The sequence below is a fragment of the Mytilus edulis genome, chromosome 7 (assembly GCF_963676685.1).
Source record: "Mytilus edulis chromosome 7, xbMytEdul2.2, whole genome shotgun sequence".
Lineage (NCBI taxonomy): Eukaryota > Metazoa > Mollusca > Bivalvia > Mytilida > Mytilidae > Mytilus > Mytilus edulis.
The window spans coordinates 32256966-32503270 of NC_092350.1; the positions used below are offsets into that span (position 1 = coordinate 32256966).

At 32.4% G+C, this 246305-nt stretch overlaps 5 protein-coding genes across 51 annotated transcripts; 3 read left to right on the top strand and 2 right to left on the bottom strand.

The window, feature by feature from the left end:
- Positions 1–4951: 4951 nt before the first annotated feature.
- LOC139482641 (B-cell lymphoma 6 protein-like) lies at positions 4952–114293 on the top strand. 45 transcript variants are annotated; one of them, XR_011654896.1, is made up of 6 exons: positions 4977–5109; positions 7450–7608; positions 9376–10691; positions 11378–11769; positions 33519–36060; positions 36507–36879. XR_011654896.1 is itself a non-coding variant. In XM_071266601.1 (6 exons), exons 2-6 carry the CDS (start codon positions 7483–7485, stop codon positions 70936–70938), a joined length of 2172 nt encoding a protein of 723 aa, XP_071122702.1. In that variant the 5' UTR covers positions 4979–5109; positions 7450–7482; the 3' UTR covers positions 70939–71303. The 45 variants fall into 45 exon arrangements, 39 of the variants coding, with proteins under 39 accessions (XP_071122723.1, XP_071122703.1, XP_071122719.1 ...); XR_011654893.1 differs by lacking the exons at positions 33519–36060; positions 36507–36879 and adding exons at positions 39251–40036; positions 40080–40947 and having other exon boundaries at positions 4979–5109; XR_011654894.1 differs by lacking the exons at positions 33519–36060; positions 36507–36879 and adding exons at positions 39251–40036; positions 40129–40947 and having other exon boundaries at positions 4979–5109.
- LOC139482645 (uncharacterized) lies at positions 91866–100090 on the top strand. The gene is made up of 6 exons (XM_071266633.1): positions 91866–92961; positions 94127–94163; positions 95103–95269; positions 97551–97655; positions 99062–99244; positions 99818–100090. Exons 2-6 carry the CDS (start codon positions 94161–94163, stop codon positions 100023–100025), a joined length of 666 nt encoding a protein of 221 aa, XP_071122734.1. The 5' UTR covers positions 91866–92961; positions 94127–94160; the 3' UTR covers positions 100026–100090.
- A 27178-nt stretch (positions 114294–141471) lies between the features above and the next one.
- On the bottom strand, positions 141472–147150 carry LOC139481264 (uncharacterized). The gene is made up of 6 exons (XM_071264445.1): positions 147031–147150; positions 145895–145931; positions 144703–144854; positions 143880–143984; positions 142872–143048; positions 141472–141737 (listed from the first exon to the last, which is right to left on the bottom strand). The coding sequence occupies exons 2-6, from the start codon at positions 145895–145897 to the stop codon at positions 141539–141541; spliced, it is 636 nt and encodes a 211-aa protein (XP_071120546.1). The 5' UTR covers positions 145898–145931; positions 147031–147150; the 3' UTR covers positions 141472–141538.
- Positions 147151–166971: 19821 nt separating this feature from the next.
- LOC139482854 (chymotrypsinogen A-like) lies at positions 166972–178891 on the top strand. Of its 3 annotated transcripts, none has more exons than XM_071266893.1 (8): positions 166972–167013; positions 170805–170865; positions 171807–171823; positions 172747–172934; positions 173973–174054; positions 176233–176410; positions 177443–177582; positions 178483–178891. In XM_071266893.1, exons 2-8 carry the CDS (start codon positions 170832–170834, stop codon positions 178786–178788), a joined length of 945 nt encoding a protein of 314 aa, XP_071122994.1. In that variant the 5' UTR covers positions 166972–167013; positions 170805–170831; the 3' UTR covers positions 178789–178891. The 3 variants fall into 3 exon arrangements, with proteins under 3 accessions (XP_071122994.1, XP_071122995.1, XP_071122996.1); XM_071266894.1 differs by having other exon boundaries at positions 166977–167013; positions 170808–170865; XM_071266895.1 differs by lacking the exon at positions 166972–167013 and adding an exon at positions 170349–170369 and having other exon boundaries at positions 170808–170865.
- A 43738-nt stretch (positions 178892–222629) lies between these two features.
- On the bottom strand, positions 222630–229028 carry LOC139481265 (chymotrypsinogen A-like). The gene is made up of 8 exons (XM_071264446.1): positions 228933–229028; positions 228217–228281; positions 227816–227832; positions 226578–226759; positions 225904–225985; positions 224675–224852; positions 223666–223814; positions 222630–222965 (listed from the first exon to the last, which is right to left on the bottom strand). The coding sequence occupies exons 2-8, from the start codon at positions 228251–228253 to the stop codon at positions 222666–222668; spliced, it is 945 nt and encodes a 314-aa protein (XP_071120547.1). The 5' UTR covers positions 228254–228281; positions 228933–229028; the 3' UTR covers positions 222630–222665.
- Between the last annotated feature and the right edge of the window lie 17277 nt (positions 229029–246305).

The window sequence follows — 246305 nt, forward strand, 5'->3', positions numbered from 1 at the left end:
TTTTTACCAGGCCAGCTAAAGTCCAGACGACATAGGCTGAAAAACAAGTACGACATTAGTGTCCCTAGTCAGGAGCATGTAGTTATGTGCATGGTTGTCGTTGGTTCATGCAGATGTCTGCTATCTTTGTTTTTACAAGAATTTTGTTTTTTTATAGTTTTCTCAATTGAATTGTTTGATGCTTTTATGACGGGGCCTTCTCAATTAAATTGTTTGATGTTTTTTTTGACGGGGCCAGTTATAGCCGACTATACGATATGTTTTTTTTCTCATTGCTTTTAAGACCTTAAGGTTGCCTATACTTGCTTACATCCAATTTATTTGAACGTAAAATAGGGGGTGGGGGGCTTCGATAGTTGTCTCACTGGTATGCAATCATACCGGTATCACATCTCCTTATTTAGATAATACTGCAGTCCCAATAGGCCACGATCGCAAAAGAAAAATTAATATTTTGACGATCGTGGTGAGGTTTTCATGAGCGTGGCCAACTTTGAACATTCTCAAAACAATCGTGGTGCGATCGAGGCGAAATCAGGCCGTAGTAGAAGCATAGTAAGAGCGAAGGAAGGTCGTGGTAAGATCGCAAAGGTCGCTACACCATCATAGCGAAAGCACAATACTATTGGGGGAGACTGTTCTGCGATATCACAGCGACTTTACTATAACCTCACTACGATCATCACGTTCGTACCGCGACCCAAACACGCTTCCACTACGACTATACCACGTTTATACCACGCTTATACCGCACTGTTCAAGACCACAGTACGATTTTAGCACGCCCATGCCGTCCTCATCACGCCGTTCTTACGACCCGACTAAGTTCATACTACGATCATCATGCTCAATGTCATTGTCATATAAATTTTTTAAAAAGCTCTCCAGCTTTTGTTTGTATGCATGTTACTGATTTGGACCTCTTGTCCTTCATCTCCCAAGGCTCAATGAATCATTCTTGACACATCTATGTCATCCCTACTACCGTTCAATAAAACATCGCCATTTGATCTTGATGGACCAGCAATAAGTTGTGATTTAGGTTGGATTGGTCGGTCGGTCCAACATCTATCCTTCTGGATCATGATTCGTAACTATCAGATCTCCCTCTGCCTCTACTAGTCTCTTAGCCTTACGGCGTCGATTTTGGTTGTATGACTGCGTAGTTTCCGAGAAACTCTACGTATCAATGAGAAATAGAAGGAGTTATACAGTATATTTATATAGAACGCGATGTTGACTTTATTGCTGGAGCGTCAGCCCCAGTCCCACTAGACCACGATCGCTACGCGCTCACCGCGATCGAAAATAAATTCAGATCGTGGTGAGGTCGCGGTATGAGCGGCATAAAAATGTAAATTTTCGTTTCTTTCACGTTGCTACTACGTCCTCATTACGCTGCTACGACGATCCCACTACCAAGTTCTCACCACGCTTATTCTGCCACCTCACTATACGATTATCACGATCTTTCTACGCCCATCACGTCCTCACTACGACCTATTACGATTTATTCGATTGCAACACGATCTGACCACGCTTCTACTGCGCTTATAGCACGCTCTTACCACGACCATTATACGATCATACCACGTTCATATCGTGCTCTCGCTACGCTCGAACCAATAACGTCAACATCGAGTTCCATATAAATACTGTTCCATTCATTCTATTTCTGATTAAAACGTAGATTTCTTGGAAAAAAAAACCAGTCATGCCACCAAAATCTATCAGAACACGTGGGCGTGGTGCATGGTAGGGATAGATGTAGAAGCAGAAGGAGCACTGATAGTAACTTATCCTGATCCGGCACAGATGTCGGAACGACCAATTCAACCTGAATCACAACCTTATGTCGGTCCATCAAACTTAAATTAACGATGTTTTAGTGAACGATAGCAGGGTTGACACAGATGGCATGGTTGAGGCTTTTTATTTCAAGAAAAAGGACAAGAAGTCCAAATTACATACAGACGAACAAAACCTGGAGAGCTTTTATATATTTTATGTGAAAATGACAATGAGCATGATGATCGTAGTATGAACGTAGTCAGGTCGTAAGAAGAGCGTGATGAGGACAACATGTGCGTGCTAGAATCGTACTATGGGTTTGAAGAGCGTGATGTAAACGTGATATAATCGTAGCGGGGTCATTGAAGAAGCCGATAACGAGGACGTAGTATAGTAAACGTGATTGAAATGAAAATTTACATTTTCATGCAGCTCATTATATAGACATACTGCGAACTCACCACGATCTGAATTAATTTTCGATCGCGGTGAGCGCGGTGCGTGGTCTAGTGGGACTGGGGCTTTGTGAGGTCGCGGTATGAGCGGCATGCAAATGTTAATTTTCGTTGATTTCACGCTGATACTATATATATACGTCCTCATTACACTTCTACAACGATCCCGCTACGATTATACCACGTTCTTGCCACGCTTTTCCTAGGATTATCATGATCATACTACGCTTATCCTGTTCTCACTACGACTATACCACGAGTTATTCGATTGCATCACGATCTAACCACGCTTCTACTGCGATTATATCACTTTCTTACCACGGTTATACTACTTTCATACCGCGATCTTACTACGTTCTCAGCAATAACGTCAACATCGTGTTCCATATCAATACTATTCCATTAATCTCTTCTTCTTCTGATTAATTCGTAGATTTCTCGGAAACAATACAGCCACCAAAATCTACTTGAACACGTGGGTATGGTGGTAAGGGTAGATGTAGAGATGTCGGACTGACCAATCCAACCTAAATTACAACCTATTGCTGGTCCATCAAGCTCAAATGGCGATATTTTAGTGAACGATAGCAGAGATGACACAGATATGTTAAGCATGGTTAAGTCGTTAGATAAAATGGACAAGAAGTCCCAATTACATACAGAGAAACAAAAACCTTGAGAGATTTAATATATTTTATAAATGTGAAAATGACATGGAGAATTATGGTCGTAGTATGAACGTAATCAGGTCGTAAAAAGAGCGTGATGAGGACGACAAGGGCGTGCTAGAATCGTACTATGGTCTTGAACAGCGTGGTATAAACGTGGTATAGTCATAGTGGAAGCGTAGATGTGTTGCGGTGAGAACGTGATGGTTGTACTGAGGTCGTAATAACATCTCTGTGAGATCGTAGCACAGTCTCTCCGAATAGAATCACGCTTTCGTTACGCTCTCGCTACGATGGTAATGCGACCTTTGCGACCTTAGTGCGCTTTCACTACGCTTCTACTACGACCTGATTTCGCCACGACCGCACTACGATTGTTTTAAACATTTTCAAAGTTGGCCACCTCACCACGATTTTGAAGACCTCACCACGAATGTGATACGACCTTACTGCGATCTACACGATCGCACTACGATCTTAAAAAATTGCATTTTTTTCACAGATCCTAGTGCGATAGTGGCCTAGTGGGACTGCGGTATAAGGTAAAATTGCTTGCAGTAATTTCTTTCAAAAATTTAAAATATAATTCAAGACTTGACAGTTTTATAGCATTGCTTCGAGTCCAATAAATTGAAAAAGAAAAAGATGTAGTGTGCATATGTAGATTTAAAAAAGGTCTTCGATACTATATTTTGCTTGATCTGATCGATAAAAATTGTTTGATGATAAAATATTTAAATGGAAATATGAATAATGTAAAATTGAGAATGGAAATGGGGAATGCGTGTAGATTAAGATATAAAATCACGCATCGTTATTTAAAATACAGAAAAATATAAATTTGTAATATTCACATGAAGTTTTATCAGAAATAAGGAAGATTGAACTAACGAATACAAGGTCAGCGATGGGTCCATGTGTTTTAGATAAAAAGGGTCGTAATTGAATACTAAAACTGAGTACTAGTATATAAATTCAAGGGGGCCGTATGTCCTCTATGCCACCACCCCTTGAACCCTGAGCCACTGATCGGGGGCGGATACAGGATTTTAAACTAGAAGGGCGCAAACTTAAGTTTCAACCAGAAAATATTTGCGGTATAATTATCGAAATCTTCTTCTAGAGTTAGTGCAATGTAGATATCTCGCTGAGTACAATCCATGCTTAAAGTTTGTAAAATTTAGGGGGTGCATGCCCGCCACGCTTCCGCCTAAATCCGCCCCACTGTCTGAAGATAATATTGTGTATAGACTAATTCAATGTAATTTTGCACTCTTCCTTTCAGTATAAATTATCCCGACTACCATGAATCTACCCCCCCCCCCCCCTCACTTCTATGAAAATTTGTGGATCTGTCACTGTTTGAGACTACTATTATTCACGTATTAAAGTAGTCTTAGCTTGAACTGGGACTATAAGGAAGCAACCATTAACGTTAAAAAAAGGGGAGGGGTGTAATAGGTTTCTGTCAGTCAGAATATTTTTCGTGCCTTATGTGAACATTTTTTTTTCGACGCTATCAATCGATTTTTTTCTCTACAAAATTTAATACTATAAAATATGGGGAAAATCTGGAATTTTTTTTGTCATCTGCTTGACCACATCCCCCCCCCCCCCCCCCCCCCCCATCAAACTGTTTGGGATCAGAATTTTTTCGGGAAAAAATAACCTCCCTCCCCCTTGGAGTCATTTAGTCGCCCCCTTATATTAGTGTAACCTGAGACTACTAACAGTCCCCAGTACGAGTTTTACAAAAAAAAAATCATGCCATGATGACTTAATAAAGTTGATCGCAAGTTGATCACACTGAATTGTGTAAGTCAAAGACTTTGTAATTAACTTTAGTCGTATATTATTTTTGTGAAACTGACAGTCCAGACTATTTGATATGAATTTCGAGTTGATTAAATAAAGATTTAGAATTTGACTCTGAACGTCCTTTATTCTTTATAACTGAACAATCATTATCATTGGGACAATTTTAATTATGGAATTTTTAAATCATACGATATATGAAATATCCTTCTGTATACCTCCGTCAACTAACATGCGCAATTGCTCTGCGCATTGTTTAAAATATCAGACATTGACATACAAGAAATGGCGGAAGATTGCAGGTCCATTGTTACAAACTGATATCTTCCTTGATTGATCGTCGAAAAAGCAAATTCCATATAGCAAAAAATATTATAAACGTAAGTATGTTGTTTACAGATAATTACTGTTTTGTTAATTCGTACTATCACTACGAATTCATTGCTACTCCGAACGTAATTGGTTGCGGATATCTTGGCCGGGCCCGGGGATGAAGGCAGCATGACCCGCATTTTGGAATTCGGAGTTTCTAATGAAGTGACAGTTTCCCCATTATTCTTTAGTTGACTACTTTTAGATTGTCATTTGTAATCCCAATAGTTATGAAATTGTTTTAGGAATGAATTTGTCAGTTTTTTGAAAAGTGATGGTCATTGACCGACAACGGGCACCTGTCACACGGTTTGGCTAATAACCGAAATAACCAATAAACACATGTATTTGTAATAACATTTGATTAGCATAATCTGGTGGTAGGTGTCATTTGGCAATTAACAAATAGACAAGATAAATGCATTACCTGAATAATTATGTAGCTTTCTTTAAAGCCAGTACTTAGTAATTACACAGTGATAATTTTTGAAGTACCTCAATGAGAAATGCATAATTTGAAACATTTAAAAGAATAACATTATACACCTAAACAAAAATATAATATAAAATTTATTTAAGGAGATGCACACAAGTTCAGATCTACATGTAGTCATTAAAAAGTAAAAAATGTGAAGTTTTGTTTATTGTCTTGAGTGAAGATTAAACTGGTATTTGTCACCTATGTAATAATTACAGGTCATTATAATTAATTTTCTACAAGAAAATATAGGAAGTTTAATTCATATATTAATAATAAAATTTATATGCAAAAGTTATATACAGATTAGTTTAAACATTTTTTATTTGTAAGTACAATTGGATAAGACACAAGTCAAACAGACTTATGAAGTCTTCTCCATTTAACATTTATAGCAATATAATACAAAAATATATGTATGAGCATGCATGTATAGAATGGTATATCTATTTAGTAAATATATATATAAATATGGATCAAAAGACGGAAAATTGAAGAAAAAGAAAACAATAATAATACAGAAAAAAAAAAAAAAAAAAAAAATATATAAATAAATGAATCATATTTAGAAAACAGAAACACAAAAAAAAAACACAACAAAAAAAACAAATAAAAAAAAAAAACGAAAAAATAAAAAGGACAAAAAAAAGGGAGAAGAAATTTTACTGAGAAGATGTGTGTGCGATCATGGTTTGCTACCTAGACAATTTGAAATCATTCCGAACTTTTAATAAACTCAAAGACATTTTTGAAAATGGTTTATAGATTATAGCTCAAGTTTGCTTAGTAGGCACGATACTGTTGTCAGGTCATTAAAGGTTGCATATTTTGGCGTTAATATTGATTCACTTGTAGGGTCTTTGCATCGGAACTAAACACATTTATTCAAAAACCAGTTGTTGGCATGACATGGTTTATGTTCTTCTCATACATGTTATGATGGTATGATACTAAACCCCTAACGGGAAGGATTGTGCCTGATGTTCATATGATGAAATCATAATCTTTCAGTCAGTTTAATTGAAGTCTGGAGCTGGCATGTCAGTTAACTGCTAGTAGTCTGTTGTTATTTATGTATTATTGTCATTTTGTTTATTTTCTTTGGTTACATCTTCTGACATCAGACTCGGACTTCTCTTGAACTGAATTTTAATGTGCGGATTGTAATGCCTTTACTTTTCTACATTGGCTAGAGGTATAGGGGGAGGGTTGAGATCTCACAAACATGTTTAACCCCGCTGCATTTTTGCGCCTGTCCCAAGTCAGGAGCCTCTGGCCTTTGTTAGTCTTGTATTATTTTAATTTTAGTTTCTTGTGTACAATTTGGAAATTAGTATGGCGTTCATTATCACTGAACTAGTATATATTTGTTTAGGGGCCAGTTGAAGGACGCCTCCGGGTGCGGGAATTTCTCGCTACATTGAAGACCTGTTGGTGACCTTCTGCTGTTGTTTTTTTTCTATGGTCGGGTTGTTGTCTCTATGGCACATTCCCCATTTCCATTCTCAATTTTATACCATATGCAAATTAGATACACTTTATTGAAAAAAGTATCATACAAATTATTAAAAAAAAACTATAATACAAATTATTAAGAAAACTATAATACAAATTATGGAACATAGTAAAATGCTACTAATGTTAATTTTCAAAATTTTTCACTTAAAATAAGGAAGGCTTATAATGAATACAAAAATCTATTGATTAAAAAGCAATCCTCATAAAGACATACATGTAATAGAAAAAAATATGAACATTTTATTAAGTGAAAATGTATTCTTTGGAAGTGCTTTAAAAATTTATAAAAAGTTCTGTAGAGGGAAAATAGCAAATAACACCCAGACTAACTTGAATCTAAATTATATTGCAGTTCAAAGAATTAAGAGGAGAAAATCTTGCCAAAATGAATTACCAGAAGGTTTACATGAACCAGATACATTCAAGCTCATTATTATGTCAGTTAGCTCAGATGTGGAGGAGCCAGCTTGTATGTGATGCTTACATAAGGACAGGAACTGTCACCACAAAGGTAGGTAGCCACACAGATATATATTTTCGGTGTCAGTAAGGGATTCCTTGTGCAGCAACAGCCCTAACTCTGAATATTGTCAGAAACGGACAAAATCTAATGGCCTCAAATATAAAAAAATGAGGAGATGTGGTACGATTGCCGATGAGACAATGATAAAAAAATGCTTTCTTTTCTCATTGGAATATAAAAAGTGTGAATGAAATTCGATATTCAAATTCTGTAAATTATGCGTTGGACCAACTGCTGCCAAACTGGCTCGAAGGTATTTCCAATCATTCAAAGTGAAATAGTGGCTGGCAAAGTTCCATTATTTCACTATTTTGTTGAACATATGTCATATTATTATACCCCACGCAACGAAGTTGCGGAGGGTATAATGTTTTTGACCCGTCCGTCCGTCCGTCAGTCCGTCCGTCCGTCAGTCCGTCAGTCCTGTTTCTTGTCATCGCAACTCCTCTCAAACCACACAACAGAATTTCACGAAACCTTTTCAGATAATAAGGACATACTATGTAGTTGTGCATATCGACGGGAAATTGCGATTCAATTTTTTTTCTAGGAGTTACGCCCCTTTGAACTTATTTACTTTAATGTATTACTGCAACAGTTTGTCATCGCAACTTCTCTCAAACCACACAACAGAATTTCACGAAACCTTTTCAGATAATAAGGACATACTATGTAGTTGTGCATATCGACGGGAAATTGCGATTCAATTTTTTTTCTAGGAGTTATGCCCCTTTAAACTTATTTACTTTAATGTACTACTGCAACAGTTTGTCATCGCAACTCCTCTCAAACCACACAACAGAATTTCATGAAACTTTGTAGATAATAAGGACATACTATGTAGATGTGCATATCAACAGGAAATTACGGTTCAATTTTTTTCTAGGAGATATGCCCCTTTGAACTTATTTGCTTCAATGTACTTCTGCAACAGTTTGTCATCTCAACTCCTCTGAAAACACACAACAGAATTTCATGAAATTTTGTAGATAATAAGGACATACTATGTATATTGACAGGAAATTGTTATTCAATATTTTTTCTATAAATACTTATTTAATTTCTCCAATGACAATGTGGGGACGTGGGGTATGTGAGCGTGCTCACTAAGGTTCTTTAATTGCTGATAAGAATAAGTAGATGTCACTAATTTATAACCAATTAAAGGGGAATATTTCAAAATTAAATTCAAACTACGATAATTGATGTTTTATTTAAGTACTTAGATTCAACACTTGATTCTTCCTATTAGAAATTGTAATCTACCCATTGGTGGCATTTGGCTGTTGTCTGCTCTTTGGTTGGATGTTTTCTCTTTTACATAATCCCCATTTTCATTCTCAATTTCATATAATTATTTTTGAACCAATTTGACCTCAATTAAAAAAAAATCTTTCGCCTAGGATCAATTATATTATTATGCCTAGGCCAAAAAAAACCCCGAAAGATTTACCTGACAGACAATTAAAGGTGATATGGTTTCTATGTTGATAGCAATTGGATTCGTTATTATAACTTTTCAGGTCTAAGGGTTTTTACAATGACTAGCAACTGCATCTGAGATAAATTAACTTTACTATGAACTTATATACACAAGTGTAACACCTATGTTAGAACTTTATGACCTCACTATTAGTCTTACAGAGGACTTTGGCTTATAATGATGAATTAATGTATACCATCAAAATATCAACTTGTACTTTCAACATTGATTTTCTTGCTTCAATGCTTACACAAATGTTTCATTTTTTCTAGGCCCACCGGGTTGTGTTACTTGCAGCATGTCCAATGTTACAATCCATGGAAAAAGCATCTATTGGTTCTCACTTGGAGGTACGACTGACAGCAGACATCAAACAGGAAGCAGTTAACATGTTCTTACAGTACCTATATGAAGGTTTCATGTTGCTCACGGAAGAAAATTGTAAAGACGTTGAAAAAGTAGCAAGACTTTTGCAAGTGGACAGTGTAATCAAATGTTGTGCAGACTTTTATAAGTGTTTAGAATCAAAAACAGGGAACAATATGTATTCCAATTCAAAGTACAAATATTCATCTTATGACATGTTAGAATTCCGCCATGTTAGAGCAACAGACCTGCAGAAGACAGTTCAAGATCGTCTAATGAAAAGAGCTTCAGAAATGGGAAGACCATTAAGCCCATCAAGTAAAAAACAAAGACTTTATAGAGCCTCAACACCCCCATCAGAATCATCACAGTCAAGCTTTAGCCAAAGAGCTGATGATACATTCAGCATGTCTCACAGTTATGGGTCTGGTCAACAAGAACCATGGGATAGAGTACCACGACCTGGAGCTAATGCTGCTTCAATGTCAAGAGGTCAAAGTCAAAGGTTTCAACAGCCAAGTGTCATTGATATTGTAGAAGACAGCATTGAACTAATTCATGTTGACCCTGGGGATGGCAGCAGTCACCAGCCACCATCACAAAAAGGTGTTGCTGTTTCCGTGGCTAGTCAGCTGGATAGTGGACCTCCAAATATTAGCATTGTTAGTGTAACAGGAAATACTGGACCTCCGCATGGTCCATCTCCAAGTCAAGGTCATTCACAGAGACAAACAAGTGGTCCTTCATATTCTTCACCACATATTCCGTCATCATCGTCATATACACCACGCCATTCATCAGTCAGTTCATCGCCATCACAGTCAAAAGCATCAGATCGTGCCATCATCTCATTAACTGATCCACAAATATCACAGATAACCAGAGAAGTCACCCATCAGATACAACAACAAGAACATAGTGCCTCATCTTCCCGACCACCAGCATTACAGTTAGCCCCAGGCCTCACATCACCACATGAATCATTGTCACAACAAAGACCACCTCATTTTCCCTTCACTGAAAGACTACAGCAGACTGCTAGCAAACCATCATTTGCTGCTGGCAGTGCCAGACAAGTAGGTGCACCACAGATGCCAAATCTTCACAGTGGTTCCTCCTCCACAGGTTCACCATCCACTTTACGACCAGATAGATCACCTTCATTAAGTGGTAGAAGTGATAGTATGGATAGACCTCCCAGTGTTGAGGCCAGCAAGGACAGGTAGTGGTTTTATTATAAAATCTTACAAAATAATAAATTGTTACATTGTTGTATTGCAAAAAAAGTCTTCTAGAATTAGAGTGTTGTGTGATCCTTGTAAATGAATCTGTATTTCAATCCCAAAGATATTTAAAAACATAATTTTGTATAACTTTGTCAAATAATTCCTAAACTGCCCAAGAATATTTACTGCAGATTATGCTTTTAAGCAAGATTTAAACTTGTTTTCTTAAATAGTTTACAAAACATTCTAAAGGTAATCTCATTGGTATGGTATAAATATTGCAGGAATCAAACAATAAAAAATGATATCTGAAATCAACATAAAATGTTTTTCTTATATCAAATGGGCATTTCAAACAAATACTTGATCAAATATCATTAGAGCTTCTTCAATTGAAAAATAACTCCTATTGCAATTTAATACATATATGCAGTATTTTGTGCTTATTTAACATGCCCTTTGCCATGTTTTCACATCTTCAAATTCATCAGGGTCAGAGACACTCAACTTATTGCTTTAATTTTTGCGGCATAAAGCAACCAACAATCAATCAATATTGCTTTAAATTAGAATTTGTTTGAACATTTACAATGTTTTATTGTAGTTTTAACTTGTATAATGTTTTACTTTTAAAATGTTTCATTGTAGATGTAGTTTAAACTTTTAAAATGTTTTATTGTAGTTCAAAACAAAAAAATGAAGATTCCTCTACAGCAAGTTCAGCAGATTTAATGGCAGATATAACAATAATCAAAGTAGAAACGGGAGACGAGACAATGTCCAAAGAACACAAGGACAGTGGTCAGCCTGGTCATTCCTCAGATGGTGTTATTCACTCTACAGATCATTCTGGTCTGTTGAGTGGGGATACGACTGGTGGTCTGGACATGCACGTAGATGCACCAGACGATGGCGGGACAATGACAATGCAAATACAACGGAATGACGACGGTATGGGACAGGAAGGTGATAGCGATATTGAGGAACTGGAAGCGACAGGAGATTGGCCACACGATAGTAACGATGATAGTAGTTTAAGCAACGATCCAAATAACCCACTTGGAGGCTTTAGAGGTAGGGATCAGTTTTCTTTACTTCACAAGTCCAATGAAAGATATTGGTTTTTTGAAACAACTTGTTTTCAACTTGTCCTGTGAATACAGTTTTAAAAAATTCAATCAGAACCACTATGTTGGGTTGCTGTCTTAACACAAGACTGACCTTTTATTTACATTTTTTTTTTTATCAAAATTGTGGTAATATGAGGGCTTCTAGTTCAATTTGATATTTTCTTATTTCCATCTTTGTGTTTGATCATACATAGTTAGCACTTGAGGAAATACTTTGGCTTCATCCTAATTACCACAGTACAAGTTTGAAAACAAGATTGTGTGGGTCCCTTCCCAGTAAGACTTGTGACTAAAGTGAATGACTGATGAGACAGTGGAATGAAATGCTTTTAAAGATGACCTTCACCTATACTAAATAAACTTGACTAAAGTATTTTTATAGATATATTTGCAACCAGCAGTCAAGGTCTTGGAAAATTTTGAAATAGTAAAATTCCAAATGTTTCGTATAAGGCAATTGGACAACTGTACAGCCTTCAACAATGAGTAAATCTCATACTGTATAGTTGGCTTTAAAAAGCTGGAACATGAAATGTAATGTTACTAAAAGTTGGACAGGAAACTTTCTCAGACCACATGAAGACTCTGACAATTGAGACTGCATTTATTGCATTTGATACAAAAAAATAAAAACCATTATGAACATACTTCCCTGTTTTTAAAACCAAAATCTTTCATCCATTTTATAACTGTTCAAAAATGAATGAAGGCCTGAAGGGGTGTATACAGTCAAACTCGCTTTCATTTTCAACAGAATCATGATAGTTAAATATATTATTTTGATTTTTTGATCATGTAAATGTTCGAAGACTTATTCAAGTCATCAGATTTATTTGGAACTTCAAAACATTTGCTGTTGGTTTATGAGGCTAGTTTGACCTGTTTACAGTACAAGATTGGATAAATTATATGCTTTCCTTCATTTTTACTAGACAGTCTGTTAATTAATGCTTTTTTCAGGAGATGGCTTCAAATTGAATAATTGCTTTAGCATATATAGGATGTATATACAAGTTCAAAGTTTGATATAAGTGTTAAATTGTAAATTTACAAAAGGTATATACACTTACAAACTTTAAGCTTGTACTGACTGCATGTTGTGAACACATAAAAAAAAGCCCTTTGCCCATTTGTCTGGACCTATTGCAATAAGTACCTGTTATGAAATATACAGAATAAGTGCACAAAAAAAAGTGGTGAAAATTTCATTGTTTTGATAAACCTAGTAGTATATCTCTAGTTTTATTGAAGTAAAAATATAGGCTGACTACCACAAAATAGCACTATAACTCTAAGAGTGGCGTTAAAGGTCAATCAATCAGTCAAGTAAAACACTGATGTTACATTCAGAATGGCAAATGTTATCAAAAGAGCAGTCATGATTTAAATTGAATGCATATTCCACTACGGCATCTTTGGCTCTCATTTGCTTTAATGGAAAGAAAATATAAAAGCAGGTATGAAATGCTTTGATTTGACATGAGATTCTAAAATGCATGTATATTCAACAGTTGCACAGGAAAGGTATGCGATAATATATAAAAAAAATCTGCACTGTCGAGATGTTGAAAGTCATTTCTCATTGAAACCGACAATTTACATCTCCCACCCCTGCCCACATAAGTGTTAGGGTTATGTATGATAGGTTTCAGATAGAACAGGCAACATGACTGGAGATGGTGGACAAAATAAAAGGTATGTCATATAATATGCAAGATTAAACATCTTTGTTACACTTGTTGTCATGGACTTTTTAGGGGGCAATATTCATAATGTTTAATGGCATTTAAAGTTTTTTTTATCCTTTTAGCTTAAAATTTTATTTTATCATCAGAAATATTTTTTTATAAGATATTTTAGAAATTTGGCCAAGTCTACCAGAAATAATTTCATCAATTCACATGCCTACGACTTTGATATATAGACAAAATACATTTAGTAAAAATATTTGCAATTAGATATAGTTCATGAACAAATGCATTGTCATGATTGTCCTTCCTTTAGTTTTAATATGAAACTTTTTTCATTTTGTTAAATTTCAGTAATAAAATGGGTAAAAAATATCTTTAATCTTAAATCTGTGTAACTTTGAAATCCTGCATGTTATAGTCTATGAACATATTCTTAAATTGATAGATGTATGGGTTATTTTCTTGTAGTACTTAATTGTGTTTGTTGTAACAGATGTTATGTAGTTAGAGATTTATATGCTAATTTAATTTTTATAATTCATTGTATGTATATAAACGGTATTTGTATGACCTTGATGAGATGCATATTATAAACTTGTACAATGTACCAAAATGTTATGATTTGATTTGAGTAATTTAAAGTTTATTTAGTGTTTACATACATGCACATTACATTATATTTTGGAAATAAAACTGTTGAGAGGGTATAATGAGCAAATGTATGTTAATTGAATTCAAAGACCGATATCAATATTCACAAAACATAAGTCTGTTTATAGTAATATTTGAATTTTGTTTTAATAGTCACCTATATGTTGGCCTTTAAAATGCTTCGATAAAGGAAATAAAAAAATGGTTAAATAGCCTGAACTATCCAGTACTTAGATCTTGTATAAAGGTTTGAATATGAGCAAGTTTCCATAAAGATTCTACGCCCCAAGATTTGGATATAAAGATATTGGAGAGAGCAAGTTTAATATTTGCCTTAGTTACATGTATTTGTTTTTTTTTCCTGCTAAATTTTACCAACTTAAGAAAAACCTGCAAAACAGCTATTTCTTTCTATTATATTGACTTTTTCTCTTTGCTTGTTGAAGATGAAGTGGTCAAATTATATCAGTACACATTTAGAATAAATTGCATCAATTTAAAAGGATTGACAAATAATTTTTCTATTTTTAAATTTGATTGGGGACAAATAATATTGTGCCAGCCTCCCTTTTATTGATTTGATAAACATTATTGCCATTTGGGAATCTGTGACACTAGACCAGAGAATGTAACTGTCATGTTTTAACTGTTTTCTAGCAATACTGATAATATTGAACATTGATGTACAAAATGTAATGTATGATGGTGTTTTAAGGCAAATATACAAAATTGTTACTGTTACATAAATGTATGTGTGCATGTGATTTCATTTGATCCTTAAAATTAAATATATGTTTGATTATTACAAAAATTATTTAATAACTTCAGAATCACTGCTTCAAAAATAGCCAAAAACTTAATTTCTTGTAGAAAAATAGATTATTTACAATTACAAAAGGCAGTCATATACACATGTTTAAATCAGTTATTTCTTGTCTTTTCTTTTTCTTTTTAAAACTGCCAATTTTGACTCTTAATTTTTGTTATTTTTTTTTCAAATTTTGGGTAAAAACTCAATATTATTAACATTCAGAGTTTTTTATGGGTCATATGTATGTAAATTGACTAAGGAAGAAATGAGTTTTTGATTGAATTGTATTACATAGTCACAAATAATTAGTGAAGTTGAACAGAAGCTTATGTTGGATATCCAAGGACAAGTTTCCCATAAACAAAGATAAAGATTACAATACAAATATGACATATGGCAGTAATTTTGGGAATAAATTACCACCAGATATGCTTGAGACCCAAAGTTAGTAATGCCACATGTATAAAACAAGAAAAAAACTTAACACAGCATCAAAATTTATTAAATTGGTGACACCACCAATTGTATGTATAACTGAGAAAAATAAGATCATACATGTGCATTGTGAATTAAAAGCTAAAAACACACAATGGGATACACAAGTCATGCACCCATATAGAAAGAGAGTTCATGGAAACTTTATTGTACAATGGGGACTATTTTATGTGAATGGTTATTTTATTATATTTGGATTATTGGTAAACAAGTAAGATGATATTTTTGTAAAGTAGTTGTGATCATCAATTGAAAATAACAGGCATAATAAAAAGTAAAGTTGGGATAATATAGATGATATAAGTGTTTTTAACTTCCTGTGGTTCACATGAAATGTTTAATTAATAAGTGTCATCCGGTATACTCTAGATCAAAGTTGAATTGCAAATACTTCCCTTTATTAAAAAGTTGCCAATGAGACAACTATCCGTCAAAGGACAACATATGTAGATGTGATAAGATTGCCAATGAGACAACTATCCGTCAAAGGACAACATATGTAGATGTGATAAGATTGCCAATGAGACAACTATCTGTCAAAGGACAACATATGTAGATGTGATAAGATTGCCAATGAGACAACTATCTGTCAAAGGACAACATATGTAGATGTGATAAGATTGCCAATGAGACAACTATCTGTCAAAGGACAACATATGTAGATGTGATAAGATTGCCAATGAGACAACTATCTGTCAAAGGACAACATATGTAGATGTGATAAGATTGCCAATGAGACAACTATCCGTCAAAGGACAACATATGTAGATGTTAGTAAGCATCAGATCCAAAACATCTTGAATACAGAACAACAGTTGTAATCAACAAATGTCAGCTATACCTATTTGATTTTAAACCTGAAGTGGACTGTCCAGAAGTACTGGTTTTCAGCTGAACAAAAGGAAGGATGATGCTGTGATTGGTGAAGAAGCTTACAAAGAATTTATGTATGACAAATAAAAATAAAAAAAAATATAAAATGTTATATCTTTCTGTCATTATCCTATTAATGCCATTTCCCATATTCTAGCCTATTTGCAATGCATTTATACAGAATTGAAATTAACCAACTATCCATATATATCGCCAGAAAAATCACCATTGTAGAAAAAGGAAAGTATTGCCTCTCCCTACTTGCAATTGCTTAAATGGAAGTACATTGTATAAGATAGAACATCATTTATCAAGAAAATAGTACTTGTATGAAGGCAGAATATGCAGAGATGCAGGAGTGATAGAGTAAAAAAATGGATTTATTGTCTAGGCACATCATTCCTTACTTTAAAGTGCAAAAGTGATCCCGTATTTTTAGCCTATGGTCTCAACATCTCTTGATTTTTCCAAGAAACCTTTTGATTTATTACTAATAAAGAGTGGCACTAGATACCAAAGAGATATTTAAACTCATAAGTTTGAAGCACAAGTTTTAAGATTAGCTGAATCAGGTCCCCAGTTACACCCCTCCCCTATTATACTTTAAAAGACTTAAAAGGTATTTGTGGAGAAGATCAGCACACTTGGCATCCAGAAGAAAGTCTTTTTATGACATCTAAAGTCTGTTGACTGTGTCAAGCCATATAGTATGTTCCTGTATTCATCAAATAAAAACACTACTGTTACAAAACATCAAGGTTATATTTCTTTTCTACAGTAATTCAAATATAATTGATTTGAAAAAAAACCCATTTTGGGATGAAATAACTAATTTATTAAAAATTTGATACTCAAAGAGCTTTTATTCATAACATTCTTTGATGAGTATATATTGAAAAGTGATTTTGATGTTTTGATGAATTGAATGTTAAAGTGTTCCAGCTAGTCTGAAATTAAGAGATGAAATAACACTCTGTCCGTTTTGTTCTTTCTGTAGAATAAACTTTACAAGAATACAGATAGAAAATTTGTAAAATGTCAATGAAAGTGTTTTGAATGATAAGATAAAGTTAAAAACAGAAAAAAATCTTCATCATGTTTATTAAGCCCTCCCTTTGAAATGATAGCTGGATCACTTAATTGAAAATGTGCATGTTTTTCTATAGATTTTTAGGTTTAAAGTTGGACCGAATACTGTATCCAAAAAGGTACGTATATTACTTGCTTGCCTTTACATTACCATTCTTATTCCATGTCCTTTGGTCTTTGTACACAATTCTAGAAACTTTGCTCACATGTGAGGTTGTTCAAAAGAAAACATACTTAATTTGCTTAAAGCGCATATTATGTATTCAATACTTTGCTGATTATTGATGTATTATGAAATGTGAGCAAGGTTATCTTGGTAAAACATGGTTACTTTATGCATAATAACATTTGAAGTAAGATTTTAAGATACTGTTATTGAAGCCATCTCCTCGAGCAATCATGTCAGATTGGGTTGGAGGGAGGGGATTAAATGATATCTATAATGACATGATTTCTTGAACATAGTTCTTGTCACCAGAAATGTCGAATATGTAATGAAAAGTAAAAAAAAAAGGTTTACCAGATAACTATATAGAATATCTTGACAGTTTGCAAATGGACAAATTAAAGTTTCTGTGAAAAATAATTGAATGATATTTGAAAAGACAAAAGTGCTGGATTGCATTCGTTTTCTTGTTGACTTGGATTGGAAAGTTATGAAAATGATAAAGGATTTAAAGGTTTTTCAAAAGATCATTTGAATCGGTAGATCATGGTATTATAATAATTGGAATAGAAAATGTTTTTGGGTTTTGTTGGTTTGACAAGGTTCATGGATTGACATTGTACTAGAACACTTGAAGTGTTATGTTTATGGCTTTCAACTTAGAAATACTGGATGTTTATTACTTTACGAAATGAAACAGTTATATTAACTGCAAATAGGTCCATTTTTTTTTTGAATTTTATTGAACGTATTTGTCAAACTAACTGGATACACTCCTGTTGGCAGCATAGATAAATCCCTATTTATGTGAATTTAGAATATTTGTTAATTTGCATGTATTTTATTCAAAAGCTAAAAGCATGTTGAAAGTACTTCTGAAATATTTAACAAATTGATATTAGTTTTTTAGTTTGAAAGTAATGATCTTGTACATTGTTACATGAAAATTTAATCAGGAAAAGAGATGATGAAAAGTAACCACTGAACTAAACAGTGGTGGAAACTTTTTATTCCTTGTATCTTAGAATAACTACACTTCTGGAATTGAGAATTGGATATATCGAGGTTAAACAATAATCAGTGACCATTCAGTAAAATGTTTAACACAAAGAGAGGCAATAGCACTGTGAAATAGTTGTGCGTTATAAATTTGTATGTTTAAATGCCTAACAAGATCTGATCATAGTTCTAATGTTTATCACCTGGACATGAGCATTCGGTTTCCTAAAATTTACATGCAAATAAATGCAGTCTATACACAAATCTTTGTCGTTGTAATGGAGTTATAATTCTATAACTATTGACATGACATAAAATCAAGTTTAAAGGAAAATTAAACTGTCTTTTTGTAAAGTCGTTAAAAGTGTGACTGATTTGAAAATGAAAAGGTATGAAACCAAGAATAAAAAAGATATGTTTTTTTAATTCACCTAAACTTAGCAATATATCATTGCTCTTGAGTGTTATGTAGATTTAGATAATGATTACTGAACAACAAATATTCCAATTTAGTGTATGCAAAGATGGTTTCTCATTCAGGTTCAAGTTTTTGAATTGAAATTCTTTTGTGACTAGCTGGATGTATTTGCCTGAAAATTTGACATTTCTAATGATGATCTTTATCTTAATATAAGGTTTTCCTATATGCCAAGGCTCTTCTATTCCTTTTTGTCAAAAACTCATATGATTGCATTTTGCCATGGAATTGTTGCTTTCTGCTTGATCTTAATATGGTCATTGGACTACTATTCAGTTGACTTTTTAAAGATTTCTCAATATTTTCAAAGACGTTCTAGTATATGTTTCATTCAGCTGACTATATTGTCAGTGTGGAAGTATTGAAGAAGAATATAGAAAATAAGTTGAAAGAGATATAATGGGTGTAGTAGTCACATGTACCCATCTCTGCTTTCAGACATTCAAAGTTATGTAGAATGGGCCAAGCAGCAGGCTAACAACTGGCAATCCAACAGACATGGTAGGACCTCATCAACCAAAGAGACCGCTGTCACATACATTCTTGACCACAAGGACAATCTTATGCCACAATGTCGAGTTTGTAATACTTTCCTAACAAGTGAAGAAGAGCTACGAGATCATCAAAGAGAAGTTCATAAGGAATATACATTTTTCTGTAAAATCTGTGGAAAAGGATTTAAAACATGGAATGGTCATTCTGGACACATGGAAAGACATAGGAGAGGAGAAATGTGATTTGGATTTTGTCAACTTGTTAGTGTATATATTTCTTTTTGGAACTGACGTGTGCTCATTTGGTTGTTTGCATACATGTTTGCTTGCTGTCTTCCATTCTCCATTTCTACAAGTGTTTACCTAGGCAAATGGGTCCGTTATGTTGCTTCTGTCTTGATTCAACTGTTGAATACAAGGTTTTCATTGTGTTGACATAAATCAATGATAAATCTGTGAAATTCTAGTTTTTCAGTTGATTTGATAATGTCAGTATACAAAATGTACAGAATTAAGTTGTAAAATTGATTTTCTAGAGACCAAATCCTGTGTAATGGAAATCTTTGTAAGGATATTGATTTTGTACCAGGCTTTCCAAATCAATAAGATGACTTAAGGTTGTATTGATTAACAGCACAAAATGTAATCATTATATTAATGGGGTTCAGTAAAGGATATATAGAATTGCTATTCTTTGTATTGGTGCCAAGCAAATATCTTTTTAATAAGTATTTGATGCTCAATGTATTTTTGTAAAAGACTATGAATCTATAAATGGAATAAATTATTATCAGATAAACTTACTATTTTATAGTAACTATTGAAATGGATACTTGAACATAAAAAGTAAACATGGACTGGTTTATCGCAGGTATTTTTGAAATAAAACTGTATATGGAAACATTCAAATTTGTAAATAGGGTTGTTAGGGGAGGAATTTCTAGCCTGATTTTCCTTTATAACAACCCTATTTACATTGAACTCAAGTTTAGACTAATACTTCTAAATAGACACATATCGATCAATATAAATCCGTTTCTACTTATAATGAAATGACTTATCATTTCTGCAATTATTTGTGGTGGCTTTTCGTTTCAGTTAGTTACTTAGAGGAACAACTGCAAGTCGATCCTATTGGAGAAAATTGGTCTGAACAAATGATCAAAGAACACATGAGGAAACTGAAACGACGTGAAGTAAACCGACGATATTACATGAAGAGGAGGGAAAAAGAACAGCGGAATATTCCTTAACTAACTATCCAAATAATGCAGTGTCTTCAAACTGTTTCTTACCTAATCTGCCTTATGTATGCATCGAAACGTACACTTCACGGGAGAATTGAATAAGATACCTTAATAGTACAGTGTTGAATTGACTACTATTGCCCCCTTGAAACTAAATATCTCATTTTTAAAAGGTTTAATCATTTTGGTCTTCATGTCACAGAATAAAGTGTTAGTGTTATGAACTTTGAATTGTACTGGAATTTACAATTCTTTAGGCTTCCAGATTCAGTAATTAAGAACTTTGACAAATGAAGAATTAAGACACATTTCAGTAAACACTTCTTATAGTTAACTATGTTTACTAAGGTAAACAACATGCATATAATACACAAGTTTTTATATATTTTAGTATCTTCATAAAATTTGTATGTTGGCATTGCTATGAAATTTGCATATTAAGCTGGAATACATTAAAATAATTTGGTATATCGGCTGATTATTTTATTCAGTATGATTTGAGGATGGTTATTTTCTTGATTTCAGCAAGTAGTTCATCATGGACGAAGCCACCTTATCAATGTCGGACATGCGGCTATTTGACCACTGAATATGATGAAATGGATAACCACCAGCAGACGACACATGGATTGGATTACATAGCGTTTTGTATTGAGTGTGGAAAAGGATTTAAATCACTTTCGGGATTCAAAATTCACAAAAAAATGCATGAAGAGAAAAACGATTCTTATCCCAAATGTTACATTTGTGGTAGACGGTGTGCTAGTCAGAGCAGACTAGCTGTACACATGCGTAGTCATTCGGAAATAAAGCCATTTGCCTGTCCAAACTGTGACAAGTCTTATAAACACGAAAAAGACTTGAGAGACCATAAATGTCGTGGAACTAATTGAAGAAAGTATAATAATCAATAATATATAAAATTATGAGTTCTGCTATATTCTAAAATAAATCAGAAACATTGAAAAAACATTTATCTGAACTACAATTTGGTTGGTACAGCTGCTTCCGGACTAATGGAGTCACAATATATTAGCCTGTGATTTGGATTGCCATGTTTAAGATGATTCATTTTGTCAATGAACTTCAAGTGTGGACAATCTGTCCAGTACCTAGCACTCAAGTGTTGGCATAGTTTAAACAATAAATGTAATCAGTAAATTTTGAGTTAATAAAATCTCTGGTTGCCACTAACTTGGGCTTGACTGACAGAAGATTAGGGCTTTTCAGTTCAGCTCCTGTTCATTTTGTTTCTTTGAAATGTTTCATATTTTACCTGTCCATTCTTTGGTCTTTATTGTTCTTGTTGAAAAAAAAACACTAGCTAAGAGTTTTTCGGGAGGCAACACTACTTTAAGATGCCTATACATTGAAAGTGTAATAATTATAAAGAGACTTCTAGAAACATACATAATAACAACTTTTGTAAAGTAACCTGTTAGTCTGTTAAAAATAAAAGATATGGGATCAAAATCTCTGAAAGTATGTAATAAATAATAAAATTCAGCGCAAAGTTCACTATCAAATGAATGCAGAAATAAACATTTCTATCCATCTTATGCTATACCTTTGACAAGAAAAAAAAAGCCTACTTAGTTTTCTTTCTTGTATTTCATTCTTTGGGAAATTTCTTTGATGATGACACATTCGAAAAAAAATATTGATATATTTTGCTCTATACTTGCATAGAATTGGCTTTTAGACTGCATCAAATGTTCACAGTTTGCCTGCTAGATTTTATTATTAAATACAAAATGTAGTGTTTTACACTTGCAATTAGGATCCTTCTTTTTCTTGATTTCAGCAATGTCTGCCTGCTAGATTTAATTATTACATAGTGTTTACACTTGCAATTAGGATCCTTTTTTTCTTGATTTCAGCAATGTCAACAGACTCTGAACACTCTCTGGACGCTACATCCTGTGGTCCACAACATCACCAATGCAGGATCTGTGGATTCTCTTCTGTGTCGTTAGACTTAATGAATATTCACCATCAAACAAAGCATTCGAAAGAATATGTTGGTTATTGTCGTCTATGTTGTAAAGGTTTTAAATCCAATCTCGGCTACGAACTGCACAAGAAAATGCATGACGGAGAGACTGGTTCATTTGAACAATGTATTGTATGTGGAAAATTATTCCATGGTCAGAGTCGACTTATTACTCACATGCGATGCCATTCAGAAGAAAAGACATTTGTATGTTTGGTTTGCAATAAGTCTTATAAACATAAAAAGAATCTTCAACAACATAACTGTTCAGCTGGCGTGTCGGAAGAAAAAAATTGATAGAATTGATTGTTTAATTAGGATTTAAATATTGTGATTCATATCTGCTTTTGCTACACTTCATGGGACATCCTTTAATCTATCAAAGAAGACTTACTCTGCTCTTTCTTTTCTGCCTTTGTTTTGAGAAATTTTATAGACACTAGTAAATTCCCTAGGACACATGTGGTTCAGTCTTTCATTCTGTGATAAACCAAAGACAAAATGTCACAAATTAAGCTGTAGTTTAAACAATTGGTGTAGAACAGTCTTTCTGGCAGTGAAATGTTGATGATATGCACAGTATTTCTGGCAACTTTGAAAATAGAATGAATTATAATGATTGTGACTCATTGTTGATGTCTGTCACAGTGGATAATATCATTCATAATTTTATTTAGCTTTATGACTAATTATCTTGTTACAAGCTAAATGTGTTGAAGTATTAGCTAATCCTAATAAAAGTTTGCTTTGGAATCAAATTAGCATAAATCAGGCATTTGGCTTTCACTTTTGAATTGTTATCATTTTGGAGTGCCTTTTATACAGCTTTTTATACAGTCAGGGTTTTACTCGGCTGTCGGTAGATGGATGGCCTTTCATTGTTCATATCCATTTCCAGTTGTCTCTGGTTGATAATTGTCAATTTGAAAATCTTACCACTTATCCTTACTTTTATATCACATGACATAGACATTATAATAAACAGTCAACAATAGAAAACAGTGTTCCCGGTTAACGTTATTTCGTTTATCCTTTTCAGGGTGGGGTCAGGACAAATCTTTGGGTCCCGTGGCTGTGTGGAATGTATCTGATGGTGTGTGGAATAGGGAAAAGGAAACGGACATGGCTCAGTCTAAATTTCATGTTCAATTAATGGAAACCCCTCAGCCGGGATCACACAATTTAATTCCATTAAATACTGCCAGTAACAAGCCTTGTGCGCTTTGTAAAAAGAATAACATTCGAACTGCAACAGGACTTCCAACAAAAACTTATTACAAATGTGATACGTGCAATGTCTGCCTTTGTCGACCTCAAGTTCGAGACTGCTTTGTTAGGTTTCATAATATGATGATGGAACAAGATAGCTTGCCAAATTGATGTTATTATTGTAATGCGTTTATAGTATTAAACTACCAATTTCATGTTATGTGGGTGCATTTGTCATTATCTTTCGTTCAATTAAAAATTTGTTGAAGATTTATGTATTGAACCACTAGATTGTCAAACCAGGACTTTAAAAGTTGTTGATATTTTTGATGTGGAAAGATAAAAGTCTATTGTTATTGTTAATTAAATTCCAGTTAGATAAAGTAAACTTAATAACAAAATTGAAGACCTTGGACTATGTTGCATATATTAAGTTAATTAGAGGAAGTAGCATGGTAGGATGTAAATGTTGCCTTAGATGTTGTTTGTTATGTTCTAGCTAGTTTTTTAGTGGTCTGTTTCTGTTTAATTATCAGAAAACGTGTAGGCTAACTAGGTCTTTCTTGTCCTTTCAGGGATCCTGTCCTTAGAAGAGATTCAATATAGTCCAAAACATGATGAACATAATGAACAATCTAAATCGAAACAAGCTGGACATTCACAAGCCCCCGATTGTGATCTAAATGTCGTCATGACCGAAATTTCTGCTTTACATGAAACAGGGTCAAAACAAATACCGTCACCATTAAAAGTACCCAAGATGGAACGGTCGTTGATTCAAGATGACGATGTTCCACGTAGCATCCTGTCCCCACAACATAGACTTGTTCATAATCAAGGTGGTCGTGCATTGACCTGTTTATATTGCAAGTTAACAGGATGTAAAACGGATAAGGGATATTCGGTTAGGTCATATTACCGATGCGAGTCTTGTGATGCTGCATTGTGCAGTAGTGGGTCTCGTAACTGTTATAATCTGTTCCACGAATTCTTAAAACGAACACGTAATCCAAATCTGCAGTGGACAAAGTTTACATACTGATATGAATTGAAGAAATGACTGCTGTAACCGGAATTATGTCCTGGTGAGCTATGACTTAATATCAGTGAAGTCGTATATAAACGGTGTTTTTCGGTGATGTTCCGTACTGTTGAGTCTTAAAGCATCAATGTTAGGAATGTTCTTGATAGAAATGTTAAGTGTTTAGTTTTAGTGTAGATGGGTAGCTAAATACTTTGTGATAAGGACATTTTGGAAGTCGATGGAATATCCCAGTTTGCAATGCAAACTCTATATGTTGTTGATTTTGTCTTTTTCTGCTGTTGATGTGTCTTTAAGTAGGTTTAAGAAAATCAATCCGGCTTAATGTGCCAAGTATGATATGCGTAGTACAGTTGATAGTTTATGTATTTTTACATGTGAATTGATTTTTACGATTACGAAATCAATAAGGCTTGTTTGCATTACCTTGATATTAAATCAATACGTTGTTCTGTTGGATATTTTTATTGCTGACAAGATATCAGATATTGAATCAATGTTTTGTGACTGTTTCAGTATGAAGTATGAGGCTCAATTCGGCTTTGTGTTTTCCAAACAATACAAAATAATACCCAAATTGAGTCTGTATGTAAAGAAAATTGCAATTTCTTTTAATAAGACACAAAACAATGCCGGATCCTTCCCACGTGACTTGATATATGTCATTTATCCTTTCAGAGGAATACAATCCTGTAACTCGTCAGTCGTTGCCAGGACAACATGTGTGTATTCGTGCTGGTAGTAACAAAACATGTATCATGTGCTCGGTAGTTGGAAACAGAACCAAAATCTCTAGAGAAGTCCGAAAGTCTTACTTTAAGTGTGACACATGTGACGTCTTCTTGTGCAAAGGATCAACAGATTGTTTTAGTTATTATCACGAGTTGATGAAGGAAGTTGACTTTGAATATATGCTAGACCGAAAGATGATTAAACAGGTCTTAACAGTCAACTATCGAAATTGGTGTCGAAGTAATGGTGTTCGGGATGAAATTGACAATAACATTTAATTGGGAAAATAAAGAAAAGATTGAGACTTTCTTACATTTTCTATTGATCTCCTATAGCCACGTATTTCGATGTATCTAGTCAATCAAAACCATTTAAGTTTTAAGAACAACCAACATTTTTATTTTTTTGAATCCAAAAAAGCCAATCAGAGCCATACTTGTTTCTTTCAGGCAGTTCCAAGAATAGAAAAGTAACCAGTCGTCCCGTAATCCTACACCAGCTTGTTTATACAGAAGAAAAGAGACTGAGAAAATGTGTTTATTGTCATTTTAAAAATGCCAGAACCTATAGCGGACATGCTGTAACATCCTACTTTCAATGTCAAGCTTGTGGTGTAGCTTTATGTAAAACTATGAGGAATTGCTTTGGTGACTTCCATAAGCACATTGAAGAACGTGGATGGAATGATTTTAATACAGGGACCGGTCGTAGGAGGCTGAGTGGGTCCTGGATCAAGTCAGAACCCCTTACTACGGCAACTGTACAATCGGACAGTATATCATCTGTTGACACGGGATCCCACGAGACTCCAGAATATACATACTGTATCAGTTTATCGTCTCCCGATTCTCAGTAAACTTGTCATTTTCTCTATAGGAAGAAGTCATTTTGACATTGACAGATTTTTACATTGTTTTTTTTTTTTTTTTTTTAAAGTTATTTAGTGTAAACTAAGATGAATTTGAAGAAAAAAATCGTATTTGATGTTGATTGTTATTAAAGCGTGGACTTGTAACAGAAAATAACCTCAGTATTATTCAAATGACAACCTACGATCGACATTTGTAAATCCCTCAAGGTTATCTTGCCTCTTCATGTTTCAAATATACTTTATTTCTTTCAGAACCAGCGCCGCCTTTTGGCCATGGTTCGCAGAAAGTGAATGAAGAAGCTGAACATATTCTTATTCATACTGAAGGAAATAAACTGAAAGCGTGCGTTTATTGTCAAATTAACAAGGTGAAGACTCGAAGGGGATGGACTGTCAAGTCATATTACATGTGTAAGACATGTGAAGTACCTCTTTGTCGAGGTTCAAGAGATTGTTATTATCATTACCATAACCTTATTGGTAGCAAACTGACATGAAATAATCCTTCAAATTCGGTAATCAAACTAGTCTGTTATGCCCCAACTTGAAGTTATCAAAATGATTACGAGGAAGGCACAAAATACACTCTATAGTTGTTTTCTTCCATGGAGAATAAGGAATACTTATTGTTTGTTTTACACGTTGTTATTTTGTGTCTGATGTTTTACTGGTTATGTGATGAATTAATAACTAGGATCTGTTTTACCTTTTCAGATCCTCGCATGTTAGAGACCACATTAGGTAATGACCCTTTCACGTTCAAGGACTCCAAACCAAAATCATTCCAGAAGTTACAATCCTTAGGCCACCTGGTTGTACCTACCTTTGAAAGAAAACTTAGACCATGTGCTTTTTGTACAATGTGTAAAATAAAAACAAAATCCGGATGGCGCGTGTATACTCGGTATAAATGTGCCGGATGTGATGTTCCATTGTGTACTAAGCATAGAGATTGCTTCCTGTTGTACCATACAACTCTTCTCTACGATCTTGAATCACGTCATCTGTCTGAACATGCACATACAACATAGTGTTATGTATGAGGTTCTGTTCTATACGAATTATTTTCATTTCTATAAAGTTGTAATAAAATGTTTCTGTCGTGATTTATATCTCATCTAAGTTACCCATTGACATCGTACTGGAGATAACACCAAGTATATGTTCGATTACTGGCTAGTAGTCGGACGCTCATTTTGTGCTCAGCTTGATAGATAGTATACTTCAATGTGAATCATGTTTTGTTGTAACTAGTAGAAATTGGCTTGACATATTTATATCATACAGTTCGCCTTTATGATCTTTGTCACTGCGAAAATTTATTTGAAATCCTTACCCATTTAAGTCATACTTAGTATCTCAATATCCTTATTATTGTCTCGTTGGATAAACCGAGTGAAAGTGTTTTATACTGATTAACGTTGAGAACAAATAAAATAAACAGTTGGTCAATTATGGGTCTCGTTTTGATAACTATGGGTCTCGTTTTGATAATAGTGCTGTTAATTCTGCATACATTTGTTTCTTGTCGAGTTTATTTATGCTACGTTAGTAAATACAAAGATGTGTGTTAATTATTATATTTGGTTTGGAACTACTATTAAAGAATATATTCAGTTCAGTTTTGTTCTTTTTTCCTTTCAGAGGCTTACAACGTGGGAGGTAGCCAACAGGATGTTCTCGTTTTCTCAAGTACTCGGGCTTTATCTGGAATGGGTCACATGCTAATGAATAATCCAGAAGGGAAAGCGAAGGCTTGTGTTTATTGCCTCACAAACAATATCAAATCTAAGGCTGGTTGGAAAGTTTATACAAGACATCGATGTTCTTTATGCAATATTGCCTTGTGTACAAAAAATAGACCATGTTTCTATTTACATCATAAAAAACTACTGGAGAGGTCCAATCTTGTTCTGAAAAAATGAATGTAAAGTGAAATATAGGTTTTGTGGTGTCTTCTTGGACATGGCTGTGTTGTTGGGCTTACTGTAAAGGATTGCACATGTTTATTCCGTATGAATTACTAGATTAATTATTTACGACCATAAAAGTTGGTTTCAAAGAGGGTTCGTGTAAATATTATAAATTTACACACTTGTACATCGAAATTCACGAATGACCAGTATTGTTAATTTTCAGTTACGTAAATCAGCACTTGACCATCTGTTTATTTTTCCTTTCAGAATCCTTAAAGTTTTACCAGATAAATGCAAATGTGTTGCAGAGATTAGAACACTTTGGTCATCGAATAGCCAACACCCCAGAAAGTAAAACAAGGCCTTGTATCTACTGCAAATCCATGAAAATCCGAACAAAATCTGGGCATCCAGCATTATCCAGACACAAGTGTTCCAAATGTGATATTCCACTCTGTACAAAAAATCGAAATTGTTTTGCATTGTTTCATATAAACTTTATGGGAGAAGAGTTAGCTCCTGCTTTTCAGCTTGACCCTGGTCGTTGATATATACATCTTATAGTGTAGGAGGTCCTTTCATTCAACTTTATGTGAACAATTGGGATTTAAATTTAATGTTCAGAAACGTTGGTTGTCAGCCAGTTTGAAAGTTTTGTTTGTCCTGTTCAATATAAAGTATTGTTTGGATAGACATTTTATGTGAATGTTCTGAACTACATGTAATGTACGTGTATATAGTTATCAAAGGTACCAGGATTATAATTTAATACGCCAGACGCGTGTTTCCTCTACATAAGACTCATCAGTGACGCTCAGATCAAATCGCTCAGATCAAAATAGTTAATAGGGGATGTTATATATGTGTATTTCTTGAATGCAAGAATAGGTTTAAGTTTCATATATCTTTTTGGTTACTTGAGATTTACGATCAAGATTTATGTTTGAAAAAGGCTAAGGAGATTAAAATCGATGTTTTTCTACATATACACAATATCGTCTTCTTGCGATCTCAGCTCCTTTCAAAAACAAAATATACAGGATTACAATTGCAGTTTCCCTGCATTATCGTTGTTATATTGGTTCTCTTATTTTCCAGCTCAGTTGTTTTTGTTATAGTTTGACTTCATTGTATGTTATGTTCATTTTTCATCATTGACACCTTTATTAGTTATAAGATAATACTGTAAATTGTGTGACATGATTCTGAATTCCCTTTGAAGTTGTTATAGTCGTCTCTCGGAAGCTTTAACATGTATACCCTTTATGATTATTTCACATTAAAGTGATGCAAGTTGGAGAATCGGAATATAATTTTTAAACTTCGTGATTGTAAATTTGTATATATGTATTTAAATCTTTTGTAGTGGAAAATAAACGAATTTCTTCAAATGTTTTATTTTTTTCCGTTTCAGACGCCGATGTTTCACATAATTCAATCTACTACAGCAGGGTTATGCGGACTTTAGAAAATTCCGGCCACACTATCATTCACACTCCTGACAAAAAACCAAAACAATGTGTTTATTGTAAATCTATGAAAATCAAGACTAAATTAGGACATCGAGCGTTCTCTAGGCATAAATGCTCCAAATGTGATGTTCCGCTTTGTACTAAAAATAGATCTTGTTTTGGTCTGTACCATTCTCATTTGCTGGACCAGGCGGTGGCTTCAAAACTTTATTCGGGACAGCAGCGTGCACATATGTATTAACCTGTTTAAATACTGTATGTCAATTTGTAAAGGATTATTATAGAAAAGTTATGTGCTTCAATGTAAACATTATCTGTTGATTTTAATCGACACACTCTTATAATTTATACTTCACGTTTATAGATTGATATTTGTCCTCTGCTTAAAAAAAAGTTTGTAATTTTGTGTAAAAATGCACGTGTCTTTAAAGAACAGTGTTGGATTTTTGTCTCTGTAAACGTCTTTGTAAATACCTTGAGTCTTGGGTTATATTCTGCTATTGTCGCTTAGAGCTTTTAGTAATTACTCGTTGAATATATAGTTTTCTTACCAAACAAGCGCTATAACCAATAAAGCTGATATAAATCTTGTTGAGAACTAAACCTTAAGATTTATATGAAATGTTGCATGTGTCTTGTATCTGAAGAGAGCCAGGCAATGTAGGGTTGCAGGCGTGTTTTACCCAAATATAGCACATGTAGTGAATCTCGAAGTTTGAACTTAGCAGAAAAAACATTATTTACTTGAAAAGTGATATTTCCTTTCATAAAGAAATGGCCATAAGTTCATGTACAGCTGTGAGTTTTATCTTTCCATAAGGATCAACTTTTGGTGAACGCAATACTGAAGTACTTCTTTTTCTTCTTTCAGAACCTTTATTCCAGAGATACAGCAACGTGTTTGGACATCGTCCTCACGCCTATTCTAATGCTTCTTGGGAGAAATTGAAATCTTTAGGCCATTATATTACTCACACGGATGGTAAAAAGGTCACGCCTTGTGTATACTGTTCCATTAATTCAGTCCGTTCGAAGTCTGGACGCAAAACATACACCAGATGTAAATGTTCCCTCTGTGATGTGCCTCTGTGTACTAAAAACAGGGACTGTTTCAATTTGTTTCATCGCTCTGTTTTGGAAAATTCATAAAATATGAATACATTAAATACGGGCATAGTGATATAGTGCAAACTTGAGCTTAAATCTGTAATTGTGACAATATATTTCAAAGAACCCACAACAATTTTTTTTCATCGGTCTGATTTGGAAAATGCATATATAATGTATGAACACATTAAATACAGGCAAAGCGATATTTTGAGAATTTAAGCTAACTTCGTAATTGTGACAAGATTTCAAAGAATCCGCAGCAATATTCACATAAACATCTTTGTCAGGTGAACTGTTTTTTTTTTTTTAAATTCTGTTAACAACTTAGTGATGTCAGTTGGAATCCACCATGTCTCATGTTAATGTTGTGTTGAAATTGCTGTTTGAATTGCTTTCAAAACCTATTAAGTAAATTTCGTACAAAACCTTTGAATTATTGATAAATTTTCTGTGTAATCGATTGTTTGAACCTTCAAGATAAAAACCTGAAGCTGTGATGCTTTGGACTTGAGTAAGACTTTGGGAAAATATCTGCGAGTGTGTACAATAAGTTCAGACAAACGGCTCTTCCTCGGTTATACTAGAAAGACTAGGGCATAATTTGGATGCAGAAAATAATGCAGTTTTTTTCAAAAAGGAAACTTTAGGTGGTGGCAAATGGCAGACTACCTTTTATTTGAATTGTTTTAATACTTTTTATGTGAAACGAACTTTCTGACAGAAAACTAAAGGACTGGGAAGCAAAAATATAGGTTTTTTTTTAAATACCCGCTTAAAAACTATTTAAATGACTGATTTTTCCCCAACACCACCTCGTATGTAAAACGACTCGTAAGGAATAGTTGTCTTTGTATTGGTGACAACTGCAAGTTTTGTTTATATAATCATGTGTGAATGTAACGTGTAGATAGATACAAATAGTGTAGTATATGAAAAGTGGTGGTATGGAATATTTGTAATTTGTAATTGGAATCTTGCATTTAATAAAATATATGATTAAAAAATATCAAGAGTGATGTATGTATTGTGTTTTAAGTTGTTGGATTTAAATGCATGTGGAATGTTGAATTCAATATGCCTTGAATCGGAGTCTAATATCTTAAGACTGTTAACTCTTCGAATAGTGTCTTCTCGTCTCACGGAAACTATTGGATCAGTTTCTATCGAACAGCATTGTTAATGAATGAAAAATCCCGACCATCAGATGTAATCCTTGATATAATTGTTTAGTTTTCAAATTTGTGTGAAATAACTAACCAGGTCATATCTATGGAGCAGGATAACAAATTTAAGGGAGAAGAGGGGGGGGGGGGGGGCATATGAATCACACTGCCCATGTGCTGATAAGACGACGACTGCATATTTGTACAACACTCCCTGATGTCGTTATACGGTAAAGGGTAGATAATCAAATTGCCATGACTTGATACTTCGCTAAATATTGGAGAAATAATTTAAAAAGTTGAGGTGATTTCAAGTAAAACTGGATGTTTACTTCCGAGGTTGTAGTTTAGTTTTGCTGTTATTAGTAGACGGTGCCAAAAATACCAAAATAATTCGAGATATACAAACTGTTTTCAACTAGCAATTGACAAAGGTCCGTACACGCTATCCTTGGATTTTTAGTTCAAATAATGATATCCTTTCTAGCAGAAAAGTCTGTACTGAACACTAAACCCTGTCACATTCTTTATGTGCATTTCCCAAGTCTGGAGCCTCGAGTTCAGTGGTTGTCGTCGGTTCATGTCTGTTATATTTGTTTTACGTCAATCGTTTGTGTACGTTATACATGAGACCATTAGTTTTCTCGTTTGAATTGTTTCACTTTTTTTCATGTCGGACTATACTATGTGTGGTTTTCTCATTGTTAAAGGCTGTACGGTAGCTTATAATTGATTACACCCATTCCATCTAAACTCTGTAGATACTTATCTCATTAGCGTCACACCTCGACGATTTGTGTTGCTCTTTATGTGCTTAAACTGGTTTTAACGCTCTTCAGAAATCATCTCAAACGTTTATCTGGAGCATACCCGTTGACTGATTTCATGCGCACTTGATACATTTATATTGCATCAGTTTCCATGTTTGTTTTATTGTTTTGAATTTTAATATTTCTGACTGTTTATATAAAAAGGCGACATGAGAGGGAATATTGTACTATTATTTTTGAAACGATTTTATAAGTTAAGTTAACGTATTAGACTATAACTATAATATTTATTTTTTAAATGGTTTGTGGATTTTAAATTTTCGTTATTTTTCATGGTCATTCTACATTTAAAAAACTGGCATTCGTAATCTGTCGTCTTCCTGGCTCCAAGCTTTGGTAAAATGTTCATTTTACCTTTCAGATCTTGGAGGAATTCTTACAAATCATAATGACAGAATGGCTGAAATAGATGCATGGAATATCCTTGGCCACGTACCAGGTGACACAGAAGGAAGGAAATGTCGGCCATGCAGATTGTGTACGATTCATGACGTTCGGTCTAGTTCCGGACAGAAAGTTCGTGTCCGTCACCGATGTCTAGGATGTGACATTCCTCTTTGTCTAAGACACAGAGATTGTTTTTATCAGTTTCATAAAAGGATGTTTAGTCAGCAAAAAAGTGGAAAATAACTTTAAATACTTTATTGGAGTTTTGACAGTTTAATAAGGGATTCAAGGTTGCATTTCGCTTGATGACCTTCAATATTTTACGAGTGATATGAATTCGTCCACTAAGAGGGACCTGCTTGATGGAAGAAATTTGTCATGGTTGATGTTTTTATATTTCAGATTTGGTAACCCAGTTCCACACAGACTTTGATTATAGAACTAGGAAACATGAAACTATACGTCAGTTGTCATTACAGGGACATAGAGTTGTTGATACGGACGAAAAACGATTGAAACCATGTGTTGTATGTGCATCGCGTAACGTCAGGTCACACAGAGGTCACAGCATCCGAATACGTCACCAGTGTGCTAAGTGTGGTGTAGCTTTATGTATTGGTTACCGTGAATGCTTCACTTTACATCACCAGTCTTTACTCAGTTGATTATTTGCGAGTTTTCGTATATATTGTAGTCATAAAACATTGCATGGGACAGAGGATATGTATTGTATTACTTCTAGTCTAGATTCATTTTTCATACTTTTTTTAAGTCATAAGAGACCTGACTGTGAGTCATATTATCTATATTTTCAGACTCTTCCATGTATATGTATGATGACGAGAGTGGACGTTTATACAGGGGTGTAAGAGCTGAAAATATTGGCAGGCTTTCAAGTCTAGGGCACAGGATTGTCGGCACATTTAATGACAGACTAAGACCTTGTGTTTTATGCTCCAGTAGGAACATAAGATCAAAATACGGACTGAAAGTTAGAATTCGGCACCAATGTTCAAAATGTGATGTGGCATTATGCATTGGAAAAAGAAATTGTTTTTCTATATATCACGAATCATTGCTGATATCATAAGTGTATATATATATGTTTGCTTTTATAGTAATCACCCAGAATTGTTGACGAAGTAATAAACTTCATTCATGGTGTTGTCTTATTTATCATTGTAAATGTGTTTGTTGAATAAATATTATACCCAGTTTTATTGTTTGTTGACTGAATATATGTTTTATTATTGGGAGAAACAGTGTTGATGTATATATAAGCGAGTTCAAATAGAGCTTCAATATTTCAACCTTTAATGATTCGTTTTTTTAAGGATCTCCATGGTAAACGGTATTCTCAAGATACCCTACCGACTAACATGTAAAAGTAAAACAAAAAAGGGATAAAAGAGAAGCAAAAACCTAAAAGATGATGAAAAACAATAAAACAATCCAATAAAAAAATTGGCATAAGAAAACATAATTCGATGGCCGTACTAGCCGACAATAGTGATGCCTTAGTGTGAATAGATGAAAAATATAATTGTCTCATTGGCAATCATATTAACTCTTCTTACTTATATTGGGAAGGATTTTCTAGAAATGATACGACCTTTGTTGTATATATTTTTCATTTTTCATGATAATGTTTAGGTCATTTTGTGTTGATGACAGACCTTTGATAGTGTACATTGACATTGTTTTCATTTATTCCTGTAGTGAATTAGAGCGTGATATTGTACCAACTTCATTCAAATGTGGAATAACATTTGTTGACTTCTAGATGTCTTGTTGGTTATTTGTAATTGTTGATTTGCTGTCTTATTGTGGTTATCTCTCGTTATGCATATCTGTGTATGAAACATAATGCAGTTGTTGTTAAAACGTATTCTGAAAAATGAGAACTAAAATATGACGTAGGATACTATTTTATTTTGAAACTTACTATAGAAGTAGAGTTCTTCAAATGAAGAAGGATAAAGGGTCCCTTCTGTTTGTTTCACCTTTTGGATTCTTTGTTTAAGGATTTTGACTGCACATTATATTTAGATTGATACCAAAATGGTGGAAATGACGACGAAATTGTTTTATCTTTCAGGAGATGCACCTGTAGTTTTTGACGTCACAACCGACTATCAGCAAAGAGTTTGGAAAAAATACCAACAACAGAAATTAGCTTCTATAGGTCATCCCATTGTTGACACTTTCAGTAAAAGGAAGAAAATATGTGTACAATGCCTTAAACATGATATCAGATCACCGAAAGGAGAACGAGTACGCGTGCGTCAGCAATGTGGGACATGCGCAGCACCTCTTTGCATTGGATATAGAGATTGTTTTGTTGAATATCATAGAACCCTTCTTGAACAAACGTCTTCTGGTATAAACGATTCAGTCTAACTGAAGCACTGTTTAGTTAATTAACAGTAAATGTTTTAATCATGTCGAAATTCTTTATTGATTTGGAAAAGGTTGTACGTGGATATTGTTTGACAATGAATACGAAAACAATTTTCGTTATTTATATACAGTCAAACCTGATTAAACCGGACCCTGAATAAACCGGATTTCTGTCCATTCCGGCCGAAAATGAAAGTCCCTTATTTTTCCATTCAAAGTCTTTGTTAAAATACCATTTGTAAACCGGACCCTGTGTATTCCGAATTCCGGTCTAATTATGAAGTCCAATACTCTTAATTACATTAATTATTACCTGTCTAAACCGGTTTGTCTAATTAATTTCCAAACAACGCGAGCATTAGGATGCAAATGCAAACAAGGAAAAACGAAGTGAAATTATTTTAATTTATCAGATATAATTTACAATCAGAGAGAACTTTTACATGCAAAATGTCGGACGTCACAAGTCATCAACTTCCGGTCAAAACTGAAACCTGAATAAACCGGCTCACTGTCCAAACCGGCCCTTTTTCATAGTCCCGTAGCCGGCCGGTTTATACAGGTTTTACTGTATGTTCCATCTATAGATGCCTATTTTGTGAAGTGTTGATAATTTGTTTGAGACAGTTCTCATTATCAGAGATTTACATTTTTTCTTGTTATTCATCTCTCTATCTTGTAATCGATTGCTGGATTTTTCTTGTTTTTTCATAGTTTGTATGTAGAGGAAAGACGTCTGACACGTCTAACATCAGAACTATTGTACATTTGTGTATTTCACTGGTTGAATAAGGTAACAAATCGAAATCCGCTCATTATTGAGTTAGTTGCTGTCATGTCATAATTATTTACTGCAATCATTTTTCGTTTTGTTTGCCTATTTGTTTATTTGTGAAGCGCTTTGTATTTATGTAAAATAAAAATTATAAATGTTACTGTATAATCTTATAGCTGTACTGAAGGGGAAACAAAGCTAAACGTGAAGAACAACAGACTCCTCGTGTTAATTTACATTGATGTTTTCCACTTTGTTCTTGTGTTTTGATATTTCCTTCATCAATGCTAATTGCTTTTCATTGATATCAAATTGTGAATTTCGTGAGTGCTTTTTAAATGTGTTTGCATAGCTTTCTCGAATTGTCACTTCTCTTTTCTCGTGGATTCTTTTCCGGGTATTAATCCCAATCTTCATTCTAGATATAAGCTATGCTTGTTCCTTGCATGCAGTAAGAATTGTTTTCTTTTTCCTTTCAGATTTTCTCCCTGGTGAATTTATATCAGAAACTAACAAGTCATTGCAAGACACAGGCCATCAAAATTTCCGCCGACCCTTTCCAATTCATTCCGATGGTTCCTCTCGTCAAGTCTCTGGTGACATTAGAGCAAAACGACATATGTACATGAGAAACTTACAAATGTTGGGGCATTGTGCAGTTGATAATGTTGATAAGAAATTAAGATCATGTGCTGTTTGTTCAGTTAGCAAAAATATTTCAAAAGGAGGTCATAAAATACGCAGTCGATACAAGTGTTCGACTTGCGATGTACCATTGTGCACAAAACACCGAGATTGTTTCATTGCATACCATCACTGGCTCGATACTTGACTGTTCTATCCGTCTGATGTAAAGACTTCGGAATGTTTTGTCTCGCTCTAATAGTTGCTAATTTGCTTGGATGTATGCATGGTACTGTTCTTGTAGAGGTCCGGAATAATAAAATTACAGATTGTTTCTTTCTCCTTTCAGATATGCCGAAGCTTCAACAAATGGCGGCACATGTTTATCCGTCTTTTTCTCATTCTCATCAGTTCGAATGGCATCGTGCAAAATTACGACAGTTAGAGACCCAAGGTCATGTTGTTGTGAATACTTTTGATGGCAAACTCAGACCCTGTAAATACTGTTCAGAACGGAAAATAAAAACAAGACTTGGTCATATGGCTAGAACAAGAAACAAGTGCCACCTCTGTGATGTTCCTCTGTGTACTAAAAATAGAGATTGTTTTAATTTGTATCACGAATGGTTGCTTAAATGAAATCTTTATTTCACACGTCTACATGTTTTTTGTTGTGTATGTGCGTATTGCATTTTGAAAGTGAGTGGTGATATTTACAAGACATTTTTGATATTAGTGTGCTTTTTCGTGATAACACGCCCCTCTCTTGTCTAGAGCATATAATGGTTTAACCAGTCACTTCTCTCCTTGCAGGAACATTTGCCTGGGATAACAAGTCAGACAGTGTTTCAGATATCAGCCAATCAATCGGCATGTCAGAAATGAACCAGATTTTACAAGAACACGAGGCCATGGATGGACACAAACTTGTGCCAATGGAAACAAATCGCCGTAAAAGGTGCAGATACTGTCAAAAACGTAAACTTAGAACAGCGGCAGGAGGAATAGCTGAGACTGCTTATCAGTGTCAAGCTTGTCTTGTTCCGCTTTGTCCTGGTATTAGAACCGGAAGGAATTGTTTCAGTAAATACCATCTGGAGTTTGTTATTCCTGCTTTCGACTTCTTTATGGCAGGACACAAGGACTGCGAAAACAGTCAAAATCTACCACGACTTTGACTACCCATTTGATTTGTAGACCTCGTTTTTGATTTTGTTTAACTGTCTTGAGTGTATTAGAAAAATATACTAAAGCTTCATGCTTCAGCCGATGTAGATTCTTTTAGAGAGAGTATAGTGACCAGCTTAGCTTTGCAATCCGTCATTGAAAACCATTGTATGTGTTGAGAATTGAGTGTTAGTTCAATTTTTAGCGTACTTTTATTTGTAAATAGTAGCATTTGTTTTAATAAATTCGTAGATTATTTTACGTAGTTTTATATTTCAAAGTTCAGGTTTGAACCGTATTTGTGCTCTTTCGTAGTTTGCATGGAGGAAAGGTTTCCTAAACATGTTTTAAGCGACGCATGCGTATGATACACGAGTAGGGATAACATGTTTTGATTTTCTTCATGAATGGAATTTTATTCACAACAGTGAACGCTGCTAATATATGTCTTAAATTAAAATGAAAATGGAATTTGAAAAAAAAAGGTTAACCAATTTGTTTTGCCGCTTTCTGGTTGCAGTTGAATTTTATTCACAACAGTCAACGTTGCTCATATTTGTCTTAAATTAAAATGAAAATTGAGTTTGAAAAAAGGTCGACTATTTTGTTTTGCTGCTAACTGGATGCAGTTGAAATTTATTCACAACAGTGAACGTTGCTTATATTTGTCTTAAATTGAAAACTGAAAATGGAATTTGTAAAAAGGTTAACCAATTTGTTTTGCCCCTTTCTGTTTGCAGGTGTTGCTCGTACGATGACGAATAAAGGTCAGCCAAATTATAGGTTCTGGAACAGTGGCATTCCTGGGCATAACATTGTTCCTACGGATGGCAAGAAGCAAAAACTATGTAGATACTGTCGGGCTAACGAAATGAAATCACCCTCTGGATGGAAAATACTTACTCGATCTAAATGTGAAACTTGTAATGTCCCATTATGTCATGATGGCAAGACAGAAAGGAGTTGTTTTAGGTTGTTTCACGAAGAGTATATTCTCAAACAATATACAACATCCGATGAGAATATTTCAAAATGATAGGAAATTGTCTGTCCTTGTATATATATGTTGGCAATGTATATAAAAACAAAAAAAATATATTCAGTACTTTAAAATGTTAAAAAGTTGACAAAATTTGACAACGAGCAATCATATTTTGATATTTTATTCGAATGTACAATCTGGAGACTGAGTGAGAGGTACAATATAATTGAGAATGGAAACGAGGATGTCCACTAGGAGAAAATTGTTAAAACTCTGTGTACATTTCAAAGATAATTTCTTTATAATTATTTCATGTACATTTCAATGACCGATATTTTGGTTGTTCTTTCAGTTAACTTTCTGTTTATTTTGTAATAAAGGCGTATATCGTATAATGAGAGGCGTTTGTTGGGTTGTCGCATTATCTTTGTATGTAGCTAAAGAGACTTATTATAGATGTTGTTATATCTAAGTTTTGTACTGTGGATTTGTTTGTGGTATATATTATGCGAGGGTTTTGGAAAAAAGGATGGGACACACTACTGTTATTAAGGACAAACTACTAAAATACTTAACAATGAAAACAGGGATTCTCAATTAAGGACAAACTACTAAAATACTTAACAATGAAAACAGGGATTGTCAATTAAGGACAAACTACTAAAATACTTAACAATGAAAACAGGGATTCTCAATTTCTGTGTGAAAAGACACAGTCATGTGTAGAATTATTTCATAGAATTACGCTTCTCTTGGAATACCGTTTTGCAGTTTGAAGTCTCTTAAATGATAAATTACTACTTTATCGGTATCTATTTCTTGTTTGTATTTGTGAAATATTCCGATAAAAGGAGAAATAGTTCTCATTCAATGTTGGTTATTTATTTTCATTTCAGGAAGAGCAAACATTCAACAAACAAATTCTGTGTCGACACAACATATTTATATCAGAGGTGTTGGAGGCCATGACTTAGTCCCTAACGACCAGTATAAACAAAAAATCTGCTATTACTGCAGGTTGATGGGCCAAAAAACGCATTCTGGGTATACAGTTTTGACTGGTACTAAATGCTCCATTTGCAACGTGTCATTGTGTCGCGGAATTACACGTCCATATAGGGAATGCTTTAAACTTTTTCATGATAAAATTGTATTCAAGGACGATATATCTAAAGACAAGTAACTTTGCGTATATACATTGATGTTATAAGAAGCTGTACAACTGACTTTTTCCTATCATATATATGAATCATCTTTAGTAATGAGCATGCGAACTATTTGATTGTGAAACTTTCCTAAAAATGAATATATGTAGCCATTGAGTTTAACAGACATTGAAATCGCACATTGAATCAGTCTGAATCTTAGTGGTTCATAGATGTAAAGTGTAGACGCTTGAAGCAGTTTTGAAACCTAAAGAAATCATTTGTCGTTACTAAACTTGTTTTGACATGTGAATACTAGTGTTTCGACTACTATAATTTGATAATAGATCAATTCAAAAACAACCTAAAAAATATTCATAATTATCATTTCTTAATCGAGGAAAAACTTTTGAGTTAGATCACAGGCGCTTGGGGGCATAGACCCGTTTTTTCTTTTTCTTTTTTGTTTGTTTAATTTTTTAAGTAAATATTTCTTATTATTAAAACCCATTTTCTCTAAGTGAATGTGTCCTTGCTCCTATCCATACGATACTAAAAAATATTGTGTATATATTCGTGAAAAACTAAATATAAGATAATATCTTAATTAGCAGTAATTGTTAAACGTCCAGTTGCAAATATTTCATGCATGTTCAGTATGAAAACAACTTGGATAATAGCTTAATTAGCAGTAATTGTTAAACGTCCAGTGGCAAATATTTCATGCATTTTCAGTATGAGAATAGCTGTTTTCCATGTTTAATCGGTCACCAGAAATGTTTCAGTTTCTTAAGTATGTTGCCCAGTTACTACGATTGATAAGTGTTATTTTAAGATTAACTGGGATCAACTTACATTGACTCCATTTTCATGGTTTGAATACTCGCAGTAAATTATCGGTTTGCATATGACAAGACTATCATCATGGGATTCAGTCATAATAAATTATACAGGCGTCACTGATGTATTTTTTGGTTCTTGGAACTTTGGTATGTTAAAGTTGGTGTTTCATATTGTTATTTCCTTTAAAGTTTCCGAATATGCGTTGATATTTAAAGTATATTATTTGCTAATCGATATTGATGAATGTTTTTCGTTTTTTTTTCTTTGTAGCTATATATATATATATACATACATACATAGTATATACACGTAGAATAATATTTGCAAACACGATTCTTTACCTTTCAGGCCAAACGACAGTCCCCAAAAGTGCCATGAAAGGAGGATCCTTTTTGTCGCCAAGTGGGACACGCGGAACTGACGCTGAAAAGCATACTCTGGTTTTGAATGATAATTTCAAGCAGAAAATGTGTCAATATTGTAAAATGGAGGGGACTAGAACTGTATCTGGCTGGGTCGTTCTGACTCAAATGAAGTGTTCAGTGTGTAACGTTCCCTTATGTCGCGGGAAAACACGGCCTTATAGACAATGCTTCCAGCTATTTCACGAAAAACATATTTTTAATAAAAAGTGACAAAAATGTAATAACGGCTTACGTCGTAAGAGGGTAACGCTTTAGTTGTACTGATTTCGATATAAATGTAGCATTTTTGTAATTAAAAAGCACATATACGACAGTGAAATTTTTTATTGACATGATTGAACATAAGTTTACTCTGTGTGAATATTTTCATGGATTGAACTATGAATACTATCTTAGATTTACTTTGTTTTGGGGATCAATTATCTGTAGAAAGTTTGGAAGTGGATGAATTGGCCAATTTTGACCTTAATTGTGATCTAAACGGGTGATGGTTTTGTATCTTGAGTTACAGAAATTATAAAAGTGCTATACATAGGTGATGGCAAATATGTATAAGTATATTATGCTTTTGCACAGTGGGAATTGTTTTGTAACTTAAAATCAGTTTGTCTTCATTAAGCCTATGAACAATTTTGTTTATTTTTCCATCATTTTCCTTTCAGTGAAATCACCATGCGTCAACAGGGAACGTTATCCTCTTCCGGGTCATAAGCCAAGGTCACCATTATCTCCTCAAGGCCACCATTTAGTCACTACGGATGGGTATAAACAAAAACCATGCCGCTACTGTTCAGCGATAGGGAGAAGAACGTCCACCGGAAACACGATCTGGACACGTGTAAGGTGTTCAGTGTGTAACGTGCCTTTATGTCAAGAAACCACACGTACACAGCGACAGTGTTTCAAATTGTTCCATGAACAGTTTGTGTTTCCAGACAAATATTAAAGTTGTCTCTTGTGGAAATAGGATAGGTGCATGATGAAATTAATTGTTTGTGCCGTGTTAATTCATTTTATACAACGACGGATTGCCATATCTGTAGACATACCGGTTTTAGATAACCAGCTAAAATATATATCTTGATTGACACGTGGGATGATTTGTTATGATTTGTACAATAGTTTGATTTTATTTTTTGTATAATTAAATACACAAAAGAATTACTCTACGAGTGCTTCATTTTCATTTTCCTTCAAAAGTACGATTTAATATTTAAGGTCCGTTCTAGAATTAATGTATTCAATAAACCTTTAATATTTGGTCTTACAAATTTAGAATTTAGATGTCACAATAGTAGCAAAAAGTTTGATTATTGAGAACGAATGCGTTTTATTTTAATGCCCAATTTATGAAGTTTGTTTGCCCGTCCGTCTGTCTTCTTCAGGTTAAAGTTGAATCAACTTAAAACTTAGTACACATGTTTCCTATGATATGATCTTTCTAATTATAATGCCAAATTAGAGATTTTACCCCATTTTCACGGTCTACTGAACATAGAAAACGATAGTGCGGATATGGCACCCGTGTACTATAGACACACAAAATTATTTGTTTTATTATAAAGCGATATAGATTCTGTTGATTGCACTTGGAGTTTAAAATTTACATTTGGTAAAACCTTTGAGGTGTTTTTCATACAGTTTGGGTATTGTGCCAATTAGTATTGATAGTAATCTCCCTTAATAGCGCGATCGAGTGCCGAAGGTCGTTGGTTTGACTTCTGGTCGTGTCAAATGAAAGAATTGAAAATAGTAATCAATTGAAAATAGTTATTTTCTGCATCTCATCTATGCACTTGGCATTCAGGAGTGAGCGTAAGACACTTTAGCTGGAAGTCAGTAAAATGTGTCTAGGTAGGGTGTAATGTTTTTCTGTGGACGGTTACTCTGAGATCACAGTGACAACCTAAAATATTGACTTGGCGAGGCGATAGTACGAAACAGGGTCCATATTCATATCATATTAACATGTTCTCTTCCGAATATACACGTACTATTGCTACTGGACGTTAAATACGATTTCATCATAGTATGTCAATAAAAGTATCGAAATATCCAAACTTATATGTAATGGAGGTTTTAAATAAAATGGCGCAGCTCCATCTAAATTAAAGTTTGAGGTTATAATGTAGTATTTTAGTGATGGTTTGTATCAAGTCTTGAGTCTTTTGAGATATTATTTGGTTACTTGGGTTTTGCACTGCTGCCTTTGACTAATGTAGAAATAGAATTGAATTTTAGGTCTCCGTCTTTTATCCTTTTATCTTTACCTTTCAGGTACGGTACTTTGTCATAGGATGATTCCGAACGAAGGTCGCAGGCAACTAAAGTGCAAGCAGTGCAAGAAAAATCAGATACGTACAAAATCGGGATGTCGGGTCAATTCGAGGTTTCGATGTGATATATGTAACGTAGCTTTGTGTCGTGAAAGAGACTGTTTTAAACAATATCACGAGGAACTGTTCAGACAGTAACACTTCCCTGATTTTAACGATATTACGGGGCACTTGAAACAACATCACGAAGAATAGTTCAGAAAGAAACATTTCTCAAATCAAGTTTCCCCGCTGGATGTGCATAGCACTCTGCAGAAATTCTGTCTTCGCATTTAGGTTTTATTTATTTAATCTTGATTGTCTGTGTTTAGAACTGGATTTTTATGTTCAAAATTATGACAAAATGTTCAGTTGCGTTTCAAAAGCTAACTCTAATGAAAATGGTGACACGTTTACCGTTGTGTTTTAAAGCTTACGCGACGAATATTTCGACTTTACTTGGCAGTGGTGTGTACAGAGCACTGTTTCAACAATATACAAATCTGTACAAAATCTTTTTACTGTTTATGAGACACCACTAGAAAGACAATCTTAGTTGTGTTAAAGTTGGATGTTTATTTCTGATTATTTCAAAACACAATGTATGAAATATTGTAGCTTTGATAATTTTGTTGGTAGTAAAATAATAATAGTCATGTGTGTCTTTTTCCTACCAGGGCAAGCCGAATATAGTTGAAAAGTTTTATTAGCCCCAAAGTTAAATTTCTTGCTAAGATGACTGATGTGGGACTAGTCGATGACAAACTTCGGATTTTGCCGTTTGCGTATGACATCTACGGTTACAGTTTGATTTTGAATCTTTTGAATCGTTTTATAAATAGCATATGGTAGCCACAAAACCCAAGTTTAATGTATGCCGATTCCAGTATAATAATTGATATACATTTGTTTTCAAGCGATCACATTTATCAATTATTTTAGAAACGGGTACATATAGATAATCTTTCCTTAAAAAAGTTAGTTACATTTTGATCAGTGATTCTTTGAATATGTTGATAATATGTGGAATAATGTTCTTTGTTTGTCTTCATTTTTCCGCACGAAATTCCGTATCTTAATGGGGGCACCGGTTGTCGAGTGGGCCAAGAAGTTCATCTATTGTGTTAACTTTCACATGGCAGGTGCGTTTGATTTTAATCTTGATTGACTTGGACTGTCAGTTTTACTGTCGAAGATCGGTGCATGGTCCTCCCTAGACACTCTTGCTTCTCCCATAAATAAACACTGACCGCCAAGAAATGGCCAATAGTGATGAAAGTGGCATTAAACACCAAATACCAATCAATCCTATAATCAGATTGTTTGTAATGCAAAGTTGGGACTAGAAACCGGTCATATGATGACTCATATTTTTATCAGATCTGCTTATAATGAATGGAAATCTGGACGTTTGGTTTCAGAATGAATTCTAAAGTTGAGCACAAATTATCCAAACAGTTCTGGCATGCCTTAATATGATGATGAGTAACTCGATTTTATTTCCCTTTCAGGATTTGACCTCTCTAGCTTTGCATATTGGAACGTCAATAGGTCAATGGATTCTGGCATTCCGGGTCATAGAATTGTTCCGAATGAGGGACACAAACAGCGTAAATGCAAGCAATGTCAGAAATATCGCAGAAAGACTAAGTCAGGATGGCAGGTCGCATCTAGATTTCGATGTGAGAGTTGTGATGTGTCTTTGTGTAGGGACGATACGTCAGAAAGGGATTGTTTTAAGCAATACCATGAGGAATTGCTAGGTTATACCGGTTCCTGAACGTTGTGGGACTTTAAAACATTGACATTGCCTTTCTGAAAATAAGCTGAAACGAATCCATTGTTCAAAGCTTACACCGTTTAATGAATTAAAAATAATGGTATTTCAGTGTTAATTGTTTCCTAATTTTATGTATGACTACGGTTTGGAGATTTAAATATGATAATTTGTATAAAAAAAAAACAAAGTAAAAGATGGGGAACAGTGTAGAGAATCATTTATCTGACTGAAAATTGGCCTTTCTGTGTTTTGTTCTTAGTAGGTTGAAGACGTGAAATGAAAGTTTATCATGATTCTCTGCATATCTTCTGTAGCAATATTTGAATTTCATTTTCTTGCATGGTAAGAAATGACGGGTTATCTGATTCGAATTCAAAACAGAATATTTGAATTATCTCTTAAAATACAAATGAGTGGCCTATTATTTCTTATGGTGGCCACATTGATTATTCAGCTGTAAAGTGTTCATGTGTGTTCTAATCAAATATACACGTTGTATGCTCTGTCTTGTTCTCACAGATACTAATACTTTTCTCCTTTTATGTGAGGTGCATGCTGTTGATGTGTGATTTATTCAAATAGTGTTTGGTTAGTTTCTGTCTTTAATTCTTTGTCTCTCTTTTTCCCTTTCAGGAACTCACATTAAGATATCTCCTCGGACTGAAGACCTCGGTCAGATGCAAGTATCATACTATACCGACTACTACAAAGATATGTACCGAGGAATGGTCCTCACAAATAAATCATTTGAAGTTCCTGGACACCCGTGCGTGTCAAATGAAGGACATAAACAAAAGAAATGCATGTATTGTCGTTTCTATAACAACAAGACTAGGTCAGGGTTGCCTATTTTTACCCGACACAAGTGCGGAACCTGTGAGGTTCCGTTATGTAAACTTGAAACGTCTGAAAGGATGTGCTTCAAAGCCTACCATGATACACTTATTAAAACTCAAGGAGGAAAGTTAGATGACGAAGGCAATGAATGATATTTCATTCGCAAATTTTACCGTGGACAAATCTAGTCAAATTCTAGTTATTCATCTTTTTAGCTAGTTACAAGTTTGGTTGTGGGTTTGCATGCTTGTGTAAATAAATAACGGACATTTTAGTCTATTATTGGTTGGATGGGATTTGATGGTATTTAGCTGTTGTTATACTTGCTTGAGATTCATTGTGGAGATGCAGATAATCAAAAGATAGACCATTCTAAATGCAAAATAATATTTTCCGTTTTAAGTTTTTTTTTACGTGAAATTGTGAACAAAATTTACTTATTTTTTTTTATAAACAAATTGTATAACCATGTAAAAATGCATGTGAAAATAAATCATATAGAGAAATTAAGACTTTGTCTTATAACCAAAATATCTATTGAAGTGAATTTGACCAGGCTTATGGTCCATTGAAAAAAATGCCATACCCGAACTCTTGAAATTGTGGTTGTATTGCATTCACGTTGTCCGTCCGTCTGTCAAACAATTTTTGTACACACATTCCTGACTCAGGTACTACTGAATAGCCTATTAGGTGACTAAATACTTGGTCAGCAGCTTGTTAGTGATGAGTTTTAATGTGTTACTACCTTTCTTTAATGTCAAATACCTTTTACCTAGTTGCCAATATTTTAAATTTTCAATATGTTAATAAACTGAAGATTTTTTTATCGCATTTGTCTCGGGTATTATTGACTTCATATTTTGTCAATCGCTTGAAAGCAGTGATGAGTGCTTGATGTGACAGGGTTTTAAAATCTGTCATTGCATATGATTTAACTAGACTGTTAAAGACTTTAAGTCATCACTATAACTAGTTATGAAGATGGCAAACAGTAAGCATGTGCGTAGGTCAGTTGCGATTTGACTATTTAAAAGATTGACGAGAATTTTGTGAGTATTTGGTTTATTATCAGTAGCATGATGGTGTTTCGTATGTTGATATTGTTACTAATCTGTATTAATCTAGTATTTTGGGTTTGCTTTATCATTTCGCACTTTAGTAGGCTATATGTATGTATGTGCCTGTCCCGAGTCAGGAGCCTGTTATTCAGTGGTTGTCGTTTGTTTATGTGTTACATATTTGTTTTTCGTTCATTTTTTTCTTTTTTTTATATAAATTAGGCCGTTAGTTTTCTCGTTTGAATTGTTTTACATTGTCATTTCGGGGCCTTTTATAGCTGACTATGCGGTATGGGCTTTGCTCATTGTTAAAGGCCATACGGTGACCAAGTTTTAATTTCTGTGTCATTTTGGTCTCTTGTGGACAGTTATCTCATTGGCAATCATACCACATTTTTCAACAGGTTTGTTCACTAAGCGTGTCACATGATCGAGAAAAAAAAGTGAAATCCAGAAGGTGAATTTTGTAATTTGAATTTTTATCGTCTAGTTCTAATATTCAATATACAACTTAATACTACCAGCCAATGATAAAACCAGAATTTTTCTTGAAAATCACTGAAATTATGAACTGAACAGACTATATGTCATGTGATGGAAATAAAACAGATTTGATGTGACATTATATGAAGATCTTAAAGTACGTACGTCTGCACTGTGTCAAGTTTAATTGACACCTATTGGCTACAGTTTAGCTACTTGGACCTCCGTTTACTCACTATTGAATGAGACTTTTCAGTCAAGGCCCATATTTTATGGAATTTTACACCTATGTTGCTTACTTGCATATTTGAGAATGTGGATTGGGTTTACAGAATAGAAACTAATAATAGTCAAAATGTGCAGAATACAAAACAACAATTATAAAGAATAGTGAAAAATAGGCAACAAAAAAATACTGAATAGAGAATATTGGGGTGCCTTAATATAAAGAACATAGAATAGCAGGCAAAATGTGAAGAGCAAAATGGTTTTAAAAAAAAAGAAAATATAGAAATGAAGGACCATCGAGATCCTCATATATAGTCTTCCTGTTAATGAGTTCAGTTGACTCGATCTGGACGACTGAGCTTTTTAGTTAGGTTTTTACGTAGAGGTGTTCGCGTAGATTGGACATTTCCATAATCTAGATTTTAGTGTGTAAATATATAGTTCATATAACTATTTTCATTGATTAATTAGAAATAAGAAAAAGCTTTTGGAGGTCAATGTTGTACAGATATACGATCTAGGTTGACATGAAACCATCCACTACGTTAATAGATTATTCGTTAACGTGTGAATCAGTAAACTCTGTAGTTAAGTTTTGTTTTGAATTCTTGAATTTTCAACCATGTTTAAGTAGCTCATACTAAAATCCCCTTATTTTGCAGATTCATCCATCTTTCCTCATATCTTATCAAGCACGAAGTTATCTGACGCTGGAAGTTACCAAGATATCCTCATTCCACCCGAACACAGACTTGTTCCCTTGGGATTTGGAAAACAGAAAACATGCAAACATTGCAGAGTAACGAAATCCCGTACCCGGACTGGCCTTAGGATTTTTACACGTTATAAATGTGAAACCTGTGGCATCGCTCTCTGTAATCCATATACTTCAGAACGGCGTTGTTTCTTTGTATATCACATGGTAAATGGTGCACCAAAACCGGAAACAAGTGATACATAGGCCGTCAAGTTGGACTATAGTCCCCAACTTTATCTTATACACCTATCAATTTATAGACAAAATGTTTTTTCATGTCTTTTTGAAAGTTCCATTCTTGAAAACATAAATGTGTCAATGAATTTAGAATAAAGCTTAATTACAGAACTTATTATAAAACTTGTATGTCTGACTACATGTACTTAAACACTGTCCTGAACCCGGGTCCTCCGCCATTTGTTATTAAAAGAAGTAGTTTGATTTTCCCGTAATGTAACATGGTCTGCATGCTAACTGTTCTTTTCATTCAAAATCTCAACAGAAAAAATAATTACTTCTATGACAGTTGGTACTTGATTTGTGCATGATGGGGGACTAACCGTTGACAATACCTATGTATGTCATTGTAGTCAATGTAGAGACAAGTCGGGTGTTGTTGTCGATGTAGAGGCAGGCCGGGATCGACCTACACCTGTAAGTTTCGAAATTCATTTTTTTATTACAATAAATGGTGGAAGACATATGAAAGCTGAAACCAAACACTTAGTTTAAAGATTGGTTCTTAACATCAACAACCTGTCTTCACCATTCGATCAGGAATATTACAGTTAAACATTATTTTTGAAATTTTTGGACTATTCAATTTTATATTTGTTTCCAGTTTATGATATATATGTGACTTAATCAGAATAAAGAATTGTACAACGATATCAGAATCGAAGAACATCAATAATGTTTTATTTTAAAAGAACCCAAGAAATCTACAGAAGAGCATTTGTGTACCAAGTCAGTAATATACCAGTTGTAATCCATTCGTTTGATGTGTTTAGATATAAACATATAGTGGTATATAGTCTTGAACAGTAGACACGTCTATATTATATGTCAATTAAGTTATAAATCACCCGAATCTAAATAAAGCTTCATTAGATTTGTTTTAGAATCAGTAAATGAATTTAGGTTCTTTGGCAACTTGCTCTCACAAAATGGAAACTTATTGTTCCTGCTGAAAAAATGGCTAAAAGTTATGTACTCTATCAAAAGCTATACAAGGGGTCTGAACGAATTGCCTACAAATTTATCTGTTCATTTATTTGATTCTTTGGTTCGTCCAATTCTTATATATAATTGTGAAATTTGGTATATGGATGTGTACAAATCATACTATAATGCAATTGTTAGAGCCAGAAAAAACAATTCTCCTTTGGATAAACTAAGTTTTATAGATAAGAGTCCTCCTGAAAAAATTCACAATAAGTTTTGTAAATTTACACTAGGAGTTAAGAAGTGTGCTAGTAATATTGCCTCAAGATCTGAATTAGGAAGATTTCCCTTTTTTTCATTGCCGTCATTTTTATATTAAGACCAACTTTTGAGTGAAAACTCATCTGATTTACTTAAAGAGTGTTACTCCCTTTCCAAATCACTTCATGATCAAGGTATATACTCATGGTACTCATATGTAAATCATATTAGGTCTGATAATAATATTAGCCAACCCAAAGATGTTATTAAAAACAAAAACGGAGACTGTAAGAATTGCAGTAAGAAATACTATAAAAATGAATTTCAGCAAAGATATAAAGAAACATATGACAATGAAATATCATCTCTCGACCAAAATAGCAAACTTCTATTGTTTAAGAATATAAAAACTGAATATAAACAAGAATTTTATTTGACATACCCTAATCTTGATACAAGAAAACTAATATGCAAATTTAGAATAAGTGATCATTCCCTTGGTATTGAAACTGGAAGATATAAAAATATTCCACGCCCTCAAAGACTTTGTAGTAAGTGCAAAGTTCTGGATGATGAATCCCATTTCTTTCTAATATGTAAAATAAATGATGATTTAAGACATGTCTTTTTTAGTGATTTAAAAACTCAATACACAGATTTTTCTTATAATAAAATGCAATGTATATTAAATCCAACCACTAGTCAGCAAGTGAAATCTTTAGGCTCCTTTATTGAACAGTCTATGGAACTGAGGACAAGGGGCACTTGAGGTCATTTGTTGTGTTTAATATTTTGGCTTATTTCTATTTTTTATGTAAATTTTAATGTCGCCAATATATTGTTGTTATTACATGTAATTGTCATGCCTTTGGCCCTCTTATGGGTGTAATTTGTGCTTTAATAAAGAATATGAAAAATGCTCACGACTAATGGACCAGCTTTTGTTGCATTTCATCTTTTGTTATTTTTTTGGGTTTTCACTTTTCAGTCTTGTTATTTGGTCATGTTTGTGTCATTTTAAAACTTGTTCAGTTTGATTGAATAGAATAATACCGGAACCGTACATGTTTTCAATTATGGACGTCATAAAACGTATTTAAACTTGGCAAAGATATTTACATGTTTGAGGAAATGTGTTTCAGATACCTGACAGATGTACATAGTATATCTAATTTATTTCTATTGAAATTTATATCACTATCTTGAAATATATTAAGGTTGTTTAATATATTCAAACAGAAAATACAGTTGTATGACATTTGTCCCCTAGAATTCTGAAATCAAATATGTATGTTCAAGAAACAAAATAAATGTAAATAATGGACCCGTTTACAGTCAATATGAAGATTTTTCAACTACTCGCCAATGTAAAACTATTTTTAAGATGAAAACCTACTGTGTGATATTTATCTTTTAGGTACAAAACGTCAAAGAAGACCCTTGGATTCAGAACAGTCTAAAATGGAAGTCGATATGGATAAGCAAAATTCTCTGGCAACTGCTGAAGGCGATGCGAATACTATGAAGAGTGGATATCCGATCTCCAGTGGAGAAAGATTTACTTTGAATTTACCCAATATGGCTCGTCCGCCACCACCTTTTCCAATTTTACCCAATATTACTCGTCCGCCGCCACCTTATCCACTTAGTCTTGAAAGTTCTCCTAATTTCATGGAGTTTCAATCACGACCAAGGTATTTGCAATCTCCGTCAAGTATTGCTCATGGTAAGCCTGATCCCATGGTCGCCCCAGACAGTGCAGATTCTTCTGCACCGGTAGTTGTTAAGAAGAAGGCGATAGTATTAAAGGGAATTGATGATTTACCAGGTCATAAAATTGTCCCTAATGATATAAAAAATGGTGCAAGATGCACATATTGCCAAGTCCATAGAATAAAAACACCTTCTGGATGGAGAGTAAAAACTAATTATAAATGTGAAACTTGTGATGTGGCTCTTTGTGCGAGCGAGGTATGCGAGCGGAATTGCTTCCATCTACATCATATTGAAATGTTTGGCGAGCAGATTTTAGGCGATAAAGCGCAATAAACGATGTTTGCTGACATTTGACTATAGTAATTCTTTTGTAAAATGGAACGATACCTATACAGTTTAATACAGGAGATGTTACATGTATTTATGTGTATATACTAGAAATTGAAAATTAGTTTTGTTATGGCTAATATGCATACATTAACTTCGTGAAAAATATGACATAAGAGATCATAAGAAGCTATCACCATATATGAAAAAAAGACATGTGTGTATGCGTTCGGTCGCCCATCGTTAAATTCTTAGAAAACAAGTTATATTTTCCAAGTTTGTATATCATGAGAACATAACGACGTTTTTCTAAACATAAGGATCTCGCCATAGGCGGATTATTTGGTGGACGATGCAACATATGAGTACATAAATGTTGATTGGGTTGTTGTTGAAGGGCAACACTAGTGTATTATATTATTCAAATTGATTATTGGGAAAGGGAGTTTTCATAGCAATCATTTCAAACTTTGACTTCTGTTGTTGTTAACAGGAAAGGGTTTACAAACTCCACATTTCAAAATGGTTTTACAGAATTTATTATTTGATTGCTTGTTCCTCCCGTTGTGTGTTTTACGAGATGGCAAATGTGACGTGTTTGTTTATACTGATGGTTTTCCTTTTATGTGGTGTGAGCTATTGTTAATGTGGGGTGAACTATTATTCATGTGGTGTGAACTATTAAAGATTTATGTGGTGTGAGCTACTGAAACATGTTGCAATGGGTTTCTTGTAATGTTGTGTGACCTTTTCAAGGTATTCACTACAGAAACATGAAGTGATTGATAAAACCCTATAATTGTACATATTGTATTATAATTCTGTGTATGTGTGGGGTTACATTGGATACATTTATTCTAGTAAGTTTATTGTTAAACATTATGTTTCTTTATTTTTAATCAAATGCTTGCTTAGATATGTAATCAATACAAGTCATAATTTGTTTCAAGTATATTAATACTGAATTTGAATTGAAAAATAAGATTTAAACTGAATTTCAAAGGAGATGATTCTAGTTAGTCTATTAGTTTGATTTTGTCAATGACTTAATTTTTTTTGAGGTTTGGTTTTCTGTTTTATGGCTTAAATAAAATGTATTACACGAAATGTTGACTTTATTATCCAAATCATTTGCTTTAAGCTTTTTGTTTTAGATTCTAGTTTTGAACTATCTTCTACGTGTAACGATAATAACTTGGTTTTCTTCACGCTTGTATTCGAGTTTCTCTATTAATCGATTTTTGCGTAAAACACAGCAATTTATATTGTAACATCAGACCAAAACTATAGAAAATGAATACTGTCGTTAGTCATTTAATGAAAGACTCATCTGTGATAAACGATGGAAAATAACGCCAGAAACTGTAAACAGCAAACATAAACAGAAATACCTGATCTAAAAATGCCCATTCGAATGAAATGACCACTGTACTCTATAAAGGGGATTGGTCTAAAATGACGATTTTTGACCAATACAAATGTTTCTCCTATTATCTTAAGACAGCAACTATTCACAGCTGATGATATCAACCAAACACTAACACGTTTGAAACTTGCATTTGAGGAGGGGTTATATTCATTGTATGTAATTTTAAGCAAAATAAATCAATCATATATATGCGTTTTAAAATGTGTGGCCTTATATATTTTTTTGGCGAGATCGGAATTTCACCAAACATGTAAATGTTTTGCATCATGTCATACATGTGTGTGTGCAGCTGCAGCTATTTGAATTTATGATCTGTAATTTATTTTGGATTTCCCCGTTTTCAAACATTGACTTCGCTAATTTTTTTTCGGAGACTGATATAAACATACGTCTTCTTTGGATGACTCTTACAGTTTTGCCCTGAGATTAGAATGTCTATTACCTATAACATCATCCAGGAGTTCATTATAATTTAGCCTTAAATATCAGTTTTTTGGTTTTAAAGTTTGTCGTTACATATTTGATTTCGGGCTTTAGATATTTTATAAAATGTGCACCCCCTTTCCCCTTTTTGAGAGCTTGTCTTGAATATTTCGATATGTACAACCAATGCCATTAACAACAAACAAAATCTTACATGAAGATGTTGGTGTAGATAAATTATGTCTTTTTACACTAACGGTCTTGACTAACTAATGAGTTGAGGCATTTCCAAATGGTTTTTACTGTTTGGTCTTATTTTGTGCCTGTAACATCACTACCGCAAGTTGGACCTGATATGAGCACATGTTAAACCAACCACATTCTATATGTTCCTGTCCCGCGTCATGAGCCTGTAATTCAGGAGTTGTTGTTGGTTTCAGTTTTGTCATATTTTATTTTCATTTATTGTTTGGTGTTAAATTTTGCGGCTGTAATTTATTGGAATTGTTTCTTATTTTGTCATGTCGTTACCCTTTATAGCCGACTAAATGGAATGAGTTTTGATTATTGTTAAAGGCAATAAGTTGAACCTAAGTTATTAAAATCTACTCCGTTTGAACTATGTTGGATATTTATCTTATTGGCAATCATACCACCTCTCCTTTGCGCAATCTTGTCTCAAATTGAATGTTGCCCCAAACACTCAGTAAAGTAGGAATAGTATGCCAACTTCTACGTAATTTGGTCTTTGGTGGAAAAATGCCTCGGGCAATCATACCACAACCTCTCTCATTTATATTTTGACGATTTCTCACCTCGTTCATTTATTGTCGAGCCTTCGACACATAGATTCCGTCGTCGGCGTCGTCAACATTTAGGTTATTATTTTACAGAATGTCGGAGATTAAATTATTTTGACATGGTAAATTAACAAGTCTTTATGGATTGTTATGAAACTTAGACCAAGCTTATCTCCAAGACAAAGGAATAGCATTGAAAGAAAAAGTTTTAATTTTTGTTTAAAGTTCTGTATTTCACTGATAAATGGACTCCTTTTTTTAAGTCAACATTACACGTTAACACTGAAAGCAACAATCGCGTGCGAGACACAGGGTTCTGCGGTTCCCCTTACGAAACACCAATTAAACTTGTATGTAGTTGAAAAATTTCACATTATTTCATTGGTTGCAGTTGTTTTGACTAGAGTAGTGTTATTGAATCAATTAAGTCACACGTTGTCGTATATTAGCTGTATTTTGTTCTTTGACCTTCTAGGTATAAAAACCATTGTCCTATTCAAAAGACGGAAAGTCCTAATCAAGTTGGTGACTCGATAACATCTTTGCATGAAGCCGAGTTCATGAAGTTCATAAATCCGTACGACGTTTTATCAGAACCTAAATTGGAACTTAAACCTGAAGAAGCATTAGCCACCAACAAACTCCCCTTTGACAAAAGTAATATGCTAAAGGTCACATCTTAACACCCATTGGAGGTAAATTCTACTTCCGGCAGCGTAAAACAAAAAGAATGTCGATTTTGTTTTAATAACAAATTGAAAAGAAGGAAAGGATGGGCAGTACGAAACAAATATATATGTTTATCCTGTAACGCTCCTTTATGTTCTGGTGAACCAACTAACAGGAACTGCTTTGTTTTGTATCACAATGAAAAATTCTTAGGCATGCAGTAAGAGTTCGTATTTTATACTTTTAAGTTTTGTCTTCATTTTGATTATATGTTTGTTTTTCTTTGACCTTTCAGGTAAGAGAGAGGTTCAACAAAATCCAGAGAAATCTTTTGTTATGATGGATCTTGCGTCACCACATTTAGGAGCAATAGGTAGTGAAACGAATCGCTATACCTTTCCTTTCAATAAACATAATTTACCACCGGGACACCATCTTATTTCAATTCCTGGAAACAAGAAGAAAGAATGTAAATACTGTCAGAGACATAAAATAAAAACGAAAAGTGGTTATGCTGTACAGACTCAGTATAAATGTGAAACCTGTGACGTAGCTTTGTGTTCCGGAGGATACACAGACAGAAATTGTTTGGTTGCCTTTCATAATGAAGCATATATCGTTTCGAAAATATAATGTTTACTGTTCCCCATTAAGCGTTAAATTGCGTTTTCTGGTGAAAGTTTTAACTTTGGACAGAAAATATTGGAGAGATTTTTATTGAGTTTGATTTATTTGTTATTATATTTTAACCAACTAAAAAAGTTTGCTTTACCTTTGCATCTTTCAAAATTCAAAATGTGGACAGAAGCTGGTGTCTACTTTTTACTGTTGATGTATCAGTTGTGTACAGTCATGTACCCATGTATATATACTTCCAAAAACTCCTTAAGTACCCATGTATATACTTGCACAGACTCGTTACGTATTGATGTATATACTTGCACAGACTCGTTATAATACCCATCTATATATTCTTCGACAGCCGATGACTCTTTACGCACTATGTTGCTATGAACTAACACAAATACTATTCACCCTTTCTATGCACTAACTTTTGCTGTATGTCTGCATGTGTACTAATTCATTATGATACAAGTCAAGGTTTCCTTATCAGTCTTGAAACACATCCTTTTCTGTACATTTGTTTGCTTATTTTCTATCTGCATAATTCTTCCAGGTGTGATGTCGAATGCTGCGGTTCAGGATGGATATGAGTGCATTGTGGTCAACTCTCGTGAACACGTTCTTGTTTCTAGTGTAAGAAGGAGGGAATGCAAGTATTGCCGTCGAAAGAAGATTGAGTCTAAAAGCATTTGGTCAGTACAAAGCAAGTACAAATGCAATACTTGTGACGTAAATCTGTGTTCACACAAAAAGACGGGAAGGTCTTGCTTTTACATGTATCACAAGGAGTATTGTCAGTCTCAAACTTAATAGTTGAGGGTACGTCTGGATGGGATCACTTTTCCTGTTTGGAATATTTTTTTTCAATTTAAGGCATTTTTCTTAGTCTTTAGAAATAACTCGTATTCAGTAAAATTCTCGTGAAAATATGAATAATATCGTATCTAGACCTGAACATGTATGCAATATTTGCCACTGGACGTTAAGCAACCAACAATCAATCCATTAGATAATTTCTTTATTCTGTTCATCGTTCATTTCTGTAAACAGTATTGTATTGCTTGATTGATTTTATATCCACATTTAATCTTATATATGCTTTGTAACCTGCTGTTCTCTTTCTTTTTTTTTGGCTCATATTTGTTAATTCATTATTTTGGGGCTATTATTTTCTATTCTATTCACCTCTTCAATGCTCTCATAGATGATGGAGCGATAGAGCATGATATGTAACCGTTGCCCTGTGCACAAATTATTGTTGTTTTATATGCAACTGTCTGATTCCAAATTGTTATTTTTATATGAGTTATATAATAATCTGTTTGTTTGTAAATATAATGTGCTTTTGACTTTTAAAAACTGAGCTTATAATTTCTTTTCAAATTATTTTTTTAAAATTTTGTTATAAACTAGTATATTATTTTTTTTTGGGGGGGGGGGGTAATATAGCCACGCCCAGCACTAATTGATAGTCACATATTCTGGTTTGTTCCTTTTATAATATATATATGTGTGTGTGTAAATAAGATTGGTTATGTTATGAGGAACATAATAATTATAATAGCATGGACAAAAAGTATGATAAGAATACTGATTTCAACGAAGTTTATACGATCACTCTTTGTAAATATGTTAATCTGTTGCTTTATGTTATTTCAATAAAAATGATTATATAAGAAAATATGTTTGTACTAATGTAAGTACGGATATACCTACTCGGATGTGTTGTAACCGCATAATTGCTATCACAAGTTCCTAATACTACATATAGAAACAAATAGATTGGAGAAGACTTACACATTTGATTAATTTGTGTCTCGTCGCAATATTAAGCACATGAAATATATGTAAACTAAACAAAGTGATACCTGATAAGATCACAACCTATCCCATTCAGGCATTTTTTGTTTTTGTTCCCGCCAGGGGCATTAAGTGTTACCCTTTACCGTCCGTCCATTACATTTTGTTTCTGCAGTCTAACTAAAGTTTTATTATCCAAATTTTTTGAAACTAGTACACAATATTTAGAACCAGAACTAGCAGACTGAGTCCGAATTTTGGAAGAGAGTCACTTGCCGTTCTAGAGTTATTCCCCTTTTTAATTTAAAATCGCAAAGCTTGTTATCAGACACATTCTTCTTTTATTTTTCTTTAAAAAACACAACATTTTTTTTTCTCCATTACGGATCATGTTTGAATAAATTATGTACAATGCATTGTACACATTACATGTATATAGTTAAAGGCCGTACGGTGACCTATAGTTGTAAACTTCAATCTATGTAATTTGGTCTCAGCATTTCTTAAATAATACTCTCTCGTTGAATTCACGGGCATACTTGCCGATCAGAAAGAAAACCATAAGACGTAATAATCAAAGTTAATCCACCTTAAAGTTGTGTAAGCTAATTCCTCGCCCAATGTCAAATACCTGGCTAAGTGGAAATTAGATTCTAAATGCACTAGAATTTCCAATGGGAAATAATTTGAAACTGCTTGTATCCAGAAATTTTGGTATCAAATGAACTGGTGATCATTGTAAAACACTTTTAACTTATAATTTTAAATAATAAAAAAATGCATGAGCCTTTTAAAGGAGGGTACATACATTTTGCCTGTTTGTTAGATCTGAAGTACTTGTTATAGTACATTCGAAATTCCGGTAATTAGTTCTCTCTTATATGCCAATAAAGGTATGTTGATTTAATTTTTGTACAAAACATCTTAAAATGTTGCTTTGACATGCAATAATTGTCACTTTACTTGAATTATAAATCAAAAGAGCTGTGCCTACTTAAATTTAACACGGAAAGCAATGGGACAATGAATTAGAGATGTACGTCATTTTATACTATAGTACAAACAGGATACACAAAACTATGTGGGAAACAACCTTGTTGTATTTTTATATATTGGTGAAAACTAATTTTTCACGAAATTTATACGCACATATAAACCTACCATTACAGTTTTGGACTTTAGTTGCCATGTTGTAATTGAAAGTCTTCGTTATCTGGAAAGAATTTCTTTTGTGGGTAGAGTTATTTACAAAACAGTTGTTATTTGTGTGTGAAATACTGTACTTTTTAGCTCACCTGGCTCGAAGGGCCAAGTGAGCTTTTCTCATCACTTTGCGTCCGGCGTCCGTCGTCGTCCGGCGTTAACTTTTACAAAAATCTTCTCCTCTGAAACTACTGGGCCAAATTTAACCACACTTGGCCATAATCATCATTGGGGTTTCTAGTTTAACAAATGTGTCCGGTGACCCGGACAACCAACCAAGATGGCCACCATGGCTAAAAATAGAACATAGGGGTAAAATGCAGTTTTTGGCTTATAACTCAAAAACCAAAGCATTTAGAGCAAATCTGACTTGGTAAAATTATTTATCAGGTCAAGATCTATCAGCCCTGAAATTGTCAGATGAATTGGACAAGTCGTTGTTGGGTTGCTGCCCCTGAATCGGTAATTTTAAGGAAATTTTGCTGTTTTTGATTATTATTTTGAATATTATTATAGATAGAGATAAACTGTAAACAGCAATAATGTTCAGCAAAGTAAGATTTACAAATAAGTCAACACGACCGAAATGGTCAGTTGACCCCAATAGTAGTTATTGCCCTTTATAGTCAATTTTTAACCATTTTTCGTAAATCTTAGTAAAATCTTTTACAGCAATCTTCTCCTCTGAAACTACCGGGCCAACTAATCCAAACTTGGCCACAATTATCTTTAGGGTATCTTGTTTAAAAAATGTGTCCGCTGACCCGGCCATCAAATCAAGATGGCCGGCACGGCTAAAAATAGAACATAGTGGTAAAATGCAGTTTTTGGCTTAAAACTAAAAAACCAAAGCATTTAGAGCAAATCTGACATGGGGGTAAAATTGTTTATCGGGTCAAGATCTGTCTGCCCTAAAATTTTCAAACGAATCGGACAACCCGTTGTTTGGTTGCTGCCCCTGAATCGGTATTTTAAGGAAATTTTGCTGTTTTTGGTTATTATCTTGAATATTATTATAGATAGAGATAAACTGTAAACAGCAATAATGTTCAGCAAAGTAAGATTTACAAATAAGTCAACATTACCGAAATGGTCAATTGACCCCCTAAGGAGTTATTGTCCTTTATAGTCAATTTTTAACAATTTTCATAAAATTTGACATTTTCCACTGAAACTACTGGGCCAAGTTCATTATAGATAGAGATAATTGTAAGCAACAAGACTGTTTAGTAAAGTAAGATGTACAAAAACATCACCATCACCAAAACACAATTTTGTCATGAATCCATCAGACAGCTTCCTTTGTTTAATATTCACATAGACCAAGGTGAGCGACACAGGCTCTTTAGAGCCTCTAGTTATTAAATACTGTACAAATAAATAGGTATGGTCAGTTAATCATACATGTTCGTATATTCTGAGGACGGTTCTAAGTTTTTTTCCAATTCTTCTACTTCATGTCCACAAATAAAGCAACTATGCATTCAAATTATGCGAAGGATACTTAAGAAAAAATAAGGTGACCCGTATTTTGAAATTGTTGCTCTTTCGATGTTTTTTATACGCCCATCAGAGTTTTATATGTATAAGTTTCAAAGTACTTGTATGTTATTCAGCATAATGCTATTTGAAAAAAAAAAAATTCCCGCCCAAGATAACAAAACCCCAAAACAAATAAGAGAAAAACAAAACAAAACAAAACAAAACAAAACAAAACAAAACAAAACAAAACAAAACAAAACAAAACAAAACAAAACAAAACAAAAACAAACAAACAAACTCCAAAACAGACAAAATCCGGGGTAAAACAAAACAAAACACTCAAATTATATAAAAGATACAATTTCGATGGCTAATCGAATGTTTAATTTAAACTTTCAGGTAAGTCGCACGAGTTGTTCTCTGAACGAGAAGGACACAGCGGAGGTGTTCCAGTGCCCATGGGAGAGATTTCCAAACATTCATTAGTACCTATTATTGGAAGTAGAGGTTATCCGATGCAAAAAGAATGTAGATATTGCCAGAGATATAAGATAAAGTCTAAATCTGGAAACAGACTGCGAACAAATTTTAAATGTGCAACTTGTAATATAGCACTGTGTTGTGTCCAGCATACTGGGAGAAACTGTTTTGTGTCATATCACAATGAATTCGTTTTTGGAAAACAAATAGAATGAATTTTGAATCCTCCTGATCTTATCTGTTTGATGAAGGTTGTGACTGCAGCGTTTTTAAACTTTTCACAATGGCATATTGTCAAAAAATGTTTTCCTTATGTGTATATTGCTGTAAAATGTTATTCCAATCATTAATTCCGAAAATAGAATCTCTATGTCCTTAGAAACGTTTTAAAATTAACTTCAAAATGAAGTTATTTGTACCCGAAATGCAAAACATTGCTTTACTTTCAACATTTTTTCGTTTGGGTGAACGATGTCCTGCTTACACATTTGGGTAGATAGGTACTCAAAATATATACAAAATGCGATATTGCAATCTCCAGGCGTTTATAAGTTGGCTGCCTGTTTAAAAACAGTTTCACCTCCTCTTCTGAAGCTATGAGATGAGTATTTTGTTGGATCGAACCCAATTTTCTCAATGATATTTAAAAGAAAAGTCTGTAACATATTGTAGGACTCTGGCTTAGTTTTTCTACCAGATTAGGGAAACCAAGGAATTATAACTGACATATGTCCTTGCTTACACGCATGTGCATTGGCTAATGCAATTATTGTAAGTAATGTTTGGTAGTGGCACCGTCCGTTTAAAGTAGTTTTAACTCATTGCAATTTTAAAAGTGGTCATGGTAAATTATAATCTAACGCTTAATAACTTTATTTTGGAATATAAAGGTGTAAATTGTTAAACTGTAGCGTACTATAATGTACAATATAGATTGTCAAAGTGTGCCATTTGTATATTTGTTGGCTATTCTTTATTATAGTAGAAGGTACAGGGAGTTCTATATATTTTATTTAATGTGGCATATTGAAATTAATAAAACAGAAGCAGTAAAAAATACATAATTTTTGTTCTCAATCTGTATCGAAGATGTACATGTGTATGGTTTACATAAGTTCCATAAAGTTCCATGAATACAGGGAATGCTTGTCAGAATGTTCTGCGGCTTTAAAAAAATAAAATGAAAATATGACTGTTGTCAATAGAAAAAAATAATATAAGCGGTTTTAGATTATTGTGTCTTATCCCCGTTCAAATTTAAGCTCGACATGTTGTACAGACAGTTTATTGTTGAAAGCTGCATTGATTACCCTCTTTGTTCATTTTGTTAGCTGTGTTGCTGTTTCATTGACGGATACCAATATCTCCAATTATTGACGGATACCAATATCTCCAATTATTGACGGATACCAATATCACCAATTATTGACGGATACCAATATCTCCAATTATTGACGGATACCAATATCTCCAATTATTGACGGATACTAATATCTCAAATTGTTCATATGCACAGAAGTTAACATGTTTTCCTTATTAGAATCAATGCAGACGTGGTATCTTATGATAATAGATATAGGAAAATGTGGTGTGAGTGCCAATGAGACAACTCTACATCCAAATAACAATTTAAAAGGTAAACCATTGAAGGTCAATGTACGGCCTTCAACACGGAGCCTTGGCTCACACCGAACAACAAGCTATAAAGGGCCCCAAAATTACTAGTGTAAAACCATTCAATCGGGAAAACCAACGGTATAATCTATATAAAAAAAAAACGAGAAACGAGAAACGCGTATAAATTACATAAACAAACGAAAACTACTGTACATCAGATTCCTGACTTAGGACAGGTGCAAATGTTTATTTTAAGACTATGAATAAAACATCTTTTAATTGAGTGTTTGTTGTTTGCTTAACTTCCAGTGCCAATTGTGTAACGAGAGCAAGTCAACAATTGATACAATAGGTAGGATCTACAATCTAGTGGTTTACCGAGATAAAGGGCGGGTTTAGACTACCCCTGAAATGTTTTTGTGTCTTTCCTTGATATGATCTAACATCTCAGATGTGTAGTTCAATGGAAGTAAATATAATTATTAGTATATAAACAGTAGTTCAATGGAATTAAATATATTAGTATATAAACAGTAGTTCAATGGAATTAAATATATTAGTATAAGATAAGATAAGATAAGATAAGATATTTTTATTTCCAATTATGGGCCCCAAAGGGCATAAACATTACAACATCAATAATTTTTTTCATAATACAATACAAACAATGAGATAAAAAAAAAAAAAAGTTAAACGAGAACTATTTAAGTTCTTAAAGAATACGTAGATAAAGAATCTGTAGTATGTTGGTTTTTTTTAATACTAATGCATTTTATTACAAGTGTGGTTGATATAGATAACAAACAAGCAGCCCAAAAAGAAAAAAAAAAGAAAAATAGATATCCACATATGTATAGTACACAAAAAGTTGGATCAATTAAATATATAATAATTAGCCAAAAAGAAAGTAGAAATTAAACATGTCCATGACTCATCCTGTGTCAGCAGCAAATAGGAAAGCATTATGGTTTCCTAAAGGCAGCTGACACCAGGGGACGATACCTTATGGGCCATAGGCATGTAAAATGTGTGTAAATGTCTCTTTCCTACCTGTATCAAAAGCAAACAAGGAAGCATCATAGGTAACTTGAATGCAGTTGATACCAGGGGACGATGCCTCAAGGATATAAGAGAACATTTGAATAAATAATATATCTTAACAATTATTTTTTTTTTTAATCGGCTAGTATGTTTGTGATATTCAGATGAATATAATTTTCTATGTCCAATCAAATGTATATACACACATAGATTTCCTTTAACTAATCTTCACTAAGGAAGATGTTTGTATATAAAATTACATATTATTTTAAGTAACTCAACATTTTCTACACTAAATAACCAGATAATTTTGCTTTGACTGTTCATATGATTAAAATAAGAATTATATTGTGCAATACTAGCTAACATACAATTTCTATCATCCTCAAATTTGTTACAATCAAATAGAAAATGAGCCTCATCTTCGACAGTATTGGAAGAACATTTATTACATATTCTGTTAATTCGGGGAATACCCTGATATCTACCTAATTCTATTTGTAATCTATGAGAAGATACACGTAATTTAGTAAAACTTCTTCTAAGTTCAAAATTCTTGATCAATGTTAGATATTTTTCAAAACCAAAATTTGTTTTATATAAAAGGTAGGTTTTCAGTTTACTGTCTGAAAATTTATCTATTTGTTTTTTTCCAACAGCTAATAAACAATATTGATAGCTTGGTTTGTATATATTTCTTAAATTTGTATAAGGATTCACAAAATGGAGCATTTATGGCATTTGTATAGTCAATACCAAGTATTTTAAAAACAACATTTATTGAACCATACCATGATGTTATATTCATGTGATGTAGTGTCTTTGATTGTGTATATGCCTCTTTTAATAGAGGAAAATTATTACCTAAATTCTCTAATCTATACCAGTACAATAACATTCCTTTTATAATATTAAAATATAAAATTACACATAGTATTTTATAATGACACGGTAGATATTTCGATTTATTCAGTGAGGATTTGAAACTTGAACATCAATTGTAGCATGTACCACATAACTGTGTTTTTGATGGAACGTATAAGATAGTAATAATAATTGACATATAAGAGAAGTATTGGTCCAAGTTATAATTGTATTTTACTTTGACCTTTCAGGTAGAACATACTTGTTTTTACCCAGAAATCGTGAAAGAAGTCATTTCAACATCTGTTCACCTGTGCCTATTGGAGATATGTCTAAACATCCGGTGCCTATTGGAGATATGTCTAAACATCCCATGGTACCAATAATTCGAATAAAACGGATACAAAAGGACTGTAAATATTGCCAAGTACACAAATTAAAATCTAAATCAGGACTACGCTTCAAGACGAACTTCAAGTGTGCGACATGTGATATTGCCTTGTGTAGTGGTGAACATACAGAAAGACATTGTTTTGTTTTATTTCACAATGAATTCGTCTTCGGAAAACACAATATCTAAAGACATTCCTTTAACTGACAAAGGTAATCTATGTAGAATATACAAGTAGTAATAATACACCCTATTACCGACTACCACTACATCATATCAGTGGAATTTGTGTTCCCTATTGCCGTTCCAAACATTTTGTTTGTCATATAAAGCAGATGTAGTCAGCAGCTCCGATTGCTATTGCAATACAGTGGATTTTGTTACCGTGTACAGCAGATTTTCATCTGTGTTAGCTATTGCATCTGCAGGACTGGTCGGTACAAGGCTTTAAATATTAGGAATCACTTTTATCTGTTTGGAATTTCACATATTTTTTTTAAACTGGCGATTTATGATTGAGATTTAAGGCAGTATAACAGACTTTTCCCGAAAATTAGTCTTCAAAAAGAGCGAGATTATGCTGTCAACCAGCTATTGTGTCTCAAGTTTGCTGTCTTCTGGTGTTTTGTTTACGTGTATTTGGGATATTTTGGGATGTTTTCAAATTAACTTTATTTCTGAGAAACTCTTGTGTTTATGTCATATCAGTTTTAAGTAGTTTTCATGCATTTACATATTTCAATCCCCAAGTGCATCAATAGCTCAGCAGCCAATACTTCAGTATTTTAAAGATTTATAACATACCTAACTGTTTACTAGTATTAATTTGAAAATGATTAAGAAACTAAAGTTTAACTTCCTCAGGTATTATGAGATGATTATGGCTATTAATTTTAAAGTCTGTTTTGGTCATATATCTCTTTAACTTCAACATACACTCATGGCTTTTGAATATTCGGCTTTGAGCGTCCCTGATAGAGGTGCAACCCGAAAAGCGCTTCGGACGCATGCAATTATAAGGAGTTAATTGTTTTTCATAGTATAACAACAATTGTGAAAAAGAAATGTATAAGCAATAATGATTTAGGTATTGAAAGATGATGTTCACTTATCTTAAATTGTCAGCAGGGAGGATTTGTCAATTATGTAATTCTGATATTGAAGATGAATTTGATTTATTCATTACATGCACTCAAATAAAGAAACCCATATTATTTGCAATACACTCTTTCTCTGTTTTATTTGAGTGTGAGAATTTTTGATTTTGATATACATGTATGTAAAATGTGGTTTTTGAGGTTACACGATGTATGATTTGATTAAGACTTTAAAACAAGAAATATCTGCTTATAGTTTGAACTTTAGTGTATTCCTACTTTCTATGGATTTTTTTTGATATGTAATAATGGCGATAACTTGTATATTCTTCGAAAATATGAGATATTTAGCACGGGATATAACTCTAAATAGACTAGTTCACGGTATCGTTTTTGGGGGTGTTTTTAAGCAATTAGTCATGTTGTAATTGAAAATAGACATCATTTCAGCACATTGCTTGTTTACCGATTTGCTGTACACATCAAAAATTCAAAAACCTTTGTGATAACTCATTTTCATTTATGCCTATAAAATTATATTTTCTTTTCAGACTTGATACCTTTTCAACAAGATTTAGGAAACAACCCTTTAGGACAACATTATTACCCAGATAATAAAGGAAGGGACTACTTTATTTCGATGTCAAATAGAAATACAATGGCGAATAGAAAGTGTAACATAGAAGGCCACCCTGTCGTACCGATTGGGGAAAATAATATGCAGAGAGATTGTAAATATTGTCAGAAATACAGGATCAAAACAAAAAGGGGATGGAATGTCAAGACAAAATTTAAATGTGAAACTTGTAACGTGAATTTATGTTCTGGTGATATGACTTCAAGAAATTGTTTTGTTTTATATCACGAGGAAAACGTTTTTGGGAAGGTTCAATCGGAGATGTATATTAGTCAACTAGACACAAACATGTGAAGCAGAAATGTGAAATCAACTGCACATGTATACAAGTCAAATATGCACCGACATGTGAAGCATACATGTGAAATCAACAGCAGATGTATATTGGTTCTCTTGTCACAAATATATGAAAGTTAAACGTGAAAATAACTGTAAGGCTCTATCACAGATGTATGAAAGTCCAATAGACACATACATGTGAAGCAAATATGTGAAAAGAACGGAATTTATATAAGTACAATGGACAGACACATGTGAAGCATAAATGTGAAAAGAACGGACAAGCTCCATAGCAGATGTATTTAAGTCCAAAAGACACTAATATGTGAAGAATAAATGTGAAAAGAATGACTCATAAGAAATTGTTTTTTTGCTATTAGTTTTTGTAATTTTATTGTGTTATAATCAGTGTTTGATATCTTAAGAAAAAGATTTTGAAATTTAAAGATTTTGAAATTTTCGAATGCACTTTCTTCAATCTAAATGATCATTGGTTGAATGAAGATATAATTTATGTAAAGAATTCGTTTGTAATGGTAAGGAAACCACTTGTATGTTTCTTTGCATTACTGTATAGTATTGATGTTTTAAACTGATGTCATATATTTGTAATTGATGATTTGTTAAACTTTTATATATCATTTTTAATATGTCTTGTGAATAAACGAGAACTCAAATTGGTTTGAATTTTGTAAATTGCATGCCAAAATCTATCAAGAAATTATTAACATTACTCTGTGTTTTCTTACATGTACTCTTATTCTGTTGTTTTGAATGGGGGTCTTTGCACTTCAAATATTGCAATTCCTGACGGTGGTTCTTGTTGACGTCGGTTGAAATACAGTTTACTAACATGCACCAAGTGTGAAATGAGATACACAAAATATAGTGCATTGATAAGAACATTCGGTACATCATATCCATGAAAATTTCCAGAAAATTTTTCAATGAAATATATGCTCAGATAATCAAGTCACAAATTCAAGTTGCACTTGTTAAGAAAATTTACGTATCTTTTGCAAGGTGAAGGAATCTAATATCAGTTCTGAAAATATCAATTATGTCATTTTTAAAGTCACCTTGATATTGGAGTTATCTTCCTATATCCATGATAGTTGTAGTTGAATCAATGACAATTAATATATACAATGATAAACCAAAGCAATCTTTACCCTTCGGTGCTTACAAGTACTTTGATAATACACGCTATGCTTTTCTAGTGCTGAACATTCGAAGAAATCACAGCTTTGAGTTATTTGTACGAAGAGTTAATTTCTGTGACATGAAGTCATATTCCCTGAATAACCTGATGTTGAAGTTAATTTTATAGACTAATTAATTACAAGTTGTTGTTGAAACGCTAACCTCAAAAGGGCATTCGATGTAAAATTCATGTTCAGCGATTTGATTCAAATTCTCATATTGATTCATAACAAAACGTATATCCAAATTATAAAAAAAGTCTGAAGTAAACAATTTCCAAGGCATGGGCTCGATAATATGTGGAGATTTAGTCCAGTCATTCTAGCCAAAATATGACCAAACCTCAAACTAATTGCAACATAATGTTCTTCTAGTTTTCCAAGCTGGTTTAGGTGAACTGTTGAACATAAAAAAAAAAATCGAGAATGTTTGGATGAAGGGGAATTGCTAATTTTGGGTGAAAACCTTGATTTTTGGTGAAAAATCGCTGAATTGTTTCGTGCGTATTTTAGTCTAGATGCTATCTTATTAACTATGGAGTTGTCATCCAAAGACAGTCAACTATCATATTAGCGATATAAACATAAATATACGGATATAAATAGATAGCTAGGTCTGTTTAATTTCATGTTATAGGTTTGAAATATATTAATTTGTTAATTAAGGGGCCAGCTGAAGGACGCCTTCGGATGCGAGAAATATCTCGGTGCATTGAAGACCTGTTGGTGACCTTCTGCTGTTGTCTGCTCTATGGTCGGGTTGTTGTCTCTTAGACACATTCCCCATTTCCATTCTCAACTTTAATCATCGTTTTTACCTGTATAAGCAAGATTTTTTGTGGATAGATTCAGTCAATGAAATGATGTACCTTTGATTCACTTTTAATGTTGACATTCTTTTCCTCTTAATAATTAAACACGCTTAATTTATGCGTACTCGATCTCTAGCTAAGGGGTTGAATTGAAAGTCACATGAATATGGATTCAATGAGGTCGAATTGTTCAAGTGAAAAAATCATCATCGATGTTTCTGAGCTTATTTTGACAAAATTGAACATACTAGTTGAAAAATACGAGTACTTATTTTACGATTTCACTTTAACTAATAATTGAACAAACAATATCATATTTTAATATTTATATACATGTACTCGTAGCTAGTGCCCCTTTAAGATAATCATTTCGTAATAATGGAACTGTCATTTAAAAATGCTCTTGTTTTTTTTACACCTCGGTAACTGTGTTCTTTAAAGGATAGTTAAAAAGAATACACTAAGCGTACATGTACTCTTACAAAAACTGCATTACAGTGTTCATGGGGAAAATAAATGAAACTATCTTTTGCTTTCCAGGATCAACTATGTATAATTATATGCCGGGTAATACAGGAAGACCGGATAACGTAGGAAGGCCACCTCCAATAGAGGACGTTCCAGGTCACCCAGTAGCCATAGTTGGAGGAAACTATAAGCAAAGAGAATGTAGATATTGTCGTTTCACTGGGAATCGTACCAAATCTGGATGGAGAGTGAAAACTAATTACAAATGTGCGACATGTGATATTCCTCTCTGCACCAAAGAATTGACCAACCGCAATTGCTTCACTAGTTATCATCATGAATTTGTATTAAGGGACCAGCAGTCTGAATTAAGGGTAAATAAATTGTATTCTGTTAACATTTTAAATTCTCTATTGCTTCTATAGCCTGGATTTTTTTTATTGTAAATACTTTTAACCTTTTCTCTGGTTTCAGTGTTTTTAACACAGTCAGGGTTTATCCAGTATTATTACATCGTCCAGAATGACATGTTAGCTTCGGTGATATTTAACATTGTTTCCAGTTGTTCCCTTGTGTTGTTGTTGGAAATTGTATAGTTAGCTTAGACTAGACCCTTCTACTTCATTATAGGAGTCCCCCTAGTATAAGTGTGCATTTATCTCATATCCAAACATCCTCAATTTTGATTTTATATTAGAAGTGTTTCGATACTGATTTTCGCAGTCAACAAGGTTTTCTTTTCTTTTGCAGCAACCTTACCGTGGCAGTCAAGAGGACAATTATTAACAGGAACAGGATGTTATCCATACTTTAGTCAGGAGGATGTCAACCGGAAATGTGATTTGCCTGGACATCCGGTTGTGCCAATAGAAAATAAAAAGCAGCGGAAGTGTAAATATTGTCAAATACATAAATTACGGACCAAGTCCGGATGGCGTGTTGTAACAAACTTTAAATGTGGTACATGTGACATTGGATTGTGCTCTGGAGAAAATACAGACAGAAACTGTTTCCAGCTTTTTCATGAAGAGTTTGTCTTTGGACAACATGGCGATGTACCAATAAAATGATTGAAAGAATATTAAGATAAACTTTTTAGTTTATGACCTATGTTTAAGTAAACTTTGTTTTCATTAAAATATTGATTGAAATTAATCATATTGTTTTTGCCAGTCCACTGATTTATAACTAGTTTGAGCATGACTTTGTAGAGTTATCTATGTTTTATTTCTACATCACCGATTTATCGAAACACGAAAAATAAATACTCTAGACTTTTGTAACGTCTGAAGTTATGCATGCCAACAGGGTTTTATAATATTGCGATTGTAAACCAACCAATAACTGGCAAAGTTTGAATCAATATGGATCCTTCAGTTTTGAAAATATTCTTGCATATTGTGGTCTTTTTTAAGGATAGTATACTCGTTATTTAGATTGTTATTTTACGAGGGTCCTAATTAAATGAGAATAATAAAAAAAAGTTTTTTGGTCAATTATGAAGCCATGTATCGAAAATGTTTTCTGGTCTATTTCTAGGCTAAACAAGGTAGTTTTCAGGATTAATTGATCGGTGTTTAACGCTACATTCAACATCATTGTGCTATTTCGTGGCGGTCAGCCATAATTGGCTGAGGAAGCCGGAGTTCCTGGAAAGAATCACCGACCTTTGGTAGGAAAACTGACAATGAAGATTAGATTCGAGTGCACCTGCCTAGTGCGGGATTGGAACTCACAACTTCAGTGTTGATTGGCTGGTGATATTGTATTTCGACTACTTAGAGTTTTTCCTAAAGCTGTGGTGACATCAATGAGAAACTTATATACTTGTTCGTTATGATTTGAAGGTTTAGAAGTATGCACAATTATGATCACAAAGATCTATGCTTTTGCGGATAGTGAATCCAAATCCAGAGGTTTCTTAAGCTTTTTATATAGCATACTGTTTTGCTGCTGAGTAGTGATGTAAATTATAAAAGTGTTCTCTGCTAAAAATAATGTGTTAGTAGTTTATGAACAAAAATGAAACACGTCTTCAAATTGTTTTTGTCTTTGAATGGAGATGGGACATTTTATCAGAATAAATCCTAACTTTTACAAAATATTTTCATCTGAAATGTCCCATGATTTCTACTGTCAACCAACAAGTCCGACAAGACTAAGGATATTTTAACGATTTTCTTGAAAACCGCTTTAGACTGAGATTGGCAATGAATTGTTATCATAACAAGTTAAGGACAAATTAGAGTTATATATGATTGCTGTTAATTGAAACATGCTGAAAAACTAAATATCTTGAGCATAGATTCTTTTCATGATCTATGGCTCCTTACCTCTTACCCACTTATATCATAAGTTATTAAATATACCTAGAAATTTTACGATCCCCACTCATTTCCTAATGATACTTAGTATTCCTATGTGTCATGGCAATACCTGTGTTGTACTAGAATGTGTTTCCTTTACATTGGCAGATCCAGGGGGGGGGGGGCGGTCCGGGGGTTGGAACCCCCTTTTTTTGCCGATCAATGCATTTGAATGGGGAAATATAGTTGGAACCCCCCTTTGTCCTGGGTTGGGATTCCTCCTTTTTAAAATGACTGAATCAGCCCCTGCTGTACCTTTCCTTAATCAGAGTAAGTTCGATACATTCTATAGATAAGGGGAGACTTATTTGTGTCCATTAAAACACCCCATCGTAGTTGATAATTCTCTTATGAAGATCATACATGCAAAAAGTCAAATATCATATATTTTGAAAGTATTTCGTGGTGTATAAAGCGTTGTTAAATATTACAGAACTTAACCAGTGGTTTGATTGGCATTGAGACAACTATCCACCAGATACGAGCACCCTTTTTATACTTTAAACATATTTTATTTCAAAATTCATGTACATGACATATACATATTAATATAGTAATACATTAATACAAAGGGATTCGGAAACAAGGTTTCCCTTTATTAATACCGTCTCACTGTCAAAAAGCTAAAGGAAAATAACTGCTAATAAAAAATAGATTTTTCTTCGTCGATCAGATCTTTTCTACATGTATGTGCCGGTGGCGGTGTGAGTTTCAAAGACTTTGTCAAGGCTTTTTCACCAAAATCGCGATCCTAGCCATAAAAGACGTTATATGCCAAATCGTTTTGAATCTACGGGCAAATGTTTAACTTGTTTAAACGTTTTCGAACAAGGGAGTAATTATTACACTCCAAAATAAAATTCATATTGCTTGATTCTTATGCAAGTACAGTTATTACTTTCTATGTAAGATTTCTCTTCAAGAATTGTGCATTTAAATTGCTACACTCTTTTAGTTAAAACATACTAGAACACACCCAAGAAATCGCGGGCATTCAGAGCGTAGTTTAAAGTATGTAAAGTGTTGTTGGAAGAATTTTGTAAAATATTGAATGACTGGAGAATTTCAGCAAAAGTATCATAAGTCATAGGTTATTAGGGATAGAAAAATGTTTTTTTTATCCCTCCTCCTTCATTTCCAAAATTCCGAATTTTTGGTTTTTTATCAATTTCAATATGAAAATTCATTTAGTATGTTATGAACATTTAAGTAAGGAGCCTGTGATTCAGTGGCTGTCGTTTGTTTATGTGTTACATATTTGTTTTCGTTCATTATTTGTACATAAATAAGGCCGCTATTTTTCTCGTTTGAATTGATTTACATCGTCATTTCGGGGCCTTTCAAAGCTGAGTATGGGCTTTACTCTGTGTTGAAGGCCGTATGGTGACCTATAGTTGTTAATTTCTGTGTCATTTTGGTCTCTTGTAGAGAGTTGTCTCAACATGGTAATCCTACCACATCTTTTTTTATGTCCCACCTAGATAGTAGAGGGGCATTATGTTTTCTGGTCTGTGCGTCCGTTCGTCTGTCCGTTCGTCCGTCCGTTTGTCCGTCTGTCCTGCTCCAGGTTAAAGTTTTTGGTCAAGGTATTTTTTGATAAAGTTGAAGTCCAATCGACTTCAAACTTAGTACACATGTTCCCTATGATATGATCTTTCTAATTTTAATGCCAAATTAGAGCTTTTATCCCAATTTCACGGTCCACTGAACATGGAAAATGATAGTGCGAGTGGGGCATTCGTGTACTGAGGACACATTCTTGTTTTGTAATCAATGAATTTTGTAAAAGATTTAATGACTGGAGAATTTGAGAAGAGGTATCAAAAGTTTACATGAATAATTTTAGCGCTTATCTGTATATTATGAACATTCATTACTATATAAATAAAGTGTATTTACTTTCAATTCTAAGTTTACTATTCGATCTATGGTGGTCAATTGATATAGTATACAGACCTTCTCCGTTTAATAAACTTTGTGACCGTCGTGGATAGTAAACTTGAAAATGATAGCAGATAGAATTAAAATGCACTTTATTCGTAGTATATGTATGATCATGTATGGTCAGAGTATACAGAACAACGCAAACCGGAAGTCTAATCTGACTTAAAATTTCGTCCAATGACGGGACAATATTTGGATGACTTTTTTCTCGTTTTTCTCCCAAAATAACTCAATCTGAATAATCATATGAATAGATGACAAATGCGACTATGTACTGTACCTATAGGACACAGAGGCGTGTTGATTAATTTATTGTGGAAAGAAGAGAAGCGGCACACAAAATGAGGTCTTCTCGTTAAATAGTATAGATTAATAGTATAGATATGTCTCCTATTTGCATTTATTTGTACAAATGCCAAAAGAATAAAGACGTATAAATATTCCGTTATAATTGAATCTTTTCAAATTTCTGCAAAAGTGGGAGGGTTAGCTAGTTGTAAATCAAAGTTAAACCCATATATTTATTCGGAAAATACTTGTACAAAGTATATTTACTGTACAAAGAATATTTTTTAGTTGGTCGGCATTGTCGAATGTATGGTTGTGTCAGTTTTAATAGAATTACCCCGTTTGAAACAACTGTGGAGTTTAGTATGTTTGTCATCCGGCACAATTTTTGAACCAAGGATATGTATAGTATACAAACCCTTCTATAAAGTAAGGTCATATAATACAAAACATGAAAGAAAGTTTGATCTGATGCGACAAACAGAATTTAAAGATACAATTTTAATAATTTTCATGACAAAAATGATAAGATATGTTTTAAAATGTCACATAAAACTTGTCGAATTTCATCTAACAAATGTATCTGCATCTATGCTAGCCAAGGGTTACGATCCAATCTCCTCCTTAGAACATACGAGGAGGGGAGTAGATAATAACCATTGGCTAGCGTATATAATGTATCTGCTTGTGCGTTTCAATTTGTCGTAAAGTTTTTAAATTTATATTTTTCTGTAAAAAAAAAGTACATTTGAAAGTTTATTATTTTCCTGACGCTATATTTTATAATTTCAGATGTTTTATTCCCATACCTTTCAAGTAATACTAGCAAGCTTCAACATACCGGTGGAGAAGAGTACAAACATCATTATGTAGGAGACGTTCAACATACTCTTGTTTCTATTGGTGACAAGAAGGAAAAGCGTTGCCAATTCTGTAGGCTATCAAAATGTAAAACGAAAGCAGGATGGGATATACTCACTCGATATAAGTGTAAAGAATGCGAAATTCCATTGTGCTCCGGAATGCAAACTCCTCGTAATTGTTTCGAAAATTTTCACGAACAATTTTTTAATGTCAAGTTTTAAGGATGTCAGGAATAATCAATCAATGAAGGCTTCTGTGTTTGGCCATTGAGATGAATTTTCACTTGCACTGTATACATTTTCATTCCAACTGCATAATTTCCATTTCTACTGTATATATTTTAATTTGTGTTATATACATTCTAATTTGTATTATATACATTTTAATTTGTATTATATACATTTTAATTTGTACTATATACATTTTAATTTGTATTATATACATTTTAATTTGTATTATATACATTTTAATTTGTATTATATACATTTTAATTTGTATTATATACGTTTTAATTCCTACTGTATAATTTTCATTTTTACTGTACACACTTCATTTCAATTGTATTTCTATTTTTATTTCTGCTGTATACATTTATTTCTACCTACTGTACAATATTAAAAAGGAAGAAAAAAACCAAGACAATGTTTTGTAATTATTGACAAAAGATTTGTAATCATTTCTAAATGTAAAAGGTAATTACGATAATAAAAGATATAACTTAATAACTTGTGTCATGTTATTTTAGTACGCGTACGTTCCAAATACTCATATGGTCTGGAACATGAACATACTGATGATTTCCTATCTATATTTAAATCCGTAAATATCTATGCTGAAACGACTCTGTCGTCCCTTTAGCCACTTATAATAGGAGCAAAGCTTGTTTTCTCTATATCCTATGCACCAGTATGGATATTGTAAATCATAACTTAACTCACAGAATGAAAAGTTGATATAACACACCAAAGGAAATATTTATATTGACTAATTGATTGTTGTTTGCTGAACATTCAGTTGCATATATTTCATTCATATTCATGACGAATAGATTCAACGTCTGTGTGAATGTTATTTTTTTTTTACTGTTGTGCTCTAACATTTTTTCTACACATAGTCAAATAGTTAAAATAAATGGAATTATGGAAAATCAAAACAAAACTGATGGATTTATTAATATTCATATATTTAGCATTTGATTCTGCATGTTAAGGACTGCTAACTTACAATACACTTGATTTTGAGACCAATTTGGTCTCAATTGACTCCGTTTACCATGCAGCATGTCATGTATTGACTCCTCAAAGAGACCTTTATATGGGTTATTTCAAGTGCAGCGAGTATGAAATTCTCACCACACAACTCTTGAGAATGCTAATAATATAAAGCACATTCATTTCGACTTAGACATGGGTTTGACTTAAAAATGGGTTTAATGGTTTTTTCTGGTTTGTACCGATCTAATGAGTTAAGCCCCTGTTAACTGACTTTTATAGTTTGTTCTTATGTTGTTCAGTAACACCATTGGCCTTGGTTAAGAGAGAAAGTTGAGCGTTCCGAACCTTGTTTAACCCCTCAACATTTTTTATGTGTCTGTCCCAAGTCATGAGCCTGTAATTTGTGGTTCATGTCTGTCACATACGTTTTTCGTAAATTGTTTTGTTATGTTAGTTTTTTCGATTGAATTGTTTCATTATTTACATGTCGTGGACCTTTATAACCGACTATACGGTATGGTATTTCTCATTGTTGAAAGCCGTATTATTGTCTATAATTGCTTACATCCACTTCATTTGAACTTTGGTGGATAGTGGTCTCCTTGATGCAATAACACATTCTTTTTTTTTGCATAATTCTGTCATATTTCCACAACTGCATGATACAGTCTATTACTGAGCATTGATATACAAACACAAACTGGCTTTTTATTGATATGATTATGGTATAATGAGAAAACTAAAATTAGAATATAAACTATTCAGGTGTCCTCATTTCCAGTTTAATGACAAAGAGAATAGCACTAAATGTTAGGTTGAAGTATATACATTTGAATTTAAGATATTTGACTGATACATTTTAGAAAATATCATTTCCACAGTGTGTAATTGTCCTAATACGAGAATTTATCGAGTCAATACAATTCATTTCGGGTAAGGCGAAGCCAAATCCGATATGAATTTTATTGACCCGATAAATTCCGCATTAGGACAATTGGACACTTTGTAACGAATTTTTCCTGTTTTTTTTATATTACATATTATTATTTTCAAATTCAATATTAGGACAATTTCAACAAACAATATTTTAGATATTTAATCTAAAACTGTGAAAAAATAAAAATATATGGACTATAAAGCCACTCATTATTTTATTAGGTCAATGGTGTAAGGGAGACAATTCCAATTGACATAATAAATAAGGGAGATAATTCCAATTGACGTAATAAAAAAACGTACTGAAATTTATTAGGACAAAATCAGCCAATCAAATTGCGAGAAATTATTCTAAATCAGGATTATATGCTTTAATCACCTGGTGTAAGAAGGTATGTGTCAAAAAACTTATAACTTGTACAAAAACCCTGTACAAACTATAATTTGTAGAAACTAACATTTATTACACAACATATACATTTTCATATATTTCGTAGGTTAACATGTTACCTTTTACCATATTGTTCAGTTGTTTGGGTATTGTGTTCTGTGACGTAATAATGGAGACCTCCCATGTTGCTCACAGAAAAACATACTCCTTTTACAGTGTTTTAAGTTTTGACATATTGTGACCTATTTCAATCAGTTTTATTTGTCAAGAGATGATATTCTACAGACAAAGCGGCATAACTCAGACCGAAATATAAACGAAACACTAATACATGGCAGATTAAAATTTTGTTTCCGGTAACTGATTGAAAAAATTTAAAATGTATGCTTATAGTCAAATTGTATTTTTGGTACAGCTAACTATAAATTCACGGACGCCATCACGAGTTGGTTGACCGTTATGGAATAACCGTTTCACAAATGATATCGGTTATGTTTCTTACGTCGTATCTACAATCTCCTTCCCTTTCATGAATGTGACCTACCGAATTATACTATTTACCGGATTTGTTATCACATAAGCAACTCGACGGGTGCCACATGTGGAGCAGGATCTGCTTACCCTTCCGGAGCACCTGAGATCACCCCTAGGTTTTGGTGGGGTTCGTGTTGCTTATTCTTTAGTTTTCTATGTTGTGTCTTGTGTACTAATGTTTGTCTGTTTGTCTTTTTCATTTTTAGCCATGGCGTTTTATGGTATCTTTCGTCCCTCTTTTCTGTCAGGGTTCATCTGACCTTTACCTCAATTTGTGTTGGTTTCTTTTTTTTTGGGAGGGGGCGCTTTATAACTTGCTGTTCGGTGTGAGTCAATGCTCCGTGTTGAAGACCGTACTTTGCCCTATAATGGTTTTCTCACACCATATCTTATTATTATTTTATCTATTTGTTTATTGGATAAGGCCTGTGTCTCAGATAATGTAGTAATATGTCAACTATTTGTGTGGTAAGGAAGGATAAAATGTTTTTGTTAAAAAAAACACGGTTCATCTGATCTTGACTTTAATTAATAAATCAGTGATAAAATTAAGTTTCCTGCAAGGTCTGTTTTCAAATACTATATGCAATAGGTCAACTATATATTAATAATGTATCCAAATGACATTTGTTTAAAACAGAGTATGTTTTGTTGTAAATGCAATTATTTTCTGTTTCAGTGACCGCTAAAAATATCCAGTCAAGTCCAGGAGCCCAACCATCTGGTGGTCATTTGCCAATACTGACCGGTACCAGGAAACGTTGTCAATATTGTTGGATGAACAAGATCAAGACAAAAAGAGGATGGGATATCTTCAGTGCTTACAAGTGTAGCCAATGTGATGTTTCATTGTGTTACACCTACCGAAATTGTTTTGAAGTTTTTCATACGATTTTTAAAGATAAAATCAATGACAGTAAATGGATCGCACAATTTCACCGAATGTAGCCAACACAGTTGTAACTTTTGTCTTTTTTTCTTTGTGTGTTTTTGTTTTAGAAATAACTACAATTTTATATAGAATATCATTTTGTGCTGTCACTTAGATTTTAGTTCTTAAGTATTTGAATTATAATGGTATAAGGAAATCTGTTTCTGGTAGTTTCATTTAAGTTATAGAAATATATTTTGGTTATACAGGGTTATTGATATTGTTAAAAGCGGGAATCACAGTTGACTAGAATTAATTAGACGACATAGGATCAATCTCCGGCGCAGAGCTCACATCCGTTCCGTACTTACTTCGTATCACTACACTAAATATGACGAGGTCATTGTATTGTAGTGTACTAAGTATACGGAAAGGAAACGAGCGCTGTACGGAGATTGACATAGGATATACACCTGGAGCTCAATAGTCTAAAACCTTCAATAACTCTTTGGACAAAACATATATTTCAGTGGCAAAGAGTATGTTTATGTTATTCTCTGTCTATTTTGATGTTTAGTTTTACTAAATTAAACAAAAAAACGCCTTTTATTTCAGCTCTTTGTATGCTAATACATCTAAATAAAGAAAGTATCTAATCGACTTTAAACCCCGCGTAATCATGGCTGAATTACTTCCTTTACAATTTATCCTAATTAGATGTTAATGTGATATAACACTAATAATCTTATGCTTTATTAATGTTAACAAATTGAATATATTTTCATGACTTGTCAATGATTCCACCTCTACCTATCCGAAACAAACAGAAACATTCATAGATAGAAGTCGTAAATCATGTCAATATTTCTCCACATTTCTAACAAAATGAAAAATGATGGGATGTCGGTATAAATGCATCCAGTGTAATGTTCCTCTTTGTTTTGATGTATACCATAATAAGAAATGCTTTGTGGTGTACCATTTGCATGATCTTGGTCTTCATAGACCACACCCAAACAATTGATTGGTTTAAATTGGATTTTTTTTTTACTTCACAGTTCATTACGTCGCTGTTTAAAATCTACTTGGAAGTACTGCGGTTGATCTCTTTGTACAATTTGGTCTTGTAATGTTTTTACATTTGAAACTATGATATTGTTGTCTTTGATATGGATGAATCTCTCCAGGCACTCTTCCTTTCTCCGCCAAAAAACCCTGGCCACCACTAAATAACCAATAGTACTGAAAGTGGCGAAAAACACAAAAACATAAATAAAAAATCGATCAATCAATGTTTCTAAGATTTCTAAGATATACTAGAGTGATTATGTGATATTCAAAACATGGTTTATGTCTATAGTAATCTGATACACTGATAAAAGGATACGGTCAACCAACTATTGGTAGAAGGTGTTTTAACAATGTTTATTGTATACTGACCTTTCTACCTTTATATATCGATCGATATTAATACATTTTAGGTTGAGTACTCAGATGGCGGTAAATATATAATATTAATGTCCCAGTCGAAAGCTTGGTTACTCGTCAGTAATTGTCTGTATTCGTTTCTTTTGTTTTGTTCTGATTGTAATATTGCGCTTAACACTGATTCTGGTTATCTATACTTAATCTTTTCACAACGCATTGTCTAGTAGAATCACTTGCATGTTAAAAGTGTTACCTGAAACTAATGTTCAGTGGTTGTCGTTTGTTGATGTGATTCATAAGTGTTTCTAGTAGTGGGACCGTTACTGTTATGGTTATAACTTATGAAATTGATATAGAAAACAATATATTCATTGTAGTATGTTAGGGGAATTTTATAATATACCGTTATTTACACGCCAAACCGGTTACCAGAACTTATGATACACCAAACAATGTATCTTACATCTAAGAAACAGACAATATATGCCTTCAATTTTAGAATTTATTCATACATGTTTGTAGTATTCAAAACTGTCAGCCATAATATGCTCTTCAAGGGTCAAATGTCATTCACCTTTTATTTGATACTTATATTAAAAAAACAAAATATATACCAAAATTCCAAATACAGCCAAATTAATCTATTCCTGGGATAAGAAAATCGTAACTAATGACCTTACATGTTCCATTTGTTTGTCAGACTTCTTTGACTTTGAATTAGATATAGACATTGCTAGAGATTTGAAATACACTTTTAGTTTCGAATGCTTACTACTAAATTGTAGGTGTTTGGTTATTGGCATTGATACCTTATTTACATTATAAGACTTTTCTATAATCATGGTCCATTTCTTTTCTTGATTGAAATTTTGAGTATACGTTAACTTTCAGATCTGAACTTGGCAATACTGTTTTGCACTATTCGTGACAATACCATATGCATTATGTTATAAAGAAAGGCACTCAATGGTTCATTAAGATAATGCGTGATTTCAAGAATTTACTTGTACAAGGAAGGTTTTAAGTATCTGTTAGTGCATATATATACGATTTGTACTTGTGCCGAGGCAGGACTATACATTACCATAATGTGAATGCTTTGAAGTATTTGTATCCGTATAAAAATAACCAGAATATATATGTTAATATGATTATATACTGTTGAAATATACCTGTTAGCTTGATAAAGGTTACTATTTTAGGCTTAGAGTTCTCAGATGCCGATGTTTGATTGGTTATGATTTGATTGATACTATTTTATTCATATTTAGAAGGTGAAGGATTACAGATTATTAACACAATTTAGAAATTTCAAATAGTTTCTGACTATCTGATTTTGCATGAAACAGTCTTTTTCTAATTAGTTATCAAAGGTACCAGAATTATAGTTTTTAAATACGCCAGACACGCGTTTCGTCTACATACATGTAAGACTCATAAATAAAGGCAACAGTAGTATACCGCTGTTCAAACTCATAAATCCATGGACAAAAAACAAAATCGGGGTAACAAACCAAAACCGAGGGAAACGCACCAAACATAAGAGGAAAACAACGACACAAAACCACAATGTAAAACACAGAAACGGACCAAGCATCAAACAAAATCCCACGAGAAAAACAAATATAACATCAAAACCAAATACATGAATTTGGGATAGACAAGTACCGTGACACGTCTTATCGCAATGTGAATTTACACTCAAAATTAAGAGAAAACAAATGACGCAACGTTAAAATGTAACACACACAGAAACGAACTATCATATATCAATGGCCATATTCCTGACTTGGTACAGGACATTTTTAAAGAAAAAAATGGCGGGTTGAACCTGGTTTTGTGGCATGCCAAACCTCCCCTTTTATAGCCATGTGAAATATAATATTAAAATGACAACTCAACACCACAGTACTACAATATAAATAAATTGGAGAATACAATTGACAAAGAAACACACGAACAACAGCCAACAAAAGGCAACAAGTTGAAAATTTTAATACGCCAGAAGTGCATTTTATCCACACAAGATCTACTATTGATGCCCAGATACAAAAGTTTGAAAGCCGAAACAAGCACAAAGTCGAACAGCATCGAGGACCAAAAGATAAAAAAAGTTGTGCCAAAAACGGCCAGAGTTTTCTGTTAGTTACCAGAACATCCTTATTATTTAGAATAATTTATACTTTTGCAAACAGTAAATTTATAAAATTACTTAACAAAAGCTGTACATGATAGAACTGAAATATTAACTAATTACAGGAAACAACTGAAATACATTACATAACCAGACACATCCGAACAAGCCCAAAGTGCGCTCAGATCAAAATAGTTATAAAGCCGAACAAGTACAAAGTTGAAGAGCATTGAGGACTCAAAATTCCAAAAAGTTGTGCCAAATACAGCTAAGGTAATCTATCCTGAGATAAGAAAACCCTTAGTTTTTCGAAAAAAATTCAAAGTTTTGTAACAGGAAATTTATAAAAATTACCATATAATTGAAATTCATGTCAACACCGAAGTGCTGAAAGCCATCATATATACTAGACTTGAGACCCAGTCCGTCAGTTTTCTCGTTTGAATGGTTTTACATTTGTCATTTCTGTGATTTTTGTAGTTTACTAGGCGTTATAGGTTTCGCTTATCGTCCAAGGCTGTACGGTGATATAAAGGTGTTATCTTCGACGTCGGTATGTCCATAAAGGAAAGTTGTTTCATTGGCAATCATACAATATAATTTTTATATAAGTTTTATATGGTCATTGTGGAAAGAAATAGAAAATGTTTATAATGGGTTCTATATTTCGAACCATTCAAAAGTAATCCAACATAGTCATACTTTGAATTTAGTAGATTTTACCACAGGATTGATATTGTTAAAATGACATTCTTATGTGATCTCAATTTATAAACAATGTACGTATTTGTTTATTTTCACGATATTGCAAATTCCATAAACTTTTACTCTTATAATGAAAATAATCTTTCTTTTGCAGATGGTTTACTGGACCCTGGTATCATGTCAGTACCTATGTCTACAGATCATACATCAGTGCTGGTAGATGGTAACCACAAGCGATGCCACTACTGTATCAAGATTGGTGCCAAGACTAAGAATGGATGGGACATATTCACCAGATATAAATGCAGGTTGTGTAACATACCACTTTGTCGTGGAAGTAGGAAGTGTTTTTATTTGTATCATGCAGCTCTGTATCATAAAGGTGTTTTTCCCGGTAACCAGGATGTCTGATTGTTACATGCAGCTCTGTATCATAAAGGTGTTTCTCCCGGTAAACAGGATGTCTGATTGAATCATGCAGCTCAGTATCATAAAGGTGTTTCTCCCGGTAACCAGGATGTCTGATTGTTACATGCAGCTCTGTATCATAAAGGTGTTTCTCCCGGTAACCAGGATGTCTGATTGTTACATGCAGCTCTGTATCATAAAGGTGTTTCTCACGGTAATCAGGATGTCTGAGGCAGCATGCTTTTTCAAATATATAGACTTAAACTTCTGATGTTTTTTTTTGTAATTGTGATATATTTGACTGTGTGAGTGAGCATTATAAGAAATATGTTTCTAACGGAGAATACTCCTACTGCATTTTGAATATTGCAATGTTTTTCATCCATTCGATTCATTAGTAGTTTTTGTTTAACCTGCAAGAAACATATTTTTCAAGTTCATGATCTATGATATAAATTTTTGATTAATGTACATATTATTAGAGACAGTTTCTACTTTATTTACGTCACGTGAAACCATTATATGACCGTTGATAAGATTAAATCCGAATGAAGAAGTTTTTTTTCCATGCTTATTACATTCTTTAGTTGTAACAAAAGTAGTTAAAGTGCGTCTGTTTAATTTCGAAGTGATAATGAAAATGATTCCAATTTTTAGAACTTTCCGCAATCGCAACCATTGGATTTAGAACCCACGCCCCTTCCGTTTTGTTTCCTCTCACACTGAATGACCAAAACTGTAATTGAACTGACGCAGTGACATATATATTGTTTGTCTTGAAAATAAAAAAAGGACCTACAAAGTTTATCTATTATTCTTAAAGTAGGTGATGAATATCATTTCTTGTTTGATTATACATTTTTTCCAATAAAACGGAAAGAAAAAAAAGTATGTTTACCTTTTAATCGCATTACCAAACATAATATTGAAAGTTTAATGAGTGTGAAATTCTGACTTTTACGATGTTATTTTCACGGTTGCTAAGTCTTTCACTATTACGGTGACAAAGGCTTTTCTTTAATATGTATTACTTCTTGTATAAATGTTAATGAATAAATGTTATGAACGCATTAATTTGTTACTTAGTAATATTTGAATATTAATGTGTTCTCCTGTTGGGGTCGGTGAAAAATATTAACTTGAAACTTTGCTAGAATAAACCATAGAATTATTACATCTATGAATAAACTAATCTTGTTTATCCGGAAATATATAATCTGAAGTTTTTATTCAAAAGTTGAAAATGCTGGAAAGGGATGTGAAATATACGTTACATATAGCAAGATATAAGTGGTAATTTCATACAGCAGACATCTAACATGTAATTTGAAACTTACAAATGTTGTAATCAGTTAAATCCTATTTAGCTTTAAAGTTTATACAAGATATCCATATCCATATTGCCGTGTAAAATATATTTTTCTTTCTATCTCTAATATGTCAAAACTATTTGTCATTCAAGAGGTTTATAGAAACATTCGCTAAAATCCTTGCATATATGAAAACAATCTATTTGAGAAAAAACTTAAGGAAATTTTATTTGGAGTTTTCTATACTGCAATATTATTCACAGTTTTATTGATGATTGTCACGAATATAAGCTTTTCATATCCTTAGACATGTTAAAGAGATTAAACTCATAAAACATTGTCGGTGGTTATTTCTATGAATTTCAAGTTAAAATTCGATAATCAAATGGCAGTAATTTATACTTTTAGAGAAGGATAACACAAATTGTAGAACCAGCATCAATTAAACAATTACTAGTAACAAAAAGCAACAATAAAACATTAAACAAACTGTTTATTTGATATTATTTGAATTATGGCCATTCAATCCCAAAAGGCAACTACTAGTGAGCTGTCCTCACCTCCTGTAATTCATTTTCAACATTATCAATATCTTATCTTACTGCATAAGTAGCCCTTCTTATTGAAGGAGTCATGATGTCTATACTCTTATCCTACTTCATAAGTAGCCCTTCTTTTAGAAGGAGTCATGATGTCTATACTCTTATCTTACTTCATAGTATGAAATTCAAAACAGTGTGGCTGTGGCCATTGATTGACACATTAAATTCATCCATTGACTGGGACAATTTACGTGAACGTTTGTCTGTAACGACCACTGTTCACGACGTACCTACGATAGACATTTAAACTGTGGGGTCACCAAAGGTTTCTTAACGCCTTTAATTATAAAGTAATTCGAAAAAATAATCAGGAATAATTTTTATGTTTCGATTTTTATAATTGGTATAAATCAAAACATCGTGTTATTTCTGATTAATTTTTTAGAATTACTTTATTGAGGTGTTGAGAACCTTTGGTGACCCCATAGTTTAAGTGTCTTTAAAAAGTACATAGTGATCAGTGGTCTTAACATACAAACGTTCACCTAAATTGTCCCAGTCAATGGATGAATTTAATGTGTCAATCAATGGCCACAGCCACACTGTTTTGAATTTCATTCTAAGTAGTCCTTCTAAAAGAAGGAGTCATGATGTCTTCACACCCGTTTAGCTCCACTTGGAAATTCACACACCCTCATCGAGTATGTTGGTAGGCACTTCAATGAATAGTGAATGTTGAGTCAAGAACAATGCTCAATGTGACCAAGGTTATCTGCTTGATTCCATCTTTCTACCATTTGGGAGAGCAAGGAAATATTACTACGAAACTACTCCTTTCTATATGAGACATTAATCGTCCGAAGGATTGTGCAATACACCCATTATAATGCTTCCTTTTACCTTATTTTATTGAGTTCGTGTCATTGATTCCCTGTCATATTCTGTATGTGCCTGTCCTCGGACCTTGTAATTCAGTGATTGTTTTTTGTGTGTGTAGTACTATTTGATTTAGGACAGCTTTTCTTTCGGGAAAATGCAGATACAAATATGTTTGTATATATGAGTAGGTTTTTAAGAATTTCTAGTTTGAAAGTAACTTGATGCACAAGATCAATTATTTATCTCATTTGAACAATATTTTACGGCATTTGAATTTGAGTATTGAAAAGGATTGTTAGGATTTCTTTTGTGATGAATCTCTTATATAGTATTTAGCTTTGATATTAGACAGACATTATGAAATAAACTACTGTCGCGTTTGATGTCTATTAATAAACGTTTATTTTTTTTTTTATATAAAAAAGACCGTTAGTTTTCTTGTTTAAATTGTTTTACATTGTAATTGCGGGGCCTTTTATAGCTGACTATGCAGTATAGGCTTTACTCATTGTTGAAGGCCGTACGGTGACCTACAGTTGATAATTTCTGTGTCATTTTGGTCTTTTGTGGACAGTTGTATCATTGGAAATCATACCACATCTTCTTTTTTATGTATATTTGGAATCAAGGTTAAGGTACTATAGGAAACATATGCGATAAAAAAAAATATTCTCGGTTTCTGTTTAAAAAATATTGACAAACATGCATGTAAGGTAAACCTATAATAATATTTCAGCATGTATCAAATAAAGTAAATATTTGTTAACTTCGATATTACATCATTGTACTTTAATTGTTTGATTCATAATCATATTAATGAATAACAAATAAGAACATGCTTCCTTGTAATGTTTTCCTACATACATGATGTCACATAAATTACATACTTTTAAAAAATTAATGTAAAACTATTGACAAAAATGTTTTTGAATAATGTGTCTACGTGATTTGTGAATCAGTTTCAATGAAGAAAATATCGGCTTACAACTTGCTCATTATGCCAATGTTTTTAATGATGTTGTCGATTTCAATGAGCGTAATCTATATATTTCATAGATACAATGATTTGATTGATTAACTTGGCTGTACCTTAAAATTTTTAAAAACGGTATTTCACATCCTTAATTTTACGGTAATATTGCACTAAGAGCGGAAATCATTTTGTGATCCGTGTAAACTGTCCCAGGTTAGGGGAGGATTGGGATCCCGCTAACATGTTTAACCCCGCCTCATTATTTATTTATGTGCCTGTATAAGTCAGGAGCTTGTAATTCAGTGGTTGTCGTTTGTTTATGTGTAACATATTTGTTTTTCGTTCATTTTTTTTTACATAAATAAGGCCGTTAGTTTTCTCGTTTGAATTGTTTTACATTGTCTTATCGGGGTCTATTATAGCTGACTATGCGGTATGGGCTCTGCTCATTGTTGAAGGCCGTACGGTGACCTATAGTTGTTAATGTCTGTGTCATTTTGGTCTTTTGTAGATAGTTGTATTAGCAATTATACCACCTCTTCTTTTTTTTTTTATATCATCGAACCTTTCAACAAACTTATTAGTATGGGTTATCTCTTCAATGTTGTAATTATATCTTTGAATATAGTTTACATTGTCACCAATACCGATTTTTTCATTAGCAAATTAAATCACAAAATTTGTATTCATTTCAAAATGATGTATAGAGACACACCGACGTTCTTTTTTTTTTTTTTTTTTTTTTATCTATAAAGAGGTCAAATCCTAATTATCCTACTGCCTGTCGATATATTTGTTTTCAGCAATGCACAAGTCATTTCTTCTATGACTGTCCATGACGTTAAAATACTAAATCCATGGGATATGATTTAGTTAATTTTAGTCTCTGATTAGATATAGGAAGATGTGGTATGAGTGCCAATGAGACAACTCCCCTTCCAAGTAACACTTTATAAAAGTATACCATTATAGGTCAAGGTACGGCCTTCAACACGGAGCAGTGGCTCACACTGAACATCAAGCTAAAAAGGGTCCCAAAAATTACTAGTGTAAAACCATTCAAACGGGAAAACCAACGGTCTAATCTATATTAAAAGGAGAACCACATATGAACTACATAAACAGACGACAAATACTGTACATCAGATTCCTGACGTAGAACAGGTGCAAACATTTGCACCGGAATTGAACGTTGTAATGGTACCAAACCTTCTACCTTAACTAAAATAATAGTATTACATCACAACATAGAAGGACACACTGTAAAATATCAATCGGAAGGCTTAACACAATCAATAAACGAAAATTAACACACTATAAACGAATAAATTTGATCTGTGATACGTGGATGCAAGTACATAGTTAATAAAAATTATAAGAGATAAATAATTAAGGTCAAAAGTAAATAAACATGTTTAAACAACGTTAAAGTATGATACCTCTTTGAAATGTTAAACAATTTTTAGAAAATCATCACTTTTGAAAAAAACCTGCGTCATATTATACACAGATAAATGAAAATAATTTTGTTGTTAAGTTTACTTCTTCTTCTGTGTGTATTAAATCTTCCGTTTAGGAATACCAAGAAATTTCTTTAATATCAATTAAACTAATCTTACACTAGGTACATATGGGGTGAATATCAACAATAAAACTATACAATTAGTGCTAGAATAAACTTCCTGCACAGGTGCAAGACCAGTATTTAAGGAGAAATGAAATAATTTTGATGTTCATTGTATGAAAACGTGAACATTTGTAGTAATTCCAAATAATCAAAGCTGGTAGATAGACAAGATCCATGTTTATATTAAATACCAAAAAAAAGCATTACAAATAGTATCAATTGGTCAAATTAACAAGAAAGTACGATTTGAGAGTACTCGCAGTTACTGACAGCTAGTTAAAAGCCCAAACAATTAATAATAAAAAAAACGTGCATCGGAGACTAAAATCAACTAAAACACATCCCAGGGATTTAGTATTTTAACGTCATGAACAGTCAAAGAAGACATGACTTGTGCAATTCCAAAAATAAATATATCGACAGGTAGTAGGATAGTTAGGAGTGACTAATTCTTTATTCTTTATAGATACAAATGAGCGTGTGTGTGTCTCTATACATCCTGTTTGAAGAGAAAATACAAATTTAGTTTGATAATGACAAAATCGATATTAGTGCCAATGTAAACTATATTCAGAGATCTAACTACTGCAATTGTAAACATTGCACAGCGGTATAATACTGTTTCTTTAATTATTAATCCCTTATTTTATTTATTGATTTTGTATTTATATTGTATCATAGATCAAATCTATTCGTTTACTGTATGATCACTTGTTTTAATATCCTTTTGTTTGAGTTAAGCCATTTTAATTGATAGTAAATTTACAGTGTGTCTTTCTATGTTGTGATGTTACACTATTGTTTCAGAGAAGGATGAAGGTTGATACCTCTTAAAACGTTTAAACCCGATGCAATTGTTTGCACCTGTTTTTAGTCAGGAATTTGATGTTCAGTAGTTTGTTTATGTGGTTCATAAATACTTTTCGTTTCTTGTTTTTGATATAAAGATAAGACCTTTGGTTATCCCATTTGAATGGTTTTACACTAGTCATTTTTTGGGCCCTTTATAGCTTCCAGTTCGGTGTGAGCCAGGCTTCGTGTTGAAAGACCGTACTTAGACCTATAACAGTTTTTTTTTATTGATTCTGACTTTGAAGGGGGAGTTGTCTCATTGGCACTCATACTACATCTTCTTATATTTTATTACTGTTACGTTATTAAGTCAGCGTTTGCGTTACCACAAATCATTTAAAACCTTTACTTAATTCTTCAATAGATAAAAGTATTTGGTTTGTAAGTTTGCCTGTACCAGTAGAAAAGTTATAACAAATGGTATAGCACATCTAATTTTTTATAAAAAGCCCGGAAATGCAGATTCGATCGATCGTGGTAAGCTAATTGCTCTATTAATTAAATAAAGCCAACAGTACTATACCGCTGTTCGAAACTCATAAATTGATAGAAAAAAACCCAAACAAATCCGGGTTACAAACTACAACTGAGGGAAACGCAATAAAATAAGAGAACAACGACACAACATTAAAATGTAACACACACAGAAACGAACCGATTTTTATTAGAATTTTAATAATATTTTAATTGGTATAGATATTGTTTTTGTTATCAATAACTAATTATATTCATATATATATATTTATATGCACATTCACGTTTCTGCAATCTGTCGGCACCTGTTTTTATGCTTTTCGTTGACTTTCAAATGCCTAGCTTGGGTTCTTTAAAGGAACATGCATAAATGCAATTTTGACTAACTTATAATCATATTATAAAAGCAACATATTGTGTGTAGGAAAACATATCAAGGAAGCAATTTCTTAATTTTATTATATGTACATAATTTAAACTATCAAAGTACAAGTCTGTGTTAAAGAACTTTTATCAAGCATTGATACATACTGAAATATCAATATAATTTTACCTTACATGTATATTAACTTTGATAACATTAAAATAGAATCCAAAATAATAATTTCAACTGTTATCTGTAGTCATCATTGATTCAAAATATTTGTTTTCGGTTGTTGGGCATAAGCTGTTAAATTCATATTCACTTCTTTTTGTTTTAATTATAAAATACTTAAAAGTATATCCAAAGTTATCTAAAAAGAAAAATTAACAATGTATTGGTGATAATATGTATCAGCAACTTGTAGTCTAGATGCAATCTAATTAACCATTAAAATGATCTCTAAAGATCGCCGCTGATCATATCGCTCGAAATAAACATCAAATGAAAAAAACCAGGTGCGAGTAAGCACAATTAGATTTTCAAGATCTGCTTGATTTCATTTAATGTGTTGAGATATCTAAGTCCTCGTCTTTCCCTGTATAAGAATGGTTTGTTTGAGCTGGAACTAAGTTTCAACCTTTTTTCACTTTCATGTTTACATTTTTTTAAGGCAATCCTTAGCATGAGTTGTATCGATCCCTATTCAACTGATTTTTATTGTTTTTTTCTTCATATGTTTGTTCTGATACGTCACTGTCCCAGGTTAGGGAAGGGCGCCCGCTAACATGTTTAACCGGCCTGCCACATTTTGTATGTGTCTGTTCCAAGTCAGTAGCCTATGATAAAAAAAATTAAATCATTTTTTAGTATATGATTTGTTTTCTGTATGTTTATAATAATGCTGAATAATATTTTCGATATTTGTAAAGTTGATAGATACAAGGTTTGGATGTGTGAACTACTGAAATAAATCAAGAAAGGTAATTCACGTTCTAATCGGGAAATCCAGACTAACGGTGTAACATAAATCATGCATTTGTTTTACCTATCATAAAGGGATCACAATCTCTAGAGAAATTTCTTTACTTTGTTTTTGTTATTCCCGACAAAATTCCTGTATCTTAATAGAATATAGCAACAAACGACAATAATCCAACCCTAACCCTGAACAGTGGTTTAAAAGTACAAAATAAGAATAAACTATACAATACCGTTAAAACGGCTCAACTCATCAGATCAATACAAAGCAAAAAACAAACCCTTAAAAACCACAGATATACAAAGATATAAAAAACGGATCTGAAAACACTCGCATCTACTGTACGTTCGCAGCAAAAATCAACTGATAAAATAATCGTGTTTTTTAATTGCTAAGCGGAATGATACTGGACTATTTATCTTATTTTGATGATAATTGGGATGTTTTCATCCGTCGAATTAATGGTTCCTTCTTTTCATTAGTGTATTTTAGAATAGAAGATATAAATAGTACATGCAAAATTTATTAAAATTAGCTACCATAATAAATGTTAGTTACAACATTATAATTAACATGCTGACATAAGCAATATTCAAAACAAGATGTAACAGCTTCAACATCATACCACGCATTACGTAGATGTACAGTATATATACCTGGTAATATTTTATCAGTTCTTAAAGAAAAGAGGAACATAGAACGACTAACATTGAAATTCCAGTAAAGGTTTGTAATATTTTAATGTTTGTTAAATGTTAAACATGCATAATTTTTGTAATAATAGTTTATTAGTACAAATCTTACTGCACATTACTGATCGAATAAATGTTCTCATTAAATAAGACTTTAAAAAAGAGAGAATTGAAGATATCAATTCCTTATTTTAGCTCAAGAAAAATATTTGTATAGAACCATACTGATGCCAACAACAAATTTCTCCAACAATATCTGATCAAACAGAATTGTTACAGAATTTTCTCTTACAAAAGTTTTGAAACAATTTTGTAAAGACCTTCATATGTACTGACGATAGCTACGCATGCAACGAACCACTTCTTAGTGAGAGCTTGCTTTTAACATATACAAGTGAACTTTAGATAAATAAAATTATAGAAACTACAAATCCATTGAGACAGATTAACGATTTCAGACTAGGATATTTAGATACGTGCTTATCATCCCATTCCGATTGCTCAGCATTGAAACACCCCTACGCTTAATCGTATGGCATTAACAGATCTCAATAGATGCGTTACGATGTTGCATGTATACACTGTACGGGCTTTCTAAACAGAGGTATGAGGAAAAGACGACTGAAATCAACATGACATACTATTAACGGTCACTATTAAGATTTGTTTGTGTCTGAACTCACTATTCCGCGGTCTTGGGTCTTATGATATCAGACCAGTCGTTTGATGTTATAATTTATCGATCATGTTTTAAAGCCGTTCTGTTACATTTGAATGACTTAGAGTTGCATTGCGGGTGAAGCGTGAATAGTGGTAGACGCATACCGTTTCCAAAAACCTAAACTTGCTTCTTTTTAAGCATGTAACAGAACCACCTGTGACCTACTCTGATAGATGGTGGCCCTCTATGTCCATCATTATACCGCATGTGGATAGATTAAGATACAAGGTGTCACTAGTCATCAGTCATGGGACTCTATGATACATAGTTGCTGAGAGTTGATTTTCCGATTTTTTTTTAATGTAAATTGAAGACAGAGAATTAGGATCAACAAAAAAGTTAATCAAATAAAAAAACAAACAAATAATGGCACTATGTGAATTATTGGTCATAAGTTCGTAAATAAAATCAAATAGAAATTTCATATTGTATATATATTTGTTTGAGTGTAATAAAAATGTGTACTTTTTCATTTTAGCTACTTCATATTATTTGAAGTCCTCGTCGCAAATATGGTAAGTCTTTTTCAAAATATTTTTTTCTCTTTTTACATTTATTACATTAAAAAGTCATTATTCATTTTAAAATGGTTTAAAACGATTTAATGAACATGCATATATCACAATTCCAGCTGAAGTTTACATAACTGAAGATGTTTTAGAATAAAATTTCTGTATATTCGAAAAGGAAACAGTAAATAGTTACATTGTTGAACAGTCATTAGACGGTCCACTATCAGCACATTGACAGTAATGCTAGTCTCAACAAGATTTGGATATGGAAATATTAAACAGTTTCAGAATATCTTTAATTGTTGTTTATGTTAACTTAATTTCATTGCATGTCAAAAGTAGGTAAAAGTAAAATTACAAATAAAACTATCACAGAATGATAATGTCTTCATCATTTAAACCAATTTTATTGTCACTGACAGAAATAGCGCCAACAGAATTATTTTACTAAGCTTACCTATCCATAAGAAGCAAAGTTGAACATTGATTAATTCGGCCTTTGCTTTCTGTTCCTTTGAGTCATTAAGCTTCAAATGTATATACATTTTAATACATCCCTAACATTCAAATGTCTACGTTTGAAAGTTCCATATGATTGTAAATCAAGAAAAGCGCTTAGGACGTACGAAATCTATAGTGTTATTTTCAAATACACATTATGTACATAAGTTGAAAGTCTGAAAACCCTACTCTAATAGAACTTAAGCTTACCTCCAGAAGAAAATTTAGAAACAATTTAGGAAATAACGTTAGAATGGTAACTGGAGTAATCGTTATAAGGAAAAGCTGCATTTAAGATGATTTTATAATAGACCACCTCTACAGCAAACATGGGTTTTACACGGAAACTCTTTTAGTCAAATAAATATCTTTTTATATGAAATCAATAACATATTCATATTTCATCTATTTAACGAAATATCATTGTTCTAACTTGTTTAGAGGCTGTACATCACATTATGCTTGGTGATTATTGGTGTATTCGCCGCAGAAGTTCAAGCACAAGATCACCCTATTTCTAATCAGAGATGCTACCAACCAAGAGAATATTCTGAACCAGCATTGGTTCAAGTGAGCTCGCGATCGAGACAGTCTAGCGTATATCCATCGTAGGTACATTCTAACTAGTGAAAATCGTGTATAAAGATCACAATCAGCCGATAGAGAGGAATAATCTCGGCCAATTGTTTAATTAATATATATTTATGCCACTCAATCGTAACAAAAGAAACACAAATTAGAGCCGAGGCACTCTCCCTGAACAATGTTCATTGACGAAATAACTATGCATACATATTTGGTATCATATGATAATTTACTTACAACTAGTGATACGTATTAATCCATATTGTTCAAATGTATGTCATTAAAATTTGGAACTATTTTACTTGACAAAAAAAGTAACACATCAGTCCAAAGATAGAGATAGTTTTAAGTGCAAAAAAACATCACATTCTGTTTATGGCTTTCCAAATCCTGTCGTTAAACTAAATTCAGATTATTAAACACTTCGCAGATATTACCTTACCAACACAAGTAGTGGGTTCAGTTGCTCAGGCAAGGGAATCATTTTCTGCTCCACGCGTATAATCTGTCTTCGTTTTCGTAATACGTAAAAATAAGTCCCATGCGAATAATGTTATAGTGAAGAAGGGACGGGATTTGTACTCTGGCGAATTAACTGTACTCGTGATCATCTGCGATCGACAAGGATAGTTTTTATTAATCACCTAAATTTATTTTGCTGGCCGTAAAATGTCAATACAGATTACTTCAACTTTACATTTAAAGATCCTAGATTCAACGAATATTCTTTATCAATCAACTGAATATATATTCTTGGCCTCAAAATGTCAATACAGATTACTTCAACTTTTCATTTAAAGATCCTAGACCTTGTTCACACTAGCATTTTTTTTTATCGATCTAATTTGAATCGATCTAAATAAAACCGGTTAGCATTCACATTATTGTTAATCATATCGATCTCTATCGGTCTAATATGAACCACTGCGTTCACACTACAATTAAAAACGCAATCGATCCAACCTTTTTGTCCGTAAAACTGTAAACACTGTAGAAATAGAACTGATTTATCAAATTAATGTGCTGATACACTGATACACACACTTAGGGAAAAAAATTGGATAAAGTTATTGTTTCTCTTGAATCACAATTTAAAATTTTGATACTGGTGTTATTGCAGTTTTCTTTAATTTTGAAAAATAATAACTGTAGCAACGAAGTTACAACACGACGCCGGAAATACTGCGGTACTGCAAAGAAAAAAAAAACCACATAAGAAAAGAAAAATCAGATTTCGCAAATCTATGCTATGGCGAAGACAACATGTTTACAGTTTGTTTTAAAGGTCTTTTAACAGAGAAATATGAGTTAAACAACGAACCTCTTAGCTAGTTCTGCCGCTATACGTTATTTTCGACTCAATCGTACTAGTTAAAACCGATCTCTGCGTTCACATCTAAAGTCAGATCGGTTTACTTTAGATCGATTCAAACTAAACTACCTCTTTTGGTGTTTTAGTTTAGACCGATTGAAGATCGATTCAATGCGTTCACATTAGCCCTTAAACCGATCTAAAGTGAACCGGTCTAGTTTAAATCGATAAAAATGTCCTAGTGTGAACGGGGTCTTAGATTCAACGAATATTCTTTATCAATCAACTGAATATATATTGTTGGCCTCAAAATGTCAATACAGATTACTTCAACTTTAAATTTAAAGATCTTAGATTCGACGAATATTCTTTATCAATCAACAGAAAATATATTGCTGGCCATAAAATGTAAAAACAAAGAATGACTTCAACTTTTACATTTAAGTATCCTAGATTCAAAAGCTTCCTTGTAAAATGCCAGCTTAATAAATGCATACCTGGAAAAAAGTCTTAACCACAGGATCAGCTGAGAATAATATTACTTAAACGGTGTCTTTTATTCATACGTATAAAAAGAGATTAATGGTATGGTATACGTAATTGAACAGTTACTTAACAACAACAAATCCAAGAGACAAAAGAGAGTACCATACAGTCTTAAAAAAAAAAGAGTCTATGCAAAAAGTGAAGCTTTAAAAATCATAAAATATTGCGACAGATAGAGGGATAACATATTAGCAGCCTAATAATCTAAGTAAAAAGTAACGCTAAGATGAGACAAGACCACTTCTCAGAAGGGGATTGAAAAATGGCATGAACAATTAGTGTTCTAAATCTTAATCGCCCATTGTTTAAATTTCGGTGGTGAATCAACAAAGCGTGATTATAACGATGTACACTATAAAGTACAGGAAAACACTAAACTTTATAATATTTAACTATTTGAATCAATATAGCTTTTTACTTATACCTCTCTTCATCTGTATTTCCAGCGCTGCTATTAGAAGTGCAATAAGTAGGTCATCCAGCACAACCAGACTTCAGCTTCAAAAGGAAGTAGCTCGTGCAAATACTGTTTATGAGAGATACAGCGTCAGGTACTTTTAAAAAAAAGTCATGCAAAATATTCGTGAAATTATATAAAAAAATATTGTACACAATTATATATTTTTTTTACATACTCATGTAATTAGTAGATCGTTTTTATTAACGATATATTTGATATTTCTTCGTTCAAGTTGCTTTTTATTTTAGAATAATTTCTTTGAATCATGAATCTGATCAACCTTTTTTATACGACTGCTGACAGAAAGTAAAACTTAAAATGTAGTAAATTACTAAAACAACTATATATTGTGAATAAAAATATGAAGTCCGTGTTTGATATTTTCAAATCATCAATCTGATTTTGATTTTTCTGTGTTTAAACGCCACTTTTAAGCACTCTATTTCGTGGCGTCTATTTTCTTATTGGTTGAGGAATCTGAAGTGCAAAAAAGTGTGTGTTCGGAGAAATCCATTGACCTGCGATAGGAGAACTGACCATACTTGTCAATTAAGGTTCATCGGGACTATTCGACTGCGCAAAATTTTACGCATGAATTACCATGCACACGTAAAGTTTGAGTCGCAAATTCAGTATTTTTTTATTTGATATATTGATTGATTAAAAATGTTAAATTATTGTATTTTTGTCACTAAAAACTATTATCGTTATTATGTGTATCTGTGAAAGGCTCAAAATGACATTTCTCCAATCCCCCCCCCCCCACCAAAAAAAAAATGTTGGCATTTAATGCAAACTGTTTGTTTTCCATATCGGTAACATTTTTTTTTATTTACCTTGTTTTGGAAGCTATATTTCAGCTTTTTTTTTAATTACAGACACTTTTTTTTATTTTCCGATAAAAATATGCCAACTCCTCTTTTTCCCTATCATTTCATTTCATTGAAAAATGGTCCCTTTTACATACCTGTTTAAAAGTAATATTTTGAGCTTAAATGGTCCGTGACCCCCTATTTTTTTCTCGACCAATTTGATTCACCCTCTATGAAGATTAAAATAACAACAAATACAGAACTTCTGATAGAAACTTCGAATAGGCCCGAGTCAACTTAAGATTGAAGTCGAATAAACTCGCACGAGCGGGGTTCGTACTCACAACCTCCGCTGACTTTAGTGATTACAGAAGTAACTACATAGACAAATCGGCCACCTCAAAATGATCGAGGAACATACGTGGTTCGTTTCTTTTTTATGATCTGACCTAAGCGAGAACCACATGAGAAAACGGACATTATTTTTTTTCTTCATCAAATCCTCAATTTGATCTTTTTGTACTGTGTAAATCGCACAATTCAACCTCCCAAACAGTACTTACTGTCGCGTTATATATTCTAATGTCAAATATATTGAATACTTACAACAAAAAATTTTCAGCTTATTATGCCAATGTGATTGTATTAAATTAACCACAAATACATGTTTATATAAAATTTTCAGAACTGCTGATGTTAAGCCTGCTGCAAGATTTGTTTCCAATACACTATTCAATTTCTGGAGTGATACGTGCCCATCATATACTAGGTACTATTACTTTCCAAGATGGTCCATTTGGTACAGAGGACGAACATGCTGGGTGTTATCTAATTGGCATCATTTACGTGGTAGATATACTGGCTGCAGGTAAGTAGTACATATTATAAAATGTATTTTTTTTTGTAATAAATACACGATTATGTTTAAAAAAACTTATTTTAAACACAGAATTTTCTGAATAATTACACAAAAAAAATGTGCTTCACAACATGTTAATCTTTGATAGGCAGAAGATACAAAAGGGGTATAAATACTAGTAAGTTAGAGACAAACTGACAACGCAAAGTACAAAACGGAGAAAAAACGATCAAAAGACAACAAAAAACCATCATGGGAAAACTTAAGACTGAGCAACACAAACTCTGTCAAAACCCGGAGGTGATCGTAGGTGGTCCAGCAGGCTGCACAGATTCTTTACAGACATTGCAAATGCACATAATGTTTTAAGTATAAAAGAACTGCTAAACAATTACGTTACAAAAATGGTAAATTGTTCTTTATCATAATGTTTATACATAGCTGTCATGGTTCAAATGCACATTTCAACAAAATCTCAAAGTTGTAAGGTTATTATTGTTTTTACGTTTGATGAAGCACGAGACATCAAATGATATGTTTGACATATCAAAATTAACATGTATCTTGTGTTTTGTTTTTTAGAAGTAGGAGTTGCTCAGGAGTCTATACATTTTACCCGTGGATCACAGCCTGCAGACAAACTACATATAAGACATATTTTTATTATATCTGGTGTCATCAGTATGGTTTGGTTCGAAGATATGTAAGACTGCCGCAATGTTGCTCATGTATGAGGCTGCTTTGCCCTTGGCTCCACCACACAAACCCAGCACCAGGGGCACCAGGATAAAATCCTGCGTGTGCATATCAACCACATAACTTTATGTGATTGAAGTAATAAATACATAAAATTTGTATGTTATTTTTATCTTTTTTTAAGATTTTCCCGTATCCCCAATGGAATTTAACTCCATGAAACCTTTAACAAAATAATTATATACAAAAGCACGCAAATGCAGCAATTAATTTTGTTTGATATACCGCTGGGAATATCAGTTCCAAACTCCGTACAGTGATCGTTTCCGTTCCTGAACTATTGTCCTGTACTGCATTAGTGTAGAGTAGTATGCGGTTCGGAGCTGGAACTGCCAGGGAGTTTGTATCAGTTCCACATAAATACCATGTGTCATGTCTAGATGATGTTTCGAAAATGAGATTGAATATAAATATAAGAAGATGTGGTATAATTACCAATGTGACCACTTTTCACCAGACACAAAATGCCACAGAAGTTTACAATTATAGATCGCCTTTCACAATGAGCACAAACTATAAAAATCCGTTGAAACGAGCTTAATTCATCAATTCGATAAAAGACGGGAAAACAAGTTACAAAAACACACAGACCGGGTGTGGCAGGATATTGATACCCCCCCCCCCCTAAACGGATATAAAGATATAAAGAACAGGAGTCAGTATGATATTAGTATACTGATTTGTTCATGACTTACAGTCTAAGTAGTTAGTTTTTTTTTATGAAACCCACTCCTTATCTGAGAGTACTGATTGCTATTGTCAGCTAGTTAATATCCAATAACAACTAAAAACAAAATCATGTATCTTAGACTTTATGTCAAAATGTTTATGTTGTATACTAATTCAAATGAGCGTTAGAACAATTTCGGAAAATATTTGAATCACTGTCAAATATTAAATGTATACATGTATAAGTAATTCAAAAGGTCATTTTTGAATGAATTTGACAATTAAAAACATTTATGAGTTAAAAGTGCATTTATGGATGTTCCTTCTCAGGGAACGGTTATTTACTCAAGCCAGGCATTGTAAATTCAGGGGATTGTAAAAATGTAGAAATGTGAAGAGGTATTGGAATTTGACGCGACTGACATACAAGTGAGAGGTTTAGCTAGCTATCAAACCAGGTTCAATCCACCATTTTCTACATAAGAAAATGCCTGTACCAAGCGAGAAATATGACATTTGTTATCCATTCGTTAAATCTGCTTTATCTTTTGATCTTGCCGTTTTATTAGGGACTTCCTGTTGTGAATTTTCTTCGGAGTTCCGTATTTTTGTGATTTAACTTTTTTTCTAAAAGAACACTAAACAAAAGTTCAATGTGGGTTATATTTTCCTGGACGCCACAGTAACAATCAGTCAATGAATTGATCAATTTGATATATCCGTCTCTTTACGTTATAAAACTGATTGATTATTAGAAATTTACGTATACGATAACTAAAACATGTTTTATAAAAAACATGTTTTAAATTAACCCCGCCGCATTTTTGCTCCTATCCGAAGTCAGGAGCCTCTGGCCTTTGTTAGTGTTGTATGATATTCAATTTTAGTTTCTTGTGTATATGTCGGAGTTTACTATGACGTCCATTATGACTGAACTAGTATACATTTTTGTTTAGCTGAAACACGCCTCCGGATGCGGGAGTTTCTGGCTGCATTGACGACCCATTGGTGGCCTTCGGCTGTTGACTGCTCTTTGGTCGGGTTGTTGTCTCTTTGACATATTCCCCATGTCATCATTCTAAATGTTATCATATTATGAGTCCATGTACCAATAGGACAAATTATTGGTAATACAAAGGAGAAACTAAAGGAATAAGTGGACAGTATGTGAAGTTAGCAGCCGGTTTGTTATTCGATATTCGATATTCAATATCCAACCGGCTACTAGCAGTCGGTTGGATATTCAAATTTATTTGAATATCATAAAAAACATAGTATTTGATAACATTAAAAGCATGATTTTCATAGTTAAACTCTCGTTGTCCTCGAATATAAACCCTTATCAATGCTTATATAAGTTACATATTTGTCTTTATGATATATAGGTTTTTATCAATCAAACAACATCAAAAATGTTATTTTATATCTAATATTTCTGAAAACAAAAACAAAAACAAAAACCGACCACTCTAGAAACATTTCGAAACATAAATAGAAATATATATGAGGAGCATAAAAAACAGAAACATATATAGAAATAAATATGAGGAGCCTAAAAAACAGAAACATATAGTGTAAACCTACCTGAGACCACTTAAATGACGGTCAGACCTCCCTGTTCTTTCAATGTACATAAAATTGAACGAATTCGGGCCCTCCGTAAACATGGACGACATGAAGTGTACCCATATCCCATTTAATCAAGTCTGTATCTACCTATTAACTAAATGTCTGCATAATACTAGACAGTTAATAGAGATCAGGAATGCTGCCTGCATTGCCATGTGCCCTTTGTCCTAAAATTTTGACAATTTTTAGATGAAAAGTGACAATCTAAGCCCCCCGTAGATATCGAAGATGAAATTATTCTGGTAAATCCTTCTGATACAACGTTTATATATACATAGTCTGTGATTTAGTTGAATTTTATGGACATTGAAAGACCAGGGGGGTCTCACCCTCATTTAAGCGGTCTCAGGTAGGTTTTCATTATATAGAATCAAATTCATAACAGTGTGGTCGACGGTAACACGTTTGTTAGTAATTGTACTGAAAAATTTACCTATAACTTGTTTGTCGTTGGCTATGATTTTATGCTCACTCAGTCTATCGGAGGCCTTCAAGTGGGGATTAAAATAATCACTTGTTACATATTTTAATACATAAAATGAAACTTGTTTTAGATAATTTTTATACCATCACTTACAACAGTTTCACTTTAAGAATATTAATGTTCAGAGCTGATATTAATAAATAATATAAAAAAATAAGTTTATTCAATGTAAAAAAAAAATCTTTTATGGACCCGCGTTATTTCACACAATATCTTATTGAAACTTCTACGGTGTGATCATTTAAGAATGGCCTACTATTTATTCAATGCTAACCATGTGGACTTTGTTTGTGAAAAGTTACCGATTTTGTTTTATACCATAAATCGATTCGTTCATTCAGATATTTGTCAGTTTGACTTCACGGGCTCTTAAGTCCAACACACAACTTCTCACGAAATTAGTATTTTTCTTACAAAAATTACATTCATGTGATGTATTCTTTTGATGGAGAATGAATGTTGCACCTTATTTTATTTTTTGTCGTTTTTTTTGTGTTTGTATCATTGACGTATAAGACAACCTGACTCCCCTTTATTCAAATTTAAAAACATACGGGGTGGCATTCATGACACCAATATAACTAAATCAAACTTACAGCAGAAGAAAGATAATGAACATCGCTTTTATAGTCTACTAAATATCGAAGTCACAAAGTGGTCTTTTTAAAAATGATGATAATTTATAAAGGAAACAACAAACAAAAAAGTTCGAATATTTATATTGGAAAAAGTAACGGTGTGTAGATCATAGCTTTTTATTTTATTTCAATTGAAAATCAAACTGTTGAATTTTTCCGAATTTTTAATTTTGGTCGCATTTTTTAAAATCAATAAATCTTGTATTCTTGTTAGAAGTTGCACTGTGTAGTTTATACTCTTGTGTTTTTTAATGCTACACAAATCCAATACAGACAAAAAAATGGTAGGCTTAAGAAATAATTGATGCACACTATACTTTATTGTAGTTTTAACATGGGTAGGCATTATATTCGTGATAGTTTTTGCCCAGGCGATATCGAAAAACTATTATAAAAAGTGTACTAGTTCAGTGAAAATGTACGTCATACTTAACTCCTAAACAAATAAATGAACAAAAATTAATAAACATGCAAGACTACCAAAGGCCAGAGGCTCGAGCAAAAGATGCGTCCTGTATGATTTTGTAAAAAAAGGTGGAAAACAAAATTGTCTGTCCAATGGAAAAGTCGAGGCCAAAAAAGATGAAAGGTGCATTTAAGGTGGTATGGGTGTCTTCCTCCATCTTGGATTGTAAAAAACAGAGAATCAAAGGTCCAGATTTTCCATCAAGTTAGCAAAATTTGATGCAGGAATGCAGATGTTTAATGTACATTTTCATTTAAAAGTACCAATTTATAAGAATATAACTTCTAAATATTGATATTTTTGCAAATGTTAATTATTTTTGGTTGTCTTTATCTTTTTTAAAAATTGGCATTTTAAGGGGAGGTAGCTCTAAAAAAGTGCATTTTCTGAAGGATTCTGTATGGAATTTTCCTATTTTGTATTTTAGCCGGAAAAAACGTACGGTGACCCTATCTTTTCTTTTGATATTCTCAAAGCAGTGTCTGAAAGCTATCTTTTCCTTAAGTATTTAACAATTCTATCATTTTGTTTAGTTTCTAATCACAAAATGGTGTTTTTTCCTGTATAATCCATACAAAATGTGTCATTTTGTCCCGTCCTGTAGCTTGAGAAAATGCGCGGTGACCTATCATTTTTATTATATTTTTCAACATGTATCAATAGATACAACGTTTTGGCAAAGTATGAACAAATTCTATCATTTTTATTTTAGACTCCCATACCACCTTAATATAGAAACATAGAAGCTGGTTGCAAAAGTTGACGACAAGATCTATTTTATAACTTGAGTATGGCCTAATACTATTAACCTGAAATACATATATTTATAGCAATTCCCTTGATACGAAAGATCTACATGTTGCCTTGAGATTTTTTTGCTCTTTGGTTGGGTTGTTGTCTCTATGCCAATTCAATTCTTATTCTTATCATATGCATGTAAAAATAAGAATATGAGGTACGATAGACAATCAGACAAATTTTTCCAGGTCCCCGTATGGCCTTCAACCATTACCAAAATACACACTTTATAGGATGAAAGCTCAAAGAGGTCTTGGCTTGTAAAAACAAACACAAAAGTTGAGTGAGAGAAAAAAAAAATAGGGATACCGCATGAAAATTGGAAAATGGTCCGCAATATTACTTAAGTAAACTCACCAAGTTGAAATTAAAGACCTGGCGAATTTTAGCTTTTTCCAATGAATGTGAGGTATGTTTAAAAAAAAAATATGGTCTGTTTGGACATTTTTGCAATTCAAGTCTTGGTTTTAAAAATTATTTGGAAGTAAGTTTAAAGTCATTAACAAATAATCACTCACAGAAAGACGTCAAATCAATCAAAAAAGAAAAAAAATGAATAGACGACCTACAACGCACAGAATATCATGTATGTGTTCCGGACCATATAAGTATTTGGACCATACGCGTGTCATGACCATACGCGTATACTCATATGGTCCGACCGTACGCGTATGATGGTTCAACTATTCATATGGTCTGGAACATATTTTATTTAGCGATCACAAAATGCACAAAGTCATCCATTTCTATGTATTTAATTGGGTCGATTTGAATATAAATAAGACGAATGCGTTGCTGTTGCCAAGTGTTTTTCATAAGGAATTTGTGTTCTGATTTATATTGAATAATTAAACGTCCTTTACTTGTGTTTTGACAATCAATTTTCGTAATATGATATCACATGTTCTTTCAGAAAAAAGAATTACTTGTTGGCTTTAAAAGTTGCAATGCATGTGTTGATTGATTATCTTTTAAGGACGTCAAAGCGATTTAAAAATTGCGATTGTCGAATCATGTCATCTTTTAACTTTAACTGGTCTAAAATTTTATTTTAGAACGAATGCATAATCCACTTTCAAAAGTTGTGTAAATACAAAACAAAGACAAAATATACATCTGCCCTGTCTTTTTCGTTCTTGAAAGTTATTGGATAGTAAGAAAGCTATTTGGATTAAACCTTGTGAATTGTGCATGCATTTTTGTTTTTGTATTGGTTAAATGTATCATTTGGTGTATATGTTACAGTAAATAGGTGAAATTAGGAATTACATGTAATTACTAAACATTTCAGTAAATACCTGTAATCACTAGTCAATTTAGTAATTACATGTATTTACTAGTTGTTTCAGTGATTACAGGTATTTACTGATTTTTTTTGTCATTTTTACAGCTATTTACTAACTTGATATTTTTGTTTAAAAATTAAAGACATAATTCAAGATATCAAATAAGAAAGTAAGGGGTAGGGATTTTTAGGGCTTACTTAAGGATCAAGGATTATAAGGCACATTAAAAGTGCATACACTTCAGTGTTTGTGAATTGAAACTGGAAAATGGTTGTTTATAAGTTTTGAAACTCTCTAAGTTTTCTAATGCAAGACAATGATATAAATCCAAAATTGAGAAAAACATTTTTGAGAAATTTATAGACAACTTAGCCAGCTATTTTTTAAGATAGACATTAGCTTATGGCAAACTTGGTTAAATGATCTTGATAATTCTTAAAATCTCATAATTTTGTTATATTAAAATCTCCATCAGGCATACTCTGCATATCAACTTGGCCAATAACATGAGTTAAATTCCTTTTACAAAATAGGTTTAACTACGACTTCTGTTGTCAGACATTTGCGATGAAGCTGACGTGATGGCGTTAAAAGTCACATTTTCATATTTCCGAGTTTTTATGAGTTCTTCAAGACCTCCAACAAAATTTTATCATCGTTTCTTCCTGCATAAGAATGATCTTTTTGTGGATTGAAAAAGTCAACTAAATGGTCCATCCCTTTTGTTTTACTTTCTATGTTGACATTCTTTTCCTTTTCGTCGAGCCTGCGTTTTTTGTCGCAAAAGCGAGACATAGCGAACCAACCTAATAATTCCGTCGCCAGCGGCGTCCACAAATATTCGCTCTGTGGTTATATTTTTTAAATTGATAAGTTTTTCAAATTATCCTGGATTTCTACCAAACTTTAACAGAAGCTTCAGTTGTTTATGATCAAAATAAAAATTTCAAGAAGTAAATTTTGCAAAAATAAAATCAAGTTTTTCCGTATTTTACTTATAAAGGGACTTAGTTTTCATGCCAGTTAACATTACATTCACACTGTGGTTAATTTTTTTAAAATTTTGATAACTTTCTCAAAATATCATGGATTTCTACCAAAATTGGAAAGACGCTTGTTTATGATCATAAGATAATATCTAGAAATAAACTGAAGTTTGTAAAAAAAACTATACTTTTTCGTGTATTTCTTATTTAAACGGACTATTTTTTTCCATTAAACATAACATACACTCTGCAGTTAAAGTTTAGATTTCATAAACCATCCTGAATTTTAAACAAATTTTGATAGAAGATTCTACAGAACTAGTCAAAAGATAGTATCTAGAGGAAAATTATAAATAATTTTTTTCCTATTTTTGTTGGGCCTGCGACTCACAGCAAAACTAGGCGAGACACTGGGTAATGAAAAATCCTTAAAATTTTGATAGCTGAATACTCACTGATTTTCTAATTAGTATTACTAAGGATTTGTATAGTAAGACTATACAAATCCTTGGTATTACCATAACTTTTTATCAGTTGACCATATTACAACATTGTTTTAACAGTTAGTAAATAGGTGTAAAAATTCATTTTAAAATCAGTAATTACTGGTAATTACTGGGCAGTTTTAGGAATTACTTGTATTTACTAAGTGCATCAGGAATTACATGTAATTCCTAAATTTTAGTAATTACATGTAATTCCTAATTTCACCTATTTACTATAACATATATATGAAACTGTTCTGCTATACTGCTACTATACTTATGAAAAACACTTGGCAACGGCAACGCATTCATCTTATTTATATTCAAATCGACCCAATTAAATACATAGAAATGGATGACTTTGTGCATTTTGTGATCGCTAAATAAAATATGTTCCAGACCATATGAATAGTTGAACCATCATACGCGTACGGTCGGACCATATGAGTATACGCGTATGGTCATGACACGCGTATGGTCCAAATACTTATATGGTCCGGAACACATACATGATATTCTGTGCGTTGTAGGTCGTCTATTCATTTTTTTTCTTTTTTGATTGATTTGACGTCTTTCTGTGAGTGATTATTTGTTAATGACTTTAAACTTACTTCCAAATAATTTTTAAAACCAAGACTTGAATTGCAAAAATGTCCAAACAGACCATATTTTTTTTTTAAACATACCTCACATTCATTGGAAAAAGCTAAAATTCGCCAGGTCTTTAATTTCAACTTGGTGAGTTTACTTAAGTAATATTGCGGACCATTTTCCAATTTTCATGCGGTATCCCTATTTTTTTTTTCTCTCACTCAACTTTTGTGTTTGTTTTTACAAGCCAAGACCTCTTTGAGCTTTCATCCTATAAAGTGTGTATTTTGGTAATGGTTGAAGGCCATACGGGGACCTGGAAAAATGTGTCGTATTTTCACGACCTTTCAAGTTGGGTTGATTTAAAAAAAAACTACCATTATTTCTCAATGATTGGACAATGAAATATGTTTAAACTAATTTTTTTGAATTCTGATCAGCTTTGTAATTATGCAAAACTTCTTTCAAAGATTGTACCGCATGCCGATTACAATTTTTAATTTGTTTTTATAAAATTTTCAAAATTTATGAAGCATGATTACCAGACTGTCCGTCCGTCTGTTCGTTTCATACTTGTAAACAATGTCGAGTTGGTGTTGTTCAACCGATATTCACCTTATCTATTGTAAATATTCAATTTCGGGTTGGGTAAAAACTTCTTGGTTTAAAAGGTCGAAGGAAAAGATCACATCGCTATTTTTATCAACGAGGCACTACTCCGCTTCAAGTTATCTTGTTTAATTAATCTATCCATTTGCAATTTATGTACCGTGGAATCGTTTGAAGATTTAAGGCGGTTTGGAGCCGTTACTTGGTTAAAGCATTCATTTTTGTTCTTTTTCCTTTTCTTTCCAAAACATTCTTATCATTTAAAAAAAAAATTAACAACCTTATTTTGTAACGGTTCCTATCGTCGAATGATTTAACGTCCACATTTTGAACAAGGTAAACACATTAACTCTCCGTCTCAGGTTCAATGGCCCGAATTCAAAGGAACAATAGGTATTTGTTACAAAGTTGAATCTACACGATGAAAAACTGCGTAAATTTTCGACCTAATTCCTTATTCAGAGGCAAAGGAGCTGTGAAATGTCTGCCCTTTCTTTATGATAAATATGTAAGATAGTGGACAAAACTTCACGCAGTATTGTTTTTGTCTGTATAAAGACAATACAAGTGCATTGACTTGACATATCAACGACAAAAGGATGAGGCTTAGAAACGGGGAAATGCGAGGCTCTGCATATATCATTGATATGTCAAGTCAATGCACTAGTATTGTCTTTATACTGCAATATAAAAAAACATTTTCAATTGTTGTTGAATGTGTTAATGTTATTATTTGATTTAAATATTGGGAAACTTCCCCTTTTTACAAAAAGGCCTCATATCATGCAGGCGGAGAAATATACAACACAATGAAATGTACATTACCTGTTGAAACCAACAACCGATAGTGAACGGGTTTGTTTGAAAATGAAGTAAAATATCAACAATAACCATAAAACATAATGATTTATAGTTTGCAAACCAAAAATATTAACGAGTGAAATGTGTTTTTTGTCGCTAAAAATTGCAAAAGAAATAAGTTTGAGTCGTTGTATACAGGATGAACTGGTCGTAGAATAATTAATTATAATTTCGGCAATTTCTATTCCAATATTCATGAGGAAAAGTGACATCAGGCCAGTGTCTGTATATGACATAGAAATATACGGTCAACGCGTTTTGACTGCTTCAATAGAACGAGTGCAGTATAAATTTCATTGTTACGAGTCCTTTTCAAAGAATAAGGAATTAATTTAAACTCTAGTATTTACACTGAATGTCATTGAATATTTTAATGATCAGCAAATCGGAAGACTTCCTCTTTTGTATATATTAGAAACCTGAACTTCAAAAAGCTCCGGACAAACATTTAGCGGATCATCTACCTGTTCTACAAAGGAATAATTCAAAATGGAATCCGCAGTAAAAGATCTAGAGTGATTACAGAACTACGACAATATTGTTTACCCTCGTAGGGATATCATTCATATTCAGGTATAACAATTATTTAATTCTATTTAAATCTAAGAGATGAAATCAAACAGTCCTTCATGAATTACGGAAAAACACAACTCCATGTGCCCTTCAGTCTGTTTAAACTTTTAGGTTAGTTAATATCGGGTCGACGGACAATAATAGACGGTCTTCTGAGGTCTTCAGAGGAAATGTCGATGGTTTATAAAATGGCGTCTTGTCTAAAACAAAATCAATATCTATACCAATAAAACAATATAAAAATTCTACTTGCAGTGTTGAATGGGTAATAACTTAGAATCGGTTTATTTAAAGGAGCTATAAGCTCACCACGATCGATTACATCTGCTTTTCCGGGCTCGAAAACAACATCTTTGTAAAAAATTGACAGTGCTATACCATTTGGAATAACCTTTTTTACAAATAAAACCAAACTTACAATCCAAATATTTTTATCTATTGAAGAATTAAGTAAAGGTTTTAAGTAATTTGTGGGAACGAAACGCTGACTTGATAACGTACAAGTAATAAGATATAAGAAGATGTGGAATGCGTGCCAATGAGACAACTCTCCATCCAAGTCACAACCAATAACTGTAAACTATTATAGGTCAAAGTACGGTCTTTCAACACGGAACATTGTTTCACACCGAACAGTATGCTTTAAAGGGCCCCAAAAATGAATAGTGTAAGACCATTTAAACGAAAAAACCAACGTCTAAAATATATACACAAAAACAAGAAACGAGAAACACTTATGAACCACATAAACAAACGACAACTACTGAAATTTAATCATTTTTCTGACGTTATATTGTATAATTTCAGATGTACTATTTCCATACGTTTTAACTAATACTAGCAAGTATCAACATACCGGTGGATAAGAGTACAAACATAATTATGTAGGAGACATTCAACATACACTTGTTTCTATTGGTGACAAGAAAGAGAAGCGTTACCAGTTCTGTAGGCTATCAAAATGTAAAACGAAAGCAGGATGGGATATACTCACTTGATATAAGTGTAAAGAATGCGAAATTCCATTGTGCTCCGGAATGCAAACTCCTCGTAATTGTTTCGAAAATTTTCACAAACAATGTTTTAATGTAAAGTTTTAGGAATATCAGGAATAATCAATCAATGAAGGCTAATGCAGTTAGCCATTGAGCTGAATTTTCATTTCTACTGTATACATTTTCATTTCTACTGTATAACTTTCGTTTCTACTGTGTACATTCTAATTAGTATTACATACATTTTCATTCCTTCTGTATAATTTTCATTTCTACTGTATACATATTTTTATTTCTGCTATATACATTTATTTCTACCTACTGTACGATGTTAAAAATGAAAAAAAATCCAGGACAATGTTTTACAATTATTTACAAAAGATTTGTAATCATTTCTAAATGTAATTACGATAATTAAAGATATAACTTCATAACTTGTGTCATGTTATTTTAATACGCGTTCGTTCCAAATACTAATAGTGTCTGGAACATGTACATACTGATGTGTATATGTTTTCCTATCTTTATTTGAATCCGTAAAAAAAATATGCTGAAACGATTCTGTCATCTCTATAGGGAAAACGGTAGTATTTATTTTCCCATAGGCGACAATACTAACATTTCTTAAATTTTATGTACTTTAAAACAAGAACTCTATGCCTCTGATCACCCACAGCTGAGGTACATTCACTATACATCTCTAAAACAACATTGGAATATGGGCATGACCAATTTCCAATGAAACCGGCAAGTGAAGTTTGGGGGTACCGGATATTTACATTTTTTCTGTACGCAGTGAATTGGAAAAATACAAACTTTTTAAAAAGTCAACAAAAATTCATTCTTACTTGTATTTAATTTATTAGTATAATTTGTATGCTTCAATTATCCTCTAATCAGGAAATAATTCAATTCATTACATATAATATACATGTGTCCAATCAAATCACACTAAGTTTGTCTTCCTTTCACCTATCTTGGGTACACAAAAGAGCAACCTAATGCCGTGAAAGTAAATACTACCGTTTTCCCTATAGCCGCTATAATAGGAGCAAGACTAGTGTTATCTAACCTATTCGCCAGCATTAATATTATTTATCATTTAAGTCACAGAATCAAAAGTTGATATAAAGTGTTTTGAGGTTGCTAGAATATTTTTTTTATCTTTCTTTCGAAAATTGCCGAAGGGAATATTTATATTGATTGATTGATTGTTGTTTGCTAAACGTCCAGTTGCAAATATTTCAACCATATCCAAGACGATAACAGATAAACTCTGTAGTTTAATCAAGATATTGGACAACTAAGACGGGGATAATGCATCCTGTATCCTATTTCAAAAGGGAGATTTTGTGCCCCACATACGATAGTTGAGGAGCATAATGTTTTCTGGTCTGTGCGTTCGTTCGTCCATCCGTTCTTCTGTTCGTCTGTCCGTCCGTCTGTCCCGCTTCAGGTTAAAGTTTTTGATCAAGGTAGGTTTTGATGAAGTTGAAGTCCAATCAACTTGAAAATTGTTACACATGTTCCGTATAACATGATCTTTCTAATTTTCATGTCAAACTAATGTTTTTACCCCAATTTCATAGTCCACTGAACATAGAAAATGATAGTGCGAGTGGGGCATCCGTGTACTATGGAAACATTCCTATTCAGAGTTGTAATAAAAATATTCTGATCTCAAAGAATAATTTGACTAACTAACTTAATACACAAGCATCGTTCAAAATAGTATTACACACATAGAATAGATGCATACCAAATCTGTGTAAATATTTTTTTTTGCGACTGGTTAAGAAAGTTGAGCACCCACAAGCATATTTAACCCCTCCACATTCTGTATGTTCCCGTCCCAAGTCATGAGCCTGTAGTTTAGTGGTTGTCGTAGGTTCATGTCTGTCAAATTTGTTTTTCGTGAATTGTTTTGTTCCAACTTAAGCCGTTATTTTTTCAATTGAATTATTTCATATTTGTCGTTTTTCTTTATAACCGACCATACGGTATAGGTTTTCTCTGTGTTGAAGACCGTGCGGTGGTCTATAATTGCGTACATCTACTTCATTACACCTTTGGTGGATAGTTGTCTCATTGAAAATTTTATTACATTTTGTTTTTATATTTGAAATGAGTATATCTGACAATCAAATATATTGCATCTAATTTTACTTTTACTTTACGATGAAACGACATAAGTGTTTTGAATTGCCATTACCCGCCTCACTGATGGTTCAACCATTTGAATTATCATAGTTTGAAAGTCATTAGATCTAACTACCTTGTGTTGAGTGTACATTTTGAGACCTCCCATCTTTCTTGAAGAACAGAAGCATACTCTATGGTAATTTTCGTTTCATTTACAGTATTTAAAGTTTTGAAAACATTGTGAGTTGAGACAACACTTAAATCAGTTTTATTTAGTCAAGAGATGATGTTCTATAGACAAAGCGGCATAACTCAGACCCAAATATACTGATAAACGAGATCTATTTGTTGTTCACTTACATGGCGGATTTACATTTTGTTTTAAGTGACCGATTGAAAAATTGTCAAACTGTATTTTTGATGCAAATAACTATAAGCTCACACAGTTTTGCTATTCGTGAAAATTGGAAAATTTAGTTGAAATACTCATCACATATGGTGAACATTCTGTCAGTGTTCACCTGACATTGCCGCATGCATTATTTGTTTTTTGGCCCTTTATAGTTGTCTGTTTGGTGTAAGGCAAGAATCCGTGTTGAAGACCGTACTTTGACCTATAATGGCTTACTATTGCAAGTTATGACTTGGATTCAGAGTTGTCTCATTGGCACTCATATCACATCTTCTTCTTATTATATCTATTTGTGTTTCGGATTTGTCCTGTTTCTCAGATACTATAGTAATAGGTCAACTACTTGTGTAGAAGGGAATTCATTTGATCTTGACTTTAATTCATATATCAGTGATAAAGTTAAGTTTCCTGCAAAGTCTGTGTTTAAATACTATATGCAATAAGTCAACTATATATTAATAATATATCCGATCGTTAATTGTTTAAAAAACCCATAAAGTATGTAGTCTTGTAAACGCAATTATTTTCTGTTTAGTGACCGCTAGAAATATCCAGTCAACTCCAGGATCTACTCCATCTGGTGGTCACTTACCAATACTGATTGGTACCAGGAAACGTTGTCAATATTGTTGGATGAACAAGTTCAAGACAAAGAGAGGATGAGATATCTTCAGTGCTTACAAGTGTAGCCAATGTGAAGTTTCATTGTGTTACACCTACCGAAATTGTTTTGAAGTTTTTCATACGATTTTCAAAGTAAAAATTAATGACGGTGAATGGATTGTACAATTTTACTGAATGTAGCCACCAAATTGTAACTTTCGTCTTTTTTTTCTTTGTGTTTTTTTTTAAGATGACGACCATTTGATACAAGAATATAATTTTGTGCTATCACTTAGATTATTGTTCTTAAATATTTGATATTAATTATAATAGTATAAGGGAATCTGTTTCTGGTATTTTCATTTAATTTATAGAAACACATTTAGTTATACAGAGTTATTGATATTGTCAAAAGTGGGAATCACACTTGACGAGAACTAGACGACACAGGATATACAACTGGTGCTAAATAGTCTAAAACCTTCAATGACTATATAGAATGAAATTCAAAACAGCGTGGCTGTGGCTATTGATTGATACATTAAATTCATCCATTGGCTGGGACAATTTAGGTGAACGTTTGTATATAACGACCACTGCTCACTATGTACTTTTTAAAGACACTTAAACTATTGGGTCACCAAAGGTTCTCAACACCTTAATAAAGTAATTCGAAAAATTAATCAGAAATAACACGATGTTTTGATTTAAACCAATTATATAAATCAAAACATAAAGGTTATTCCTGATTAATTTTTCGAATTATTTTATAATTTAAGGCGTTAAGAAATCTTTGGTGACCCCACAGTTTAAATGTCTATCGTATGTACGTCGTGAACAGTGGTCGTTACAGACAAATGTTCACGTAAATTGTCCCAGTCAATGGATGAATTTAATGTGTCAATCAATGGCCACAGCCACACTGTTTTGAATTTCATTCAAAACAAGCCATATGTTTCAGTAGCAAAGAGTTTGTTTATGTAATTACAATGTATCTGTCTTATTTTTATCTTAATTTTTTACTAAATTAAATTAAAAAAAACACCTTTTATTTCAGCTCTTTGTGTAATTTTTACGTATAAACAGGCGTCGCGCATCAGCGTATAGCTCCGACGTACGCCGGGCGTGTTGAAAAATCATGTGCGCTGACAACACGCTAGTAATTTTTTATGCATTCAATCTGTCAATAATATCTGTAACGTGTTATAAGCATGTATTAGGCGTACGAGAAGCGTTCCTACAAATGTAAGCGTTTGCAAGGCGTTCAAAAAACGTATGTTGGCGTATGCCTGGCGTTTGTCTAACGTAGATGGAATGCACGCTACGAAGGAAAAAAGTTTCTTGAACGTATTTGAGACGCGCCCAGTCGTATCTTGGACGTTCTATTGTGAGGTATTTGATACAAACACACACTCATACGTTTAAGTTAAAGTCGAACGACTTTGAAGCGAATACAACGTGCCCTAAACGTGTCTCAAACTTATATGTAGCGTTTTCAACGCGCTTGTAGCGTATGTATTGTTACGTCTCGGTGATTTGAAAGCTGAAATTTTACTGTGGTCTTTGTTGCACACTTGATACACGTAGATGTCCGTTGTTGTGTTCTGATTCGTAATTTACAAAAGAAATAGCTTACTTTGACCATATATTATATGCTGACTTTTTTAAATCTATATATCAACTCTATTTATCATGTTTATATGTGTAATTATTCATTTTGTATTTGTTTATACTAAGTTTCAGTATAGCGCGCCAAATGTAACGTTACGTGTTCTTGTTTATGAATAACTTGTGTATTACGTCACACATTGTATAAAATACGGAACGTATGTTCCTACGTTGATCTTATCTCCAAAAACCTCTATGCAGTTAGCAGTCTATATAGAACTTGCTGCTCCAAGTAAGAGCACTTGGTGATAATGCAGTGCACCAAGTAAATTTGTTGCACCAAGTACGCTGAGTATTTGAATGCCGTGCACCAAGTAGATCTTCTTGCACCGAGCAATTGTTTTATCAAACTTGCCGTATTGCTTATTATATTATTAACGTATTTTGTTTCATGAACCACTGTATTTGATGTATTGTTTAAATAGAAATAATACCATTTATGAACTTTCATTATGATTTTTATTATTACTTCCTTCACCGGAGGCCCACAAAAGTAACTACGGGTGTATATCCTGACGAGAAAACCCTGGAACGTTACAGTATTACGTGCGTGTAGAGTACAGGTATACGATAGACACACGCTTGAGCTGGATGAAAAATTTCCTCGAGTTGTAGCGTTGACCAAGCGTATACTAGTATCTTCATATTTAGACGTACTTCAAACGTATGCAACGCGCGTTTAATGATTGCTTAGCGTTCCTCTGGCGTGCAACTAACTTATACCGACTTTGTCAATTGTCTCTGTACGTTTGGTACACGCTGGTCTATACGCCAATGTGTGACGCCGGCATTAAGATAGTATCTAATCGATTTTAAACCCCAAATCCCCATGACTGAAGTACTTCCTTTACAATGTATTCTAATAAGATAAGTTAATGTGATATAACACTAATAATCTTATGCTTTATTTCTGTTAACAATATATTTTCATGACTTGCAAATCAGATAACCATCCGATAACGGTGTATGACAAATACAAGACACATTGTAAGTAATATATTGTACCAACTTAGTTTATGGAAAAGGGGAGGGGGATGTTTTTTTCTATTTGTAATGACATTTCTATCGCGGAACGGCTGTCGGAAAATTGATTATTTTTTTCAACAATTTTAATTGAATCGAATGAAATATTCAGAAAATTGTCTTTTGAATTAGCAATACATTTGTTAACAGATAATCAGAATATAATCATTAAAAGTTATCCCACGATGACGCGGTGTGTCAGTGTAAGATCACCCCGGCCAAGTTCGGATGGAACTAGAGTTCTGACTAGAGTTCCATATGAACGGTAAATAATTTTGAAGAGTAAGGTCTCTAGATTACCGGAAGTACAAGGCCCCTACTCTGAATATGTTTACATTCAAATTTGATTGGATTGACGTCATAACATCCGGGATATCGAGTCGATCTCTAGAAACCCTGCCACAACCAGGGTTCCTCGAGTGTTAATGGCGGAAAAGCTTTATCCAATCAAAACATGTGTTATATATGACCATGTTATTTCAATCTACTCTAGATATCCATCCGAACTTGGCCCCCGATGGCCGGAGGCCAGAGGGTGATCTAACACTGACACACCAAGTCTGAGTGGGATAACTATTTTACATCCCAGCTGTTTTAGATTAGACGAAAAACCATTTACAATTCATAAAATCTAGTTTTGAACGCCACACAATTATATAATATACTTTATACATTACTATATGATTTATACCCTTTTTGAACCCCGAACACGATGAGTAGATATCAAACAATGTCAACTCGCCCCACTGGCCAATCGACCCAACCTATATCGCCACTTTTTGAAAAAAGTCGCCCCACTCTTGTTTACCGACTTGCCCCACTTTTGAAAAAGTGTAAAATCAAACTGAACAATCACTGACAACTCACTTATTAACAAAAAGGCTTTAAACCCCACTGATTAAAGGTCTGCCAACTCTAGCATCGTCAGGAGACCAAAGGAGGTACACAAAAGAGTTCCTCAAGAACGATAACTATATAACAAATTTGGCCTTGAACCATTTACGATACCACGTGTTTTACTTTCAACAGGGAATATTTTGACCGATCACTAAACTGAGGTAGGCAAGCGATACTGTCTCAAAATTAAACTTTTATAACAACCTTTAAGCATAATATTAACGATTTAAATATGTTTTGTAACACACAAGAGTGTCAAAGTGTTGTTATTAAGGTTTACTTTTTGTTGAAATGAATCAACGGTGACGTTGTTGAATTATATAGGCAAATTAATTTGTTTATCGTCTCTACCTTCAAAAACCTTTTAAAGACATGTACCAAATGATGATCTAAGACATTTCATATCAATTAATTTTAAGTAAAACTAGAACACACCCGTGATATCATGGGTCCGTGACTGAATTAAAGTATATAACTATGCGCAAGCCTTATTTTAGTATTAGTATTGTCATCTGATAAAGTCATGCCGATTATAAGATACACAGTTTTTCTCTGCTTTCAAGTCTTTCTGTTTGAACCCGTCGAACTGAAACAATAATATTAATTATTTGGAAAACAAAAGGTCCTGGAATGGAGTATTTTTTAATCAATAGCATTGTCCTATATAAGTTATAAATAAAGTTGAATTCTATGCTTCGCTGTTTTACGTCATGCCCACTAACAAATTGAAAACTGTACCTATACGCCTTATTTTTAGTCCAGATTTTTAGTATTCGTATTGTTATCTTAGAAAGTCTTAGGGAGCTACCATTTGATTTTTATGGGGGGGGCTAGGATGAAAGATTTTGTCCTGCATTTTTTTTCAGTTGTAATCTCTGTCCTGCCTTTTTATTTTTCACTCTATTCGGTCCTGCCTTTTTTTTTATTAGTTTATCCTGACTTTTTTTACCTAAATTGTCATCCTGCCTTTTTTTTTTGCAAAGTGTCTCATCCTGCCTTTTTTTTTAACTCAAAACTCCTGTCCTGCCTATTTTTTTCAAATTTCATCCTAGCCCCCCATAAAAATCAAATGGTAGCTCCCTTACTGATTAAAATACTACAATAGGTAACAATTTGACAATTTAGTAGTGTCAACCCTGTGGTTATGACCCGTGTATATAGCATATTAATCCTGAATACAACGTTTGGTGGTGCGCCTGTCAGATGCGGAACGTACAGATAAGGTAATAGGTAACAGGTGAATATACTATTGGTATCGGTAGCGGACTCGACCCGGAACTTCTTAATTATTGGCAATTTTAATTACGTGGAAAACAAAAGGGCCTGGAGTGGTGTAATTTTTAATCTACACCTTTGTACTATATTAGTTATATATAAAGTTGAATTCTGTGATTCGTCGTTTTTACGTGATGACGGCTGACAAATTGGACCTCGTAATTTTAGTATTATAGATGTCTAATTATCTCTAAATGAATCTTTTTTAAAAACATGTCGATAGTTGTCTCCCTTGACATTATAGTCCATTATTTTTTTGTGGTTATATGTAAATGGCTGAAATACATTTGATATAATAACAACTCACCTTATTACTGTAATCAGTTGATATATAAGTATGAAAGCATAAATGAAAATATTTGAATAGACTAGTGTGTGTAATTAGCCTTGTTTAAAAAGGGGGGTGGATAAGGTGACTCCATCGGTTGTTATGTGTAGTATAGAGTCAAAAACTGATTCAACCACACATATTTGTATTCAGTGAACTTCATTACACATCATGTCAATATGAATCTGTTTTTTAAATAATGACAGTGTTTGTTTAATCAAGAGTAACAGCTGTCGATTGATCCTCGTAAAAAGAGGGGGTGTACATATTTATTTAAAAAATAAATTGTTACAATAACAATAATAATAGTACATGATGTAAAATTATGATGTAATGAATGAATAGATTTATGGTGAACGAAATCTACACAAGAATGGACCAGAACTGCAATTGTTATCTCCCTTGAACAAGCTTGTTATATCAATTATACTAACAATTATTTATCTTAATATTTAATCATGATAAATTACACATCAATTAATAAATAGTAGTATTTACAACTAGGTTTACGAAAATATTTATCAACATGTGGTTATTTTTTGTATTCTTTGAAATCTATAAATTCTTAAATCACCAATTTTTGGAACTTTTTATATTTTTATATATAGTTTATAATTTCTTTCAGTAATATAACATGTCACTCTACTCTAAATCTGATCTGCCTATTACATAGCCCTTACACAGACCTACAGTTGTGACTCAAATAGCTATGTCAATGTGGTCATTGGTGAGCATATCTCTCCGAGGCAATTATACCACATCTTGTATTTTATAAGTCAAGCATGTTCAACTGTCACTAAGTTAATATTTATAGTATTACTGTATTTGCAAAACTCGCATGTGTAGTCAAGGTTGTTAAAAAAAACCAAACATAGTTTTTACTTATTCATCAATCCATAAATTCCACACAGCTCTTATTCGTTTATAAGTATATCAGTGGAGGTCTGGTTTATCTTAAATAACCAAACCGTTTCAACTAAACAGTATTAAAGAACAGAACTCTTTAATGGAAGAAAAATGTATGTTATTGCATTTTTTTAACACATGGTTTCAATATGTAGTTTATCATAGCACCTTCAACAATGGGAAAAATCCATACTCCATAGTAAGTGATATGTCTTTAATTGATACTTGTAAAATGATTTCTAAGAATGAAGAAAAGAACAAACCTGATTTATGCACAAAATAATAAATAAAAAGCAGATGTGATATACATTTTTTTTTTCCCTTTAGAGGCCCTATATATTTGATTCGAATTCTCCCGAAGACTTCCGTTAGCTATTTAGCAACGATAAAGTGCGAGAATAAACTGGACCCCTGCTGTTGTTTCACTGTTATCGTTTGCCGAAGTATCAATCAACGGGTGACCAGTTTAGTCCGAGAACTCGTGTGTACAATGACATTCCCGATTCAACTACGGAATCGTCATATGACAGTGACTGTGAATCTGAATTGGTCAGTGAATTAACGGATGAGAAAATAATTATAAAAAGCAAAATCGCTCCACGTCGGTCATCTCCCAACAACGACCGTGATTGACGGAGTGGCGTTTGATTTATAAACAAAAATGTAGCAAAACGTCTATCTTTTATCGTTTTTTACATTTACATCTTAATCAACACAAAAATAAACTGTCGGCTGTTGTGTCACCTATTATTGCTGCCAAAATTATTTTGGTGTTGACTTCCGTCTACCTCTACAATCCGAACACCTGTGAAAACCGAACAAAACGCAAAGTCCCGTGGGTGTTCGGTTTGGACAGGTTTCACTGTACAACAAGAAACAGCACTTCGTTATATACATTCTTCTTCTTTATAATACAAGGTGCATTATAACATAATAGATCACAACTAAGATGTGGTATAAGTGCAAATGAGACAACTCTCTGTCAAAGTCACAATTTATAAAAGTAAACCATTGTAGGTGACTGGTCAAGATACGTTCTTCATCACAGAGTCAGAACTTCAGAACATAACATAAAAGAGTCCTGACTTCGGACATGTATATCATAAAAGAAGACAGTTTGGTTTCAATCATGTGATAAAATGTAGCATATTTTTCAAATTTAAAAAAAAAACTCAATTAAGATTGTAAAAATCATATTTTAGTATTTGTTCAATATATATTTAAAACAATCAATATATATATATTGTTATCAATAAAATGTTACTTTAACTTTGCAGAACTAATTTGAAGAAACAGACTATAAAAGCAAAGTGTCAATCATTCAATGATATGAACAAAAACAAATTAGAGTTACCTCTCTTGGCTAAAACACTTTGAATGGAAAGTTCCTTTGATATCATATTTTTGGAAAGGGGAATTTAATAGTTTCAACAGACAACCAATCAAATTGCTTGGTGTTTTGAGACAAGTGAAGGTCATACATTATTGAATATTTAGAAAAAATACATGGAAAGTAAACTTTAATTTTTTTCCTGACATAGCTACCAACTCGCCCCACTTATAAACATATCTTGCTTCCTTTAAGTATCTTAAATTACTGATAGTTCGTATCCAGTCGTCCTGGTGTAGTGGTTGTGTCGTGGCTTGATATGCTAAAGGTCTTGAGTTCGAATCCCAGTATATATACACTGGATTTTTTCTACGTGAATTTTGATAGATGGTCTTTTCCGTATAATTGTATACTTAATTATAAGTTTTATAGTGGATTTGACATTCCCGCCAAAATGTTACAGAACAAAGGAAAGCATGCCTAACAAAGAAACGCAAACTGGGGTGATCTGGTTGGGGCGATCCGGCTCAGATCACCCCTGTTAGAACAAAGGAGCTGGGATGTAATATACCCTCCACACCCGACCCTTTTGTGAGTAGCGTGAATGTTAGTCAATAAAATATAAGAATATCTTATTAGTTCATCATTTGATAGAGTAAAAGGTATACATAAAGGAGTAGGTCCGGTAAAGACCGATTATGGCCTCAAATTTCAGGTTTTCTGACGAAAGATTTTGACCACTTTTTAAACACTTAATTGTCTAGTTCATTTGAATCAATTAGTTTGTGTGAAATATTTTAATTGATTTAATCATTAAAACGATCTGGTTCAAGCTCAAATATGAAAAAATCTACCAAATATGCCGAAAAATGTCATTTTTTAGATGATTTTTGTCAAAAATGAAATTCGCCGCATCCGTGTTCATCCTCAACCTTTTTAGATGTTATGTATTACCATTAAGTGTTTTTAACTCAAATTCACAAATTCACTGCAACAAAGTTGTTCTATTTAAATGAATAACAAGTCAGAACTAATTGGCCCTTATTTTGCAATACATAATTAATTTAGTGTACCATCTTATTACAAGACTATTAATTTCTTGATTTGTTTTGAAAATATAATAACTAATACAAAAATAAAATAAAATATATATAAGTTTATTTGTAAAAGGATGCTAAACACAATTGGTTGTTTTTTTGTGTGTTAAAGGTTAGGTTTGTCTTTAATTAAGACTATAAAGAGTGGTTCACTGTGGTTATTGGTTGATTTCTAAACAGTTATATTATTACATGAAATATTATAAAAATCTTCCAGTTTCATGATTTATTGTTGTACATATGTAAATATCTCTGTATTTTCATCAATATTTAAGTCTGAGCAACCCTGTAGTAGGACATCAATATTGACATTATCAAAGTTTCTTATTATTTGAAAGACCTAACATCTCGGATAAATGTTTTAACTTCTCCATCAAGTGAATTCCACTTTTCAAGAGTATGTGGAATAGATCTGTTCTTATAGGCTGTGGTTCGACACTGTCTATCAGAAAGATAACTTTTGAACCAGGTAAGCAAATTACCCTTTATTCCATATTTTCTTAATTTATATAGAAGTCCCATGTGCCATACGCGATCAAATGACTTTGACACTTCACAAAAAATAAATCTGGCATCGTTTCCCTTTGTCAAGATTTTTTACAATCTCATCATATAATAAAAGTAACTGATTTATAGTAGAGTCCTTGTTACGGAACCCTGACTGTTGATCAGTTAATATTGCATGATCATGTATATAGTTATGTGAATATTTAAAAATATTTTTCTGCAATATTTTGCAAAATAAATTAGTAACAGAGATAGGCCTGTAGTTTGAAACAATGTCCTGATCTCCTTTACCCTTGAAGATGGCTGGTACGTTTGCAAGTTTCTAACCACTGGGAACTGTTCCAGTTTGTAAGCTTTTATTAAATATGAACGTTAGAGGTGTAATCAGGGATGGGAAAATTGCCTTAAGAAATTTTGGAGGTAGCTTGTCAGGTCCAGCTGGTTTGTTAATATTTAAAATTTTGAAATGGTCAATCACATCCTGCTATGCTATCATTATGTCAGACAGCTCATAGGGTGCCAAAGGTGGGACATAAGGCAATTGCGGTTCTGTGTCAAATTTTGATATAGAGCAAACATAATCATTTATGGCAATGGCTTTTTCAATGGGGTGAATAAGAATCTTTCCATTTACCTTAATGGGAGAATTTTGGCCTCTTTATTTTTAAATTTGCAAACACTCTTAGCTATTCTCCACCCTTCCGGGGGGATTAAACTATCGACTAGGGAATTGTGCAAGTTAATCAGGTGCTAACGTTAAGCTTCTCTTACTAGATCAATCACTTCATTTCTAAGTTCTTTTAATTTTTTCCCAGTCTGCAATTAAATTTCTTGATTTAGCTTTTTTTGTTAGCACGGTTACGCTTTCGCATTTGAGCTTAAATACTGGTTGTGATTCATTGTATATCGTCCTGAACATGCATGAAATATTTGCCACTGGACGTTAAGCAAGTAATCTAAAAATCAATCCTATTCAACTTGACTCAATAATATTTTCAAAATCTTGCACATGAATATGTTAAATCTGGCTTTTTATGAAAGTCTACATTAAAATTCATTTCACATATATGAAAATGTTTCTGTATTGTACCGATAAATTAACAAAACTTTATTTGTTTCTAAAATTAAAATGCGGGCAATGACGATTTCTTTTACACCTATCATCTATTGAACTTTAAAATATAAATTCCCATATCGGCAACAAAAAACTATCAGGCGAATATAGAATGAAATTCAAAACAGTGTGGCTGTGGCCATTGATTGACACATTAAATTCATCCATTGACTGGGACAATTTAGGTGAACGTTTGTATGTAACGACCACTGATCACTATGTACTTTTTAAAGACACCTAAACTATGGGGTCACCAAAGGTTCTCAACACCTCAATAAAGTAATTCGAAAAAAATAATCAGAAATAACACGATGTTTTGATTTATACCAATTTTATAAATCAAAACAAAGGTTATTCCTGATTATTTTTTCGAATTACTTTATAATTAAAGGCGTTAAGAAACCTTTGGTGACCCCACAGTTTAAATGTCTATCGTAGGTACGTCGTGAACAGTGGTCGTTACAGACAAACGTTCACGTAAATTGTCCCAGTCAATGGATGAATTTAATGTGTCAATCAATGGCCACAGCAACACTGTTTTGAATTTCATACTATTTGTTGTCACAAATTACATTTAATATCGAAATTTTAGATGTTAATTGGTTAAATCAAAACTGATAACGATAAACTATGTTTACCTTTTTTTATTTTATTATTTTATTATGTATGAACATCATATTGCAAATATGGCGCTGTTACTAGCAAACCATTTGTTTGCTTGTTTGTTTTATAATTTGATAGTAGCAATTATTCAATACGCAACACACTTCAAACAAATCGTAAACTTTTCTTACGTATTTTTATTAATTTTTTCATTGTACATATATTTAAATTTTATGGCACACATTTGTAATTGCATACTAATAGAGAGATAAAGAGATAAAAAAAACGACAACGCCCGGTCATTACTTCTGATGTTGGTTCATATAATAATTAGAGAGATAATAAGTTACAAAGTTTGATAACCGTATGCATTTTCTGTTCTGAAATACCTCAAACACAAATGGCCCCGCTAAGACTGTGAAATGGAAGGATGAAAACACGAAAGGACCGAAAGACGAAAAGATCGAAGAACGGACGGTCAAGGATAACACTTAATTCACCCAAAACATGGTATTTTGGAATATACATGTATATGGACTATTATAATTTAGTTAAATATATTAATATATTGTACAGCTGATTCCTGCTTTGTACACACATTGGTTGTTGTTTTACTATGCCTTTTTTTTCATTTGTTTTCGTGTATTGAACGAATTAAATGATACATAATGTGCTGCAAATATTTTGGATTATATTGTGTGCTTTTATGTGCCCTCCCCGGTCCCGAATTTGGAGAATCTAAATTCATAATCTTGAGTTGTATTGGCCTCGATGTTCCCGGTCTTCAATATACTACAAGTAGCCTAGTAGGAATCCTCGTCATTGAAAATAATCGATTATTTGCTTTGAATATTGCATATTAATGTACTTACGCCATTTTCCATTCAGAAAAACGAACTCCAACAGAATAATAGAACATGTTATGTAAAGTCCATACCGTATGTATTTTTTCCGTAACCTCATGATACGGTTTCACTTTCAAAAGGAATGACAAGATAGTCTTTATTTCAGTAATATTAATCTTATTGTTATTTTCTGCGCGATAGCAGGTGCCCATCTCTCCTGAACCACATGTTTATTGTACAAACACAATTTGTTTTGATAATATTATTTCAAATTTGTTCTGTTTGACGCTTGATGTGTTTTAATATATTTCATCCTCAAGAAATGAACCTTGCATTTCCATTCGTGTATTATAAACTTTAATTCACTCTGTGTACTCGGTAGTTCATAGCGCTTAAATAAGAAACAGGTTTGCATAATTTATAAAGTATTAATTAATACGAATAAACATGCATTGTTATTGTGAGTAGAACCGATCTAATGTTTCAAGTCATTTCCAATTGATTTTTATATTTTTTTCTTATAACTACATGTAGTTGTTACATAACTTCCCCTAGTTAGTGAGAGGGTTGAGCACTCACAAACATGTGTAACCCCGTTACATTAATTCTTTTTGTCCCTTTCGCAGTTCAGAAACCTGTAATCCAGTGGTTGCGTTGATTGTTGTTTATTTCTAATTTATTATGTAAACAACGTCGTTGATTTTCTGTTTTGAATTGTTTTATGCAGTCGGATGCTTTACAGAACCATTTGTTTTATTCATAAATTTCCTTAATTCGAGTTTTTCTCAACATAACGATTTTAACTAGTCTTCAATGTCTTCAATGAACATTGCAGAATGCGAGACAGATATATGTTAATCCGGTCGGATGGTATTAACTCGTTGTAAAAATTTAGTATGTCAGACAGTAGAAGAGCTAAACAAAATGACACTAGACACTTTGAAAACAAGTCACCCAAATATAACACTGACGCAAGTATGTTGCGGCGCAAAAGAACACATTTTTTTGTGAAAACTAATTTCTCCCATTCTACATAGATGTCTTCGTTGTGGTGAATTGCAGTTGATCTTTACCTCATTTTTAAGATCCAATTACTTATAATAAAAGACAACTTAAAATTATCGCACTTGGATTAGGTTTTCCTCTACTATAAGTTATATGTTAACTATTATTTGGTTTAGAGAATAGTTAAAAGGAGTATATGAATTCCGAAATGAATTTCCGAACATGATCTTTTGTACGGTATGAGTACGTCTAAGATGGTTAATGAGACAAGTGGACAACTCTCTCACCCAAGTCACAATTAGTAAAAGGTAAACCATTAAAAACGTTTTCGCGTTTAGATGATTTTTTTTATAACTAAGAAATGGATCAAATATATGTCAGTGGTAGGTGGAATTGTTTCAACCTTGTTATGTACATCTCATAGCAATCGCCTTACTTTTAATGTACTCTGGTACATACATATGGAATAATTTACCATTCGACGTAAACTATTGCAAATCTTCAAGACCGCATAAACAGACAAATATTCTTATTTCTTTTTAATGAGGTGTCTAGGTATCTGAGCACACTTACTTATTTGAATCAATTTGTGTTAATAGTATGAATACTTATTTTTTTGTAAATTTTACATGAGACACTTTAATAGACGGCTGTTACCTGCTCTATGGTCGGGTTGTTGTCTTTGACAAATTCCCCATTTCTATTGTCAATTTTACTTATTTTCAGTTTCAGGTTCCATGCTGTTATATGACCGTCACGTTACTTTGAGAATTGTGTTTTCATTGTAGATCTTTTGATTGTATCTGTTAAATTTATTATTGAGTGTAGTTTATAGAGTCGAAAAGTCATCTGTCAGCCGAGTTTAAAGGACCAGCAAAAGCAGTGAATTCCCTTAAAACACCAAAAGAGTAAAACATATATTAACAAAAATACCGACACCAAAGGTACTAATCTTATAAAGGGAGAAGTCCAGAAAACTTGACCAAACTTAACACTCGACAACATTCGTATATCAACCAGAGAAACGCATGGAAAACAATTGTTCCCGACTTCAGACAAACCTTTTTTTTTAAAGAAAATGATGGCTTAAACCTGGTTTATATAAAGCTGAACTTTTCATTTATATGACAGTTTATAGTTCCGATAAATATGCAACATTGCACGAGTAGACATGATAGGTTAACCTGACAACAATTGCTGTTCAAAAGATTGGTTCAAAAGCCAAAATTGTCTAACCAAACACAAAAGTCACAAAGCATAACTAACAACGGGATTTTTTTAAACATGCAAATGCTCTAATAAAAGTAGTTTTTGATTTTGAAAGTACAGTATAGAAAATCAATATGACATAAAAATCGAGTCCCGTAAAGTCTTATACCACCAATAGGAACATACTAGCAGAAAGACGAATACAGCTCAGAAGAGTAAATAAAACGATACACAACACAACCTCAACCCATGTAACGAATCTATCAATCTCTAAGCAATCAGCTACAAGCACTTCCATAATGTATGATTTGAGAAATGTTATGTATACTCCATACCGGAGTGCAGTTGGTATATTGCTGAAAATTTTAAATTGATGTCGTCTCGTTTGTCACAAACCCTGGTACTGTGGTAACCGCTGGAGTCTAGGTATGTGTCTCAAAATCAGGTATAGGATTCTTTGTTTGTGGTCTTATACATCACTTAGGTCGATGCCACTGCTGGTGGAGTTTTAATTCCCCGAGGGACGTGCGTCTGGCGTAAATACAAAATTTTATCCTGTTATCTATGATGAGTTTATATAGTCGTTCAGAGGTATGCAAACTGGACCTTATTAGAAATTTTTCGATTGTTACGATGGAAGTTTTTAACGACATTGACTAGCTATACATCCCTTGCACGATCGGTTCGATTGTTAATGGATAAAACATCATCCATATTCAGGTATGATATGATTTTCTTTTATTTCACGAACTTAAATATGACATAATTCATTCTATCATAGACACGTCAGTTTCCCTTATACTTGCATATCCACTATTTTCTACATAACAAAATACATGTACAAAGTCAGGAATATGCCAGTTAATATCATTACGATTGATGTGTTTGAGCATTTGAGTTTGCCATTTGCTGAGGGACTCAGTTAACAATTTTGCTCTGAGTTCGTTATTTTTGTTATTTGACTGTATACTTGTTATTATAGACTGAAATTCAAAACAGTGTGGCTGTGGCCATTGATTGACACATTAAATTCATACATCGACTGGAACAATTAAGGTGAACGTTTGTATGCAACGACCACTGCTCACTATGACGGCGTGCACAAGGCTGAGTCCACAAACGTAACGTCTTCAGATTACTAAAACCATTTACGACGTCGGCATTTCCCCCAGAAAACAAGCGCGTTACAAAAACACTGGACACTTAGTTAATCACATAACTTTAAATATTAACGTTCAACGCAGCAAATGCACATTCTAGAAATATAAATAAATCTATGCTAAGAGCAGTGAAATGGAAATGATTAGCGACTATGTCGTGGACCCTTTTCAGAAAATAGCGTTAGATGAAAACGTCATTTCTTTAGATTGTAACATAATAGCTGGACATTAAAAAAATTCAGGTGTTCAGTCTGGACTATCGAATCATTCATATTCTGCAGATTATTTTAAACCTCTGGTTATGCACATTTGGAATACCAAGTTATTTTGAACATAAAAAGATTACAATTACATATTTGTTCTTGCCGATTCTTCCATTTCGACTATTAGTCCTTCCAAATTACTACTTCTTACACATAACGGAGATCATTCCAGACTTATCTACCATGATCGTTTTTGATTTTTTTGCGATGAATTTCGTGTGATGTCCGAGTCCGAATCCGAACAATTCTACAATACGAAAATGCAGGAAAATATGTTAAATTTGTATAAGTTTTAGGTCAAAAACTCTAATTTATGCTTATTTAATTTTACAAGTTACACCGTATTTTTGCCGTTTTCTCTATGTCCGTTTCATGCTTTATAGATAAAAAATTTATTTACCTTACTAGTAATGTGGATTTTAATGGCATGCATTCATCATTTTATCATAAAAAAAATCTTATTTTTATTCTTATTCAAAAATATTTAAAACGCGGTTATATAAAACTATTTAAAAAGCGCATTTTACAGTTGCCGTCAACTTTGTGCACGCCGTCTATGTACTTTTTAAAGACACTTAAACTATGGGGTCACCAAAGGTTCTCAACAGCTTAATAAAGGAATTCGAAAAATTAATCAGAAATAACACGATGTTTTGATTTATATCAATTATATAAATCAAAACATAAAGGTTATTCATGATTAATTTTTCGAATTATTTCATAGTTAAAGGCGTTCAGAAACCTTTGGTGACCCCACAGTTTAAATGTCTATCGTAGGTACGTCGTGAACATGTACAGTGGTCGTTACAGACAAACTTTCACGTAAATTGTCCCAGTCAATGGATGAATTTAATGTGTCAATCAATGGCCACAGCCACACTGTTTTGAATTTCATTCTAATTTTGAAGTAAATTATAGATTGTATTTTTATCAAGGAAAATAATGAACTCACACAGGTCATTTCTTTATGCCTTGGAGCATATTTTATTGAAATATGGTATCGTCCGAGTTGATTCTGAAAAAAGAATGACCTATGGTTCTGAAAATAACTGCATATAGGTATATAAATAATATTAATATCCCAGTCGAAAGCTTGGTAACTCCACGTGGGTAACTCGTCAGTAATCGTCTTTGCTCGTTTCGTTTGTTTTGTTCTGATTTGTATTATGACGCTGAACACTGGTTCTGGTTATCTATACTAAATCTATTCACAACGCATTGTCTAGTATAGTCACTTGCATGTAAACAGTGTTACCTGAACCTAATGGTCAGTGGTTGTGGTTTGTTGATGTGATTCATAAGTGGATCTAGTAGTGGAACCGTTACTATTTGGTTATAACTTATGACATTGATATAGAAAATAATATATACATTGTAGTGTGTAGGCGGCTTTTTTTTAATGTGCCGTTATTTACACGCTAAACCGGTTATCAAAACTTATGATACACCAAACAAGGGAAGTTACATCTGAGAAACAGATAATATATGCACTAGTCGATAGCCGTCGATATAGCAGCCGGCGTTAATATTCATGAGGCCAGCCTTTAATAATAGGCTAACTTCACACTAGTAATATATGCCCTCAATTTTAGAATTTATTTTATTAGTAAATTTGAGGTAGGGCCAATTTGTCGGGATTTTTTTCCACAGATGGGCCAATTTCAAAAAATGCTGACAGAATAAAATTTACTACAAAAACAAAAAATAAAAATGCTTTTTGATCAATATCTCGATTTACATATATTATAATATGTGTGATCAATAGTTAATTTAACCCTCAAAAAGGACGAAAGTCCAATATGCGGAATTTTGGGTATTTTAAGGTGGGAAAAACAAGGAATCCCCACCAGAAGGACATTTCAAACCAAAAAAAGTTATGTTTTTTATGACTGTTGTAATTCATACTACTTTTTCCCTCAAACATGATATTGGTTTGGTGTGTCCTTATTACACAAAAACAACTTTTTAAAGAAAAAATAGTAACATCGCTAAATTGTAGCGATATAGCTCCTTAATAAGAATTGTATGGATAAGGATCGCCGTGGCTCGAAAGGGTTCGAATCTCGCTCAGAAAATTTTCATTTTTTGTGTTGTTATATTGAATTTTAATGTTTCTATCATATTTTTTTTCTCGAATGTTTGCTTAATTCATAGAGTCATTCATGTTCATTTTGACTATATAATTGAATAGTATATCATTTTTCATGTATTTTAAAAGAAAAAAATAATGTATCGCTTATTGTGTGCATTCCTATGACTGTCCATACTTTTGACTTACCTTCTATTCATGTGCTAACATTTATTACATATTTTCAAGGAACAACTGCCGTCATACTGATGTAGGTGCCTGTACATAAACAATAACACGGTAATTGATTTTATAGCAATGAAGCCCAAACGTTACGGGTGTAATATACACATAACTTACAATTAGGCCATTGTGTACAAGTTTCAAATCAACACAAACAATTTTTCGAAATCGTTTTTGAACATGGTATTATATGTAACAAATGCAGTCAACAGAAATTTTGTCGCCAACCGTCACAAACTGTGTAGATACTAGCACTGAAATTTTTACCACTGTCCCTACACCGGTACCTAAGTCATCAGAAAATAAAACAACACAACAGAACAAATCAATTACACTACAAATCGTGATTGTTGGTTGGTAAAACATCAAGAAGCTGTTGCATCTGTATCACAACGAACGGCCGATTTGTTAAAATGCCAAAAAGGCAATATAACATGTGTTAGTAACACAGGGTGATCTATGACCAACTGATGTATGATGTTCTCCGGTTGAAATATATACATGTATTATCTTATCTTATCTTATAGCCGATAAAACCTTAAAAGACCAGGACAAATACAGATATACAAATATTCAGAATGATAAGTACACGATTTGAATTTGTTCGATATTATTTGGCTCCTTGACAAGTTACGTGGTATGGTACCTGGCATAAAGGATGTTAATGATAAAATAAAATCAATATTAAAAAAGCAATAGTCTTAGCCTTGTTTTTGTAGAAATACCTAGGTATGAAAATAGATGATATGACGTATTTTCATGTACTATTATTAGCATCTATCGGTCTATTTAAAACATGATTTACCTATCTTTTCGAATCTACCTCTTTGGCTTTACCTGGAGAAAACCTATAAAAACGGTAATTCACATCCTAAATTTTACGGTAATATTGTACTAAAAGCGCGGAAATCACTATGTGATCCGTGATAACTCATCGGACCTTTAAACAAACTTATTATCAAAGTTTCTCTTACCAATGTTGTAATTAGAGCTTTGAATATAGTTTTAATTACATTGGCACGTATATCGATTTTGTCATCAGCAATTTAAAACATATCTTCAAACAAGAAGTATAGAGACACACCCACGTTCATTTTTAACTATTATTTTATTGATTTTGTATTTAAATGTATCATATATATCAAATTTATCCGTTCAGTGTATATTAACCTGTGTTAATATGTCTTTTGATTGAGTTAAGCCATTTCAATTGATATTTTATAGTGCGTCTTTCTATGTTGTGATGTTACACTATTGCCTCAGAAAAGGGTGAAGGTTGGTACCTATTAAAACGATTTAACCAGCTGCAATTGTAAGCACATGTCTATGTCAAGAATTTTATGTTCAGTAGTTGTCGTTTGTTGATGTGGTTCATAAGTGTTTCTCGTTTCTCGTTTTTTAGCTCACCTGGCCCAAGTGAGCTTTTCTCATCACTTTGCGTCCGGCGTCCGTCGTCCGTCGTCCGTCGTCGTCCGGCGTTAGCTTTTACAAAAATCTTCTCCTCTGAAACTACTGGGCCAAATCAAACCAAACTTGGCCACAATCATCATTGGGGTATCTAGTTTAAAAAATGTGTGGCGTGACCCGGTCAACCAACCAAGATGGCCGCCACGGCTAAAAATAGAATATAGGGGTAAAATGCAGTTTTTGGCTTATAACTCAAAAACCAAAGCATTTAGAGCAAATCTGACAGTGGTAAAAATGTTAATCAGGTCAAGATCTATCTGCCCTGAAATTGTCAGATGAATCGGTCAATCGGTTGTTGGGTTGCTGCCCCTGAATTGGTAATTTTGAGAAAATTTTGCTGTTTTTGGTTATTATCTTGAATATTATTATAGATAGAGATAAACTGTAAACAACAATAATGTTCAGCAAAGTAAGATCTACAAATAAGTTAACATGACCAAAATGGTCAGTTGACCCGTTTAGAAGTTATTGCCCTTTATAGTCAATTTTTAACCATTTTTCGTTAATTAAAGTAATCTTTTACAAAAATCTTTATCTCTGAAACTACTGGGCCAAATTAATCCAAACTTGGCCACAATCATCTTTGGGGTATCTGCTTTAAAAAATGTGGGGCGTGACCTGGTCAACCAACCAAGATGGCCGCCACCGCTAAAAATAGAACATAGGGGTAAAATGCAGTTTTTGGCTTATAACTCAAAAACCAAAGCATTTTGAGGAATCTGACTGGGATTAAAATGTTTATCAGGTCAAGATCTATCTGCCCTGAAATTTTCAGATGAATCGGTCAATCGGTTGTTGGGTTGCTGCCCCTGAATTGGTAATTTTGAGGAAATTTTGCTGTTTTTGGTTATTATCTTGAATATTATTATAGATAGAGATAAACTGTAAACAGCAATAATGTTCAGCAAAGTAAGATCTACAAATAAGTGAACATTACCAAAATGGTCAGTTGACCCCTTTAGGAGTTATTGCCCTTTATAGTCAATCTTAAACCATTTTTCATAAATCTAAGTAATCTTTTACAAAATCTCCACTGAAACTACTAGGCCACAATCATCTTTGGGGTATCTAGTTTAAAAAATGTGTCTGATGACCTGGCCATTCAACCAAGATGGCCGCCACGGCTAAAAATAGAACATAGGGGTAAACTGCAGTTTTTGGCTTATAACTATCACAGTGTAGATACTATTCTGTACGCTATCCGGAAGTCGCGATTTTCGAAGCGATGACTACCAACTGGCTAACAGGACGGTTTTGCCTACGGTGACTTTTCTCACCATTTGTTTACACCTATACTTATAAAGTGCTTTGAACATCTTCAAGGTATGTAAAGCATCATAAATATGTGTAACTTTAACAAAAACATGCATTAGAATATAAAATATACGTGTGCATCATACCAACTTGATAGAAAAAAGTGAAATCGATGGACAATTTTGCTCTCGTAGTACAAAACAAATAACCTTTTATTGCAAATATTTGCATCAGTTTAAAGTTCAATATATACTGTTTCAATATTCGTTTCGTATTTAAGTAGAATATTCGTATTTCCCATAAAAAATATGTTTTCCTTGAGGATCCCAAAATAAATTACTGTACGATCAGTCCATAACTGACTGTATTCTAGTAGCGATTTCAAATTTTTTTACTGTATGACCAGTCGTGATTTTAAAAGAAAAAAACAAAGGCAATTTGAAGGTATCTACGTATTTATATGATATTATGAACTGTCAAGGGAACTTTACAGTGTAATATCGTTCATCAGACAATATAAATATAGATATGATGATTTTTGTAGACTGCAAAATAATTGTATTTTTGTTCCGTCAGTCTTGTTTAAAATCAAACGCCTAAAAAGCAATACTTGATTTGATTGTGGACTTTGTAATAGTGTATAGTTGCAATTATCTATTTAACTATAACATTTTAAAAAACTATTTACATCGTCCGCCGAAACATTCAGATTAAAAGTTGATATTAGTCGACCCTGAGAATAACTTTGGGATGGGGTGAAAAGGAGGCACATTATAAATATCTACTGACTTTGTTATTTGAAAATTGTTAATGAAATGAACATGTTAAATTCAAATCAATATAGAATCATATTCAAAACAGTGTGGTCCTGGCCATTGATTGACGACCTAAATTATCCCATTGACTGGGACAGATTAAGTGAACGTTTGTCGGTAACGACCATTGCTCACTTCTTACTTATTATAGAATTTAAACTGTGGGGTCACCATAGGTTCTTAACGCCTTTAATAATAAAATAATTCGAAAAATTATTCAGGAATAACCTTTATGTTTTGATTTATGTTATTGATATAAATCAACACATCGTATTATTCCGGATTAGTTTTTCGAATTACTTTATTTAGGTGTTGAGAACCTTATGTGACCCCACAGATTCAGTGTCTTTAACAAGTACATAGTGAGCAGTGATTGATACCGACAAACGTTCACCTAATCTGTCCCAGTCAATGGGATAATTTAGGTCGTCAATCAATGGCCAGGACCACACTGTTTTGAATATGATTCTAAATGCTGTAATGCATTCAAGTATACGAAAGATATATTTCTTTTTCATGATAATCCAATGACAGAGTTTCAATGACAGAGTTTCGCTGTTTTTATTCATCTTTTTACGGTCAAGAGATTTTGCAGAACTGGTAGATCATTGCATAATTCGTCATGATTCAGAAGAATTAAAGTTGAAAGTGGCAATGCATAGTCCGTATCTTATACAAAGAACCCCCATAAAAGATGTTTACTTAAATTCGAAATAGACGGTGCACAATACAGTCATTATAATTTATGATAAGGAATCCGGAGAGATTAATTAAGTCATATAAGTGACGGATAAAAAAAGGAGATCCGGCGGATTGAAACCCTTTTTAACTATCAATGCATTTGTATGGGAACATATATTTGGAATCCCCTTTTCTCCTGGATTGGACCCTCTCTCCATTTAAAAATGGCTGGAAACCCCATTGTATATTAAGTGGTAAATGAGGAGATGCACTTACAAAACCGGCCAAACATAGTATAACTGTCCAACGAACGAACGGAAAGACGGCCTTCATTATCATTATAAACCCCCGCAAAGTGTTGTACAATTGGGTGTCACAGAAATAGCTCTACTCCCAAAACAAAGTGAAGTAACTGTGATCAATTATAGGCTACAGTGCGGCCTCGAATATGTGTAAATACATGCATTTTTGTATTACAATTAAATCTGTGCGTTTGTACAATTTAAGTATAACGGAGGACAATTCTGAAACTTATACATACAACAAACCTTCCTCTTGTTTTAACAACATTTTGATTTAAACATCCTTATACTGAATGTAGTAAGTCGAGTACACCCTATTAAGCTAAACATGTTTCATATAAGTTTTCAGGATGTGAATTTATTGAAATATATTTGCGTTATTTAGAAAAATGACACCTTCTAAATGTATCGTAAATAACTTTGAAATCACTACTAGAATACAGTGAAATAACGACTGATCATACAGTTTCAAAATATACAAGCGAGACTGATCGTACAGTGAGAAATTCAAACAAGTGTTATTTTCTTATTTCTGGCTTCAAAGATCTGGTTGAAACTTTTACCACCACTTGAAATATATTTCATTTAGTTAATTAAGTCTGGTATTTACGTTAATTTGTACACTAAGAGGGTAAAAAGATTGTTTTTAGGTTCACAGACTGATTGTCCTTAGTGATGCACTTGAAAATCTATTGATTAAGACAGAGATACGAATAATGAATGTGCTAAATTTAATTCTAAACCATTTGAGAATATCGATGTCAGCTGAATTAATCATTCAGCAATGTACAGATGATCCACTTACCGTTTAATTCAGTATATCCATCAAATTTCACATGCTATCCAAAAAGTTCTCGCTTCGAAAATCGCGACTTCCGGATAGCGTACAGAATAGTATCTACACTGTGACTATGAAACCAAAGCATCTAGAGCAAATCTGACAAGAAGTTAAATTGTTAATCAAGTCAATATCTATCTGCCCTGAATTTTTCAGATGAATTGGACAACTGGTTGTTGGGTTGCTGCTCTCCAATTGGTAATTTTTAAAGAAATTTTGCCGTTTTTGGTTATCTTGAATACTATTATAGATAGCGATAAACTGTAAACAGCAATAATGTTCAGCAAAGTAAGATCTACAAATAAGTCAACATGACCTAAATGGTCAATTGACCCCTTAAGGAGTTATTGCCCTTTATAGTCAATTTTTAACAATTTTCATTAATTTGGTAAATTTATGTAAATTTTTACCAAATATAGTTCTCTGTTACTAATGGGCAAAGTTCATTATAGATATAATTGTAAGAAGCAAAATCGTTCAGTAAAGTAAGAACTTCAAACACATCACCATCACCAAAATACAATTTTGTCATGAATCCATTTGTGTCCTTTGTTTAATATGCACATAGACCAAGGTGAGCGACACAGGCTCTTTAGAGCCTCTAGTTTTTGTATAGATTAGACCATTGGTTTTCCCGTTTGAAAGGTTTTACACTAGTGATTTTTGGGGCCCTTTATATGTTGCTGTTCGATGTGAGCCAAGGCTCTGTGTTGAAAGATCGTACTTTGACCTATACTAGTTTATTTCTATTGATTGTGACTTGGATGGAGAGTTGTCTAATCGGCATTCGTATCAAATCTTCTTTAATCTTATCACTGGTACGTTATGAAGTCAGCGATTTCGTTATTTAAAACCTTTACTAAATCTTTTAATTGATAACAAGATTTGGTGTGTAAGTTTTGCGTTAATGGTACTAAGGCCACACCAATTTAATTTCTTGTTCTACGGATTTTTGGACTCCAAAAATTGGGGCGAGCGAGCGATTTGAAAATTTTAATAAAAAAATATTTAATTTGAAAATTTTTGAGGCGAAGCTGGAAAAGTAAAGGCGAGCGATTATAATTTTTTTTTGTAAACATAAAATAGTAGGTTTTGACAATATTAAAACTCAATTTATGACTTGTACTTTGAAATTTCTTTAATTTATGAAGTATTTTTTCCCTGTTCACCATGAAATAATTGTATAATTAAATCTGGTCTATGTATGTGGGACTGACAATTGGCCAATTTTCCATCTACATTAAGTCATAATCAGGTTGGGAACAACCCCTTAATGTTATAATCTAAATATCCCATTTATGAGGGGGTCAATATATTAAAGTCATAATATATTTCTTTGTAAAAAACATCTTTTAGTACAAAAGGGCTCATATGTTCCCAAAGAACTATATATCTATCTTGTATTAAATGGTCAAAACATGTCCAAGAATTTTGTAATATTCCTGGACTTAAACCTATTAACACATTTACTTTATAAACAGTTTATTCAATATTATTCAAAATAAGTGGACCCCTCTTTTAGAAAAATTGTTCAAAATAAAAATTATGATGTATTTCTCCTCTTTTTGAGTAAAACAATCTAAATTTTCAAAGGTTTTGAATAGTAGCACTATACAAATCCTTGGTATTTCTATTTTCTTTTCTACAACAGAAAAATTACCTCTTGTCTGAGGGAGGGTTGTTCACAACCTAATAATAACAATTATGACAATCACAGGTCAAATACGGCCTTTTACATAGGGCTTTGATCCAGACCAAACAGCAAGCTTTAAGGGACCCCACACTTATTGGTGTACACAATTCGAACAGGAAAACCAACTATCTAATGTATATATCCAAACTGAGACTACTATAACTATGTGTTATAGTAGTCTCAGATCCAAACGAGAAAATACCAATGAACCACATCTACAAACGATAACTGCTGAACGACAGGCCCCTAAATCAATCAGGACAGGTACATAAACATGCAGCGGCTGTGTATAGTTTTGTTTTTCCAGCATACAATATAATCGCAGGTGAAGGCAAATCCTTCAGAAGTTCTTTTTACTTTATTTTAACAACGAACATCTTTTGATAGGGAATATAAGTAAGGGGGAAAGAAACCAATGTTTTGTTCTGTACAGGTATTTCCGCTTATATATTTATATTGGAGCACTCTCACGTTTCATGCTGAAACAAATATTTTCACAGATATTTACACAGTGTTATGGGGTGCTTATAGGTTTAAAATCGTTATTAACAGGTTTAGAATGTGATTTTAAAAAACAAATGTTGATTTTATAATATTTACAAAAAAAAACGGTGCGGGAAATGGACAAGATTACATTTCCGGATGCGGGAAGCGGGAATATAAAAAAAATAAAAAAATTCTGTTTTGAAAAAAATAGGTGCGGGCGGGTCCGTCGAACAAGTAATCAAATTGGTGTGGCCTAAGCTAATTGTTCCTTTAAATAAACCGATGCTAAAAGATTTGTCTTCCTAATGGTCGGGTTGTTGTCGCTTTGACACATTCCCAATTTCCTTTCTCAATTTTATTCCAATGCACATTCACCTTTCTACAATCTGTCGGCACCTGCATTTTGGCGTTGCACAAGTTATGCTTTTCGTTGACTTTCAAATGCCTAGCTAAGGTTAATAATATATAGTTATCAAAGGTACCAGGAGTATCATTTGATACGCCAGACGCGCGTTTTGTCTATATAAGACTCATCAGTGACGCTAAGATCAAAATAGTTAAAAACCCAAAACAAGTACAAGTCGAAGAGCAATGAGGACCCACATTTCCAAAACGTTGTGCCACATACGGGTAAGGTAATCTATTCCTGGGTTAAGAAAATCCTTATTATTTCGTATAATTCATACTTTCGCAAACAGTAAATTTATAAAATGACCATATAATTGATATTCATGTCAACACCAAATTGCTGACTACCGGGCTGGTTATACCCTCGGGGACGAGACGTCCACCAGTAGTGGTATCAACTCACTTTCTTTAGTGGGAAAGTGCATAAATGCACGTTTGACTCATTTAACTTTTTAATTGGCATTTTCATTCAACACAGGAATCCTTTATTTGATATTTGACAGTGATTCAAATATTTTCCCAAAATGGTCTAACGCTCATTTGAATAAGTATACAACATAAACATATTGACCTTAAATCTAAGATACATGATTAAGTTTTTAGTTGTTTTGGATATTTACTACCTGACAATAGTCGTGAGTACTCTCAGATCTGTACTTTATGTCATTTGTTTTAAGGATTTATCACATCCTGTCTGTGTTTTTGTTATTTGTTTTTACTTGTTTCTTTAAAACAGACATTATCAAGATGTTTGATTTCTTGATTGACAATGTATTTGTTACGTTTGGAGGACGTGTTTTTCAACAGTCGGAATTCCAATTGGAAACAATTATGACCCTCTTCTTGCCGACTTGTTTCTTTATTATAATGAGGCTGACTTCATTCTTGAACTTTTTAGGAAGAAGTTAGCAATATCCTTTAACTTTACGTTGCGCTATATAGATGATGTTCTCTGGCTAAATAATACTAAATCTGGTGACTATGTTGAACAAATCTATCCCATCGGACTAAAGATAAAGGATACTACAGATACAGTTAAAGTTAAGTCTGTCTCATATCTTGATTTACATCTAGAAATTCACAATGAGGGTCGGTTGAAAACAAAACTTTACGACAAAAGAGATGATTTCAGCTTCCCAATTTTGAACTTTCCATTTCTATGTAGCAACATTCCAGGAGCGCCCGCATACGGAGTATATATCTCCAAATTGATACGATATTCCCGGGCTGGTACTTCCTATCATAATGTCCTTGATATAGGATTGCTGCTCACAAGGAAGCTATTGAAACAAGAGTTCCAAATGGTGAAGTTGAAATCATCTACGATATTTTACGGACGCCATCACGAGTTGGTTGACCGTAATGGAGTAACCGTTTCACAGATGATATCGGATACGTTCCTTATGTTGTAACTACAATACTATTCCCTTTTCGTGGATGTGACCTACCGAATTAGACTATTTACCGTCTTTGTAATAATATAAGCAACACAACACAACGGGTACCACATGTGGAGCAGGATCTGCTTCCCTTCCGGAGCACATGAAATCACCCCAGTTTTTGGTTGGGTTGATGTTGCTTAGTCTTTATGTTATGTCTTCTGTACTATTATTTGTCTGTTTGTCTTTTAATTTAAAGCCATGGCGTTGTCAGTTTATTTTCAATCTATGAGTTTGACTGCACCTCTGGTATCTTTCGTCCCTCTTTTCAAGGTTTCATGGAATTAAATTCCATTGGGGATACGGGAAAATTATAAAAATAAGATACACAAATTAAATATACTTTATTACTTCAATCACATACAGTACATGTGGTTGATATCTACCGGCAGACTTTTATCCTGCTTTACTTATTGGTTGGACCCAAGGGCGACAAAGCAGCTTCATACATGAGCAACATTGCGGCAATCTTACGTATCTTCGAACCAAACCAAACCTCGGGCACCAAATATAATAATAATGTGCCTTATATGAAGTGTGTCTGCACGCTGTCATCCACGGCCAAAATGTATAGACTCCTGAGCAACTCCTATATCTAAAAAAAACCCAAACAAAAACACGTGATACATGCAGATTTATATATATGTCAAAGTTATCATTTGATGTTTAGTTCTTGATCAAAAGGAAACAAAAAATCAAAAAAATCTTGCAGCTTTGAAATTGTGTTCAAATATGCATTTGATGCATGACAGATCTGCATGAACAATATGATAAAGAACAATTTACCATCGTGTTCTTGTTTTTAATGGTAACGTGAATGTTTAACATATTTTGTATACTTAATGTTTTAGTCTTCGACTTATACCAGTGAACAAAAGAAACGATACATGTACAACATGCAAAATGTACAAGCAATGTTTTTTTCCCATATATAATGAAATTGGATAAACTATACCAAGGTGAATAATTGTTCAATTTGTCCAATGTTAACAGAGTGTTAAGTTCTTATCGAAACTATTGATTTTAGGGAAAAACGCGAAATTTATTCTTGGGAATTTTTGTTATTTCAAAAATCGTATTTTCATCAAAAAACAAAAAATCAATATGAGAACATAAAACTTCAAACTTATACATTGTCTGCTTAAAATATTTGAATGCCTCCGTAGATATTTGAATACTAAATTATCATCTTCGAAATTAAGTGCCGGCTTTATTCATCATTTTTCTCAAAATAAATTTGATTTATGTGTTCAATGTTGTACTTGTATGGCTTTTAAACTGTTTTGATATGAGCGTCACTGATGAGTCTTATGTAGACGAAGCGCGCTTCTCACGTATAAAATTATAATCCTGGTACCTTTGATAACTATTACAATAACTCGGTATTTTCTAACTTCCAATTTGGTCATGTTCTAAAATTATGTGCATTTGTTTTGTAAATGGATGATTTTCATTGAATAATTCAACAGCTTTTCCTAATTATTAAATTTTATGATAAATTAGAATTCAAACTTGTGTATCGTTTCTTTTGTTGACTAGTATATACGTATTTATTATACCCCTTTTGTATCTTCTGTTTCTCTTTAAGATTTACATATTGTGGAGCACAATTTTTTTGATAATCATTTAGATAATTATGTGTGTGAAATAAGTTTATTGATAAACAAATCCTGATCTAATTATTACAAAAAAATAAACAAGTTTAAATGTTATAATATGTACTACTTACATGCAGGCAGTTTGTTTACATCGTAAATTATGCCAATTAGATAACACCCAGCATGTTTGTCCACCGTACCTAACGGCTCTCGGAAAGTAATAGTACCTAGTATATGATGGACACGTATTACTCCAGAAATTTAATCTAGTTGAAACAAGTTTTGCAGCAGGCTTAACATCAGCAGTTCTGAAAATTTTATATAAACATGTAATACGCCAAGCTGTTAGAATATTTTTGTAAGTATTCAATTTATTTTGACATTAGAATATATAGCGCAACAGTAAGTACTGTTTGAGAGATTGAACTGTGAGATTTACACAGTACAAAAAAAACCAACTTAAGGATTGGATAAAAAAAAAATAGATGATGTCCGTTTTCTCATGTGATTCACGCTTACGTCAGATCATAAAAAAGACAAGAATCACATATGTTATACACGTTTAATGGACAGACACATATACGAACCTGAAACAAGATGTTCCTCGATCATTATGAGGGGCCTCGAAGACCGAGTGGTCTATGTAGTTACTTCTGTAATCACTAGCCAGCTGAGGTTATGAGTTCGAACCCCGCTCATGCGAGTTTAATCGACTCTAATCTTAATTGACTAGGATCGTCAGTTTTCCTATTGAAGGTCTGTGGATTTCTTCAAACACTTCGGCTTCCTCCACCAATAAAAAACTGGACTCCACGAAATAGGCAAAAAATGGGTGCTTAAAAGTGGCGTTTAAACACAGAAAAATCAAGATCTAATTGATCATTTGAAAATTCCAAACACGGACTTCATATTGTTATTCATAATATAAAGTTGTTTTAGTTATTTACTATAACTGTTAAGTCTTATTTTCTGTAAGCCGTCGTATACAAAAGGTTAATCAGAATCATGATTCAAAAAATATCTTTAAAAAAAATAAATTTACTAATAACATCAGTATGCAAAGAAAAATAAAATTGTGTAGGTGATTTTATTTATATAATTCCACAAATATTTTGCACGACTATTTTTTTTAAAAGTACCTGATTCTGTATCTCTGACAATAACTATTTCCAAAAGCTATTGCCTTTTGTAGCTGAAGTTTTTGCGTACTGGTTGACCTACTAATAGTCCTTTTAATAGCAGCGCTGTAAATACATAGAGAGTTATAAGTAAAATCTGTATTGAATTGAATAATTAAAAATGATCAAGCTTAGTGTTTTTCCTCTACTTTTCATTAGTGTACATTGTTGTATTCACGACCGAAATTATTTTTTCACTTAGATTAATAAGCTGTCAATGACAGATATGTTATCCCTCCACTACATTATGTCCTGTCGCAATAATTCCAGGATTTTTAAAGCTTGACAATTTTCAAAGACGCTTTTGTTATTTTTCAAGACTGTATGGTACTCTCTTTTGTCTCTTGGATTTATTGTTGTTATTTGCTGTTCAATTACGTATACCCCAATATTTTTTTATACGTATAAAAGATTCAAACATAATTCAATTGATAGTTTTTAACTATTTGGAAGCCATGAACAGAATGTGATATTTGTTAGCAGTAAAGCCTATCTCTGTCTGTGGATCGATATTCTTTGTCAAGCAAAATAGTTCCAAATATTTATGACATACACTTAAACAATATGGATTCAGTAGTATAACTTGTTATAAGTGAATTATTATATGATACCAAATATTAATGCATAGTTATTTATTCAATGAACATGTTTTCAGGGTAAGTGCTACGGCTTTAACTTTTGTTTTGTTTGTTAAAATTGTGTGGCCTATATCTATTGATTATGTGATCATCTATCGACAGATTGGGATCTTTATATAAGATTTAAGAAGTTAGAATGTACTTACGTAGGATATACGCCAGTATGTCTTACTTCAACCAATTCTTGTATTTTCCGTTCCATTGGTTGGAAGCATTTCTGACTAGAAATAGGACCAGATTTTTGAATATCTGCGGCGAATACACCAATAATCACCAAGCAAAGTGTAACGTACAGCCTCTAAAGAAGTTAGAACAATGATAATTCGTTAAATAGTTAAAATATGTATATGTTATTAATTTTATATAATAAAAAAATATAACTTAAAGAGTTTCCGTGTATAACACATGTTTGCTGTAGATATGGTCTACTATATTACCATCTAAAATGCAGCTTTTCATTATATCGATTACTTCAGTTACCATTGGAAAGCTGGATACTTGAATATTTCTAAATTTTAGGAGGTAAGCTTAAGTTTTATTTGAGAAAGGTTTTCAGACTTTCAACTTTTATACTTAATGTGTAAGTGAAAGTAACACTCTAGATTTCGTGCGTCCGAAGATTATTTCTTGATTTACCATCATATAGAACGTTTAAAAGTAGACATTTGATAGACTGGTTCCCTGTCCTCTATCTGTTTGGCTCTGACAGAGAAAGGTATCTGCACTATCCGTATGTTGCAAAGGAGAGAACCAACCCAAGACATTTGAATGTTAGGTATGTATTAAGATGTATACACATTAGGCTCAAAGGAACAGAAAACAAAAGCCGAATTCATCAATGTTCAACTTTGCTTAATATGGATAGGTAAGCTTTGTCAGAAAAAAGGTTCTGTTGGAGTTATTTCTGTCAGTCACAAGAATTTGGTTTTAGAATGATGTCATAGTTGTGCAGTGATCGTTAGATTTGTAATTTTCCTTTTACCTACTTTTGAAATGCAACCAAATTAAGTTTATTTTAGCATGAACAACATTAAAAGATATTCTACATGTTCTAAACGGGTTTAATATTTCCATATTTCAATTTTTGCTCATATTTGCATTACTGTCTATGTGCTGACAGTGGACCGTCTAACAAATTTTCAACAACGTATCTATTTACTGTTTCCTGTTCGAAAATACAAGTATTTTTTCTAAAAACATCTTCAGTGATGTAAACTTCAGCTGGAATTGAGATATAGGCATGTTCATTAAATCGTTGTTTAAGCATTTAAAAATTAATAATGACTTTTAATGTAATAAATATAAAAAGTGAAAGAAATATTTTGAAAAAGGACTTACCATATTTGCGACTAGGACTTCAAAGACTATGATGTAGCTAAAAAAATAAATACAAACTAGTATTACACTCAAACTAACATATTCTTGAAATTTCTTGATAAAAATCAATCTATTTATAGATTATCGTTGATCATCTCAGGGAGATTAATTTTCTCGTTTGAGCCGGTACGCTGAAAGCGAGAAAAACAAATGAGGTACTGTTACTTAAAAAGAAGTAAGTTTAGATTTTTGGAAACGGTAAGCGTATGCTTCTCTGCACGCTTCACCCGCCACGCAACTCAAAAGTCATTCAAATGTAACATAACTGATTTAAAACATGATCGATAGATTATGACATCAGACGACTAGTATGATGTTATAAGATCCAAGACAGCGGAAACATATTGATAGTGAGTTCAAACACAGAAAAATCTTAATAGTGACCGTTAAAAGTATGTCATGTCGATTTCAGTCGTTTTTCCTTATACCTCTCTTTAGAAAGACCGTACAGTGTTTACATGCACCATCGTAACAAATCTATTGAGATCTATTAATGCCATGCGATTAGGCGTAGGGATGTTTTGATGCTGAGCAATGGGAATTGGATGATTATAACTGAAATGATCAAGTATCTATAGGTCCTAGTATGAAATCGTTTATCTGTATCAATGTCGTTATAGATTCTTTAATTCACTTGTGCTAAGTATATGTTAAAAGCAAGTTCTAACTAACAAGTTGTTGATTGCGTGAGAAGCTATCATCAGTTCACAAGAAGGATTTTGCAAGATTGTTTTAAAAGTCTTGTATGAGAAAATTCTGTAACGATTCTATTTGATAAGATATTGGTGGAGAAATTTGTCTTTGGCATCAGTGTGGTTTTACAAAAAGTAAGAATTTTCCTGACCTAAAATAAGAAATTTATATCCTCAATTCTCTCTCTTTTAAAGTCCTGTTTAACATGTTTAATGAGAACATTTCAGTAAGATTGTTACTATTAATGTTAATATACCATACATTTACATCAGTCTTCTACTATTTGTTCTTTTAAGCTGTCAGTAAGTTATTGTTTTAAATGATATAAATTATTATTACAAAAGTTATAGCGTTTACGACGAAAATGTTTTTAAATATTTAACAAACAGTAAAATATTACAAACCTTTATTGGAATTTCAATGTTAGTCGTTCTATGTTCCTTTTCTCTGAAGAACTGATAAAAATGTTAACATGTTTATATACTGTACATCTACGTAGTGCGTGGTATGATTTTAAAGCTGTTACATCTTGTTTTGAATATTGCTTATGTCAGCATGTTAATTAAAATATTGTCATGGTAGCTAATTTTAATAAATTTTGCAAATACCATTTGTGTCTACTTATCTTAAATACAAAAAGAAAAAGAAGGAACTTTACAATTTGACGGATGAAGACATCTCAATAACCTTAACAATAAGATGAATAGTCAAACAAAATCCAATTAGCGCTAAACAGACATGATTATTTTATCAGTTACTTTTTGCTATTCACTCAATTTCAGTAAATGTGAGTGTTTTCAGATCTGTTCTTTGTATAGTGGTTTTGTAAGTGGTTTTTTTTGCTTTTTATTGATCTGATGAGTTTAGTCCTGTTCAACTGTTTTGTATAGTTTGCTCTTATTTTGTACTTTTAAACCACTGTTCAGGGTTAGGGGTGGATTAACTAATGTATAACCCCGCAACATTCTGTATGCCCCTTTCCAATGTCAGTAAAATAATTCACACGGTTGTCGTTTGTTGCTATATTCTATTAAGATACAGGAATTCTGTCGGGAATAACAGATACGAAGCAAAGATATTACAATATTCACCGGGTTTGTAATAACATGAGCAACACGACAGGTGCCACATGTGGAGCAGGATCTGTGAACCCTTCCGGAGCACCTGAGATCAATACCGGTTTTTGGTGGGGTTCGTGTTGCTTAGTCTTTAGTTTTCTATGTTGTGTCTTGTGTATTATTATTTGTCTTTTGTCTTTTTCTTTTTTAGCCATGGTGCTGTCAATATAAAAAAAAGATGTGGTATGATTGCTAATGAGGTAACTGACACAGAATTTAACAACTATAGGTCGATTTATTTTCGATCAATAAGTTGACTTTCATGCTGGTATTGTTCGCTCATCTTTTAGAAAAGGTAATTCCATATAAATACTTAAACATGCATTGTAACATGACTTCATAAATATTAACAGTATATGACAAAGTGTTCATTTTCAAATGCTCGCAGATTCGAAAATGTATTATTCTCTCTCTTAAGATGAAGAATCGATTCGTTCCTTATACTTTGATTGACCCCCTAAGGTAGAGATGGGTTACTATAAAAAAAGATGTGGTATATTGCCAATGAGACAACTCTCCACAAGAGACCGACGGAAACATTTTATAACAACTTTGGCTAACAACCTTCAACAATGAATTAAACTCATACCTCATAGTCAACTGCAGAAGTGATCAATGTAAATCAATTCGAAAGAGAAAGCTAACGGCTTAATTTATGTTAGGAACAAAACTGATCATTGAAATACAAGTATGGTATACAGTAACAAAAGACAAACTATGAATCACAGTATACTGACTTGGAACAGGCACATACAGAATGTAGCAATGTAAAACATGTTAGCGGGCGCCCTCCCCTAACCTGAGACAGTGATGTAACAGGACAAACATATGAAACAATTATAAATCAGTTGAAAAGATAGATAAGCTAGCGGTTTTGCGAGTATATTTACTATCAATTTAATCTTAAGTTGATAAAAATATGTTTATTCTCTGTTGGATAAATCACGTAATTATACACATTGCATGTAAACGAATACATTTTGTCAATATTTGTATACGAATATTTTCAAAATATAATTATATGGAAAAGAAATAAAGGTGACATCCTTTATATAGAAAAACAAGCATTAATAGTTTTGATATTGCTTTGATAGCTATCATTGTATTTTTTCTACTGTGTAATTGTCGATTTTTTCTATACAAAGAGAGGGTAAAATAGTTTTAAAATCTAACAACGAATAAAAAAAGAACAGAGACATTGTCGAGATTTATGAAATTCATGTTACAGCAATCCTAAGACTTTATACGTTTGTTTATCCTTGCTGCATGTCATATTGGTTAAAGCTATAAAGAACACAAATGAAACTGTAATATTAATAGCACAACTGTCTAAGCAATTACATTTAATGAGTTTGTGTATAAAAGTGTTTGCAATTGCTTTCACGGATTTGGCTATACCTTTTGGACCTTTCAGATTATAGCTCTTCATCTTTTATATAAGCTTTGGATTTCAAATATTTTGGCCACGAGCAACACTGAAGAGACATGTATTGTCGAAATGCGCATCTGGTGCAAGAAAATTGGTACCTTTAATTTTATTTTATTGTACCATTGTTCAAAAGTTATATAAGTTCGTATATAACAAAGTATCACAACATAAATCAAGACTTGAATTAAATAATATTAAACGGCATTTGATTAAAACACTTAGTTATATTATTTGATGGATTTCGACTGTGCTGAATTTCTTTACAAAAAGGCCTTCCATATTTTTTTTATCGTCGGATATGTTTTTGTAATTTCTTAAATTTATATTTTACCAAAAACGATAAAAAAGAATTTTACTGATTTTACCAAAGTAACACTATGAAATGATTTAAAGACTCATTTTTTTAATCCATTTTGAGTAACAGTCGAAATTTACTATTCAGGGTTTCTGTTAAAAGTTTACAAAACATTCATGTAAGTTTATTATAATAATCCTTCAAAATGTCTCAATCGTTGTACTATAGATGCGATAGATACAAAAATGGATAATCAAGCCCATAAGCGGTAAATACAATGACAACACCATAGCGGAAAAAAGAATAAGATGGACAAAATCCGGGTGTGTTCTCAGATGCTTCGGAATGGTAGGCAGATCATGCTTACGCTTGTTCACTTACATATTACATAATTTTACTTAAATGAGTTAATCTATGCATCCATATGTAAATATATAAGAAAAAATAAGAAAACGCTTCCTTGTTATATTTTCCTACATACAACATTGCACAAGATGTCACCTAAATTTCGACAAATATTTAAAAAATATACATGTACAAATATTGATAAAATGTATTCGTTAATAATAATGTGCATAATTGATTTGTCAAACAGAAAATTCATCATCGTTTAATTTTAATTTAAATTTTGATACTGAAAATAAGCTCAACGCTTAGCTTAAGATTAACTTAAGACTCGTGAGATGCGCCTAATAACTAGTGAAAAAAACCCCATTAACTTCAAAAGATAATTGTATACCCTTATCCATTTAAAGTCCATTTTATAAAAAAGGATTGATTTTTCATTATTGGTATTATACAAGTAGCTTTATTTAGCTACACTTTATGTCCTATTGAAGGCGCCTCAGTCGCTTTGTCAATGGAGTCGTAACTACTATATCACTATCCTGTCAAAACTCGATTAGAAAGTTCGAATCCGACTTCTTCCACCGAAAAAAAACTGACCGTCACAAAAAGAGCAAAATAGTAATGAAATTGGCGTTGAATACAAATCAATCAATAAATCAATTATATCCTTTTTAATTTTATCAGCTTTTTATTTTTTACAAAAAAGTTGAGGATTTTTCATTATTCTGGCATCTGGAATCACTGAAGTACATTCATTGTCGAAACTTGCATATGGTACAGTTTATTTTGCTCCGTTAATTTTTAAATTTAAAATGTTAGTATAAATTAAACAGTTAAAATTTAGATAACTTCTGTCAACGACATTCAAAGGAAAGCAGCTTTATTCAGGGCTCTTATTTATAAATAGTTAGTGTATACATTGCATATATTTTGTCTCTAAATTTGATATCAAGTTTTTGGCATTATTAGAAAACTAGTCAGACTTACATGATAAGTTGTTGTTGAACATTTAATTAATACTCAGTCTGTAAATAATTATTAATTTAAAGGGAAATACACAATAAATGTTCAGATGTTTGGAAAAAGATTTCAAGATATGTCGTTGTTGAAACATGTTCTTTGATGTGAAGCATACCATTACCCACTTCAGTTTTAGCTGATGGAACTCAATTAATGTCACTTTGAACAATTACATAGTTTTATAATATAGTTAATTGCTACCTTAGTTTGATATTAATAAGTATTAAAATGTGCTTTGTTATTAAATGCAATATCAGTATTTAGTTCAAATATATAATCTTAAATCAATCCTAATTCTATCTTATTCATTCTTATGTGACGTCATTTTTAAATTTTTGATGATCTGTTTTACAAATTCAAATGACGTAATTTTTTCGTCATTTTTCAGTTTCAAATAGGACGTCACTTGGCGTAGAGGTTTAAACTTATTCGGATGTGTCTACTTTTGTGTTTCAAATGTCTGGTTATATAAATGTATTTCAGTTGTTTCCTGTAATTAGTTAATACTTCAGTTTTATCATGTACATCTTTTGAATATTCATTTTATAACATTTACTGTTTGCAAAGGTATAGATTATTCTAAATTATAGGGATTTTCTGGTAATTAACAGAAAACCCTTGCCGTTTATGGCACAACCTTTTTGATCTGTTGGTCCTCAATGCTGTTCAACTTTGTACTCGTTTCGGCTTTCAAACTTTTGTATCTGGGCGTCACACGTAGGTCTTGTGTGGACAAAATACACTTCTGGCGTATTAAAATTTTGAACTTGTTGCCTTTTGTTGGCTGTTGTTCGTGTGATTCTTTGTCAATTGTGTTCTCCAATTTATTCATATTGTAGTCCTGTGTTGTCATTTTGATGTTATATTTCACATGGCCATAAAAGTGCGAGGTTTGGCATGCCACAAAACCAGGTTCAACCCACCATTTTTCCCTTTAAAAATGCCCTGTACCAAGTCAGGAATATGGACATTGTTATATTATAGTTCGTATCTGTGTGTATTACATTATAACGTTGTGTCGTTTGTTTTCTCTTATTTTTGAGTGTAAAGTCACATTGCGATAAGACGTGTCACGGTACTTGTCTATCCCAAATTCATGTATTTGGTTTTGATGTTATATATTTATGTTATATTTGTTATTCTCGTGGGATTTTGTCTATGTGTGTTACATTTTAGTGTTTTGTCGTTGTTCTCCTCTTATATTTAATGCGTTTCCCTCGGTTTTAGTTTGTTACCCCGATTTTGTTTTTTGTCCATGGATTTATGAGTTTTGAACAGCGGTATACTACTGTTGTCTTTATTGGGACATACTATTTCAATTAGTTTGGATCTTTCATGTTAGTTATTGTTTTCCTTTGGGAATTTATGTTTATCATTTAATCACATACTGTTATTAAGGAAAAATTGTGTGGTTTAAATTTCAAGACAGTTCATATTTTGGTAACAGGTCAAAGTAAATATTCTGTAAAATCTTTATAAGAATTAAACAAGAGAAATCGATTTTAGTCTAAGTGTTGGGCCCCCCTTAATATGTGCCAGTGGGAACAATTATTTTGTCAGACCAGAAGTTTGACTTTGTCATCAAATTGTAAATTGAGCCAAGTATTGCACCCTTGAAATAGTTTCTTTGGTTGCAAGGCGTTAGTTGTATGTTTTTACTATATCATCGCATTAAAAGAAACGTGTCCTACATAATTTCTTCCATATATGTCATGTTTTTCCATGCACAAAGTTTTATTTCTGGAAGCAAATGTCAATGAATAGAATACAATGTTTTCACGATTCATTCCATTCGGTTCGATTATGCGAACACAAGTAATTATTATAAAAGTTGTCATTCTTTTTAGTACATCTTTATTAGATATATGTTTATATGGAAAAAAATAATGCGACACATTCATATTGTATGTAAAAATGTACAATGTGGAAAGGAATATTTATACAGAAATTTAAGTATTGAAGTACAATGCTGTATGTAAATCTTCCATGAGTACGATATGGTGCTATTTCTTACCTCATGGAAGATTTATGTGTAGAGTACCACATCGTACTTTGTATATAAATCTTCCATGAGTGCTACATGGCATACATGTAAATCTTTCATGCAGTACGAATACATACTTCTATTAGATACCAACAAATCTTCCATGAGGTACAATGTATACGATATGGCATACATGTTAATATTCCATGATGTATGAAATGGCATGCATGTTAATATTCCATGAGGTACGAAGTGGTCAAGGTACGAAATGGTCAGGGTACGAAATGATATTTGTACGTCAGGGTACAAAATGGGGGGTTGGGTCACGAAATTGGGAGGGGGGGGGGAGAGGACGAAATGGTTAGGGTACGAAATGACTATAATTCGTAAATATAATGGAATTTGATGCGAGTGTCATACAAGTCAGAGGTTTAGCGCTATAAATCCAAGTTCAAGGATATCCACCATTTTCTAATTTGAAGACGCCTGTACCAAGTTAGGAATATGGCAGTTGTTGTCCATTCGTTTGATGTGTTTTATCATTTGATTTTGCCATTTGATACGGAATTTCCATTTTGAATTTTCCTTGGAGTTCAGTATTTTTGTGATTTTACTTTTTACAAGCAAATGAACGGCCTCACACTTTACCACACTGAACAAATCTAGTTTTAAGAAGACAAAAAAATGATGATACACATTTATATTTTCCAATAGAGTGTTTAGGTTCGAATGTTCACACTTTATTTTTTTTCAAGATTTTGTTGAGATAGGCAATGTACTTTCATAAAAAAGGTTCTCATTCGGGCAATTTAAATTCACGTAAAGAATTAGCCAATATGATTAAGTTTCTAGATGCTTTAAAACGTAAGACGGACAAATGTAAATAGCAACTGTTATAGGTGTGTCATTATGGTGCCTTGTGGACGGTTGTCTCATTGGAAATCATACCACATCTTCACTTTATATATGTATCTACTATAGTATAATGGAGAAAGTTTTACTGAATCTTCAACAAATATAATTTTTTTAAAGCAGTGATCCAGATATCACTTAAATGCCACTGCTGGTGGACAATTAGTCCTCGAGGGTATCACCAGTCCAGTAGCCAGTAATTCGGTACTGGCATGAAAATACGGATTTTTTTGTGTTATTAAAATTTGCTGTTACAAAATGATAGAAATTATTATAAATTAAGGAATGTATCTCCCTCATGCAAAGCTCTGATCCCTTTCACGGATTTGGCTATACTTTTTGGACCTTTTGCATTATAGCTCTTTACTTTTATATAACCTTTGGATTTCAAATATTTTGGCCACGAGCATCACTTAAGAGACATGTATTGTCGAAATGCGCATCTGGTGCAAGGAAATTGGCACCGTTAATTTAATTACTACCACTGAATCGATGCCTCTGCTAGTGGACTATTAGTCCCCTAGGGTATCACCAGCCCAGTAGCCAGTACTTTGGTACTGGCATGAAAATACTGATTGTTTGTGTTATTAAAATTTGCTGTTACAAAATGATAGAAATTATTATAAATTAAGGAATGTATCTCCCTCATGCAAAGCTCTGATTTCTTTCACGGATTTGGCTATACTTTTTGGACCTTTTGGATTATAGCTCTTCGTCTTTTATATTAGCTTTGGATTTCAAATATTTTGGCCACGATCATCACTAAAGAGACATGTATTGTCGAAATGCGCATCTGGTGCAAGAAAAATTGGTACCGTTAATTTGATCAAACACAAATTTTGCCCCTCCACTTTTTACGTTGATATATGAATTTAGAAAACGTATTTGAGCGTTTTATGTTTTTACTCTCTTCTTTTTTTTAAACGCTCTTTGGCATGCACGCTTTTTAAATCTATAATTGAAGACCCGTATGTTGAATTGATGCCGATTTTTGTTTGGTTTTGATGTTTGATTTGATTTTAATCATATTTAGAAGGTAAAGGGTTACAGATTGATGAAATGATGTAAAAATCCCAGATAATTTTGAACTAGCCGAGTTTGCATGCACCAGTCTTTCTCTTAAGCTAAAACGGCCATCAAAGATACTAGAATTTAGACTCAGATCGTTAGATTTGAATAGTTGTCAATTGGTCCAATGTTAACAGAGCGTTAATTTATTATCGAACATGCCGAAACCATTGATTTTTGGCAAAAACGCGAATTGTATTTTTCGGAATTTTTGTTATTTTAAAAATCGTATTTTCACCAAAAAAATTAAAAATCAATATTAAAACATAAAACTTCAAACTTAACATTGCCTGCTTAAAATTTTGAATGCCTCCGTAGATATTTGAATACTAAATTAACATCTTCGAAATTAAGTGCCGACTTTATTCATCATTTTTCTCAAAATAGATTTGATTAATGTGTTCAGGAACTCGGTATTTTCTAACTGCCAATTTGGTCAGGTTCTAAAATTATAAACATTTGTTTTGCAAATGGATGATTTTCATTGAATAATTTAACAGCTTTTCCTATCTATTATATTTTAAGATAATTTAGATTTCAAACTTGTGTATCGTTTCTTTTGTTGACTAGTATATACGTATATTTATTATACCACTTTTGTATCTTCTGTCTTTCTTTAAGATTTACATATTGTGGAGCACAATTTGTTTTGGTAATCTCTCAGATAATTTTGTGTGTGAAATAAGTTTATTTATAACCAAATCATGGTTATGTTACGAGAATATGTTATGTTGATACGATAACATGATTTATTTCAAATGGTAATATTTATCAGATATTGATTCATTCGCAAAGGAATACAAAAACAGTTTTATATTTTTCTATATGTTCATAATGTGCTGAATTTGCTGCTGAAAAAAAATCACTAACGCACCTTAATATTTACGAATAAATTGTATATTTTTTAAAATATTTTTATATGGAAAAGAAATTAAGGTGACATCTTGTATGAAGAAACATTACAAGGAAGCAGTTTTTTATTATTATATTTACACATAAATGCATAAATTATCTCATGAAAGTACAATGTTGTAATTTTATTTATAAAAGTATAATGATGTAATCTAACAAATGAGAGTACAATGATGTAATCTTATTCGTGAAAGTACAACAATGTCATCTAACACATAAAAGTACAATAATTTAAACAGGATCAGAGCACCTGAAATCACTTGCACTTTAGGTTGCACTTGTGTAAAACCAGCAATGCAGTTTTCCATAGGAACTGCCTAAATTGCATATGCAGTCACTCTTCATTCAGGAAGTATTAAGGATAATGTTATATTTCCCTGGAAAGGAGACATGCACTACCCTTTTTTGCACTAATAAAAACATATAGCTGTGCGGCATATTTTCAAGTTTTACTGCCCTCCATTTATAAACATTGCAGGTTCGCACTGAATTTTTCCATTAAATTTGACTCAACACCCTAATGTCTTCCAGTCCTTCTGAAAAATAAGTTAAATAAATAGACATTTTTATTCATATCCATTTAATTCTCCAATCAAGTCTTAATTTAAAAAAATTACTCTGCATCCATGACAACAACTATATATATATGTAAACAGTAGCAGTATTTAATGCACATTCAATTTCTCCCCAAAAGAGGAATGACTTGCAAATCACACGTGATTTACAAAGTGCAACCTATACTGTACTTTCAAACCCCATTTAGTATCAAAATATTCTTATATTCTTGTTGTTATTTATGTAAGTAATAGAAAATAATAAGTTACAATGGTAGTTTTTTCATTATTGTATTTTTATAGTACTTCTAGTAACTATACCCTGTTTGCGGCAAGATGTGTTTTTTTCCTGTTCACTTTTTTTTTTTTTATTCAAATTATAATTTTTTTTGTCTACTTAATAAACTCATTATATATTTGTGTTTTTTCTGTGTTTGTGTAATAGCTATTTGAATCATGGTTAGTTTTACTACAATCTGTTTTTTTTGTAGAATTTTTGTCTTCTTTCTGTACTATACCATAAAATGCATAAAAAGTTGTCATACAAGCTTCAAAAAAACTATCCCTATAACAAAAACATACACCTTATCTTTACTTTCTGTTTATGTTATAGCACACAAGCCTGTCAGCACTGATAAAAAAATTAAATGAAGAGAGGTCAAATTATATGAACTTACAAAATAATGAGATTAGCCATCATGATGATTTTTATATGATTTATATAAAAAATCTTACATCTGGGGTCACCTTCAGTTCCATCAGATATAAACAAAAAACTTAGTCATTCATGATTGTTTAGTTGTAAGGTCCTATATTTGATGTTTAAATATTAAAATACTGGAATTAAGTGCATTTCAAACAATTCTTACAATAACAATGGGTCTAATCCCATGGCGTCTAAGGAAATAGACATTTCAGAAAGGAAACAAGCCATATAATAAGGGGAAAAAATACAGAAATAAGACTTTACCTGCTGAAAAAGGCAAATTTGTGAGACTACCAAAAGACTTGTATGACTTAGTGACTAAATCTGTTCATAAAAAGAATGTTCAACTAATTCCTGCCTCTACAAAGTAAGCTCGCTTTCTAAGGCCGAAGCCTCCGACAAAAACAGAAGTTGAAAAATGTGCTGAAAATGAATCAAAAACAGGGAAGGAATACTTTTTTTGTTATTAAGCTTTCACAAATAATTAAACTGGCTTAAAACAGCCATTTATAAACAACTATGAAGAAAAAGGCATGTGTCTTATATGCCAATTCTTAAAATGTGACATCTGAAGAAAATGCAAGCTAGGATTATACTTATTTTAAAATTTCTAGTCCTATATATATTTGCAAGAGCTAAATAGTGCATGGTTTTTATATATAATATAGTAAAAACACAGGCAAAGAAAAAAATATGCACTTTTGAGAGTACATTTGATCAAAAAGCTTATTTAAAGAAACACTATTGTAAGGGAGGTAATTCAAAATAGAATTATTTTCACATTTTCCAAACTTAGTTTAACAAATAAAAAACTAATTCACTTCAATTCTGGCAACATTTTTCAACTTCAGGTCAGAGAAAAATAGTTTTCGACTCCTTCGGATCAATGAACTTGAACAGATGTGGAATGAGGTTTTCATAGAACACAGACAAATATCCCCTATGTGTACAGGGTTCATATCATGGGATTTAAGTGCAGAGCAGCAAAGAGGGGCTGCCTGGAGGGAAAAGGCAAGCTGCAATGAGTGTTCTTACCATTCAAAAATGTTCAACCTTTACAAGGAGGTGATCGCTAAGAAACGTGGTCGTCGAACAGCTGCTATTAACCTATCCATACAAGTCGCACTTAATCACATACCTATCAGCACAACTGGTCTACAGAAATTATTTCTTGGTTCTAATATACCAGCTCCTTCCACTTCAAGTATGCAACACAGTGCTAATGTTGTTTCTGAAATTATAGAAGAGTACAATCAAAAGGATTTGGTTCAGAAAAGAAAATTAATTAAGGAAATAAACATATTAAGAGGTGATAATCTTAATATTATTAACATTCAGGCCGACGGAATGTATAATAACCCTATTTATTCCGGAATGGGTAAAACACCATTTCAACCAGCTACCCAATGTACATATAACATGTTAGAAAATAATACTTATAAGCACAGTATTGTAAGCACAAGACAAGTGTCTAAGCTTTGCTCAAATAAGAGTGAACATAAAACAAAAACAAAAGTTAAATCTCACAAAGGTCACTGTTCCGCAAACATTGAAATGCATGACAGCATAGGCAGTGAGGAGCGATGGGCTAAAGACTGCTTGTTAGACCTGAAAAGTGATGGTCTGGAAGTTCAAGAAATTACCACTGACCCTAACAGCAGTGCATTTAGAGCTGCAGAGTCTCTTTTTAAAGCTGGTACAACCAATACTCAGCCAATTCATTTTCTAGATACAAGACATGTGTCCGCAAATCATAGAAATTTTATTAAAAAAATGTCAGGTCTGAAGGAAATAATGCCGGCACGATTAGTTTCAGAGAAAGTTAAAATGCTAAAAAGGTTTGCATTAGATATGGCAGCACGTTGTCAGGCAGAGTACAATGCTGCCTTTGATAAATTCAATATGGACCCTGTACGGGTAAAAGTTCACCTATCATATGCATGTCATGCTATAGTTTCTTGCTATCAGGGTGATCATAACAGGTGTACAAAATATTCCCTTGTTTGTTTAAATGGTAACAGTTTGAAGACATGGACTGAAAAATCCGCTTATCTGAAAAATAACTTTAAATTAAATAAATCAGAAAACACAGCAGCATTGTTACGTGAATGCGTAAAATATCGCCTTGGACCTACCATGCTAAACCGTACATGCAAAAACACTAACACACAAAAAGCTAAAGCAACTAACCGTGCAATACGTGCAACTGTACCTAGCAATGTAACATTTACCAGAAACTATAAAGGAAGGGTACATACAGCTATACACAATGTAAATAATGGCCCTGGAGAATCCATCGTTAAACTCTGTAAAGCGGCTTGGGTTCCCATCAATCCAGGAAGTCGCGCTGCCCGAGGTCTGAAAAATATTCAACAACACAATGAAAAACATAAACTATATAAGCAGTCAAAGCAGTACACAGATCAGAGATGCTCAAAAAAGCATGAACTATATAAAATTTATGATGTGTATCAAGAGGAAAAAGACTATGACAAAAACAAACTTTTACCGACAAAACGCCTGGCCGCAAAACAGCCTCAAGAGTATTCGTTTGCCAAAAAACTCCGATCAAGACATGTTAAAAATAAATAAATTACCTGCATCAGATAAGACAACACGGTTAATGATTATTTGTACACTGTTTTGTCCGTCTACAGAAAATTCTCTCTATGTTTATACTGTGCGACTCTAAAATCAGGTGCTCCGGTTTAATACATTTGGGGTTATGACAAAGGTGTGAAATATCTAAAGGATCACCGTTTGGAGAGAAACGGGGAAGATTTTCTTTTATTATTCTTTTATCTAGCATGTAAGATAATCTGTGAGCTCTTTCAAGAGTTCTAGTGCCAATTCATAACTTTTTTTCCCATAGACCCCATGCTCCAAAGCTCCAACCCACACTGTACAGTCATAATTTCCATAATTTTTTTCACTTTTCTTAGACAAAGCTAAAGCCAATGCATTCCAAAATGATTCCATGTTGTTTCTGTAAAATGAAAATCCAAAAGGGGTCCGAAATTTGGATCCCAGGGAGGCTGAAGGGTTAATTCCCATTATTTACCTTATATAGGTTGCACTTGTGTAAAACCAGCAATGCAGTTTTCCATAGGAACTGCCTAAATTGCATATGCAGTCACTCTTCATTCAGGAAGTTTTGAGGAGAATGTTATATTTCCCTGGAAAGGAGACATGCACTACTTTTTTTTGCACTAATAAAAACATATAGCTGTGCGGCATATTTTCAAGTTTTATTAGCATGCAGAATTAGATCTGAGAAAAATATCAAAGGGTTCCAAATTAAATTAAATGGAAAAGACTGTAGTATAAAAATATGTCAATTGGCTGACGACACAACCTTATTTTCAAAATCCAAAAAGGAAATATCTTTAGTCATGAACTTAATAGAAACATTTGGCTCATTTTCAGGATTAAAATTAAATAGAACTAAAACAGAAGGAATCTGGCTAGGCAGACTTAAACATACTAAGGATAAATTCGAAAGAATCAATTGGACGAAAGAACCTATAAAAAGTTTGGGCATTTATTTTGGCTATAATAAAGAAAACTGTAAAAAACTTAATTGTCAAAAACAAGCTGATAAAATTGAAAAAATTATAAACATGTGGTCAAAAAGAAAGCTAAGTATGCTAAGAAGAATAACTGTAGTCAAGTCTCTAATACTGCCAAATATAACATATATAGCAAGCAATATGATATTACCAAAAGATTTTATACAAAACATTAAAACTATGATATATAACTATATATGGAATGGGAAAAGAGATATGATTAAAAGAGATAACTTGTCGCAAAATTATACGGAAGGGGGATTAAAAATGATTTGTATAGATACCTATATTTCAACAATTCAACTAAAATGGATAAAACAATTATTGTTTGAAGAAAATGATGAGCAACATTGGAAGATAATTCCAAAATATTTTTTAAATAAGTTAGGAGATAATTTTTTAATATTCAAGATGAATATAGCCAATATAAATATGATTGAAAAAAATATTATAAAACAAATCCCAGAGTTTTATATGCAGTTAATAAAGACCTGGATAAAAATAAAAGAAAAAACTATACAAAAGCCTACATTGTTTTGGGAAATAAGGAAACAAATAATATGGGGCAATAAATATATTAACATCAACAATAAATGTTTACTGTTTAAAAACTGGATACAAAGCAACATTCTGGCTATAAATGACTTATTAGATAAAGATGGAAATATATCCTCAGACATCATACTAAGTAAACTAAAAAACAAGGAAAACTGGATAGCTGAGCTCACAAAACTGAAGAAAGCTATTCCAAAACAGTGGCCCAATATCATCAAAAATTCACCTTCTAAACATACACAAGTCAATATAAATATAAAAGAAAATCTGAACATCATAAACAAAAAGCCTATTCAAACCCTAAATAACCATGATATTTATAACTTCTTACTTGAAACAAAGGAAATGCAAACACCTATTGGCTTTTTAAAATGGAAATCATACTTTACACTAGAAAATACTAATCTAGCATATGAAACATTAAAATTTATCTTTACATTTTTAGATGATAATAGATATAAAATATTTAGATGGAAACTACTTCATCATATACTTCCCTGTAATCAAATATTAAAACAATGGCATATAGTAGAAACAGATACCTGCTTACACTGTAAACAAATAGAGAATTATGAACACTTCTTCCTCAAATGTTCATATTTTGAATTATTTTGGGAAAAAGTACAACAAATTCTTAAGAAATTAAATATTGGAAGACATGTTATCAATCTAAAAAGCATAGTTTTGGGATATAAAATACATGATAAAGAGTACTATGAACTGAATTTACTTTTAACTATTATCAGTTACACAATATATAAAGTATACTATATGTCTGACAAAAAAAAATAAAAGTTATACAACCGCTCAAAATATTAAGACAAGAGATCAGAACTTTTATTGAAATAAGAAGCTTTTTAGGATATAAAATTGACAGACTATTAAAGCAATTTAATGAACTGAATGTCTGACTCATTCGCCTAAATACAGAGATTATACTGTAATTTTCTTCAAACATTGCATCTATGTTTATGTATATACATGTAAATATTTGAAATATTGAGATTATACTGAAAATTTTCTTCAAACACTGCACAGGTATAACTACCTGTTTATGTATGTGCATGCAAATTATAGTGTTTATCAATTGTGAGTTGAGATTTGACTGTATTTTCATACAACAGTCAACAGTTGTTTTTATATGTATTTGTTATGTTTTCATGGTTATTACTTGTACTATATATTATTCGTCTCTTTTTTGTGGTTGTCCACTCATATTTTTATTTTATACTAGTTTAACGTTATCCAAAACATAACGTTACAATCTATAATCTGACATTAGAACACTCAGAAAATGAAAATTACTTTCAATTTAAAATAGCATCCGATTTTACTGTAGTTATATTTGGTAAACAGGTAAAACGCATTTGCATATCAATCGAATACTCCCAACAGAAAAAGATAACGGCATATCAATAATCCTTTCAAAACAAATATTTTGGAAACATTTCCTTGAATAAAAAGCGCTTATTAGTTTATATTCCATATATATGCACTGCACGTGTTATCTACCTTCTTTGTAAACAAAGTTACTAGTATAGAAAATCATTCAGGCGAAAACATGAATTATATCCGGATCAATGAAAATTTGTGTACTAACATAATTAACCATAATAGATGTTCTATACTAATGTTAACGAGGCCGGGATAAGGTACCGGTATTTGATGTATATATTAACAAATGTAAATATGTTAATAAAACTTAGTTTTAATGAAAAAAAAAAAAAAAAAAAAAAAAAAATATTTTCAAGTTTTACTGCCCTCCATTTAAAAACATTGCAGGTTCGCACTGAATTTTTCCATTAAATTTGACTCAACACCCAAATGTCTTCCAGTCCTCCTGAAAAATAAGTTAAATAAATAGACATTTTTATTTATATCCATTTAATTCTCCAATCAAGTCTTAGTTAAAAAAAAATTCTCCCCAAAAGAGGCGTGACTTGCAAATCACACGTGATTTACAAAGTGCAACCTTTATGGGTGTCGTGTTTCTCAGTCTTTACTTTTCTATTTTGTGTTTTGTGAACTGTGGTTTGTCTTTATCTTTTACTTTGTTCTGCCACTTCTGAGTTCAAATTTCCCTTTGATATCTTTTGCCTCTCTTGTACGATGATTTAGACATGCTGAAATTTAAATAATGTTAATGTAAAAGTATGTTTTTGAAGCTTTAAACAAAAACCTCGAATAGTTACTTTCAATTGTTGTACCACTTTAATAATTTTTTAAGTAAACATATTGTGTATTGTGTTTGGTAAAATATAATTTAAAAAAAACCATATATGAGTTGGTGAACAATGATATATAATGCTTTTTTCATAAAGAATTCAGCACAAACCAATACTCTATGCGTTTTATTTAAATGCCGTTTAATATTATTTTAATCAAGTATTGATGTTTGTTGTGGTACTTTTCTAATATATTAATTCAGATAACTTGTAAAGACTGGGACACATTTACTAAAATCGTCGTTTCTAAACAATCATGAAAGTTAACTGCTTAGATAGTTGTGATGTTGATGTAATGGCTGTAATCGTAGATGATCAGCAGTGAAATTGTTAATTGTTTCTATGGTCTGATTTTTCACCCTTTAAGAGAGTGCAAACAGTTTTCAAATTTGTTAACAATTAAAAATTGATCAAGAACCGTCGAAAATTGTGAAATTTATGTTACAGCAATCGTAAGACTTTGCACCTTTTTTTTTTAATTGAGCTTTAAAAACTATCAAGAACACACATGAAACTATTACGATTCAAATTATTAATATATCTCAGTTAAAGAAATTCGTGGTCACTAATTGTCCCCAGTCTTTATCTTAGATATGAAATGGTATATTTCTTTCAGCCATATTTAACATTTAACCGAATGTGTTTTTGTATATTAACGTTCTAATGTAAGTTAAAAAATTTGGAAAATATATAGTGTATTGTATTTTTCTTCAAAATATTAAAATTATCAAAACTAAATTCTATGTCAGGCTTTGTGAAGATGATGGAAACATATGGACTATCCAGTAGTACAATTTCTACATTATTCTATTATTGAGCTATCATACAAAAAGAAAGATACCATACATCTTAAAAGATGTCCAGACTAATTGATTTTTAGTCTGAAAAGGTCAATGCAAGTGATCTACTACAACTGTAACTGAAAACAATTAAGAATTGCACGCTTCTTTGTCTCCGTTAAGTTGGGTGTAAAAGAGTGACCGAAGTTTATTTTGTATGAAGCGAATATATAAACCTTGAATCTTCACTTCAATCATTTATCAAGAATACACGGAAATGTATATAAAAACCATATTAATTGTCTGCAAAATTAAATTGGTTTATAGCATTAATAAATGGATGTCTCCTGTCAAGATCAGTGTTGAGCTAACTTTAGATACAAATTTGCATACCCACATGTACAAATAGGGACATTCAAACTCTTAAAGGACAATGCCATTCCTAGAAAAAGAAAAGGACAAACACACAAACAAGTAAACAAAACATAACTTAAAAAACTACAGACTGAGCAATACGAAACCACAAAAAAACTGGGGGTGATCTTACGTGCTCTGAAAAGTTAGGCAGATCATGTTCCACATGTGCATATGGTACCCATCGTATAAACAAAAACAAATAGCTTGCTCTCTGTAGGCAATTTACTATTCGAAGAACACATGTGTTTCTCTATTGGAACTGATAATAAAACACAAAGATACATTATACGAAAACATTTTCAAACATTAATATTTTAAAAGTATGATATTAAGATAACATCTTGTGTGTAGGAAAACATATTAAGGAAGCATTTTCTTAATTTTATTTTATTCACATAATTTAAACTCAAAATACAAGTCTGTGTTAAAGAACTTTTACAAGGATTGACACATGCTGAAATATCAATATAATTTTACCTTACATGTATGTTTGATAAAATTCAAACAGAAACACAAATTGATAATTTCAACTGTTATCTGTAGTCACCATTGATTCATAAATATTTGTTTTCGTTTATGGGACATAAGCTGTAAAATTCATGTTCAACAATTTTATTTAAAAAATTTCAAACTAACAATTAACACTATATTGTAGCGATGATATATATCAGTAATTTGTAGTGTAGATGCAATATAATTAACCATTAAAATGATCTACAAACATCGCCGCAGATCATATCGCTCGAAATGAACATAATATGAAAGAAAAAAAAACCAGGTAGCGAGTTAGTGCAATTAGATTTTCTTGATCTGTTTAATGTCATATAAGGTGTTGAAATATCGTATTCCTAGTTTTTCCATGTATAAGAATGATTTGCAATCCTTCACATGAGTTGTATCGATCTGATTAGTGAAGCCCTTTTCAACTGATTTTTATAATTGTTTCATATGTTTGTCCTGTTACATCACTGTCTCAGGTTAGGGGAGGGCGCCCGCTAACATGTTTTAACCTGCAACATTCTGTATGTGCCTGTTCCTAGTCAGTATACTGTGATTGAGAGTTTGTCTTTTGTTACTGTATATCATACTTGTGTTTCGTTGATATTTTTTTTTCCTAACATAAATTAAGCCGTTAGCTTTCTCGTTCGAATTGATTTACATTGATCACTTCTGCAGTTGACTATGAGGTATGAGTTTAATTCATTGTTAAAGGTTGTTATCGAAAGTTGTTATATAATGTTTCCGTCGGTCTATTGTGGAGAGTTGTCTCATTGTCTCATTGGCAATATACCACATCTTTTTTTTTTTTATAGTAATCCATCCCTACCTTAGGGGATCAATCAAAGTATAAGGAACGGATCGATTCTTCATCTTAAGAGAGAGAAAAATCAATTTTCGAATCTGAGAACATTTGAAAATGGACACTTTGTCATCTACAGTTAATATTTGTGTAGTCATATTACAATGCATGTTTAAGTATTCATAGGGGATTACCTTTTCTAAAAGAGGAGCGAATAATACCAGAATGAAAGTCAAACTTATTGATCGAAAATAAACCGACCGATAGTTGTTAAATTCTGTGTCAGTTATCTCATTAGCAATCATACCACATCTTCTTTTTATATTGACAGCACCATGGCTAAAAAAGAAAAATACAAAAGACAAATAATAGTACACAAGACACAACATAGAAAACTAAAGACTAAGCAACACGGACCCCACCAAAACCGGAAATGATCTCAGGTGCCCCGGAAGGGTTCGCATATCCTACTCCGCATGTGGTACCTGTCGTGTTGCTCATGTTATTACCCGGTCAGTAGTGTAATATCTTTACTTCGTATCTGTTATTCCCTGTATCTTAATAGAATATAGCAACAAACGACAACCGTGTGAAATATTTTACTGACATTGGAAAGGGGCATACAGAATGTTGCGGGGTTATACATTAGTTAATCCACCCCTAACCCTGAACAGTGGTTTAAAAGTACAAAATAAGAGAAAACTATACAACACAGTTGAAAAGGACTAAACTCATCAGATCAATAAAAAGCAAAAAACCAAACACTTACAAAACCACAAATATACAAAGAACAGATCTGAAAACACTCGCATTTACTGAAATTGAGTGAATAGCAAAAAGCCACTAATAAAATAATCATGTCTGTTAATTAGCGCTAATTGGAATTTTGATTGTTTATTCATCTTATTTTTAAGGTTATTGAGATGTCTTCATCCGTCAAATTGTATGGTTCCTTCTTTTCTTTTTGTATTTAAGATGAGTAGACATAAATGGTACATGCAAAATTTATCAAAATTAGTTACCATGATAATATTTTAATTAACATGCTGATATAAGCAATATTCAAAACAAGATGTAACAGCTTCAAAATCATACCACGCACCACGTAGATGTTCAGTATATATACATGGTAATATTTTTATCAGATCTTCAGAGAAGAGGAACATAGAACGACTTACATTGAAATTCCAATAAAGGTTAGTAATATTTTACTGTTTGTTAAATATTTAAAAACATGTTCGTCGTAAACGTTATAACTTTTGTAATGCTAGTTTATATCATTTAAAACAATAACTTACTGACAGCTTGAAAGAACAAATAATAGAAGACTGATGTAAATGTATGGTATACTAACATAAATAGTACCAATCTTACTGAAATGTTCTCATTAAACATGTTAAACAGGACTTTAGAAGAGAGAGAATTGAAGATATAAATTTCTTATTTTAGGTCAGGAAAATTCTTACTTTTTGTAAAACCACACTGATGCCAAAGACAAATTTCTCCATCATTATCGTATCAAACAGGATTGTTACCGAATGTTTTCTCACAAAACTTTTAAAACAATCTTGGAAAGTCCTTCTTGTGTACTGATGATAGCTTATCACGCAAATCAACAACTTGTTAGTTAGAGCTTGCTTTTAACATATACTTAGTACAAGTGAATTAAAGAATCTATAACGCCATTGATACAGATAAACGATTTCATACTAGGACCTATTGATACTTGATAGTTTCAGTTAAAATCATCCCATTCCAATTTTTCAGCATTAAAACACCCCTACGCTTAATCAAATGGCATTAACATATATTAATAGATGCATAACGATGGTGCATGTAGCCACTGTACGGGCTTTCTAAAGAGAGGTATGAGGGGAAACGACTGAAATCAACATGACTTCTATTAACGGTCATTATTAAGATTTGGCGGTGCCTGAACTCACTATCAATAAGTTTCCACGGTCTTGGATCTTATGATATCAGACCAGTCGTTTGATGTCATAATTTATCGATCATGTGTTAAATCAGTTCTGTTACATTTGAATGACTTTTGAGTTGCGTGGCGGGTTAAGCGTGCATTGAAGCCCATACCATATACTTAATTATATTCTTGTGGAAGATGTAATTGTTGCTTGTGTCTTATCAGATCTGATCTTTTAACAAAACGGAAAAACCAAAAGTCGTTAAAACTATGACTTACACCTATCTTTAAAATATGTATTCATGAACTACTCAACCTTACGGAGTATCTGAAAGCTTCGATATAAAAATCGATTAAAAATGTCATTCTGGTGGGATCTTTGATACAACCTTAAAGTAAAATACCCTTTGCTCGATCATATGGAGAAAGCAAATCCGCATCAAGACGTTACGCTCGTTTATGTTCACACACTTTAAGGGCAACATTAAAGGGGAGGGGGGGGGGGGGGAGTCCTTCAAATCACAAATGGCGTATTTTTCAGATAAAAGAATAGTGGTCTGATATGTGAAGTTAAAGAGTGTGCCCTATTCCAAATTGTGACTTCCAAATTGTGACATTTGACTGAGTGTGTATGTGATGCATCGTTAGCGGTAGATAGTTACTCGGTCCACCAATTATGTCTCGTTGCTGTTATTGTTCATGATGTAACTTCATATGTTTTTAGCTCACCTGGCCCGAAGGGCCAAGTGAGCTTTTCTCATCACTTTGCGTCCGTCGTCCGTCGTCGTCCGTCGTCGTCTTCGTCGTCGTCGTCCGTCGTCATTGTTAACTTTTACAAAAATCTTCTTCTCATAGAGATACAAAAACTTCTCAAAACATAGGGGTAAAATGTAGATTTTGGCCAATATCTCTGAAACCAAAGCATATAGAGCAAATCTGACAGGCAGTAAAATTGTTAATCAGGTCAAGATTTATCTGCTCAGAAATTTTCAGATGAATCGGAGATCCCGTTGTTGGGTTGCTGCCCCTAAATTAGTTATTTTAAGGAAATTTTGCCATTTTTGGTTATTATCTTGAATATTATTATAGATAGTGGTAAACTGTGAACAGCAATAATGTTCAGTTAAGTGAGATTTACAAATATGTCAACATGATCAAAATAGTCAATTGACCTCTTAAGGAGGTATTACCCTTTATAGTCAATTTTCTAAAGTTTTTCGTAAATTTTTGTAGTCTTTTACAAAAATCTTCTCTGAAACTGCGAAGTCAAATTTAACCAAATTTGTCCACAATCATCATTAGGGTATGTAGTTTAAAAAAAGTGTCCGTTGCCCCGGTCAGTAAATCAAGATGGCTACCATGGCTACCAATAGAACATAGGGGTGAAATATAAATTTTGACTTATAACTCTGAAACCAAAGCTTTTAGAGCAAATCTGACATATTTAAAATTGTTGATCAAGTCAAAATTTATCTGCCCTGAAATTTTCAGATGAATCGGACAACCCGTTGTTGGGTTGCTACCCCTTTATTGGTAATTTTAAGGAAATTTTGAATATTATTATAAATAAAGATAAACTGTAAACAGCAATAATGTTCAGCAAAGTAAGATCTACAAATAAGTCAAATGCCCTAAATGGTCAGTTGACCCCGTCAGGAGTAATTGCCCTATATAGTCAATTTTACCAATTTTTCTTAAATTTTTGTTATCTTTTACAAAAATCTTCTCCTCTGGAACTACTAAGACAAAATATAACCTAACTTTTCCACAATAATCATAAGAATATGTAGTTTAAAAAATGTGTCTGATGACCCTGCCCACGAACCAAGATGGCAGACATGACTAAAAATAGTACATAGGGTAAAATGCAGTTTTTGGTTTATATCTCTGAAACTGAAGCATCTAGAGGAAATCTAACTGTGGCAAAAATGTTCATCAGATTTTGATATCTCTGCCCTCAAATTTTCAGACAAATCCGTCAACCAGTTGTTGTGTTTCTTCCCCTGAGTTTTATGGAAATTTTGAAGTTTTTTTAGATATTATTATAGTATCTTATAATATCTTATACTATAAACTATGATTTCAACCTTATTTTACATGATTTCCAAAGCATCAGTAAATACAGATGAGCGACACAGGCTCTTTAGAGCCTCTAGTTTGGTTTTATTACCGTGATGTGTAAAATCTCAATAGATTTTTGGGAACATTTATAAACTTTGTTTGATTCTTCTTTGCCCCGTTTCTAATTGGTTTCGTTACGTTCATTTTTGTTTCATTTTTTGTTTTCTCTTTAATGTTGTGTTGTTGTTTTATTCTCTCGTCATCTATATTCGTATGGCGTTGGTGGTGCTTTTTATCTACTTCTAGATTTTATGACGACTTGCTTTTTGAAATTTTCTTTTTAGATATAAATGCAGCCTAAACTTTTTGTATTTAAGCTTCCTTGACCAGTTCAAATTAGTACATTCAAGTTGACATTTTAAAACATTTTATGTTCTAAACAAGATGTAGCAGATATAACATCATACCACGCACTACGTAGATGTATATATAAATACAGTAATTAATTTTCGCATATCATTAATTGGAGAAGAGAAATACAGACAAATAAATATTGCCATATCAATAGAGGTTTGTGATTTTAAGGTTTATAAATGATTTGTTACATTTTTAACATATTCATCTAAAATACATTGTTGTTGTAGCAGTTAACGAAAATATTAATCGCAGCTAAACAGAATTTTGGGAAGTTACAAAATGAATATTAGTTTTGAAGTGACCTTTTGATTTACTATCATCAGTTGTCTGATAATATTATTCTTCATTTCTAGATATAAAAAACGTACAGTTCGTATTTCGTTACTATTTTTCTTCAATTGAACTAATAAATGTAAGGAACAGAGTGATCAAGTTCAATGATGCAGAATTCTAATCAATAATTGTCATCTTAGTGTTAGAGGGATGAATCTATTTCAAGTAAGCTTTGTTTTGTTATTTGAATAACATATACTTGGTATAGTTGTAGCGAATTGGTTAAATCGTTACAGCGTGTTGTTTAAATTTCAGCAGTGGTTGATTGTTTGCAGATGAAAGATGCATCGGGAATTCTTGTTAGGTGGATTTATCGGTAAGTTTATCGAAGATTTATCACAAAATAAGGCACCAATATAGTTTTAAAGATACATAAAGCTTAAACATAAGAAAATGCCTCTACCAAGACAGTTGTTATCGATTTGTTTGATGTGTTTGAGCTTTTGATTTTGCCATTTGTTATGGGACTTCCGTCTTAAATTTTCCTTAGAGTTTTGTATTTTTGTGATTTAACTTTTCAGTTCTTTACAAAAAGGTTTTATGTCTTATGTAGACGAGTCGCACAAAGGGTGTATTACATTATAAACCTGATACCTTTGAGAACTATTATCATGTTGAATTGACCTATTGTAATGTTTTTTTTGTGAATTTCTTTGTCCTGAATGTTCATGCATTTATTTGTAATGTTTTCCTGTCATATTATGTTGTCGTTTTAGTGTTATTTTTTACATTGCCATAATAGCGCGAGGTTTCGTTAGCCGAAAAAAACAGGTTCAAACCACCATTTTTTTTCTTAGACTGTCCTGTACCAAGTTAGGAAAAAGGCATTTGTTATCTTATAGTTCGTTTCTGTGTGTATTGCAATGTCGGTTTGTTTTTTTCTTGCACTTCAGAGTTTCTTCTGTAGTTTCATTGTTTTCCTCTTATAGTTGATGTGTTCACCTCAGTTTCAGTTTGTAACCCGGAGTTGTTTTCTCTCAATCGATTTAGTACTTTCGAACAGCGGTATACTACTGTAACAGTTGCTTTTATTTAAATGTTCTTTTTTCTAATAATTTCTATAACCTTAGTCGTATTATTGAAATGGTGCAAATATAATTCATTAAAATTAGATCATTTAAAGACGATAGTTGCAACAACAAAAAAACTAAAACTAAAATGTAGAAAGAATAAAAATAACGAAACTGACAAAATTGACAATAATGATAATCATGATTATGATAATAATAATACAAATACTGTTTTAAATGTTTGTAGTTATCTTCATGGCTGCAGTATGTAATCTTTCATTTTTATTTTTATAATTTGAAAACATATAAAAAGATCCATCATTTTCATGACATCATTTTTTTGTTGGTCATAATCAGTTCGATTTGATATACGCCAGTTGTAGTCAAATATTGATGCTTAAACTCGTATGAATAAAACTATTATATTAAATGTATTTTAAAGCCAACTAGTTATATCAATTCATAGCCAAAGAACCTGCAAGCTATATCTGATTATGTGTACAATGAAATCATATTTTGTCTGAAAGAACTAAATGACGTAAATGACGTAAAGTTTCTACAATTCGCAAAACCTTAAAATAACTTCAAACAATCTACACCCATGGAAAATATGAACTGATGAGAAACGAAAACATACCATTCATTTCTAAGAGCGCATTACACGGGCTTATGGAATAAACTTCATAACTCCTTAGTTTTAAATTCTAAATGGTTATCTAATTCAGTCATATTTCTTTATTTTTTCATATCAACAAGTTTTGATGATTTGCATAATACCTTTTTAACATATACTTATAAGGATTGTATTTCAAGTTATTTTCACCTATTGTTTCTTTGAAATTTTTTACTGTATTGATATTGGTTTTTATTTTTTTGTATTTTTATATTTTTTTATTGTTTTATTGCAAATATTTGAAAACAAATGAACAGTTTGTAATCAAGTATTACAAATTGAACGATAAACAAAGTAGTGAAATCACTTGATATTATATCAGCCTGCCATTATAGTCATTATGTTGTTTTTATTTCTATATATTTACATTTCGAGCACATGAGAAAAAAATCAAAAAGAAAAGCACACATTATGAATAAGAACGTTATTTCATTTGAAAAGACTTTTTATTGTGTTTCTGTTATTAGTAAATGAGATTGTTTTATTGTTTATAGTATTAAAAAATACTTTTCAGGTTACTGGAGCAGCTGTTGTTGCTAAAATTACCAATGGTGAAAATGCTGACATAATAGACTGTCCATGGCAAATTTCTTGTCAGAGACAGAGGAAGAATGGTTCTTGGTCCCATAGATGTGGGGGGTCAATTATTAATGAAAGATGGATTGTATCAGCGGCTCATTGTTTTAGAAACCCGAATTATACGTAAGCATTTTTATTGATATATTTTAGTGTTTTTTTCAATAGCAAACCTTAATTGGACAGTCCATAAAAAAGTCGAAAATTTTACCTGACATATTGTTGTCAATATTTCGAATTCTATGCGACTGTGAAACAAGTGAGAGGTTTAGCTAGCTACATGTATATCAAAAGGTTAAATCCACAATTGTCTACATAAGAAAATGCCCGTATCAAGTCAGGGGTATGATACTTGTAGTTGTTTTCCATTCGTATGATGTGTTTGAGCTTTCGATTTTCGATAGCGTTTTCGCCCTATAGAATATGAAAGGCGAACACGCAAAAAAGCCTTAACCGGCCACCATACTCGTGCATAATGATTTTTACTGAGGTTTCGTTTACTTTTGTTTGGTCAACTTTTATTAATATTCATTTTCGAATATTATTTTATTCATTAACATCTTTCTTGTATTTCACGACTTTTATCATTAACAAATTTAAAATAAAGTCCATTTCGATAAATTTACAACAACTATGACTAACATTAATAAAGTTGAAAAATTTGATTTAATTCACACTATATCTTACCTTTATTTGCATACATATCGAGATATGTTTCCTTGAACTGGTCTGTAATTATAAGAAAAAAAAGTAAACTTACAAAAATACTGAACTCTAAGAAAATTTCAAAACGGTAAGTTTATCAATGACAAAATCAAAAGATGAAACACATCTAACGAATGAAAAACAACTGTCATATTCCTGACTTGGTGCAGGCGTTTTCTTATGTATTTCATTTGTATGACAGTGGCATAAAATTCCTTAATACTGACAACAATGTGTGAAAAAAACAAGCATACGTAATAGGTAAAAATGTCAAAAATAGGGGTACACTAGTCACCATTGTGTTTTAATCTTCTTAATTATAAAACAAGAAAATATGTCAAGAATGAAACACATATTATACATTAATGCATTGCAGTCACACCGAAATACCAAAAAATCATTATAGTAATTGTGAATGTTCAATAATACTTTAAAACATTAATCTTATTTTCATTTTAGAGCAAGCGACTATAGAATAGCAGCAGGTAGTTCTTTCTTGAGTCAGATGACAGTTTTCAGATCTATAAAACGGATATTTATGGTATGCATTTTGATTAGTTTAATATTTGTCTTAAATATCCGTAGTATATCTTTATTAAAAGAATGTGCCATTAAATTTAATTTATTATACATGTAAAACGAATGTCTCGTATATATGTAATACGTATAGATTATAACATAGACTTTTGCCATATTGGCCCTGGTATCATCCCGAGACTCCAATATCGGCCTCGAGGCTTTAGCCGAGGGGTGATATGGGTCGAGGGATGATACCAGGGCCAATATGGAAAAGGCCATGTTATAATATATTTATCACATATCTAAGTTCTGCAGAATAGAGACACAAAGTTCAATTATTACAATTTAATGAAACATAACAGGTAATATTTTAAATTTTGTATCACAAAAGTGTCGTTAAGGACGTAATGACGTGACGTCATTTGGAATCAAGGCACAATATCAATATCGTCTTTTATGCCCCGGGAAATTTTGAGGTTATTGCATATGCAAAACCAAACGTATTCGTAACAAATATGTGATAAAACGTAATAATGTACAAATAATAATAAGTAAACACTTACCAAAGGAATATCATAACCTATCCAATGGGCAGATGAGATGAGTTTTAATAATCAGTAACGCAGTAATGTTCATTTATAATTGAAATAAAATATACCCACTTAGTGTCAAATGATAACATGTAAACGAACGAAGCCAAAGAAAGAAGTTGTGCATTAATCATGTTAATTGTAATCATAAAATTTCTTATATATAGGAAATAAGAAGGTGTCTGAACGGTCAGTGTTATCCTTTATAATGATAGATATTACTGATTTCCGTTGTGTTCATGGCTATTTGATCAATCGTTTTTAAAACATCTATAAGGTATAAGCCATTATGTCGATAGATATTGTTACGTAAATTATGGACCTGTCGTGTTGCATAATTATTCTTAGTCTTAAACACGTAATCGCGTGGATGGACCCACCTATCGTTTCGATAACACGTTACCAAAAGCTGAACGTTTTTTGGAATTACGAACATTTTTTTACGTCGAAAAATTGTCAAAGTATTTCATATTCCTGGACACATAAAATTTGGTTAAAAACTTAACTCTGTTATAATTCTTTATATGGTGTAAAAAGGACCATGACACATTTTTTTTAATTTTCTTTTGTATTTTGTGTATTATTTGTCTTAATTAGGATATATCGTAGGGATGCATTTTAAAGGGTTTCTGTTTATCCTGATTTGCCTTACTCACTAATTAGCCGAAAAGCACTACGCTAAATCTTGTTAGATTAATACTGTATTGTATAGATTTCGGCAATGTATAAATAGATTAATTCTGTATTGTATTAATATCATTCAATATTATGCTTAACGTTTTGAATCGAGTAAGTATCTTCTTGTACTTAAAAAAAGGCAGTAGTTTCTTAAATTAGTAGAGCAAAATAAACCCAATGTGCTTCCCTCGGAAGATATTCAAAGGTATAGAAATCCATATAAAATTTAAACAGTCTCTTATGGAATGCTGAATATCTTGGAGCGCCGAAATGTGTTGAACAAATATACAAAAATGGTCACAAACAAGTTGATAACAAATAAAAAGCTATAATAAAAAAACGCAATTTTTTTTATGTACAGCTTTATTGTATTTCGTTTTCATAAATACTTCCGGTTTGTTTGATTTTTTTACATTTTTTTTCATGTCAAGAATTACTTCATTTTTATTCGTTCCGGGTTATGATTGGTACCTACAAAAGTGTATACTTTCATACTTAAATACTTACATTCGGAACATATTTATACCTTCGTGTACAATACTAGGAATGTTTTATGTATGTATGAATGTACATTGAACATATGCTATCTCCATATGATGTAACATGGTAAACAGCCATGAGAATTTTTGTAGCTTCGCGTAGTAGGCCTCTCTGTGATTTTGAGATGAAGAACAGCTATAAAAGCACTGTTCCCTTGCGTATGTTGTTTGTTGCTGCTGTGCATTGATTGGTTTTGTGTAATTAATAGATATCCCATATCCGTTTTTTTTTATTATGTTTGTTGGCCTAACGGAGACCTATAGTTGTTATTTTCTGTGTCATTTTGGTCTCTTGTGGACTGTTGTTTCATTGGAAATCATACCGCATCTTCTTTTTTTTAAGACAGATTTACAAACAAACAAATCATTGAAATAAGATGATTTTTTTTTCAGCACGAATTTTATGAGAAACCATTAGAAATGGACAATGACATTATGCTGATTGAGCTATGGACACCTCTTTCATTTGGTTCTACTATAAACAAAATCACCTTGGATGATAGTAAAAGCAATATTTTTGTAGGAGATATTTGTAAAGTATCTGGCTGGGGCCAAGTGAATGTAACATTAGGTATGTTTATAACAATATAAGATAGAGTATCAACAAATAAGATAAATTAAAGAAATCAGAAATTTTCAATTACTGAGTAATTTGGGAAAAATATGAATTCTTCGAAGTGTCCTTTACATGAAATTATTCTTAATAAAAAAAAAATATAAGAGAGAATAAAAAATTCAAAAGTCAAAAATAAACTTAACAAAGCCATGACAAAAAAAGATGATTATATAAGTAACAATCCATGAATACTTCATTTATAATGTAAGACATGAACTAAACCGAAACCAGGGCCAGATGCTTTGGAAGGTGAATCCGATTCTGCTTCACTCGTCGTACCCATCTTGTTGTTCATGGCACATGTAAGTACACAATCGAGTAAAAGAGTTCAATTTCAAATCTCAATATACAAAAAAGTAGATGAATAAGATTACCAATTAGAAAAATCTCTACCTGAAACCAGGAATGTAGAAGTTAACAACTATAGATCACTGTATGATATTCAAAATAGAGGAAACCAATACCCGACAGAAAGCTATACAAAAACCTTGAAAGTGTTTAGTCCACTTACTAGATATGAATTTTTTTTTTAAGCGATCAGTTGTTTAACTGGTTTTTTTTTACTTTCTCCCTAACTTATCTTTTTTAAGGTATAACAAAGTACATAAAGAAGTAAACAAGATAACATGCTCACAATTATGTACACAAAACGAGCGTTCCGTCTGTCTTTAAAATACTATTATAATTTAATACCAAAATAGTACAAAGTAATGCATTTCATAGGTTACTTAAAAGCCTTTTAAATGCTCTTCAACTTCGTACTTTATTTGGCCGTTTTAACTGTTTGGAGTCGAGCGTCACTGATGAGTCTGTTGTAGACGAAACACGCGTCTGGCGTTTATACAAAATTTAGTCTTGGTATCTTTGATGAGTTTATTTAGCAAAACCAAACAATGCTCTCTATAAATATTACGGGACATTATACATAACGTAGGCAATCATTGCTAAACTACTGTTTTCTAACCTTAAAACTTCATTTTGTTCCAGGTCCAAGTGGTGATCCCGATCGTTTGCAACTATCATATATACCTGTTATCACCAATGAAGTTTGTGCTTTATCGTGGCCACTAGACGATATTGGCAGCAGTAAAATTTGTCTTCGGAAGAACGGAACAGATGTTTGTTTTGTATGTATTACTTCGATTACTTTTGTCCAAAACTTAAATATATGATTACTATTTAAATTCTTATTTTTATAATTAAGCATCCTCCCCCTCTTTTCAACAGTTAGAACAAAATGATTGATGATGTTTAAACAGTCAAAGGTACATTTAAAGTCAGATGTTTTAATTTTATTTTGTATTTACGTTTTTATTACGTTGGCATAATTTGATATATATGAATTTTTAACATATGTCATACAAGTAAGGGATTGAACGATTTAAAACCGGGTTAAATCCACCATGTTGTTGTTTATAAGAAAATGCCCATACCAAGTCAGGAATAACACAGTTGTTATCTATTCGTTTTATGTGTTTCAGCTTTTGATTTTGAAATTTGATTAGGGACTTTCCGTTTTGAATTTTCCTCGTAGTTCAGTAGTGTTGTGAATTTATTCTTTTTCTTCGTATATTTTAGCTTGTGCAAATTTTACTTTAAGAGGTTCACTCTACACTTTACAATGTACGAACAATATTCCTATACGAATTGCGTTATACTGGACTTCAGTACATTATGCGATCATAGGTAAAACACATTTTTTTAAAGTTCTCATTTCTATCATTTAATTGCAAAATATAATATCCAAACAAAAACTGCAATTCAAACTCGCTAATTAAAAAGAATTGCTAGTGAGATAATATAAATGAAACGAAATAAAAGGTTAAATTGCATGAAAATAAAACCTAAATATACGAAAAACATCCAATCGTTGTTCTAGGTCAACAGGAATACTTAAAAACATAAGTGTGTATATAAAGTATTTCAACGTCCTTCGTTCAAAAGCTTAGAAAATTTGTATAAATTTAACAATGAAACATTCAGCTAGAGCTGGTTATATATTTATATTTATAAATCTTTATATTCAGGGAGATAGCGGTGGACCAGTGATTTGTAAAACCAATGACGGGATTAACAAACTTGTTGGGTTAACATCGTTTGGTCCTGATGAATGCGATGGAATTTTTGGACCAGGTGTGTATACAAAAGTATCCTTTTTTCTTAACTGGATTAAGAATAAGATGAATATGAATCTCGAAAGAAAAGATTATTACAAGAAAGACTGGAAATACAGGACAAATATAAATAAGAAGAAAAACAGGAAATACAGGAAAAACAAAAATAAGAAGAGAAACAGGAACTACAGGAAATACAGGAAAAACAAAAATAAATAGAGAAACAGGAACTACAGGAAATACAGAAGAAATAGAAATAAGAAGGGAATAAATAAAATGCCAAGTTATACTTAATGGTAAAAAATAAAGTTTAAAGGCATTTTTATTTCTTGTGTTATAATTTACCTCTGTATTCATCTAATTATTATTTTACTTGAATATAGGAAAGTACAGCAAAAATCCACTCCCCAACAGAAAAAAATCCAAACCCCAAAAAAGAATCAAACAATGTACACATTACAAAGAAGATCCCGTAATGTTAACTACAAGCCCTTCACGTCATGATGATAACAACCACTTGGGGATAAGTTAAAAAATAAGAAATATTCTAAGATTCTTGATTTTGATATGATTAATAACATTAACGGTACCAATTTTCTTGCACCAGATGCGCATTTCGACAATACATGTCTCCTCAGTGATGCTCGTGGCCAAAATATTTGAAATCCAAAGCTTATATAAAAGATGAAGAGCTATAATCCAAAAGGTCCAAAAAGTATAGCCAAAATCGTGAAACGAATCAGAGTTTTGCATGAGGGAGATACATTCCTTGATTTTGGATAATTTCTTACATTTTTTAACAGCAAATTTTAATAACACAAAAAAAATCCGTATTTTCATGCCAGTACCGAAGTACTGGCTACTGGGCTGGTAATAGGTTACCGACAACGTATCGATGGTGAAGGCAATTTGAGCAGAGAAAAAAATAAACGGTCCATACGTTATGTTTAATATTGTCTTGTTGCAAAACGGAAATCATTCAGCAGGTCGACGTCATAATATATTTGCATAGTATTTTCCCAAACACAAGGCTAATAGGCCTTGACAAACTGACCAATCGACTCAATGAACTACAAATCATTGTGGGCTACTACTATTTTAATACCACTTGATAACACATAGAATTAGTGTGAAAATGGTCAACTAATATAGTGTTTATGAATCTCATAATAAATGTTTTTGTTTTGCGAATATGTTTATTGTAAAATATATATCTTAATCTTCAATTTGCATGCTCAAATCAAAAAAGTATATTTACTGGCCTCACAATCCGACTTCTTTTTCGCCTTGTAAAAGTAGTTGAACAGGTTTTCCCCCCATAGTTATGAGTTGTACATAGGCAATAGTTCCAAAAGATAAAGCAGTAAAATTTCAGATGAAGTGACCACTGTCCAGTCTGAACTTTTTGTAAGCCTTTTTAACCTGTATGATGTCATTCCAAAAACATTTCTGCTACAAACTGGCACTCAAACACTTATGTCTGTACTGGATGTGTAAACTTTTTATCAGGACCTGAACTGAAAGTAAGAATATCATTATATTCAGTATGCTTAATAAAAGTGTTATAAAAGCAAGGACGGTAAATAGCTTAACATATTTTGTAAAGTTTCATCCATCGATAAAGTCCGTCTGTTGCCTATTTTATCCCAAAATATACCTAAGAGGTATTTTTATAGTTCGGCTGATGCCCTATTGACATGAGCAATATCTCCAATCTTTTAAATCTTATAGATCATAGTGGGTACCATATTACTAATTATGGATTTCTAAAACGTGCTTTTTTTTATAGAAATATGAGGATGAGGTATGCGTGCCAAATGAGACATCTTTCCAAGACTTCTAGTAAAGTAAGCAATCAAGGGTTCAATGCTGAAAAATTATATGTAAACGGACCATAAGTGACTAGTGTAATACAATTAAAAAAACGGCCTAATTTATATACAAAAGGAGAAGAAGAATTAGCCAATAAATAAAAGAAATACAATGATAGGTTTATATCAAACGCCGCAATTATCACAAAACAATTATCGCATATAAACATATTTATTATATACTTAGTAGTAAATACAGATAAATTGTATGTGTAATACAATCAATGGCAAGCGTGCTGTATCAGCCACCCATAATGATATCGATATCAGCACGGTTGCAAAAGCTTTATCACACCTTTAATCTATATGACGTCATGTCATCGATTGCAGTCACTGTTGCAAAGGCTTTATCAAATCCCCAATCTGTATGACGTCATTTCAAACCTACTTATCTGTATGACGTCATGTTACATAAAAAATATCTGCTTGAGCAGTGTCGGATCCAGGGGGGTTCCGGGGGTTGGAACCTTCTTTTTTTAGGCCGATCAATGGGGCCATATATTTGGACCCCCCTTTTTGTCCTGTGTTGGGAACCCCATTTTTAAAATGGCTGGATTCGCCACTGTTGAGGTATATGTATATAATAAAGTGTATATGATATGGCTTTTTCAATAGCACACACCATATCAACCCTCAACCAAAATAATTTCTCGAGCAGAGCTCTTGGGATTATATTGGTGTCTCGGGTTGATACGGATGCGATATTGAAAAAGCCATATGATATTCTCTATATAACATCATTAATGATTTTATAAAGGTCCGTGTCTGTTAAAAAAAAATATAAAAAAATCAAATATCTCCATTGGAAATAAACGAAATTTGCAAAGATGAAAATAAAATGAAACAACAGCTCATTGATGCATTACCTTCAAAACGGAGGGAAATGTTTGAAATAGAAAAAAAGTCCCAAATACTGAAATATGACTTAAAGATTTTGTTAACACTGTCAGACAATAATTTAAAACATCTTGTGCAGTTTTAGTGAATATAATGGATGATATAGACTTTGTGTATGTTCTGCACCTGTCACATTCTAAATATGAAAATATTACTTAGTATTGTTCTACAGACGTCAGTAAATATTTCTTAATCGAAAACCGACCTTTCTCAAAGATGTTTGTATTAAAAAATATGGAGATGTGGTATGATTGCAAATGGGACAACTTTCCCCTTAAATGCAGATGAGGTGGATGTAAATAAAGAAAGGTAACCGTTATGCCTTCCCCAATGAGAAAACAAACAATACCGTATAATCACTATAAATGGCCCCGATTGATGATTATCCGTTGTTGTTTCTGAGAGAAATTAAACAAATAAATTATTTTTCTCGATTTAAATTACTTTTTAATCATAAAAGAAGGTACTATATCATAAAGTCAATTGCGTAAAAAGCTTTGAAATTTTAGTAACCTCATCAGATATTTGAAACAATCTATGTCTTCACCTTTTATACGTACACAAAAGTCAAGGATCCCACTTTGTATTTATTTATCTATATGAAAGTTGATACCCTCGTGAATATTAGCACCGGCTGTCATCGATGGCTAGCTTTACACTAGTAAGTTCGTCTTTTGGGTAATTGTGTTTTTCGTTGTTGTTTCGTTGCTGTCTTTTGGACGAGTACCTGAAATATCTGTGTCATCATAAAACATATTAATGGCTATATATCGGGTAATTCAAACACTTGTTTCTTCGCATAGAAACATCTCTTCGTTAATCTGAGCATGAAACGAACACTTATTATCACAAACTATAAAATTAATGTGGATACAAAAAATGAAAAACTGAGCGAAATTGTTAATCCTGCAATGTATGAAAAAATATGTTGTATTTCAGTAAATAACACGTCTTCTCGGTTGATTGTAAAGACGTAGTAGTCCACCATGTATTGTTACTCCTTTAGTGGGTCAAAAACCTAGGTTAACATAAATTGCGTCACACGTTATTCAACAATTTAGTTTGCGAGGACATAGATATGCTAATGCATGCATATCCATATAAGGTAGGGTTTCCGACCGGTTTAGTTAACATTAAAAAGAATAGTGAGTTATTATTTTACAATCATACATTGTAGGTAAGGGAATATTAATCAATTACTACTTGACATAACTGTAATCATTTTGAACCATTGAATATAAATAAACTCATTAATAGTTATCCCATAAGGACGCGGTGTGTCAGTGTAAGATCATTTATTTAACGAAAAGGGTTTAAACCCCACTGAGTAAAGGTCTGCCAACTCGCCCCAGTTATAAAAATATCTTGCTTTCTTTAAGTATGTTAAATTTCTGATAGTTCATATCCAGTCGTCCTGGTGGAGTGGTATGTGTCGTGGCTTGATATGCTAAAGGTCTTGAGTTCGAATCCCAGCATATACATTGGATTTTGTCTACGTGAATTTTGATAGATAGTCTTCTCCGTATAATTAATTATAAGTTTTATACTGGATTTGACATTCCCGCCAAAATGTTACAGAACAACGGAAATCATGCATAACAAAGAATCTTAAACTGGGGTGATCTGGTAAGGGTGATCCGGCTCAGATCACCCCTGTTAGAACAAAGGAGCTGGGATGTAATTAATAGTTATCCCATAAGGACGCGGTGTGTCAGTGTAAGATCATCCCGATGGCCGGAGGCCAGAGGGTGATCTTACATTGACACACCAAGTCCGAATGGGATAACTATTTTACATCCCAGCTGTTTTAGATTAGACGAAAAACCATTTACAATTCATAAAATCTACTTTAGAACGCCACACAACCATTATTATATACTTTATATATTACTATATGATGTATACCCTTGATGACCCCCTAACACGATGAGTAGATATCAAACAATGTCAACTCGCCCCATTGGCCAATCGGCCCACACTATATCGCCACTTTATGAAAAAATCGTCTCACTCTTGTAACCGACTCGCCCAACTTTAAAAAAGTGTAAATTCTAATATGACGTGCTTCTTTAGCTTTGTGAACAACACTGTGATAAAATTCTCGATAAAATATACTTAGCGCAGACTCAGAGATATACATAGTAATGGCTGTTACAATATACTTCCCACGTAAATCTACATGTATTGGAACCTATTTGCAGGCCCTTTGCCGATTTTATTGTTTTAAAAAGTGCAATTAAAAAAAGACAAAATAACTTTTATTCTTATTCGTATGCATAATAAAAGGAAGTAATGCACAAGAGCTCGGGGAAATCAACAAAATAAAAATAAAATAAAATTCCGCGAAAGTTTATTAATCTTTTTGGCGCGTTTAAGTCATTTCAAAACATGACGTCATACAAATGAAACCGCTAAAGTTGAATGTTTTCTGTTACGTGAACCATCGGAATTCGTATGCTATTGTATTAAAACTAATTTTTGAGGTAGGTTTTGTTTTATTTTCTATTCTATTGCATTTTTCGCATATTTACTCATTTCAGCAAGTCAACATGGCGGCTCCTTAGTTACAAAATGTCGACTTTGGATTTGACGGAAGCTTACGAGAAAAACATGTAAATTAAAAATGGCAAATGTTGGGTTTGAGAATTTAAAGAATTAAAATGATTTTTTCCAGCAGTTATTCCAGAAATAAACTTCGCAAGCTACATATTTATAAAGATATTTGAGCTTTATCTAACAGGGAGTAAAAAAGAACAGCCACACACACAGCATACCCTCCCTCGCTTTAGTTTTCTAATGACCGTATTTGTCCTATTAGAATCGAAATAATTCATGGAAGCCATAGATTGTTGGAAATTTACACATGGCCTGGGCCGTGATATTCGTTAATTTTATCCCTCGCTAACGCTCAGGATAAAATTCGAATATCACGGCCCAGGCCATGTGTAAATTTCCAACAATCTATGGCTTCCATGAATTATTTCTTAAATCAAATTGAACAATATCAGTCTGACAACTGATAGATAGTCTTCTCCGTATAATTAATTATAAGTTTTATACTGGATTTGACATTCCCGCCAAAATGTTACAGAACAACGGAAATCATGCATAACAAAGAATCTTAAACTGGGGTGATCTGGTAGGGGTGATCCGGCTCAGATCACCCCTGTTAGAACAAAGGAGCTGGGATGTAATTAATAGTTATCCCATAAGGACGCGGTGTGTCAGTGTAAGATCATCCCGATGGCCGGAGGCCAGAGGGTGATCTTACATTGACACACCAAGTCCGAATGGGATAACTATTTTACATCCCAGCTGTTTTAGATTAGACGAAAAACCATTTACAATTCATAAAATCTAGTTTAGAACGCCACACAACCATTATTATATACTTTATATATTACTATATGATGTATACCCTTGATGACCCCCTAACACGATGAGTAGATATCAAACAATGTCAACTCGCCCCATTGGCCAATCGGCCCACACTATATCGCCACTTTATGAAAAAATCGTCTCACTCTTGTAACCGACTCGCCCAACTTTAAAAAAGTGTAAAATCAAATTGAACAATATCAGTCTGACAACTCATTTATTTAACGAAAAGGGTTTAAACCCCACTGAGTAAAGGTCTGCCAACTCGCCCCAGTTATAAAAATATCTTGCTTCCTTTAAGTGTGTTAAATTTCTGATAGTTCATATCCAGTCGTCCTGGTGGAGTGGTATGTGTCGTGGCTTGATATGCTAAAGGTCTTGAGTTCGAATCCCAGCATATACATTGGATTTTGTCTACGTGAATTTTGATAGATAGTCTTCTCCGTATAATTAATTATAAGTTTTATACTGGATTTGACATTCCCGCCAAAATGTTACAGAACAAAGGAAATCATGCATAACAAAGAATCTTAAACTGGGGTGATCTGGTAGGGGTTATCCGGCTCAGATCACCCCTGTTAGAACAAAGGAGCTGGGATGTAATCATAGATACCAGGACTAAATTTAATACATACGCCCCACGTGCGTTTCGTCTACAAAAGACTCATCAGTGACGCTCGAATCCAAAAACGTTAAAAAGGCCAAATAAAGTCAAATGTATATAAACCAATACATATTAGATATATTAAAGTAAAGGTACGATTAAGGCTGTAGATGTTAACAGTCTGTAAGAGGAAGTTTTTATTTCACCGTGAGTTGTATTTTGCTATAAATTGGTGATCGCGAATGTTTCAAAATCTTGTTTTAATGTTATATATTTAGAGATTTTTTGGAAGATTAAGATCTTAAAAATATCTTTCTAGATCTCTATAGATAAAGAATATCTGATTGCTGATATGGTCATGACTCTGATTGCTTATATAGCCGTGATTTTTGTCTATACTGAGTAGCATACTTGTATGATTTTTTTTATTTTAGCTCTTTTGTATAATTTCGGAGTTAAGTATGACGTTCAATATCACTGAACTAGTACACAGTTTTTTGATGGGCCAGCTGAAACACGTTCGATCTTTATTTAAGACCCTTTGGTAGACTTCGGCCGTTTTCCGCTCTCTGGTCGGGTTGTTGTCGCTTTACTAAATACTAAATTTAGTCCTGGTATCTATGACGAGTTTATTTACAACCACTGGGTCGATGCCACTGCTGATTGAGATTTATTTCCCCGAGGGTATCACAAACCCAGTAGTCAGCACTTTTTGTGCTGACATGAATTGTCATTGATATGGTTATATTTATAAATTTACTGTTTACAAATTTTTGAATTTTTTGAAATACTAAGGCTTTTCTACCTCACGCATAGATTACCTTAGCTGTATTTGGCAAAACTTTTAGGAATTGTGGTCCTCAATGCTCTTCAACTTCGTACTTTATTTGGCCTTTTTAACTTTTTTGGATTCGAGCGTCACTGATGAGTCTTTTGTAGACAAAACGCGCGTCTGGCGTATATACTAAATTTATTCCTGGTATCTATGATGAGTTTATTTGACATATTCCCCATTTTCATATTCAAATTTATGAACTGTATATTCATAATTAATAAGTTGAGTATTTGTCTTTATAATGTGATATAGATTTTTATCAATAAAACGACTTCAAATATGTACTTCTACATATGATGTTTCTTAAAACAAAAAGAAAAACATATAACATTAGAAACATTTAGAAAGTTGAATAGAAATATTTATTGAAATCACATAAAAGAAATATATAGCGAAAACCTACTTGAGCTTAAATGAGGGTGACCCCCCCCCCTGTGGTTATAGTAATTAACTTTGCTAAGTGCTCGGAGCTCGAAACATGATATCCAGCATTTTGATTGGTTGATTTTCTAGTATGACTTCAAGGTCTGGTCTTTCAATGTCCATAAAATTCAACTAAAACCCAAATTCCTTTCTGTCATGTTTGTATCTACCTATTAACTAACTGTCTGCTTAATATTAGGCAGATTGAGAGATCAGGTAGGCTTTCATCAATGCCCTGTGCCCTTTGTCCTGAAATTTTGTCAATTTTTAGCTAAAAAGTGACAATCTACGTCTTCAAAAGACTCATCAGTGACGCTCGAATCCAGTTAAAGTTACAGTTTTGATGTCGTTTTATTGATAAAAATTAGGGATGGCAACGCGTACTCGAGTACAGTTTTAGTACTCGGATACTCGTTTTGCCTGTTGAGATATTTCTCTTCACTTTTCAACTCCCTTTTCCGTTGAAATATACCTTTTGTAATACTAAATAAAATCAATTAACAACATAACTATGTTTATCCTGCGGCTACTATTTGTTCCAGTAGTACCAGCAACGTCCTTTCCTTCCAAATGAATGTTTTCTTGTGCACTTCTTGTAACATTAGAAAGCCAAACAGTCTTTCGTCTGAAATTGTAAACCAGATCATATTTCTAAACAAGAACCAAATCAAAGGGACTAGCAGTGACCCTAAACAACTGATTAGAGACATTTGTAAAAGAGAGGGACGACAGATATCAAAGGGACAGTCAAACTCATAAATCTAAAATAAACTGACAACGCCATGGCTAAAAATAAAAAAAGGACAAACAGACAAACAATAGAATACATGACACAACATAGAAAACTAAAGAATAAACAACACGAACCCAACAAAAAACTAGGGGGTGATCTCAGGTGCTCCGGAAGGGTAAGCACGGTGTTTATACACGGATCAACACTTTCATGGATTACAATTTAACTCATCACAAGCCGTAAAACTTACCTTTGTTTGTAAATAAAGACTTCTATGTAAACGTGATTGGTATGAGATGTATATTTGCATAAATTTAATTATTCTCTATTTGAAACTTAACTATAATTGTTCAATTTACAATTTAAAGATAGGCAAAAGTATGAGAACGACACTTAAACCCAAAAATCAAAAAAAAAAAACTGACAACGCCATGGCTAAAAAATGATAGAAAATAGGACAAACGATAACAAAAAAAACAAAACACAGAAAAGGTTAGACTGAGCAACACGAAAATTTGAAGACCAATATTGTTGGTGACAACTTAATGGACAAGTCGTATTATAAAAAATACCAACTCCACATGATCAGATGATACAAATGTAGTCTACTTTGTCAGACTTTATATGCAAATATTTTTGATTTTATTTGAATTTCAAAGTGGTTCATGAACACGTTCACAAACAATAATTGCTATTATGATAGGTTATTTGTAAAAACGGCGGTCGGTAATTCATTGTTTGACACAGAAAACAGAGGAGCAAGCTTTGTTTGTAGTACGTTTGTCTTATGCTTATGTAAGGTAATAAAAAAAAACACTGCATCCCACCTAAAATCTAAATTTTAAATAGACGTTTAAGATTTATCAGAGTATTCGCGAGTACTCGAATATCATGACCGAGTTGCCGAATATTAAATTTCAGATCTTTTGACATCCCTTATAAAAGTCTATATTACATAAAGACAAATATGCAAATTACATAAGCAGTGATAAGGGTTTATATTTGAAGATGACATTATTGTGGGAAATCCTTTAAATACAATTTTTATATTTTCCATGTCTATGAACTCGACGAATTTTATGGACTTTGAAAAAACAGAGGGGGTCTCACTGTCATTTTAGCGGTCTCAGGTAGCTTTTCACTAAATATTTTGAATATCCAACTGGCACTTTGGGTCCTCCATCAACGTAGAAGACAGAAGAGTATCCAAATTCCTTTCTGTCATGTTTGTATCTACCTATTAACTAACTGTCTGCGTAATATTAGCCAGCTTAAGAGATCAGGTTGCTTTCATCAATACCCTGTGCCTTTTGTCATGAAATTTTGACAATGTTTAGCTAAAAAGTGACAATCTTAGCCCTCCGTAGGTTTTGTTTTTAAGAAATATTAGATATAAAATTACAGTTTTGATGTCGTTTTATTGATGAAAATCTATATGACATAAAGACACATATGCAAATTACATAAGCAGTTATAAGGATTTATAGTTTAGGACAACGAGAGTTTAATACAACTTGAAGGGGTCATAAAACGATTTCTTACGTATCTTTTCGCTCTTTCAAACTATGAAAATCATGCTTTTAATGATATTAAACTAGATTTTTTTTTATGATTTTCAACTGAATTTGAAAATCGAACCGACTGCTAGCAGCCGGTTGGATATTGAATATCGAATATCAAATAACCAACCTGCTGCTCAATTCACATCCATCTTCCAAAGTGTGAAGAGATACTTGGTGAGTAATCAAAAACCATAAATAAAACGAAAATAGGTAAATTTCATCCGGAAGCAGTGAGTCTAAAACCTATTTGTCGATAATGTATGCCTATATAAAAAGCAGATTGCTAAAAAATGGTTTTGCTGTCATTATTACACATCTATATATGTATTTTCAAACGGAGAAATGCAGTATTTGAGGGACACATTAGTTTAACTTTCTTACTTACTTCAATGAATGAGTGGCTTTGTAAGTCATTATATAAGGAAAAGAACGGCTATTCTGATCAATACAACACCACAATACGGCCCACATATATCCTGGAAATCGATATTACCACTATTTATGTTGCTTTTGTTTCTCATGATTGTATACCTCATATTGATTCACAAGATAATTCTTTCGGCTCTCCGAATAACAGGCTCCGGACTTTACAAAAGCACATACATAATGTATGAAATATTCCATGACTAGTTCTTTTATGCCCGCGTCACACTGTCCCGATTCTTACGCCGATGGCAACATGATTATGGAAATTTTCAAAATCGGGACTGATCGTATCCAGATCGGGCTATTCGTAGTGCCATCTTTAACCATCGTAGAACCATCGGCCACTTTTTCTAGCCTTCGGGGACAACTTCGTGAAGGGTTCTAAATTTTTTAACATGTTAAAAAATCCCCGAAGGTGCGTCCGATGTTGAGGGTTCGTATTGAGTTCGTATCACCATCCTCACTATCTTAATGTCACCGGGAATGCATCTTTGAACATCGTATTGCATTCGTGCTTCCATCGTTTCTATCGGGCAGTTTTGACATTACGATGTCTACACGAATGAATCACAAAGCTACCCGAAGGTCTTACGATGGCAACACGACTTCGTGAAGACCTCGTGATCCCGTCGTGTTGCCATCGAATAAAAGTACGAAGGCGACAAGATGGAACTACGACGGCAATAAATCCAGTTAAATGTAAGTTAATTTTCGCGCTGAAATACATTTAAAGTGCCATGCGCGATATGCACTGGTCAGTCTAATACGACAGTTAAGAAAGACGTTCACAAAACATTGAGCTCATATCATATGATTCTATGAGAACAAGAAAGGCGACAGCGTTGTTTCTATTAATTCAAATGGAACAAGAAGAGCAGCTATTACAGGCTCAGGATTTACTTTTACAAGTAAAATATTATTTTTTGTCAATTTTTCATATCAAGTAACATATTGAAAATCATAAACGCGCCTCGTACACCAACACTGCAGATACACGTATATATAGGGAAACCAACTTTTTCTTCATTATTATGATTTTCTATGTATCGTTTGAGTTGTTGTCACACGAATGTTTACTCCATAACCATTTTGTTTTCTATATGTCATATTTTTTCCGCATTTGTTGCTTTCCCCACATCCTTCCTTTTGTCTATATTATTATGATATTCTCCTGGAAAGAGCTTTTTTTGAATAAAAGGGATCAACGAACCTATTACCTTACTTTTAAGATAGATCATTAAACATGGGCATAATTATGGGTGATTATTCAGACTAGTGCACACATTTTACAGTTCAAACAAGGCAATGCCGAGCGTGGCATCCCCTCGTATGTAACATATTGGGGACAAATATGGACACTATATTTGTATATGACACATGCAGAAAATGGTAAATTGAATATGCATATTTGATACATAAACTATTTTTTTTAGAAATCAACCAAAACATTCAGTAACTGGAAATACCTTTAATATTGTCTTTAGAACCAGCAGGTAAAAAAATGAGCAAACAATTTCCTGTGTATTATGCTATGTCAATGAGAAAAAAACAAGTCCATCTGCATGATCTTGACCTTTGGCCTTGAACGTAAAAAATGTCAGATCATTACAAGGAGGAACAATATACCAAATGTGGTTAAAATCTTTTGAAGCATATTGGTTTTAGAGTGTCCACAAGGGTGATATTGCCTTGTATTACAACTGCCACTGTGACCTTGACCTTTGAACTTTAAAGTCAATAGCGCTTAAGATATTCTAAATGAGTAACACCATACCAAGTTTTGAGCATTTTGGTTCTAGAGTGTCCATAACAATTTTTGCTACACGCAACTTACATGTAGTAGGCGAGGGAATAATCAACTAAGTTTTATAAGAATTAGACAAAAAGATCGATTTCCCGCATCGTAAGCTGTACACAAAGTCTTTTAGACATCGTATGGCCATCGTGCCATCATCATAATCCATCGTGTAGCCTTCGTAATTTATCGTGTAGCCTTCGTGATCCATCGTGTATGCTTAGGCTGAGATATGAAGCTTAAATACCCGTCTTCGGTTAATCTTCGTAATTCCATCTTTTGCTATCGTATATAATTTCGGCACCATCGTATAGACTTTGTTATTCATCGTACTTGCTTCGGTCACTTTTTGATATTTTAACGAGATCGGGACCAACTTCGTAAGAACTTACAATTTTCGCATTCGGGTGTCCATCGTATATAAAAATCGGGACAGTGTGACGCGGGCATTAGCTTATATGTGATACGAGTAAAAGAACTATTACGGTTGTTGTTAGGAGTAAAATGTAAAATAAAAAAATACCGAACTCTGGGGAAAAATTAAAACGGAAAGTCCCGAATCAAATAGAAAAATCAGAAGGTCAAATACATCAAACGAATGTTTAAATGCTCTTAAACATGTTTTATACGAATATCAACTATCAATGATGTCAACTCTCGTTCTCGAACGATGCTAAGATATCCTATTATAACATGGGAAATGGATCCATAAGTGTATTCGAAATAACTGCAATTTCATGTTGTAGGTGTATTTTCACTGATATTAAAATATTTGCAAATTTCCCTAAAATTAAACACACATTTTCGGGTAGATTATTTGTAAACATAACACATAAGTTGCATATTTAGAACAATGTAGATTATCAAATATTTCCGGTCCATATTAAAACTAAAATGTATGCCTTGGACGGTATATCTTCTTGTGGACTTCCATTTGTGAATATTCTATACAGCATGTACAATGTGGAGTTAATATTCATATCTTATCATATTGTTCTAGTTATGAATACAAGTATGTAATTGCCAATGGACGTTATATCATCGAATCATTTTGCGATGCCAGGGCCGTAAATTGCCTGCCCTGTAAGGGGAGGCAATTTATTATCGCCGAGCGGAGCGAGGAAAATTTTTTTTGGACCCATTCCATGCAGAAAAGGGTATTTTTTTCGGGCCTTTTCCTTGTATGCAATGTACCTCCCAAGAAAACACGACTTGTTAATTTTTTGTTACATTTCAATAAATATGCGCCTTGAATATATTAAAAATAGTTATAAACCAGAGTTAGATTACGTGTCCTGGTAGAGTAAGATTTGTTTTCGCTTTATCCTGCTTTATGACTCTTTACGAGCTATTTTTACTTAAGTTTAGGGAAATTTTGCAAAGACTTAAAATGAAAGCCCCATGAAGTTGGTCATTTTTTGTGGTTTATCCGGCTTATTTGGCAGTCCAAATCGAACTAATTTTGACCTCGTTTCAAAGACACAATTTTCAAACCTTAAAATGAAAATGCATAATCAATAACTCATAATTTTATCTGTCAAGTTCAAATTATTAAAACGTTACAATGTTTGAATTGTATACACCAAAAGGGTTTATTCTGGCTTTGTCAAATGCTAAGGTGATTTTTTTTCTGACTGGACGAATCCCATCTTTTTTGCACTTCTATGCATTCAATATTGCCAACATTGTCACTTCTATGTATGCAGATGCAATAGTATTTGGTGGGAAAATTTTATGTGTGCAAAGGAGTTGAGTTGGGTACCGACCGTTCAGATCCAAATATTGAACACGCCTGCATGCCATTATGATAAACCACCTTGTTGTTTTAACTTACAACCAGTGCTATAAAAATAATGCATGATTTTAACCAATTTGGTCTTTTCAGTGTTTTTTTTCCCCATTTTTTTTGTCAGCCCGCAATAGGCGGCAACTGCCTACATGCCTCTATGTAATTTACGGCCCTGGATGCATACTTCGAAAATAGTCTGGTAACCCATAATATATAAACTTTCGCGTAATACATACATGTAAAATGTTTAAGCCGAAATTTCAGTCAAGCTGTCATTTTCATGTTTTGTTAAATGATTCACACTCGTTGACTTTTGATTTCTAACCTCACAATGCTTTAAAGCAGATAGTGCAGAAGACCCAACAGTTTATCGTTCGCTTAATATATTTTAAATTCTTTTATTATTTATACATTAAAAAGGTATTCAAAATCGTGTTGTCCAATAACATTGTAAAATATAAGGTTGCATAATGCTTGTAGATCCAAAAAAAAAAAAATGTAGCTGTGTTTCTTTACTTTAACTTGAAATTACTATTATTATGTCAGGTCATAATGGATATGCAACTTTATCAGCTTTAATTCGTCTTTGGGAACTGATTTTATTTAAATCTTTTCGGAATGAGATCAAAACAATGGTTTGTTTTCACTAGAACTTAAGGAGAGACAAAACTCTTGTTTCTTTACTTTTTGGTAAGATTTGTTGATTCTGAAAATGAAATGCCTCCCCCTTTTTCCACAAAAGATAAAGATTTACTTTATTGTTTCAATTGTTTGCATTCTTTCAAATTATGACAATTACACGATAGTTATAATCATCTTCAATATGCCACACACATTTTGTTGTACTGCAACTAACAACTAAATATACGCTTCATTTATAAATTTAATGTACTGGAATTACACACTACAAAGGGTTAAAAACGATAGATTACCATCTTTATTTTAACTTTAATCGGGCCTTAAAGAGTGTCTTTGGCCACATTTTTGCATTTTAGCCAGTTTCGTGGGTTTTCTCAATTTACGATATTGATAAGTTACTTAAAAAAAAAATCAACTAAACAAATGTTGTTCAATCTTAAATATTTTCGAGGAACATAAATACTCATCAGAATGATGAAGATATAACTGTAATGCCATCCCCGAATAAAACTTTTTATCTTAAAGTTGGGCAGTTTTCACGAAGGAAAATTAACACATTTTATCAACGAGAAGACATAATATGATTAAAAAAAACCAGTATTAGATTATTGTTATGGCAAAAATATATAATTGTGATACTGCATGCGAATTGTAATGATCATATTCTAAATAGTTTTTACAAAAACTTAAGATTTAACACCACTTGTACTCTTTGTTATTACATTAGTTTCATATCCGCAAAAGCTCGTTACTAGGTTGTTGTGCTCCAAAATAGATTTGATAGCTTCGATGCCGCAACCATAATAGAAATGTCTCATTCCATGTTTATTCCTGGTTTTTTTTCTGTTACTGTCTTTGAACTACATAAACAAGTTGTGTGTTTTCTTTCATGATGTTTGATATTTCTTCTTAAATACTCTGCATTAACAAATATTTGATTTAATTACTTTGTCAGTATACATGTACGAAATGTATTGAGGTGTAATACCACCATTGATTTCCCCCTATTAGTCCTTTTTAAATTTGCACGTTTCAAAAAAATGTGTAGAATTTATCTTTGTTTCAAATTAAGAAATACTAGGCATGAGTAAAGTTTTATATTGATGTTATATTTGTTATTCTCATAGGATTTTGTCTTATGCTTAGTCCGTTTCTGTGTGTTACATTTTAATGTTGTGTCGTTGTTCTCCTCTTATATTTAATGCGTTTCCCTCGGTTTTAGTTTGTTACCCCGATTTTGTTTTTTTATCCAGGGATTTATTAGTTTTGAACAGCGGTATGCTACTGTTGCCTTTATTTATCCTGTCCAGTACTATAGAAAAAAATTCACATAACGTTTCATTGCATATAAGGAAATAACCATCACTGGAAGTTAACCAATCAAATTTCTCCCCTTATTTAATCTGTGTACAAGGTTTAGTCACCATGTAACCTCAATATTACAAAATATTCTATAGAAATCCCAAATAAAAAAAATGATGGTGCTTTGAAATACCTCAGACATATGTTTATGACACAGAAATCTTTTACTGCAATAAAATGTAGGATTAATTACCTACAACTGTCAAATTCAAGGGAATATTTTTTTCGACCTATTTTCGTATACAATCGGATGTGACGTACCATGATTTGGTGGTATTACACCTTGATCAATAGGATAATCGATTAGAATAAAAACTTGAAGCATATTTAAAAAAACAACATATCTTGAAATTAGTTTATTATATATCTTGTTTTTTCACTTTCAAAGCATTGATGTAGTTTTACTTACGTAAAAAAGAAAAACGCTTAAGTCATTACTATATTTATTGTAGATTTCGATATATAGTTGCTATGACAATCATATAAAGAATTTTTCGGTTATTTAGCTATCTAAACTTTGATTAGTAAAAGAGATTTGAGCCTCATCCCCCCGCCCCCACCCCAAAGAAAAGTATAAAAGATGAACATAAATGTGAAATTTAAAAAAAAATCGAGACTATTAGAAATGACCTTTATTCTGTTATTTTGAAAAAAATCTAGGAAAAATAGTAATTAAAGTTACCAGGATTATAAAAAAAATCTTGTCCGGGTGTGTTGAATTTATGGATACTTCAAAAAAATGCCAAAAAACTCGTTTTGACATTGACATGAAAATAAAATAGCTGGTCACATAGGTGATCCTTTAATTGCAATACTCAAAGATGAAGACCCTTAAATAATTCTGAACGAACAACAGTGAGATAAAGGACAACGATTAAAAGTTGTTGTAGTTTTATATAAATTATAGTAAATTCACTTGTTTTAATCACAAAGTGATGAAAATTGTTTTAGAGTTGTCTCTCTTTGCTTGTTGTTATTGTAATTAATATAAGCAAGATTAAAATACCACATACTTTATGTATACTATACTTAGTTGTGAAGAGGTTCCATCCTCTGTTATTCATTGATAACCTTTACCACTTATACGAAAAAAACAATAATTCAAGTTGAACATACGTTTTATTATACCAACTTGTTTTTACATTTTCATGATATAATATATATGATATATATGTTGTGTACAAGACGTAAGTTTGTACAAATTATAAGTTGTACAGGGTTTTTGTACAAGTTATAAGTGTTGTGCACCTTCCTGATTGCAACAGGTGATACAGGTTTATCTTATAAAATATACCAGTGTAATGTTTTAAATTAAAAAAAAATATACTTAAACCTAACATTTCGTGCTATACACTGGTCTTCAAACTGGAAATGAGGAAATGGTTTAAATTCTAATTTTACTTTTTTAATATTACCATATTCATATCCATACAAAATCTTTGTGTGGTCTTATAATGTTTTTGTATCAATGCTCACTATTATACTGTATCATGAAGTTTTGAAAATATGACAGAAATATGCGAAGCAAAAGACTACTTGCTTGCATCATCCATTTTTGTACAGCAGGTCATAACATACTGATTACTCGAACAAAAAATCTGTACAAATTATAATTTGTACAACATTACAACTTGTACACAACATATATAAACTTTTACTTTGTAGCTTTACTTTGGCTTAAAAGTTACTGGAAAAACCATCAGCTGTGTGATCTATGGTTTTTCTTGCTGTCATTCACATCAGCTGTAAAGATTTTCACGTTTTTCAGTCATTGCAGTAAGTACTGGTTGTAAAGGATACAACAATGAACAATATAGTTAATATAGACTATGTGGGTTTCATCAACTTCTGCACAGCAAACAACAAATAAACGTCACAATACTACAATCGCACCTCAGTGTGAAAAAAACCCGCACTTCAACATCAACTATCGCATTTCAGCATGACCATGGCGGTTCGGACTACCATCGCGGTTCAGAGTCTTATTTACTGTTTACAAATTTTTGAATTTTTTGAAACTCTTTTTTTATTTTATTTTTTATTGATCTTTTTGGTGTTCAAACTACAGTGCATACATAAATTTTTACAATACATAAGTGAATAACATGATATTGTTATGGCATTGATATACTATTGATATTTTACGAATAAGAGATAGTAAAAAAATTACCAGTAAATGATGTGAATACTCAGTATATGATACCTCTGAAGGATACTTTGGAATACATTAAATATATATGATCATATCAAAAATAAATTTAATTAAATAACTTCCATAAATCCTCCCCATCTGTCGACAAATGACTCGTAATTGTCTTTAGAAAGATATAAATATTCTAATATCTCCAGCCTTCTTTTCAAAAATTTAAGAAACGCTTGCACAGATATTAACAGTCTGTCTAATTGTGTGTTCTTAGCACAGTTGATGTAATATTTTGCCTGTAGAATACAATAATTTAAAACTATGTTATCAGAATTTAATACACCGAAAATTACACTGTCTTTATTTGAAAATATTTTTACTCCAAATACTAAATACCACCAATTAGAAAATTTTCTCCAAAATCGTTTTATTTCTGTACATTCAAAAAAATTATGCTCTATAGTTTCTATTTCTTTACAACTGGCACATTCATTGGTTAATGAAAGTTTATATTTTTCAAGAAGATAATTATGTGAGACTATTCTGTGTAACAATTTATATTGGAAAGCTTGTAGTTTGCTTTCTATAGTACATTTAAAAGCTAGTGAATAAATATTTTTCCACTTTTCGTCACTAATTTCTATATTAAAACTTTCTTCCCACCTTTTTGTGAAATAGGAGAAACACTTCCCCGGTCGATAAAAAGTGAATATACATCTTTAGCGAATAATTTACTGATAGGCATTTTTTTATTCTCATGCTCAAAAACGAAACCAAAGGAGTTGCTGTTAGGCGACATGTGTTGTTGTAATAACAAATCTTTCCAGTCACGTGGTATAGCAAGTTTAATAGATAGAATGTCTACAAAAGTAACATTCAGGTTATATTTTTTATTAATAGCATCATGAGACAAAAATTCGCCTTTATCATCTACAATATCATTGATGAACCGTATGCCTTTCATGTACCAAGATCTGTAAAAAATACTCGTTCTGTCAACTTTGATAAACGGATTGAACCAAATAAATTCTTTTCTAACATGAAATGTATTTAACGGGATGAATATACCCTTGAAACGTTTCCAGGCAGATAACACTTCTATATAAAAAAGAGGTGCTTTTAAATTTAAAAACTCAAATTCACATCTGCTCATAAATAAATCCTCTAAATCAAAAAGGGAGAAAAATGCTTTGGAAACATGTTTCCATTTGGAGTCATGTTCTGACAAAAATCTTTTTACCCACATAATACGAAATGATAAGAGTTGTACTTCAAAATTTGGGGCTTTTAGTCCCCCCTCGCTAGGAGACTTTTGAATGACTTCCGATTTAACTTTCGGAGTACCACCATTCCATAAAAAACTATTAATGTCACGTTGTATTTTAATTACATAAGCTCTTGGTACATGTGTAGATGAAATGACATAATTAAGCTTCGATATTACAAGTGATTTAAGAATTACAATTTTTCCGATCAAGGAAAGGTTTTTGATCCTCCACATTTTAATTATTAATTCCATTTTGTCTATGCATGTATCTAAATTAGAACAAACCATTTCTTCAAAAGCGTTAAATTTTAAACCTAAAGTTTTAAAACCATCTGTCCATTTAATAGGAAGGGAACCTTCTTTGTTAAATTTATTTCTTCCAATCCATGTTGCTTCGGTTTTGGAAAAAATGACTTTTAACCCTTAACACTTCTCAAAATCATTAAACGAATCTAATAAAATTTGCGCAGAAAATACATCTTTCAAAAAACAAGTGGTATCATCAGCCAACTGTGAAATTTTTATTTCAGTATCCCCAATTTTAATACCAGATATCTGATTGTTTTTACGAATACTTATTGCCAGCAGTTCAACGGCCAAAATAAATAAAAAAGGAGACAAAGGACACCCTTGTCAAACACCTCTCTCAATTTTGAATGGACTAGAACTAAATCCATTATTTACGACAAGACTAGATATATTTGAGTATAAAAGTTGAGACCCATTTCCGGAACTTGCTACCAAAATTAAAACAAACCAATGCTTTTTGAATAAATTTCCATTCTAGCGTATCAAACGCCTTTTCGAAATCGACTAGTAATATAAGCTCTGGATAATTCTTTAAAGCAGTAAACAATACAATATCAGCAATGAGTCGTAGATTTTCACCAATGTATCTACCAGCCACATATCCCGTCTGGTCCGGATCTATAAGTTTCGGAAGAAATAATTTCATTCTTTCCGCAATAACTTTGGCTAATAATTTGTAATCAAAATTCAAGAGAGAAAGAGGACGCCAGTTCGACAAGAGTGTTCTATCTTTATCTTTCTATGGAATAAGAGTCAGTATACCCCGTCTTTGGTCTATTGAGAGGGTTCCGGTCTCGAAGGAATATTCATAGCTTTCTAAAACATATTTTTTTATATCAATCCAGAAAAATTTGTAAAACTCAGCAGTAAGCCCGTCTGTACCAGGGCTTTTATTATTTTTAAATGTTTTTAAAACTTTAACGCACTCAGATTCTGAAATATCTGCATCGCATATATCCTTTTCCAGATCTGTAAGCTTAGGAATAAAATTTAAATCGAAAAAGTTAGAATCACCTGGATATTTATCAGGGTCTTCTTTTGATGAGTACAGCTTTTCGTAGAAATGTTTCTCTTCGTATAGAATGTTTTCTTGTGACAAAATTTCAATGTCGTTTACAACTAATTTGTTAATACATTTATTTTTATAATTGCGTTTTTCTAATGATAAGAAATATTTTGAATTTCTTTCATTGCCTTCGCAGTGCTCGGCGTGTGATCGTATAATAGCCCCCCTTGTTTGATGGTTTACTATTTGCTCTAAATCGTCTTTAACAATATCTAATTCAATCAAAAGTGTATTTATATCTTTATCTAAATATGTACGAGAGAGATTTTTATGAATTTCGTCTTGTCGTTTTTTTAAATTGGACTCTCTTTCCCGCAATTTCATGTTTTTATATTTGGAATATTTGACGGTTGCGCCTCTTATTTCACTTTTCATGGTATCCCATTTCAAATTTTTATTTTCTAAGTTGTGATATTTTTTATCACAATCTGATAAAGTATTTTTGACTATATCTACATAATCCTTGTCTGTCAATAAACCCGAGTTGAATTTCCAGAAACCGGGACCTCTCTCACTAAAGTTTTCGCCTGACAGTGTCAATTTGATAAGACTATGATCAGATTTTATAGACGGGACAATGGATGTTTTGGTAACACTGCTTGACAAAAAATTCGATATCAACCAAAAATCTAAGCGACATTGTATAAGCGGGGTTCTTTGACGCCAAGTATATAATCTAGAATCAACATTTTTTGTCCTCCAAATATCACATAACTCAAATTCTTCAATAAACTCTTCTAATTTACTCGTATATTTGACAGGTGTGTTATATTTTGAACCACCCATTTTGTCTAAAGATGGATTCAGTATCGTATTAAAATCTCCACCCAAAACAAGATTTTGATCTAACTTTTTTTTTTTTGAAACTCGTCGAGTTCATAGACATGGAAAATATAAAGATTGTATTTAAAGGATTCTCCACAATAATGTCATCTTCAAATATAAACCCTTATCACTGCTTATGTAATTTGCATATTTGTCTTTATGTAATATAGACTTTTATAAGGGATGTCAAAAGATCTGAAATTGAATACTCGGCAACTCGGTCATGATATTCGAGTACTCGCGAATACTCTGATAAATCTTAAACGTCTATTTAAAATTTAGATTTTAGGTGGGATGCAGTGGTTTTTTTTATTACCTTACATAAGCATAAGACAAACGTACTACAAACAAAGCTCCTCTGTTTTCTGTGTCAAACAATGAATTACCGACCGCCGTTTTTACAAATAATCTATCATATTAGCAATTATTGTTTGTGAACGTGTTCATGGACCACTTTGAAATTCAAATAAAATCAAAAATATTTGCATATAAAGTCTGACAAAGTAGATTACATTTGTATCATCTGATCCTGTGAAGTTGGTATTTTTTATAATACGACTTGTCCATTAAGTTGTCACCAACAATATTGGTCTTCAAATTTTCGTGTTGTTCAGTCTAACCTTTTCTGTGTTTTGTTTTTTTGTTATCGTTTGTCCTATACTATATTTTCTATTATTTTTTAGCCATGGCGTTGTCAGTTTATTTTTTGATTTTTGGGTTTAAGTGTCGTTCTCATACTTTTGCCTATCTTTAAATTGTAAATTAAACAATAATAGTTAAGTTTCAAATAGAGAATAATTAAATATATGCAAATATACATCTCATACCAATCACGTTTAAATAGAAGTCTTGATTTACAAACACAGGTTAGTTTTACGGCTTGTGATGAGTTAAATTGTAATCCATGAAAGTGTTGATCCGTGTATAAACACCGTGCTTACCCTTCCGGAGCACCTGAGATCACCCCTAGTTTTTGGTGGGGTTCGTGTTGTTTATTCTTTAGTTTTCTATGTTGTGTCATGTATTCTATTGTTTGTCTGTTTGTCCTTTTTTATTTTTAGCCATGACGTTGACAGTTTATTTTAGATTTATGAGTTTGACTGTCCCTTTGGTATCTTTCGTCCCTCTCTTTTAAAAATGTCTCTAATCAATTGTTTATGGTCACTGCTAGTCCCTTTGATTTGATTCTTGTTTAGAAATATGATCTGGTCTACAATTTCAGACGAAAGACTGTTTGGCTTTCTATTGATTGATATAAGAAGTGCACAAGAAAACATTCATTTAAAAGGAAAGGACGTTGCTGGTACTACTGGAACAAATAGTAGCCGCAGGATAAACATAGTTATGTAGTTAATTGATTTTATTTAGTATTACAAAAGGTATATTTCAACGGAAAAGGGAGTTGAAAAGTGAAGAGAAATATCTCAACAGTCAAAACGAGTATCCGAGTACTAAAACTGTACTCGAGTAATCGGCCTTCCGAGCGAATACCCGAGTACTCGAGTACGCGTTGCCATCCCTAATTTTTATCAATAAAACGACATCAAAACTGTAACTTTAACTGGATTCGAGCGTCACTGATGAGTTTTTTGAAGACATTGAAAAAACAGGGGGGTCTCACTGTCATTTTAGCGGTCTCAGGTAGGTTTTCGCTAAATATTTTGAATATCCAACTGGCACTTTGGGTCCTCCATTAACGTAGAAGACAGAAGTGTATCCAAATTCCTTTCTGTCATGTTTGTATCTACCTATTAACTAACTGTCTGCGTACTATTAACCAGCTTAAGAGATCAGGTGGGCTTTCATCAATGCCCTGTGCCTTTTGTCCTGAAATTTTGACAATTTTTAGCTAAAAAGTGACAATCGTAGCCCTCCGTAGGTTTTGTTTTTAAGACATATTAGATATAAAATTACAGTTTTGATGTCGTTTTATTGAAGAAAATCTATATGACATAAAGACACATATGCAAATTACATAAGCAGTGATAAGGATTTATAGTTTAGGACAACGAGAGTTTAATACAACTTGAAGGGGTCAGAAAACGATTTCTTACGTATCTTTTCGCTCTTTCAAACTATGAAAATCATGCTTTTAATGATATTAAACATTAGATTTGTTTTTATGATTTTCAACTGAATTTGAAAATCGAACCGACTGCTAGCAGCCGGTTGGATATTGAATATCGAATATCGAATAACCAACCTGCTGCTCAATTCACATCCATCTTCCAAAGTGTGAAGAGATACTTGGTGAGTAATCAAAAACCATAAATACAACGAAAATAGGTAAATTTCAGCCGGAAGCAGTGAGTCTAAAACCTATTTGTCGATAATGTATGCCTATATAGAGAGAAGATTGCTAAGAAATGGTTTTGCTGTCATTATTACACATCTATATATGTATTTTCAAACGGATAAATGCAGTATTTGAGGGACACATTAGTTTAACTTTCTTACTTACTTCAATGAATGAGTGGCTTCGCAAGTCTTTATATAAGGAAAAGAACGGCTATTCTGATCAATACAACACCACAATACGGCCCACATATATCTTGGAAATCGATATTACCACTATGTATGTTGCTTTTGTTTCTCATGATTGTATACCTCATATTGATTCACAAGATAATTCTTTCGGCACTCCGAATAACAGGCTCCTGACTTTGCAAAAGCATATACATAATGTATGAAATATTCCATGACTCGTTCTTTTAGCGTATATGTGATACGAGTAAAAGGACTATTACGGTTGTTGTTAGGAGTAAAAAGTAAAAAAAAAAAAAACCGAACTCTGAGGAAAAATTAAAACGGAAAGTCCCGAATCAAATAGAAAAATCAGAAGGTCAAATACATCAAACGAATGTTTAAATACTCTTAAACATGTTTTATACGAATATCAACTATCAATGATGTCAACTCTCGTTCTCGCACGATGCTAAGGTATCCTATTATAACATGGGAACTGGATCCATAAGTGTATTCGAAATAACTGCAATTTCATGGTGTAGGTGTATTTTCACTGATATTAAAATATTTGCAAATTTCCCTAAAATTAAACACACATTTTCGGGTAGATTATTTGTAAACATAACACTTAAATTGCATATTTAGCACAATGTAGATTATCAAATTATTCCGGTCCATATTAAAACTAAAATGTATGTCTTGGACGGTATATCTTCTTGTGGTCTTCCATTTGAGAATATTCTATACAGCATGTACTACGTGGGGTTAATATTCATATCTTATTATATTGTTCTAGTTATGAATACAAGTATGTAATTGACAATGAACGTTATATCATCGAATCATTTTGCGATGCCAGGGCCGTAAATTGCCTGCCTTGTAAAGGGAGACAGTTTATTATCGCTGAGCGGAGCGAGGCAATTTTTTTTGGACCCATTCAATGCAGAAAAGGGTATTTTTTCGGGCCTTTTCCTTGTATGCATTTCAATAAATATGCGCCTTGAATATATTAAAAATAGTTATAAACCAGAGTTAGATTACGTGTCCTGGTAGAGTAAGATTTGTTTTCGCTTTATCCTGCTTTATGACTCTTTACAAGCTATTTTTACTTAAGTTTAGGGAAAATTTTGCAAAGACTTAAAATGAAAGCCCCATGAAGTTGGTCATTTTCTGTGGTTGATCCGGCTTATTTGGCTGTCCAAATCGAACTAATTTTGACTTCGTTTCAAAGACACAATTTTCAAACCTTATAATGAAAATGCATACTCAATAACTCATAATTTTATCTGTCAAGTTCAAATTATTAAAACGTAACAATGTTTGTATACACCAAAAAGGTTTATTCTGGCTTTGTCAAATGCTAAGGTGATTTTTTTCTGACTGGACGAATCCCATCTTTTTAGCACTTCTATGCATTCAATATTGCCAACATTGTCACTTCTATGTATGCAGATGCAATAGTATTTGGTGGGAAAATTTTATGTGTGCAAAGGAGTTGAGTTGGATACCGACCGTTCAGATCCAAATATTGAACACACCTGCATTCCATTATGATTAACTACCTTGTTGTTTTAACTTACAACCAGTGCTATAAAAATAATGCATGATTTTAACCAATTTTGTCTTTTCAGTGTTTTTTTCCCCATATTTTTTGTCAGCCCGCAATAGGAGGCAACTGCCTACATGCCTCTATGTAATTTACGGCACTGGATGTATACTTCGAAAATAGTCTGGTTACCCATAATATATAAACTTTCGCGTAATACATACATGTAAAATGTTTAAGCCGAAATTTAACTCAAGTTTCCATTTTCATGTTTTGTTAAATGATTCACACTCGTTGACTCTTGATTTCTAACCTCACAAGGCTTTAAAGCAGATAGTGCAGAAGACCCAACAGTTTATCGTTCGCTTAACATTTTTTTTAAATTCTTTTATTATTTATACATTAAAAAGGTATTCAAAACCGTGTTGTCCAATAACATTGTAAAATATAAGGTTGCATAATGCTTGTAGATCCAAAAAAAATGTAGCTGTGTTTCTTTACTTTAACTTGAAATTACTGTTATTATGTCAGGTCATAATGGATATGCAACTTTATCAGCTTTAATTCGTCTTTGGGAACTGATTTTATTTAAATCTTTTCGGAATGAGATCAAAACAATGGTTTGTTTTCACTAGAACTTAAGGAGAGACAAAACTCTTGTTTCTTTACTTTTTGGTAAGATTTGTTGATTCTGAAAATGAAATGCCTCCCCCTTTTTCCACAAAAGATAAAGATTTACTTTATTGTTTCAATTGTTTGCATTCTTTCAAATTATGACAATTACACGATAGTTATAATCATCTTCAATATGCCACACACATTTTGTTGTACTGCAACTAACAACTAAATATACGCTTCATTTATAAATTTAATGTACTGGAATTACACACTACAAATAGTTAAAAAGGATAGAATACTATCTTTATTTTAACTTTAATCGGGTCTTAAAGAGTGTCTTTGGTCACATTTTTGCATTTTAGCCAGTTACGTGGGTTTTTATCAATTTACGATATTGATAAGTTACTTAAAAAAAAATCAACTAAACAAATGTTGTTCAATCTTAAATATTTTCGAGGAACATAAATACTCATCAGAATGATGAAGATATAACTGTAATGCCATCCCCGAATAAAACTTTTTATCTTAAAGTTGGGCAGTTTTCACGAAGGAAAATTAACACATTTTATCAACGAGAAGACATAATATGATTAAAAAAACCCAGTATTAGATTATTGTTTTGGCAAAAATATATTATTGTGATACTGCATGCGAATTTTAATGATCATATTCTAAATAGTTTTTACAAAAACTTAAGATTTAACACCACTTGTACTCTTTGTTATTACATTAGTTTCATATCCGTCAAAAGCTCGTTACTAGGTTGTTGTGCTCCAAAATAGGTTTGATAGCTTCGAAGCCACAACCATAATAGAAATACGGGTACAAGTTATTAAAGCAAGATATACCTGCCCATTTGGTTCCTTAAATGTCTCATTCCATGTTTATTCCTGTTTTTTTTCTGTTACTGTCTTTGAACTACATAAACAAGGTGTGTGTTTTCTTTCATGATGTTTGGTATTTCTTCTTAAATACTCTGCATTAACAAATTTGATTTGATTACTTTGTCAGTATACATGTACGAATGTATAGAGGTGTAATACCACCGTTGATTTTCCCCTATTAGTCCTTTTTAAATTTGCACGTTTCAAAAAAATGTGTAGAATTTATCTTTGTTTCAAATTAAGAAATACTAGGCATGAGTAAAGTTTTATATTGATGTTATATTTGTTATTCTCATAGGATTTTGTCTTATGCTTAGTCCGTTTCTGTGTGTTACATTTTAATGTTGTGTCGTTGTTTTCCTCTTATATTTAATGCGTTTCCCTCGGTTTTAGTTTGTAACCCCGATTTTGTTTTTTATCCAGGGAAATTATGAGTTTTGAACAGCGGTATGCTACTGTTGCCTTTATTTATCCTGTCCAGTACTATAGAAAAAAATTCACATAACGTTTCATTGCATATAAGGAAATAACCATCACTGGAAGTTAACCAATCAAATTTCTCCCCTTATTTAATCTGTGTACAAGGTTTAGTCACCATGTAACCTCAATATTACAAAATATTCTATAGAAATCCCAAATAAAAAAAATGATGGTGCTTTGAAATACCTCAGACATATGTTTATGACACAGAAATCTTTTACTGCAATAAAATGTAGGATTAATTACCTACAACTGTCAAATTCAAGGGAATATTTTTGTCGACCTATTTTCGTATACAATCGGATGTGACGTACCATGATTTGGTGGTATTACACCTTGATCAATAGGATAATCGATTACAATAAAAACTTGAAGCATATTTAAAAAAACAACATATCTTGAAATTAGTTTATTATATATCTTGTTTTTTCACTTTCAAAGCATTGATGTAGTTTTACTTACGTAAACAAGAAAAACGCTTAAGTCATTACTATATTTATTGTAGATTCCGATAAATAGTTGCTATGGCAATCATATAAAGAATTTTTCGGTTATTTAGCTATCTAAACTTTGATTAGTAAAAGAGATTTGAGCCTCATCCCCCCGCCCCCACCCCAAAGAAAAGTATAAAAGATGAACATAAATGTGAAATTTAAAAAAAAATCGAGACTATTAGAAATGACCTTTATTCTGTTATTTTGAAAAAAATCTAGGAAAAATAGTAATTAAAGTTACCAGGATTATAAAAAAAATCTTGTCCGGGTGTGTTGAATTTATGGATACTTCATAAAAATGCCAAAAAACTCGTTTTGACATTGACATGAAAATAAAATAGCTGGTCACATAGGTCATCCTTTAATTGCAATACTCAAAGATGAAGACCCTTAAATAATTCTGAACGAACAACAGTGAGATAAAGGACAACGATTAAAAGTTGTTGTAGTTTTATATAAATTATAGTAAAGTCACTTGTTTTAATCACAAAGTGATGAAAATTGTTTTAGAGTTGTCTCTCTTTGCTTATTGTTATTGTAATTAATATAAGCAAGATTAAAATACCACATACTTTATGTATACTATACTTAGTTGTGAAGAGGTTCTATCCTCTGTAATTCATTGATAACCTTTACCATTTATACGAAAAAAACAATCATTCAAGTTGAACATACGTTTTATTATACCAACTTGTTTTTACATTTTCATGATATAATATATATAATATATATGTTGTGTACAAGACGTAAGATTGTACAAATTATAAGTTGTACAGGGTTTTTGTACAAGTTATAAGTGTTGTGCACATTCCTGATTGCAACATGTGATACAGGTTTATCTTATAAAATATACCAGTGTAATGTTTTAAATTTAAAAAAAATTACTTCAACCTAACATTTAGTGCTATACACTGGTCTTCAAACTGGAAATGAGGAAATGGTTTAAATTCTAATTTTAATTTTTTAATAAGATTTAATCATTAAGCATTAAATCAATTTAATAAATTAAGATTATCGTCTGCTAAACTAGAGTTATCTTTTCTTTAATTTTGAAGGACTTTAGCGTCTTTCATTTACCTACATAATTTCGTAAGCGGTTTTCCCGCTTTTATTTGGTATAAAATTGCATGCTTTTCGTGATTTGTTTATTGCGTGATTTGAACTGAAGGAACACAAAAAGGATGGGCTGATTCAGACATAAGATAAGTACATATGTTTTAGTGATAGATAGATATAGTTGTTGCAGTTGAATTTTCCGAATGATTTTATTTCTGTAATTTATAAAAGAATAATTTTATTTTATTTGAAAGTTGTTCTTGCAAATAGTTTGATTCTTAATTCAATGTATCGCTTACTTCGATAGCATTTATACTGACTAGACTATTATTCAATAGTTATATTTGTGCACACATATATTAATCATTGAATAGCATTAAATTTAAAATGCTTTAATACAGGTGATATATTTGTTTTAATTGTAATGTATGAGCGATATTCTTTAAACAGGTAATTACATGTTTGTAGTGTAAGCCGTGTTAACATTTACATGCCCGCTAATGTTTAATTTGTTCCACGTACATCTTTTATAAATTTTTTTTAATTTGCGGATAATTAAATAAGCTTGGTAATTTAATTTACCGTTTATAACGACGTTATATTTGGTTTGAAGGAAAATTGCACTTGTTTTAATTGTGTTTTGTTACCAACTTCAGTTGTTTAATGCATTCAAATGTATTAATTTTATTTAAGACAACGTAGTGGGTTATATGTGGTATTTCATTTATCTAAATCGGATGATTGAATAAGAAGTTGAATTTATATTTTGAAAGATGAATGGGCTTTTAAGACTTGATGTATGTAGCTAATCTGTTTTTATAATTATAATAGTTTATAACAATGCCAAGACATAGAGGCAGGCGTCGTCGGCAGGACCCGGTTGGAGACTTCGTCTTAGAATGGCTCCCAGGGAACAACTTCAACCACCATTTAGGAATGAGAGAAGGCGTCCCAAAGTTGATATTGATGAAGATGCCCCTGTAGTAAGAAGACGGAGTGTTGATGGACCTCAACTAGTTGCCTTGCAACCAGATGTAGAATTCAAGAGATTGAACCTGAATTAGCTGCCTTAGGTGAGGTTATCGAAGTTTTTGATGAACATCTAATGTTGCCTGGTTTTAATGAGGTTGTTTTATTGATAAGTCAAAAGCTTAAGGAATTTTGAATATATTGATTTGTCCCTTATGCATTCACAACAATTTCAACAGTCAAACAAATGAAAACACCATTGGCATTAATGACGGTATGCTGGTTATACAAAACAAAGTTAGGAAAAACCATACTGTTAATTCTGTTGAGGATTGGACTGATTGTTTTATTGATTATGCCCAGGTCCTTATTGAAAGGTATCCTGGAAAATCAAGTGAACTTTTCTCATATATGTCAATAATAAGGGGTGCAGCGGCTGATCATCCTGTTGAAAAATGGTATTCTTATGACCATTAATTTCGTTTGAGAGTATCGAGGGATCATACTGAAAAATGGTCATCCTTAGATGGTTTTTTTGTGGTTGCGTATTTTAACTAACAATACTAAAAAACAACAGCAGGCTAATGTTGGTTATAAATGCTGAGATTTTAATTTTAAAGGTTTTTTGCAATAAACGCAATTGCCAATACAGGCATGCATGTCTCAAATGTGGTTTTAATCATCTTGCTTTACGATGTCGTTGCTTTATGGACAATGAAGGTAATACTGGTCCATCTAGGTTTAAGAGAAATAACATTTCACCTTTTGTTAACAACTCTGCTAATAGAAAAACCCAAAAGGAGGTTGTCAGCAAAGATAATTTATAATTTTTCAGAACTACATCCAGACAAGTTTAATATTTGGGCCCTAGGAACATCTCCGGTTAAGGACGCCTCCGGGTGCGGGAATTTCTCGCTACATTGAAGACCTGTTGGTGACCCTCTGCTGTTGTTTTTTATTTGGTCGGGTTGTTGTCTCTTTGACACATTCCCCATTTCCATTCTCAATTTTATCTCTAAGCTTCTGGAACTATATCATGATAAACAAAGCGCTGTTGAACTTTTGAATGGATTTAAATATGGTTTTAAAATTCATTAGATCCTAGACGTTCAAGTGAATATAGAAATTTGTTGTCAGTTTTGAAAAACCCTATTGAAGCTCAAAAGAAGTTGAATAATGAGATATCATTAGGTCGAATGGAAGGCCCATTCAAACATAAACCTATTTCAAATCTTCGGTGATCTCCTATTGGTTTAGTTCCTAAGAAAACTGGTGGACTTAGATTGATAACTTATTTGTCTTACTTCCGAAGGAAAGTATCAATGATTTTATTGATACTCAGTTTACCAATGTCACTTATTCATCATTTGACAATGCAGTCAAAATTGTTAAACAAATGGGGAATTCGGCTTTAATGGCAAAAATGAATATTAAATCGGCATTTCCTTTACTTAAATGTTATCCTGGTGATTTTGATTTTCTAGGCATCACACTAAATGGTCTTTACTATATCCAAAACAATAATGCCCATGGGATGTTCTATTAGTTGTGCTACATTTAAAAAAATTTCAACCTTTTTGCATTGGTCAGTTAAAATTAAAACGCATTCTGAAAATTTGGATCATTATCTTGATGATTTTATATTTGTTGGAGAAGCTCATAAAGATGACTGTCTCTTTCTTATGACTGCATTTTCAAAGTTTGTTCAAACTTGGAAGTTCCTATAGCAAAAAAAAAAAACAAAAAAAAAAACAAACCAGAAGGTCCTTGCACAAAACTGGAATGTATAGGTTTGTTAATTTATTCAGATGAGATGTTGGTTAGAATACCAGTGTTAAAATAAAAAAAAACCTTAAAGATCAGATAAATTGGGTATTGGCGTTTATATGGCTCTTTTAAAAATGTTAAAAAATCTCATCATTTTATAAGATTGACCAAAGGAATACGAGATCATTTGCATATGTGGCAATATTTTTATAAAGAATTTAATGGCTATACATATATCCAAGATTTAGATTGGGTTTCAAATGCTGATTTACATTTGTATACTGACAGTGAAGGTGGTCATTCACTGGTTTGTGCAGCTTATTTAAATGGACCATGGGCAATTTTACAATGGCCATAATTGGGACAAAGTTTTATTAAGTGACATTACTTATTTGGAAATTATACCTATTGCCTTGGCCATCTATTTATGGAAAGAAAGGTTTACGAATAAGAAGATAATTTTTCATTGTGATAATATGGCTGTTACAATTTTAAATTCAACAGGGTTATGTTTTTGTTAAGAAAAATAGTTTTGTGGACATATTATTTAATTTTCAATTTAAAGCGTTGCATATGTTTTCAAAATACAATTTTATTGCTGATGCTTTATCTCGTGGACAGATGAAGAAGTTCAGAGAAGTAACGAGCAATGCCGACTGGACGCCCAAGACTATTCCACACGAATTCCTAGATCTTTTGTTATAGAAGCTTCAAAATTGTTGAATTATTCAATTTCTCAAAGTACCAGAAATGTTTATGAAAATGCATTGCATTCGTTCAATATTTTCAGGATGGAATATTCTATTCCCCTTAGTTGGCCACCAAGTAACAGACAAATTATTGGTTATATTGGGTTTTTTTTGTCACTAAATCATTATTCATCATTACAATTAGATCATATATATCTGGAATAAGTTACAAAGTAAAAATTCAAGGGAATGAAGATTTAACTAAATCTTTTATCATACAGAAACTTTTGGGTGGGTGTGATAGACTTTACAACTCTTAAGATCTTCGGGAACCTTTGACTATTGATATTTTGATTAGATTAAATGTGGCTTTGAGGCACGTGTGCTCTTCTTATTATGAAACAATATTGTTTCAAACAGCATTTAACTTAGCTTGCTGCATTTTTACGTGTGAGTGAATTTGCCATTACAACGATGTTATGCAAGAGCATGTTTTACATAGGCGGGATGTTTATATTGACCTTCTTAAATCAGCTGTTTATTACGATAATTTTTTTTCAAAAACTGATCAAAAAGGGAGATCCACTACTTTAGTTGTAAAAAATAAATAAAAATGAATCAAATGCGATTTGTCCTCTACAAAGTTTGAAAGCCTTTTTGCAAATAAGACCTGGAAATGATGGTCCTCATTTTTGCCATATAAATGGGAAATCATTGACAAGATTTCAGTTTCAGACTGTTTTAAACAAAGGGGGGTTAGATCTTACCTACACAAAGTTTAGGGCAAGGCTATTAAACATACTGATTTTGATGATATCCATCCAACTCTTTTCGCTGATGAAGGCGAATCTGTCATATATTGGCAATGAATAAAGGCAACAGTAGTATACCGCTGTTCAAAACTCATAAATCCAGGGACAAAAAACAAAATAGGGGTAACAAACTAAAACCGAGGGAAACGCATTAAATATAAGAGGAGAACAACGACAATGACATTTTTATTAATGCTATTCAGTCAGCATTAGAGTTGTTTACTAAGTATCCAAACAGATTTTTATATCCAGATGAATTTTAAACTGTTTAAAGTTGCAAGCCATTGAGCATGGACACATGAAGTTGTATGTCAGTTGAATAATTTATTTCAGTTGTTAAACGCATGCATCAAGTTGAACAGCTCTTGATTATACAACAGTTTTGTTGTTAGTTGTAAATACATAGTTGAATAAATTTTTTGTTGTACACGTTGTTTATATTTGTACTGTTGTATAGTAAAGTTGATTACTTCGTTGATCTGTTGTATAGTAAAGTTGATTACTTCGTTGATCTGTTGTATAGTAAAGTTGATTACTTCGTTAATCTGTTGTATAGTAAAATTGATTACCTCGTTGATCTGTTGTATAATAAAGTTGATTACTTCGTTGATCTGTTGTATAGTAAATTTGATTACTTTGTTGATCTGTTGTATAGTTTAAGTGATATTCTTCGTTGAACTGTTGTATAATATAGTTGATATACTTTGTTGAACTGTTGTATAGTATAGTTGATATACTTCGTTGAACTGTTGTATAGTATAGTTGATATACTTCGTTGAACTGTTGTAAAGTATAGTTGATATACTTCGTTGAACTGTTGTATAGTATAGTATATATACTTCGTTGAACTGTTGTATAGTATAGTTGATATACTACGTTGAACTAATGTCTAGTATAGTTGATATACTTCGTTGAACTAATGTTTAGTTGTTAAACTCCGTTCAATTAATATGTTTGTTCAAAACCTAGTTTTTTTTCATTTGTTTTGTGTGTTAAAGTTAATTTTTTGTCATGGATTGATAAATTTTGTTTGGCGATGCTTGCAAACAAGTTTGCTAGCATTTGGCTGAATTTATTACAGTTGGCGTCTGGTAGCCCAGTTGCCATTTGGAGAAAACATGATGGTTGCCCTTCTATGTTTTTATCTTGGACATTAATGAGACATTGTCGATGAATGCAAATTCATAGGCCGGTTGATATATAGTTGAACTGTCCTAATAAATCCATGACAAAAAATTGCCAAAATTCAAACTTACTATTTGTTGTTTTTTATTATGATAATTATTTAGTTTGTCTTACAACTTATCTTCATTTGTATAACGAAGGTAATCTGGAGTCATTGGAAATATTGCGAGTGATTTCAATGGATTTGGGTTATCTTTTATCTGGTATATCGAATTCCTAAATTTATATCTGTTGGTTTCTTTCGAATATTTAATAATTATACCATATTCACACCCATACAAAATCTTTGTGTGGTCTTATAATGTTTTTGTATCAATGCTCATTATTATACTGTATCATGAAGTTTTGAACATATGACAGAAATATGCGAAGCAAAAGACTACTTGCTTGCATCATCCATTTTTGTACAGCAGGTCATAAAATACTGATAACTTGTACAACAAATCTGTACAAATTATAATTTGTACAACATTACAACTTGTACACAACATTTCACGTTTTTCAGTCATTGCAGTAAGTACTGGTTGTAAAGGATACCAACAATGAACAATTTAGTTAATATAGATTATATGGGTTTCATCAACTTCTGCACAGCAAACAACAAATAAACGTCACAATACTACAATCGCACCAAAGTGTGAAAAAAACCCGCTCTTCAACATCAACTATCGCATTTCAGCGTGACCATGGCGGTTCGGACTACCATCGCGGTTCAGAGTCTTATATATAAATGTATATGCTACAGAAAATTTCTGAATTTAGGCATATTGTAAAATGCCACAATATGTTTGGCATTTCAAATGAGTTAAAATTACCATTTGATTCAGGCATTTAATATAATGTCTAATACCAAATGACATAATTGTTTTTTTTACAAAATGCCTGATAAGAGATAATGAAATGTTCTAAAAATATGTACGATGGAAAATATTGAACAGAGTAGTTTATTGTAGAATCAATACTTCCCATTTAAAGGTTTTGCTAATTATTGATTGATTTTACTATTTTTTATTATTTAAATATTCACACAAGCACAGAACTCAAGAAAAATATTTTATACCACGTGAAGGTTTCAGCTCTACACATTTGTCTTGATTGTTATGCAATAGAAAACATTGATGTTACATTTCATCTTCTTATAAGGAGTAAAAAGGCATTTAAAACCATGCTGAAACATCACGTTTTCATATCTTTCAATACGTTTTGTGATAAAAAAGTAAAAAAAACACGGGTTTTTACAAAAAGAAATGAAGTTAAAATTAATACCGCTATAACTTTTATTTACAATCTCGATCCGAGTTAATTGAATAAGGCTGTGTCTTTCTATGTTGTAATGTAATACTATTGCTTCAGAAAAAGGAGAAGGTTTGGTACAATTCAAACGTTTAATCCCGCTGCAATTGTTTGAACCTGCCCATAGTCAGGAATTTGATGTTCAGTGGTTGGCGTCTCTTATGGCTTTGTTCTGCTTTCTATTTTGTTGCATAAAAAGATATTTCTTATATTAGACTCCAAGAATGTGACATGACATAGTGATTAAAGAACTGCCTTAATTTGATTGGCTTATCCAGCATAGGGCGACGAATATACGACAATTCCGTTGACTATTCGTGAAGTCATCGATGACTTTCAAAGGTTTAAAGGATGTCCACGGCACCGGACATATTTGATGTCTTCAATAATATACAAAACTCCATATCTAATTCAATTACAGACCAATCTAATAAAAGTTCTCAAGTAAACTATTTTTGTGTAATATGTTGAAGTAAATACTTATTATTATAACGATTTTTCAAATTAAAATATTCTGATTGTGAAAGTTGATTGAATTCTGAATCGTATGCAAAGTCTTAAAATGTCTGATACAAAAGTTTGACTCCGGAACAGAACATAAGACGTCATACAGGTATGTGCAAAAAACAAGACCATTGATTCTCGGAATGTTTAATTTAACGCAATGAGAGTGTTGACCATAAGAAAAATATGTTTAATGTGTTTCCCTCAGTTATAGTTTGTTAACCGGATTTGTGTTTTTTTTGTTAATCAATTTATGAATTTCGAACAGCGGTATACTACTGTTGCCTTTATATAACAACTCTTGAGAATTGGGTATCACTTTATATAAACTTTAGATATTTAATATAAATAGTAGTAATAAACTTGCTGAGTCCCGGTTTTTATTATATTGAACCCGAGTTGATATTAAGCGATATCCAATTCTCACTCGAAACCTATAAATAACTTATGGAAGAATCCTAATCTATGGTAAACGTGACGTTACAAATGTCAAACAAATCAAATCTATGGCTGATTTTTGTCTTCTCCAAATCTATGGCGGATCTTTATCATAACGTCACAATTGAATAACGCCACATTACATCTTCGCCGCCGCTTAAGATGGCGGAACCTATAGATTTGAACACCATTCCAGATGAAGGTATTTCCCTCGACAACAATTTGCGGGTGGTTTAAAGTAAGATGTGACCTATAAAATGTGCTGTACCGGCCGAAGCCCGCGATAAATACAGGCACCGCTGTTTTCAGTACCGGATATTTTAGAAAAGGAGTTATTATAAATATTTACGACTGTGGAAGTTTAATAAGTGAAATATCAAATAACAAGATACCAACTTGCCTTGAATTGCAATCAAATAAAAAAAATATTATTAACTGTACCATGCACAGATAAAAAAAAATGTTTATTTTTACAGGGCGCATCATTTTAATTTTTAAGTATGTATTAAACTATATGAATTCATCATTTACGAAATGTTTTTGTTGACCATTATGAAATGTTTATTCACATTAATTCTCCCGTTGTCGTATATTGCAACCTGTTTAAGACAAGTCATTGGTCATATACATGAATTGCATTGTTTTGCACAAAATTTTCTAAAGATTACGAAACAACAAAAATGCGACAAAGATTAAGAAATTACAAAACTTGCCATAGATAAGGAATGGCATGACGTCACATTTGTCATAGATTAGGAATCTACAATAGATTTTGAACCCACCTTAGATTTGAATCCAACATATTTACTATCAATTTAATCTTAAGTAAATAGAATTATGTTTATTTGCTGTTGGATATATCACGTATACACATTACATGTAAACAAATACATTTTGTTATTATTTGTATATAGATAAAGGAAGATGTGGTGTGAGTGCCAATGAGACAACTCTCAATCCAAATAACAATTTAAAAAGAGTAAACCATTACATGTCAATGTACGACCTTCAACACGGAGCCTAGGCTCACACCGAACAACAAGCTATAAAGGGCCCCAAAATTACTAGTGTAAAACCATTCAAACGGGAAAAACCAACGGTCTAATCTACAATTAATGATAAAAAAATCATGCATCGGAGACTAAAATCAACTAAAACACATCCCAGGGATTAAGTATTTCAACGTCATGAACAGTCAGAGAAGACATGACTTGTGCAATGCCAAAAATAAATATGATTATTTTCAAAATTTTATGATATGGAAAAGAAATTAAGATGACATCCTTTATATAGAAAAATAGCTTAAATAGTTTTGATATATTGCTGTGAAAGCTATCATTGGAGTTTTTCTACGGGCTTATTGTTGATTGTTTTATACAAAAAGAGGGTAAAATTTATGACATTTATGTCACAGCGAACCTAATTAGGACTATATACGTTTGTTTCTCATTGTGCTACATGTCATGGTGTTGTAAAAGCTACAAAGAACACGAATGAAACTGTTATTTTAATAGCACATCTATTTAAGCAATTACATTAACGTTTAATGATTTTGGGTTTACAAGTATGTTTGTAAGTTTGTACCAGTTTTCAAAAGTTATATAAGTTCATATATAACAAAGTATTACACCATAAATCAATACTTGAATTGAACGGCATTTGATTAAAACACATAGTTATATTGTTTGATGGATTTCTGCTGTGCTGAATTCTTTAACAAAAAGGCTTTACATACCATTGTATACCATCGGATATATGTTTTTGTAATTTCTTAAAGTTATATTTTACCAAAAACGATAAAAAAAAGGATTTTACTAAGTTTACCACAGGCACACTATAAAATGATTTACTGACTCATTAGACCAAAAAATCCACATGTTTTGTTATCAATTTTGAGAAAGAGTCGAAATTTACAATTCAGGGTTTCTGTCAAAATTTTACAAAACATTCATGTAAGTTAATTATATTAACCTTTCAGAATATCTCAATCGTCGTACTATAGATGCGATAGATACAAAAAGGTACAATCAAACTAATAAATAAACTGACATCGCTATCACGGAAAAGAGAATAAGATAAAGACAAAAACAACAGTAAACAAAATAAAACAAAAAATAGGGATTGAAAGACTGAGCTACACGAACTTCGGGTGAGTTATCAGGTGCTTCGAAATGGTAAGCAGATCATGCTTGCGTATGTTCACTTACAGATTACATCAATGTACTTTAATGAGTTAAATTACGTATCCATATGTAAATATATCATTAAAAAATAAGAAAACGCTTCCTTGTAATGTTTTCCAACATACAACATTGCACAAGGTGTCACCTTAATTTCTACAAATATTTAAAAAATATACATGTACAAATATTGACAAAATGTATTCGTAAATAGTAATGTGCATATTAAGTGATTTGTTCAACAGAAAATTCATCATCATTTAATTTTATTTTAAATGAATTTGATTGTGAATACGCTCAGAAGCCTAGCTGAACATAACCTAAAATTCTTAAGATGCATCTAATAATTCGTTTTAAAAAACCAAACATTAAATCCAAGAGATAATTGTATAAAACATGTTCAGTGCTTTTGGCGATTGAGGCCTCTACAGCTGGCCAAGGACCCCCTCCCCCCCCAAAAAAAAGGCCAATGCAGAAATACTCACGTTTTTTAAAATATCTTTATCAATTAATTACAGTGTTAACATTGTTTTTCATTTCGCAAGAGCTTAGCATATTTTTACCTTGAAGTGGAACTATCCAAATCAGACTAATCCTTTATAAACTGCAATATCAAATGACTTGGTGCTGTCCAGGTGTCTTCTAAATTTTTTGATGCTATTTTTACTCTTTCTTGTCACTATAAAGGTCTACAATCTATATTTACACGCAAAATATACATAGTAATTGGAAAGGTACTACCATTGCATAATTAATATACAAACAAAGGTATTATTTAAAAAGTTAATTTTATTTAAATGAATATAATTAAAAATGATACACCTATCTTTAACCCGACTGTCCGATCGTGCGAAGATATAAAACTTGAACAATTACTTTTCACCCTTCCACAATCCATATGGCTGGTTCGAGTTTTAAAAAATGACATCTAACAAAGTATAAGAAGCAAAAGTAAACGGTAACTGATGTGTACATGAAGGCTACATTTGACAAGAAATGGACATGGATGGACTTTGTGTTAATCTAATTGTTGACCAAACCTGAAACAATACAACCGTCTGCTTACAAAATGTTTATAAAATGAAAGTGACTGTCTTCAGCCTGAAATCTATGCCACACTGAACGTTTCCGCATGTTTATGGTGAATAAATAAAACTGCGTATTTCAAACGACTGTTTACTTTAAATTTGTGTTTATCATGACTGTCAATCTAAAAACAGGAGACGTTCCGACATCCTGTATTGGCTTGATAAAAAGCCAGTTTTTACGGTAAAAAAATTCAATATAGGTCGAGTTATTCTGTATTGGCCGAGTTGATTCTTTTATATTGCATAGGAAGTTTTCATTATACTAAGTCGTATAACAGACTAGTTTACTTAATTAATAATAAATCCACATAAAGCTTGATTTTGCAAGCCTTTGTATATTTGGCTGACTTTATACAGGATCTTCTTAGGATGAAAAGTAAGAAGTTAGCAATATGGTTTAACTTTACTTTCCGCTATAAAGATGATATTCTTTCACTAAATAATTCAAAATGTGGTGACTAGTTCCTCAGTCATAATAACCTTCCATCATTACCGAACTGAACAAAGAAATAACACGACGGGTGTCGTATGCGGTGCAGGAAATGTTTACCCTTCCGGAGAACCTGATTTCACTCCCGGTTTTTAGTGGAGTTCGTGTTGATTTTTATTCATTATTTATAACTTTTGATGTAAATGTCCTTTGTTTTTTAGTCTTTGATTACTCCTTGGTTTTGATTCTTATTGTCTTGAACGCATCTATCCCATCGAACTAGAGATAAAGGATACAACAGATACACTTACCTCTGTCTCATAACTTAACTTACATCTAGAAATAAGGGTCGGTTTAAAACAAAATTTTACGACAAAAGAGATAATTTCAGCTTCCTCATTGTGAACTTTTCATTTCTATATAGCAACATAACAGCAGCGCCTGCATACGGAGTATATATCTCCAAATTGATACGATATATCCGCGCATGTATTTCCTAACATAATTTCCTTGATAGAGGGTTGCTGATAACAATGAAGTGATGAACCAAGAGTTCCAAATGGTGAAGGTGAAATCATCTCTGCGTACATTTTACGGACGCCATCACGGTTGATTGACCGATATGGAATAACCGTTTCACAGATGATATCTGCTATGTTTCTTGCGTCGTAAGTACAGTTTACTTCCCTTTTCGTGAATGTGACCTACCGAATTAGACTATTTACCGGGTTTGTAATAACATGAGCAACACGACGGGTGCCATATGTGGAGCAGGATCTGCCTACCCGTCCGGAGCACCCCCAGTTTTTGGTGAGTTTCGTGTTTCTCAGTCTTTAATTGTCTCTTTTGTTTCTTGTGTATTGTTGGTTTTCTGTTTGTCTTTTTCATTTTTAGCCATGGCGTTGTCAGTTTATTTTTGATTAATTAGTTTTACTTTTCCTCTTGTATCTTTTGCGTCTTTTTTACAAAACAAAAAAGAAGAAAATAATAGAATTTTTCTCAAAGCAATACACGGATGAATGCATATTCTCTAGGGCGTTGTTCATTATATATTGATACTAGAAAAACCAAAAATCTGTGAGTCTGCAAACATCTTTTTTCATCTTTTTCATCTTGCAGCAATAATATTATTATACGATGCAACAATTATGATGACGAATTTCTTAAACTGTTCTTGAAAAGAGGGACGAAAGATACCAAAAGGACAGTCAAACTCATAAATCTAAAACAAACTGACAACGCCATGGCTAAAAATGAAAAAGACAAACAGAAAAACAATAGTACACATGACACAACATAGAAAACTAAAGAATAAACAACACGAACCCCACCAAAAACTATGGGTGATCTCAGGTGCTCCGGAAGGGTAAGCAGATCCTACTCCACATGTGGCACCCGTCGTGTTGCTTATGTGATTACAAATCCGGTAAATAGTCTAATTCGGTAGGTCACATTCATGAAAGGGAAGGGGATTGTAGTTACGACGTAAGGAACATATCCGATACCATTTGTGAAACGGTTATTCCATAACGGTCAACCAACTCGTGATGGCGTCCGTAAAATTTAGACGCCATCTAGAACACTCTCAGTGAATTTCAATATGTTCATAAGTTCGACGAAGCAAAGAACGGGTTTTGTAATCTGTAATGTTTAGCTGTCGAATTCGAGACAAAAAAAAATCGAAAAGACACATGCTGTGTATTACACCTGATAACTTTAAATGGAAACTTCTATATTATCGGCAGTTTTCTCTGATCTATAAGCTCAGCAATGAAGAGATGTAAATCCACAACCTTTCCCCTTTGTACTCATATATTTGACTTTTCATAGCTTTATCATTGTCAAGTTCATGTCCTCAAAAACTATTAAAATATATTTAAATTTTATAAAACTTTAACAGAAAGTTTAACATTATATATGTAAAAGAATTATAGAAGAAAAATGGGGGTCACCGGGCAAAATTTGTTAAGGAATTTAAATGGATAAAACCAGAGAATTCCGAAAATCTGACCAAAGTGCTAAACATGACGAGCGAGCCTTCTTAATCCCAGTCTTCTATTAAGAGGCTTTCCAAGTAAATATCAGGCAAATCCTATGATATGGGTGGCACAACATAATTTGTTCCCACTCAATTTTTGGTTCAAATGCAATGTTTATATCATACAAAGGATATATATGTCGAAGATAATTTTGAATCAACAGTGGATGGCTAAGAAAATGTTTTTAAATTTCACTAATAATGCAACAAAATTGTGTACAAAATGAAGAGTTATCTCCACTTTTCAATGAATTTCCAGGGCTTTATGTATTTTTTTTCTCTTTATTTGTTGCAGTTAATAAAAAAAAAAAAAAAAAACTTTGAGAAAGAATGAATTTGTGATATGAAATATATATAGATGACAAAATAGTGAAAGCAAAATGTCATGTGCCATCCATCCACTGCCTTGTTTTTCCATGGAAACCCTCTTAAATAAAATAAATCAATAACACGTTTTGCTTTAAACGAAGTTTTCCTTTGGTATATGTATAAAAGGGTGCCTCTCTATTTATTATTATTTTTCATTATTTTTGCTGTTTTGATATTATCGCAAATTTCATAGTACGACAAGGCTACAGAAGGGATCATCAACCTTAAGCAATAATATTGAAAACAAAAGTTTTGTTTACGTATCTGTACGAAATTATAGCTCATTCTTTTGCCACTGATGGATTAAAATTGTGCACAACAAAGATCCCAACACATAACATATTGATAGTTATGTTTTCTGCTTGTATACAAAAAGACGCTTTGCCAATGACCTATCAGAAATATGAGCAAGCAGTTCATGTGATTGTCCCCTAGTAGTCGTTGTTATCGCTACATAAAAGGACAGAAATAAGGCCGTTAGTTTTCTCGTATGAATTATTTTACATTGTAATTTCGGGTCATTTTAAACTGACTATGCGGAATTGGCTTTACTAGTTGTTGAAGGCCGTACGGTGACATACAGTTGTTGATTTCTGTGTCATTTTTGTCTCCTTTGGAGAGTTGTCTCATTGGCAATCATACCCAATTTTTAAAAAAATATATTTGAGTTTTGGGTAAGGGATCTTCATCGTACTGTGAACAGTTTTATTTGGTCGCTTTTATATTTTGCTTTATGCTTGATATATTCCCACCTTCATGTCTAACTGACCCAAAAATATGTAGGAAAAATGATGAAAGGATTAAAAAACGTCAACTAAAACAACTGGTAATAAAATGCTCGATAATTTTATTGATTATCAATCTTTCTAATTTCTTTTATTTTTCTTGCCTTTCTTGTTATTTTTGTTTTTCTTGCTCTTCTTGTTCTTCTTGTTTTTCCTGTTCTTCCTGTTTTTCTCGTTTTGCTCATCGTTTGTGTCAACAGGGTCATCTTCTTTTTCAGGAATCATAATCATCTTATTGCTAATCCAATCTAAGAAAGCAGACACTCTTGTGTAAACTCCTGGGTCACTTCCATCACAGTCTTCAGGACCAAACGATGTCAACCCAACAAGTTTGGTAGTCCCATCAGTAGCTTTACAACTCATTGGTCCACCGCTATCTCCCTGAATATAATTTACAAAATTATAGATTGTATAAAATAAAGCTTTACTTAATGTGTTCGTGTTTAATTTTAACACCTTTATTCACATGTGCAGATATGCCTTTAGGTATCTAGAATTTCAAAATGAACATTTACTTAACTTGATTTTTGTTACTAGCTTCAATATAAACAATGCAAATACTGAAAGTGTTGCATTTAGTTCTTTGAATGTTCATTTTTGTAAATATCCAAAATTATTCAAAAAGTTTAAAGTGTTTTGTTTGATGTTATTGTCTTTTCCTTTCATTATACGTTGAAGTATTATGCAATAATTTCTATTTTCACAATCAAACATTAAACAAAACCTTGACCTTGAACCTAACAATATTGCCAAACCAATTAAGTAACTTAAAATTTTAAAATTGCTATCGCAACGAAATCGGACATAATTATATCCATTGTTGAGGCAGTTCACACCTAAAAAGCCTGTCTGTTTAATAAGAGTACGTAAAGACATTTTACGAAATTCTTTTGAAACTGCAATGCTTTCAAAGGAATTTGCTAAGTAATTGTCAGTAGTTGTTATAAGAAATATTTTTTGTTCATACTATTTTTTGTTTTTTGTCCATTGCTACTTCAGTTTCTGATTTCAAATATGATATGAAAGGTTCAGTTTCTACCACTCTACTATTCGAGAACAAAAAGAATAAGGTTGAACATACATCACAAACATCTGTTCCGTTTTCATGAAGACATATCTTTTTACTATCAATATTAATGATATGATGTGGTGGTAAGTAGAATGTTGAACAGTATTCTTGTGAGACAACAGCTAAATGTGCTACTTGTAGACGATCAGGATATGAATCACCTGCAAAATACCAATATAAAGTGTTATTGTTAGAAAACAGAGGTTTAGCAATGGTTGCATTCGTAATATATCATGTTCCCATAATTGCTAAACATAATATTATCATTGTTTTTGTTGTTGTTGCTAAAATTACTTTTAAATGTATTTATTTCTTTGTAGACTCCTTTCAAGCAAAGTGTCAGCATAATTTATCACACCCCGACTTATTTTTTCGATCTATTTTATTCACCAAAACAAGTGTACAGATAGAACTGTCACCACCATCTGTATTCGAAAATGTAGACAAAATCTTTTCAGAGCATCATGCCTAACAAATTTATACCTATTCCGAGCTGTTACATATACAGGTGGAAAGTACTCTTTAAATAGTTTTGCTATTTTAATTTAATAATATGTATCCTTTTAAACATTTGATATCCAAACAAAAACAATAGAGTTTAACCAAGTTTAACTGTTACGTCCTCCCAGGGACTATTATAAAAATTATATTTTATGCTCGAGGTCTTCCTGATTACATCATTCAAGTCAATTATCACAAGGTCCTCCATGAGCACCAAGAATATGCTACCCCTTTCTGAGTTTCTGACACCTGTTTTGGTGTAGTTTGGGTTTCTCAATCTTAAGTTTTTCATGGCGTTTGATGTTTATCTTCATCGATTGAGTTTTGAATTGGCTGTTTTAAATTTTGATAAAGAATGCTTTAAATTAACTATAAAAGATCCTTCGATTTCGTAGAACTAATTTATTGTTCCCGATCTACCTAGTGATCTATAATCTGTTTATTCACTAACTGGATTTTATTAGGAACAAGCATGGCTTATTAAGATGAAATACTCTATCTTGATATAAAATAAACAAACCTCCTACTTTATCAGTATTTCCCCAACCTGATACTTTACAATCATCTCCTACAAAACCATTGCTTTGACTATCATCCAAGGTGATTTTGTTGATGGTAGACCCAAATGTGAGCGGTGTTGCTAGTTCCAACAACATAAGGTCATTGTCATTTTCCAATGGTTTCTTGTAGTCTTCGTGCTGAAAATAAGATTAATAAATTTTTCAATGATAAGTTTGTTTGTTTGTCTATCTTGTCTATCGCTCTACAAAGTATATTGCTGTGTATCATGTTGCATCATATGTAGATAGCAGAATTTCATTCCAATAAACATAAAAAAACCTCACTTATGTACATGCAGGTATTCCTAAAATCAGTATGTAAGTAGTTATGTATGAAACTATACAATTTTGTAAGTAACTGTAGTAACAAATATCGAATATAAATCCATAAATAGGCCGACGTGAATAATTGTAAAAAAATCAAAAACAATATAACAGACCGTGTGTGTACTAACATGAGAAGCACGACAAAAAGTGAAATAACAAAAAAAAACGAATTCCACAGAAAATTCAAAACGGAAAGTCCATAATCAAATAGCAAAATCAAAAGCTCATTCAGATCAAACGAATGTATAACAAATATCATATTCTTGACTTGTGTCATATTTAAATCAGGATCTGCTCACCCTTGCATAGCTCCTGTGATTATCCCCGGTAATTTGTTAACATGTAATTTGATTTCCATCTTTCGTTTAATTGCCATCTTTGACACTCAGTTGGCATGATTTTCAAATCAAAATTATACAACTCTCCGACATTGATAATTTTTACTGTGATTTTGAGCTGCACATTTGATATGTTATTAGTATTATTTCATTTATACTTTTTGAAAATGGTGATTTAAAACTGATTGTATATTGTAATTTTGTTTCGAATATTTTAGAGGAAATCTAATTTTACAGGATCTTTTATTCTTTACATGTATGAATTTCATTTCCACATTCTTTTAATAAAGACAATAAAATTGAGAATGGAAGTGGGGAATGTATCCAAGAGAGAACAACCCGACAATAGAACAGACAACATCAGAAGGTCACCAACAGGTCTTCAATGCAGCGAGAAATATCCGCACCCAGAGGCGTCCTTAAGCTGGCCCCTAAAACTATATATACTAGTTCAGTGATAATGAACGCCATACTAAACTTCCTACATATATGTATGACGATTGTCAACAACTAAAACTGCTTACCACTACAATCTGTTTCACAGATCTGAAAACTGTCATCTGACTCAAGAAAGAACTACCTGCTGCTATTCTATAGTTGCTTGCTCTAAAACGCAATATATATAAAAAAAAGTTTTAAAGTTCTATTGATTATTTGTTATTCAGTTAATTACAGTTGTATTTTCCCGCATTTCATGTAGCGGGTAAACATTGAATTAACGGTACAGGTTGTATGAACATATGATAGGGTCACTTATAGTGACCAATGATTGAATTTTCTGGTAATAAAGCATAGGGTCACTTTGTTGCTGTTGTGCAACGAATATACACTAACATGCATTTTTGATGTAGATACGTTGATATTTTCATGATTACATTTTGATTTGCAAGAATACACAAGACGGGATTGAACATTCAGCATCCTCTGACACTGGTTTCTTTTTTTCTTTATGTTAGATACATATGCTAGATTAATATATACAAATGACGTTTCTCAAGGAAATGGCTCCGTAGGGCACGAGCTACATCAATCGTTAAGTAAATCCGGATCCTCAACATGGTTTTACAATTTTGATAAATACAAATGTAGTATGTTTATTTTCAACATATCATAGTCATGTACAATTGTACATATACTCTTCTGATTGTCAATTAAAGTTTGTTATTGAAAAATAAAATATGTCAGTAAAAATGCTTACGTTAAGTGGTTTTCAAAACAATGAGCAACTGATAGAATCCATCTTTCATTTATAATTGTCCCACCGCAAACATGTTTCCAATCTGCACCGTTCTCATTTCTCTGAAGAGAGATTTGCCATGGACAATCTGTTATGTCGGCATTTTCACCATTAACAATCTTAGTAACAGCTGCTCCAGTAACCTGAAAAAGAGGGACGAAAGATACCAGAGGGACAGTCAAACTCATAAATCGAAAATAAACTGACAACGACATGGTTACAAATGAAAATCACAAGCAGACAATAGTACACATGACACAACATACAAAACTAAAGAATAAGCAACACGAACCTCTGAACCCCTGAACCCCTGAAAAAGATGTTACATAAAACGAAAGTGCATTCATTAAAAAAACGAATTTAAAGTTTTTTTAGTTTTGTTTTTATACATTTGTTGTATATCAAATATCACTCCCACTGTTGACCAATTCGATAACGATGATAACACAATCGTATTCACTTATAACAGATACACAAGAAAAAGTCTTTCATATTAAAAGAACTAATTAATTAATGTTTGTTCTTTATTTTTTCATAATTATTTGATATTCTCGAAATGCGAAAACATGAAAAAATTAACGATATAATGGTAGACTAGTATAATATCAAGTGAGTCTACAACTTTGTACATTCATCATTTTGTAGGGGAAAAAAACCAATAGTAAAATATTGCTCAAAATAGAATCCCAAGAAAAATATATTAAAAAAGAAATGAATACACATGCAGTAAATAAAAGCTTGTTGATCTGAAAAACAAAACAGACATAATTTAATGGGGTAATCGTGAATGATTAAAACTAAAGCTATTATATCAGACGAAACCTGTGCCATGCGCGCTTAGATATGAAGGTACGTTTTCATTTCCCAACAATTCTTCTTTTAATTCGTGTTGATTGTTCGTATCGAGTGATATTGGGGTATTGCAAATTTTAGAAGCGTAATATTTAGTCTTTTTAATTGAAACATATGTGTTATGTTACTCGAGGCAAATACCCCAATCAGAAATGATGGGATTGCATAAATAATCAGATAAAACTTGCAGGTTCTATGGCTTAAAAATGCCATTATATACAATGGTCTTCAACTGGTGAATATTACATCAAATTGGTTATGATCAACAAGCAAATCGTGTTATGAAAATGATGTAATGTGATTATATTTTAATAATTTAAATGATAAATAAAAAAAAAAATACATACTGCAGCCATGAAGATTACTACAAACATGTAAAATAGTATTTGTATTAGTATTATGACCTATTATCATATTTATGGTTTTAATTCTTGTCATTTTATCATTTGTCTTATTCTTATAACATTGTATATTTTTTTCATTTTGTTGTTGCAGCTATTGTCTAATAATGGTTTAATTTTGATAAATAATGTGCTAAAGATACCAGAGGGACAGTCAAACTTATAGATCGAAAATAAACTGATAACGCCATGGTCAATTATATTTGCAATATTTCAAATATACAACTAATGTTATTTAAATAACATATCTTTTTAGGTGAAATAACAAAATTTGTTGCAAAGTATTTGTAGGAAGCTGTACAGATCTTTAATACTACATTAGAGTCTAATTTGCTCAATTAACTTACCTATAAATCCACATAATAAGACAGTTCGATGCATCATTAAATGTTGTGCACACAATCAACGATTGCTGAAATGTAGATAAATAAAGTTAACAAAATAATCTGAACTCAAATATGTATGAAACTTCAGTAATCAATAAATTGTTTAATTAATCTTTTTCATGCAGTAATTTATGCTTTTGACAAACACACATCGGTTACACGGGAGAAGTTGCTTACTCAAGAAATTTCAAAAACGTAAAGACAGCACCATGACAACAAAGACAAATAAGAAAAAAAATATGTAAAACAAACATACTAAAACATTAAACTGAAAACTAATGACTGAACAAAATGAATCCGACAAACATCCAGGCTAACTCAGGAATGTATAGCAGTTTCCTGCTCCCAAAGTTACCTGCTATATAAATTGGTATGTGCGACGCACGTTTCATTTGCACCAGCCTCATACGTTGCACTCAAATGTAAACAGTAGGAAGGCGACATTCAATACGGATGGCATTATAATTTAAAGATAATCTAGATAATTTTGTCTATTGTTTAAGCAGTTGCCTCCTAATAATGAAATTATGATATTACCCATAGCTTTGGAGTTAAGAAACAAAAATGCTACCAATGAGACAATCGAACTAAAAATTTAATAAAAAGTAAAGAACAAAGATCAATTTCAAACGAATATGTTTAACATTTGACAACCTTTTAATTTTAAAATTACAAACCTGTATTAATGTGCAATTGTTTGTCGTTCTATGTCCTCTTCTCTGCGTATATGATCAAATTAATTTTTATATTTATACTTGTATATAGATTCATGTTGTGCGTGGTATGTTGTTAAAGCTGTTACAGCTTGTTTCGAACATAATACGTAATAATATTTCGATAAGAATGTACTTATTGACACTGGTCAAGGAAGCTTATAGTTTTGGCTGTATTTGTGTTGCTGAATTCTGTAGAAAATAACATAAAATCAAATCTTTATCAAAATACTCTCGTAGAAAAAAAAAAAACACAAAGCCATAGTAATACAAATGAAAAAAATATAACAACATAACATTTAACAGGAAAACATAATGAACCAAAAAGAAACGCAGAATTTAGAAAGAAATGCAGAAACGGGATGAAAAAGTTGCAAAAATAGTTTACAAATGTTCAAATCTTAAACCCTATAAAAATGTAACACACCAAGGCGTTAAAATTCCCTAAACTGATGGAGTTGCATCATGACCCCCCTCTTACACCCCAAAAAAGGGGCGAGAAGATGGATTGACAGAGTAAGCATCTCCCGTTAAACATGGACTCTTAGTCAAAATATTACAATTCGATAAAAGACACACTGTAAACTATACAAATCAGACCAATACTCTATATCACAAATTATTATAATGTTACTTCTAGTAATGGTTTCCTTATAGTATGAACATGAATAAGTGTAAACAATACATTTTAATTAAGATTTGATTACTTCTGACAATGAGGCTGATGACATGTCTTTGTTTTGAGACATTGAAATTTTGTATATTAAATTTTGTTTAATCTTCTTGTCTGATGTTGTTGGTCAGTTTTTTTGTATCAAAGAACTCAGGTATTTAAACAAGTTGATCAGTTCTCCCTCATGAATACCAATGAAAATGATAGGTGTCATTCTTTGTCTTGATGACTTATTTTCTCCCTTTTGGTTTAAGATTCAGACCTATTATTTTCGGACACAATCATCAATTATACTGGTTCATGTTTGTAAACGTATATGATTAATAAATTTTATGTTTTTGTATACGAGAATCTGTCATATTTGATAAAAAAATAAAATAATCATTAAATGTTGATATTTATCTTTTACTTATTTATTGGCTTTATAATAAAACTCAGAGTTCTATACTTTTCGATATATTTCAAATTTACTGAATTTGTTCAGGTACAATTTAACTTAACAACCTACTGGTACATTTTGTACTTTACAACGTATTGAAATTTTAATTGCAGACGTTCAATAACCTAATGCATACATCATTGTACTGTAATACTTAAAAATATCTGTTTTAATATTAATATTAACAATAAAAATGCGAAAATGTTTCCTTACAGTACATTTCTACATACAAGATGTTGCATTTGTTTTATACATAAAAATCTTTCTAGTATAATATGTAAGAATTATGAAAAATCTATTTGAATAATTCATCTATATGTTTTCTTAATTGGACGCAGTGAACTGAATTAAGAACGAACTCAATCCTTTTCATCGAGAATGCCCCCATAAACAAAGCTTCGTGCTGAGAAAGTAATGTGTCATCCTGCAGAAAAGTACATTCCAGTATTTTCTATTGAAATTTCCAACGGTGTACTTAATTCATTTGAAAGACGAACACTTTGTCTAAACATCGTTCAGTATTTTTGTGATTTTACTTTTTACAAGGTCTGACAAAAATCTAATTTAGTTTCTGTTATTCATATATTTCAGAAGTTGCCGTTTTTTACAGAGAATACATACTTTTGAAAAATCTAAAGGCTGATTTTGTTTTTAAGTAGGAGTAGAACGGAATGTGTCGGATCTATGTTAGCAACACGTGTACGCAAGATCTGTTATTGTAAATCAGATTGTAAAGTTCTGTTATTATAATTAAAGCTTAATTTCTAGCTACGGTTTGAACGTAAACATCATAGTCATGTTTGTCTTCCATTCCAATTAACTCAAGAATCACTTTTTATTTCTATATTTTTCAAGTGACTGAATTCCCAAAATTTGTACATTTAAGGTATTCTCCTTTAAATGGAATTGTGATGGAGTGCGATATTTTTTTTTCTCAAAAAGATTTTAACCTCCCGGTCATGGACGATGTTTACATCCCCGTAATAACATGGCCATAGGGAACATATCTAAACTTCGACGCTTCAAAGTTTTCTAGTTAAAGGAGTATTATTTTCTACATCGACGTCTGAAGTTAACGTCGTATGTGTTTGCAATAATTGGTGATTCTGCGATATCAAAATAGGGAGGTATAAAGTTTGAACAGTAAAGTCATTAGATATACTAGATAAATTGATAAAATCAATACCTGTGCTAAAATATTTATATTTCAGAAAGTGCTTTTTATGATCTGTCAAGTTTGTCGATACGCGGAAAGAGCCTATGGTAGCAAAAAGCTGTAATTATACGCAAATATTCATACAGTGGGCCGGAGAAAGAGATGGTGTCATACTTCTTGAAAATATCATGTGATGTACTAATTGGTATTTGACCCAGTTTACATAATAATTGATGCCTACCATTTTTTAGATTTGTATATATAGAGAGGAGATTACCAAGTGTATAATTTGTACAATGTTAATTCGTTGAATCGCTTAATACGTTTACATTGAGACCTATTAGTTCGTTGTCTTTTATTCATAATATTCCTGATATCAATATAAAAAGTTGTAGATATATTCCCTTGTCCTGTCCAAGTATATTGTCATTTAAACCTAGTTGATAAGCTGTTTGTACTCGTTTAATCCAAGACAGTTCGATAACTCTACTGGAATCTTCAAATGATTTATGCGAGTGTCCTTGTTGTTTCTAGGTCATTTCGAGCGGTTGAAATCTAATACAGTTAATAGTGTGGTTGTGTTAACCTTTATTTTGATAAATCTTACTTTTAATTTTCTTACATTTTCGGAAGCATTATAGTTAGTCCTTTGTTTGTTTAAAAAACTCCCGTCCTGTTTGTTCTACATATTGTATACCACCCTTTGGCATTTTTCATGTAACCATTTAAATGTGGCTATGGGTTTTGCATGTAATGTCACAGGAAAACGAACGCGAAAAAGCTCCCCCGTTCTCTGTTGACTTTACAGTATTATCAGAAGATAATCTAGATCAGGTGTGTCATTTTCTGCCATTACAAGGTTATATATTAGGATATCCACGTGCATGTTGATTGAATAATCTGGCTGTAGTAGCACTGCTATTTTTGACACAATTATGAATAAGTGCTAAATTTAGAATTTCGAATGACGGCTGTTGAATTGATAGTTGGAATGAGGGTTTTTGAGCACGTGACTATCTTTGAAGGATTGGTGTGTAATGTTTTTTTTCTATTTTGTAAAATCATGTTTTATTAAAAAGGAATGAAGAGATAAAATGAGGCCGAAAGTCATAACATTGCATAAGAGTTTATTAAGTCAGGAATTTCGTTACCATCAATTACATAAAACTTTTACTAAATTATTTCATAGATACAAAGTAAATTTGGCTGTACTTGTACAAAACTTATTAACAACGGTATAACATATCCTAAATGTTACGGTAATAATGCACTAAAAGCGTGGAAATCACTATGTGATCCGTTTAAACTCATCAATAGTCCATTAGCTGGTAAGGTAAAATTTCAGTTCTGTGTTACACACCAGGGTACCGCAATTTGTTTGCATAAATCTAAAGAGTAATGTCTGGAGAATATTTTAAGAGGTGTTAGACTTTTGAAAAAGTGTCCAAAAGGGGTTAAAAGGGGTCTTATTTAAGAGTATATCAAAACATTTATTTATCACATTTATACAGAAAAAAGAATAACCAAGTTTTTGGTACTTTTTCTCTTATTAAATTGAACAAATCATATCTTATTAATACGGAGGCTAATTTTTACTTAATTTTTAAATCGTATAGGACCAAGAAAAAAGGGGGAGGGTTATATCTAAAATCTATGATTTTGAATGAAACAAAGCATACATACTATTTTTTTGATAAAAAGGTATATTTTTTTTTTAACTGAAGGCAGTTGAACAAAATTCAAAGGTAAGATAGGGAACAAAACATGGAATCAATGACAAACACAAACATAAGCAATGTACATCACAGTCATTACAAAACACACATAGTACTAAAAAAATAAAAGAACTGCCAGGGTTTCAAGATCTATATTAAAGTTCTTTTAACAACAGAAGCACCTCATTTTAAGGTCACGAAGAAGGTCAATCCATAGAATGATCAATCATCTTCAATTTCGTCAATGCCATCTACCTAATTATCATCACCATCATCTTCATCATCTTCGTCGTCATCGTCAGCCATATCAACGATTTGATTATTCTTGTTGCTACAAGCATTCGTACATTTGCAGCCATATGTCCAGGAGAAACCTTGTCGAACACATGAACATCTTTTGGTGGCACAACCAGTTTTTCATGAACAGCTTATCAGTATCAATATAGCATCTAACGCTGGCAGTTGGTCTAGCCAATGGATGCTGATCAAATAGTTCTTAACAATCCAACCATGGTTGTTTGGCGATGGAACCGTGTTGTGTTGAAGAGCAGATTTCCAAATCTTTGCCTGAAAGTTGGTTCGTTTGTTGTGCTTTAACATTGCATCTTTTGTTGAGAGCAATAAATGACAATGAATGTTTTTTGCAGTGCAAAAAATTCTGAATCTTAATTCATTGATGTTATTATTCTCGTAGCCATATATAGCACACAAAAACCTCTCGAGTGTTTTTGACAGTTCTTCGCCTATCTCTTCAAAAGTTTCACCAAGACGGGATAGACCTTCTGAAAACTCCACAGAACGTGTCAAAACGCCGAATGCTTTTCTTTTACCTTTACCGGACAAAGCACTAACTGAATCACAACCATTAAAAGCGTGAAATCCTGTCAGTGCTCTACAAACATTCTCCCCAAATGTTTTGTCGGCTTTTTCCTGTTTGCTTTAAAGCTCAGTGCATTTTACACTTGTCACTATTTCATTTTCAATAGAAATTTTGTGGCACATACTTCCATGTGATACAAATAAATCAATTCCTTCAAGTGTAAATCTATAGGATTTTCTACTCAATTCTGACATAAAGAATTCAAATAGAGCAACTTTGTTTCTACCAACTGACACAACGTTCTTCCATTGCCGAGGACACGATTGTGATGGTCTCGAAATTATTGTTATGATTTGCCCTCCCAAGGACCTGCGATCCCGTTTTAAATTTTTTATGGATAATGTGGAATACTGATCAGTGACAAAATCAATGCGGGGAGCTCTTTTTGAAACTGAAAGGATGGTTTCAAAAACAACATTTGCCAAATCAGAAAAAGTACTTAGTATCCTTGTGATGGATTGAATGACTGCCATGCCATCAAATATCCACATGTTTCCCTCAGGAATAGCTTGCATTTGTTCAACGCCCTTTTCTAAAAGACCAGCCAGGACAGATTTATTTGTCTTTACAGGTGTACCATCAACGTTTGCAAGAGACCATGGAAGAGAACCTAATTCAAACTGGAGGACCTCTTGCGTATCCAACTGTCTTGTTGGGCTATTACAAGCAGGCGACCAAAAATATTTCTATCTGCTTTCAATGTGTTATTGTCCTTATCAGCCATTAACTGCTTACCTTTTATTTCCTTTGTTGAAAATGTAAGCAATGATTGTCTTTTGATTGGTTTGAAAATGTCGATTGACTTTTGAACAAGCCGTCCACTGATGAAATTGTCTGATGCCAAGTTTCCCCTTTCATACGCGTTCAGAAGGTCGCACATTAATTCAGAAGAAGCAACAATACCCGAGGACAAGCCTGATAACTGCTCAGATGTCTCAAATGGATTTGTCCAGCTTTGCAGTGTTTGAACCAATTTCAAAACGTCAGTTTTATCTCGCTTCATTTGAGTTTTGCCAAGTTCTTTTTGTGTGGATGTTTCAGGGTTAACTATTCCTGCCAAATCTCGACATTTTGATGATATTGCAGCTCTTTCATGTGCATTTAACAACCAACAATTAACAAAACTTTTATTTAAACTGAAACCAACAATGCCCCTCTTGTTTTTGTATCTCTGTTCAATTGTTACTCGATTATTTGGTCAACTGGAGATCTAGAAAATCCATGAGAGCTTCTCTGAACACAAAAAACAACTAGATGAAAGATATTGATGCGCATCAGGATGGGTATTTGGCAGATTTTGCATATGAAGCAAATAGACTGACATGTATCGGAAATAGTTTTAACGGTCATATGCAAAAAACTGAATGCAAACAAAGTAACAAAATCAGTTGACAATATGTGCAAAATTTATAAAACAAGACTAAATTCATTGAATAGTGAAGCAATAAATCCAAGTAAGAAGGAAAGAAAATGAAAAAAAAACCACTATCAAATGAGGAACAATGTATACATTACGAAAAGCAAATAAATAGTAACCAGATAGTATGTCAAATCGACATATTTTTGTGCCAAAGAAAGTAAAAAGTCTGAACAAATTCCCCAACTGAATATTAGACCTTCGTTCAAAGCAATGTTTGTCGATTGAATGACTTTACAATCTTAACTCAATCACCACATAGCTAAAAAACAAAATGTAAACAAGCACACCTTTATTGAGTTCGATAGAGTGCACCCTTTCAGAACGCAAAAATGTAACCTTAATTTGTCATTTTTTCATAAAAAATTTTGATATACATTTACTTTATAAAATAATTTGTCTCACAAAAACAACATAATCGGCAATTTAATGTGTGTTTTCAGTTGTAAATTGATAAGCTTGAAGTGCTGATGTGTGCACTCAGGTATGAATATATTGTCGACTGAATCGAAGACGGTAATGTGATGATTTCCGGTATTTTACGAGTATTTGCACGTACATATGTTTTATTGAATAATTCATATCGTAGACGATATATAAATACTGCAAATAGTTTAAACATTGCATACTGGTCAATTCTAAAGTTTTATTCACGAATACGGGTAATTGTATTACGAATTTCTTTATGAAATGAGAAAATATGCATTAATTTTAACCCAAAAAATCGAATTGTTTGTAATGTAAATAAACATTTTTTCAAAACAAAAAATCTTCAGTGTTACATTAAATTGGATAGTTTTATATCTGTTTTAGTTGTTTATACCTATACTTTAATTTTAAATTTTTTAATCGCTTTATATTAAAAATTTTAAACCAAAATTACTTAGTCGTGATAGCTAAATGAGGGGACCATTGAAAGGGACGTTTTCAAACTCTTTTGGACACTTTTTTTTTAGTCTAACACCTTGTATTTTATCAATAAGGTAATGAAGTTGAATTCTATCAAAAAAAATCGCGGTACCCTGGGGTGTAACATAAACTCCTTAACTAGAGCGCTTTTAAAAACTAGCTGATGGACTACAAACCTTTAAACAAAGTTATGAGTAAAGGTAATCTTACCAATGTTGTAATTAGATCTTTGAATATAGTTAACATTGGCACTAATATCGATTTTGTAATAAGCAAAATAAAACATAATTGAATTTGTTCTTGCCTGCCGCTAGATTTATTTTTGGCATTGGACAAGTCATGTCTTCTTTGACTGTCCATGACGTTAAATACTAAATCCTTAGGATGTGTTTTAGTTGATTTAGTCTCTAATGCATGATTTTTTTATTATTTTATTTTTTGGCTTTTAAATAGTTGTCAGTATTAAACTGCGAGAACTTTCAAATCGTTCTTTCTTGTTTAGTTGACCTGTTGATACTTTTTGTAATGCTTTTTTTGTTAATTACGTTTACATAGTCAGGGGTATGTGTATATCTGGTCTATTTACCAGCTTGGATGAGTGGTTTGTATTGGTTTATATTTTCACCTCTTCGTTCTATGAACCTCACAATAATTTATTTGGAAAATATTTCCTTTCTCCAATCAAACTGTATACCTAAAAACAATTTTTTTTCATTTACCTGTGATTATAATTATAATAAATGGAGGATTTTGGTTCAAGGCTATTATCAAATAGTATAATATATCAACGTGGTATAACGCTGTCACTTTAATTATTTAACCCTTATTTTTGTATACAATGTAGTTTATATTTTCATTGTATACGTATCATAGCCCAAATTATTCGTCCAGTGTATGTTCACTTGTGTTAATATGTCTTTTGATTGACTTAAGCCATTTCAATTGTTTTTATAGTGTTTCTCCATATGTTGTGATGTTCCACTATTGTGTGATTGTTTTAGATAAGGGTGAAGGTAAGGTACCATTAAAATGTTTTAACCCACTGCATTTGTTTGCGTCTTTCCTAAGTAAGGAATCTGATGTTAAATAGTTGTCGTTTGTTGGTGTTGTTCATAAGTGTTTCTCGTTTTTTCGTATTTTATATAGGTAATATCGTTGGTTTTCCCGTTTGAATGGTTTTCATTTTCTCTGGTAATCTTTGGGGCCCTTCAAAGCTTGCTGTTTGGTGTGAGTCAAGACTCAGCGTTGAAGTCCATACTTTGACCAATAATGGTTGAATTAATTTTAAATTGTGACTTGGGTGGATAGTTTTCTCATTGGTACTCATACATCTTCTTATATCTAATTACAGAACTTTGGTAACATATGTTATATATTATTTAACATTAAACAAGCTATTATTTAAACTTGATATTTTAAATAAAGTCCATGTTTATTCTGTATTTTAATGTTCTGTGTGGCGAACAACACTTTATATTACAGAGAAAATAGCACATTTCAATAGAATTTACTATGCCGCGCACAACACTGTCTATACAAAATACATTAGTTAGAAAGTGTAATATGCTGCTCAAAATAATATAATACAGAATAAACATAGATTTTTTTTATTAAATTGAAGCACAAGAAATTATGCAAATTCCATAATTAAATAATTTAAGTTGAAATAATCGTATGTTATTAATTAATATTAAACATCACAGTGTAGATACTATTCTGTACGCTTTCCGGAAGTCGCGATTTTCGAAGCGAGAACCTTTTGGATCACATTTTTAATTTATCAGATATACTATATTAAACGGTAAGATGTTCATCTGTACATTGCTTAATGATTAATTCAGCTGACATCGATATTCACAAATGGTTTATAATTAAATTTAGCACATTCATTATTCGTATCTTTGCCTTAATCAAGAGATTTTCAAGTGCATCACTAAGGAAAATCAGTCGGTGAACCTAAAAACAATCTTTTTGCACCCTTACTGTACAAATTAACGTAAAATCCAGACTTAATTTACTAAATAAAGTATTTTTAAAGTGGTGGTAAAAGTTTCAGCCAGATCTTTGAAGCCAGAAATAAGAAAATTACTCTTGTTCGAATTTCGCACTGTACGATCAGTCTCGCTTGTATATTTTGAAACTGTATGATCAGTCTTTATTTCACTGTATTCTAGTAGTGATTTCAAAGTTATTTACGATACATTAGAAGATGGCATTTTTCTAAATAACACAAATGTATTTTAATAAATTCACATCCTGTAAACTTTTCAAACATGTTTTAGCTTGATAGGGTGTACTCGACTTACTACATTAAGTATAAAGATGTTTGAATGTGGCTGAAATAAGAAGAAGGTTTGTTTGTTTATAAAAGTTTCAGAAATGTCCTCCGTTATACTTAAAATTGTACAAACACACAGATTTAATTGTTATATAAAAATGCATGTATTTACAAACATTCGAGGCCGTACTGTAGCCTATAATTGATCACAGTTCCTTCACTTTGTTTTGGATGTAGATCTGTCTCTTTCACACTCAATTGTACACCACTTTGTAAAGCGATGGTTTATAGTGATAATGAAGTCCGTCTTTCCGTTCGTCCGTTGGACCGGTACAACATGTTTCGCCGGTTTTGCAAGCGCATCTCCTCATAAACCACTTAATATACATTGGGGTTTCCAGACATTTTTAAATGGAGAGGGGGTCCAATCCAGGAGAAAAGAGGATTCTAAATATATGTTCCCATACAAATGCATTGAAAGTTAAAAAAGAGTTTCAAACCGCCGGATCCCAATTTTCTTGAATCCTTCACTGGTACAACTGTTAATTTATTTTTTTCTCGGATTCCGTATCATAAATTATTATATAAAAAAGAAGATGCGGTATGATTGCCAATAAGACAACCGTCCACAAGAAATCAAAATGACACAGACATTAACAAATATAGGTCACCGCATGGCCTTCAACAATAAGCAAAGCCAATACCACAAAGTCAGCTATAAAAGCCCCCGAAATGACAATGTAAAACAATTCAAACGAGAAAATTAACGGCCTTATTTATTAAAAAAAAGGAATGTTTTTCGAATTTTATTAAAAATCTTTTATGGGGTTTCTTTATATAAGATACGGACTTGAACATTGCATTATATGGGGGCGCCCATCAGGTATTTCCAACCGTGACCCTCAAAACCAATTGTTAAACTTTTCTAAAATTGCTCCATTTGTAATCAATTAATGTATTATGGAGCTTCTATTTCGAATTTTTGGTAAAAATATTTTTGATGTTTCTATATCTTAAATACGGACTTTGTCATAACCTTATATTGGGCGAACCTATTTTATATTCACAACTTCCTTCAGACAAGTGTCATAACTTAATGAATCTTTTTCAGATTCCTTATCATTTAATTCAATTGTGTACCTCTTATTTGGTTTTTCGAAAAATCATCAGTTTTTTATTTCCATGATAAGGACTTTTCCACTACCTTATTGGGTGGTACCCGTTTACTATACGCAACTTTCAAAAACTTACCATATACTAGTATTAATAAAACTTCCTCGTATTCGTTATTAAATGATGCCCCTGTGCACCTATAATTTAGTTTTTCTGGTGGTTTATTTTATTCCAAAACATGGACTATAGAAGTGGCGGGGTATAATTTCGGGAATTCTTTCCTCAATACCTAAAGTTTTTAAACAAAGTTTTCTCTATCTATTTTTTGTCATTTTAAAAGAGACAGGCTTGATGTATGTTATCACCAATTGGTCAACGGCAGACGGTGTAAATAGTCTTTAAAATGTAATAGTTAAACAAATAACTGCAACGACACACTAGTACAAAGTCCACAAGCAAATCATGTATTGCTTTTTAGGCATTTGATTATAAGTAAGACTGATGGAACAAAAATATGATTATTTTGCCGTCTACAAAAATCATCAGAAATATATTTGTATTGTCTGATGAAAGAAATTACACGTTATAGTTCCAGGGACACAATCATAATTTCACATAGACACGTATACACCTTCAAATTGCCGTTGTTTGTCAGTCAATGTCGTTAAAAACTTCCATTTGTTGTTGTTTTTTTCTTCAAAATCACGACTGGTCATACAGACAAAAAATCTGAAATCGCTACTAGAATACAGTCAGTTTTAGACTGATCGTACAGTAATTTATTTTGGGATCCTCAAGGAAAGCATATTTTTTATTTGAAATACGAACATTCTACTTTAATACGATAGGAATATTGAAACAGTATATATTTAACTGTAAACTGGTGTAAATATTTGCAATAAAAGATAATTTGCTTTGTACTACGAGAGCAAAATTGTCAATCTATTTCACTTTTTTCTATGAAGTTGGTGTGATGCACACGTATATTTTATATTCTACTGCATGTTTTTGTTACAGTTACTCATATTTATGATGCTATACATACATTTAAGATGTGCAAAGCACTTTATAGATATAGGAGTAAACAAATGATGAGAAAAAGCACCAAAACAAAACCGTTCTGTTCGCCAGTTTGAAATCCTCGCTTCGAAAATCGCGACTTCCGGATAGCGTACAGAATAGTATCTACACTGTGAACATGTGTTATCAACGCATATTTTTTCAAATATCGATTTGTACTATTTATTCAAAGAGTATTGCACTTCGTACAAATCTTCAAGCAAACCAGAACTAGGGGTTTCCGATCGGTTTGCGGCAAGTTATCTATGTAAAGAATTATGCACTTGCTCTACAAGACCTTGCATACGAGGATGTCTAGGTCTACCAGTTATAATCTTGGCATTTCAACCGGGGAAAATCCTAATTGTATCTCTTTTAATATCATTGCAGAGTTCACGACCATTGTCATGTTGTAAAATGGACGGAAGGCATATGACAGAAAAAACCTGTACCTTTAGATTATGTGCAAATTCAATGGCAGATTTACGTTCCTGTGGTCACAAAAGTTACATTATAAAATTTGTAAAAGTGATCAACGTAATGTCCAATCCAGCAAAATGTCTGCACGCTTATGAACTAAATCTAAATTACCCTATGCATACAATGCATGGATGAAATTGGTTTTAACGGTGCTATGTTATTTTAAGGTTTCTTACATCCACATTTTACACATCCTTTAATAAATGCCTTGCAAAGGCTGATCGGGACGCCGTAAAATGTATCCTCAACATCTTTGAATAATTTGTGATAGCCTGTATGAAATCGAGTTCCTTCATTGACTAGTTTTAAAGGCTTGAACATATTATCAACTGTCACTACACTACGTCAGAGTGCGAGCAGGCCAGGTCTCTCATATTCCTGAGGGGAAAATCCAAAGACAGGTATACAAATGATAAGCTAGCAAGAGGTATAGAATGAATAAAACGATCATTTTTGAGGGCATATAGTTGCTTACTTCAACGTCATTTGGTCTCTGATGGAGAGTTGTGTCATTTGCAATCATATCACGTTCATATTCTTATTTTTGTAATTACATATTACTAAGATACACCTGTTCTATGTACAACTATTGTACATCATATAAGATGCGATGACAGAAAGTAAAAACAAAATCATATATAGTAAACAACATTCTGAATATTGCACTGCTAAAGCACTGCTAATGGTAATTAATATTAAAATAATTTTTTTTTAGCAAAGCCATTATATGTAGAATTTAAACCTCCTTTGTTGGAACACACATCTCGTTCTCTAATTCTAAAACGACACAAGTTACAAGTTGGAAGCATTTGTCTTCCACATATTGTATAAATCTGTTTCTGTCCTTCTCTAGTCTCAATTATAAGACTCTTTATTCTTTCAACCTTTTCGTCAGTTAGTGAAACAGTTGACTTCTTTGGAACAGTTCATTAAGAAATGTTTGGAAGTTATCTTCACAAGTCGACATATTGCCTTTCACTTGTAATAATAAATCGGTAATGACCATATGACTGGTATACAATGTGTTCCCTATAGCATTGACCAGTGAGTAAAATTAACTGTATGAAACTGCTTATTGTCTTTTAGTAAATCGTTTAAAATGAATAATTGATAGCGTCTTCTCAAAGACGTGACAACTAGAAGGGTCATAACGCAATTTCAACACATCTACACCGAATATAGTTCAAGTGCTACCATTGTTTAAGAATGATTATGTCGGATTTGGCGTGACTTTTATCTAGTGGTAGATTGCGCATCATTGTAACCACAAATGTTGGCTAATTCTGTAAAGAGTGGAGAGGAGATGACTGGATCGTAACACTTGGCTAGCAGCAATGACTTAACTTTTGCAGTCCATAAATCTTTAAAAATAAGTACCTAGAGGGAGAATGTATACGGAGGACAATTTCAATTAAAGCACAATGGTGCACAAGTTATTAATCAATTGAATATGAAAGTAGAAGAAAACATTTAACGTACTAAGGTTTTCGAATGAATGTATGTGAAAAAAAACGAAAATGAGATACATGTACTTGCTACACAAAGCATAAAAAGATGTTAACTTTAGAATAAACGAAAATTACAAACATCAAATCAAGACAGAAGTTTACTGATACAATTGTTTAACTTTTTTAACTATTTTGTGTTCTTAGTAAAATAACATTATGCCGTAGAAATCTTTTAGATGAAAAATGTAAAAGAAGAACGTTCTCACATTAAACATTGGATTATCTATGAATATCTTGACATTTTGTTAATATGATATTTTAGAGGAACACACCCAATATGATTGATAATCAAAGTATATAATTTTGCTCACACGAGCATTTTATTTGATTTTAGTGGTTCTAATCATATTTTACCAACGATTTCAATTAAAAGAACCATTTGTGTTTAAACGTAAGATATAATTGTTCATATATACAGCATTGCTTTGCCTCTTCAGAAGAATACAAATGCTCCATTGAAACTGATTAATTAAATACGTAGAAAAATATTCGGTTAAATGTTAGAGCAATTTTTCAAAGTATACATTTTTTAAAACATTTTGATACAAAAATCAAATTAGCGTGACATCTTGTACATGTATGTACTGCAAATTAACATAACATGAACACTTTCTCCTATTTTGATTATTTAACTCAACATTAAAACATAAATTGCATTATTAAAGTACAACGTTATTAATGGTATGTTGATGTCATTCGCATACTTTTATGCTAATACATTTTGTAAATGTTTATTTAGTAAATGAATGAATAATGATCACAGAAACACTGCATATCAATTTCAAATGGTCAAAAAGTTTGCTATCAGTTTTTCTAAATTAATGAATATCGTCCAAAGAATATCAACATTAATTAGTAGGTTATTGTCCGGTGTCCCTTTGTGAAATTTTTAAATTGAATAATTTGGTTTTATTTGGTTCAAGATAATATACTTACACAATATAGTGTTCAAACTGGTTAATTAAAAAAAAAATATCCGTCAGTACACCATTCTACAAAATGTATATGTATCGATGGCGATATATATACAAAGGCAATCCAGGGGACAATATAAAACTATTTTAGTCTCTGATGTATGATTCTTTTTATTAATAATTGAATTTGACTTTCAACTATCTTTCAGTATTTGCTAGTACTCTCAAATCGTACTATCGTGTTTATTTCACCTGTTTCAACAATTGTTTTTTTATTTTGTTATTTTAGGGCTATATTGCCTCTCCATTTTTTTTTATTTATGCCAGCTATGATAAGTGTTTAGTATGACTATAAATTTTCAGATCAGTTGCTCGTACTATAAACTACAAAATTGTTCATTTTGTAAAACATAATTCCGTTCTCCGTTTTTACTGTTAATAACATTATTATATTTAGCTATAGGTAATTTGTTCAAGGTTATGGTTGACTTTCCGAAATAATTTACCATCTCAAAGCGGTATACTACTATTGCCTTTTTATGCAACCCTTATTTTATTGATTTTGTATTAACATTCGGTCATATATCACATTTATTCGTTCAGTGTGTGTTAACTTCTGTCAACATGTCTTTTGAGTGAATTAAGCCATTTCCTTTAATATTTTATAGTGTGTCTTTGTTGTGATGGAATACATTTGTTTTAGGTAAAGGTAAGGGTGAGTGTTACCTATTAAAACGTTCAAACCCGCTGTCAGGAACCTGATGTTCAGTAGTTATCGTTTGTTGATGTGGTTGATAAATATTTATCGTTTTTCGTTTATTATATAGAGCTAAGAGCGTTAGTTTTCCCGTTAGAATGATTTTACACTAGCCCTTTCGGGGCTTTGTTTTAGCTTGCTGTTCGGTGTTAGCCAAGGCTTCGTGTTGAGCGATAATGACGTGTGTTTTTTTTAAATTGTAACTTGGATAATGAGTTGTCTAATTGACACTCATACCACATAATCTTATATCTATATAGCATGTATATAAAAGGGTTGCATTGCAATACTGATATAATATTTATGGTAAATGATTAAAAAAATATGATTTGGCTCACTTGGAGTATTACTTTGATTTCAAGGTTTATAATCATATTTATACCACCGAATGACATTTAAAGAACTGCATGTTACAAATATAAGCTATGATTGACCATTCATACAGCTTTGCTTTGCCTCTTGTGGCAAGGAACGGTGCGAAAGGTACAAATGTTTACCAATTGAACTGATTAGTAAAACACGTAGACAAATTATTTGATGAAATGTTTGCAGAACTTTTTCATGTATATATTTTTACGAAAAGGAAAACATTGTGACATCTTGCGTGTATTTTAATATTTGAAGGACATATTTTCGTATTTTGATTACATCACTCAATATAAAAACATTTTTACATTACTGACGTACACGATAGATTAACGAACGTTCACATGCTGAAATGCTTGTACATTTTGTGATATTTTGGGGTGAACAAAGAATATGATTGACAGAAATATGGCATTTTATTTTCAAATGGTGTGTTAATTTGTTAATAGTTTTCTCTAAATTGAAGCAATTCGATCAAAGAATATTACAATCTATGTAGAATGTCCCTTTTATACATTTTTAATGTAACTGGGGCGTCTTACTCAGCCCTGTAACCCATATTTGTTTTTAATTATTATTTAATAAGTTATATAAACTACATGTTTACAAGTTGTAATTTTATAAACTTGAATTAAGACAAAAAAAATCTATATCTTGAATGATTTTATTTTATTAGTTTTTAGATGATATTCATACACATTCGAATTTTCAAATTGGTAAATTGGAAAACTTATAAATTGGTACACATATGATATGAAATTCATAAAGAGTTGATCAATTCAATAAAAAAATCAATTTGATGCGACTGTCATACAAGTGAGAGGGTAAGCGCTATAAAACCAGGTTCAATCCCCCATTTTCTACGTTTGAAAATGCCTGTACTAAGTCAGGAATATGACAGTTGTTGTCCATTCGTTTGATGAGTATTATCATTTGATTTTGCCATTTGATTTTGCCATTTGATTAGGGACTTTCCGTTTTGAATTTTCCTCGGAGTTGAGTATTTTTGTTATTTTACTTTTCATACCGAATTTTACATAAGCATTATATTACAATTACTTATAGTTCCGTTGTCATAATGTGATGGTTGTAATTATACATGTATATGAATCTGTTATTGGTATTTGTTTTTAATGTTTCTGTTTACTTCAATTCATAACATCAAGTGTTACAATATACAAAAACAATTGTTAATGTTTGACAACGGATATCAATATCAACTATAACAAGGAGGAATGGTATAACTTAAACAACAATTTAAAATAAAATTATTCATGTGTATAATATTCACCATAATAATTCATATCGTTTGGAAAAAGACCTGTTTGCATTACAAATGTGTACTACACAGAAATGTAAAAACTGAAACTTTCCGGTACAATTTGAGTTCCACTGCAATGTGAAAACCTATTTTGGCCTTAATTTGATATACGTACGGTTAGAAAAACACATTTCATTCGTAAATTATATGGACGACTAATTATTAAAGACATCCTTTCTTTTATTCGTAATTCCATAATAGTTTCTAATTTAGATTTTTTTTCTCAAAAGTTAATCGATCGTAAAATATGCTTTATACCAACAAATTTGAAAAAAGCTGATGACGCCAATTTAAACTTTTAAAGGAAAAACTTTCGATGCTAACAACCCAAACAAAGCTGCTCAGCAGCCCC

What these genes read in the sequence shown, in the direction of transcription:
- LOC139482641 (XM_071266589.1), top strand. Translation starts at nt 7,483, where the DNA reads ATGAATTACCAGAAGGTTTACATGAACCAGATACATTCAAGCTCATTA. An exon ending in GTTGAGGCCAGCAAGGACAG is followed by an intron (nt 10,692 to 11,377) that starts GTAGTGGTTTTA and finishes GTTTTATTGTAG; the next exon opens with TTCAAAACAAAAAAATGAAG. An exon ending in CCCACTTGGAGGCTTTAGAG is followed by an intron (nt 11,770 to 52,208) that starts GTAGGGATCAGT and finishes TTTATCTTTTAG; the next exon opens with GTACAAAACGTCAAAGAAGA.
- LOC139482854 (XM_071266893.1), top strand. Translation starts at nt 170,832, where the DNA reads ATGCATCGGGAATTCTTGTTAGGTGGATTTATCG. An exon ending in CTATAAAACGGATATTTATG is followed by an intron (nt 174,055 to 176,232) that starts GTATGCATTTTG and finishes TTTTTTTTTCAG; the next exon opens with CACGAATTTTATGAGAAACC. An exon ending in ACGGAACAGATGTTTGTTTT is followed by an intron (nt 177,583 to 178,482) that starts GTATGTATTACT and finishes CTTTATATTCAG; the next exon opens with GGAGATAGCGGTGGACCAGT.
- LOC139482645 (XM_071266633.1), top strand. An exon ending in CAGTCTAGCGTATATCCATC is followed by an intron (nt 95,270 to 97,550) that starts GTAGGTACATTC and finishes CTGTATTTCCAG; the next exon opens with CGCTGCTATTAGAAGTGCAA. An exon ending in GGTAGATATACTGGCTGCAG is followed by an intron (nt 99,245 to 99,817) that starts GTAAGTAGTACA and finishes TTTGTTTTTTAG; the next exon opens with AAGTAGGAGTTGCTCAGGAG.
- LOC139481265 (XM_071264446.1), bottom strand. Translation starts at nt 228,253, where the DNA reads ATGATGCATCGAACTGTCTTATTATGTGGATTTATAG. An exon ending in AAATACTGATAAAGTAGGAG is followed by an intron (nt 223,815 to 224,674) that starts GTTTGTTTATTT and finishes GGTATTTTGCAG; the next exon opens with GTGATTCATATCCTGATCGT. An exon ending in ACGGAACAGATGTTTGTGAT is followed by an intron (nt 222,966 to 223,665) that starts GTATGTTCAACC and finishes AATTATATTCAG; the next exon opens with GGAGATAGCGGTGGACCAAT.
- LOC139481264 (XM_071264445.1), bottom strand. An exon ending in CATACTGGCGTATATCCTAC is followed by an intron (nt 143,985 to 144,702) that starts GTAAGTACATTC and finishes ATGTATTTACAG; the next exon opens with CGCTGCTATTAAAAGGACTA. An exon ending in TGTCAGAGATACAGAATCAG is followed by an intron (nt 143,049 to 143,879) that starts GTACTTTTAAAA and finishes TAAAATTTTCAG; the next exon opens with AACTGCTGATGTTAAGCCTG.